The following is a 267,730-nucleotide window of genomic DNA, read 5'->3' as shown; positions in this document are numbered from 1 at the left end:
ATAGTATATGAGAAATAAGTGCTACGGAAAAGTAAACTAGGGAAAGGAGATAGAGACTGACAAGATGGCAATTTTAAATATTTGGCCTGAGAAAGACTCACCAAGAAGATGATATCTGAGCAAAGACCTGAAGGAGGTGAGGGAGGGAGGCAGTGGCAAGAAGAGCATTCCAGGTCAAGCAGACAGCAAGTGCAAAGGCCCTGAGGGGGCAGTCAGCCTGCGTGTTTAAGGAACTGTGAGGAGGCCAGTGTGGCTGGAGCAGTGGGAGTAAGAAGAGGGGTAAGAGATGAGGGTATGAAGGGGCCAAACTGTGTAGGTCATTTGTAAGGACTTTGACTTTAGACTAAAAGACTCAGCCCAGAAACCAGGGGAGGGTTCTAGGCCAAGGAAGGCAAACAATCTGACTGAGGTGTTAACAGGGTCCCTCTGGCTGAGTGGACTGCTTGTGGAGGGCAGCAAGGAAGCTAGGAGGCCAGGGAGTGGGCTCCTCAGTCCAGGCTGGAGGTGCTGGTGGCTTGAACCAGATGTGGCAGAAGATTCTGGATATATATTTTAAGGCAGAACCAACAGGATTTCTTGATAGATCAGCTATGGGATGTGAGAGAAAGACAGGAGTCAAGGAAAACTCTGTGACCAGAAGAATAGAGTTGCCATTTTCCGAGATGGACCAATTTCAGCCAGGCCCTTAACAGGCTCAAGCTAACTCTTAACCCCTCCTCTCTGTGATGAAGGACTTTCATTTCTGAGCCCTCAGCCACTCAAATCTTTGCTTATTTGTGTCTTCTGAGGTTTAAGGAAAGATGGTAATGAGCAGGAAGTGGAGTCTGGCACTCCTCATAACGGGACAAATGATCCTGAGAGAAAGACTGGTTCATTTTCAGTTCCCTAAGAATTGACCCCGTAATAATCATAATGAGGGTAGCGATTTTTGTGTTTGGTTCAGAGATGCATCCCCAACCCGAACAGAAGTACCTGGCACAGAGTAAGCGTTCAATAAATAGGTTCTGCATGAACAGAACACTTCCGCTTGGCTCTTTTCCCCAGGCCCACTCTCCAGCCAGCCCCAGGACCCAGAACTCCTGTCTCCAGGTAAAGACAGGTAAGCGACGAGAATCTATAACCCGGCTGTGTCTCAAGTCAAGCCCTAGGTCGGAGCCCTTCAAAGTGCCACTCAAGCTCACGATTGGGCCAGGAGTGATGATGAACAGGCATCCTGCCCAATAGGAGGCCGTAGTTCGCACGGATGGGCGTGGCCTAAGTGGCATCGGGGCCCGCCTCCCTGTGGGCGCTCTAGCCGCACGTAAGACTCCCCTGCACTCCGGCTCGCCCCGCTTCCGGCCGGTCCGAATTCCGCTTCCGGTCCGACGCTGGCGTCTTTGCTGAGGGTCACATTGAGCAGCAAGCTGCTTCAGGGGCGTCTTTAGGTGAGTGTCGAGGGCTCGGGTACCCGGGGCCCCATCCTGGGGGACAGAGCAGCCGGACCCTAGCTTCCTCGAGAACGAGGTGGGGTTTCCGGCCCGCGGCGTCCGGCCTCCCCGGGCACTGGGGTCCTGTTCTGTGATTAGTCGTAGCCGATGATTATTTAGTTCTTCCCGAATGCCAGTTAGCATCCCAGGCGACCTATATTAATTCATCTAATCCTCCTTCCAGCCCTGTGAGGTAGGGCCTGCCTGTGATTAGCCCTTTCTGACAGTGAGGCATCTGCGACTCAGAGGTACTAAGCTACTTAGCTAGCGACCAGGGTTTGGGCTCGGTGCTCATCATCACCGGGCCGCAGGTGTGGCCCCCACGGCCTGCCTGGGCCCTGCCCAGCTCCATGGACTCAGGCCCTCCTCCTCCTGGGACGTTGGAGGGGCCGCAGCGTCATTCGCGATCCGCCCTCACTCCGGGATAGCGGGTCGAGATCTCGCCCGGAACCACTCCCGACCGCGCCTGTGTCCCAGCGGCTGGAGCTCTGTGTCCCGCCTCCCCACGGCCCCCGCCGTCGAGAGACTCTTCCCTGGGGCCCCATCACTACTTTGGATCTCTTAAACTTAACACTGGCCTGCTCACCTCTGTAACCCCACGACTCCTCAAATTCTCTGGAATAGAGGCAGATTCTCTCAGATTCCCTGGCAAAAACTGTGTCGCCTCATAAGAGAGATTATCGTAGAGATTTTTAACCCCGGGTCCACAGAATCGGTGAAATTCAAGGGGTGCTAGTACCTGAATGGGGGGAAAGTTACATCTGTGTTTTTACTAGTCTCTAATTGAAATGTAGCATTTCCTTCCGTTAGGAATGGAGGCAGTAACCTGAGTAGTATTAGCATCATCTGTGACTTTGTCAGCACCCAAAATCACAGGTCATCTTCTATCACGTTATGGTTGCAGATGCCGCAAAGTATCATTGTCATTGATGGTTACTGCATAATTGTGGTAGTTAATCCTCAGCTACATGTAACTGGTTTTCTTTGCGATCCTATGCACTTTTTTAATGCACTTAAACACGTTCTGAGAAGGGGTTCATTAGACCCCTGAGACGTTCATGGCACAAAGAGATTAAGAACCTCCGAAGTGTAGATATGTCTCTGATTGAGTGTGGCGCCCCCACTCGTATGCTATATGACCTTGGGAAGTCACTTAGAAACCCTGTCCCTTGTCTGTGAATCAGAGAGAGTTCCTACCTTTTAAAGTGACTATAGGAGTAAAGTGTGTACCTCAGTGCCTGGCCTGTCATAAGCACTCCATGAATGTTAGCTAATGTTATTTGGGGACAAATAAGGCCTGATTTTACTGCCAACCCTGCTGTGACTTCCACACTTAATATCCACTCCCTTTGCCTCTAGGAGTCAGCACCATGGCAGAAGACATTAAGAGCAAAATCAAGAACTACCAGACTGCCCCTTTTGACAGCCGCTTCCCCAACCAGAACCAGACCAGGAACTGCTGGCAGAACTATCTGGGTAAGCAGGACATGGGCAGCGGGTCGGGGGCGGGGGGCCCTCAGACCTTCCCCTGGTCCCACACCTCAAGTCACTCACCTCTTGCCTCCTCCCAGAGGGCCTATGCATCCGAGGCCTCTTCTCTTTTATTCTGGACATCCTACCGTGCAGGGCCCATGCCCCTCATCACCAGCTGTGTTCAAGATCTTGGCTAGGGTCACAAACTGACTTCTACAGTGATTTTTTTTTTTAAAGATTTATTTGTGTATGTATGTGTGTGTGTGATGTAACATACATACAAGAAGGAAATAAAATGTAATGTGCAGCTAAATGAATAATTCTAAAGTGATTGCCCTGTGTAACTAACCTGGATAGAAAACTAGATGCTGCCGGCACTCTGAGCTCCCCTGCCCACTGCCCGCACTTTCTTGAACACAACTCCCAACTTTCCCCACTAGAGATGTGACCCCACCAACTTAGGGTGGTCACATTTTGCTTTTATCACTGCTTTTAGGTTTGTCCCTTTGTGAGCTTTATAACCACTGTGCATATTCTCTTGTGTTTGGGTTTCTTTGTTCGACGGTTTTGAGCATTTGTCCATGCCGGGGAACGGAGTGTGCTCATTTTCCTTGCTGTGCAGTTTCCCACAGTTTATCTGTGGACACTTGCGTGATTTCCACTTTGGGGCTCTTACGAATGCTGCTACTGTAAACGTTCTTACAAATGTAATTTGATGTCCATGTGAGTACTTTTCTCTCTAGGGAATGTGCCCAGGAGTGGAATACCTGGAGTAATTTTCTCTTTTAGTTAATTGCCTACTTTTAAAAACCAGATGATCCCCCTCCTGTGTTCCTCTCTAGGAGGTCAGTATCTTGACATGAAGACCTCCTTCTTCCGTTGCCCTGGTTCTGGACCCCATAATCCCCACACATGCCCGTCATGTTTGTCCCATCATTCCCAACGCCAGAATTTCCCAGTTGAACAGTAGTTCTCTAGGGGTTGCAAAATCAGCTTGGTGAGGTGTGTCTAGCCCTTTTTAGTACTCTTGTATGCAGTCCTTGTGAAACTTACTTTGTGCGTGTGCGTGTGCGTGTGTGTATATAACTGGTTTTGAAGTAAGAAGCATTTCTCTGAGTTTTGATCAAAAATGTGTTTCCAGTCCTTAGTCTGGGCTGACCCTGACCCCTTTCTTCACAGACTTCCACCGCTGTGAGAAGGCAATGACTGCTAAAGGGGGTGATGTCTCCGTGTGCGAATGGTACCGGCGTGTGTACAAGTCCCTGTGCCCCCTATCCTGGGTACGTGCCTCCTCCTGGGGCCCTTGGGGCGCTGGGGTGGGGTCTTAGCAGAGGGGGGTGACTGGGTGGGAGCTCATCTGCGAGGGCAGAGGAGGACAGGGCATCACACTGTCCGTGGGATGTGGCCTTTTCCTTTTCCTGGAATTGCCCCCCTTTCCTTCCCTTTCCTCCTTTCACCCATATTCTTGACCAGTCACCATTCTCAGCCCAGGTGACCAGGGCCATCTCCTCGCCAGGTCCATCTCCCTCGTGCACTCTACAGATATACTCAATGCCAGCTTCCTGTCCCTGTGGAGCTCACCATCTTGTGTGATCCTGTCCTTTTTTTATTATGAACATTTTCAAATATACATAAAAGTAGAGTAATTCAGTGACTCCAAGTTTACCTGTTACCCAAACTGAATAATTTCAAGATTTTTCCACATTTCCTTCATCCATCCCTTTTCTTTCTCTTTTCTTTGCTAAAGTATTCTGAAGCAAATCCCAAAAAGGGTCACCTCATCCCTACCTCCTTCAGTATGCATCTCTAAAACATACGGACACAGTAAGGCAGCCCTTTTTCCCTTGACCTGAATTGATGTTTAACGATATTCTATTCCATCACATCAAAGACCCCATTGACTCCAGGAAACATTGAGAGATGTTTGAATCTTTTTCTTTTCTTCTTTTTTTTTTTTTTTTTGAGGAAGATTAGCTTTGAGCTAACATCTGTCACCAATCCTCCTCTTTTTGCTGAGGAAGACTGGCCCTGAGCTAACATCTGTGCCCATCTTCCTCTACTTTATGTGTGGGATGCCTGCCACAGCATGGCTTGACAAGCAGTGTGTAGGTTCACACCCGGGATCCAAACCAGTGAACCCTGGGCCACCAAAGCGGAATGTGTGAACTTAACCACTAGCCACCAGGCCAGCCCCTAGAGAGATGTTTGAATCTTTTTTTAAAAAATGCTGGAAATGAGTGTAACAAGCCTGCTAATTTCAGAGATGCTAAAATGAAAAACCATGTGTCCTAGAATTAAAATATGATACTGTTGTAAAAGTAATAGTGTTCACTTAAAAAAACAAAGTGAATGTGAGCCGTGCAGTAAGATAAAAAGTAGAAGGCCTCCTGCGCTGCACAGTGCCCTCCCCTGCAGTGACTGCTGTCAGCTGGTCCCTTCTCTGTGAACTTAGCATACGTCAGCCTGTGGCCCTTTCTGTGTAGGGATGGTTCATGCTCTCTCCTGTCCTGTGACTTGCTTTGACTTTCTGGTGTGTCTTGGAGCCTTTTTTATGACAGTGCATATAGATCTGCCAAATTTGTTTCAATGACTTACGGATGTTTTATTTAACTGGTCCCCTTTTGATGGAGATTATGTTCTAATCTTTCAGTATTTTAAGCATCTTTGGGGCTTGTTTCTCGAGAACAGATTGCCTTTATGGCCCTCTTCCTCAGCTCACTTGGTTTTCCTCCCACCTCTCTGGCCACACTGTCTCAAGTGTCTTTGACGACCCTGTGCCCTCCCAAATTTCTCCTTGTCCCTGGGTGATCTTGGGTAGCATGATGTTCTGATCCCATAACATCCCCCCTCCAGACTTAGGGCCTGCATTGGGCGCGTGCTGGAGAGGGTCCCAGTGTCACTGCCCACCCCAGTCCCCAGGACGTGGACCTGCCCTTAACTGGGATCATTGGGTTGTGTGGTTCCTTTCCTCAGGTCCCGGCTGTGTCTGGCCCGTGAGGGCTGGATATAAATGTGCAGACCCCTTTATACACAGCGGCCCTGGCTCCTTTATTCCAGAAACTTGGTGAAGTAAAAATAAGTGTTTTGTTATTGCTGTTGTTTCTTTTTGGGGTTTTTCTGCTTTTTTTTATGTGTGTGTGGAAGATTAGCCCTGAGCTAACATCTGCTGCCAATCCTCCTCTTTTTGCTGAGGAAGACAGGCCCGAGCTACATCCGTGCCCATCTTTTTGTTTTTTATAAGCCGTATAGTCACTTCACAGAAACTTAAAAAAAATAGAGGAAGGGGCAAAAAAATGTTCCTCATCCTCCTGACCTTGCAGGTAATATTGTAGCATCTTCCAGATGTTTCCTGTGTATCTTTTTTTGATTAGTCTCTAATCCTAACGTGTATTTTGGGAGGAGTGGGGGTGATAGTCGAGCACTTTTTGTATATGAACATTTAAAACATATTTTCCAATCATCCTTTATTTTCTGGTTTAAAAAAATCTTTAGTTTCTCCATTGGAAAATAGCATTGGCTTTTTGTAGACTCTTCAGAAGGAGAGATTTATATAGTGTAGAAAGTGAAAACTCCCTAGGCGTCCCCTTCTGAGCCCTGAAGTTAACTTTCCGTAGTCATTTGTTGTAAGTCTTCCCCTTCCTTCTCTGTGTGCTACTGTATGTGTAGGAGTGTGTTTATATACTTTTAAAATACAGATATGGGGCCTGCGCCATGGCCAAGTGGTTAAGTTCGATCGCTCTGCTTCGGTGGCCCAGGGTTTCGCCAGTTCGGATCCTGGTCGCGGACGTGGCACCGCTCCTCAGGTCATGCTGAGGCGGCATCCCACATAGCACAACCAGAGGCACTCACACCTAGAACATACAACTGTGTACTGGGGGGTTTTGGGGAGAAGAAGGGAAGAAAAAGGTTGGCAACAGGTTAGCACAGGTGCCAGTCTTTGAAACAAATAAAATAAAATACAGATATGGATCATACACTAGATACTGTTTTGACTTCGCTTTTTTTACTTAACATGCATTGTATACCTACTTTCATGTCGGTACAGGCTGCTCAATTATTGTGTAGCCGTCATCTTTAACAGTTAAAAATACTCCCCCTTTAGCTGGACTGTCTTTTTTCCATATTTTAAGTGATACTTCCATGTCCAATTCCTTGCAGAAAATGTTTTCCCCTCTATTGGAGTGGTTTCCTTAGTTTCCTTTCCATGAAGTGGGATTACTGGGCAAAGAGTAATTTGCCAAAGGACCAGGCCAGCTGGTTCCCTAATTTAAAAAGAGAGAGCGGGAGAGGGAGGTAAACCCAGTGACTGAGAAAGTCACACATAGAGAACCGTGGGCTGTAGACAGCACAAGTCTGGTATAAGGGAATCCAGATGAACCCTGGACATGAAAAGATGTTCATCGCCACTCAAGTCATCAGGGAAACGCAGCTTAAAACAACAGAGAGATGCTTGTTTTCGCTTGCAGTCTGGCGCAAGAGTTATAAAGGTCGATAGTGCTAAGTGTTGGTGGTTCCGTAAATTGGTCCAGTCACTTTTGAGATCAATTTGGCAGGGTCTTTCAAAGTGAAAAAAATCATACTCCAAATCTGGCAATTCCACATCTAGACATCCTACAAAAATGTTCATGTATGAGGATGTCCTTTGCAGAGCTGTTGATAATTTGGAACATTCAGAGACAGCCCAAGTTAGGTAAATATTGGTATATTTGTCTTGATCTATGTGACAGAATACAGAAAGAGCTCTTGAGACTTGTGGAAACAGCGAGTTGCAGAACAATCTATAGGATGGCCCAGTTTGTATATATATTTTTTAAAGTAAAGAGTATTTGTGATGTGGCATATGTGTATGTAAATAAAATAGACACGTACATGACACTTACTGTGGGCCGCCTACTTTGTAAGCACCTTATATCATATAAGGGCAAACAAGCTGAAAGACGGGATGAGGTAGGTACTATGATCGGTATCCTCATTTTACAGAATTGGAAACTGAGGCCTTGAAAGGTTGAGTAATTTGCCCGAGGTCACACAGCTGGGAAGTGGTAGGGCAGGAATTCAGATTCAGTCTTCCTTATCCATGCTTTTACCCACTGCCTCTAATATAGAGCATGTAAGTGTGAGTGTGTGTGTGTAAAAACACAAACACTGGCTGCCCGTAGGAAGGTCCACAAGTTGCAGAGTGTTACTTCTGGGGAGTGTTAACAGTTTGCTGTGGGCCTTTCCATCCTTTTTGTGTGTACGCATACCTCCGTGATCAGCAGTAGGATCCCACTCTGTATTCTGTTTGGCCCCTGTTTGCACTTGACTATATGTCTTGGAGATCCAACCGTGCTGGAGCATGGATCAGCCTCGTTTTTTCCACAGCTTCCTGTGTTCCTTCTTTCCTCTCTTCTGACAAATATCACTGGGGGTTGACTGGGGGGTTCCTGAAGTGGGGCACAGCCACACTCTCAAAGCTCGATACAGTCACACATCTCCCCGCGGACAGCCCTGCAGTCAGGCGGGGGTTTTTCTGCCTGTTACTCCTCCCCCTTTGCCGCACCCCCTCAATGGGTCAACCCATGTCAGCTCATTCAGGACCGTGAGTCTTGTCTTTCTGGGTCGTTGCTGGTTCCCGGCTCCTGAAAAAGTTATGGTCCTGGCACATTGCAGGTACGGGGTTACTGTTGACTGGCAGAACAGGTGGACAAGGTGAGGAAGACAAAGATATCCACTCACCTGGTTTCCCCGCGGAAAGGAGTGACACTGCTGTCTTTCCACAGGTGTCAGCCTGGGACGACCGCCGGGCGGAAGGCACATTTCCTGGGAAGATCTGAACGGGCTCCGCTCCACTCCACTTCTCCTCTGTCCTCTTTGCTTCTCCCAGGGTGGTGAAGGGGGACCCAGGGACATGGTGATCCCCACCCTAGGATCCTGAATCATGGCTTAATAATAAATACTCGTTGGAAAAGTGTAAGACTGTTTATGTGTAAAATATGTATATGATCGGGCAAGAGGCTGGGGTGGAATTAGTACCTTGACCAGTAAAAGGGGCTTTGGGGTGATTATTTTTTCTATTTTCTTTTTTTTTTTTAATTTTATTAAACTTTGACCACCTCCTGTGTACCAGACAATAGAATGAGTGATTATGCAAAATAGCCTCAAGCCCCTATATATGCTAAAATTTATCTGTATATTTCCTGTTATTATTTGTACAAAAAAATTAAATTTTTTGTAATTTTTGAACCACATGAAAATAGTATAATAAAAAACTCCTATGTACCCATCACCTATTTTCAACAGTTATCAACAAATGGCCAGGCAGTTTCATCTCTAACTACTCCTCTCCCCATCTAGGTAATTTTAGAGCCAATCCTGGAGATCATATTTTATCCAGAAATAAGTAAGTGTATGTTTCTCTTGTAGAGATACAGATTTATTTTAAACATAATCACACTACCATTATTACATCTAAGAAATTAACAGTAAATTCTTAATATCATCTAATAAGCTGTGTTCTGCACAATGTGAAATTTCTCTCTTTGTTCTTGGCCTCCTCATTGATGTTGATCATGGTGATTGGAAGTCATTTAAATTAAAGGCCAAATTAAGAAATGTTCTTCCTCGATGACCCCAAGGAATTACCACACAATAACAGTCCCAAATAGTCACCAAATTTGTCAGCGGGAACTCCTGACCAGCTAAAGCACCGTGTTGTGGCTGAATTGGTGTTTGTTTCCTCAGCTGCTCAAATGGTTGTCAACAGACTTATCTGAAGCATATGCACAGGAGCAGAGCTGATTCTTGTGTTGAGGGAAGGTGGCCCTAGGGAGGGATCTCCGGAAATGGGAAATGGCTGCCTGTGAGGAGGAGGGGCTGTAAACAGGAGACCCTAGTGTGCACAGAGGGGCTGTGAGGCACTGTAGACGCTGAAGTTTCAGATGGAATTTCAGATGAAACGGAAAGTCCAGTGAAAAGTCACAATGGAGGACTTCCCCTGACCCCAGTCACCCAGTTCTGCCCAGAGGCTGCCACCATTAGCAATTTCCCGTGTGTTCCTCCAGAGATAGCCCATACATCTGGAAGCGCTGATAAATACGTATTATATATGTATTTGATTTGATACAGATTTGAAAGGGCTCTCCTGGCTCCTCTGATCTGCCACTTCCCCGCTCATGCAGCTCCTGCCACACTGGCCTCTCAGGGTGATGGGAACTGTGAGCTGATGAGCGGTTTCCGCGCAGGCTGGCCCCAACCCCAAGGCCTTTGCACTTGTGTTTGCTCTGCCGGAGCACCTCTCCACCAGCTGTCGCCACAGCTCTCACTCCTGTGTCCAGGTCTGCCTCAAACAGAACCCCTGGCCTTCCTGAACACTCGACCTACCCTTTCAACTCCCATACTCACACTTTGCAGCCCTTCAGTCAGTCCTTTTGTTTCTCAAACACTTAGCACTAATATCCCTTATATTTTACTACTCATCCTTGATAATTGGCCCCCCCCACCACTAGAATATAATTTCCATGAGCACAGGGATTTTTTTTAAGAGTATATTATTCCCATTTTCAACACTTTATTATGAAAATTTTCAAGCATATGGAAAAAGTGAACAGTTAGTACAATGATTACCCTTACACCCACCACCTAGGTTTAACAATTGTTAACTTCGTGTCATATTCACTTTGTATGTGTATACACGTTATTTTTTACTGAACCATTTAAAAGTAGTTTCCCAACATCTTGACACTTCACTGCTAAATATTTAAGCATGCATCTCTGAAAAGTGACATGTTCCTTCATACCATTGTCATGCCTAAGAAAAACTAATGCTAGTTCTCTAATGTCTCGTATTCAAATTTCCCAAATTGAACCCAAAAAGTCAGCTGTATGCTGTTGTTTAGTTTGTTTTTTGTAGCGGAATCTAATCAAAGTTCATATTGTACATTTGGTTTTTAGGTCTCTAGTCTTTTTAAAAATTCTAGGATAGGCCCCAACCCCACCCCACCCACCCTTATAAGAGGGAATTTTTTTTTTTTAGCTGAGGAAGCTTTTGGCCTGAGCTAACATCTCTGCCAATCTTCCTCTATTTTTTAGTATGTGGGCCACCAGCACAGTATGGCTGCTAACAGAGCAATGTAGGTCCATGCCCAGGAACCAAACCCAGGGCTCTGAAGCAGAGCACACTGAACTTAACCACTAGGCCACTGGGGCTGGTCTAAGAGGGAGTTTTAAGAGACCAAGCCAGCTGTCTTGTTGAATGTCCCCCACTCTGGATTTGCCTTATTGTTTCCTCGTGGTGTCATTCAGCTTCTTCTAGCATCTTCTTTGGTTCTTCTAAACTAGAAGTTAGCTTTAAAGGCTTGATTAGATGCAGATCAAGTATTTTTTGCAAGAATCCTTCCTGTGTGTATCTCCTTACCGCTTCCCATCAGGAGCTACCTGATGCCAGGTTGCCCAGTTAGTGGTGGCAGAGTCTAAACCCTGGGAAAGGTGACGGCCACTAGCTATGTCCTCTGGAAAGATCTGCTCTCCCTTTTTGCCATTGGCAAATGACCTGTAGGGTGATACTATGGGAAATTATTCGGCCGTGGCTCCCCAATAACCTTGCACATCTCCACATGAGCCACACAGGCAATGCTTACGTGTGGTCACACCCGAACCTTGGCAGGACACCCGTGATTCCTCCAGAAAGGAAGGGAGATAAGCAGTCTTGTCAAGAGCTGCCGTGAGGCAGTTTCTCATCGCCTGCCTCTCCTGTGGGAGACTGCTGAGGACCATTTCTCATCCATTGCCCTTGTATAGCTGCAGGCTGTAGAACCGCTCTGAAGCTACGCGCTGAGCAGCTCACCTGCCTTACCTCAGGCCTTCCAACAACTCGAGCTGCTATTTTTACAAGAGAGGAAACTGACACTTCCATCCGCCTACCGGTCCATGAGGCTGTGGGTTTCCTTTTAGTGTATCTGTATGGAGAGGGTTCAGAGCACAAGACTGAAACCTCCCGAGGCCTATGGAGTAAACAGGAATTTAATATGAGCAACTTGATACAGGAAAACCATGGGATGATGTGAATTTGGATATAATATCACACCCTCATTTCCTTGTATTCATCTTGACATGACCCCACATTTTACAGGATTGAATATAGCTCTTTATCAGGCAAATCACAGATCTCCATTTATTTGGGCTCAGTTACTAGAAAATTACTGTGTTCTTCTGGTGATGCCATGTTTCCTAGATTTCTCATGTTTCTTGCAACCCTCATTGCTGCCTCACATCTGAAGATTCACTCACCTCCTCCAGTCTTACCAACTGGCTCTGGGCAAGAAATGCCTCCATCAGCCCTGGTAGCTTCCGAGGCTTTCTCAGACCTTCCCTATGGATGCGCCTGCTCCACACTGCTTGTTCCCTCCTGGGGGGGAGTTCTGAAGATTGTATGCCTTCTCTCAATCCTGCCAAGCCAGACCGAATGCTGACAGCCTCCCATCCTCCTCCCTAGGGCTGTGCTGAATGCTTAAGTTTGTGTGCTTTCTCCCAATCCTGCAGAGTTGCCTGACTTTCTGCATGGGTTCACTAGCATCTGCAAAGGCGCACCCCCGCGGCCCTCAGGGTTGCGCACAGGGAGCTGCCCTGGGGTAGAGGGGTGGGGGTGAGGCGTGCAAAGCACTGGAGGTGCCCGTGGGCCAGGTGGGGGATCCACAGATCAGGCATCGCCGGTGGCCCACGTGCAGTCTTCTTGATGTCTGTGACACGGTTAGTAGGATCCAGGTCCCTCTGATGCTTTCTGCGAACCTGGCTGTGCGTCTCCCAGCCGCTCCCTGCCCCCTAACTGGGCAGAACTCCTCAGGATTCCTCTTCAGTGCCTCCAGTTTCGGATCTTTTTTTTGCCCCAGCGGTGTGCTGGAACTTCTGCTGTGGACCGCACTCTCATCTGTGGGGAATTTTCAAAATCAGTGTTCTTTACGGGGAAGATAGTAGAACAACTCCTCTTTCATCATTTTGATAATATCACTCTCTCGACCCTCTCAAAGGAACGAAAACTATGCAATAAAAATCAGTCTCTTCCCCACCTTCTCCTTTAGCCATAAGGAGGTGACTGTCATCGCTGGTTTCTTGTGTGTCCTTCCAAAGATAGTTTATACATTTGCAACCAGACCCTCCCTCCACCTGCCATCTCTTCGTTGTAGCCTGCTGGTCCCAGTGTTGAACCTTGCTTTTCTCCATTAGCAATAGTCCTTGGAGATCCTTGCTTGCCCATCTGATACTCTTAAATTTCTTCAAGTTGTATAGGTAATACGTGAATATATTCTCCTGGCTTAAAAAAAAAAAAAAAAAAAAGGAAGCTACTCCAGCAAAGTCAGTATACACTCAGAGAAGCAGGAGAAGATAGTGGTTAAGCGGGGAGGACTGGAGCTGACGGTCTGGGTTCAAATTCAGGCTCCACCACTTGCCAGCTATGAGACCATGGGCAAATTACTTGACCTCTCCGTGTCTCGCTTTCCTCTTCTGTAAAATGAAGTTAATGACACCTTCCTCGCAGGGTCATTGTGCAAATTAAATGAGCTGCTCCCTGTACAGCACTTAGAACGGTGCCTGATGCCGTGCGGAAAGGGCTTGGAGCAGTGCCCTGTGTGTTGGAAATGCTCTCTAAATATGAGTTGCTCCCGGCACATTGGTGGACACACCAAGAAGCTTTTCCTTCTCGCAGTCTTTGTGTGTGTGTGTGTGTGTGTGTGTGTGTGGTAAGAACACGTAACATGAGATGTACTCTCTTAACAGACTTTTAAGTGTACAATACAGTATTGTTGACTCTAGGTGCAATGTTGTACGGCAGATCTTAAGAACTTACTCATCTTGCATAACTGAAACTTTATACCCATTGATTAGCAATTCCCCATTTCCCCCAGCCCCCAGCCCCCGGCAAGCACTGTTCTACTTTCTGCTCAGTTTGACTATTCTAGATGCCTCACAGAAGTGGACTCGTGAATATTTGTCCTTCTGAGACTGCCTTATTTCACTTAGCACCATGTCTTCCAGGTTCGTCCATGTTGTTGCACGTGGCAGGATGTCCTTCTTTTCTAAGGCTGAATAATATTCCCTTGTATGTATATGCCACATTCCCTCTGTCAGGAATGTTCTTCCCTGCCTTTTACCTGCCGGCCTCAGTCTCCTCCTCCAACATCCCTTCCTTCAGGAAACCCTCCTCTGTGCCCCTGGCTGGGTCAGCACCTCCTCTGAGCTCACACATTCACCTCTCTTTTCCCCTTTGTGGCCTGTGTTTCCTCTCTTGGTGCCTTGGTCACTTTAGCATCCTCTCTGACCGTGCTGGGCTGTCGCTCTCTGGTGAAGGTCTGTCTCCCCCATTCTCCTGTGAGCCTGTGAGGGCAGGGACAGTACTGTCTTGATGACTGCTGTGTTCCCAGCATCGCCCCACACAGGGCTGGGCATGAGAAAACTTGTTATGTGCACCGTGACCTTAATGCTTAGTTCAAGCATGAGCGTATACTTGGTGCTCAATAAGTTTGAGAAGAAAATAAAAAGACCTCTGGCTACAGCTCCCTAGTGCATTTGTTATGAAACCAAAGTGGGTCCACTTCTTAGTGAGTTGAAATCAAAGCGAGGGCCAGCCCTGTGGCTGAGTGGTCAAGTTCGTGCACTCCGCTTCGGCAGCCCAGGGTTTCACCAGTTCGGATCCTGAGCACTGACATGGCACTGCTCATCAAGCCATGCTGAGGCGGCGTCCCACATAGCACAACCAGGAGGACCTACAACTAAAATATACAACTATGTACTGGGGGGCTTTGGGGAGAAGAAGAAGACAAAAAAAGAAGATTGGGAACAGATGTTAGCTCAGGTGCCAACTTAAAAAAAAAATGAAATCAAAGCCTTCACCAGAAGGAGTTGTCACACAAAGTAAAATTTATTTGCAGCAAATAGAGACCATGGGGAATTGTTTCCAAAGGCGTGGCTCCCCAAGCACAGGACCGCAGGGGCCTTTTATTTCAGATGGGAAATGAATATTCAAGAGGGAGAGGTGGGCATTCGCTTGCGCAGGCTCAGTTGGAAAACATGCTTCCGCATACTTTACAGGTTATGGTAATAAGGCCTAAGCTCCTCCTGTGGCAGAGATCGTAGCATTAAAATGAAGCAAAGGTCATCTCTTGGGCTCTTCTCCGCCCATCTGGACAGGCATCACTCTTGGGTGGGGTTTGGACACGTTCAGGGCAGTTGGTGATTGCATCTCTTAACATAACAAAAAAAACAATTTGGAGAAACAGTTAAGTGCTCCCTTCAGTTATTTGGGACAATTAATCGGTGACACCTTCCTCCTTGCTTTACCACCTCACGCCACGTCTAGTCTCCCCCTGACTTCTCTTTCCCCCTTCCCTGCTTTTCTCTCTCCTCCTCATCCTGCACTTCATGCTGGCCCCACCCAGCCCTGAAGTCTCCCTTTCTTGGGCATGATAGTCACCTCTCCCACCCCTACCTATGAATTTCAGGCCCTCTGTTGCTCAGCTGACCCAAAGGAGCACCTGAGATTTCAGCCTTTACTTAGTGCCCAAACTTCAGGTTTCAGAGTGTTGCTAAATGTGCATACCTCTGTGCTGCCACTGATGACATTTTTCTGTAACATCTCTGCTAAAATGAATTCATTTGGAAAGGAAACTTTGACCCATGAAGTATTCTTGGAAAAACTGCATGAGCTAGAGCTACATATTGATGAATAAATCTCAAAACGTAATACTGAGGGGAAAAAGGTCAATTGCATGAGGATATGTACCATAAGATACAATTTAATTAAAGTTTACCAAAAAACCTAAAACTATTCTATACATTGTTGAGGAATATATGCATATACATTAAAAATATGAAAGCGTGCGTGGGAGTGGAAATCCAAAAAGCTAATGAACATTTGAGAAGATCCGCAAAATCATTAGTAATAAGAGAAGTGAGAGTTGAAATAATGGCAGGTAGCACCTTACACTGAATCACTCTGTCAAAAACTAGAAAGCTGGATAATGCCAAGTGTGGGTGGCGATGGAAGGATACAGGAACACTCACAAACTTGGTTGGGGTGTGGAAGGGGCCACCTGTTGTGGAAAACGACCTGGCACATACGTATCTGTGGCCCAGCAATTCTGCTCCCTAAGAGAGACACGTGAGTCTCGACGGGGCCGTGCGTGAGGGTGCTCCTTGCAGCAGTGTTCACAGTGGCAGTGGTGGAGGGGGAGTTGGAAGTAGCCCGAGTGTCCTCACTGGAAGGAGACGGCACACTGGAGGATGCACACCAGGAGTGACCCAAGCAACCATCTGAAGCCGTGGATTCAGTGTGCCCGGAATAATGTGGATGGATCTTAAAATTGTAGTGCTGAGCGAGGAAAGTAAGAGTCGGATGAGCTGTTTAACACAATTGTGGGTAAGTTAGAAAATGCATGCACAGAAAACAACGGTACCCATTTCACAAGAACACACTCAACAAAAAAGATATATATGGACATATTAGAATGCTTGCTAGTAGGGGCGCTGGAAGAGACTGCGATATGGGGATGTAAGGGAATAAATTAAATTTAGAAGAAGAGCTGTCTTGTGGGGAATAATGAGCTGTAAACTGAGGGTGTAGGGTCAACTCAACCCATGACAACTGCGATCTGAAAAAGAAGCCAGGGGAAGGGGTGTCGAGGATGATGAGTCCCCAGTTTCATAGTGAAGTTGTCTCTGGGGCGAGATCAGGTGGCTTCAGATGCGAACTGCAGTGTAGGCTGCTTAAAAACAACCTGCTGGGGGCCAGCTCAGTGGCGTAGAGAAGTTCGTGTGCTCTGCTTCAGAGGCCTGGGGTTCATAGGCTCGGACCTAAACACCGCTAATCAAGCCACACTGTGGCAGCATCCCACATACAACGTAGAGGACAATTGGCACAGATGTTAGCTCAGGGAAATCTTCCTCACACACACGCACAAAAACCCCAAAAAACCTGCAGTGAATACCATAGAAAAATACTTAGATTTGACAAAGCTGGGTTGTGAGGACATAGGTGTTTGTTATGTTATTCTCTACGTTTTCTGGTATACTTGAAATATTTTATAATAAAAAGAATTTAAGGGGCCAGCCTCAGGGCCGAGTAGTTAAGTTCACGCGCTCTGCTTTGGGGGCCCAGGGCTTCACTGGTTCAAAGCCAGGGCATGGACCTAGCACTACTCATCAGGCCATGCTGAGGCGGCGTCCCACACAGCTCAACCAGAAGGACCGACAACTAGAATATACAACTATGTAGTGGGGGGCTTTGGGGAGAAGGAGAAACACACAAAAAAAGATTGACAACGGATGTTAGCTCAGGGCCAATTTTCGGGGAAAAAAAATTAAGAAAACTTTCCTCTCGCCACTGACCATGGAAAATAAAACATCTTATCTTAAAAATAAATACAATGAAAAGTTATTAAATTCTGGTCACACACTGAGGCCTCTCGAGACCTGCTCTAAGCAAGGTCAGAGGGGTGTTTGGGACACAGTAGCATCGAGCTGAGCCTTTTTCCACGGCAGCATCAGAGGGGCTGGAGAACTGCGTCAGCTTCTCATCATGGGGGTTTTGTGTCATTTCATGCCGTTTCACTTCATGTTGTGGACAGCCTAAAATCATCTCATGTGCCCCCTTGGGAAAACACCTCTTTAACACATTGAATATGTTTCTTTGAAAGGATCTATCCTCTTTAGAAGGCATTGTAATAAAAAAAGAAGAGGCAGAAAAGTACATTATTGCGAGCGTACAGCTTGATGAATCTTCACAATCTGAACGCTCCTGTGCAACCAGTGTTCAAATTAAGAAAGAGACGCCCCCTTCCTGTTCCCTCCAGTCACGGTGCCCCCAAGGGTAGCCACCAGCCTGACTTTGATCACCCTAGATTGGTTTTGCCTCTTTAGAATTTCATTTGTAGACTCATACAATTGTAGTCTTTTGAGTATGGCTTTTTTCATTTAGCACAATGCTTTCAAGAGTCACCCCCGCAGTTGCGCGTATCAGTAGCTAGTTCCCTTTCGTTGCTGAATAGTGTCCATTGTGTGCACGCACCATAAGGTGCTTATCCATTCTACTGCTGAGGGGCATTTGGGTGGTTTCTGCGTGGGCCTATTAGGAATACATTCACAGCGTTTGGTAGGCAGAAGTGGGTGACTTCTCAGGGACACGTGGCTGGGTCATAGGGTAGGCGTATGTCATCTTTAGGAGATCTCAGCATTGTGGTTTTTTAAAGGAAGTAATGAGCACTTCAAAATGTATTGTTTTGAAGACTGTCATATAATAGTAAAAAAGAATAATGAAAATTCAAATTTGACATCAAAGTAAACTGGCTTCATGTTTCAGAACAAAACAGATCCCTCTTATGACTGGTGACATGTTAATGGCCCCATTGATGACAACGTTTTGCTTTTACTAGACATTTTATGTAACTTCCAACCACTGACAGTTACCAAGTATTTGAAAATAAAAATATTTCATATTATTAGCATGGCCCTATTATTTTGCAAGTTATTTTGTTTTATTTATTAATTTTTTTAAAAGATTGGCACCTGAGCTAACATCTGTTGCCAGTCTTCTTCTTTTTTTTTTTTCCTTCTTCTCCCCAAAGCCCCCCAATACATAGTTGTATATTCTAGTTGTAGGTCCTTCTGGCTGTGCTATGTGGGATGCTGCCTCAGCATGGCCTGATGAGCGGTGCCATGTCTACACCCAGGGTCCGAACCAGCAAAACCCGGGGCCGCCGAAGCAGAGCGCAGGAACTTAACCACTCAGCCACGTGCCCAGCCCCGCAAGTTGTTTTAGCTAAAACTTACAAAATGTACTTGACAGGTCATGTACGTTATTACTGAAATTTTCTCGTTAGTCTTTAATATAAATATAAATCAACAGAGAACTATTCCCCCCCCACACACAGGAAGATTAGCCCTGAGCTAACTACTGCCAGTCCTCTTTTTGCTCAGAAAGCCTGGCCCTGAGCTAACATTCATGCCTATCTTCCTCTACTTTATATGTGGGACGCCTGCCACAGCATGGCCCGCCAAGCGGTGCCCTGTCCCCACCCGGATCCGAACTGGCGAACCCCGGGCCGCTGAGAAGCAGAACGTGTGGACTTAACCGCTGCGCCACGGGGCGGCCCCAACAAGTATTTTAAATGTAAAGTGGATTGACTAAAAACCAACGTAAGCATTTCAGTCGGAAAACATCTCATGGGTGTTATTACCAAGCCAGTGTTCTGACAGTGGAATTTTAGTTCCCGTTTGTTTGCCCATTTCCCGCACACTGGGGGAGCCGGGGCTCAGAGAGAAAACGCAGTCAACGCCCTGGCCCACGGGGTTCAGTTCTGGGGGTTCCAAGCCCGCATTTTCGCCTGCGGAGTCATCCTCGCGCCACCAGGGAGCGCCATCGGAGAGAACGTGGGGCTCGCCGAGGGCGGCTGGGAGGCGCGGCCGCCGGCGCTCGCCAGGCCCGGAAGACGCGCTTTGCAGGCGTCCCTGCACTCGGTTCCCACCGACACCCGGGAAAGTGGTCTGACGATTCCCGTTCTGCAGGTGGCCAAGTGCGCTCGCCAAGTCGCGCAGCACAGAGGAGGCAAAACTGGGATTTGAACTTAGGTCTCTTTGATTCTGCCCCCTGAAGGCAATTCCACCCATGGCTCCTCACTGTGACCCTGATTTGTCCGTGTGTGTGTGTGGGGGGGGGGGGGGGGGAAGGGTACTTTTATCCCACCAAGCCCATTCGGTGTGCCCTTCCCTTTTTCTAGCACGCCTCTCTCCCTCCTCGTTGTACACTCATTGAACACCCATCTCCTGCCGTCCTCTCCCCTCAGCCCAGAGCTGGTACATCAGCCTTCTGAACATCTTTCCACCTGCCCCCTCTCATCCCCATCTCTCTGCCCTGGTCCAGCCCTGTCCTCATCTGCTGGGGTCCCTGCCCTGGCCTCCCCCTGGGCTCCCAGCCTCAGAGAGGGGGAGCCTCTAGCAGAGGAGGCAGTTCTGGGATTCAAGATTCACACTGGGGTCCGACTTGGCTCTCTCTCTCTCTGCTCCCAGGAAGGCCCATGCCTTAGAGAGGGACATCAGGTGGTGCACTCATCCTCCCAACTCCACCCCCTCCACCTCCGCGGCAGCCTGGGAACTGGAGGACATGGGTGTGTCACCCTGCCCGTATGGCCAGACATGAGCACGATCTGGAATTTCAGGTCTATAAATCACTTGGGTTGGGGGGGCTCATAAAGCTGTTCTCCCATGCTTGTCTGCCTGCTTGGTCTCTTGTCCCCTCCTCCAGACACCCTGCCCACTTCCTTGGAGACTGACCCAAGAATGGGCCTGGGCGTATATAGGGAGTCACTGTGGGAAGGGCCTGCCAGAGAAGCTTCTGGCAGAGAAGGTGAGGAGGGGGCTCTAAGGGTCTGGATGCAGCAGAGGGAGCTGGGGAGGTCTGAGCTCTGGCCAGGGAGGCCCCACCAGAGCCTTGGTTTCCTCTTCTGTAAAATAGCCCACCACAGCAGTGGTGGGAGGCTGGGCACATTCAGTACCAGCCTGGACCCAGCAGAGAGTGGGAGCAGCTCCTGGGAACTGGGGGTGGAGTGGGGGTGGTGGGTCCAGCTGGGCCTCCCTCCCCTCCTGGCCTCTGCCTGGCCTCTTCCCTGCTCACCTGTCTCCGGCAGGACTATGGCTTCTGCAGCAGAAGAGGCAGAGAAGGGGTCTCCAGTTGTGGTGGGACTGCTGGTTGTGGGCAACATCGTTATTCTGGTGAGACATCCCCCAGTGCTGGGAGCCGAGTGGGTGAGTGGGGAGGAGGGGGCAGTCCTGAGCCTGGGCATGGGGGCTGAGGGCCCAAGACTCCCCAGATGGCCAGTGCTATGGGCTCTCAAGGCAGAGAAGCCTGGATTCAAATCCCAGCTCTGCCTCTCCTCAGCTGTGTGACCTTGAGCAAGGGACCTTACTTCTCTGTGCCTGTTTCTCCATCTATAGCTTATGTTCTCATTGTGGGGTCTCTTGTGAGGATTAACTCATGTGTGCCCCTGAGCTCAGAAAAAGTGCTTGACAAATGCTGGCCATCATTATTAACATGATTAAGGATGTAAAGTGCCTCCTTGGCACTCAGAAGGCCCATGGTAATGAATAATAACAGTGTCCTTTAATAAATGTTTAATGTTTTTAAAAAATATATGATACCTATACATGGCTCTGGAGCCAGACAGCCTGGGTTCAGATCCTAGCTCTGCTGCTTTCTACCGTGGGAACTGGAGCCAGTGATGTAACCCCCTTAGTTTTCTCATCTGTAAAATGGAGATAAAATAGGACCGCTAGGAGGATGAGATGAGTTACGGATTAATGTGCTTAGACCGGAGTTTGGCATTGTGTTGGCTGTAACAACGCTAGACACCGCAGCTGCTCGCGGTGGTTATCACACAGAAGCAGTTGTGGGGACCAATGCCGGCGCACGGTAAGTACCCTCTGGGTGTTAGGTTGGCTGTTGTCAGAGGGATCCACAAGAAGTCTTCCTCTCTCCTGCTCCCCATTGTGGTGAGACTGCTGGTCGTAGTAGCCAGATTCTTGTTTCTCCGTTTCTTTATGCAAATAGGAACATATATACCTGTTTTTTCCCTTTCTTTCCCCAAAATGTAGCTCATGCCACATCCTGTTCCGTGCCTCTTGTTTTCTCCTGCTCGCAGTCTGTAGGCCACTCCACATGAGCCCTCAGAGGCTCATTTGTAATGTCCTGGCCATGGCCAGATTGCTGTGCTCCGGGAATAACAGCACTATTAAGGGAAGGTGGCATGACCCAGGATCTCCTCGGTGCCAGTCACGCGCTCCAGCTTTGCGGATGTGCTGTCTCCTTGTATTCTTGAAGCAACTGGCAGCTGGCCTGTAGTGGGGCAAGGGTCTGGCTGGGCCCTCCCTCCCCTCCTGACCTCTGCCCAGCTCATCCCTGCTCAAGGAAGGCAATGTCTTTGCCACTCTTGTTACATGCCCACTTTACCCAGAGGGCAGTGGAGGCTCTGAATGGGGAAGGCACTTGCTCACGGAGACTCGTGCAGCTGGGCTGCTGCCCCTGAACAGGCCTTTCTAACTGGCTGCCCTGTCCAGCTGTCAGGCCTGGCCCTGTTTGCCGAGACAGTATGGGTGACAGCTGACCAGTACCGTGTGTATCCACTGATGGGCGTCTCAGGCAAGGATGACGTCTTCGCTGGTGCCTGGATCGCCATCTTCTGCGGCTTCTCCTTCTTCGTGGTGGCCAGCTTTGGTGTGGGTGCTGCGCTCTGCCACCGCCGGTCTATGATGCTCACGGTGAGGCCCCACGAGGGAGGATGGGGATGGGTGGCCACGAAGATCATCATCACAGATGATGTCAAAATAACAGTTACCAGCACAGTCGCTAGGTGTGTTCAGCATGACACCACTCGGCCTCACGGCAGCCAGTTTATTTAATCTTCCCATAACTCGGTCACCTAGGCTCACTGTTTCCTCATTTTACAAAGAAAACCGGGCCACAGGGGAGGGAGGGAAGGAAACTCTGCACAGGAAGACAGCTCTTGAGTAGCAGGACTGGGGTTTGAACCTAGGGTAGTTGGTCTCCAGGGTCTGTGCTCGCAAGCTCTGTTGATAACAATGACAACAATAATGATAGCACAGCTACCATTTAATAAATGCTCACTACATTCTAAATGCTTCACATGGACTAGTTCGTTTATTCCTCCCCACCCACCATGAGATACCAACACCACCATCCTCACCACCATCCTCATCACCACCACCACCACCACCACCACCACCACCACCATCATCACCACCACCATCGTCATCACCACCACCACCGTCATCACCACTACCACCGTCATCACCACCACCACCGTCATCACCACTACCACCGTCATCACCACCACCACCGTCATCACCACCACCACCGTCATCACCACTACCACCACCACCACCACCACCACCATCACCACCACCACCATCGTCATCACCACCATCATCCTCGTGAGCCCATTTGACAGAGTTGAAACTGAGGCTTGGACAAGTGAAGTCACTTATCCAGGGTCACACAGCAAGTAAGTGACAGAGCCAGGATTTAAACCTGAGCAGGTCACCACTTGAGCCTGTTAAGTGTTAACTTAATCTCTGCCAACCATAATAATCACAACAACAATAACCCACACTTCCGGGTACCTCTCATGCACCTGACACTAGGCTAAGCAGGTTAGGAGTGAGCTCCCTCAACCCTCCCAGAAGCCCTCTGAAGTTAGCACTTGTCTACCCATTTACCAGGTGAGGACACTGAGGTTCAGAGGCCAACAACCCAGGTGACGGGGAGAGCAGGGATTCCAATCCTGGCCCCACTGACGCAGAGCCAACACTGCTCTTCCTCTGCAGTTGAGGGCCTTTTAGACTCAATCAACAAATGTTTACTGAGCAAGAACCATGTGCCAAACCCTAGCTAGGCACTGGGCTATCTAGTGAGCAAACGTGAAAGCCGTTGCCCTGCAGAGGATGCTCTAAGCCGGAGACAGCAGAGACAGTGAACAGGGAAAAGAGATCTGGAGCTGGGAGAGGGGGAAGGGGAGGCCTCTCAGCCAGAGAAAGGAAGGCATGGGGAGGTGATGGAGTGAGCCGGGGGTGTGTCTGCAGGAAGAGCATTCCAGATGGAGGGAATAGTGGAGCAAAGGCTCTGAAGCCAGAGGGGCCAGGAGTCCAGTGTGGCGGCAGCCCAGTGGGGATAGGAGTTGAGTAAGAGGAGATGCGGGTGGGTGAGGGGAGGAGAACAGTGGGGTGAGCGTGGAGGATGAGGGGAGAAAGGGAAGGCGGGCCTATGCGGTGGGCCTTACAGGTCTTGGTGAGGACCTTGGCATTACTGTGAGTGAGATGGATCCATGGAAAGGCACTTTTCTTTTCCTTTTCTTCTTTTTTCCTTTCTTTCCTACACTTAATTCTCTGGCATAACAATTTAGCCAAAGCCCTAAAAGTTCACCCAACCTGTAAAAAAGAGGAAAAGAAAAGTTTGTATTTGTGTTTGTGTCTGTCTCCCCAGTTTGTCATTAACTATGACAGAATTTTTTTTTTTAATTATTATGGGAAATTTTGAACATAGACTGAAGTAGAGTGAAGGGTTTGGTGACCCCTGCGAACCCATCACCTGGTTTCAGCAATAGCCACCCCAGCCTGGCCATCTTGTCCACTCTCCTCCACCCTCTGCCTGCCCACATTCTTCTTTCCTGGGGTATCTGGAAGCACATTCCAGACACCAGGTCATTTACCTGTAAATACTCGAGCGCACATTACTCTGAGCGATAAGGACATTGTTTTAAAGCAGCCAGGCGAGTTCCGCCACAGCCTCTGCATCGTGGCTGTGGAGCTGGCACAGCCACCCCCACCCCCATTGCTCTGGGGAGAATGAGGGGTGAGGACAGCGGAGGATTCAGGGGAGGAGTGAGGGCAGCAAGATAGCTTTCGTTAAACACCAGTGAAAGAGCTTTTTTCTTCTTTTTTTGCACAACCACTGTGCCACTGGCGCACTGCAAAATCCATCCTAGTTCCTTTGTATCTACCTTCTAAGGCCCAGCCTGTGTTCAGATGTTGCTGTTCTCTCCAGAATGTCTTTATTTTTTTACTTTTCTATAGTAGACATGTATTTTACTGCACCCAAGCCAGTAGTTAACTTCGGGAAATACTTCACATCTTCTTTCTTGATTTCATTTTCCCCTAACACTGTATTATAAAAAATTTCAAACAGAAAAGGTGTGAGACTTGAACAGCGAACACCTGTGTGTCCACCACGTAGACATGACCATTCACATTGTCCTACGCTTTTTTCAATGGCATTTCTATCCATCGATCCACCCCTTGAGGGACGTGACTTCACAGGCTTCGCCCTAATCGGCCGTGCCTCATCCCTCCCTCCCTCCCTCTCTCCCCAGTACCTGGTGCTCATGCTCATCGTCTACATCTTTGAGTGTGCCTCCTGCATCACGGCCTACACCCACCGAGACTACGTAAGCAGCAGAGGCCAGGGGAGGGGCCTGACTTCTGAGGGGAGGGGGATGGTCTTGAGCAGGGGGCGGAGCACGTCCCTCCCTACCCAGCCCCACTGGACCATCTTCCCGGCCCTCCGCAGATGGTGTCCAACCCATCTCTGATCACCAAGCAGATGCTGACCTTCTACAGTGCAGACACGGACCAGGGCCGGGAACTGACCCGCCTCTGGGACCGCATCATGACTGAGGTGGGCGAGGGCGGGCGAGGAGGGCCTGGGGCTCTGATCACAGAGCTGGATAGGGCTCCCATTACGCCCCCTGGTGGATGGTATCTACTCCTGTGGTTTTTATGAGGGAGGGGCTCTGGTTATTGACATTTTCCAGATGAGTAAACAGGCCCAGAAAAGGGCAAGGCACTTGCCCAGGGTCACACAGTTAGTAAGATCCAGGGCCCCTGCTCTTAACCCTTAACAGATACTGTCTCAATAATGATGATGATGATGATGATGATGATGATGATGATGATAACCAATGTTTAATGAGCACTAACTTTTGTTTGGCAGTGTTCAATGCACTTTTAAAGCCTATTTAATCCTCACAACCACCTCATAAGGGAGATCGGCCTTTTAGCTGATGAGAAAACCAAGCTGATGGGTGGCTGGTAGGTCACAGAACCAGAAGGACTCAAACCCAGGCCACCAGGTTCCAGAAGCCACATTCTTAATTAAACTCAACATGACCCAGCAGCGCAAGAGAAGAATATTGAGGCCCCAAGGAAAATGAGGTCCCAATTTGGCTCAAGTCATGCATCTAGCCAGGATTGGAACCCCTGTTTGAAGCAGCCTATGTTTTCATCATTCGAGGGCCACAAATTAAGCACCCACAGGGGCCAGAGGAAGCCAGGAATCTGCCTTTTGGTGGCTAGCATTCACTGTGTGACCTCAGGCAAGCAGCTGTCCTCTCTGAGCCAGAGCCTGCCTGACCCCTGCCTTTCTCTCCAGCAAGAGTGCTGTGGCACATCTGGTCCCATGGACTGGGTGAACTTCACATCAGCCTTCCGGGCGGCCACCCCGGAGGTGGCGTTCCCCTGGCCCCCACTGTGCTGTCGCCGGACTGGCAACTTCATCCCCCTCAGTGAAGAAGGCTGCCGTCTGGGCCACATAGACTACCTGTTCACCAAGGTGTGTCCCCTCCCCCCTGCTGCCCCTGTCTGACCCTCTGTCTGGCCCTCTCTGGTTCTTTTGTCTCTTCCTCCCTCCCACTGCCTGTCTGCCATCTCCTCCTGCCCTTTCTGGCTTTCTCCTTTTCCCTCCTCTCTCTGGCTCTCTCAACTCTCTCTCCATCTGTCCCTTCCTCCCTCTGCAAGTCAGCGGGCTGCACACAGGCTCCGTGTAATCCAGACCCGGCACCTGAGCTTTCCTCAGCTTTTCTGGGAATGACAGCAACAGTAAGAATGACAGCAGCACCGCTCTGATAACAGCCAACATTTATGGAGCCCTTTCTTTGTACCAGGCATCCTTCTAAGTGCCGTGGTCTTCTGAGGTCCAGATTATGATTGTCCCATCTGACAGCTGGTGGAACTGAGAGGGCGCTCAGTGAGGGGTGGAGCAGGGGTTTGATTGTGGGCAGTCAGGCCCAACCAGGTCTTTAACAGTTTTCACACTGCAATGCGAGTGCAGAGGTGGAGAGAGACCAGAGGAGGTTAGACTGAGAGGAGAACTGGTCCCAGGGGTCCCTCTGGCTGCTTTGGGCTGCCTGGGGGCCCTTCAGCGGCATTGCTTAGAGCAGGTGTCACGGAGAAGGGAGCCGTGCAAACCGTCACCTCCATCAGTCGGACAGTGGTTTCCTGAGCCCTGACTTCCGGGCATCATCTCGTGGAACCCCCACGAGTGCTTTCGGAGCGCAGCGCTGCCACTCCACAGATGGGAAAACCGAGGCTCAGAGGGTCAGAATCATGCCTAGGCCCCGCAGCCAGCAAATGGCAGAGCTGGCCCCCAATTCAGTCCACCTGACTCCAGGACACACACCCCGAACCTTTGCTTTTGGCTGCTTCTGAGTTGGGGCAGGGGTCACCAGGAAGGTGACTCTGGTGTGGGGCTCTGGCTCCACTCGGCCTCATCTCTGTATGAGGAGGGGCCAGAACCGGACTGATCCAGAAGGCATATTTCAAACCCTTGGAACTCGTGGGCAGCATGGAAAGCAGTCTCCAAACAATGTCACTCTCAGACTGTCACAGCCACCATCAGGGTGGCACCTACTTGCACAGGGTTGCATCCCTGGCTCCCCAAAACTACCCTGGGAGGTGGACACTGCCCTCATCCCCACTGACAGATGGGAAAACCAAGGCTCCAGGAAGGAAGGGACTTTCCCGAGGGCGCCCAGTGACTCTTGCTTTCGGCAGCCAGCCTCCCTGGGCATTTTTCAAATTCCCATTTTCCCCCTGCCCAGGGCTGCTTCGAGCACATCAGCCATGCCATTGACAGCTACACATGGGGCATCTCGTGGTTTGGGTTTGCCATCCTGATGTGGACGGTGAGAGGCGGGGGCCTATGGACTGGGTGGGGTGGGGATGTGGGGCTGGAGCATCCCTCATCTGACTGCCTCCTCCTCCAGCTCCCTGTGATGCTGATAGCCATGTATTTCTACACCACCTTATGAGGAACACGAAGCGAAGGCCACTTCCTACTCCTGCTTCCTCCAGCTGGGGCCTGGATGGCTGCCTCACTTCTGCCCCGCCCACTTCCCTCACCCTTCCCCTCCTTCCACTCCAAAGATCTTTTACCAGGTTTCTGAGCCCTGCTGGGACACGGAGCTGCCCTGAAACCCCTGGACATATGTGCAAGGACCCTTAGCCCTTAAGCTCATTTCACTTGGCTGATTCCTGGCCCATCTCTGAGTGTCAACTTAAAGTCCTGTCCTCAGGAGACCCTTCCCTGATCCCACCACCGCATCCACAGGTGCCTCTCTTGTCGCTCCCTGAACTCCTCCTTCATCGTGGGGGTCGCCATCATTGGTGAAGAGTTTGCGATTATCTGTTTAAGCTCTGGTAGACTGGGATTGCTGTGAGGGGACGGACAAGTTCTGTCATGGCCTCTTTATTGTTACCAGCATCACCCAGCACAGGGCTAAGCATGGGTGTTCAATAAATACTGGTTGAATGAATTATTTGTTTTCTTCTTGGGCAAAGGTGAATGAACAAGAACTCTTCCAATGGAAGTGGCAGAAACCCAAATGGCACTGACTGAAACATAAAATGGAATTTATTGGCTCATGTAACTGAGTCAATAGGGCTGGCTTCAGGCATATCTGGATCCAGGGGTTCAATCTAGGTTTCCAGAAAACCGGCTTCATTCTCAGGCAGGATTTCTCTGGTAACATCAGGCTTGCATCTTCAGAGCTAAGCAACACAGCAGCGAGAAAAAGCGTCTCTCCCAAGAGCTTTAGGCAAGGTCAGGGATTAAATCTCTCTGTCTTGGTTTAGGTTCCAGGCCCATCCTTTGGTTGGGGGAAGGGAGGGCACCAGGATTAATAATCCTGCTAAGGATGCAACCAGGGCTGGTATTATGAGGGGGGAGTGTTCATCAAAGGAAAATCAGAGTGCAAGGCTGTTGGGCCGGCACAGGCCACAGACATCCTCCCCCCAGGGGCTCTAGCTTGCAGGAAGTTCTCTAAGGGGTACAGGACAGCAAACAGTTTAAGAGTCTTGTCATCACTCTTTTGTCATCTCTGAAGCAGGCTCATCCTCGGGCCATTTTACAGCAATTAGGCCCTGCCAGGAGGGCCTGGCTTTCTTCCCCATGGGATGAGGTTTCTAGGGGTCCTCACTCACTCCACTGTCTGCAGCTGGTCTGCAAATGCTGAATACAGATGTTAGGTTTTTTTCCCATTTTTATTTTAATTAATTAGTTTATTTTTATTATTTATTATGTTTTTATTGAGGTCATATTTGTTAATAATATTATATAAATTTCAGTGTACATCCTTATATTTTGACTTCTGTATAGACTGCATCATGTTCACCACCAAAAGTCTAGTTGCCACAGATGTTAACTTTTTAAAATATACCTTAAAAAGTCTGTAATGGTCATAGGGGTCATGATCTGTTAGGGAGAAAAATTGGAAACAGCCTAACATCCACCAGCAAGGAATGGGTTGTACAATTTATGTTACATCCTCGGACTGGAATTCTCTGTGGCTGTTAAAAAGAAGATAGATCTATGTGAGCTGACATAAAAAGATGTCATAATGGTATAAATAATTGGAAAGCATACATAGGATTTTCATAATAGTAACCTAAGTGAGTATCAGTAGGGGCCTGGTTCAATTCACTAAGCTCTAGCTATACTCCAGAATACCACACAGTAGTAAAAAATAATGAACAAGGGCGCTATGTTTTAACACAGAAAAAGCTCCAAGAACTGCACAGTAGAAAAACTTGCAAACCACACACAATACTTTTATCCCTATAGATACATATGCAGGGTTGGACTATTCTTTTTAAAGGAATGGGTCAATGTTTTAAAAATAATGTATAAAAGAATGAGAAAAACACTTTTAAGAAAGCAAAAAATCACTTGTAGCCTTTTCATTTAAAAAAGATTATAAAAATTTAGAAATGGAAGCATCCTGGGGGCCAGCTGGGTGGTGCAGTGGTTAAGATCACACGTTCTACTTTGGCGGCCCAGGGTTCACCGGTTGGGATCCCGGGTGTGGATCTACCCAACGCTTGGCAAGCCATTCTGTGGCGGGCATCCCACATATAAAGTAGAGGAAGATGGGCACGGATGTTAGCTCAGGGCCAGTCTTCCTCAGCAAAAAGAGGAGAATTGGTGGCAGATGTTAGCTCAGGGCTAATCTTCCTTAAAAAGAAAAGGGGTGGGGGGAAGCATCCTATGTTCCACCCCCCAGGAAATCCTCTCTCCCCCAATCTAGTCCAATCCCCGGGTAGCTGCTATTAACATATGATAAAAGTCCCTTTTAGCTTCCCAAAAGTTTATATTGACACATCCATATATACTTATATAAGCACGCACATACATATTTAATAGAATCCTCCTTTAAATATTGCTTTGCAACTTGCTTTCTTTGCTTAACTATGTATTATGATCATCTTTCCATGTCAGTATATAAGAATTCGTCTCTTTTCTTTTCTACTGTTTGGCAACCTATTCCAGAGTATCAGTGTGCCTTAGGCCATCCTGATCTGTTAAGTAAACAAGGCAAGGAGCAGAGCAGTATGCAGAAGCGACTTCATTTTCATAGAAATGATATACACATGCTTCCCATGAAGGACTCCTCTGAGGAGGGAGTGGAATGGAGAGCTGAGAGGGGCAGGAATTTTCACACCATATATATCCTTATAATGTTTGAAAAAATTTTATAAAGATCATCTACTACTTTTCAAGAAGAAAAACCAGCAAAAGGGTTTCTAAAGTTCTAAGCAAGATACAGCTGTCTTTTCCAGCCAGAATTTTGAAAACGCCACGTAGATGTGTTATGCACCATATTTTAACACACACGAGCCGCTCCGGATAACTCGCCTGACTGGCTTTTCTGCAAGCCCTGGAATGAAACTTTCCCCCGACCCCGGGCACATATTTGACTGTCTCGTAAACGTGTCAAGGAAAGCGGGGATTTCATCCTAATCTACTTTTAGATTTAGGTCTGTCCTCATGAGAAAGTTCACAGTGACTGAGTCTGTGATGGCTTCTCTGAGAGGCAAAGAGGCAGCGCTGAGTTTGCACCAGGCCCGCCGCACTCTGGGCCTCAGTGCGCCCCTCTGCAAAACGGGGGTTCTAACAGTGCCAACCTCATGGCGTAGGACCCAACACATCCTAAGAGCTCAGGAACCAGTAGACCTTTTGTTATGAATCAGGAATTTTCTTGATCCCCTGTAATCAAAATGAAATGCAGAAATACACTGCCTGCTGAGGCTGCAACTGTCTCTGGTGAACCCCAGTTTCAAATGTTTGGGATTCCACCATCTTTGATATGCAGAAGCTGATTTACCAAACTGACTCACATATTTGCACTTACAAATGTCAAGTCACACTGGCAAATGCTTGGTGCTTTCACTGACAGACGCCCAGGCCATGGGCTCAGCATATGTTAGAGTTAATGTGATGCTTTCTGTCTGAGGGTCGTTAAAGAATGTTTGTGGCATTAATGCAGACTGATATGCATCAAATCAGTTTTCCCCTTAAAAATCACACTGAAAAAGAATATTTAATGTCATGGGAAAAGAAGTGGGAAATTATTAAGCAAAAAAGGAAGATTACAAAGTAGCTGGCCAAGTATGATTGCGTTTCTCATGAAAACATCAAAACGTGCGTGTTTGCCTTAAAACTGTAAAACAAAAAAGTCTCCCAAAGGTTAACATTGGTTATTAAGGAAGAAGAGACAGTTGCAGGGGATTTTTATTTCATTCCTTGGGCATTTTGGTATTTTCCAAATAGTCTGTGATGATTATTGCTTTTGTCCTCCAACAAAACTCAAGAAATAAATGTTAATAGAAATGTCATTGCGGGACAGGAGGTGTGCGTTGAGAAAAGACTTATTCTGCTAAACATTTTCAAATTTTACCTGAGCAGTTAAGACAGCTCAGGCCTGGCCAGACACTGGAGACTTGGGGTCAAGCTGGCCTCTGGGCGGCAGGCAGGAAGGCCTCCACCTCTGCCCCACATCTGCCACTACCCTCTCTGGCTCCATCTGGCCACATACCTGCAGAGGGCAGCTCAGCCGGACTGGTAGCTGTTTGGCCTGGCCAAGGCAGGCCTCAACCGGCAGGACAGGTTCATCTGCCCCAGCCCCTCCACTCAGAGGCCCGCTCCTGTGGGTGAGAGGGGAGCAAGGAGATGAGAGAGAAGTGAGGCTCCCAGGACAACCTAAAAGAGAGGCAGCCATTCGATGGCTGTTCCTCCTGCACCCCTACATGACCACATCTGTCCATGGCTCGATGCAGGCTCTAACCCTCCATGGCTCCCCAGTGCCCTCAGCACCAAGTCCAGCTCCTCGGCCTGGCACTGAGGGGCCTATGTGGCCCATCTCCTTGCCACTTCCCAGGCTTATCTCTCTCTCCTACCCTACTGAACCAAGCTCTTCTTCACCATCTGAGAGCAGAGAATGGAAAGAATCAACTATAATGTTATATAGCCATCAAGCAGGCACACACCTCTGAATATATCCACTGTTGCTTACACTCCTTCCATGAGGGCAAGTTGGCTTAGTCACTAAAATGTGAAACTCATATCCCTTTGACCTGACTGAGTCCACCTCTGAGAGTTCATCCTGCATATGCACTCACAAGTGTGCAAGACCCATGTACAAGGGTAACGGAAAAGCAACAAACGAGAAACAGCCCAAATCACAGCAGAAGGGAACTGGTTATACAATTCATTTATATTCACACCATGGAATGCTATGCATCCCAGTTAAAAGGGAGCCACAGTCATAGTTGCTGATACAAAACCATCTCCAAGATACATTTTCCACCGAGAAAGATGCAAAGCGCAGAACCAAATGTAGCTAAATGCAATGTGACATCCTGGAGGGGATCCTGGGAGAGAAAAAAAGACAGAAGTGGAAAAATTAGCGCAATCTCAATAGTCTGGAGTCTCATCAATGGTACCATCCATTAACATTGGTACCAATGTTAACTGCTTGGTTTTGATAAATGTTCTCGGCTATGTGATGTGTTAACATCAGGGGCAACTGGGTGAAGGGTATACAAGAATTCTCCGTACTGTCTTTGCAACTTTTCTGTAAATTTAAAATTCTTCCCGTATAAAAAGTTTGTTTAAAAAACTGAATGTATGATTCTATGTTTGTAGGACTCTAGACAGGAGACAAAAAGGAAAAGTTGCTGTATGCACGAGATACATCCTTTCTTACAAAATGTTTTATTTTTATGATTAATTTTCCTTAATTCAGGAATGATTACCCATTTTGACAATTGATGAATATTTAAAAAATAATTTATATCCACACTTGCATCATAATTTTTTCAGAGTGCCACATGTCATTATTGGAAATTTTTTACCTGTGGCATTATTTGAGAATGTCTTCACTTTGGATTGCAGGAAGAAATTACACTGGGCTGAGGAATGGAGTGAAAGGAAACACAGGGCAATTCACTAGAAGCCAACTCACAAAATGTTCATGTGGCCAAACGGCCGACTCACTGAATTTACCAAAAATGCTTTCACCAATGTTAACCCAAATGGTTTAACAGGTTGTAGGGAAATGGATTTTCAGCTGTGGTCCCCTCAGAACCACTGAGCTCAAAGTGTCCTGAGTCAGAGACAGAGCAGACAGCAGAGAGCAGGATTCCCAGAAGGGCAGGAACCTGGAGGCAGTATTGTCTTCAGGCAAGTCTGGCCACTGACTTTGCTGGCTCCCCAATGTGGCCTTGCTGATCATGAGTTAGTGGTGAGAACCAAGAGTCCAATGTGGGTTAACCTCCCCCAGAGGGGAAAGCTTACATTGTTATATAAGGTCTTCCAGAATGGTGATGTAAGTCCTGGGTACCCAAGGGCTGTGATATTATAAGAACTGAACTTTCCAGAACCAGTGAGAACCTATCTTACGCAGAAAACATTGCTGATACCTTATGCCCCAAGGACTGGGGGCCCAGGAAGCTATATCGAGACAGGTTGCATCTGCCCCTGTCGTAGGTGGTAAAATTGTGACTATCATCGGCTCACTCACGCCTTCAAATATGATTGCCTGCCCATCATGTACCTCAGGCACTGTTCTAGGCTCAGGGAACCCAGCAGGGAACAAATCAGACCTCAGTGTCTCCCTTTATAAAGCTTACCTTCTGGAGGGGGAGAAAGAGAAAACTAGTAAGGGAAACAGACATATCAGGGGATAGTAAGTGCTAAGAAAAAAAAATAAAATGGAAAAGAATGTTTAAAAACTAGCAGGAAGGGAGGCAGGGAGTTCCAGCACCATACCTGCATCCTGGCTGGTGGGTGAGCTTCCAGCGGTGGCCTGTGCCACCTCCAGTTTGCTTCCCTTTGTCCTAGTTGGATGCTGTGCTGTCCCATCGCCATGTGTGGTGTTGGGGGAAGCTCCAACTGACCGTTCCTGGGGCACATGCCTACCTTGGAGCAGGGATGGAGTCAGCTCCATTCAATGGGCCCAGCCTGGGAGCGGGGAGGAGTTGGTTACCCAGAGCGGGCTCAAGCCCTGAGCCTAGGGAAGGGTGAATAGACTCTGGGGACAGAAAAGACCCTATCCCCTCCCCCTGTCAACCTCCCTCCTGACAATTGGGAGATAAATGACACAGAAAGCACTGAGAAGTCAATGTTAGCCATCATCACCTCTGTTGTTTTTATTAATATCAGGGGCCCCCATCAATACAATAAAAATAAATTATCCATTTATTGCCTCTTAGCTCCAACATTTATCAGCAGACACAAGGTTAGGCCTTGTCAGTAGAGGGCGCTGGAGGGACACTGCAGGAGTTGGGGGCTTCTCTCCAGATTCCAGTGCTTTGTCCTTGTTCCTACCGGGTGTGACCAGCAGGTGGCTGTTATTCTTCACAGTGCAGCTGGCCACCTTCCAGCACCTTCTTAAGCCCAGCTAGGGACGTGCCACTTAACCTAAGACATTTATTAAAAACGTGAAGTAGAATCATGGTTTCTCACTGAACTGTCTTCAGATGCTCTGCAAATGGAAATAGAAAGATACAAAACAAAACAAAACAAAATGGTCTTTTGGAAGAGCCATTTCCAGTCCCGCTGGGAAAAAATCATCAAAACAAGATCCCTGGCATAAAAGTTCATCTCATAAAATTTAATTCAGAAAATTGAGGAAACAAATCTGGAAACTGAAGGAATTTTTCAACTTTCAAGAATTATACCAAGTCAAGGCAAGTGATATTTGTTGCCTAGAAACTCCTCTGGTCCAGGGTGTATCAGCTTTTGTTAACCATCCCAAAATTCAATGGCTTAAAATACTGTTTATTTTTTAGCTCCTGATTCTGTGGGACCACCTGGGCTGAGCTCAGCCAGGAAGTTCTTCTGTTGATCTCACCTGGGCTCACTCATGCAGCTGCAGTCAGCTAGTGGGGTGACTGGGGGCTGGTTGGTCTAGGGTGGTCTCCCTAACATGTATGGCTGGCTGGCAGTTGGCATAGGTGGCTGGGGTGATGGCTCTGACTGAGTCAGTGTCCACAGCAGGCCAGCCTAAGATTATTCACAAGGCGGTACTCGCAGGGTTCCCAAGAGCAGCAAGAGAGGACAAGTTCCAAATACACAAGCAATTTGTAAGTCTCTGCTTTTGTCACATTTGCTATTGTCCCATTGGTCAAAGCAAGTCAATGGCTAGGGCCAGAGTTAGTGTGGGAGGTGTACAGATGGGAGCAGAACTATGGAAGCCATTTATATATATATATTTTTTTTTTTAAAGATTTTTTTTTTCCTTTTTCTCCCCGAAGCCCCCCAGTACATAGTTGTATATTCTTCGTTGTGGGTCCTTCTAGTTGTGGCATGTGGGACGCCGCCTCAGCGTGGTTTGATGAGCGGTGTCATGTCCGCGCCCAGGATTCGAACCAATGAAACACTGGGCCGCCTGCAGCGGAGCGCATGAACTTAACACTAGGCCACGGGGCCGGCCCCTATGGAAGCCATTTTAACAAACAATCTACCACACAGGGGATCCAAGATGATAAAAAAGATGCCAGCAGTCCCTAGCAGAGCTCTATTTGAGAGTGTTCCACGCTGTGACCTCCTCAAATGGCCTGCAGTTCCCAGGAAGAGGCCAGACGGGAAACAGTACTGACAGCAGCCTGGACCTTGGGTCATCCCTCCAGTAACTAAAGAGCTGTCCTATGAATAGGTGCCTTTTTCTGAATTTCAGATATCACAATAGATGAAGGAGACAATGCGTTAACTAAATTCATGTTTCAAAACTCAAGTAGGAGATCTATCAAACATGTGAAGATTCCCTTAGATGCCTTCTCAGATGCCCTGGGCAGTGGAACGGAAAGAAATAGAAAAGGTAAAAGATTAAGAAAATGGTCTTCTTTCAGCTCTACTTCAGCACAATTCAACATATAATTAAAGGAAGGTCCCTAGTGTTCAAGTTCCTCTTGCTGTCCAAAAAGAATACCTAAGATTAAATTGCTAAGGACGTCCCATCTTCACCACTTCTTTTCAACATCATAATGGAAGTCCTAGCTAGTGCAATAAGACAAGAAAAGGAAATAAAAGGTATACAGATCAAGAAGGAAGAAATAAAACTGTCTCTGTTCATAGATGACATAATTGTCTTAGGTAGAAAATCTGAAAGAATCGACAAAAAAACACTCTTGGAACTAATAAGCAATCATAGCAAAATTGCATGCAACAAGGTTAATATACAAAATATCAAACTGCTAGTTCGGGCCTCACGTCTACTGATCACACCTGTACCTGATGCCAACAGAGTTACCACCAAGCGTGACAGAGGATGGGTCTAGAAATAACAGGTGCAATCACTGACAGCTTTTGGAGATTTACAATCATGAGATGCAAGTGCTGTTTCCTCGTAGACCCTCCTGACCTTCCTCAAGAAAGTGATGACCGATCAAGTCAAAAGCAGATGAGTTTATGGTAGATTTCCATGCCATGGCACCAAATCTTTCGGTAAAGTCAAATGTTCTGATCAGGAAGGAATGAGGTTAACAGCCACTATGACTCATGTCATATACGTTTTACTTAAATATCAAGATATTTTGTGGGCAAGCAGCCCTATTTTGATCTCAGATACATATAGAACGCTTACCATATTTGTCCTCAAGTAGAGTGAGTGATAAAACCCTAATAAAATTTAATCTTCTGAAAACATTCCTTTAAAATACTGGAAATCCCATTGGTTGTTGCTAAAAAAAACTTTCAAGGTATTTTCAAAATAGTTCACAAAGTGTATCATTTAAAAAGCATACATTATCACTAGATAAAACTAACTACATGTCTATGTTTTCCCCCTAAAAAAGTCGAGTATGTTTGTATGTTTCCTCATCTCAAGAGATTTTTGTCTGAATAGCTTCATAAAAAGTAGAATGTGTTCAAGGCGAAAAACTTTTTTTAAAAAAATTGAGGGAGTATTGATAAAATAAGAAAGGCAGAATGTCGATAACTGTTGCATCTGAGTGATAGGTACATGGGGATTCATTAAATTATTCTCTGTAAAAAGTAAACACCTCCTTCAAGGACTTTGCTTGGCTCTTAGGACAATGCCAGCACATCTGAGCATGGCCTGATAAGCCGGGCCCTGCTGACCACCCCTGCCTCACTGTCCCCTGCTTCCCCTTGCTTTGCTCTCTCACTCCAGACACGCTGAACTTCTGGGTCACACTTCCTCCTGCCCCAGAGCTCTGGAACCTGCTTTCCTACTGCCCAGAAGACTGTCCCCAGTCCCTAGCCTAGTTAGCGAGTACTCATCCTTCAGATCTTAGTGCAAGCTTCACTTCCTCCAGGATGTCTTTCTTGAAAACCCTGGCCAGGTCAGAGTCCTGTTTTACTTTATTAAAGTATCCATCTCATGATTTTTCTTCAGAGCACTTAGTACAGTTTTAATTTTACTTGGAATTAATAACAAACGCCAACATTTAAGGAGCACTTACTCTGTTCCAGGGGCTGTTCTAAGAACTTTATGGGTGTCTGCTCATTTGATTCTCTCAAGGCACAGAAAGTGGAAGAAACTCTCTCAAGCTCACATGATTGGTAAATGACAGGCAGCACCCAAACCCTGCCAGTCTTGTTCCGGAGTTGACATCTTACCAATTCTGCCCTGCTCTCTCCCCTTGATATAAATAATATGCATCTCCCCTACAAGACTGTGAGCCCCTCAATGGTAGATATTCAGTGTTAGGGACTGAATTGTGTCCCCCCAGAATGCATATGTTGAAGCCCTAACCCTCAATGTGACTTTAAGGAGGGAATTAAGGTTAAATGAAGTCATAAGTGTGGGGCCCTAATCCAATAGGACTGATGTCCTTATGTCTTAGTCCATCTGGCTGCTATTGCAGAATACCACAGACTGGATGGACAGAAATTTATTGCTCACAGTTCTGGAGGCTGGAAGGCCAAAATCAAGGCACTGGCAGATTTGGCATCTGGTTAGGACCTGCCTTCTGGTTCATAGATAGCTGTCTTCTTGCTGTAACATCACATGGTGGAAGGGATAAGGGAGTTCTCTGGGGCCTCTTTCATAAAGGCACTAATCCCATTCATGAGGGCTCCATCCTCATGACCTAAGCACTTCCCAAAGGCCCCATCTCCCAATATCATCACATTGGGGATTAGGTTCAGCATATGAATTTTTTTTGGGGGGGAGGAACAAACATTCAGTCTATGGCACCTTATAAGAAGAGGAAGAGACCCCAGAAATGTGCGTGCACAGAGGACAGGCCACATGAGGACACAGTAAGAAGGCAGCTGTCTGCAAGCCAAGGAGAGAGGCCTCAGGAGAACAACCCAGCTAGCACCTTGATCTTGGACTTGCAGCCTCCAGAACTGTGAGAAATAAATTCCTGACGTTTAAACCACCCAGTCTGTGGTATTTTGTCATAGCAGACTAATACAGTCCATCTCTTCTTGCTTTCCATTATATACTTTGTACCAAACAACGTGTCTAGCACATAGTTGGTACTCCAAAAATATATACTCAAGTGTTACCACCTTTTCTGGGAAGTCTTCCCTCACCCTTATTCCTCCCCTGCCCATGGCTTAAGTGCCCCTTGTGGGCTTCAGTTGCTACACTTTCCACTTGGTTCTGGAAGGATATGGTTTGAGATATAATTCCTTTCTAGAAGGTTAAATCTTTGAATTTAAAGATTTGAAAGGGGCTGAGTCTTCTACAGGGCTCAGCACAGATGGCATATGCTGATAGAGTTTAATAAACATTGAGAGAATGCAAGTCTCCTGTCCCCTACACACGAACCCTGGATGGGAAGCAAGAAAACCTGAGTTCTGAGTGTTATCTCTAAATTCCTGTGCAACCTTGGACACCAAGCCTTGAAAGTAATCATGGCCTTGAGTTTCTCCAGAGATCAAAACTTTGGGAAAGTCCTTTGTTCTCTGAAAAGTACAGGGTAATTTTTACATCTGTTATGAACGTTTGAGCAGTGGAGCTGGGCTCCTGGGACTTACTCATCCTCCCACCCAATCTGGACTTCTTGCTGTACCTCAAACATACTAAGGTCACACCTGTCTCAGGGCCTTTGCACTGCTACCTCTTCTGGGAACACACTTCCCTCAGACTTTCCTATGGCAAATATCCAGCCTTAATTTTCAGTGTCTACACCAGAGTCAAGGCAGGTGATGCTGATGGCAGGGAACCAACTCAGTTTCAGGGCACTGGGGAAGAAAAGAGATGCCACTGTTCTATTAGTTCATTTAATCCTCTCAACAGTCCTGAGAGGTATTTACCATCATTATTCTCACTTTAAAGATGAGGAAATTGAGGCCAAGAGAAAGTAAGCAACTTGCCAAAGGTCTCACAACTAGTAAGCAGCAAGGCCAGGATATGAATCCAGGCAGTTTGGATCCAGTGTCCAGCTTCCTAACCACAAGGCTCTCTGCTTCTCAGCATACTTTAAAGCATAGTTAGCATAGGGTCTGGCATGGGGTAGTTGCTCAATAATCCACAGTTATTTCTCTACTCCTCTCAGACACTTGATTCTCCTAATCTTACAATCCGACCCCCAGAATGAAGCTGACGACCCTGCCTCCTCCTTCTTGTCAGAGCCCAGGGTCCCTAGCTCCATCTTCTCATGCCTGCACACGCTGGACAGCTGGATGTGAGGGCTCTGGGGTAAGGCTCTCTGGGGTCCCATCCAGCCTCCACCTTTCGCTAGCTCTGTAAACACAGGAATGTTACATCCCTCTCTGGGTCTCAGTTTCCTCACCTGTAAAATGGGGACAGTAACAATCCCTTTTGTCCTAGAATTATTGCAAGCATTCAGTGAGAACATGCATGCAGAATGCCTTCTTCTTCACCTGGCCCAGAAAAAATGTTCGATAAATTGTAGCAGTTAGGATTAGGTCTTCTCAATGAGATGTCCCTTTTTAAAGGGTCTGAGGCTGTGAAATACACTCCCAACCACCGTTAGGGCCAAAGTTGGGACCACATGAACTCTTGTTTGCAGACAAGCCTGGCTGGGCGAGAGGGCTCAGCTGATCCAACCCAGGATGGACCGACAAGCAATTCTTGGAGACAATGAGGTTCGGGGGTGACCCCCTAGGATCTGACAGCCCCAGGTCTGAATTCCAACTCTGATTTCTCCTGAGGCCTCAGTTTCTCCGTCTCTCAAACGGGAAGGGAGCAGTGTGAGGAGCGACTGAGAACGTGGGTCTGGATTCAGAAGGTTTTGTCTCACTAGTTCTAGTCCATGCTCAGCCACGGACCAGCTTTGTGAGCCGAGCTGAGGGTCTCCTCTCTGTGAGCTCAATTGCCTGTTCCAATGGGTGTCGTCACCATCCCTCTTCCTAGGTGGGTATGAGGATTCCCCAGGACCACGTGTGTCCGTGCTCTGGACACCGTAGCTGTCAGGATGGGAGGCAGGTGTACCAACGCTTAGAAGCTTAGGCCCTGAGTCGGACTGCAACAGGCCTAGTTCCAATTCCAGCTCTGACGACGACTCCTGGTGACGTCTTAGGGAAAGTGACTTCTACCAGCCTCAATTTGCTTATCTGTGAAGTGGGAATAACAGGAACTACCTGCCAGAGCTCGTCACGAGGATTCTATCAGATGGTGCGTGTAAAGCGCTTAAAACTGGCCTGGTTCAGTGCAAGGGGCCGGCAGCGGCAAAGACCTCAGGAGGCGGATTTTTCAAATATCCTTTTCTAGAATGCAAATGTATTTGCCCAAAAGTTTGAGAAGTTGAAAATATGCGCTGAGCAAAGCCTTCAGGATCAGATTCAAGTCCAAAACAAAAGTCAAAAAACCCTCATTTATAGACGGGTAAGCCAGGGGCCTCGGGACCGCATCAGACCAGCCCACATCTACAAGATCAGCCGTGGTGTAGCTCGAAGGCTGGACGCCCAGCAGAGCGAGGGCAGAGTCCCAGCAACGTCCAGACTCGCTGTGGGGCCTGCGACAAGCGACTTCACCTCTGACCCTCAGAGTTTAAGGCGGCAGAGCAATCGGCTCACGGGGTTATTGAAGAGGATTCAACAGATGCTGCACAAAGCATGGTGGCCGGAAGGGGCTCGGGAAGCGGGAGCGGCCGTCAGCGCTTCCACGGCGCCTGCCGTCCCTGCTTTTTGAGGGGTTTGCTCCCGCCTTAGGCCATCTCCTCCCGGACTTTCAGCTCCGGCTGCGCGGCAGGCTCCTCTGCGTCATGCCCTCCTCAGGAGGGTCCTCCTGCGCCCCAGCCCCAAACTCCTCAGCTGGCCGCGGGGAAGAGGCCTCAGACAACGCCCCGAGGAGCCCCGGAGCGCAGCCCAAGCACAGGCACCTAGCCCTCGCTGCCGCCCGAAACCGCGGGGTGGGGCTCCCGCCTCCCGGCCCTCGGATCCATCAAAAGCGAAGCAGCCTCAGGACCAATCAGAAGTGGAAGCGGTGGAGCAATGCCCGCCTCCGTAAAGCGCCCTCGCACCTCATTGGATGTGTCCGAGCGCGAACGCCAGGCTAAGCCACTAAGAAGAGAGAGGAGCCGGCCAATCAGCGGTGCAACCGCAGCGCGGCAGGTGGGAGGAGGGAGGCCGGCGGTGCTCTCCGCCCCGCGCGGCGCGGCCTCGTCGTCTGTCAGCACCAAAGCCCTGCCTAGGCTGGAAGCCCGCAGGCCGGGATGTAAGCCCGGGCCAGCCAGTAGGGGGCAGCGCCCTGGACGGTTCTCTCTGCGGTGTGGCGGGGGGCTGGCCCATGAAGTACGGACGCGGTCAAGCCCGGCTCAGCTGACAGCGGAGGTGTCAATGAGCGTTTGAAGCGCGAGCGTCCAGACTAATCACGGGTCAAGGCCCCGCCCCCTGGTGTGTCTCCCCTGTCCCCGCATACTTCCGGGTGAGGCAGGGTGCGTTCCGCAGCCAATCAGCGGTGGGACAGGGCCCGAGGCGGGAAAGGGGAGCTGCCACAGGCACCCAAAGCCTGGCCGGCTCTTGAGGGCCTCCCAGCCAATCACACGCACACTTCTCCACAGCTTGTAAGGGGGTGAGAGAAGGGGAAAGGGTGTGCAACGAGAGCTACCCGGGGTGGCAAGACAGGAGTAGGAAAGCGGTGGCGTGCCTCAGCCCCTGCGGAGGGAGCCTCCAAGTCTCTCCCGGGGAAGGAAGCGCAGGGCCCAGTCTCTTCACAGAGAGCGTGGGAAGGGGCAGACTCCTCAGCCGCTCAGCGTGCGGGCGGGCTGGACGGTGAGGTCTCGGCCTCAGAGGGCTGCAGGCTGAGTCCGCGGCCTGTCCGGTGCAGCTCCGCGGCCAACTGGCGGGGCGCGAGGCGCGAGCAGGGAAGCGGAGGTGTGCTCGCTGCCTCCCAGGCGGTTGAGGCGGGAGCTGGGAAAGAGGGTGTGGCCAGCGCGGCAGCCAATCAGCGTCCGCCTCAGGTCCAGGCGCGCGGAGTGCGCTGTGCACGCGCCGGCCTCGCGGTCGGGGCCTCGCGCCGCTTGGCGCTTTGTAACGGCCGCTGGGGTGTCTGCCGCCCTGAGCGTAGGTGAGGCTGAGCGTGGGTGAGGCTGAACCGGGTCCGAGTTGGTGAGTGCTATGGTTTTTCTTACTCTTTTTCATCGGGCTTGGGCCTGGCTCAGGTGAAGCTGGGGGACTGAGGCTTGAGTGGTCGCCGTGAGAATGGGGAAGGGAGGGCTGAGGGCTTTAGGCCCTGGGGACTCCCTCTGTTCTGGAGAGGCTGGAAATGGGCCTCCTAGGCGCCTTTGGGCCCGGGCTGGGCAGAGGCCAGGCCAGCATGCCTTATGAGTTGGTCGGTGGTCCCTGAGGCCAGCCTGATTCGGAAGAGTGTCGTGGGGCACTCGGAGGCCCTTGGGCTCTGCGTGGGGTCACTGGCCATGAGGTAGGCCTCTGGATGGTGAGAGGTTGTGTGGGGTCTCTGGACTGAGTCTGCATCTGGTGACTGGAAAGAGAGGCCTGTGACTCTCCAGAGGTCATTGGGAGTCACTGGCCAAGAGATGAAACTAGTGTGCCCTTAAGAAGTTGTCTGGGGTCTTTGGATCCAGCCTGGGCTGAGAGTGGACGTTCATGAGGTTGAAAGTCCAACGGGAAGCTGTCAAGGGTCACTGCCTCCAGGCTGCACTGGGAACACGTGGCTGCAAGGCTTTTAGGGGTCTGAGTTGAGGTGCTGTTAGCAGATTTTTCCAATATTGGTTCCAAGTTGGACAACGTGGCCAAGAGGTTAAGCCTGTGGTCTTCTGGAGGTTCTGGGAAGGGGGGTCTCCAAATCCCAGCCAGGTGGGTTGCCCTCTATGAGGTATAATTGCCTTTGGTGGCTCTAGACAGAAGCAGGATGGGTTGTGTCTGGGGCCTTTCCGTCCCCGTCCGCACCTCTTCCACAAACTCTTTCTGGTCCTTCCCAGAAGACATCAGGCTGTAAGCATGGGGCAGGTGCATGGGAAAGATGGGTGTTGTAGTGGGCACAGGAAGAGATATGTGAGATATCCTGCTCTTTAGGAAATCACCCAGGTTGACTTTACCGAAGATCTTTTTGTATTTATGGGCCAAGTTCTTGATGTTTAATCTCACACAGCTTTTCAAGCTCTACCTGGAATTAAAGCTTTCAGAGTGCTTTCATGTACACTCATGGAACCAGGGGTGCAGGATGCAAGGGGATGGTCTATGAGTGGATTTCAAGGGTCTGTGAGCTCCTGGAAATCATAAGAAAAATTGTATGCATGAGTTGGATTTTTTTGGGAGGAGAGGGCAAAATTGGTCACAAGGTAAAGTGAGAAGGAGTATTTAACCTGTCCAAGGATGGGCTTCAGTGCAGTCTGTGGATGCCTTATTATTCATATGCAAAATGGTATGAGAGTATACAATTTTCTGATGTAAAGAGTTGATTCCACGGTTTACATTTTCAAAGGGACAGTGACCCCATAAGAGGTTAAGAACTATTGGAATAAAGCAGGGTCCCGTATTATTTGTGGGGCTAGGCAAGACTAGAAATGGAGACTGCTAATTTTCTTCTCACACCTGGTGTTCGCGCACACGTCAAGGTGGTTCACATAGCAACTTGCAGGTCTGAGCTCAGTCTACGTGCCTCTCACATACAGTCGTGTACATCAGTCACACGGTCCACTCTCATGAGGATAGACCTACACGGGCCCTGGAAGTGGGCCCTTTGGGACAGGAGGTCCAGGATTGCAAGTTCCCAGAGCATGATCTAGAATTGGGGAGCACAGGTTCCAGATGAGCACTTCCTAGATGCCCTTGGGCTTCTCAGCCAGAAGACCTCTGAGTGGAGCCCTCTGCCTGGGTTTAAGGCAATGCTAGTATTCAGTACTGGTCTTGAAAACAGCCCCTGTGAGGAAGTTGAGGGTCTTAGAAGACTTAGCTGAAGTCTTCAGCTGAGGGCTGAAGAAAAAGGCCATCCACTGTGAGGATGCAGTGGCACCTAAGTTTTTTGACTTCTAGTCTAGTTCTTTTGACACTTAAGCCACAAAAGGTGTGCTATCATAAGGTCTCTATGACCCAGATTCAGCTCCTCTGGCTATGACTATATCTGGTTCTTGGGTTATATAGAACAGATTTAAGGGAAGAAATTAATTCACTCTGTGGTATCTCTTCTCTGGTATGCACTGAATGTACTTAACTAGAAAGAGTTTATGTTAATTTGGATAATTGGTCTTAATCTATATAAAATGCTGTGTGAGGTTTAACCACCTTCATTTGTGGAAAAGATGTGTTCCTGGGAAGAGTGGAATATTCATAGAATTTTTCTAAATTGAATCATGTTTAACTTGGCTTTGGAGGTACTCAATATTTAAAATAAGTGAAATAAAGGGAACATTCTTCGTAAAACAACTAATCATCCCCCTAATTGGCCTGTTCTGATGGTTTAATTTTAATGATAATATTTAAAGAGAATCCATACTTGTATTGCTATGTTGATAGTTTTACATCAAGCTGGGCTGTGCTTGAAGGAGCTTATGGTCAAGCCTGTCAGTAAGAATAAAAAAATATCAGATTTCAAGCTTTGCTTAGTAATATGAGCATTATAAAGGACTGAGAGGCAAAAATCATACCTCCTTTTCCACATACTTCTCGTACAGTGGTGTCCTACCTATTCTCTCCTACCCACTCTACCCTCTCCCAGGATGCAGGCTGTCCTCATCACCTGCGGTTTCCTGGCTCCACCCCAGGGAGACAACTGCAGGTGATTCCCACCGAGTCAGCCTGGGAAGTAGAAGGGGCGCAAGGTTTCTGAGACTAAGGAGGGGAGAACTTTCAAGAACAGAAACAGTCAGCAGTGTCCCTATCTTTCTAAGTCAGAGTGCTATTTGTTTCTGCTTCTGCTGTCACTGCTCAGTGCGAGATGGCTCGGGTTGTGCAGTCAAGAATGCAGCGAGACAGAGGGGGCTAGAGTGTTACCAGCCAAGGGCTGAGGTATAGAGGCCCTAGACATATCCCTAAGGAGGCGGTCTCGAAAGGGATATCCTTAAGTGGGGTAAACACCAAGTGGGAGGCAAGATGGGATTTCCCATTCTTGGGGGCTTTTGTTCACTGAATGGGGAGTTCCCTTGCCCCTTCTCCTCCCTTTTAGGTTTTCTGAAAGCCCACTGACACTGTCAACTACATTTGGGTTTACAGAGGATGCTGCCCTTTGAGCAGTCTCCAGTTGTCTTGATCAATGGGCAAACCACACCAGTGGGGGAGCTGAGTCACAGGCACATGATATAGGGCTGGGAGGTGAGGGGGACCACACTCCACTGGGTGATGATGTAATCGTCCAGGCCCCTGCACCTTTCCTTCTACACTTTGGTTATCTCCCTCATGGCTTTCCCCACTGATTCCATTTCTTCAGGGATTGTGTATTTCTATGTTGGAGGAAGGATGTTTCCCTCTGTATAAATATGCATCAGGGATTGCTGCTTTTATGTGTCCAGGCCAAGTATCTTTTACGTGAGTGTCTAATGAGTCCCCGGGTGTGGTGGCATGAGGAATTAGAAAGCTCCGAAATGGAAAATATTTAACGTTCAGAGAAGCAAATGATTACAGCTTGCCCATTTGCATTTTCCCTTTCACTCTGACTCATCTTCCCCTCTCCCCACCCTATTATTGCCCCTCCACCAGCCCCACCCTTTGGCACACCCTGTCTGATCTAGGAAGGGTTAACTTCTGCCTGCACCCAAGCTAGAATGAGAGGTAGAGGGAAGGCATGTTAGGTCTAGAGGGAAAGAGAAGAAGGCTGGTCTGCACATTTTGGGATCCTGGAGCTAAAGGGAGAAACAGGAGTTTAGAGACCTAATATTTGAGTCCAGGAGGGGACCAGGATCTAAGGGAGAAGCCTAGGGGGAACCAGACCATGTCTTGTCACCAGAGCAGCCTACCAGTGCCTGACTTGTATATCCTCCAGTTATTTATTTGGCATATATGATATGCCAGGCACATATTATAAGTGATTTATCAACACTTGTTCAATGAATGAAAAATTTGCCACAAGATGAGGGATAATGGAATAATAAGAAACAGAAAAAGAAATTTGAGTCTCTCAGACCTCATCCTTTCCCCAGGTTAAAGAGTGCTAAAGTGTGAAAAGAGGGGAAATCTCCAAGGACATTGACCCCTTGGGCAGGAAGTGAAAGAAACCCCGGAGTCCTGATTTCAGAGAAATGCCATTTGTCATCAACCCAAGAAAAGGAGTTTTTCTCTTCGAAGACCACCGCAGGCCCTTCCTGGGGTTGCCCCCTTCAGAGCTTGATGGGAGGATCTGAGTCACTTACACACCCAGTCCTCAGTAGTGGCCCAGATGACAGGGGTCATTCCCACAGAGCTGTCAAGGCTTCCTAGTACCAAGTCAGGCATGCTTTTGGCCCTCCTTCACTCTCTCTTTGGAAGCCAGATGATTCAGTCCTTTTTACTTCTCAGGTAGTAGAAACAACTTCCAGCTGCTAGAGCTCTAATGACCCCTTGAAGAAATAGAACTAATAGTATTTGAATGATGCTGTGTACACACAAACCACTTTCACATTCATCATGTCATTTCATCCTCACTCCCACCTCCAAATGAGGTAAGCAGAGGTTATCCCTATTTCACGGATGAGGTAACTGAGGCTCAGAGAAGTGACTTGCCCAAGGTGACTCAATTAGTAAATGGCAGAGATGAGACTCAAATGAGGTCTGATTAGTCCAGAGTTCTTGTTGCCTCAGACACACTTCTTTGACTCTAGAAGTTCACATATGAAATTAAAAAAATGGGAGGTGAGGAGGCAGAATGCTTGGATTCAAGAGGTAGAGGGAGTGGTCTCTCCTGGAGGGGTGAAGCAGAGCCAAGAGTATAAAACCACACCCCCTTGGGGGACTGTGGCAGACTGATACTTGGGACACCCAATGGAAGACTGTGAGGTCAGGGGCGGGGCTAGCTCCAGGGGGGGCCCCAGGAGCCCCAACAGCAGTTCAGAGCATGCGGTGTCCAGGAGGAAGCTACAACTGGTGAGTGGTTGCTTCTCCCTAGCTGAGACTTTCCTTCCATTAGCCCCCTTTCTGTCCACTTCCTGCCAACCTGTGGCCCTCTCCCTGAGGTGTCCAAGTGGTAATCCTCCCTCCCTCAAGGGTCCTTCCTCACTGTGAGCCCACACCTAGGAATATGCCTGCTGGGCACAGAGACACTTAGGTCTGTCTCTTGGTATCTAGGTTCCAAGTCTCTTCTTAAAAGCCAATGTGGTGGTTTTGATGTGTGATAAACTTCTGCCTTGTTAGGTTGTGTCTTTCTGTTGTTCACTCTTGGCTCATGAAAAACCAAATTAAACCATCTCCTTATCCTAATCTTGAGAGGAAATAGCCTCCCCTTCTACAGTTCCCATTTCCCTTTCTCCCGCCTCCTCAGGCATCAAAGTCTTCTCCAAAGCCTCCCTCCATCCTTAGGTCGGGAGCCTTCTCTCTCCTGTGGATTCTGCACCTGCTCTCTTAACTCACTGGACGGGAGTCTTTGGTCTCTTCCAGCTCCATCTCTGAGAATGTGCTCTAGAAGCTTCAGCCTCAGGGAGATGATTGATTGATGCCTTAGAGCCTGTCAACTATGACCCGTCTTGCTGCCCTTTCTGCCTCTCAGGACCCTCAGTTCCACATGATGGGCTTGTGGGGAGAGGACAGTACTAGCTTTCTAAACTCTCCCATGAAGCTACGTCTTGCTCCATCCCTAGTTGCTAGGGCTGACAGGGTTTCATGGTGATCTCTTTGTCTGGAATGAGGAAAGCCTGGTCTGCTCAGAGTTTTCCCTGCAGAGGGGCTTGGAGAAGAAGTATCAGCGTCTGCCATCCTTTAAGTCAGAGATTGCCAATTGGCAGGACCCATCTATACTAGTCTTAAACCCACTACTTGATATAGTTGTTAACTGCCTGGTCCTTGCTCTTTAAGTCCTGAATCTGGTCTAATTTCCATTCTCCCCACCCCACCCCCAGGCTCTGTTATGATTCTGGATAAGCTCAGGCCCTCTCTTGGCTTAGTTTATTTGCTCTATTCAGGACAGAGAGCTCTGATCCAGAACCAGCAACTCACTCACTCTCCCCTTCCCTCCACAGGCTTGAGACTATGCTGTTCCTCCCTCCCCTTTCCACCACGGACCCTGCACTGTGGCCTTTCTCTCAGAACCTCTAAAATTGGTACCCAGGCAAGGCACAATGCCCCTGTCCCCAACGAGACTGTCTAGCCCCTATGGCTCTGATCGGCTGGTACGGCTAGCAGCCAGCCTCCGGCCAGCACTATGTGATACCCTGATCACTGTGGGGAGCCAAGAGTTCCCTGCCCACAGCCTGGTGCTGGCAGGTGCGAGCCAGCACCTGGGCCGCAGGGGCCGCTGGGCTCTGGTGAAAGGCATCAGCCCTTCCACCTTTGCCCAGCTTCTGTACTTTGTTTATGGAGAGAGCGTAGAGCTGCAACCTGGGGAACTGGGGCCCCTTGAGGAGGCGGCCAGGACCTTGGGGGTGCAGTCCCTGGAAGAGGCATGCAGGAGGGCTCGAAGGGACAGGGCTAGAGAAGAGCTGGGTCCAGGACTGAAGGAACAGCAGGAGGAGCCAGAGAAACTCACAAGGGGTTCTGAGAGAGGAGTGGGGGGCCTTGGAGAGAAGCAGAGACCAGAGAAGTTCATTAGAGCTGGTGGGACAGAACAGGAGACATTGCATGAGCACAGGCCAACAAGAGAGAACCCTGAGATGGCAGAGGCAACGAGTGAGAGCCAGGGGGAGCAGATGAGATTAAAGGAGAAACTCAACCAATTCCCTGTTGGCCGTGGGGGAGTAGATGGGAAGCAAGAAGTGATCATGTGGGTGAGGGAGACTCCAGGGGGCTCTGAGGAAAGTCTGCAGGAGTTCCCTGGCCCCCTTCTCCCACCAAGTTCCCTCCAAACCAGCGTCACCCCTAGGCCCTGGTGGGCTGAGGCCCCTTGGTTAGGGGAGGGCCAGCCTGCCCTGTGGAGCATCCTGCTGTTGCCGCCCAGATATGGCACTCCCTACTCCCATAGCACCCCCATCACTGGAACCTGGCAGGAGCTCTGGCCTCAGGACCAGAGGTGAGTGAACAGCATCATGGAAGACCTTCCAAGCTGGGAGGGAGTGGCTCAGGAGAGGCAGCAGTGATGGGTGAAATCTCTTATCTCTACTGTACATTTCCTGAGCTGGGGATAGGACAAGAAGCTCCCACCAAAGGGGAAGCAAGAGCCCAGCCCCTGAGGAGGACCCATGACACCTCCCTCCCCAGGAAGGGATTGGCCACAATCCCAGGTTTTGCCATGGCTATAATTCTTCCCTCCCCCACCCTTAGGATCCCACTGTCCCTGAACCTCCCCAAAGGGCTCTGGAGCCAGAACCAGTTGGCCTCCTCCAGCCCAACCCCAGGTAAGCTCCTCACTGCCCTGCATGAACCCTATAACATGGTCTCTTGGCTGGCACTGGGGCTCCAGGAGTACAGCCTGAACAGGGCCCCTACTTTGCTCTGCTCTCTCCAGGTTCCCTCCCTCAGGGCCCCACACAGCTCAGCCCTGGGGAGACGGAAGAGTCTGATCAGAGGCACACAGGTGAGCAGGGTGAGGGAGCTTTTGCCTTAGCCCCAGTGTAGCACCTGATGTCTTGCCTGAGTGTCCAATGATCCGGCTCTGGGATTTCCAGTCCTGCCCTCCTTTGCCTTTCTGTCCCCACAGGTACACTTGCAACTTGTGTGGGTCATGTGGGCACAGTAGGCCATCCATCTTGCCAGCACCCTACCCTGCCCCCTCCTGCTCGGTCCAGGCCCTATTCTTGTTCTGTCTGTGGAAAGAGGTTTTCACTGAAGCATCAGATGGAGACGCACTACCGAGTTCACACAGGTATGGGCGCCCTGCCCAGTGTGAATTGTCTGCTTCCTTCCAAACTCCAGTCTGCTGGTTCCTAGGTCCCTCTCTGTGTGCCTGGCTCCCATGCAACTCCCTTACCTAGTTGCCCTGATTTACCCCTAGGCCAGCTTTCACTCCCTTCTTTCTTTCACCGGCCTCCCCTCCACTTGCCCTAGGAGAGAAGCCCTTCTCCTGTAGCCTCTGTCCCCAGCGCTCCCGGGACTTCTCCGCCATGACCAAGCACCTACGGACGCATGGGGCTGCACCCTACCGCTGCCCTCTGTGCCAGGCCGGCTGCCCCAGCCTGGCTTCCATGCAGGCGCACATGCGCGGCCACTCGCCCAGTCAGCTCCCGCCTGGATGGACCATTCGCTCCACCTTCCTCTACTCCTCCTCTTCCTCGAGGCCATCCCGGGCCTCGACCTCTCCCTGTAGGCCTCCTTCCTCCACCACCTGACCGGGTGTCGGTAGCTCCTTTGGCTTCAGCCAAGAGTACAATTAAAGAATGAAGGACAGGCCGGCGGGCTGGCTTCTGATCCAGCACCGCGGCTACGGCAGCCTAGCCCATTCGGCCAAGAAGCGCTGCAGGAAGGGCGCCGAGAGCCCTCTCCAAGACGATGGCAGGCCGCAGAATCCTGGGCCAGCGAGCCCGTGTCGGGTGAGGGCAGTGACGTTTGCACTAGTGAAGGTTAACTGTGCGGGGACTGGCGATTTCATCACCAAAATAAAGAGTTTCCTGTGCCCTCCTCTCAGGACAAGAAAGTCAAGTACAGGCTGTAGTCTGGGGTGGGAGCCGGGGAGTGGCCAGCCTTGCCCCTGGTCCTGTAGCGGCCCCTGGTGGCCGTGCGTCCGCTGTTCGGCGCAGTGGCCGCCTCCTCCATCTCCTGGGGCTTCGTCCTACCCGGGAGGCAGCAGGCCGCGAGGGATCGGTGTCCAGGCTGCCTTAGCAGCAAGCCCTGTGAAGGGAGGCTGTGGGAAGCCAAGTTGCTCGCCCCTTCCACAGCAAGCAACAGCGCACGGAGTCTGAGTCAGCCCGAGCCCTGTGCCCCGGGGTCGAGAGGAATGCGTGCTCCGCCCTGCTTTCGGCCACCTGCCTTCTCTCCTTCAGCACAAGTGCTGCAAGGCTGCGGCCTCTCCGGCATCTTCCCTCCACACTGTGCTAAACGGCCACCGGGTCACGCCTCGAACTGAGACTAACCCTTTGCCGTTGCCCCTTCCCCAGCCCACGCCTCCTGCAGCGGCAAACTTCATTTCCCAGTGTCTCCGGGGCTCCCAGGGTCCGAAGCTCACTGCACCCTGGGAGTGGTAGTTCAAGCGGGCCGGTGGCCTCGACAAGAACAATGGGAGGGATCTGGGGCGAGAACCACACCTCCCAGCGGCCGGTGGGGGATGGCTTTCTGGGTTGGGTCGGGACCCCAGAGTCCCAGGTCTCGCGGCCCTAGCTCCCGGCGGAAGGAGCGAGGTGCCTGGACTACATTTCCCCTAGGGCCCTGCGCTTCACCCCTCTCCGCCCGCGTCGCGGGGGTCTATGCACTTCAGGCGCGGTCTCGGGGTGACGGCCGACCTGCCCGGGACTCCGGCTCCCGTGGTGCCCCGCGCGTGGCCGGCCCAGCCCCCGGCTCCCGCCGACCCCGCGGCGGCGCTGGTTGTTGTCGTGAGTGAGCCGCCCCGCCCCTCCTCTCCCTCCCCTCCCCCCGGCCCTGCGCACGGGCCGCCCCTCCCCCCGCCTCCCCGGCCCCTCTCACGGTGCCAAGATGGCGGCGGCGGCGGGCGGCGGCAGTTGCCCCGGGCCTGGCTCCGCGCGGGGCCGCTTCCCGGGCCGGCCGCGGGGCCCCGGCGGGGGCGGGGGCCGCGGCGGACGGGGCAGCGGGGCCGAGAGAGTGCGGGTAGCTCTGCGGCGCGGCGCCGGCGCGGCGGGGCCAGGCGGAGCCGAGCCCGGGGAGGACACGGCCCTGCTCCGTTTGCTGGGGCTCCGCCGGGGCCTGCGCCGGCTCCGCCGCCTGTGGGCCGGCCCGCGCGTCCAGCGGGGCAGGGGCCGGGGCCGGGGCCGGGGCTGGGGCCCGAGCCGGGGCTGCATGCCGGAGGAGGAGAGCAGTGACGGGGAATCCGACGATGAGGTGAGGCAGTCGGAGGCGTCCCCAGCGCCGGGCGGGGCAGAGGCCGGGGGCTTGCAGGGGTCTGGGTGGCCCCGAGGGGTGGCGTGGCGAAGCGGGGTCCTCAGGGCCCCTGCGGAGGGAAGAGACCCTGGCAATAGGCATGGGAGGAGGTAGGTTGCACGGAGCTGTCGGTGGAAGGGGCCTCGGAAAGTGGATAGAGAAGCCCGGGTTGCAGCTGGGCGCTGGGGCCCGAGACGGGTGCTGCGGAAGAGTCCTGGCTGATCCTTCTTGGTAGTTGGCAAGGCGAAGGCTGTAGAGGTGGACGAGGAGGCTCTGGGGACTGCATGCCCAACCAGTGGTGGTTGACAGGAGCAGCGTGGCTTTAGTGGACCCAGGCAGGGCTCTGGGCACTCACCCGTAGGCTGCCCCGCCCGGCCTCGTAGCCTCTGCCACATCCCTAGTTTTATCAGTGCCCCAATTCCTCTTCTGACCTAAAGTGAAGGGAGGAGAGAGTGGTGGACAGCCTCCTCTTGGGGGCACAGGTCGAAGAGAAATGGAACGAAGGCTGAGACTGGGCACTCCAGCTGGTCGGAGTTCAGCTCAGGATTTATCCCCAGCCTCTCAGAAAAGGCAGGAAGGTGTGGGTTGTATTACTTAGGACAGTTTGTAGCCACATGAGGGCTCAGGGTGGATCCTAACATGATAAACCATTTGATACACACACAAACAGAGCCTGCTTGGGTGCCTCTATTCCCATCTTTATTTAAGAAAAAAAACTACAGCCCGAGAGAGTGTAAACGGAGGCCCCACTTGTCTGAGTTGGAGCATGAGGCACTTTAAGGGTAGCCTACTGCTTGGCCTGAGAAGACCCTATGCTGTTCCCTTCTGAGCCAGCGAACCTGCTGGCAGTGTTGCTGTGGTCTGGCACAGGGGTAGGGGTTCACAGTGCCCTGTGCCTCCGTCCTTAGGGAGAAACCCTGTCTTCTACTCCCTTCACCATCCTGTCTTTGTAGTTCTTTTGTAAATAGGCAGGGGTACGTTAGGGGGGAAGCTGGGGAGATTCCTCAATACCTGAGTCTCAGATGGCAAGAGGGCTTTGGCACTGACTGCTGTTTCTCCCCTCCACCCCTGGTCCCCTAAATCAGGAGTTTCAGGGTTTTCATTCAGATGAAGATGTGGCCCCCAGTTCCCTGCGCTCTGCGCTCCGATCCCAGCGAGGTGAGTGATGGGGAAACTCTACCTGTATAGTTTTACAGGAATGTTATTCTCACTCCTCGTGTCAGCTCTTCCCTGTTCCACTAGAGTCTCCATCAGTTACCGAGTGTGTTCTGTGTTCAGAGCCCAAGTTAGGCTGGGCTGTGGGGGAAACAAGACAAGTAAGACTTAGTCCCTGCCCTCCTGGAGTGCCTTCCTCAGTCTGCAGGGCTAGCTTGACCCATCTCCCCACACCTATTCTCCTTTTAGGTCGAGCCCCCCGAGGTCGGGGCCGCAAGCATAAGACGACCCCCCTTCCGCCTCCTCGCCTAGCAGATGTGGCTCCTACCCCCCCAAAGACTCCTGCCCGGAAACGGGGTGAGGAGGGCACGGAACGGATGGTGCAGGCACTGACTGAACTTCTCCGGCGGGCCCAGGCACCCCCAGCTCCCCGGAGCCGGGCATGCGAGCCCTCCACTCCCCGTCGGTCTCGGGGACGGCCCCCAGGACGGCCAGCAGGCCCCTGCAGGAAAAAGCAGCAAGCAGTAGTGGTGGCAGAAGCAGCTGTGACAATCCCCAAACCTGAGCCACCACCTCCTGTGGTTCCAGTAAAACACCGAACTGGCAGCTGGAAGTGCAAGGAGGGGCCCGGCCCAGGACCTGGGACCCCCAAGCGTGGAGGACAGTCTGGGCGAGGAGGTCGTGGAGGCAGGGGCCGAGGCCGAGGAGGGCTCCCCTTCGTGATCAAGTTTGTTTCAAAGGCCAAAAAAGTGAAGATGGGACAGTTGTCCTTGGGACTTGAATCAGGTCAGGGTCAAGATCCACATGAAGAAAGCTGGCAGGATGCCCCCCAAGGAAGAATTGGGTCTGAACAGGGAGAGGGCCCCTGCTGGAAGAAGGAGCAGAAGCTGGAGGAAAAGGGAGAGGAGGAGAAAGAAGAGGAGAAAGACGAGGAGGAAGGGGAAGAGAAGGAAGAGAAAGCTGTAGCTGAGGAAGAGGAGAGCGTAGCTGAGGAAAAGGAAGAGGCAAAGCTGCCATCACCACCCCTGACTCCTCCAGCCCCTCCACCTCCTCCACCCCTCCCACCCACCTCAACATCTCCTCCATCCCCACTTTGCCCTCCCCCACCCCCAGTGTCCCCTCCACCCCCACCATCCCCTCCACCACCTCCTGCCCCAGAGGAGCAGGAGGAATCCCCTCCTCCTGTGGTCCCAGCTACATGCTCCAGGAAGAGGGGCCGGCCTCCCCTGACTCCCAGCCAGCGGGCAGAGCGGGAAGCTGCTCGAGCAGGGCCGGAGGGCACCTCTCCTCCCACTCCAGCTCCCAGCACCACCACCACAGGAGGCTCTCTGGAAGACAGCCCCACTGTGGCCCCCAAAAGTACCACCTTCCTGAAGAATATCCGGCAGTTTATTATGCCTGTGGTGAGTGCCCGCTCTTCCCGTGTCATCAAGACACCCCGGCGATTTATGGATGAAGATCCCCCCAAACCCCTAAAGGTGGAGGTCTCACCTACTCTGCGGCCTCCCGTTGCCGTCTCCCCACTTGCCCCCCAGGAACCATCACCAGCCCCCTCTCCACCTCATGCCCCAACTCCCCCATCTACCCCAGTACCACTCCCTGAGAAGAGACGGTCCATCCTGAGGGAACCCACATTTCGCTGGACTTCACTGACCCGGGAGCTGCCCCCTCCTCCCCCAGCCCCTCCACCAGCCCCACCCCCACCTCCTGCCCCTGTCACTCCATCCCGGAGGCCCCTGCTCCTTCGGGCCCCTCAGTTTACCCCAAGCGAAGCCCACCTGAAGATCTACGAATCGGTGCTTACTACTCCTCCTCTTGGGGCCCCTGAAGCCCCTGAGCCAGAGCCTCCTCCCGCTGATGATTCTCCAGCTGAGCCTGAGCCACGGGCAGCGGGCCGTACCAACCACCTCAGTCTGCCTCGATTCGCCCCGGTGGTTGCCACTCCTGTTAAGGCTGAGGTGCCCCCTCCTGCGGTTCCAACTCCGAGCAATGGGCAGCAGCCTCAGGCTCAGCTACAGCAGCCCCTGCAGGCCTTGCAAACCCAGCTGCTGCCCCAGGCATTACCACCCCAGCAGCCACAACTGCAGCCACAGTTACAGCTGCAGCCACCGCCACCACCACAGCAGCCATCACCCCTGGAGAAGCCCCGGATTGCAGGTCTGGGTTCCTTACCACTGTCTGGTGTGGAGGAGAAAATGTTCAGCCTCCTCAAGAGAGCCAAGGTGCAGCTATTCAAGATCGACCAGCAGCAGCAGCAGAAGGTGGCTTCTCTGATGCCGGTGAGCGTGGTGCATTGGCCAGGCCCCTGCACCGAGTCATCCAGCCTCGATTCTCTGCAGCCCCTTAACCTTCTCCTCCCTAGAGCCCCCAGCCCTGCAGGGAACCCTCAGAGCCAGTTCTTCTCCCGTCCCTCAGCTTCCTGTGTTCCTTTCCTGGCCCCTTCCCTCCCCCATGGTACTCCCCCAGCCCATTATTCCTCACTTTCTAGCCTCTGACCCTGTTTATTCCCCCCTAGCCAAGCCCTGGAGGGCAGATGGAGGAGGTCATGGGGACTGTCAAGCAGATCTCAGATAGAGCTGCTGTCAGGTCTGAAGATGAATCAGTGGAAATTAAGAGAGAGAGACCATCGGTATGGAATGGGAGGAGGGCTGTCTGAGGAAGGCTGGTTGCAGGAGCACAAGGGGCAGCTAGCCACACGTGGTTTCTCTCCCCCAGGGCCCTGAGTCCCCCGTGCAAGGTCCCCGCATCAAACACGTCTGCCGTCATGCTGCTGTGGCCCTGGGGCAGGCCCGGGCCATGGTGCCTGAAGACGTCCCCCGCCTGAGTGCTCTCCCTCTCCGGGATCGGCAGGACCTCGCAACAGAGGGTAGGGGTGGGTGTGTTGTGGGGAGATTTGACAGCTGTGTCAAGTTCGGGGAATGAGAGCAGAGTGGGTGCTTGGGGTTAGGTGACAAGGGGATTGAAGTGCGAGGTCTTAGAGCAGGTTTGGGGGCACCTGGAACCTGAGCAATATGGGAAAGTAGGGGCCAGCGGGCTGATTGAATGGAATCTAGGGGAGAAGAGGGAAGTGAGGTAGAAGGGCAGGTGTCTTCGAGGCTCCATCCCCTCCTCTCCGCTGCACTAGATACTTCATCAGCATCTGAGACCGAGAGTGTCCCGTCACGGTCCCGGCGGGGAAAGGTGGAGTCAGCAGGGGCTGGGGGAGACTCAGAGCCTGCAGGGTCCGCAGGGACCCTGGCCCATACACCCCGGCGCTCTCTGCCCTCCCATCATGGCAAGAAGATGCGGATGGCACGGTGTGGACAGTGTCGGGGCTGCCTGCGTGTGCAGGACTGTGGGTCTTGTGTCAACTGCCTGGACAAGCCCAAGTTTGGAGGCCCCAACACCAAGAAGCAGTGCTGTGTGTGAGTAGCTGGGGTGCAGCTTCCATTCCCACCCATGGTTGTCAGTCACCCAGGCCTCCTGTCTTGCCAGAGCAGTGGGATTGGCATCCTTGTGGAGAGCTTCCTCTCTTCCCCCAGACCACCAGTCCCCTACCCTGGTGACGTGCTGCTCCCCTCCCCAGATACCGGAAGTGCGACAAGATAGAGGCTCGGAAGATGGAACGGCTGGCTAAAAAAGGTAACGAGGTTTGCGGAGCGTTTCTTTATACAGCCTTGTTTAGATTCTTGGTATGGGGAAACCATGCTCTCTTTGCTCATCTCCCCTTGTCTTTGCAGTCCACCATCCTTGTCATCTTTTCCATCGTGTGCTTTGGTTTCTCCCATACTTGTTCTCTTCTGCCCCACTTTTTTCTGGCTTTTCTCCATCCCGATGTCCCATGTCCCTGGCTGAGCTCAGATCCTACCAAGTCCCCTGTTCCCACAGGCCGGACGATAGTGAAGACGCTGTTGCCCTGGGATTCCGATGAATCTCCTGAGGCCTCCCCTGGTCCTCCAGGCCCACGCCGGGGGGCGGGAGCTGGGGGGCCCCGGGAGGAGGTGGTGGCCCCCCCAGGGCCGGAGGAGCAGGACTCCCTCCTACTGCAGCGCAAGTCAGCCCGGCGCTGCGTCAAACAGCGACCCTCCTATGATATCTTCGAGGACTCGGACGACTCGGACCCCGGGGGTCCCCCTGCTCCCCGGCGTCGGACCCCTCGAGAGAATGGTGCGAATTGCTTGTTGCTACTTCTGTCAGTCAGTCCTGCGTCTTTTGCATGGAAGGGACCCCAGACCCAGGGCTCTATCAGTATGCTGGAGAAAGTAGCTGAGTGCAGAGAAGAACGTAGTTTTAGGTAGACAGGGAGAGCTGGTGTGTGAGGTTTTCAGTAGCTTTTTGAGCAAGGCCTAAGAGTCATCCTAACGGACCTTGGTTAGTTCAAGAAGGCCCTGGGGACCAGGTAATATTTGGGAGTTGTTGAAGAGGGGGAACCTCACTGCTCATGTGTCCTGCCTAGAGCTGCCAGTGCCAGAACCTGAGGAGCAGAGCCGGCCCCGCAAACCCACCCTGCAGCCTGTGTTGCAGCTCAAGGCCCGAAGGCGCCTGGACAAGGTCAGCATGGCCCCACACCAAGAACCCTGAGCCCTGTGGAAGGCATGGCTCCCGCCCTCCAGGAGCTTCCTGGCAAGTCAGGGTAACCTGCTCACCTGAGTGCCGTGGTGTGTGCACACCAGAAGACAGGCCCTGAGGGGTGAGGCAGGCCTGTCCTGGAAGGCAAAGGATCTGGGCAAAAGCTAGGGTTGGGCAGGCTGGGAGCGAGGGCAGTGAGGAGACAAGTCTGCCAAGGGTAGGGCTGGCAGCCTTCTGACCACCACGATCCTCCCTAGGATGCTTTGGCTCCTGGCCCCTTTGCTTCTTTCCCCAATGGCTGGACTGGAAAACAGAAGTCCCCTGATGGTGTGCACCGGGTCCGTGTGGACTTTAAGGTATGGCATTGAGGGGTCGGGGTGGGTAGCAACTGTGATTGGAAGAAACTTATTGATTGTTCCCAAGAAGACAGGGCTTTAAGGATGGATCTGGCTTCTGTTCTTGGCTGCTCTCTGATCCCGTGTCCTCTCTTCCCTCAGGAGGATTGTGACCTGGAGAACGTGTGGCTGATGGGCGGCCTAAGTGTGCTCACCTCTGTGCCAGGGGGCCCACCGATGGTGTGCTTGCTGTGTGCCAGCAAAGGCCTGCATGAGGTTGGATCCCTGCATTTTTTCACAGCCCCACAAGTCTTCACTGGCCCTTATTGCCTGATTTCTTGGGCCCTCTCAGCAGAGTCTTATTCCCTGGCTTCCTGGTCTCACGCTGTGCCCATCATTCACTCTTCCCACACCCAGTTGGTGTTCTGCCAAGTGTGCTGTGACCCTTTCCACCCATTCTGCCTGGAGGAGGCAGAGCGGCCCCTGCCCCAACATCATGACACCTGGTGCTGCCGCCGCTGCAAGTTCTGCCATGTCTGTGGGCGCAAAGGCCGAGGCTCCAAGGTTTGGGCACAGGCCATGGGGCTGGTGGCGGCGTGGAAGAGAAGAATATTCCTATTCCAGTAGGTTCTGCATTGCTATCTCTCTTTCTCATCCAACAGCACCTCCTGGAGTGTGAGCGCTGCCGCCACGCTTACCACCCAGCCTGCCTGGGGCCCAGCTACCCAACCCGGGCCACACGCAAACGGCGCCACTGGGTGAGAGACAAGGCCACGTGCCTGCTTGTGAGCTCTACCTCATGCCACCACACCCTAGACCTGCTCAGGCCAGCGTTCCCCTGAGGAGGGGGAGCTGGAGGTCCTTAGAGAGCTTGTTAAACATAAGGTGTTCTTTTCAAAATTTCGTGGACACAATTTACATGGAGAATTTTTACGTAACAGCTTCAGGGGCTCATGGATGCCATCGTCCTGGGCACAATCCCCTGCTCAAGCCTAACGTCCTCTCCTCCCTGTGTCCCTCCGCCAGTCTGCTCACTTCATTCCTCTCCTGCTCTGATTCTCTTCCTCTCCCTCCTCCACTTTCTCATCTCTCCCCACACCTTTTCTCCTCTTACTCACCCTTCCTCATCTGTCTCCTGCCTACCGTCTACTCCTCTTTGCCCATCCCCCCTCACACTGCTCCAGCCTAGTGCCTGGCACTCCCCCTAACGTGGCCCTGCCCCCCCAGATCTGCTCAGCCTGCGTGCGCTGTAAGAGCTGTGGGGCGACTCCAGGCAAGAACTGGGACGTCGAGTGGTCTGGAGATTACAGCCTCTGCCCCAGGTGCACCCAGCTCTTTGAGAAAGGTGGGGACCTGGCAGGGGACCTGGGCCCTGAGGGGCCACCGGGGAATGGGCCAGGCTCCTAGACAGACAGATGCTCTTTTCTTGTGGATTACCCCCTCTTCTAGCCATGGAACCTTTCTTTCTGTTCAGGGTCCTCTTCCACAGAAGCCCATCAGTCCCTTACATAGAGGGACACAGCCCCACCTGTGTCTACTGTGGGCAGTGGCATTGGAGGGCCTGGGACCCCACCTCATGGTGGCCCCTGAGATGCCTCCTGGAACCTCAGGTCTCCACTGAGCACTTTGAAAGCCTGGGCTTTCCATATTTATTTAGGCAGCATGTTTAGCAAAACCCTATTGTCTGTGAGGTGTTAGGGCTACAGGGTTGGTAAAGAAGCATTGTCCTCAGCCAGCTTTGTGGGAATAGTAGGGACCCAAAATGGGGCATAATGGAGGCAGCCCATGCAGCCATCAAGGGATGGCAGGCCCTAATAGGGACTCTGAGGGCAGGTAGTGGCCCCAGCCCCACTTGACTTGCTTTCTTTTTCCTTCTTCCTCCAGGAAACTACTGCCCAATCTGCACACGCTGCTATGAAGACAACGACTATGAGAGCAAGATGATGCAGTGCGCACAGTGTGACCACTGGGTGCATGCCAAGTGCGAGGGACTTTCAGGTGAGTGAGTGGATCCCTGGAGTTCGATCTCTGCCCTGTGGGGATCCTTGTCCTACCCCCCACCCCAGGCCCTCAGAGGACAGGTGATCTATGGGCTACTGAGAGTCCTCACATGCTCCCAGACCATTCTCTCCTTTCCTGCTCTGGCCTGTTCTAGATGAAGACTATGAGATCCTTTCGGGGCTACCAGACTCGGTGCTGTACACCTGTGGACCGTGTGCTGGGGCCACGCACCCACGCTGGCGAGAGGCCCTGAGTGGGGCCCTGCAGGGGGGCCTGCGCCAGGTGCTTCAGGGCCTGCTGAGCTCCAAGGTGGCGGGCCCACTGCTGCTGTGCACCCAGGTCTGGGGGCTCGGGCGGCAGGTTGGGGTGGGGCCAGGCCCAGCACCAGCCTTGCTAACTTCCCCTCTCTGCAGTGTGGGCAGGATGGAAAGCAGCTGCACCCAGGGCCCTGCGATCTGCAAGCCGTGAGTCAGCGCTTTGAGGAAGGCCACTACAAGTCCGTGGTGAGTGGGATACTGAGAGGAAAAGGTGGGTGCCAGGAACAGAGGGCCAGGGTTGAGGTAGGGGCCTGGATCCTGACAAACCCCCTTACAGCACAGCTTTATGGAGGACGTGGTGGGCATCCTGATGAGACACTCAGAAGAAGGGGAGACCCCAGAGCATCGGGCTGGAGGCCAGACAAAGGGGCTCCTACTGAAGGTGAGCTCTTTGGGGGATGCCTCTAGGGTGGCTTGAGTGGTCGTGGGGAGGAGAGAGTGGATTCTCCAGACCCTGCCCCTGCCAGCTTTCCTGGGGAAGCCAGTCCTTCTCATCCTGTTAACCCACTCCCCAGCTGCTAGAGTCTGCGTTCGGCTGGTTCGACGCCCACGACCCCAAGTACTGGCGACGGAGTACCCGGCTGCCAAAGTGAGCAAGGCTGGGTAGCAGGAGGGGACCAGGGAGTGAGGGCAAAGGCCAGGGCACCTGGGAATCCAGAGTCAGGCTGGGCTGAAACTAGATGAAGAGCAGAGTCAGGGTCTGGGATTGGCGGGGGTGGAACCAGGATGAGAGTCCCCAGCAGTTCCAGATTAGCAAAGACCAGGTTGTATAGTTAGCTCTCACTCTGTTTCTACTTTGAGCAAGCCAGTTTTGGGGAGCTGGGCAGGCACTGATGACCCAGACTGTCAGGGTAGTGATGGGGAAGCCCAGGGGGCTGTGGGAGTCCAGAGGAGGTGCTTGCTGGAGCCTGGGGCCTAAGACTTCCCAGAAGAGATGACATCCGAGCTGAGATGTGGAGGAAGAGGATTCCAGGCATGAGAAACAGTATCTCGTGTATCACAGGTGGCATAAGAGCACCTGGCTTGTTCTAGAGACTGAGAAAAATGCTACGTGGAGAGAAAACAAAGGGTGTCATGGCATGTTTAGGCTGAGATTGTGGGTGGGCCCCAGTCCAGCCACTCTTGTTAGATGTGTCAGATGCTCATCCTTCCTGTCCACAGTGGAGTCCTTCCCAATGCTGTGTTGCCCCCCTCCCTGGACCATGTCTACGCTCAATGGAGGCAGCAGGAACCAGAGACTCCAGAATCAGGGCAGCCTCCAGGGGACCCCTCAGCAGGTATTTGGAAGTAGGGGCTGGAAGCCAGAGCCCCTGAGTTTGTGGACCAGGCTCCGGGTCCTGATTCTTGAACATCCCTTCCCACACACCTTCTAGCTTTCCAGGGCAAGGATCCAGCTGCTTTCTCACACCTGGAGGACCCCCGTCAGTGTGCACTCTGCCTCAAATATGGGGATGCGGACTCAAAGGTGAGGGCTACTGCATGAAGCCCCAGGTGGTGGGGCCTGGTCCTTGGGTCCTCCCCTCACGCCACTCCTCTTCTGCCCCAGGAGGCGGGGCGGCTTCTGTACATCGGGCAGAATGAGTGGACACATGTCAACTGTGCCATTTGGTCAGCCGAAGTATTTGAGGAAAACGATGGTTCCCTTAAGAATGTACACGCTGCTGTGGCTCGAGGAAGGCAGATGGTGAGGGCATGGGCCTGGAGGGTGGGCAGCCCTCGGGGTCTTGGGTAGGGCCCCTCCTAGTGGAGAGAGCTCTTGTTTCAAAGTCTCTACCCCAGCATGTCCTTTCTTGCGGGTCCTAGGTACTTTTTTCAGTTGTCCCAGGAATCTGGTGCTGCAATGATAGAGGCTTTTTTCCTATTTGTGCCCTTGGGCCATAATCTGGGCCTAAAGCCAGGCAGACTAAAAGTTAGAAGACCTCCTATTGATTGAACCTGTGCAGAGGCTCTCCAGACAGGATGGCATTTAGCTCTTCCTGCGTCCCGTGAGGTGAGGTATTGCCTGGGTTAGAGCCCCCCCCACAGTGTGGCCGCTGGGTCAGGAACTGTAGAATGCCTCAAGCTCACCGTCAGGAGGTGGGAGGATGGAGTTACCGGCCGCAGGGGTGGATGTGAGGAGTAAACGAAATAGTGCAGGTTCCACATGAGAATGTTGCGAGACAGATGGTAAGTGCCGCTTAGTAAGTGTTAGCTGTTGTTATTTTTCTCCCTACTGCAACACTGCTTCAAAAACTCTTAAGTAGTTCTGATGTGAACCTGGTCCTGGATGCAGCTAGGGAAGAGGTTATGTTGGTGAGTGCCTTTCTGTGCAAGGTGCTGGGCTTGACAGGGACCCAAGGAGAGTCTCAGGACAGCGATGCTAAGCGTCAGGCCCTGGCCCCAGTCACTGGCTTCTCCCCTTAGCAGCCCCTTCCACCCGCAGCGCTGTGAGCTCTGCCTGAAGCCTGGAGCCACGGTGGGATGCTGCCTTTCCTCCTGCCTCAGCAACTTCCACTTCATGTGTGCCCGGGCCAGCTACTGCATCTTCCAGGACGACAAGAAAGTTTTCTGCCAGAAACACACAGACCTGCTGGATGGCAAGGTTGACTAGACTGTGAGGGAGACAGCTCCCCACTGCACTCTCTTCCCCTTCCAATCAGGGACCCCTGCAGCCCCTCAGGCCTGGCCTGGCCCTGCTGCCTCTCAGTGTCTCCTTGTTCTCCCCAAGTTCTTTAGCCAAGCCCCCACCTCTCCAGCCCCTGCCTAAAGAGCCTTCCCTTGCGTCCCCCCAACCCCCACCAATCCAGCACCCCATTTGCCACCCATCTCCCAGGAGATCGTGACCCCTGATGGTTTTGATGTTCTCCGCCGAGTCTACGTAGACTTCGAGGGCATCAACTTCAAACGAAAATTCTTGACGGGACTCGAACCTGATGCCATCAATGTGCTCATTGGTAAGCCACTTGCTGTCTACCCTGGTCTTCCTGACCTTCCCTGGTCCCACCCTCCTGACCTCTTCTCTGCACCACAGGCTCCATCCGAATTGACTCCTTGGGTACTCTGTCTGATCTCTCGGACTGTGAGGGACGGCTCTTTCCCGTTGGCTACCAGTGAGCAGCCCAGGGGTAATTGGTAGGGTTGGAGGACTTCAGGACTGGGTCCCCTTTCCCAAATTATCCTGACCCTCCTGTCTCACACGCCCACCTAACAGGTGCTCCCGTCTGTACTGGAGCACGGTGGATGCTCGGCGGCGCTGCTGGTATCGGTGCCGAATACTGGAGTATCGGCCATGGGGGCCGAGGGAAGAGCCGGTTCACCTGGAGGCAGCGGAGGAGAACCAGACCATTGTGCACAGCCCTGCCCCTTCGTCAGGTCTGCCCTTGGAACTGCCTTATTTTGTTCCATTTGTTGTAAAGGCACTATCAAAGAACTTAATGGCTGTGCATTATGTGCCAGGGGCTGTGCTCAGCGTTTCATAGGAATTGAGGCGAGAGCACTGTGCTGCCTGCTTATGGGGGGGTGAGTGGTAACTGCTGGACAAGTTAAGAAGTATTTTCGGCCACCTGACTTGGGGCACATGCTTATGTAACGCTCCCCACAGCCTCCTGAGGAAGGTACAAGTCACGCTGTACTGCACCTCGAAAGAGCAGTTGCTCTCCACGGTAATGTAGTGGTAGAGCCAGGACTCGAACCTGGATCTGCTCAGTTCCCAAACTGGCACCCTCACAGCCATGCTGCTACTGAGGGATGGAGCTAAGAGCTGGGTAGCACAGAGCAAAGAATGGGCTTGGAGACTGGTAAAGGGGGAGAGGCCATTTGGACTTAATGGGAGGAGGAAGAAGCTGGCATTGTGTTTGTGAGTAAAGGGTGTGTTCCAGGTTGGAGTGTGACATGGAGTAGAGAGGGGAGGAGGGTGGAGCCGTTCTGGCTGCAAACAAGGGAACATTGGGAGGAAGCAGCAGAGATTAGCTTGCACAGGTTGGGTGGAGCCAGGTAATGGGGAGCCGCCAGCTCCAGGATGGGGCAGATGCGTTTGGTGTGGTAGGGATGTGCAGAGCAGGTCAGAAAGTGGTAGGACTGGCCATGCTGGACAGAGGACAGGGCCCGTTGTGGCCTGTGGGGCCTGAATCAGAGAGGAAGCAGTAGGCAGCCAGGAAGAGGGGAGATGGCAAAGGATGGGGGAGGAAAGGTCAGAAGGGGACCCTGACCCAAGTGTGTGTGGGTTTTGCAGATGCCACCAAGGAGTTTGGGGGCTAGGTGATGACTGGAACAAGTGCGTGCTGTGTCGGGGTTCGGGGCAGGGCGGAGAAGGTGCAGTGTGTTCAAAAGAAGGGAGGGCATGTGAGGAGAGGCTTTGACAAAGAGCCCCTGCCAGCCCTGATGTCATTCTCTGGCCTCTTTAGAGCCCCCAGATCATGTGGACCCCTCACCAGATACAGATGCTCTTACCCCGGGAGCTCCTGAGCACCACTCGCCTGTTCAGAACCTGGACTCCACTCTTCGGCCAGATCCAAGCAGCGCTCCTCCTTCGGTCCCCCGCTCTTTCTCGGGGGCTCGAATCAAAGTGCCCAACTACTCACCATCCCGGAGGCCCTTGGGGGGTGTCTCCTTTGGACCCCTGCCCTCCCCCGGTGAGTATCTGGGAGTGTCCGGGGAGGGGTGGGGCAGGTGAGGCACGAGTACCTGACTGACAATGACCTTTCCCCCCACAGGAAGTCCGTCTTCTCTGACCCACCACATCCCTACAGTGGGAGACCCAGACTTCCCAGCTCCCCCTAGACGCTCCCGTCGTCCCAGTCCCCTGACCCCCAGGCTGCCACCATCACGGCGGGCCTCTCCCCCTCTCAGAACTTCCCCTCAGCTCAGGGTGCCCCCTCCTACCTCAGTCGTTAGAGCCCTCACACCTACCTCAGGGGAGCTGGCTCCCCCTGGCCGGGCCCCGTCTCCTCCACCACCCGCTGAAGACCTGGGCCCAGACTTTGAGGACATGGAGGTGGTGTCAGGACTGAGTGCTGCTGACCTGGACTTTGCGGCCAGCCTGCTGGGGACTGAGCCCTTCCAGGAAGAGATTGTGGCTGCAGGGGCAATGGGAAGCAGCCACGGGGGCCCAGAGGACAGCTCAGAGGAGGAGGCCAGCCCCACCCCCCGCTACGTCCACTTCCCTGTGACTGTGGTGTCTGGCCCTGCCCTGGCCCCCAGCGCCCTCCCTGGAGCCCCTCGCATCGAACAGCTGGACGGAGTGGATGATGGCACAGACAGCGAGGCTGAGGCAGTCCAGCAGCCTCGGGGCCAGGGGACTCCTCCTTCAGGGCCGGGAGCAGGCCGGGCTGGGGTCATCGGGGCTGCAGGGGACAGGGCTCGACCTCCTGAGGACCTGCCGTCAGAAATTGTGGATTTTGTTTTGAAGAACCTAGCGGGGCCTGGGGAGGGGGGTACTGGGCCCAGAGAGGAGCCACTCCCCCCAGCACCTCCCCTGGCCAATGGCAGCCAGCCCCCGCAAGGCCTGCCCCCTAGCCCAGCTGACCCCACTCGGACGTTTGCCTGGCTCCCTGGGGCCCCAGGGGTCCGGGTGTTGAGCCTGGGCCCTGCCCCAGAGCCCCCCAAACCTGCCACGTCTAAAATCATCCTTGTCAACAAGCTGGGGCAAGTGTTTGTGAAGATGGCTGGGGAGGGTGAGCCTGTCTCCCCCCCAGTGAAGCAGCCGCCTCTGCCCCCTCCCATTCCCCCCACGGCTCCTGCTTCCTGGACTCTGCCCCCAGGACCCCTGCTGAGTGTGTTGCCAGTGGTGGGAGTAGTCCGCCCCACCCCCCCTCCACCCCCCCCTCCACTGACGCTGGTGTTGAGCAGTGGGCCCCCCAGCCCACCCCGCCAGGCCATCCGCGTCAAGAGGGTATCCACCTTCTCTGGCCGTTCCCCACCAGCTCCTCCCCCAAGCAAGACACCCCGGCTGGAGGAAGATGGAGAGTCCTTGGAGGATTTCCCCCAGGGTTCAGGGCTTAGTGGCAGCGGGTGAGTGAGTGTGCTGAGGCCATGGAGGTGGGCAAGAGAGGTAGGCTGAAGGCAGCTGAGCCTTCTCACAGTTCCCCCACCACCACCAGGTTTAGCCGAGTGAGGATGAAAACGCCCACAGTGCGTGGAGTTCTCGATCTGGATGATCCTGGGGAGCCCACTGGGGAGGAAAGCCCAAGGTGAGTGGCCAGGCCTCTTTCCTTGGAGGCCCTGGGACCTCTCCCTCTCCCCTTCTGACAGGTCTCTCCTCACAGGCCCCTCCAGGACCGGTCTCTGCTGCCACTTCCAGAAGGTGGTCCTCCCCGAGCCCCCGATGGTCCCACTGACCTGCTGCTTGAGTCCCAGTGGCACCACTACTCAGGTAGGGCCCGGCCTTTCCCTCTCACTGCCTGCTTCCCTGTGCTTGCCTCAGCTTGGGGACCAACGGATACAGAACGGCCCACTTCAGGGATCCTCCACTGAATGTTGCACACTGTGTACCTACCTGGGTACGACAAGCCCGTGTCTGGGTGCTAGAATTTTGGAGATGCCCTTGGGGAGCTTATGGCCTATGGCAGAAACAGAGAGAGAGAGGAAGTTTCAGCTCGATGTGACAGGTGTTCTGCAAGGGCCTGTCCAGCACACCCAAGAGCCCAAGGGAGGGCTTCAGAGCCTAGTCTGCCAAGGTCAGAGGGTTAGGTACCTCGTGAAGCTAAGGATGAAGTCTTTGGAGGTCCAGAGAGGATGGAGCCCACCTAGGACCCGGAGGAGGGACAAGAACAGTAGGAAGGAGGTCAGAGGAGAGTGGTGTCTCAAGAGACCCTGAGAAGGGAGTAACCAGCAGCCCCAGTACCACAGAGGACACCAGGCATGTGGGTTCTAGGATCAGTGTGCCATATTGATCAGGTGGTACAGGGAGGGGGAGATGTGTGTCCGAGTCCAGAATTGACGACAGTGGTTGATAAGGAAGCCAAAACAACACCTAGGCATCACGCCAAAAAGCTCAGCTAAGAGTCTGAGAGGAGGAGGTGGGGCAGCAGCTTAGAGGGCTTGGTGTGAGGGCTGAGACAGCAAAGCCCAGGATGAAGGCTAAGGGGGCTCGTGGATGGAAAAAGGGGGCAGGAGGCATGGCGGTGGGGCTGGACTAGGAGACTCCTGAGGGTGGAGGAAAGGTGAGGGACGTCAGTACACAGGGTAGGGCACTTGGAGCAGTTTTGACTGGCGGACTCAGTGAGGCTGGAAGGAAGTACAGTATTCTGTTGGTCACGTGGACAGTGAGAGAGGGAGTGGGCTGCAGCCAAGTAAGCCGGTAATTAAGCAGCCTAAGGCTTGAAATTTCTTGTGGCCCCAATGTGTGGAATTTCTCATTATGTGGAGCTTAGCTGCTGAGCATGGAAGTGGAGTGAGGTAGGCTGAGACTGCTTAACTGAAAGGCTACTTATGGGGGTGGGAGATGGCATGAGGATATCGTAGACAGGTCCCTGCACTCAGGGACCAAGACCACATTTTGGTAGAGGAAACAGACACTCCCATTAGCAAGTACACTGCAGCTTGGAAGGAGCATTGTGAGGAAGAAGGCAATGAGAGTGCCTGGGCGAGGCCCCTGGAGTCAGCCTGTTATATTCAGGGAGCAGATGGAGGCAAGAAGGCTAAAAAGAGGTGGCGTAAGTTGTCAGAGCTGGACCCAGGGACACTGAGGCCTGGAGATGATGTGGGTCACACAGTAAGAATCAGGTTTGGAGGCTTGCTTGAGGGTGGGAAGGCACTTAGGCAGGTTGGCCCAGAGAAGCAGTGAAGGGAGAAAATGCAACCGTGTGAGCCCCACCTCTCCTAAAGCGAGCTCCACTCAAACATCCGTTCCCCCCACTCCACCCAGATACAGTAGTCAGTCCTCAGTCCGCATCCTGTGGGAGCCAGCAGCAGCATTTGGTGCACTGATCCCTCCCTCCTTGAAGCACTTTCTTCCCTGGCTTCTGGAACCCCAGCCTTCTCCTCACCTCTCTGGTTCTGCCTCCTCATTGCCCCAACCTGTCAACTTTGGCATGTCCCCGGGCCCTCACCTTGACTTCTCTCTGTACACTCAACTCCCAGGTGCTCTTGTCTAGCTTCATGGCTCCAAATCCCAGCTCTAATTCTGATAGCCCCCAGATTGCTAGCCACGGTTCTATAACCTGCTGCTTGCTCACCATCTCCATCAGCAAGTTGCAAGGGAAGGTTTTCTAAGAAGAATCTCACACTCAGTGTGTCCCAAACTGAGCTCTTGACCTTCACCCCAACCTTGTCACCCCAACATCATCACCATCTCAGTCAGTGGCAGTTTTATCCTTCCAGTTGTTTAGGCCCCAGACCTCAGAGTTGTCCTTGACCCCCCTTTCTCTCATATCGCCATCTCTTCCCATCAGCAAGTCCTGTCTGCTCTAAGATCTTTAGCCCCTGAGAAATCTCTCAAGTAGCTCATAATGTACATATACTTGATTCTTTGAGTATGGACCTATGTAATAATACATTTGTAGTATTCACAGAAACATGCTGCATATAAAAAGATACATGTGCTAAATCTAATTCTCTAGTATTTTTAATTTTGTGTGAGAAACAGCAGAATGAGGGGTATTTATGGTAGACTGGGTTTGAGTAAGCCCTAAGTGTGTCCTGCAGAGCCACAACACTCCAGGCCTCTGTGGAACTGCCCATCTAGGCAAGAAGTCCTACAGAAAAGGGACCACAGGCCCTTTAGAAAAAAGTAATGTCTGTTCTATAGGGTTTGCCAGGCAATTAGAGGAGGAGGCGGGCCTTCAGCCCGAGCACCTGTGCCTTGTGCTCAGGGAGGAAGGGGGAGTAGTGGGGAACCAGGGACTTTTGAGTCCAGGAGGGGTGATCCTCACCTACTCTGACCTCCTCCTTGGGACCAGGTGAGGCTTCGAGCTCTGAAGAAGAGCCTCCATCCCCAGAGGACAAAGAGAACCAGGCCCCGAAACGGGCTGGCCCGCATCTGCGCTTTGAGATCAGCAGTGAGGATGGGTTCAGCGTGGAAGCAGAGAGCTTGGAGGGTGAGTTGGAAGTAGCAATGACAGGGAGGGAAGGTATCCCATAGAACACCAGCCTGACGCTGCTCTCTACCTGCCCTCTTCTCAGGGGCATGGAGAACTCTGATTGAGAAGGTTCAAGAGGCCCGAGGGCATGCCCGGCTTAGACATCTCTCCTTTAGTGGTAAGTGGGGGTCCACGGGGATTCTGGGGCCTGGGGTGACTCCCTGAGGGCAAGATGGGCCTCTGACATGATTTGTGTGTCCTCACCTTTGACTCCGCAGGAATGAGTGGGGCAAGGCTCCTTGGCATCCACCACGATGCTGTCATCTTCCTGGCAGAGCAGCTACCCGGGGCCCAGCGCTGCCAGCACTATAAGTTCCGCTACCACCAGCAGGGAGAGGGCCAGGAAGAACCACCCCTGAACCCTCATGGGGCAGCCCGTGCCGAGGTCTATCTCCGGTGAGAGGGCTGGGGCACGATGCCTGGGTCGGAGGAGCTCTGTGCGAGTTCTTGAGGGTGTGACAAGTCCATACAGATTGGAGATGGAGGCCTGGGGAGAAGACCCTCCGCCACTCAAGGCACTAGAGTTCACATCAGAAGAACGAACCCCATCCATTCCCCTTTTACTGTGTCTTCAGTCGTAGCGGTATTCCTCCTGCCCTGCCAGCAGCAGGCCCAGGCCAAAGAATAGATGGGTACCATGTGGTTGGAGGAATGCCTGTGAACCTCCCTCCTTCCCTCCCTCCCTCCCACCTGCAGAAAGTGCACCTTCGACATGTTCAACTTCCTGGCCTCCCAGCACCGGGTGCTCCCTGAGGGAGCCACCTGTGACGAGGAAGAGGATGAGGTGCAGCTCAGGTCAACCAGGTACAGAGGACAGCCAGGATGCTGGGGGTGGTCTGGAAGGGTCCTAAAGAGGGTGACCAGGGGCAAGAGAGGTCATTCCTGGATACCAGCCTGTGTGACACTGCTGCCCTCACCAGACGTGCCACCAGCCTGGAGCTGCCCATGGCCATGCGCTTTCGCCACCTCAAGAAGACATCCAAGGAAGCTGTGGGTGTCTACAGGTTAGTGGGGTTGGGGGGAGGATGCCCCTTGGGTGGATGGACAGGCACCCTGGTGTGGGGCTGCCTTGGTTCCATCCCCCTGCCCCCTGAGCTCGCCCTTGCCCATCCTACCCTGCAGATCTGCCATCCATGGGCGGGGCCTGTTCTGTAAGCGCAACATCGATGCTGGCGAGATGGTCATTGAGTACTCTGGTATTGTCATTCGCTCTGTGCTGACTGACAAGCGGGAGAAGTTCTACGATGGGAAGGTGGGCTCCACCAGGTGATGGGAATGAGGTGGGTGAAGCAGGGCCTGCCCATGGGAACAGAGCACCTGACTGCCCCCACCCTATCCTTGTAGGGCATTGGGTGCTATATGTTCCGTATGGATGACTTTGACGTGGTGGATGCCACGATGCATGGCAACGCCGCCCGCTTCATCAACCACTCATGTGAGCCCAACTGCTTCTCTCGAGTCATTCACGTGGAGGGCCAGAAGCATATCGTCATCTTTGCCCTCCGCCGCATCCTGCGTGGTGAGGAGCTCACCTATGACTACAAGTTCCCCATCGAGGATGCCAGCAACAAGCTGCCCTGCAACTGTGGCGCCAAGCGCTGCCGTCGGTTCCTTAACTGAAGCCGTGGCTGCCCACCACGCCCCCGCTGCCATCTTGCCCCTAGCCTGGGGGCTCCCTAGTCCCTCCCAGAGCATCTCACCCCCACCCTCATGTTCAGGGTGGATGTGGGCATGCAGGTGGCAAGGGCCCTGCCACCACCCCTCCAGCCCACCCAGCAATCGCCCCCTTTCTGCCCTGGGGGCCCAGGATGTAGATATTGTACAAAGGTTTCTAAATCCCTTCTTTTCTATGCACTTTTTTATTTAAGAGGGTGGGATCCCTGGTGGGAACCCCCCACAATAAAGTCTGTCAATGTTTGGAGAGGTTGTCTTCCCATTTGTATGGTGCCGGGGGCAGGTAGGAGCTTCTGTTTCTCCGTGCCCCCCACCCATCCTGAGCCAAGGAAGCCCATCAGCCTCAAAAGGTAGGTGAGAGGCCACTGTTCAGAATTAGAAGTAAATTGTGGGGTCTCTGTAGGCTTCAGAGCAACAAACGTTCTACATATTCCAGTCAGAACCCAGCTGGCTCCCGGGGCTGAGCTCTCCCATGGGAAGCAGGAGTATATTTCTCAGAGGCACCAGAGACCAGCTCGCAGACATCTGGTCTTGTGTGTGTGGTGGGAATGGGCCCTTTTTCTAGGGGACTAAGAGGAATGAGAGGATGTCTCTTGGTTCTTGGCCCAATTAAGACTGTATTTCAAGAGGCCCCCTTAGTTGAAGCCCAAAGACATTAGGCACTTATTTCAACAGAAACTTTACGTTTGTTGAGTACTAGCCAGGCAAACCTCGTATCAGCCAAGCTTGGACAGCACCCTCAGAGCATCTGCCCGCCCTAGCTGGGCCAGGTGTGTGCCAAGCTGGCCCAGAGAGGCAGAGGGCTCCCTTGCCACCACCATCTCGATCAGGGCCCGCAGAGGTGAGCGACTGGGTCGCAGAGAGTAGGCAAAGGTGGACCAGGCAGCAGGCAGGCCATATCTCGCAGCCAGGTGTCGAGTGGTGCCACAGGCTATCGCCCCACCTGGCCCAGGCTCCGGATCCAGCAGCACAATCAGCTCTTCCAGCACCTCCAGCTCATCCAGGAGGCGAGACAGGGGCTGCGATGCCAGACTCAGGAACTCTGGGAGACAGAGGGAAGGATGAGCGGGAGGAAGGGCGGGCTTCCAGTCCACCTTCCCCCTCCTTAGTGTGTCCCCGACTAACCCCTGCCCAGGAGTGGAAGTAGGGAGACCTCCTTCCATGAGTGCCCCGCCTCAGATGCCTCCAGGGAGCCTGGAGACGACTCCAAGGAGGTGAGGCCCTGGGTATTGGGGTCTCCGCAAGCCGAGGCAGGATAGGTGTGGAGGCCGGCTTTCCCCTGTCCGCGGCGGCGGCAGTGCCTTCGCAGGGCGAGTAGGAGCATCACTGTGGAGGTCAGGAGCAGAACCAGCACCAGGGGCAGGGCAAAACTCGGCAAGGCCTGCTGAGGGACGTTGCGCTCAGATGTCCCCGGGAGACTGGAAGTCGCCGGTGAGCTGGGCTCCTGGGAGCTAAGGACGCTCGGACGGCAGAGCTCCTTGGTAGGGACGGGCTTCTGGGAATAGCGAGCTGGAGTAAAGCGGGAGGTGCACCCCACTCCTGCTCTCTCAGCCCAGTCCTCCCATCCCTATATCCCTCAGTGGGGCCAGGTCCCCGCCTGATCCAGACCCCCACCCCTTTAACCCAGGGAGGTCACTTCCTGACACTGCATGCTCCTACCCATATCCTCCTCAGTGGGGTACACCCCCTCCCTTGATCCACATCCCGCCCATCCGATCCCAAGACACGCCCTCCAACTCCGCCCCACTCTGGCAAGCTGCACCCTGACCCAAGCCCTCCCGAGGAGACCCAGGCCCTCCCGAGGCGATCCGCACCTCTCTGCAGCGCAGCCGGGTTCCACCGCGCCTCCCGGCGGGAGTAGGAGCCGTGGCTCCGCCGCCACAGGGGCTACACAGCTCCGCTCTGTCGGGGTTGCACTGCCCAGGAGGACACTCTTTGAAGGGGGGCGTTACGTGATCGCCAAAGTCATTGAGGCCGCAGTTTTCCGAAAACTCGAGGTCTAGTGGGAGACAGGGTCTCACGAGGGGCCAAGCCCCGCCTCCTCTGCGCTGGCGACGCCCTTTCCCCCCCGTCCTATCCCAGCAGGCCCCGCCCCTTGCACTCTACCCGCCCGTCCTATCGGCGTCCTCCCCGCGCTCGCGCTGCCGGCCTGGAAACCTGCTCCGCAGGCCCCGCCCCCTCACTCCCTCCGCCCGGGGCCCCGCGCTCTGCCCGCGTTCCTCTCCCCCGCCGCCGCCTCCTCACCGCCCCAGGACACCCCCTTTCGCCGGGGCCCCGTCATCACCCACGCCAGCCCCCTACCCCGAAGCGAGCCTAATGGGCTGTACCCCGCAGACCTCGCCCCTTCCCCGATCACTCCCGGCTCCTGGCTATATGCATACGCCGGGTCCCTGCTCCTCACCCGGGCTGGGGGGCGGCCCGAAGCGCTGCAGGCAGCTTCCGCAGCACTGGTTGTCAGGGTTCCAGTACTCCAGGAGGCCGCAGTGCCGGGAGGCCTCCCGCGGCGGCGCCAGGGCCAGGAGCAGCGCGGCCGTCCGTAGGAGGCGGAGGGGCCTCATCCTGCTGCGGGGCCTACAGCCTGGGGGGCTGTGACCGCAGGACTTCCGGCCACAGCGCTGCTGCCGCACTTTCCAGGAAACGGGGCAGAAGAAGGAAACAGTGGATGTGGGGGCATAGGATCCCCACACCCCTTCGGAAAAGGGGAATCTACCCACCAACCCCAGTCCAGCTCCTGGCCCATTATCAGAGAGGCCACAAGGCCTCAAGATGGCTAGAGCGAGGACGGAGCCAGACTGCGTGGATTCTTGTCCCACGTCTGCTATCTTCCCGCCCTCTTTCCCATCTGTAAAATGGGATAATAGCACCTGTCTCATAGGGTTCTTGTAGAGAATTAAAACCGTTGCTAGAAGTAAAACGCTTAGAACAGCACTTGGCATATGCTAAGCTTAAGTATTCAGCATTACCAGCTCTCATTTCAGGGCGGCCAGCCTGGAGGGTGGGGCCCTCACCCACTGGAGACTCTCATTCAAGTCCCAGGGACCTTACCTTAGCTCCTAACCCCAGTTTCTTCCGGGCTGGGAATCCTCCAACCTGCCACAACCAGGCGTCTTCCCCTGAGAAGCTTCAGGTGGACGTGCTGAAGTTTCCAGCACAAAGGTGTCCCCACCCCACCAGTCCCACTTGGGGGTTTCTGGGGCCCAGGGCTCTGAGCCAGCTGCTTTCCCACCTGTTGGAGATTACTTGCTGAGGTTGTGGCCAGAGCCCAGCCCCACTTCCCCTTGTCAGGGGATGTGGGGGTGGAAGGAAACTCCTACCCGCAGCAGGTTCAGCTAACAAGGAAGCTCTAAACCCTCAATACAGAACTTTATTAGGGGAGGGGCAGTAGGAGAAGGTCCCTGTGTAGAACAGATTATATCATGGAGCCCTGGAGCATGGGGAAGATGGCACCAGGAAGTTAAGGGGGCTTTGAGGAGGTATCCAGGCCAGGAAGTGATGGCAGGCAACAGGATGGCAGGCAACGGGGCCAGAGTCTCAGAAGCGGCCATGCTGATGGTCTGGGGATCGTCGTCGGTTTCTTTCACGGGGACGGTGGCCAGTATGAGACCTTGGGGGTGACCTGGGAAACAGAGTGGAGAGAGAAGGGTTAGAGCCATGGGGAGTGGTGTGCAGATCCCCAAGGGCTGCCTCTCTGCTCTGGGATGGGGCAAGGGCAGGTGATGAAGTAACTAGAGTTCCAGGGGCTGATCTCAGGATTGGAGATGTAGGTTGGCCTTGGGTTGGGGGGTTTGGGGTGCAGGCTGGTTTTGTGGTTGGGACGTAGGTGCTGGTCTTGGGATGGGGCTCAGGGCTATTCTTAGGGTACAGAAGGCTTGAGACAGTTATTGGGGCATAGGATGAGGTTCATCTCAGTACATGGGGCTTAGGGTATAAAGAGTCGTGGCAGGCTGGTCCTGAGGTACCTGCGCCTGGGTCCCCGCCCGTAGAGCTGCCGCCGGAGGTTCCGGGAGATGGGTCGCAGGTGCATGAAGTTGCAGAAGCCACCCCGGGTACATTCCCTAGGTAGAGGATGGACGGATGGATGGAGGAAACCATTGTCACTGACAGCCCCCAACACACACACAGTAGTCTGAGGCTCAAGGTGCCCATCCCAGCCCTGTACTACCATACCCCATCTCATACTGCCGACAGCATGACTCCCGGAAGTCGGTGACAGGAGACAGCTCGGCATGCACAGCCTGCCCATTGAACCAGCGGTTATTGAGTTCAGCCACTGCCCGCTCTGCATCCTCCTCGCGCCGAAACTGAGAGGAAAGTCGGTCAAGGTCAGCAATCAAACTCAGAAATCTTCAGGGGACTAGTTAGTAGCTCTGGGGCTGGATTGGATTTAGCGATGGACCTCAAGCTGTGAGGCTTCAGTGGTGGCCATTAGGCATTGAAATGCCTCCACCTCTGGGCTCTAATGGGGGGACAGCAGGCACCTTGACATAGACATTGCCTACGAGGTGATCCCCCAGGTTGTCGCACACATTCATCTCTTCAATCTCCCCGTACTTCTCCTGCAGTTCCGTAAACACCTCCTGCGGAAGACCAGGAGGAACTCAGCTGAGCTCCCCGCCCAAAGGAAACACAATCCACCCTGCCAACCCTCACCTCGAAGAAGTTATCATAGTGTTCTTGCACCTCCACGTCGCTCACGTGACCTGGAGGAGGGGGCAGGGTGGAATCAGGGGGTGGCCTGCTGGCAGTTATCCGCCCTGCCCCCAAGACCGGTCCCTCACTCACAATGCGATCCGTCTGCGGTTTGGGCGGTGTTCTGTGGATTCCGGTACAGGTTGAGCAGCACTATGGTCTGAACAGAATTTAAAAGGGACAGGGCCTGAGCTCAGAGAGCGGGGTACATGCAAATAGCTGAGATACGAAGGTTGGGGTGAGACCTTGCATCAGAGAAACCTAAGCATTTTGAGGGCATCAGCGATGCCTGCCCCAAGGAAACCAGAAGAGGGGACACCTAGCAGTGAGGCACAGCCCAGGGGTATAGTCTTGTACGTACGGGGGCGTGGCCAAAATCCTGGGAGAAGGGCTTGAAGGTTGGGGGAGGAACCTGCAAGGTCCGACAAGAAACAAGCGGGGCAGTAGGGTGGCCCTTAGAAATCCGGAAAAGGCGGGAGCTCATGATGATGGACAGCAGAAGGGGAAGGGCCGGGAAGCGTTAACCCCCGAGGCTCCGTGGTGGGGCTCACCTGGCTGAAAGTCGGTTTGTTGTGAAGCCGGGAGCACCGGTCCCCGTGCCGGCAGGCCCCGATCTTAAAGTAAAAAGAGCAGTTAACCCTGGAAGAGGTGCAAAGACAGAGGTGAACCAAGGGCCGGGGAGGCCGGACACCCCAGAAACACCGCCCCACGCCGCCCAACCACCAGGGAACCAAGAGCCCCGTCCCGGGCCCCCTAAAGAGCCACTCCCTGTGCCCGTTCTCACTTGTCCTTCTCAGTCCCGAATATCGAAGCTAAATATTCAGCCATTTTTACCCGAACCCTCCAATTCTGTCTGCTCTTTACATCACTTCCATCGCTTAGGAGCATGGGAAGTGTAGTTCATCGACGCCTCGGGTCGCTCATCACGCTCTCAAACTCCCTAGTGCGCTTGCGTGGCGGAGGCCTGCGCCCTCTGAGCAGAACGACGGGCCGGAGTTCCCTGAATGCGCATGCGTGAAGCGTTGCCTCACCAAAAAGACTACAAACTCCAGAGATGCTTGCGGCAGCTCGCGCAAGCGTCCGTAGTTGAAAGTGGCGAAACGTCCAGGCCACAGGAAGTAGATTGCCCTGGTAAGTTAGGGGTCGTTTCGCACCCCCCAGTAAACATAAAGAGCGTTTCAACCCAGTTAGCTTTCTGGTGGGGGCAGGTGTGCCCCTCTTTCAGTAAACCCACCTTTCAGTTTATCTCCATTTGTCGTAATAGGGGCGTGGTTGTTCGCGATCCTTGCATCTGTCTCTTGGGGTCCAGGCTGGGTCTCGCCCCGCGGACCCTCGGGACGACCGTGCCTCCGCGCAAATATGAACTTGGAGCGAGTGTCCAACGAGGAGAAGTTGAACCTGTGCCGGAAGTACTACTTGGGTAAGGGCCGGTGTCCTAGGGTCCCAGGAGAAGAGAGGGGACCGGACTAGAGCGCCTGAGGGAAGAGGGTCTGGGGGCCTGAATTATTGGGTCTAAGGGATGAAGCGGCTGGGGACGCGGACTCCTGGGTCTGAGGGAAGGACCTGGGTCCTGAGGAAGGAGGAGGCTGGGACCTCAACTTCTGGGTCCCAAGAGAGGAGAGGAGTTGAGGAGCTGGACTCCTGAGTCCTGAGAAAGAGATGGTTGAAGAATCAGACTCCTGGATCCCAGGGAGCAGCCAGGATTCCTGAGTCCCTGATAGCAGAGATTTCCATTTGAACTTGGGTATGGGAGAAGACTTCCAAATAGGTCCTCTAGGTGGGTATTGGCGAGGATCCTCATTGCCTTATGTCCCAGTTCGCTTTTTTTCTTTTTAGGTGGGTTTGCTTTCCTGCCTTTTCTCTGGTTGGTCAACATCTTCTGGTTCTTCCGAGAGGCCTTCCTTGTCCCGGCATACACAGAGCAGAGCCAAATCAAAGGCTGTGAGTCCAGGGCACAGATGAAGGGAGGCCGTCCAGTGTGGGGAGGGGAAAGCAGGAAGCTTTGGTGGGAGAGGATGATGGAAGTTCCAGAATTCTGGGTCTTTGTAGAAGAGAAAAAAGGGTTGGTCTGGGGCAGACCAGAGAGCAGGTGGAGGCCAGCCTTCCCCACTCCTGTTCCCTCCTACAGATGTCTGGCGCTCAGCTGTGGGCTTCCTCTTCTGGGTGATTATACTCACCACCTGGATCACCATCTTCCAGATCTACCGGCCCCGTTGGGGCGCCCTTGGGGACTACCTCTCCTTCACCATACCCTTGGGTACCCCCTGACAACTTCTTCTGCACAGGCCCGGGAACCTGCTCATTCTCCCAGGATGTGTTCCTCTACTCTAAGCCAACTTTCAAGCCCCTGAGACTTGTTCCCATCTCCTGTGTTCTCTGCTGACATCCCCCAATAAAGGACCCTAATTCTCTATGCTGACTCTCTAGGATCTTTTGGAGGTTGAATCATAAAATGATTATTAATATTCAGAAACATTTGTTGAATGCTTACTTTGTGTCCGGCTTAGTGCTGCACACATTATGTGCATTTTTTTCATTGACTACTAATCATGATCCTCTGAAATAGGAAATTTCCCGCTCAGGAACCCTATTCTACACATGCAGAACCAAGAAAGGAATAATGCTTCCAGTACTAGGGGCTGCTATCCTGTACTGATAGTGTGTGAATTTTGAAAACATTACTTTCCCACTTAGCCTCAGTATTCTCATTGGAAATGTGGATCACAATGCTACCTCGTACAATTTGTCTGGGCCAAGGGACATGTGGTCAATGGAAGTTTCCCATTTTCTGAAGGAGCTGTCTGCAGCAATAGACATATTCAAGAGCTTTATTAGAGAAGGCTTCCTTGACCATCCTATTTAAAATTTCAATCCCCACCTTGGTACTCCCTGTGTCCCTTTCAGGTTATATTCTTTGTCCTCTCACATTTCATTTAAAATGTTTTACTTGTTTATCTTCCATCCTTTAAAATATAAGCTCTGTTAGGGCAAGGATTTTTGTGTGTTTTGTGCACTGCGGTGTCCCCAGTGGCCAGAAGAGTGCCTGGCCCCCTAATAAATATTTGCCAAATGAATGAGGTTGTGCCTGAAAAGAGATTAACAGGTAGCTGGCACCTAGCAAATGCCTAGTAAGAGGGAACCCCATCAAACTCCAGCCTTGCCTTCCTCTTAGGGACAAGAGGGACTCCCACGGTTAAATAAATCCTGTCAATAGCTAAACTGGCGTTACTCAAAGCTCTGACACTACAAGTTTCAACAAGGTTGCTGTGCCCTGATCCTACGTCTTCCACCGTGCCTTGCGCGGCGCACGCGCCGTTACCCCGGCTAAGTCTCGGGAGCTAGAACTACATCTCCCAGGAAGCACCCCGGGATGTCGTTGGTTTGTTTCCGGAAACGGGGCCCCAGAAAGGTGGGACTTAGAGCTGGGAGCCGACAGCGGCGGCTCTCAAATGGTCGGGGTACGAGATTGACGGCCGAACTGACTAATGGGAACAGGCGACTGCCGCAGGGGCCCGCCCTCAGAAGGGGAACTAGAGGAGGTGGCGGCAGCGGCGGCGGTCGCGGCCGGACGCTGCTCAGGGCGGAGGACTGTCCGCAGCCGAAGCTTACCTTTGACCTCTCCCCGTCTGCCTCCGACCTTGACTTGTGATCCTAGGCTCTTTTGGCTTCTCTGACCCAGCTAGCCAGACCCCAGACCCAAACCATGTTCCCGGTGAAGGTGAAAGTGGAAAAATCAGGTGAGGACCCCGAGGTCGGGGGCCTGTCCGGGTGCATCGGACTGATCAGGGGATGGGAGTCCCGACAGACAGGATTATCGCGATAAGGCAGACTGCGCGGCTTCTCCCTGCAGCCCATCTGACTATCGCTGTCAGGCATCGAGCGATTCCTGCCACCCTCATACCCTCCAGGTCTGTGCTCGAGATAGCTTTAAGGTTGAATGGTGGTGGCTCAGGCATTGTGGGGCGGTAAGAGATGGGGATCCTGAGCTGTGTGACTCTGAGAAGGACTCTTTTCTTGGTTCTGCCTCAGTTTCCCCACATCCAGCAGTGGTCGTGAGTCAAGCATTGTGCTGAACGCCTGAAGTACAGGGAAGCACTTAGTCCTCGCAGTCACTGTTTCCCACTAATCCTAGGAAGTAGGAAATGTGGCAGATGGGGAAACAAGCTGAGAGAGAAGAAGTGATTTGGGGTTGGGGCCGAGCCGATGGGAACCCAGGACTGGCGTGGTAAGGGCAGTGGGAGAGACACGGAATCCAGACAAAAAGATAATAGTGAAATGATGTAGGATGTTAGATGGTATAAGTGGTAATGAGATGAAACAGGAGAAGGTAAGGAGATCAGGAGGGAGGCAAGGTGAAGGAGAGAGACATGAGGATACGTGTGGGAACCGCGAATCAGACGAGGGAAATAGCTTTGAAAAGGCCCTGAAGTGGCAGCCTTGTCTGGCGTGTTCAGGGGCCAGCAGGGAAGCCTGTGTGGCTGGAGAAGAGTGGGTCAGGTAGACTGCGAGGAGATGGGGACAAACGGGAGGGGAGGGGGACAGGTTTTGTGGGCCCAGGTTAGGACTTTGGCTTTTGCTCTGATGGAAATAGGGAAACAAGGAAGGGTTTTGAACTGAGAAGTGAGTTAATAAAGATGCCCCCCCAGATGCCAAAAAAATTGTGGGTAGAAAAGTGAAAGGGGCCTGACCACCAATGATGGTGGCAGGAAGGAGAAGGCAAGGTCCTGGAGGCCTGCGAACACCAGGCTGAAGAGTGCGGACTGTCCTGGGGGCACTGCAGAGTCGTGGAGTGTTCTGATCAGTGTCAGGAAGAATCCCCTGGCCACCTTGTGGTGGGTGGATCAGAAGGGGAGACTGAGGCTGGGAGCCCGGGGGGGCGGGGGGGAGGAAGGGAAAGGACCAGAGTGGGTGGGGTAGGGAGGGGGAGGTGGGAGAGACCCTCAGGAGGCCAAGTGGACAGGCCATGGGGTTGATGGCCTGGGGTGGGGGAGAGAGAGAGGTGTCCATGTTGAGGCCCAGGAAGGGACTGGGGGACAGTGGGGCTACCCCTGAAATGAGGGCTCTGGAAAAAAGGTAAATTAGAGAGACACTGAGGCCAGTGTGGCCCTAGTAGGTGGAAGGAGCCTGGTGGATGTCCAGGGGGACGCGTACATGAATCCGTGGGATCCCAAGGTCTGAGGTTCAGGAGAGACGCGGGGGCAGGGAAGGAGATATGCTCGATCCAGACCTTGGCTCCTGCCCAAGGTTCTTTGCTAGAATCTCAGCTGCCCCCAGCCCCTTCCTCAACCCCATCTCTCCTCTGAGGGATGTCAGGAATCCCTGCGTCTCCCGGTCTCCTCAGGAAGTCCCAGGGCTGGCAAAGCATGTCCTCGAGTGTCCTTCCAGGCTCTGAGCACTGGGCCACAGCTCCTACTAGAGGGAAGAGGAGAGCGAACACCCCACAGGAGTGAGAGGAGAATATATATAACATCATCACCTCCTAAGTTCCGTGATGAAGGGAGGCCAACACAGGCTGACAGAGCCAGCCATCGCCTCTGCAGGCAGGAAAGTGGGCCCAGATCTCATTTCCTGGGGAAAAAAATGCCAAAAATGGGTATTTTACATGAAATCTCCCAATTGTTAAATATTGTCAGCTCATTCAGATTTAATTCAGATTATAAATAACACCACTGCCTCTGCCAAAAAAAGCACATCTGGTGGCGAGATTCTGTCCCCAGTGTGAGCCCCTGCCTCATAACCTCAGCTGTGGAGCCAGACAGACTGGGTGCAGATCCTCAGTCCTGCCATTTCCTAGCTGTGTAACTTTGGGCAAGTGGCCTAACATCTCTGTGCGTCAGTTTCATTGTCTTTAAAATGGGGATAAACATCATATCTCCCTGCCAGGCTTACTGTGAGAATTCAGTGGGTTAATGTGTGTGATGTGCTTGGAACAACACCTGGCACATAGCAAGCACTGTGTACATGTCACTTATTATTATTGCATCCTGCTAAGAGATTCATCGACAACATGGTTTATTTAACCTCAGAGCAGTCCTAGCAGATAGGTGTCATTCGGAGACCCACTTTCAAGATGAGGAAACTGGCTCAGCGAGGTAAGGTGATTGGCTTTAGGTCACACGCTAGCATATGGGACAGTCCTGGAAGCCAGTGCTCCTGCTCATCGCTTCAGCAGTCTCTGCCCACTGCACCCTCAGCACGCCCGGGCCTGGCGTAGGATCGGATATGAATGCCCTTCCCTGGCCAGTTGGCTGTCCACCTGCCTACGGCCTGGGAGCTGACTCCTGCTCTGTACCCTCTTTCCCAGAGTTGGAGATGGCCAAGGCCCGGAACCAACTGGATGCTGTTCTGCAGTGTCTGCTGGAGAAGAGTCATATGGACAGGTCGGGACCTGGCCCAGCATAGGGGCAGAGCGGGTCAGGGGCCCTGGCAAGTTGGACCCTCTGGTCCTGGGTGGATCTAGGTGGGACAGAGGCTGGCTTAGTGGGGAAGGGGCCCAAAGGAGAGGCCACTTGGTGCCTTCCCACTCCAGGCCTTTGGAACCCTGAGCCCACAGTTTTCTTCTTCCAGGGAGCGTCTGGATGAGGAAGCCGGAAAGACCCCCTCGGACACCCACAACAAGTAAGTGTTGTTGCTGGGATCCGTGTCTGAGGGCTTGTCGTGGATAACTCTTCCCTCATGCACGCCCTGAGCAGTCTGCCCCATGCTTCCCCACAGTCCTAACCACTCTACGCAGACAAAGACCCTGGGGCAGCAAACACTTAGGTTCCCTCACGGTTGGCACCTGGAGCCCCAGGGGCGTGGGTGGGACACAAGGCCTGAGAGGTTGGTGGGCTCCACGTGGGCATCTCAGGGTTGAACTCAGGGCATCCCCAGGATGCCTTTGGGGGGTTTGAGCAAGCATTTGTTCAAGGGTCAGCCTGCTGATGCCTTGTCTCTCCCCACAGAGATTGCTCCATCGCGGCCACCGGCAAACGGTAAGGTGGCAGGGGCGCCAACCAGCTGAGGAGAGGTCCCCAGCCCCCACCCCGGTCCTGACATTCTCCCTCCCCACTCAGGCCGTCTGCCCGCTTCCCCCACCAGCGGAGGAAGAAGAGGAGGGAGATGGATGATGGGCTGGCTGAGGGAGGGCCACAGCGATCCAGTGAGTAGGTGGTAGCCCTGGAGGGCGGGCAAGAATAGGGGCTACGTGAGGACGTTCACATCCCTCCCACTCCCACCACCCTAGACACGTATGTGATCAAGCTGTTTGACCGGAGCGTGGACTTGGCTCAGTTCAGTGAGAACACACCGCTGTACCCGATCTGCCGGGCCTGGATGCGCAACAGCCCCTCAGTGCGCGAGCGTGAACGCTCGCCCAGCTCGCCACTGCCCCCGCTGCCTGAGGATGAGGAGGTGGGACGGGGGGCAGGGCAGTGGGTAGATGGTCACAAGGTACCCTCCCCCGAGGCAGCAGGTCTCCATCCCTGAAATGACTCCTGGCTCCAGGGAGGCACACAAATATGAACCCATAGGCTGGGGTATGGATGGAACTCCCTGGAGCAGACATGGCTACCTGGTCTGGGAGGGAGTGGGGATAGAGTTCCCCTGGGCAGATAGATGAGACCTCCAAAATCAGGGGTCCCCAAAAGCTGGGGGCTGGACAGAGGTCCTTAATGTAAACAGGTGTAGCCACCTGGCCTAGGGGAGCAGATGAGGACCCCTTGAGCTGCGCAGGGGTAGATGGGGGTCCCTGGGTTGGACAGGAGATGACAGGGATCCCTAGGGCAGGCAGACCGGACCCCAAGCTGTGTAAGGTCCCCACCCTTCAGACATGACTCCTAAGTACAAGTCCTTGGTGAGTCCCTCATTTCTATTGTCACTGGGAGAAGCAGGAAGGGTGAAATGTGTACCCCTGGCCGCCTTCTCTGACTCTCTTGGGCCTGGTATTGGGGCCCTTGTGTCCCCAGGGTTCAGAGGTCACTAACAGCAAGAGTCGGGATGTGTACAAGCTGCCTCCGCCTACAGCCCCTGGGCCACCTGGAGACGCCTGCAGATCCCGAATTCCATCCCCACTGCAGCCTGAGACCCAGGGTACCACCGATGATGAGGTGGGTACACAAGGCTGGCCCGGGTCCATGGGGTGTATTGTGGCACTTGGACACGGCCACCCAGCCTGACCTCTCTGTCCATGCAGCCCTCCGAGCCGGAGCCCTCACCCTCCACACTCATCTACCGCAACATGCAGCGCTGGAAACGCATCCGCCAGAGGTGAGCATCCGCCAGCCTGCTTGCCCCCATGTGGCCTCTGCCCCGACTGCTGAGTCCTCCCTCTACCTCCCCACCCCTACTGCAGGTGGAAGGAGGCATCTCATCGGAACCAGCTTCGTTACTCAGAAAGCATGAAGATCCTACGGGAGATGTACGAGCGACAGTGATGTTCCCCTGTCCCCCCAACCCCAATAAACATTCTCCTCCTCCCTCCTGGCCTCTGTGGCTGCAGCCCATCCTTCCTGGTCCAGACATAAAGCAGCTGGCACAGCTCTAGCACGTTTATTGGGGGAGTGGGCTTAGAGAGGAGTGAGGAGATGGGGCAGCAGGGAATTCAAGGAGGGAGAAAGAGTGTGGGGAATCAAAGGGCTACTTGGTTGGGTCTTGGAGAATAAGGGGAGGGGTGTGGAAGGTAGATTGCGTGGGATATGTGGTTGGAGACTTGGGGATCCAGACAAAGTGACTAGGGGGTTATGGTTAGAGGCGAGGATGAGGGCCTAGGATATCTGTACAGGTTGAGCTTGAGGGTCCTCGTTGGCCTAGAATAGGTGTCCTAGAGTGGAGGTCAGAAAAGGAGTTCAGGGGTCTGGGGGTGGCTGGCTGGGGTTTCAAGTCAGAAGATGGGTTGGAGGGCTCAGGTCGGGAGAGTGGAGTGTCTGGTTGGAATGAGGGGAAGGATCCAGAGCCTTGGGGGCCAGGCTTGGATGGTCTGGGGTCCAAGGTCTGTGCAGAGTCTGGGACATTGGGGCGGGGGCGGGGGCCAGTTATGCTTGACTGGCCTACGGTGGGGCAGGGCTGTCCACTGTAATCTGGTGTCACAGAGGGGAGGGGATTGAAATGGGGTGTGGAGGTGTTTTCCTGGAGGAATCAGAAGGAAATCAAGGAGGGAGTTTTGAGTGGGGTTATATGCCAAGAAAGTAGGATCAGTGAGGATGGGGGACTGCAGGCTGAGGGGTTGTGCTTGTAGGGTCTGCAAGCTAGGGAGGTTTTGGGGGTTTGAAAGCTGGAGGGGTTGTGAGTGCGGGAGTGTCAGTGGAAGGTCTAGCTTATCAGGACTAAGTTTAGGTTGGAAGGGTCAGGGTGGGATCCCAGATTGGGTGGGCGAGTGGTCTTGGCGCGCTCAGGACATCTGGCTGGGCGGAGTCAGGTCGGCTTTAAAAGGGGGCCTGAGGCAGCTCCCGGGGTTCAGGTGTGCCCACACCCCTACTTGGTAGCAGCCGGCGGCGACGGGAGCGGGGCCTGGGCCGGCGCGGGTGCAGCCTGGATAGACAGGACACCCTCAGGGGACAACGCGGACGTCACGGCGGCAGGATCCACGCCAGGCGGCAAGCGGTAGCGACGGTGGAACTCGCGCGCGATGTAGCCGTGCTCGTCCTGCGGGAGGAGAGGCTTGAGCGGCCCCGCCCCTTCCCTATAGAGGCCCCGCCCTCCGGCCTGTGGCCCCGCCCTCGCCCCCCGGACTCACTGGGCGCTCCTCGTGGCGCGCATGCACCTCCACGTGTTCGCCAACCACCTTGACGGAGATTTCCTCTGGTGAGAAGTGCTTCACGTCCAGCAGCACAGAGAAATGCCCGGGGTCGGTCGACACCTGCGCACAGACGGATTGTCATGGGGGCGGGGCGGGCTCCCGGGACCCAGCAAGGCCCCTCCCGCGTCGGGGCCGGGTCGGTCCCGTTGCTGCAGCTGACCCTGGCCTCCGGAACTGGGGAGTTCCCTTTCCTACTCTTAGCCGCTGAGGAGCTCTTCCCCCACTGAGATCACCCCTCCCCGTGTGATCACTGGGATTCCTCTCTCACCCAGAGTGATGAGGCCCCTTTCCCCTGCAAAGTCAGGGACCAACGCCCTCACAGGGTGAGGCCTGCCCCCCTCCCCCAGTGTCAACGACCCCACCGTCAGCGTGTCCGCTTGGATACTGACTCCCCAGCTCCCTTCCTCTCAGAGCCCCCAGGGCCCTTACTGCCTCCCCACCCCCAGCCAGAAATCGCCAAGATGCCTCTTCCCCCCCGGTCTCCAGAGTCTTCTTTCTACCCTCCCACTAGAGTCACGGGACCGCTTGCCTTTCAGCTGTTACTAATACTCCTCCTCCGCTTCTCAGAGTGGCCAGGCCCCTCTTTCTCAAGTCACAGGACCCTTCCTCCCCTCTGCCTCTCCAGGAGACAAAGTCACCACATACAGTCTCCAAACTCTCTTCCCCAAGGTTAACAAAAACATTCCCTCCCCTCGGGAGTCACTGGGAGCCCCACGCCCTTCAGAATGACTGGGCTCCCCCTTTTCCCGAGATTCCCTGGGTCCCCAGCCTCCTCCAGAGTTACCCTCTCAGAGTACCGCCCCGCCCCATCAGTGACCCAGCCCTTCCACTCCCCTGAGAGCTGAGACCCTCTCCCTCTCGACATGGACTTCCCACCCCCTTCAGTAATCCGGCCTCTGAGATTCCATACTCTGGGAACTCCGGAAGCCCCGCGGAGTGACCGGACTCTGCTCCCGCTCAAAGTCAAGGGACACGCCCTCACTCCCTCAGGGTGACCAGGACCCCGAGCCTTGGAAGTGGTCCGGTGCCCGCCCCTCCCTCAGGCCTGGCACCTGGGCGGTCGGCAGCGCCACGCTGGGGGCGCGCAGGTAGTAGGGGGCCAGCGCGGCAGGGCAGAGCGCAGCCAGCTCGGCCTCCAGCAGCCCCTCGCCGAAGCGCTGGTCGAAGATGCGCCCGGGCAGCGGGGCCGAGGCGCGGCGCAGCCACGACGGCTGCACAGGCACAGGGATCTCCATCCTGCTCCGCCGCCGCCGCCGCCCTGGGACCCGCAGTGCCTCTGCGTGCGCCGCCGCCTCGGATTTATAGCACGCCCTGTGTCCGCCCCTCGGCGGGCCGCCCGGGGACACTGGGAAGGTGGCCAGACTCGGCCATTAATAGAGCCTTATTTAGAAAGCCCAACAATGACTTAGCCATTTATTAAGCGCCTGCTGGATGCCAAAGAGGTTTCATTAAGATTCCCCAATTTCCCGAAAGGGAAACTAAGGCTGAGCCTTGCCGGAGTGGGGAGCACAGCGTGGCGTTTGGGATCCAAGTCCTGAGAAGCCCACCGCGGAGTTCCCAGTCCCTTTAATCCACCCCCGCCCCGCAGGCAGCTCTGGGGATGACGCAGATGGCCGTCTTAGGAGCTGATTCCCCGGTACAGGGAATGCTGTAAGTGGGCCAGGCTGTCAAGAGGACACAGAACAGACCCTACTCCCATCTCACCCGGGCCTTGGGCCCAGCCCCGCGGCAGGCCGGGCCTAAATCTGTGTCTCTGACTCAGCCTTGGGTACGCAGGGTAGCACGGTCTGCCAGGTGAGCAGCGGCCAGGGGGCACGGGCACGAACAGTCCAGGCTGGCCCCCCGGGGGCCGCGCGCCGGGGCCCGAAATAGCTCATTTTGATCCCACCACCTCGGCCAAGAGCCCAGGCCTGGCACTTGGCGCAACCAGCTGCTCCTGCAGCAAGACGGAAGTGCTTAGATGACCCAGCGGGACCCGTTGGCCGGTCCGACTGATGGAGGGACGGCGGTTAGAGAGCGGACAGACTCCCTGATTGCCCCCTGCAACGAGAAAAACCGTCGTTAGACTGGAGTCTGGCTGAGATTTCTGCAGCAAAAGGGGGAGTGGTTAGAAGACACGACAGCAAGAAGTGTATTTTAGAACCCCTCCCAACATCGAGCCCGGCCTCAGATCCTTTCCATTGGTCCACAGGCTTGTCAATTACTGCTGTACGCTACAGTTCTCCAATCAAACACTCTCTTTCAGTCAGGCCGACGTTACAGTGAGTTGTGAGGCATCTCCGTTTGGCCACTTTTCAATTCCTTTTATTTTCCTCTCTATCATTGGTAGCCTCGGAGGCCGCTCTCTTCCCGCGCCGGCACTCCCAGAGAGGGCGGGGCCGACAGGACATTGCTAAGCGACAAAGATGCGCGCGGGGTCAGTCGGCTGAAGGAGAGAAGCAGGCGGAAGCGCCGAGGTAGCGGCAGGATGGACCGCGGGTAAGGCCGATCCCTCTTCTGGGGAACACAGGAGGCCTGGGGAGCACCGAGGGTCAGAACAACACAGCCTAGGGTCAAGTTTGCTAGGGTCCAGAATCTCGTTCTCAACCGCACCGGAACTACAACTCCCAAGATGCTTCACAGCTTTTGGCTGCTCCAGCCTTAGACTTCACCATCCTGGGGGGCCCATAGCGTCCTACATTCCGCTAAGTGGCCGCAAGGGACTTTTTTCCTCCAAGAGTGTCCAGGGGCATCTTGGGAATTAAGTTTCTTAATTTTGAAATTGCCCCCAGACTCATGGGTGTTGTTTTTTACCTTTCTGGCTTAGGCGGAGCCCAGTGACTGATGGGGACTGCAGTCCTTCCTCCCCTTTTCTCCCTAGAGAGTGTCCCAAGGACTTATGGGAAATGTCCGGTAATAGGAGTTAGCCTTGGTTCTTAACCCGAGGTCCACTTCAAAACTCACGTGAAACGCTGCGAAAAAGACACAGATGCCTAGCTCCCCTTCTAGATATTCCGATTCTTTTAGTCTGGGGCAAGGACTGCGCCTCTGTATTTTGAAGACTCCTCCCAGACTGTATCGAGGGTGGAGCAGTTCCTGGGTTCCTCTTCGAGAGTGCTCCAAGGGCTGGTGGGAATCATGCCTCCAATATCATTAGCTTGAATGTGCAGCAGTGCTTCATGGGATTTATAGTCCATCTCTCCCAGGAATCCATGGGACCTGCAGTCTGGTTCTGCCTTCCTCTTCCTATCCTCCCACCCTGACTCCACCCTCGCCCCCCACGCCTGCAGTGACCATGCTCTGCCTGCCAAACCCACTCTCCCCTTGCAGCCTGCCAGTTTTCTCCATCCAAGACAGCCCATTTGGGGACGCTCCCCTGGGTTGAAGCCACTACTGGCCTTCCCAAAGCCAGACCTGGCACCTCAAGGTGAGGACACCCCACAGAAAGTGCTGTGTGCCAGTCCAGTAGCAAAGGAGTGACGACTAGAGGGAAGGAAGACGTGATGATGGGGGTGAGAGATTAAGACAGTCCCCCTCCCCTCCTCACAGCCCTGCCCTCATCCAGGCCTCTCCCACCTCGACCCACCATCACAGCTCCAGTCACTCCAAGCCTGTAACCCTTGTGAGATGTGTTTCCTCCCCTCCGACTGAGACTACACATGTGTCTTCAGTCCCCTACAGGGATGACCTCAGGCCTCACTTTTTCTTCTCCGCACTTCCCCTATCTTAGACCCGGAGCCCGTCCAGGACCCAGAGATCCAGGCTCCCAGAAGCTCCCAAAACTCTGGCCACAGGTCCCAACTCTCCTGAGCTGTTTGAGGAGTTCTGGCCATCCAGCTCAGGGACCCCTTCCCCACCCAGCAGCACTGAGGGACAAATTGGAGCCTCCCCACCACGCACCCTGACTGAGAGTGGGGACTCCGTGGTGGCCAAGTAAGTACCCACAGCCCTGGGAGGAAAGAAGGGTTTGGGGCAGGGGGCAGGGATCCCATAATCACCATCACAACCACAGGTGTTTATGCAGCACTTTTAGGACCATACCTCATGTGTGTTATGAAGAGCTCTGGAGCTAGGCTGCCTGGGTTCAAATCCCAGCTCTGTCACTTACTTCCTGTATGATCTCGGCCTCAGTTTCTTCATCTGTAAATTGGGGATATTAATAACACATATCCCCTAGGGCTGTTTCAGCTTTCAATGAGTTATTGTCTGTAAAGCCTCTGTAACAATGCCTGTCACATAGCGAGCACTTGGATTTGCAGGATACAAGCTCAGCTGCTGTAACAGAGTCTCTAACTGAGGCTTAAACAGGTAGCATTTATTTCTCCCTCATCTAACAGTCCGGGCAGAAGCAGCCAGGGCTGACAGGGCAGCCACTAGTTGAGGCGTCAGAGACACCTTCCTTCCGTCTTGTTGCTCTCCCATCCCATGGCTCTGTGGCCCTTTCCTTCATGGACCAAAATGGCTCCCAACCACATCTACTTTCTAGAATCACGTATCCTCATATGTGTTGGTCAAGAACCTAGTTACATGGCCATAAAGCTACAGGGACACCTGGTAAATGTATCTATAGAAAAGTGGCTATGTGCCCAGTATTATTATTATATAGTCTCATATAATATTGTATTACTATATAAGAAAGGAGAATAGATATTGAGCGACAACTACCAGGCACTGCCTGGGGCTCCATAAACATTGGCTATTGTAACTATTATTGTTGTTGTTATTTGGCTCCCCTCACCCGACCCACCTCCCATTCTCTGATGCTCACAGGTACATACACCGGTTCCGTCAGGCTCAGCCCACGAGCCGGGAGGAACGAGAGACTGCAGGCCCAGCCCCAGCTGACTTTTGGTGGCTGCGGCCTGAATCTCCAGACCCCAGCAGTCAGCTTGCAACAGGTACCTGCTTCAGCCCCATCCACTCCAGACTTAAAACCTTTCCTGATCAATGCCCCCAGCAGCCACTCCTCTTGGTCCCCATGATCAGTTGGGACTTCTCAGCAGGAGCCAGTGAACCAGAAGGAAGACTCAACACAGCAGTCCCAACTCTTGCCAAGATGGCCAGCGCATCACAGGCTAAGGCTATGGCCCCCCTTGAGGAAATAAAGCAGGTGACATCCCCATCCACTCCTTCCCCTAGGTGCCTGAACTGACAGCACCAGCCCTGGGATGGAATTAGAGTCAATCCCCAATTCAAGGAAGATTAAACAAAGAAAGGAGGATTTGTTGGCTAATACAATCAAGAAATCCAAAAGTAGATGCTTTCAGGCATGGCTGGATCCAGATGTTTGAACAGTATGGGGAGGAACTCAACTCTCTTGGTTCTCTGTTCTTTGTTGGGCTCAATCTCAGGCAGGCTTTCCCCTCAGAGTAGCCAAGATGGCCCCAGTAACTCTAGGCTTCCAACTTACTGACTTACTCCAGTGGAAAGAGAAGCCCTTCCCAATAGCTCCCTCTAGAGCCCCAGGGCTTCCTCTCATTCGCTCATCTTTGGATCAATCACCGTGAACCAGAGGACAGAATGTTGTGATTAGCCAGGCCTGGTCAGGAAGGTGGGGTCTGCCCTCCTCCCACAGCAGTGACTGCACTGAGGGGTGCGGATCCACAGAAGAAAACTGGGTCTCTCTTCCCGAGGAGGAGGCGGAGCAGATTCTAAGCCAGCATGTGGGGGTACCAGGTGGAGTTCAGGCCTGCACTCCAGGCCCTCTGTCCAGATGCCTTTCCCAGCAGCCTTCGGGAGAGGGCTGGCCTCTGACCCTCTCACTCCACAGAGCCTTAACACATGGAACTCATCCCTGCTGGACCTGGAGACGCTGAGCCTGCAAAGCAGAGCTGCCAGGCTGCTCCAGCGCAGGTGCCTCCCCTGCCCCCCAGCCTCCCCACTCCTGCAGCTCCAGGCCCCGCCCACCGCCTGAGACCCCTGTGGTCTCACATCTGCCTTCTCCCTACAGCAAGGCTTCTGTCTCCTCCTCCTCCTCCTCCTCCTCCTCCGTCAGCCCCAGTGATGCCAGCAGCTCCTCACTCCCCGTCAGCTCTGATGGCCTCTCACCCTTCTCCATGGCCTTCATCCCTGACTCCAGCAAGGGCTCTGACCCCAGGGCACATGGTAAGTTCTGGGAGGCAAGGATCGAGGACAGTTGGTGCAAATCCCAGCTCCGCCACTTACCAGCTGTGTGACCTTGGGCCTCTCTGGACCTGGCTTCCCCAACTTTAAAACAGGGGTAATAATTGTCCTCCTCTGCTCTGGTGTGGTGAGGATGCAGTGAGTTGGTGCATGCACGGAGCACTTAGCACAGCTCTGTTACCGTAGCTAATCATTAGTGTGACACGTTCTCTCTCTGCATCCTGTCTGCAGTTCTGAACACAAAACTCCACAATCAGAAGGTTTTTTGCAGATTTGGCACCATACCTGATTGATGGCAAAATCTGACCTAAACAGTATGAAGGATATTTATAATCTCTCTCTCTATATATATCTCATTTAGGGTGAATATTCATACGTTTTGCTATGGATATTTTACGTTGAACCATATGAAATTTTTGTCCTGTAAGTAAAAAATGGCAGACTATTGGCAATTTCATATTGTTCAACCAAATACCAATGCTTTTGAGTCTGGTGTGGTGCCCCAGACCCCTGTCTGTGTTCTACATACCATGCCACTTTGCTAAAATACGCAAACTGTTGAACTCTCAAATTTCTGCCCCCAAGATTTCATAGATGGGGTTAAGGACCTAGGTTACTGTACCTGCCATCGTTGGTGTTACTGCTACTCTGTGCTCAGGTCCTGGGACACAGCAGTGGACAGGCTGATGCTCTCCCTGACTCCCGGGGCTCCCGTGCATGGGGACAGGGGAGTACAAGGAACAGAGACGCGTTTGTGTGATCCGGCCCAAGCACTCGCCTGTCTGGTTCTTCCCTCCTTCTAAGCTTCACCTTTTATTCATCTCTCCTTCCTGATGCTCAGTTTTCTCATCTGTAAAGTGAGGATAAAACTAGTACCTACTTCATGAATTGTTTTGAATGAATGAATACATTTATTTATTCATTCATCTAACAAGCATTGAATCCCTACTGTGTTTGAGGCACTGGGAGCAGGATTAGGGACTCCACAGGGAACCAAGCATACATGGTCCCACTGTCAGGGTTCTCACAGCAGAGTGAGTGTGGGGCAGACACTAGCTATATAATCTCACAAAGGTGAAATGTAAGCAGCAATGCGGGCCAAGCAGGAGAGGATTGTGATGCTGGGAAGTCAGAGAAGGCCTTCCCAGAAGAGGTGCTATCTAAGTGGAGACCTGAAGGATGGAGACGGGGACAAGAGCCCTCTAGCATGTACAGGAGCACTGAGATGGGAGGCAGCATGGTGCAGACAAGGGACTAGAAAAGGTGAGAGCGGGGGGTGAGAGTGGTATGGGATAAGGTGGGGGAGACTGGCAGGAGTCACATTACACTGGCTACGTAGGCATGGTGAGGCATGTGGTCCTTATCTTAGTACTGGGGAGCCACGGGACGTTCTGAGCAGGGAGGGGACATGATCTTTCTTGGGTGTTAATAGACTCCCTCTGGCTGCTGTCACACCCAGTGAGAGATGCTGGTAGTTTGACTTGGGCCAGAGCCTGAGGAGCGGAGCAGAAGGAAGTGGCCAGGTTTGGAAGTAGAATCACAGATGTAGAGGGATGGGGAGGAGACAGAGGTCTGAGATGATGCCCCCCTTCGCTGTACGGCATCAGATGGGGGGCTTCTGAAAGAGAATGGTAGCCCTCCTGATCAGGACTGATGAAAGGTGCTCTGGGTGATGGGAATGGTGTCTTTTTGCCCAACTGGACTGACAACAGCCAGTGGCCTTGCCCTTAGTCCCTGCTGGATCCCCAGCACAGGGCGGGGCACTGGCATGGAGCACAGTAAACAGTTCATTTTGCATTTATGCCACAAATACTGCCGTCAGGCCCCGTTCTTGACACTGGGGTATGCTAATGGCCAAACAGATAAAAAACGCTGCCCTTGTGTGGCTGGCATTGTGGAGGGAGAGATGAGCAATGAATAAAGTACAATATTTAGTATGTTAGAAGTTGATAGCGCTAAGGAGGAAAATGGCAGAGGAAAGAGGAGAGGGAGGGGCAGGGCTGGGGGCTGTTGCGGTTTTGAATGGGGTAGCCAGGGAAGGCCTCACCAGAGGTGATATGTGGGCAAAGATCTGAAGGATCTGAGGGAGTGAACCCTGGGGATACATGAGGGAAGAGCATTCCAAGCAGAGGGAACCACAAGTGCAAGGCTTTTGCTTTTTCTCAGGAAAGAGGTGCAGCCTGCGGAGGACTCTAACCCAGGAGGGCCCTATCTGACTCTGTCTTCCCATGCTCCCTCAGCTGCAGGCGGGGCACAGACTGGGAGGACAGGCAGTAGGGAGCCAGGGAGGAGGCTGCTGTGGGGTTGGAACTGTCAAGGGCAGCGAAGGGGGGAGAAGTGGGCAGATTCTGGAGGATCCGTCTTATGCACTGCTGTAACCACAGTGTCCAGAGCGCGATAAATATCTGTGGATGCTGAAGAACTGAATGATGGCAGGTTGAGAAGCCCTGAGTGCTCTCTCCTCTCCCTCTGTCCTTTCCCTGGCTTCCCACTCCAGAGAGGAGTTGGACTTTATCTGGAGAGCCTGTCCGAATAACCTTCTGGCACCCTCGAAGGGCGTGTGTGTAGGCTGCTGGGTTGCTCATCACCCCGGCCCCTGCCCTTACCGCCCTTCCCTCTGCTTACCCAACAGCAACTCCGGCACCTATCCCTGCTCCAGCCCCAGTCTCCTCCCGGGCACCCCTGCGGCCAGAGGATGACATTCTGTACCAGTGGCGGCAGCAGCGGAAGCTTGAACAGGCTCGAAGAGGTCAGGGTGACGGAACCTGGGTGCTGCCCCGGACCCCTGCCCTCACCACTCCGGTGAGATGGGGAAGGGAGGAGCCTGAGGGCCTGGAGGGGGAAGCCTAAGGGAAACTGGGGGAAGAGGAGCCTGAGAGGGACTGAGGACCGTCTAACCTTTCTCTCCCTCTCAGGTCCCTGTCCCCATCAGCCTACAGACCTCTCCTCCCCCTGCGGAGACCCCTGGTTCCCTGGGAACCCAGCCTCACTGCGTCCCACTTTGGGGCAATGTTGCCCGGCCTGGTCCCCCGGAGGCCTTCTATTTAGAAAGACCTCCTATTCCCCCAGGGTTCTCTCCACACATCTTTTGGGGCCCCAGCCCCCCTGGGTTCTTCTGGGCCCCGCAGTCCGGTCCCTGGGTATCTCTTGGGGCCATTCCCCCCACGCCCCCCCCCCCCCCCCCCCCCCCCCCCCCCGCCCCCCGCCCCCCCCCCCGCCCCCCCCGCCTCCACCCCCGGACCCCCAGCCTCCAACCCCGCGCCCCGGGTCTCCACCCTCGCGCCTCCCGCCTCCACCCCCGCGCCCCAAGCCGCCCCCCAGGGCCCGCCCACCCCTGTGCTAAGCAACCCCGCCCAGCCCGAGAGGCAGGGCCCCAAGCCTCGGAGAAGCAGAGCCCCGCGCCGGGACACTGCTGGCCGAGACACAGCCGGGGACGAGGGGCCCGGCCCGCAGCTCAGAGGCGCCCTGGACCAGGTGGTAACTGCTCGGCTGTTTCCGGACGGCCTGGAGGACACGCCCCCTCGCCTCGAGAGCCCGCCTCCACGCGAGACGCCGTCTGCGAAAGTCAAGGCCACACACCCCCAGACCAAGGTTTTGCCCCCTCGCTCGGAGGTCCCGCCCCCTCCGTCTGAACCACAGTTTCTGCAGGCAGAGACCCCGCCGGGTCAGTCTAAGGCCAAGTCTCGGAATACCAAGGCCACGCCGCCCCCAGTGGGGTCGGTGTTTTGCAAGGACAAACACAGTCCCTCGGCTTCAGCCGGGCGTCCGCAGCCCAGGGGACAGCCCCCTCCGGCTGAGGAGGTGTCCACATGCGCCAGGGCCCCGCCCCCTTCGTTCAAGGCGGGGTCTCTCGAGGCTGTGGCCACGCCCTCCTCCTCTGCTGACCACGCCCCCTCAGAGGACCTGCTCTCGCAGGCCGCCAGACTTCTGGAGGCTGCCGAAGGTGAGCGGATGTGCCTGGCTGCCTGGATCTGGATGGCAGCCCAGCACCCTACGAGTCCGGCTCCCTGGAATTCGTTGTTTTGCCCCCAGACTCCGACGGCAGCGAGTTCCAGGACGACCCTGTACTGCAGGTGCTAAGGGTTCAGAGGGCAGAGTTGCGGCAGCAGAAAAGGTGACCGTGACCAGGATCTATGACTCTGGGCCTCTGAATCCTCAGAGAACCCCTATTGAGTGCCTCCCTCTCCTGAGCCCCTTTCCTGGAAATGCCCACGGCCCCAGACCCCAGCCCTGAGCACATACCTCAGCCTCTACTACCCCGGCTTTTTTCCAGGAAAGTGGAAGCCCAATTATCGCGCCTGCTGAACCACACTGAAGACCCAGAGTCTTGATCTCCTCCAGCCAGATGGCCCCCAGGTCCCCAAGGACTCAGCTGCCCAGGGAAGGAGCCTCTTTTGAGGCCGGACAACTTTGAATTGTGCAAAGTCTCTTTTTCCCAATAAAAAAATTTACTTTTCATGGGGCCAGCCCGGTGGTGTAATCGTTAAGTTCGTGCACTCCAATCGGGCAGCCCAGGGTTCGGGGGTTTGGATCCTGGGCGCAGACCTACGCACCACTGTCAAGCCATGCTGTGGCAGTGTCCCACATACAAAAGGAAGAAGATTGGCACAGATGTTAGCTCAGGGCCAATCTTCCTCACCAAAAAAAAGTTTTCAGATTACTAGTTGTCTCTGAGAAAGGGGTTGTTCTGGAAAGGCCAAGGGTCATGCTAATTTAGGAAATGACTCCACCCTCCCTTACACCCGCACCCCCCCCCCCCCCCAGTCCCTCACCATTGACACAAAATCTTTTGGTTTCATCCTCTTTGAGGGCAGGGGAGGGCTTCCAGGTAAGACTGGGACTCACCTTATCTGACTCAACTCAGGAGTGGATTGTCCTATCTCAGATGAGACCAAAGGGACTGTCCTCTGGGCATGAAGCTAATGGGGATGTCAGTGTTGGACAATGTCCAGTCCTCAGTCCGCATCCTGCGGAGCCAGCAGCAGCATTTGGTGTGCCAATCCCTCCCTCCTTGAAGCACCTCCTTCCTCTGCTTCCAGCACCCTACCCCTCTCCCATCTCTGGTCGTGCCTCCTCATTGCCCCAACCTGTGACTTTGGCATGTCCAGGGCCCTGGCCTTGATTTCTCTATACTCATTCCCAGATGCTCTCGTCTGGCTTCGTGACTCTAAGTCCCATCTCTATTCTGATAGTCCCCAAATTTCTCTCTTCAGCCTAGACCTGGCCACTGAACCTCAGGGTCCTATATCCTGCTACATGCTCACTCTCCCCACTCAAAGGTCTCAGAGATGCCTCAAACTCCACAGGTCTTAAACTGGCCTCCCAGTCTTCCCCCATAAACCTGTTCCTCCCTAGCTTTCCTCAGCTCCATCTGAGCTGCTCGAGCCCAAGCCTCATCATCGTCCTTCACGCCTCTCTTTCCATCACACCCACAGTCAGTTAACCAGCAAGCCCTGTCATCTCTTCCTTGAAGATCTATCCAGAATTTAACCCCTTTTCCCTCTTCCACTGCCCTTACCCCAGTCTAGGCTATCGTCATGGTCTGGACTATTGGAAAACCTATTGTTTTGTCTGCAAATTCTTTGACACACTTCTTATCAAAAAGTAGAGTCTATGTCCCTTCTCATTGAAACTGGGTAGAACTTTGTGACTGCCCCAACAAATAGAATGCAGAGGAAATGGTACTGCTTTAATGTTCTAAACTGGATTAAAAATGATGACACAATTTCCACCTGTTTTTTTCCTCTCTCTCTCTTTCTCTCTCTAACGCTTGCTTTGGAGCCCTGAGCTGCCATATAAAAAGTCCTGTTGCCAGCCTGGGTAGGGGTTTGGGTTACACAGGTGCATGCACTTATCAAAACTCAGTGAAATTTGTGAATTTTATTTAATGTACAGTTTACCTCAAAAGAAAAATAAACTTTGAGCGCTAGTTAAAGATATGCATGCTGAAGTATTTAAGGGTGGTATATCAATGTCTCTAATTTATTTTGAAATACATCCCAAAATTAATTAGATTAATGGATGAATAGAGTAATAGGTAGATGGGAGATAAAGCAAATAATGGTAGAATCTAAGTGGTGGGTATATGGGAGTCCACTGTAAAATTTTTCAAATTAGGTGTATGTTAGAAACTTTTCATAACAAAATGTTGGAGAATATATGATTAGGATTGTTTTGATATCTGTATTTATTTAAAAAGGGAGGATAGGATAGATTTCTGTTAGAAGTACTTCTGTATGTCACAGACACGGTAAATATTTGTTTAGACCCATTTTGAAAAAACCATACATTTAAATGAAATCAACAAGAAGGAAATAGCTGTTTAGATATAAGGAGAAATAAAAGATGTTTAGTAGTGGAACTGATCTAATTGGGGGTGGCAGGTGGGAGTGAGTGGGACCTAGAAGGATTCCTGAGGAAGTTACATTTCAGCTGAGACAGATAGGAATTAACTAGTTGAAAAGGGCCATCCTAATTACCATTGCTGAGTTACAAGTCACCCCCAAAACTTAGCGGCATAAAACAATCATTTTATTATGCTCATGGATTCTCTGAGTCAGAAATTTGGACAGGGCACTATTGGGGACATTTTGTGTCTGTCCATGAAGTCTAGGGGTTCCACTGGGAAGACAAAGGAACCTCCACGGCTGGGGGTGGAATCTCTGGAGCTTCATCACTCACCAGTCTGGTACCAGGGCTCCGATGATCCCAAGGCTGGGCTCAGCTGGAACCATGGACTGTGGTGCCTACACATGGCCTCTCCGTGTGGCTTGGGCTTCCTCAAAGGGTAGCTCCTTCAGCACAGTCACAATGCTCACATGATGCCTCAAGGCTCTAGAGCTAGTCATCCCAGTGGACAAGGAAGAAGCTGCATTGCCTCTAACCACTAGCCCTGGAAATCACATAGCGCAATCCCACTATTCTCTGTTGGTTGAAGTTGTCACAATCCTGCCCAGATTCAAGGGGGAGGAGACATAGACTCCACATTTTCAGAGAAGAGTGTCAAAGAATTTGCAGTCATGTTTTAAAACCACCACAGAGGTTGACGGGTGGGGGGGAGGAATATTCCAGGTGGGGGGAACATCCTGTGGGAAATCCTGTGATGGGAATGAAGTCGGCAAGTTCAATGAATTGAAATAAGTAACTGTAAATTGACGCCTCCCCCAGCACTCCCTTTCTCTGATCACTGCTTAATTTTTATCCGGAGAACTTATCACCTTCTAATATTCTATATTTTTAAATATTTATTTTGTTCATTGTCTGTCGTTTCCCACTAGCTTTTGAGCTCCGTGTGGGCAGGGTATATTTTTCCGTGTTTTGGTTACTGACGTATTCACAAATTAAGTGATCAGAGTTTTTGTATGAATGAATGGACGGATCAAGGATGTACCTTCTGAGCTGAGGGTCTTGTTGAGGGCCTGACTAATGGGAGAGGCCTCTTTGAAAGGGCGTTGCTACAGAGTGTTTTCTGAGCCTGGCTCGGCCAATGGCTGGAACAATTGGGATTGGCTTTATGGGAGGCATGGTCATGTTCTGGTATTGCCGGCTAAACATATTCCTAGGTAAGAGGAATCAAGGCTAGAGGCCGGCCTGTAATCAGCAGTAGAGGAGAAGGCAAGAATAACGTGCAGTGGGTAGGGCAAGGCCAAGTCGCAGAGTGCATAGGGTCATGTCCAGGCAGGGCACCTGAGCCAGGGAAACCGTCGAGCGGTGAATGCCCTCAGTATTCTGTGGGCGGGGTCAGGGTCAGGACTGCCAAGGTGGGGCTAGAGGATTGAGACTTTGAAAAGCTGCTTGGGGATGGAGAAAAGCCCTGAGGCCGTGGGAGAATCCAATTAAGTGTCAGAGGAGCGGTCACTGAGAGTGGACCAAGGGGAGGGCCCCTCGCCTCGTGTTAGAAGTGTTGGAGGCAAAGCATAAAGAACCTGGGGGCGTGTCTCAGGAGGGGAATGACAGCCAATGAAAAGCAGCCGTGGGCGTGGCGCTGTCAAACTTCGCAGGGCGGGACCGAAGACAGACCGAGGCAGCGAGGGGACCCAAGCCGAAGCCAATGAGAAGCCGCCAGGTGGGCGGGGCGTCGTCCTGAGGCCGAGGGTGGAGCCAATGAGAAGCGGCGCCGCGTCCTCGCTGCCCCCGCCCCGGTGGGGCGCGCGCCGGAGCCACGGGCGGCCGTTAGGGGCGGGGCCTGCGGCCGCCCGCGCGCGGCTCGCGCCCTCCCCTTTGTGTCGCCATGGCGGCGGCATCGGCGACGAGGACGACGAACGAGGGGTCCCGCGCAGCCGGCGCCTGAGGAGGCTACGCGACCATGGTGGTGAGCAGCCCACGCGGCCGTCAGTCCGTCCGCGTGTCAGTTTGTCCGCACGCGGCCCCGCCCCGCGCGCCCCGCCCCCGGCCCCGCCCGAGCCCGCGGCCCGCGCCGCCCCTCACCCTCGTCGCGGTCCCTCTCGTCCCCCGGCCTGGTCTTGGGCCCGAGCCCTTACCCGGGCCCCGCCCCCTCAGCGCGCATCCCCTTCCACGCCCTAGATGGGGGTGACAGCGGCCGAAGACCGGGAGGAGGAGGGGCTGGTCCAGGGAGGGACCTCGTATCCCCCGAGTGGCCCCCGCAGGCGCCTGTTGAAGCTCCGTGGTTCTTCACCAGCCCCCATCCCAGAGCCATCCTCAGAGTCTTCATCCCAACCTCCACCCCTCCCTCGCCTAGCTCCCCTCCTCCTCCACCAGCCGCTTTCTGGTTCTTGAGCCCCACCCCCACTCCATCCTCAACCTGACCCTTTTCTTCTCCTTCTCGTCGTTCTCACCCCATCCCGGTCCCTCTCAACCATCCCTCCCCTACCGCCATCAGCCTGAACCTTTACCTCAGCTTCTCCAGTACTCCACCCCAATCCCAAGCTGGCATTGTACCTCCCGCGTGATCCTTGAGTCCTCTCCATCTTCTTGTCCTCCTCCTCCCTCCCCCACTGTCTCCCTCGCCCACCATGCTGCTCCTGCTCATTCATCCATTCATTCCCTCCTCGTGGCTCACTTAACAGACATTCACTGAGACCTCTGTGCAGACCCCATGCTCCAGGCACAGAGAGCGTCAGATCCCATCCTGCCTTGGGGAGCTCATGGGCTGGAGGGGGACAGACCCGAGGACAAGACCCAAGGAGAAAGTCGGGGTTACAGGGGTATGAAGGAGGGAGAAGCTAGAGCCTGGTCTAGGGAATCCCCATCTGGCAGCTGGTTAATTTATTCATTACATTCTACCAGGCCCCTGCTCTGCGACGGGGCTGGCACTGGGTATTGGGACCCAGAGAGGAATCAGGCAGAACCCTACTTGTAAGGAGCACCAATTCTGTGCCCAGCTCTGTGCTGGGCAATGCTGGGGGACTGGGGACTCAGCCCCAGTGCCCGATCCTGGAGAGGTCACAGTCTAATGGGAGAGATGGACTTGTCACCAGACAGTGACATCTCAGAGTGCTCAGAGCTGTGATGGGGGAAGCTCAGGCAGGGCCGTCAGGCCTGGGATGGGGGAACCTCAAGGGGTGGAAGAGTCCAGAAGAGGTACCTGATACAGCCTGAAGGGTCAGAGAGAACTTCCGAGAAGAGGGAACAAGAGAGCTGAAACCTGGGGAATGAGAGGATGGGGAAGAGTGTTTTGTGCAGAGGGTACAGCCTTTGCAGAGGCGTACAAGAAAAGGATAAGATAATGCTTTTGCTGGACTCTTAGAAGTTCGAGAGCTCTGAATGGAGGCTAAGGGGAGAGATGGGGCTGGAAAGGTAAACAGAGACCAGAGAATTCAGACTGCCTTGAAGACATCAGGGAGCCATTGCAGGTCCACCATCTATGGAGAGACAGGCAGATTTGTGTTGTGTGAAAATTATACTGGCTCTTGCTGTGAAGAAGCTGGCAGGAGGGAAGAGGTTGGAAGCAGGAAAACTGATAAGATGGTAGCTGTGATTGTCCAGATATCGATGGAAGGTGTGGAGAGGCACAGATGGGACATGACTGTACTCTGCAGGGGCTATGGGAGGGTTTAAAACGGGGAGAGATGGCACCAGCCTGCTCTCTCCCTGCCTCACCCTCAGCCCCTGCTCTTCCAGCATCCCCACCCCCACCCCCCCACCCCCCCCCACCCGCCTCAGACCACACACGAAGAAACAGGCCTATCCTCGGCTGGCTGTCACCTCCCCCTGACCTACTCTTCTACTCCATGCTCAGGGCAGTGTGTAGAGCAATTCGGCCTCCAGGCCCCGGCTGGCAGATAACAATGCTCCCGTTGTCTCTCTGCTCCCATCTCTGGGGACTCTGATTCTTTTTTCTGCTCTACAGGCCCGCAGCACTGACAGCCTGGATGGCCCAGGAGAGGGCTCCGTGCAGCCCCTGCCCCCGACTGGCGGGCCCAGTGTGAAGGGGAAGCCTGGGAAGAGGTGAGAGGTGAGGGACAGGCTCAGCTTAGGAAGGGGCAAGTGCAGGAGCCGCCAGTGACGTGTCACCTGTTTCCCAGGCTCTCGGCTCCTCGAGGTCCCTTCCCCCGGCTGGCTGACTGTGCCCATTTCCACTATGAGAATGTTGACTTTGGCCACATTCAGGTATGGGGGCTTTGCACCCAGGTGGGAAAGTGAGATCCCACCCAACCCTGACGCAGTCTCAGCCACTTTACCCCGGAAACTTCCCTGGGACTGGCTGCTCCGCCCATCTGAGCAGTCAGTGGCCAGAGTTGCAGGGTGGAAGGAGAGAGCTGTCCATTCATTCATTTGTTCTTTAATTCATTCAGCAACAACTTCTTGTTAGGTGTCAGCTCTGTACCAGGACCCAGTACTCTGACTGAGACATCCCCAGGCCCCATCTTTGGGGAGCTCCAGGAGGGGGACACAGACCCATCCCGAGATAGTGCCAGTCTGGAGAAGTCAGGACTGAACCAAAGCGAAACCCTCTCCTGGGCCTTTGTTTCCTTCTGCAGCTCCTGCTGTCTCCAGAACGCGAAGGCCCCAACTTCTCTGGGGAGAATGAGCTGGTGTTTGGGGTACAGGTGACCTGTCAGGTGAGGCCACTCCTGCCCCTTATCTAGCCTGGCGGACTGGGCACCATGGTCCTCAGCTCTGTGTAACTGTGCCCTTCTGTCCCCCCCGCCATGCCCATAGGGCCGTTCCTGGCCAGTTCTCCGCAGCTATGATGACTTCCGCTCCCTGGACGCCCACCTCCACCGCTGCATATTTGACCGGAGGTTTTCCTGCCTGCCAGAGCTTCCCCCACCCCCGGAGGGTGCCAGGGCTGCCCAGGTAAACTGCTTCTTGTCCCAGCCCCTGCCTCAGCTGTGGCGTGTCCTCATCAGCAATGCGGGAGACCATCGAGGCAGGGGGATAGATAAATATTTAAACACTGGTGTGGCCCAAGCCCCACCCAGTCAGAGGCCTGAGAAAGGCAGCAGGGTTCTTGAGGCTCCCTTGAGTTTTAGAATCCTGGAGAGTTCCAGAGGGTTCCATGGGAGGGTCAGCATGGCCTGGCCAATGGGGGCACACAGGAGCTTGGCCTAGCCTGTTTATCAACTGATATGATATTTCAGTATCTCCCCTGGAGGCATGGGTTGGGGCAGGCCCTGTGGCCCAGTGGTTAAGTTTGCACGCTCTGCTTCGGCAGCCCAGGGTTTCACCGGTTCAAATCCTGGGCGCAGACATGGCACCACTCCTCAAGCCATGCTGAGGTGGCACCCCGTGTGCCACAACTAGAAGGACCCACAACTAAAAATACACGACTATGTACCAGGGGGCTTTGGGGGAAAAAGGAAAAATTTTTTTTAAAATCTAAAGAAAAAAAAAATTTCAGTACTTAACTCATGCATTCAGGCTGAATTTCAGCCTTGCCCAGAGGCGAGCCAGGGCGGTGTAAGAGGACACTGGGCTCTCTCAGGGTCCCCTCACAAAAGCCCACCCTGACCACCCGCCCCTAGATGCTGGTGCCACTGCTGCTGCAGTACCTGGAGACCCTGTCGGGACTGGTGGACAGTAACCTCAACTGTGGGCCCGTGCTCACCTGGATGGAGGTGGGCCCGAGTGGGGGCTTGGAGTTGAGAGTGAGCCGGGGATGTCTGAGGAGTGAGAACCATTGCAAGAGTGTGTGTGGGCACAGGAAAGGAAGGAGCGGAGTGGAGGAGGCACTGCACTTCAGTGTCTGTGTGGGTGCAGGCCTGCGAGAGAGCGAGTGCGTGTGTGTTTCAGTGGGTGTTGGGCTGTGGGGTGCAAGGATCTCAAGGTATATTGATTAGAAATGGGTTTGGCTGTGAGTCGCAGAACGCCTGGCTAAGAGAGGCGCAACCCAGCAGGTTTTCTGATGGCAAGCGTGCAGTGTCTGCTGTGCAGGATGGGGGTGCAGGGGTGTCCTGGGACAGGACAGGAAGGAAGGGGCTTTGTTTTGGATGGGGCAAGAATTTAGGTGTTTGACCAATAGCTCTTAGGTGGGGGACAGATGGTGGCCTCCATTGGACATGGAGGAACTGTCTCTGTCTTTATCATTGCCTTCTTCTTCTTCCCTGCCACATCCTGCCTTCATCTCAGCTGGACAACCACGGCCGGCGACTGCTCCTCAGTGAGGAGGCCTCGCTCAACATCCCTGCCGTGGCCGCTGCCCACGTGGTCAAACGGTACACGGCCCAGGCACCAGACGAGCTGTCCTTCGAGGTGAGGCCGTGGGGGAGTGGATTCCAGCCTGGCTCCCCACTTCCCCTGCTCCTCTGACCCTCCCTCCTCTCACCTGCCCACTCCCAGGTGGGAGACATTGTCTCTGTGATCGACATGCCACCCACGGAAGATCGGAGCTGGTGGCGGGGCAAACGAGGCTTCCAGGTGAGCCTGGCTTGGGGTGGACAGGTGAGACTGGGAAACCAAGCCAGGTAGGGTGGCACAGGCACTGACCCCAACTCCTCCTCAGGTCGGTTTCTTCCCCAGCGAGTGTGTGGAGCTGTTCACAGAGCGGCCGGGTCCGGGCCTGAAGGGGGGTAAGTGCCTGGGCCAAGTGGGAAGGCCCCCCTGCATCCTGTGCCTGCTGTCTATCCTTTGCACCCACTGTTTGCCCCACAGATGCCGACGGTCCCCCATGTGGTGTCCCGGCTCCCCAGGGTATCTCCTCTCTGACCTCAGGTAATGGAAACAAGGGCCAGGGCCCTGCCCCCCATCCCCCAGACCAGTGGCTGCACTGACCCTGTGCGGCCTGCCTTTACCCCCACAGCTGTGCCTCGGCCGCGTGGGAAGCTGGCTGGCCTCCTCCGCACCTTCATGCGCTCCCGGCCCTCCCGGCAGCGGCTGCGGCAGCGCGGCATCCTGCGGCAGAGGGTGTTCGGCTGCGACCTTGGAGAGCACCTCAGCAACTCAGGCCAGGATGGTGAGGCCCGGGCCGCCTGCCCATCCCACCCGGCCACCAGGATGCAACCTGCCCAGCCCTGACCCTGCTGCTCTCTCCCAGTGCCCCAGGTGCTTCGCTGCTGCTCAGAGTTTATTGAGGCCCACGGGGTGGTGGATGGAATCTACCGGCTCTCGGGCGTGTCATCCAACATCCAGAGGCTGCGGTGAGGCCCTCCACCAACCGTCCTCTCCACACACATCTACTGAGCGTCGTCTCTATTCCAGGCCCTGGGCCGTGTGCTGGAGACAGTTTTCAGGAGTTCAGAGGGCATAGAGCGGGCTTGGACAAGGCTGGGGGCCGGGAGGGCTTCCTCGAGGAAGTGACACCCTAGCTGAGGCCTGAGAGGTGAGGGCAGAATGAGCACTGGAAGCAGAGGGATCAAACTTCATTGAGCATCTGGCACTTGCCCAGCACGAGGTCCTGGGGACCTAGTGGCTCTGGCGACACCCAGACACTCCGGCCCTCATGGGGCTTACATGCAGGAGGGACAGACAAGGAAGCAGGAGAGTTACTAAGAGGTGACAAGGCCTCTGGAGATAGACTGGGGTAAGGAGGATGGTAATACTAAGTCAGAAAGCGCTGCAATTTTAAATAGGGCGCGCGGAGAAGGTTTTCTGGGGGAGAGCTCACTCTGGAGGATGTGAGGGAGCAAGCCATGGGGATATCCTGGGAAAAGCATCCACAGTGAAGGGAACAGCCAGCGCAAAGGGGAAAGCAGCAGGAGATGATGTCTACGCAGTGATTAGGGGTAGAGCATGCAGGGCCTTTTTGACGACTGCCAGGATTCTGGCTTTTACTCCGAGGAAAGGGGGAACCACAGGAGGGTTCTGAGCCGGGGAGAGACAGTGTGCACAAGGGTCTTAAGAGTGGGGAAGCAGTGAGGCCCGAGCATCATGGCTGACAGGGCCGTGCAGTGAGAATGGAGCCGAGGGGAGGGGGAGGGGAGCGAGAGGAGACACGAGGTTTCCCCAGGAGCAGTGGGACACCACCAACACCTGGGAGCAGGAGCTGCAGGGATTTCAGCCGCATTTTCTGGTGACCTCTTGTGCCAGGAAAATGGCACAACTTGGAAGGAGCATGGTCACCTTCTGGAGTCAGATAGCCTTGGGTAGCTACACGCAGTAGCGTCTCCCACCTGAGCCTCTGTGAAATAGGCCACCCTGATCTTTGGTACACAGGGTTCTTGGGGGCTTCGGTAAGGTTCTGCCTCTGAAGAGCCCAGCACGGGAAGAGGGTTGCATCCATCTGCGGACGCTTTGGGGGGTGGGGGAAGGACACGGCCAGGTGGGCCAGCTCTGACTGGAATCTTCCTCCTCCTTGGCCTGGTGGCCTCAGGCATGAGTTTGACAGTGAGAGGATCCCTGAACTGTCTGGCCCCGCCTTCCTGCAGGACATCCACAGCGTGTCCTCCCTCTGCAAGCTCTACTTCCGCGAGCTGCCGAACCCCTTGCTCACGTACCAGCTCTACGGGAAGTTCAGCGTGAGTAAGGGAGCTGGTGCGGCCAGAGGGTGCTGGGACGCCTCTGGCCCGGCCCCCATCATGCCTGTGCACGTTCTCAGGAAGCCATGTCGGTGCCTGGGGAGGAGGAGCGCCTGGTGCGCGTCCACGACGTCATCCAGCAGCTGCCCCCGCCACACTACAGGCAAGCCAGGAGCACAGGAAAGGACTAGGGTGGGCTCCTAAGGAGCTGAGCCTCAGTGTGCCCCTCTGCTCCCACCCAGGACCCTGGAGTACCTGCTGAGGCACTTGGCCCGCATGGCGAGACACAGTGCCAACACCAGCATGCACGCCCGCAACCTGGCCATCGTCTGGGCACCCAACCTGCTACGGTAAACTGGCAACTCACCAGCCCACCCCTCAGCTCCCTCACATGCGCTGGGCCTCAAGTCTGCCCCAGTCCTACCCCCACCCCAGGAACCCATTTCATTCAACACATAAAATAAGTACCTCTCGTGTGCCAGCCTCTGTTCTCAGCACGAGGGACAGAGTAGTAAGCAGGATCCTGTGCTCCTGGGCTCACATTCTCAGGGAGGAGATGCACAGTAAATGATTAACAGGAAAAATACAGAGCGCTGGCTGATGGTGATGAGTGGCAAGGGAAAGATTACGAAGCAGGGAAGGGAGATGTACGGGATCATGGCATTGTGAAGTCATTAGATAGTGTGGCAGGGAAGGTGTCAGTAAGAAGTCTCCTATGGCCAGCAGCTGGGTAAGCCCCAGATGATTTGATGGTGAGCAAGACAGGCAGGCTCTCTGTCCTGGAGGGGTCCGGTTCTTCTGGGGAGACACATAAATAAATAAACAAAATAGATAGTATATCAGATGGTGAGTATAAGAACTGTGGGGAAAATAAAGGCAGACCTGAAGTACAGAAGTTTACAATTTTAAATCAGGTGGGTGGGGAAGACACTATCGAGAGGGTAACATTTGAGTCAATACTTGCAGAAGGTGGGGGAGGGACTCGTACAGATAGATGAGGAGGAGCAGTGAAGCAGAGGGAACAGCAAGTGCAAAGGCCCAGGGGCCGAGTCAGCGCCTGGTGTACTGGAGGACCAGCAGGGAGGCCAGCGTGTCTGGAGCTGAGTGAGAGAGTGAGTGAGTGACAGCTTGGGGGGAGGAGATGATGAAGTCAGAGAGGTGACAGAGAGGAGTGACTTATGGGTTGTGGGTCGTGGTGAGGACTTCTCTTTTACCTGGTGTGAGTGCAGCCAGGGGAGGCTCTGACCCCGGAGGGCCCTGACCTGACTGAAGTTCACAGGCGGCTCCTGGCTGCTGTGGGGAGCAGACTGCAGGGGACAGGGATGGAGCAGGGAGACAGGGCTGGGGCTGCTGTGATGGTCCAGGAGGCAGAGGATGGAGGCCGGGCCAGGGTGGGGCAGTGGGGAGAAGAGTTTAGATTCTGGATAGATGTTGTGTGTGGAGCCCACAGGGTTTGCTGAGAGACTGGATGTGCGTGTGAGGGAAAGAGAGGGGTCAAGGACAATCCGAGGTGTTTGACTGGAGCCACTAGAAGGACGGGCCTGACACTGACCAGGATAGGCAAGGCGGGGAGGGAGTGGGCTTGGGGAAAGGCTGAGAGGCCAGCTCTAGGTGTGGTCAGTTTGATAAGGTCAGAGGCGTTGAATGACAGTCATTGCTTCCACTAGCTCCCCACCTTGCCTAGCCAGAACCTGCCGGCTGGGGCTCAAGGCACCTGGCCTCCCTCCCCCTACCCCCATCCAGGTCCATGGAGCTGGAGTCAGTGGGGCTGGGTGGGGCAGCGGCCTTCCGGGAGGTGCGGGTGCAGTCAGTGGTGGTGGAATTCCTGCTCACCCATGTGGACGTCCTGTTTAGTGACACCTTCACCTCCGCTGGCCTTGATCCTGCAGGTACACCCAGCCCACCCCTGGCTACTGCCCCCTCGTTGTCAGGGCTGCAGTGGGAGGGCAGGTGGGCTCCCAGCCCTATCCTTTCCCCACTGAAGCTGGACCTCCCTCCTGGCTCCTTGAGGACCCCGCCCCGGCCTCTCCCTCCCCTGCCCCCCCTTCTCATTTCAGCTCCTCCGCTCAGGATCCCCACTTCTTGGCCCGGACATCGGTCTTCCTTCACCCCTTGTAGCTCCTGGGGGCGCTTGGGGCCCTGGGTCATCCTGGGAGGAGGTGGGAGGTCCCCAGACTTGACCGTGCCCCAGCCCCACCCAGACTCCCCACCCCGCCCCGGACCCCAGCCCAATCAGGATTCAGCACGTCGGAGGGCCCTCTGGCCCGAGGTAACTGAAGCCAGAGCCGCTGCCTTCGCTGGCTGCTGGGAGCTGCCTCCTCATCAGCTCGTTCTGCCTCACTCCTCCTCTTCACCTGCCTGCTGCCCCCCCATTCCCGCCTGATCCGCCCTGGCCCCCTGCCTTGCCAGCCCGGGTGGGCACGCTGCGGGGCCGGGGCTTGGGCTGTGGCGCTTGGCTTTGCCTGTGGCCTTGAATGGCCCCCCAAGCTGACAGCTGCCCCCTTTCCCAACTCCCCAGGCCACTGCCTCCTCCCCAGGCCCAAGTCCCTTGCGGGCAGCGGCCCCTCCACTCGCCTGCTGACGCTGGAGGAAGCCCAAGCTCGCACCCAGGGCCGGCTGGGGACACCCACTGAGGTCACAGCTCCCAAGACCCCAGCTTCACCTGTGGAAAGGTAAGTGGGATGCCAGGGAGAGGGGAGGGCCAGCCTGAAGGCCCTGGCCCCTCAGCCTGCCGCCTGTGTCCTCCCACACCCCAGGAGGAAACGCGAGAGAGGCGAGAAACAGCGGAAGCCCGGGGGTAGCAGCTGGAAGACCTTCTTTGCACTGGGCCGGGGCCCCAGCATCCCCCGAAAGAAGCCTCTGCCTTGGCTTGGGGGCACCCGCGCCCCACCGCAGCCTTCAGGTCAGAAACTGGACAGCCAGCGTTAGGGGGAGGCACTCTGCGTGCCCCCGTGACCCTCTACTTCTCCCTGCAGGCAGCCGACCTGACACAGTCACGCTGAGATCCGCCAAGAGCGAGGAGTCGCTGTCATCGCAGGCCAGCGGGGCTGGTGAGCACAGGGTGGCCTGGGCCTGGGCCCTGATGGGGCTGGGAGGGGCTGCGGCCCTGAGTTGGCCTCCAGATGTTGTACTTCACCTTTGGGGGTCTTGGGTTTTTTGTAGTTTTTAATCTGGACCTTAGGTACAATGAGTTGGATAAATCATCCCCTTAAGTTCATGATGCCCTGTGATCCCTGGTCCATGCAGGGTCCTTTCCAACAGCCTTTTATTCATTCCTTTTGAAAAAAAAGTCAGTAATATAACGAACACCCCTGAACCCCCAGCCAGAACTGAAAGAGCCCCACTCCCTTACCTGCGAGCTCCTCCTCCTCCCATGCCGCCCCCCGACCGGGTGCGTCCTCTGCATTTGAGGGTCGTCATCCCCTGCCTTTAAAGCTTTGGCACATACAGGGTGTGGGTAAGTCGCGTATCTGCAGTGCTGGTCGTTGTGAGGCTTTGATTAAAGGGCGTCATAAGAAAGGGGCGCACTGCGTGTGAAGCTGGGCCTTTTCGCTCCCCGCCGCATTGCAGACCCCATCCGAGTTGGAGTTGCCAAGGGGAGCACAGGTTCCTTCCTGTCCCTGCGCTCTCCTACTCTGTGTGTGGGTGGCCCATCAGGAGCTGTTTGTCCTTCCTACTGCTGATGGATCTGGGTGGGGGCTCCGAAAAGCAGTCCCTGCCACTGCTGAGAGCCCTCCCCGTACCCAGGAGAGCAGGGGCCCTCTGGAGGGCACACGCATGTTCCGCTGCACAAGACGAGGCCCGGCTGTTTTGCAAACGTGGCCCTCCAGCAGCCGTGACTGGGATCCTGCTGGTCTCACGCTCACAGCCCATGCAGTTGTCAGACGTCATTCTTGCTTCTGGGTCGGGACTGGTTCTTTTCACGGACTGGCCACTTATTTCCTTTATCACCCTTATGTCCCCAACCTGCTGGGTTGTGTGCCCTATTCTCACTGAGGTATGGGTCTGTAAAGTTCTGACGCCTGATGCCTAACTGCCACCCCCCCCCCCCCCCCCCCCGCCTTTCTAGGCCTTCAGAGACTGCACAGGCTACGGCGACCGCACTCCAGCACTGATGCTTTCCCCGTGGGCCCGGCACCTGCTGGCTCCTGCGAGAGCCTGTCTTCGTCCTCCTCTTCGTCCTCCTCCTCGTCCTCCTCGTCCTCCTCCTCGGGGTCCTCCGCAGCTGGGCTGGAGGCACTTTCCGGTTCCCCGTCACACCGAACCTCAGCCTGGCTGGACGACGGTGATGAGCTGGACTTCAGCCCACCCCACTGCCTGGAGGGGCTCCGGGGGCTCGACTTTGATCCTCTTACTTTTCGCTGCAGCAGCCCCACCCCAGGGGACCCTGCACCCCCCGCCAGTCCGGCCCCCCCCGGCCCCTGCCTCTGCCTTCCCACCCAGGGCACCCCCGCAGGCCCTCTCGCCCCGTGGGCCTGCCAGCCCTGCCTCGCCCACCGCCCTGGACATCTCAGAGCCCCTGGCTGTATCAGTGCCACCCGCCGTCCTGGAGCTGTTGGGGGCTGGGGGAACACCTGCCTCGGTCACCCCAACGCCAGCCCTCAGCCCCAGCCCAGGCCTACGCCCCCATCTCATCCCCCTGCTGCTACGTGGAGCTGAGGCCCAGCTGAGTGACACCTGCCAACAAGAGATCTGCAGCAAGCTGGCACTGCCTGGTCCCCGGGGAGCCCAAGGCCAGCACGGTGAGTCCTGCTCAGCCCACCTCAGCCCACCTCACAGACCCCGAGGCTGTGCCCAAGACCTGGCTGATGCCCCTTCCCATTCCTCTCTGCGTAGGTCCTGGTGTGGATTCGCCACTGCTGCCCCCACCCCTGTCCCTCCTGCGCCCTGGGGGAGCCCCGCCCCCACCCCCCAAGAACGCAGCACGCCTCATGGCCCTGGCCCTGGCTGAGCGGGCTCAGCAGGTGGCCCAGAGACAGAGCCAACAGGAGCATGGGAGCACCCCAGCTGCTCCTTGCTCCCCTTTCCGCCGCTCACTGTCCCTGGAGGTGGGTGGTGAGCCCCCGGGGACCTCAGGGACAGGACCACCCCCCCACTCCCTAGCCCACCCGCGTGCCTGGGCTCCGGGACCCCCACCCTCCCTACCAAGGCAACCGACTGATGGGAGCTTGGTGAGGAGCCAGCGGCCCACAGGGACCTCAAGGAGGGGGCTCAGAGGCCCTGCCCAGGTCAGTGTGCAGCTCAGGGCGGGTGGGGGGTACAGGGATGCGCTAGAGACCACAGCCCAGTTCCCGTCTTCTGTCCCCTCACAGGTTCCTACCCCCAGCTGCTTCTCCTCAGCCCCCCGGGAGTGCCTGCCACCCTTTCTCGGGGTCCCCAAACCAGGCTTGTACCCCCTGGGCTCTCCACCCTTCCAGCCCTGCTCCCCAGCCCCAGCCTGGAGGAGCCCCCTGGGTGGCCCTGCCCCACTGGACAGGGGAGAGAATCTGTACTATGAGATCGAGGCAGGTGAGGGCTCCTACCCTGGCCCCACCCGCTCCTGGAGTCCCTTTCGCTCCATGCCCCCAGACCGGCTCAATGCCTCGTATGGCATGCTTGGCCAATCGCCACCACCCCACAGGTCCCCTGACTTCCTGCTCGGCTACCCACCACCCCCCTCCTGCTTTCCCCATGACCATCTTGGCTACTCAGCCCCCCAGCACCCTGCCCGGCGCCCCACCCGACCTGAGCCCCTCTATGTCAACCTAGCCCTAGGGCCCAGGGGTCCCTCACCCGCCTCTTCCAGCTCCTCCTCCCCTCCTGCCCACCCCCGAAGTCGTTCAGACCCTGGCCCCCCAGCACCCCGCCTTCCCCAGAAACAGCGGGCCCCCTGGGGCCCCCACACTGCTCACAGGGTACCTGGGCCCTGGGGCCCTCCTGAGCCTCTCCTGCTCTACAGGGCAGCCCCACCAGCCTATGGGAGGGGCGGCGAGCACCACAGAGGGTCCCTATACAGGAATGGGGGGCAAGGAAGAGAGGGGGCTGGTCCCCCACCCCCCTACCCCACTCCCAGCTGGTCCCTCCATTCTGAGGGCCAGACCCGAAGCTACTGCTGAGCCAGAGCTGGGAGACGCCTCCCTTCCCCCTCACTGATCTTGACCCAACCCAAACCCTTGTTTTGTATTTTCTTGAGCTCCTGATCCCTACCCCAGGTTTCTAACTTTGTAACTTGCTTCTGATGTGGGTCCCTAACCTATTATAGCTTCCCTACCCTGGGCTGAAGGGGCTGTACCCATCCTCCCACCGTCCTCCATCCTGGGGGCTCTTGCACAAATCTGAGGGCTGGGCTGACACCCTGTCCTCCCTCTCCAGGAGACCCCAGCATGCCCTGACCTGTGCACAGCGGGTGGGGGGACAGCTCCTTCCCTCCTCCCCATACCCCGCTAAACCATCTGACAAAATTAATGAATAAAAATGGTGAAAATGTGGCTGCTAGTGTCCTGCTGAGCCCAGGCTCAGTGAATAAAGAGGCAGAGACAGATGGGTTGCTTTATCATTTTCTTTCCTTTTATCATTTCGGCAGGTGCTGAGTGGGGAGTCACTCCTGGGAGGCTCTGAGGGGCGATATGTGCAGAGAGGGAGGGGGCCAGGGGTGCCCTAAGAATGTGTGCCAGGAGGGGGGTCGCGGCTGGGCCTGCCTCCAAGCTGGCCTCCACTGTCCAGCTCTGCTATGATCTCCTCCAGCAGATCCATCCTGGGGAGTGGTCAAGGAGGGGAGGACTGAGGGTCACCTCAGGGATGATGGGGCCCAGGGGCCCTCCCACCAGAGCCCATTTCTCACTTCTGCAGGCTGGAGAAGAGACCTTCTCTGATCAGCCCAGGGCTGGGTGCCTGCAGGAAAAAAGGCTGGAGCTGCCACCTGGCAGCCACGGATGGGCCTGGGAGGCTGGGGTGGGGCAGGGGGTGGGCTCGGGGTCCTCTGCTTCCCCTGCCCTGGTGGCATTCCCTGCCAGCAGCCTCCAGGGTGTGGGAAGCCTCCCTGTGGGTCAGCAGGCAGGGGGTGGGCTCACAGAACTGGGCGTCCGGCGGGGCAGCCCTGTGTGCGTGCCGCCACAGCCCCTGCAGGGCTCGGATCTTGACAGAACTTCTCTGAAACTGTTCCACAGAGCCCTGGTCCCCAGCAGGGAGGGTGGGTCCTGGAGGCTGGAGTGCAGGGCAGGGCCCTAGGGGGAGCAGGGTTGGTCAGGGGTCACAGATCAGAGAGGGGACAGTTGGGGGTCCCAGGGGGTCCTTGGTCAGAGGACAGGCAGCCAGGGAAATTGGGGCTGGTGACAAGTGGGGGGAGGGGTCATCAGTTTGTGATCAGATGGGTGCTCGGGGCCCTGGGGGTATCCATACTGTTGAGCTGGGCTCCAGGCCATGGCGCAGGCTGACCCTGGCTGTGGGGCTGTGGCCTGGGCAGAGGCCATGGCTAGGACTGGGGCTGCTGCCTAGAGTCAAGCTGCTGCCCGAGTCCCATGCTGGGCCCCTCTGGACTCTGCTGTGGCCCGTGACCTCAGGAGTCTCCAGCGCCTGCAGAGAGCGATGGCAGAAAGCTGGCATGGGTTGCCCAGGTGCCCCACAGTTCCCTCAGTCCTCCACATCCCTGCCCTGGCTCCTACCTGAGATGGAGACGGGCCTAGGGACATCACAGGGGGCACAGGCCTGGGTGTAGTCTTGGCTCTGGAAGCCACCTCAGAGTAGAGTGTCTCTGGGGGGCAGACCAGTTGACTGGAATAGGGGGGCACAGCTGAGCTGTGCCCAGCACCTGCCACCACCATCTCCTTGCCCTCTAACCTGGTGGGGAACACTGGGGTACAGGGCACAGTGTGGTCCGGCCCATTGGGGAGCTCACCTCAGGAGCCGAGTCCTGTGGGAAGGAGGCTAGGTGTGGGGACATGGGCCCTGCCTGAGGTTCCACAGCTACCACCTACCCCTGCCAACCTGTCCTGTACCTGGGCCAGGGCCTCCCGCAGCAGGTACCGCGTACTCTGCAGGCTGCCCCAGCGGTCAGCAGGCCCTAGGCCCAGCCCAGCCCGAACCAGTGCCTGGTAGGGGGCTGGCACCAGGGGGTCCAGGGCCGGGCTCTCACCTGCCTCCAGTTTAGCCTTCACCTCAGGTCCCTGTCTCCCAGCCCAGGGCAGCTCTCCTGTGAGGAAGCACGATTGGGGGACCCAAACGGGCAGGGTGCCACAGTGGGGCAGGGTGTAGGGTCACTCACTGACCAGTGAAGACCTCCTGGGCCAGGATGCAGAAGCTATAGAGGTCTGAGGTCGCAGCAGGTGTGTCACCGCAGATGAGCTCAAGTGGCAGCCATGGGTACAGCTCGGGAGGTGGGGGCAGCCCTGGGCCTGGGCCTCCCCAGAGGCAGCCCTGCTGTGGCCTGTAGATGCCGAGGGGACCCATGAGCCAGTAGCCACTGGACAGGGACACAGGAGCAGGCGGGTGAGACAGGCACTCACCTGGGCTGTAGCCAGCATTGGTGCAGTGGGCGCCCGTGCTCCAGGCTGCCCACCTTGGCCAGGCCTGGCCGCACCAGCTGCACAGCATGGGAGCTGAGGCCGCCATGAGCACGCCAGCGGGCCTGCAGGAACAGCAGGGCTTCCAGCACCTGCAGCAGCAGGTGCCCAGGCAGCAGACCTGGCGCAGGGCGGGGACCCCCCTCACTCGGTTCCTGTGGGTGCAGCACCACATAGAGGGAACCCAGCCACACGGGCTCGAAGAGAAGGCGCAGCCCCGACAGGTCCGCTGAAGGGCTCAGCGCCATCAACAGCAACAGGTTGGGGTGGTGCAGAGTGCTGGGGGGAGGAGAGCAGGCCGCTCATGAGGAGGCCCCAGCCTGCCTCGGGGGGCTGCTCCTGGGCACAGATCTGCACCAGCCACGGGACAGGAGAGAAACTGAGACCCCAGGTCCCACAGCCTGGCAGTCATAGAGCCAGCATCCAGTTGGTACCCTGTTCACGCTCCCCCTCCCTGCACCCAGCTCCCCTCCGCAGCCTACAAGATGCAGCACACAGAACTGGGTACCCACTTGCCAGTGGGGGGATGGCCACTCCAGTAGGAGGGCTCTATGCTGGGTGCTGGCCCGCAGGTGAAGACTGTAACCGTGGCCACTGCCACTGTCCCTGGTCTTGTTTATGAAACACTTGAGTCAGGAGAGCAGGCAGGAGACTGGCCTGTGGGACTGGGCTGGCCCGGGGAGAAGGCTGGGGCTGGGGCACCTGCAGTGCTGAAGGTCAGCCAACAGCACGTCAGGCTGGCTCCCAGGTGCCATCAGCTGCCGCACGGTCACAGGGTGGCCCCTCCACAAGAGGCTGGAGAATGGGGAGGGGGAGAGAGAGGACATCTGAGACACGGGGCGTTTTCTCGCGAGGGGAGCAGGAGAGTTAGACTCTCCCTAGAGTGCTGCTGGACCGCCAGGCGTGGGGCGTGGGAGGGGGCTAGCTCTCACTTGATCATGAGGGTGTGGGAGCTGCTCTTGTAGGTGCGCTCAGGCTCGCCCTGGGCTGGCAGCAGCTCCTTGGGGTCCGCGAGGGGTATGCTTGTTACCAGCCCCACTGGCCACAGGCTGCTCAGCTGGGGATGAGGAGCACGACTATGAGGCACAAAGAGGACAGGGGTGGTCCCCAGTACCCCACCCTCTTTCACTTACTTGTCCAAATCCCAAGCCTGGGATTTGGCGGGGTCCCCTGATCTGCTCCGGCCTTGGTGCCCTGGGGTAAAGGGCAGTCCAAGGGTAAGTTCGGGGAAGCTGGGAATGGTGGGTGGGCAGGCTTCACAGTGTGGACAGTTACCTGTCCGCTTGCACCAGCCACAGCCGAGACAGGGAGCAACACAGGCTGCGTCCAGAGCTGGCCTGCAACTGGCCCAGGGATGCCGTGGGTGCCAAGTCAGCACCATGCACTAGTGCTGATATGTTGGCACAGCAGAGCTGTAACAGCTCCAGCACCTGGATGGGGGGCATGTGGGGTGAGGCAGGGTGGGGGTGCTGGCCCTGATGCTCCCACCCCACCCCGGCCACTGCTCACCTCCTGGCTCTGCTCAGCACCACCCTGCTCCGCCCAGTCCCGAGGCGTGCGACCCTGCTGGTCATGCAGACGCAGGTCCCCCCCTGCTCGCAGCAGCTGCAGCACCACCAGGCTGCGGCCCGAGAAGGCACCTGCATGCACAGGTGTGCTGCCATCAAGGCAGCGGCTGCAGAGAACAATGAAGGCAGGAATGGATTAGGAAAGGGATGGATCAGGGACAAGAGGAGACAGGAGGGGGCAGTGAGGGATGAAAGGAGTCACTATGAACACGGCAGGTGGATATCAGGACAGGAAGGGTCACCTGGGGACACAGTGGAGCCTTTGAGAGGATGAGAGGATCACTGTGAGCATGGGAGGCACCAGGAGAACGGGAATAGTCTTGGAGGACAAGAAGGCGTTAACTCAGAGGACAAGGAGGGTGGTTACTGGAGACAGGAGGGTCATCGGGATGGAAGAAGGTCGTGAGGGAGAGAGGCCTCTAGGGAAGAAGGCCCTGGCTCTCTGGGGCTCAGACTCTGGGCCCTGGGGGTGTGGGGACATCACCACCTGTCCACTTACTGGTTGGGGTTTGCGCCAAAAGCCAGCAGGAGCTGCACGGCAGAGCTGTGGCCCAGCAGCGCCGAGAGGAAGAGCCCCGTCTGCCCAGCAGAGTTCTCACCATCCACCTGGACAACTGAGGGGCAGCGAGGCTCAGGGCTGTCCCCGCCCCTACTCCAGGGGCAGAGGTCCTGGGGGCTGCCAGGAAGCACGTTTGCCAATTCCCAGCTCCCACAGTTCCACCTGGACTGTTAACCTTTGATGCCAGGCTCCATCTCTATATCCGGGAACCCCCACCCTCCAGCCTCTGAGGACTCTGCCTCAGAATCTGTCTCAACACAGCGCTTACCATTAAGTCCACAGAGTTGGAACACGGGGTAACATTTACCTGCCGTGCCGACATCCCTCCCCCATCCCACAGGGGTCAAAATCACAGGAAGGTACTCAGGGGCCAGGGGAAAGTGGACTTCGTGGAGACCTTGGCTTACAGTGTCTCACGCACTGTCCAGGGCAGGCAGCCTCCACCCAGCTCTAATTCAGTGCATATATGCAGGTCCCATGCAGCCAGCATCCAATTCTTCAAAACAATCAAACTCTCTGGATTTCATCAGGAAATCTCTCAAGTTTATTTTTGAACACTGCATCTAAGAGCAGAATCCCGGTAGCAACCTCCTCTGCACCTCTACCTCCACGTCTTTGCCAATCTCCTCCCCCCATCATCCTGCTCAGATCCCCTCTCCCAAACCCCCATCTCCACACTCATCATGCCCCAAGCCCTGTTTCTGCGCACCCATCAATCTGGAGTTCCTCTTCCTCCAGGCTATGTCCCACATCCTCAAGGAGGGCAACTGCATGGCATCCTCGTCCCTGCACTCCTATGTCCTTGGCAGACATGGCTAATCAATCACACACTTGGTCCAACCCAGTTTGGTCTCTGCTGCAAAATCCCTCCAAATGTGATCCTTCAGGAACCTCTTAATATCACACTCACTGCATCTTATTTTACTCAGTAATCCACCATCTTTGCAATGGCATCCTAACTGATTTTCTGCATTCGTCTTGAATGATCCCTGCAGGGGATCTTTTAAAACACAAATCATTTCGTGATATAAATAATTATTATAATGATAATCATTTCATTTTATGTATAGACAATCTTATACAAGTTGTTCCAAAACAGAAAAATAGAAAAAGAGGGCAAGGCTCATTGTATGGGGCTAGTATCCCCTTAATTCCCAAACTAGATGAGAGTTTCTAGAACCAGAAAGTGAAATGATATATCAATTCCATTTGTGACTATATACACAAAACTCCTAAATAAAGTAAAAGCAGTAACCCAATTTATTCCCAGAGAGCAAGGATGAGTCAACAAAAGGAAATCTATCAACGTAATAGAGTCATTCATCTATCAATAGACATCAAAAGAGTCTATCAACATTCATAGAGTAAAGGACAAAAATCACATTTAGCTCAGTAGATACAGAAAAAGCACTTGATAAAATTCCATACCTACCTATGATTAGGAAAAAAAAAAAACCCTCAGAAAACTAAGAATAGATGAGAACGTCCTTACTTGATAAAAATTATAAACCAAAACCCAAGAACAAGCATGATACTGAATGCAGAAACACAGACTCATTCCCTTCAATATCAAGAACAAAGAAAGAGCTGTCCATTGATAACAAGGTTTGGGAGTTGTGGCCAACACCTTATGACAAGAAAAAGAAATTAGAGTTTAAAGATGGAAGGGCTGAGACCACTGCCACCATCTGCAGATAACAAAACAGTGAAAGAATCAACAAACAATTACAACTATTAAACAAGTTTAGAAAGTGGCCTGATATACAATCAAATTACAAAAATCACTGAAAAATAGAAATTGTAAATTGGGTAATGTTAATTTCTTGCCTACAATGCCAATGGTTTCCCATCGCACACAGAACAAAATCCAACAAAATTCACACTCCTTTTGAGGCCCTTTCATCTCTGTGCCTGCTGCCTCTTCAGCTTCAGTCCTCTCTGAGTCCCCTTGCTCCCTGCTGCTACTTACGCATACCCAGTTTGTTTTGACTTCAGGGCCTTTGCACTGGCTATTCCATCTTCCTCCAGCTTTTTGCATGACTAGCTCTTACCCTGTGGGACTAAAGTATCACCCCATCCGAAAGGCCATCCTTTCCAGCGTGTCCACCCATCCTCATCATTCTCTTAAACTCTCATAATAGATTTCATCCACAACGACCCAGAAGGTCATGTTCACCTTACACCCCAACACCGACAACAGAGCCTGGCACACAGCAGGTGCCTGGTACACAATTGTCGACTTGCCGACTGAAGTTGCACCCCCATGCTGCCCCTTGATCTTGCCCCACAGGCCGTTCCAGCAGCCAAACCCTCACCTCTCCTCAGGAGCCGGCTGAGGCCCCAGCCTGGGCCCCCAGCCACAGCCAGGCGATGCAGATGGCCCACCTGGCCTTCTGGATCCTGAACGGAGCCCAGTTTCACGGGGAAGCGAGAGCGCAACAAGGGCATCCTTGGCTCTGAACTGGGTCAGCTCCTGGGCAGGGATCTGCTAGGGGCGCTCATGAAGTCAGAAGGCAACGAAGGATGGGACCTCCCGGCATGATAAAGACAGAGCTGGATGGGATGGGGGTGGGGGGCAGTCTGAGAAAGGAAGGGAATTCAGGAGGGGTCTGATTTGGAGGGAAGCATCTGAATGAGAAAGGGGGTGCACTCGGGAAGAGCTACATACCAGAGGGTCAGGGCCCTAAGGGCATCTGGGAGCCAAAGGGGATTTGGAAATCTGGGGGCTGGGGACTCCATCCAGGGGAGGGGGTATAAGGGCTGCCGGCCCAGGGAAGGAGTCTAGGGCTTAGGAAGAAGGTCTGAAGACCACCTCCAGGCTGGAGGAAGGGGGCCTGAGGGTCAGGATCTGAGAGGGGCTGGAGTCTAAGCGCTGTGAGCCGGGGGGGGGGGGGGGGGGGGGGGGGCGCCGGGGGGGGACAGTCCGAGGGCAGGGGGTGCGGGCGAGGGAAGGGGCCCTGGGGAGGGGTCTGAGGGACGAAGGAGCACTCAGGGTCTCCGGGTTGGGAGGATCTGAGAGTTGGGGGCCTGCACTGAGGTTCAGGGAAGCGTCCGTGTGCCAGGGTGGGGTCCACAGAAGCAGGAAGGGACTGAGGGCACGAAGGGGTCTGAGGCGGGTCTCTGTGCGCTGGGGGAAGGGTGCCCGGAATGGAGCCAGGCTCTGATAAAGGGGCGGGGCCAGAGGGCTGTGGGGTGGGCGGGAAGGAAGGGACACCGGGGAGGGAGGAAGGGGGGCTGGGGGCGGAGTCAATGGAGAGCTGAGGGCCAGATAAACTCTGGGAAGGTTCTCAGGTCCACACCCCAGCCCAGGAAGCTCTGCACCTACCGTTGGGCTCCGATAGTGGTCACCCGTGACTGCCACGTGACTGCCGCGTGACCCCGATGCCCTAGATCTGGCGGTCTGGGCGGGAGTCCGAGGCGCATGCGCATCACTGGCCTCCAGCCACGTTTGCACTTGCGCAGTAGCTTCCCTCCCCGAGAGGCGCTCCTGTATCCCTAGGGTGAGCCGACGGAAGAGAGTGAGGTCTGCCCGGGACAGTTAGGGCTGCGCCCTATATGTTACCCCTTCTTACCTCCGCCCCAGGACTTGTTGAGGTGGTGGGCTTTCTTCATCCTTGTCCTTGGCTGTCTTTTCCCGTGCTTCTCACCCACGCCCGCGGGCTGTTTCCTCTCCCTGTCCCTGCCCCAGGCTCTCCTCTTTGCCCCTGACCCGGGGCTGAACAGTGTCCTGGACACCTCCGCCTCGACGTCCCCTGGGACCCTCACACTCACCGGGGCCCACACGGGCCTAAGTATCTACCCAAAAGTGAGTTTCCTCCCGGATCCCAGTCTCAGGTTTGGCCCCACAGTCCCCTCTTCAAGCCGGAGCCCTGGGCCTCTCCCTGAGTGTCTCGCTCTCCTCCAGCCTGTCACCGGGTGGCCCATCCGCTCAGCCTCCTGACTGTCCTTTCCACCAGCCCCTCCTCCCTTCCCTACAGCCCCGCCCTGCCCCAGCTTCCCCTGGGCTCCTGCCTGCCTCCCCACTCTGGTCCACCCAGCACATGGCAGCAGGTGGAATCTTCCTGAAGCCACAGCTGACTCATCCCCATCTGCTTGAAATCCTCCCGACCCCCAGACCCTATAACCCAGCAGCTGAGACTGCATGACTTGGCCCTGCCTGCTCCATCCTGTCCCCGGCTCCCCTTCTGCCTCACACTTCGCTCTGTCGGCGGGGCCCTTCTCTTTCAATACTCTTCTCGATGTTCACTCGGTTATTCTTATGAATCCTCTGGGAAGCCCTCTTGATCACCAAGGGTCTCCTCGGGCCTCCCACAGCCTCCATGCTTTCCCCAACATCGCCTGCTGCTCTGCCTGGGCTCCCCCATCACAGCCCTGACCGCTCTGGGCTGTCGCTGTCTGAAGATGAATCTGTCTGCCCTGCTGGACTGAGAGCCCTGTGAGGCCGGGCCTGGGTTGTCTGTCACTGTTGTGTCCCCAGCATTGTTTGCCTCAGAGCCTGGCTCAGAAGGAGCCTTGGTAAATGCTTATTAAATCAGAGATGGTTTGGCTCTTCCCTCTGTCCCTCCCTGGATGTGTGGCCCTAGCCCAGCCTCTTGACTTTGGGGCCTCAGTGTCCACTCTTCCTCTGTGCTGTTTGCTTGGGCATCCACAGGAGTGAGGAAAGTTCCCACATCGGCCACTGACGGGCTGCGTGGAGCAACCACAGGTCCATCGCAGGCTAGGCTGCCTCAGGGTTGTGGGGCGGCCTCGTTACTCTCTGATCCATGCCCTTGCTGTGCTCTCGGGTCATCTAAGGGTCTCTCCTGAGCCGCAGAGCCCCCTAGCTGGGGCTGGCTGAGGTTGGGATTCCCCCTGCCCTAAGGAGGGACTTCAGTGCAGGGCAGCAGCTCACAACCTTTATTGACCACATGACCCCTGCGGGTGCTAACGGGGTCCGCCTAGGCCCCGCCCCAGCAGCCTCCGCCGAAGTTCTTGGCTGAGCAGCTCCTGTTCCCTGCGGGCGCCCCGCAGCACACTCCGGTTCTCCTGGGCCCTCCGGATCAGGTAGGGGATCACCTCCTCCAGGGAGCCGTAGGGGATGGACTTATACACAGCGTAGCCGGCTTGCCCTGGGGGGGAGTGTTGGCAGGATGTGGGCTCATGTTTGGGGAGAGGCTTCCCCAGACCCCATATGGAACAGAGACTTCCATTTCTGAGAACGTGGCAGACTGGGCGAGTTGGACAAAATTCCCCACCGAAAAAAACTTGAGGTAAACATTTTAAAAAACTTCTCAATGTTGTTAAAATGCTGCCAAGAGAATAATTTACTAATCCAAGAATTAAGAGAAAGTGAGATCTCCGAGAAGGAAAGGATGCACCGGAAGCACTCCTGCCCTGAGGGCAAAATTGAGCCGTTATTTGATGACTTCAGAGTTGAGGGGGTAAAGAAATGGAGCCCCAAAGCCTGAGTGGGGTGAGAGTCCTAAAGGAGAACTTCTGGAGTTAAGGAGTTAAGCTGAAACCCCAAAATCTGCACCGTCAGAGTTAACAAGAAGTAACGGTCCCCCGTCTCCCCACCCCCCACCCCGGGCTGGCCTTGACTGTAGGCAGAGCTGGGGAGAGAACAGAGACCATCTCTGAGAGCTCGTGGCCATGTATTAGTCCCCTCACATATTCCCAGCCCAAATTTGCATCCCTGGGATGTCTCAAGAAGCCTCAACTGTGAATTTAGGGTACAGGGGTTTTGTACCCCTTAGCGCCTGGCGGAAGAAAACACAGAGGCTCTGGGGAGCAACAGGGTGAGGACAACAAAGGCCCAGAAACCAAGACGCCGTGACCAAGGACTAGCAGAAGTCGCAGACAGCAGATGCAGACACAGGCTTCAGGCCTTCAGCTACGGGAACAACAGACCTATCTGGAAGGGTCTGGCAGCTGGGCAGCCGCAGGGTCTGGATGGGAGCCTGGCCCGGAATTGCTGGGGATGGGAGAAGGGGTCTGGCTGGGAAGAATGAGGCCTGGGGGCTGGTAGGGCGCAGGGTGGGGTTGGGGAATGGGCCATTCACATACCCAGTGCCAGGGAGACGTGGTCACACATCCCCAGAAGTTGTCCAAAACAGACAGGCCCATCCAGAGGAATGCCCAGCTCCCACATGCTACAGAAAACGCCACGTGATCAATCCACACAGTGGGTGGAGCCAGAGCTGAACTTCAGCCGCTGCGCACCCATGTGACTGTTCCAGTTACTCGAATATTGAAGTACTTCCAGACTCAGTGATAAGTGACCACTGAGCCCCCTGACAGCTCCCAGTGAGTCCCAGCTCCTTCCCAGAAACCCTTGACCTCCTCGGGCCCCAGCAAATGAGAGGCGGTGCCTAGTGCAGCTGGGGCCACTCGGACCTACAGCATAGCAAGGGTTAAACGTTTTGAATATCCTCCCCAGAAGCCCTCTGAACTGCTGGCCATCCCACCACCCACCCCCCGCCCCGCACCACCCCTCTCCTTGTTCTGAGTCCACTGCCCTCTGCCCGTGGACTGTGAGCAAGGGAGAGGAAGGGAGGGGCGTTCTTGTGGGCACCTCTTTCCCATCCCCCCACCTCATACCGCTTGGTTGCCTGTTGAACAGATTCTTCGTTGTGGGAAGCCACCATGAGGTGACACATGGGGCCACGATGGGACACATGGGCCAGCATCAGCTCCAGACAGCGGCTGTAACTGCAGGGAGATGCTCCGTTCAGCTTATGGCACCTGGTAAGTGTGGGTCAGGCCCCAGGGACTGGGGGTTCCTGTCCTCAGGAGGTGCGGTGCCTAAGGGCAAGGACTCCGGAGTCAGAAGTTACCTCCGTTCCACCTGCACCTTCTCTGAGCCTCCTTACTCTCCTCTGCTAACTCGAGTGCACCTAACAGCCCTGTTGTGAGGATGCAGTGAGATGAGGGTGTACACAAAGCCTTTGGGACAACGGCAGTCTCACAGCAAAGGGCCACATCGCACACACAAGATGACATTTACCCAAGGGCGCTCACTGCCGCGTTGTCTACAGGACGTGATTAGCAATAACCAAGTGTCTGTAAGAGGGGAGGTGAACAATGGCACACAGAGGATGGTGGAGTACCACACGGCGGTAAACAGAACGACGACGCTGTGGCACCCACGTGGAAAGGGAAAGAGCCTGGCAAACGCTTCCCGAGTTGCCGTGGCCAGGGGCCCCCCGTGGACTTCACGTGCGACCCTGGTGCTGCTGCACTGCCCTCCAGGTCTGTTCTCTGCCCTTCTCTGCCCTCAGCATGCTGCTTTTACCTCCCGCATCACCCACGGAGTCATGAGCAGGAGAAGAGAGGTCCAGAGGAGAGAAAGCTTGGGTATGTCGCCCTTAGGCCCCTCCCTGGCCAACTCTGACTGTCCCGAGTCTGGCCACACCTCCTCAGCTATAGCCCAGGGGTCCTCACAGCTTCCCATTCCTGTGGCTTCTGGGTGCCTCAGCATTCCTTGTGGGTTCCCCTGACCTTGCCCACACACCACAGATAGTCCTGTCATGAAGTTTCCTTCAGTTAACCCCCTGGTGTCTTTTCCTTTGGGGTCCTGCCAGACACATACGTTCACTCAGCTGATTCTCCAACCAACTCTGTGAGGTAGGTGTTCTGGTCATCCCGTTTTGCAGAGGGGGAGACTGAAGCTCAGAGAGCTTCTCTTATCCCTGGGTCACACAGCTACAGGTGGCTGAGCTGGGATTTGCACCTAGGCTGTCTGATGCTTCAGGGCCTGGACCTGTTATCGCTGGACTATTCTGCTTGAAAGATCAGCAGCTGAGTGGAAGAGCAAGGAGCAGTGTGTGGGCCTGATGCCTTCTGCACAAACACACTCAAAAATCATTGTGTTTGCCTGAATACACATTCAGGGACTCAGGAAATGCATCTAAGAAAGAAACAAAATTGGTTACCTTGCGGGGCACAGAGACTCCATGATTAAATGGGGATGGGGGTGGAAGAGAGAGATGTCATGTGTTCATTTTCATGTTATTTAGATTTTTTAATTGTGGATTTATTATTTATTCAAAATTTATATTAAGATATTGATAGTACTGTGCTGAAGAGGATGTGGAGAAACTGGAACCCTCACGTCGTGCTGGTGGCAATGGAAAGTGGCACAGCCACTTTGGAAAACTAGCTGGCATTTCCTCCAAAAGTTAAATGTGGAATCACCATATGACCCAGCAATTCCACTCCTAGAGAACCGAACTTTCAAGAAAATTGAAAATATATGTTTACAGAAAAAATGTGTCCATGAATGTTCACAGCAGCATTATTCACAATAGCCAAAAAGTAGAAACAATCCAAATGTCCATCCACTGATGAACAGATAAACAAAGTATGGTATTTCCCATGCGATGGAATATTATTTAGCCATGAAAAGGATGGAGGTGCTGATAGATAGATGAGCCTTGAAAACATCATGCTGAGTGAAAGAAGCCAGACGCAAAGGCCACATGTTGTCTCATTCCATTGATAGGAAATGTCTAGAACAGGCGAATCCACAGAGACAGAGGTAGATGAGTGGTTGCCAGGGCTGAGGGGACAAAGGAATGGGGAGTGACTGCTGATGGACGTGGGTTTCTTTTTGAGGTGGTGAAAGTGTTCTGGAGTTAGACATGGTGATGGCTGCACAGCCTTGTGGATATACTAAAAGTCACTGAACGGTACACTTTTAAATGGTGAATTTTTATGGTATGTGAATTATATCTCAGTAAAAAACGTAATAAGGGTGCCAGTTGTTAAGCCTCTGGGACGCAAATGTGCCCAGGAGCCCTCCTGGGCCTTGGGTGCAGACCTGGGCTCCGACCATGGCTGGGCCCCTTGCCCTGTAAGTTTGGGCGAGTCCCACAACCCCACAGACCTCTGCTCCACCCACTGTGAAGTGGACAGGGCTTGGGGGCCACCTTGGTTGCTACTGCGACCAGGGTCTGGCACATTTCCTGATCTAAATCAGGCGGTCGGCGAGTGTGTGGTGAATGAATAAATTCCTTCTTTCCGGGACCGTAGGCTGGGGGTCTGGGGCGCTCACCCACATCTTGCCACCTGCACAGGGTGATCTGAGATGGGTAAGAATGCAGACTCTACAGCCTGTCTGCCTGGGCTCAAATCTTGGCCCTGCCACTTACTAGCTGTGTGACCTTGGGTAAGTGTTCCATCTCTCTGTGCCTCAGTTTCTTCCTCTCTGAAGTAGGGTTGATAATAATAGTACCTACTGCTTAGGATAGTTTATTTATTCATTCAACAGGTCTGTACTGAGCCCCTGCCATGCAGCAGCACAATTTAAGCCCTGGGGGTTCAGCAGTGAACAAACTGGAACCCCCTGCCCCCGCCCCCGCCCCCACCCCGGGCCCACGCTGGGGAGACAGACAATGAGCAATTGAACATGAGACTACACAGAACCTCAGCTGCTGATGTGTGCTAAAGAGAAAAGTCTATCCAGGAAGAGGGTGAGTGTGGGTGTTCTAGTTTTTGACACAGAGGGCAGGGCAGGTCCCCTGAGGGGGGACCAATAAATAAAGACCCAAGGAGGTGAGGGACTGAGCATGCAGCTGTCTGGAGGGAGAAAGTTCCAGGCAGTGGGAACAAGAAGTGCAAAGGCCCTGGGGACCATCAAGGAGGCCAGAGGGGCTGGAGTCAGTGAGCGAGGGGGAGGGTGGGAAGAGGAGGAGTTAGAGAGGTGACCGGGAGCAGATCCGTGGGCCTCGTGGGCCACTGTAAGGATTTGGGGTTTATTGAGGGTGCGCTGGGAGCCGCGGAAGGATTTTGAACTGAAGAGGGACATGAGTTGACTCAGCTATGAACGAACAGGAGGGGTGCATGTGGGGAACAGACTGGGCAGGGGAGGACTAAGGAGGGAGCAGGGAGCCCAAGGAGCAAGCTGCTGTTCAGGTGGGAACTGACTGTGTCCTGGACCAAGGAGAGGGAGTAACATGTGGACCCACGGGGACGCTCAGCATCATGGGTGGTGAGTTCTAACTAAAAGTGAGATGTTATTTGTCTCAGAAGCCGGCCTGGCCCAGTCCTACCTCTGATTGGTAGCCTCGTAGTCAGGCTGAGTGGGATCTTGGGTCCCCTGGAGCCGGGCCACCTCTCTCTCCTTGTCCAGATATGCCCCTCGGACCAACTTCACTCCAAAGGCCAGGCCAGCCCTGTCTGCAGCCTCAGCATCCCGCCTCAGCCGCTCGTGTGTGTCCTGGTGGGGCACACAGGCAGCTTTGGGCGGGCGCTGGGACCCCAGCCCACAGCCCCCCGAAGCACCACGCACCTTCAGATAAGCCTGGTAGGTGTTCCACACCCAGGGCCCGCCTTCCCCGGGGCGGTTCCAGCGCTCGGCCAGGGCGGCCACCAGCAGAGACAGGGCAGGATTCAGCGAGGTGTACTCAGCATCCACCAGGAGCCGCACCCGCTGGGCCCGGGCATGCTGGGGGAGAGAGAGGCTGTGGTCCGGGCCCCAGGCGCCCAGCAGGGGCAGCACAGCCAGACCACTGCAGAAGGTGTTACCTGTGCCACCCGGTGCAGGCGGCTCAGAGAAGCCTGGAGATGCTGGTTTTGCTCGGCATTCAAGCAAGAGATCTGGAGGCCCTGGGGGACAGGAGGGGAGGCAGAGCAGTCAGGGCCACTGGACCCTTCCAGGGCCGGAGTCTCCTCTCCCCCACCCCCAGGAAGGGAAAAAAGTTTAGAAATTGTTAGAAATCTGAAAAGCAGCCAGCTATGTATCACATAGCTGCTATTTATTGAGCTATAATACCCTGGTTAAGAGACCCAGAACCTGAGTTTGAATCCTGGCTCCACCACTTACTGTGTGGCCTTGAGCAAGTCACACCTCTCTGGGCCCCAGTTTTTCTCCTCTGTGAAATGGAGATGACAGTAGCATCTACCTCATGCAGTTGGACTTTTTGGTTTGTGTTTTTTTAGCGGTTAACATTGTAAATTTTATTATGCATTTATCATATTTCTTGCAAAAGCAAGTCTACTGGTAACAATTTTGTTTGTCTGAGAAGGTCTTTATTTCTCCTTCACTTTTAAAGGATAATTTTTTTTTTCCTGAGGAAGATTTGCCCTGAGCTATCATCTGTGCCAATCTTCCTCTGTATTCTATGTGGATTGCCACCACAGCATGGCCACCAATGAGTGGTGTAGGTCTGAGCCCGGGAACTGAACCTGGGCCACTGAAGTGGAGCGCACCAAACTTACCCACTACGCCATGGGGCCACCCACTTGAAGGATAATTTTGCAGAGTAAAGAATTATAGGTTGGTGGTTTTTCTCTCAATACTAAATATTTCCCTCCACGCTCTCCTTGCTCGCGTAGTTTCTGGGCAGTCGATGTAATTCTTACCTTTGCTTCTCTCATAGGGAAGGTGTTTTTTTTATCACTCTGGCTTCTTTCAAAATTTTTTCTTTGATTTTCTGTAGTTTGAATTATACGCCTACGTATAGTTTTTTTGACATTTGTCCTGCGTAGGGTTCTCTGAGCTTCCTGGATCTGTGGTTTGGTGTCTGACATTAATTTGGGGGAAATTCTCAGTCATTATTTTTTTCAAATATTTCTTCTGTTCCTTTCTCTCTTTCTTCTCCTTCTGGTATTCCCATTACACATATGTTACACATTTTGTAGTTGGCCCACAGATCTTAGATATTCTGTTTGGGTTTTTTTCAGTTTTTTTTCTATATGCTTTTCAATTCTGGAGGTTTCTATTGAGACATCCTCAGCCACGTCCTGTCTACTAATAACCCCATCAAAGACACTCTCCATTCTTGCTTACTATTATCTAAACAGACCTCTAGCCTTTCTTTTCAGTTCTTTCTTAGAATTCTTAACCATCACCCTCAACACCCACTCACGGGCAGTGGGTGAATGTTTCCCCAAACACATACGAAGCACTTAAGACCCAGTCGCACATTGTAAGCAATCAGTAAGTTCTCCGCTATTAATTTATTGTTTAAAAATCGCTTGCTTGCTTGCTTCCTTCCTTCCTTCATTAACATATATTTATCGTATCCCGTCTGGGCACCAGGGGCTGGGGAGATGGCAGGGCACAGGAAGTCATGAATTGTGCTGTGGAACCAGTGGATGTGGAGACCAAGGATGGGCGGGGACTCGGATCCGAGATCGGGGGAGGTAGGGCTGCCTCTGAGATGGGGACAGGAAGGAGGGGCAGGTGTGGGGAGACACAGAGACCAGTATAGGGCCTGGTAGGTGTGAGGGTCTGGGGCATGTCCAGGAGGTTCATGGGAAAGGCTGGAGCTGGAGACAGAAACAGGGGCATCATTAGTGCTGGGTGGGAAACTGAGGCTGTGGGGGTAGGTGGGGAGGCCCCTTCGAGGGAAGAAAGAGTGAGGCAGGAGGGAGCCGGGACCCAGCCCTGGGAAACCTCTTATTTAAGAGATGAGCAGAGAAAAACCTAAGACAGACTGAGAATGAGCCAGCAGGATGGAAAAGGAAAACCAGGTGGGATGTCCTGAGGAAGCCAAGGAAGCAAATGACAGAGGAGGAGGAAGGCTCCCCCTGCTCAGGTGCCAGCCTGGCGGGGGCTTTCATCCTTAAAACCTCCCTGGGGAGAAGTTACTATCACTGTCCCCACGTGAGTGCACTACATCTCATAAAGAGATAAAACACGTTATCCTCCAAAGCTGATCCTCTGAAACCACAAATCCTGCCTCTATGTGTTCTGGGACACATTTTCAAAATTACAAATTAAGGGCCAGCCCTGGTGGCATAGTGGTTAAGTTCAGCGTGCTCCACTTTGGCAGCCTGGGTTCAGTTCCCAGGCACAGGCGTACACCACTCATCGGTGGCCATGCTGTGGTGGCGGGCCACATGCAAAATAGAAGAAGATTGGCACAGATGTTAGCTCAGGGCAAATCTTCCTCAGCAAAAAAAAAAAAAATAAAAAGTAAAAATTTAAAAAAGAAACATCAGCATGTCCCCTGCAGCATTGTTTGGGGTGGGGGAACTCCGAGGCCACCCGGGTGTCCATCCCAGGAGTCCGTCCCAGGAGAGGTGAACCTCACGGCTAGAAGCAGCAATGAGAAGCAATAAATTCTATGTATGCAAAGAGGCTTGGATGGATCTTAAAGTCAGAGCGCTCGGTGGGAAAAGTGTGAAACAGAACGGGAGAGAGAACACAGCAGCATTTGTGTGCGTCTTTACACACACCCCAGGCTGATGGAGGAGGGCCCGAGGGAGCTTCTGCAGGGATGGGAACGTGCTTTCACTTGACAGGAATTTGAATTGCTCGGGTGTGTGTATTGTCAAAGCTCATTGAAAGGTGCATTTACAATGTGTGCATTTCCTTGTATATAAATTTTACCGGAGAAGAAATCAAGTCCTGTAAGTGACTGTCCAGCTCTAGTTAGTGATGCACGTCTTGAAGCATCTGTGAGGAAGTGTGGATTGATGGGCGGAGAGAGGGATGGGGAGAGACAGGTACGATTTAAAGCACATGTAGTTAAATGTGCACGATGGCAGGTATATGGGCGTTCCCTGTAAAAGTCCTTAAACTTTTCTATATGTTTGAACATTTTCATAAACTGTTGGAAAAAATATGCTCCCAAACAGTATACACTTGGCAAAACAAGATCACAATAATGAAGAGATCCATGGTATACAGGGTGGAGGGGTTCCAGTGGCAGGGAGGGTAGAAATAGAATACGGAAATAAAAAAAAAAAAAAGAAATGAATGAATGAATGAACCAAAACCCTACTGGTCTAATGATGACTTCCAGCCAATACACGCTAGCATATCTGAGTGATTGCTAAAAGATCGATAGGCTTTCTTCTGTTTGCTAAAAGCTCCCAGCCCCAGGGGCCTCCCCTGGAACCCACAATGGCCCGTATCCCATCCATTCTGACTGTGCCCCCGGGCTCAAGCCACGCTTCTTCTGATTGTCTCCAGCCTGCGAAGCAGTGGTCATTAGAACATCCTGCTTGCAGGTGCCTGCTGCTTCCAGGTCCAGGGGACTCTGCCCCCAACGTTCCCCACCAACCATCCAGTGTCCCCTAGCCTGAGGTCCTTACCCGCCCAGAGTCCATGGCTTCTGCCAGCCTCTCGGGGCTCAGCTCCCAGGAAGCCCCCAGCCTTCTGACCCATGAGGTTAGCTCCTTCTGGAATGGGGTGATGGGTGGGGTAGTGAGGGGGACTCGATGGGCACCTCACCCTCCTCCCCCACCGTCCTGACCGTCCCTTACACAGAGCCGAGTGCTGGTCAGCGCCGTCATCTTCAGCTGCATGAGGATGTTCCCAGTCGGGCCTGGGGCCTCCAGGAGCCCTTGTGACAGGTCCACGCACCGTAGCATGGCGCTGAGGTTGCCTTCGTACCAGGCCTCACTGCCCAGCCAGCAGGCGTCAGGTCCCTGAGTCCACTAACCCCCTCCTGCCGTCCTACCCCCTCCCCAGGCCCTGGTCCCCTACTCACCCAGTCTTGACAGCCGAGTCCGGCTCCTCCTCAGTGGGCACTGCCAGCAGGGGCCGGAGGCAGAGGGTCTGGAGCTGTTGGACACAGCCCCTCACCTCCTCTGTCGTCTCACCAGCCACAAACTGCCCGTAGATGGATGCTCGGAGAAGTGCGCCCGAGAGCCGGGAGCCCAGGAGGCGCTGAGACCAGGCCTGGAGCTGGGGTGACAGGGAGCGAGGGCTCAGAGCTGGGCCCTGGGGAGCCCCTAGGACAGTCCCCAGGGTCACTGCTCACCGCCAGCCCATGGGTGACCAGAGGGGGCCAGGCACACATCCGTAGCACCAGCAAAGCCCGTGTGAGCTCTCCTGTGCGCTTGAGGTGGAAGGCCCCCCCGTCAAAACTGAGGGGCTGCCAGCCCCCAGCGGAGGGGCCGGCTTGGGGACAGAGCACTCGGCACGTCCAGAGCATCAGGATGCCTGGCCACTTCCACACTGGGTAAAGGGGCTTGGGGGCAGCAGGTCTACCAAGTGCCCCTTGCCCGGCCAGACCAGTGACAGATTAACCAGGCAGTAGCCAAGGAAAGGCAAAGCTTCGGGATCACAGGCTCCTTGGGGGGTAGTTAATTATTAACTGATGGGGACAGAGTTCAGAATAGCGGGTCAGGAAAGGAGACCCCCAATAACGGCCCCAACAACTCTCAGCATCATGGCTCACAATTATGAGCGGCCCACCATGTGCCAGTGGTGCTAAGTGAGAGGGTGGGCTCTGCAGCAAGGAAGTTTGGCCTTGTAATCTTGGGAAAGTTACCTAGCCTCTCTTGTTACCATTGCTTCATCTTAAAATGCAAGTGTGGCATTATCGAATAAATTTGAAAATGCACATAACCCATAACCCAGCTGTTTCTTATTAAATACATTTCCTAGAGCACTTGAACATAAGTCAGGAAACATGTACAGGAAGGGATTTCATAGCAGCACTGTTTATAATAGCCCCAAATGGGAACCACCCAAATCTCCATCAACCAGAGAATGGATAAATACATTGTGGTATATATATATATATTTTTTTTTCTTACAGTGGAATACTATACTGCGATGAAAAGGGAATGAACTACTGACACATGCAATCACATGGGTAAATCTCACACACATAATGTTGAGTGAAAGAAGCCAGACGTCAAACAGGACATGCTGTATTATTCTAGTCAATAAACTTGAAAGCAGGGAAAATGAAATGACCGTGAAGTTTTGGGGATACATACGTGAGTGGTCAAACTATAAAGAAAAGATAAGCAAGGAAATGATTGTCACAAAAGTCAGAGAGATAGTTACCTTGGGGGAAGGGAGGAGTTGCCACTGGGGAGGGGCACATGGGGGCTTCTACGTCCTTTTTTCTTAACCTGATGATGATTCACAGTTGTTCACATTATTTTTTAAAGCCATCCATCTAAATTTTGTACTCCTGAAGGTATAATACATTTCACAATAAAAGTAAAAAAATCAATCATAATGTCAGTCTCATGGGGTTGTTATGAGGATCCAATGAGTTCTTGAACACACAACCTGGTATACAGTAGGTGCTCAATAAGTACTGGCTGTGATCCTTAAGTGCTGCATATACACGATTGCATTGGTGCCTGTGCTCCAGATGAAGTACAAGCCATTAATCACCCCTGTGTTGGGGTTTCCCCGAACCACCTCCAGTTCCATGAGTCACTAGAAGGACTCACAGAACTCAGAAAAGCTTTTTTACTCACAGTTATGGTTTATCCCAGTGAAGGGACACTGATTAAAAATAGCAAAGGGAAGAGATGCGTAGGGTCCAGGAGATGCCAGGCACAAGCTTCTAGTTGTCCTCTCCCAGGGGAGCCAAGCGAATGGTCTTCAATTCTCCCAGCAACGATGCGTGAAGGCACACATACAGCATTGCAGCCTTGGTGTCCAGGCTTTTTATTGGGGGTCAGTGACATAGGCACAGCTGACCTCCCACATGACTGGCCATCCAGAGGGCAGGCTGATACTGCACGGCCCAAGGTCCCCGGATAAATAAAGACACTCTTATCAAGCAGGTATTCCAAGGGCTTAGGAGCCAGGCAAAATTAATTCTTCACTGCACAGCAACATTTCACAGATGTGAAAAGTGGAGGCTCAGAGAGGTAGAGTTACCTGCCTGAAGTCACACAGCCAGTTGGTAGCCAAGTGTGTGTTTAATGACCTTGTCCCCTGGTCTCCTTGGCCTCAGGATTTTGACCACCTCCTTCTGCAGCCTTTTCTTCAGTACCCAATTCACAGAACTGAGTGACGAGAGTCAGACTATAAACCCAGCAAAGCTGGAGCTAAAAAAGTCTTTAAACTTTTTTTTAAATTACATTCCCAGTTCATATTTAACAATTAAAATGATATGAAAGGGAGCAGGGTGAAAAAGTCATTTTTCTCCCACTCCTGAATTTCAGTCCCTCAATTTCCTCCCTCTAAGGCAACGGGGTGTTTTTGAAAAGACAGTTTGTGCGTGGAAAGTGCACCCATGTATCTCCTTTATTCACGACATAATGAGAAAATCGCACTCATCTCTTTGCACGTTGATTTTTTTAAACTTAACAATGCATTTTGGAGGATCACTCCCATCTCAGCACATGTAGCTCTGTCTCAAATTTGAAAGATCCTGTTATTTCTTCCCTTCATGTTTGATGGAATTCACCAGGAAGCCCATTTGGGCCTGGAGTTTTCTTTGTGGGAAGGTTTTTAATAATGAATTCAATTTCTTTAATAAATGTAGGGCTTTTCATATTTTCTGTTTCACTTTGTGTCAGCTTTCATACCTTGCGTTTTTCAAGGAATTGTCATTTCCTCTAAATTGTCAAATGTGACTACGGAGTTTGTAACGTGAACCTCGCTTTCATTCTTGGTATTGGTAAGTTCTGTTCTCTCTCCTTCTGATGGGGCTAGCTGGGGATTTCATCAACGTGCTTGATCTTTTCAAACCACCACCTCCGGCTCTGTTTCTCTGTAATTTGCTGATCTGCCTCATTTTTAACATTTGCAGACTATTCTGTTGTATGGACTCCCATCATTGATGATTTGTTCATTTTCCCTGACATCTTAGTATAAAAATTTTCAAACAAACAAAGTTTATAGAATGGCTAACAAGACCACTTATACCTCTTCCACTTCGATCCAGTAACTTGTCCATTTTTGCTTTTTCTCTCCTCTTTCCCTGGCTCTTAATGTGTTTCCCACAGAACCCTTTGAAAGTAGGTTATAGACCTTACGGCATATCAGCTTGCATGTCCTGAGAATAAGAATGTTTCCTGTGTGCCCGCACCACCATTCTCACATCTAAGAAAACGCCGTTGATCCCTTAGTACGTGATATCTCATTCACGTTCAAATTTCCCTAATTGCCTCCAAAACGTCTTTTATAGCTGTTTTTTATTTTTAACCAGAGTCAATCCAGGTTCATGCTTTGCATTTGGTTGTTACGTCTCTTTAATATTGGGGGAATTTTTTGGGTACAGTCCTCAGGATATTTTTTAACAATATTGATTTCCCGAAAAGCCCAGGCCAGGTGTCTTGTAGAATGCCCCACTATTGTATTTGTCTGATTATACCCTTGTGGTGTCATCTAACATGGTCCTGTATTCTCCGTATTTCCCGTAAACCGGAGTTCTGGTCTAGAGCTATAATTTATCAGATCAGACTCCTACCAGTGACCATTAGGTTGTCTGCAGAGCCTCCAGGCCTGGGCTCCCAGCCGCCGTGTTACTAGGCCTTCCTGCCCCTCCACAGCCCTGCCAGGAGGGGAGGAGAGAGGGTGAAGGGCTAGGTTCTGAGCCTTCGCACACTTGCCAGTGGGGGATTGAGGCCGGCATTTAGGGAGATGTAGGGAGAGGAGAGAAGCCAGGAGCAAAATAGTCTTTGGGGGCTAGATCGTGAGGGACGTTGAGTATTTATTATCAAGGGCTGATTTTACCTTGGGTGCCCTAGGGAGCCACGCAAGAGTCTAGGTAGGGAAGAGCGAGGCTCAGACTTAGGTTGTCAGAAGATCCCCTTGGCTGCTGAGCAGAGAATAGATCAGAGAGGGAGACTGAAGCCAGAGAAGAGGCTGAGGCAGGGACAGGGGCTCAAGGATGAGGCTGGACCACACTGGGGCTGGAGGAGCAGAAAGACACACAAGGGGCCTTGTGGATGGGTGGTAGCAGAGCCCCTAAAATTCCTCATGGAAACCCCAAGTCCCGGGGTGACAGGCATGGAGCATCTGATCAGGAGCAGCATCTGAGGGACGCTGTTCCCTCATCCTGGCCCCTGAAAACTTTCCCAGGGGAGCCCCAGGGCCCAGGGAATCAAGTACAGGGACCATGGCCAAGGGTGGGGATCAGAGACATCTGCTGTGACCCTCTCCCAGGTTTCCGTGCAGTCGCTACACGCCCCCGCCTTGCCTGGCGGTTTTGTTATGCTTGGTTTCCTAATAGGCTACGGGCCGCAGGCACAGGCAGCCCGCATCAGGCGCTGAAAAACTGTCTGTGGGATGAACGGAGGGAATGAACTGAGAGTGTGTCTCACCCTCTGGACCACTCCCTGGTCCACCCCCAGTGTCCGACTCCTCCCGCAGGCTCCCATCTCGGGGAGGCCCCCCTCCTGCTCCCCATTGCTCTGAGGAGGAAGAACAAACCCCTTCAAATGTCTACACGGCCCATCATCAGTGACTCAACCTTGACATCACTTGGGGAGAGTATTTTTATTTTTTAAGTTATCATATTATAAAAATAGCTTTTTTCCTTCGGTGTACAGCTCAATGAATTTTGACACGCGTATAGATCCATTTAACCCCCACGGCATCAGGAAGGAACAGTCCCGTCATCTCCAAGCACTCCCGTTCCAGCCACACCATCTCCCCACCGTAACCCTGATGACCACTGACCTCTTTTCCATCATGCACTTTTGTCTTTTCGAGCAGGTCAAATACATGGAGTCACGCAGAACGTCATCTTTGAGACTGGCTTCCTTCACTTACTACAACGTCCTTGAAGTTCTTCTGAGTTTTTGTGTGTCTCAAGAGCTCACTCTTTTTGCTGCTTGTGTAGTATTCCATTGTGAGGATCCCCTCAGCTTGTTTATCCGTTCACCTGTTGAAGGATAATTGTGTTGTGTCCAGCACTTGGTGAGCTTTTAAAAATCCTGATGTTTGGGCCCCACCACCCCCAGAGAATCTGAAATAACTGGTCATGGGCATCGGGAGTGTCACCAGCTCCCCTGGTGATTAAATGTGCAACCCGGCAAAGACACGCAGCTCCCACAATCTGGCCCCTTCACTTCTCTAACTTAGCTCCTAATCTCCCCTACCCTTCACCCTCTTTTACTCTTCATCGTCCCTCAAACACACCAAGCTTCCTCCTGTCTCAGGGCCTTTGCACTTGCTGCCCCTTAAAACTCTTCCTTTCCTCGTTTGTCTAATTAACTCTAACAAGTCATCAGGTCTCAGGATCTAAGCTAATCCCTCAACGAGCCCCTCCTGTGAGGGGAAGTTTTCTAATTTCACACTCGAATGCCAGCCTTGTAGTTCCTGAGACATTCATTTATCTTGGAGGGAACACTTAGTTCAGGTCTCTCCCCTCAAAAGAACGTGAGCGTCATGAAGACAGGGGCCACATGTGTTTATGTCATTAATTTATCCCCAATGATTAGCGCAGAACTTGATTTTTGTTGAATGAATGATTTAATGGATTTCTTTGGCATTTGCTGGACAGGGGACTTGAAAATTCCTTCTTGCAGCAATACAAGTGGATTGTGGATAAGACCCACTTTTTGGGGCTGGCCCCGTGGCACAGCGGTTAAGTTCGCACGTTCCACTTCAGTGGCCCGGGGTTCACCGGTTTGGATCCTGGGTGCGGACATGGCACCGCTTGGCACGCCATGCTGTGGTAGGCGTCCCACATATAAAGCGGAAGAAGATGGGCATGGATGTTAGCTCAGGGCCAGTCTTCCTCAGCAAAAAGAGGAGGATTGGCAGCAGATGTTAGCTCAGGGCTAATCTTCCTCAAAAAATAAATCAAGATCCACTTCTTGAGTCATTGTGATCTTGCAGGAAGTAGAGGAAACCCCAAGAATCACCCCCTCAAGAAATCATGACCTGGCCCAGCCCTGGTGGCCTAGCGGTTAAGTTTGGTGTGTTCCGCTTCAGCAACCTGGGTTCAATTCCAGGGTGTCAACCGACAACATCGCCTGTCAGTGGCCATGCAGTGGCAGCAGTGCACACACGAAAAAAAGGGGAAGATTGTCAGTGGATGTTAGCTCAGGGAAAATCTTCATCAGTAAAAAAAAAAAAAATGAAAATAAAGAAAGAAATCATGACCTGGCAGGGGGTAGGGCAGGGGACAGCAGGGAGAGGTGGAGTTGCCATGAGAGCAGCTGCTGACAGCAGCACTGCTATCCAGGTGCGGAGTCATGGGGCATCCGAGAGGTGGAGAATCTGGACCTGGTGCTCTCAAGTAAAGCCAAGACCCCGAGAGGGGCGGAGACGGACCCAGGTCAATGGCGCCCATAAGCACCACCAGAACCAGAAGCAAATCCTCTCTGGAGGAAGGCGTCCCCTGTTTAAGTTTGCAGGACTCCCAGTGACCAAGATCAAGCAGTAAATTCACACTCAAAAATCACCACGCACACAGGAAAGTAAGCCAGCACGAGTGAGAGCCAGCAGAGCAAACGGCTCGAGGTCTCTGCGGCTGCCAGATCAACCTCCCCTAAGCTTGGCAGCTTAACTTACTGTCCTTACAGATCAGAGACTTGAGCAGGGCCCAGCATTGATGGCGTGTCTCTTCTCCACGCAGTACGAGCTGAGGCGGCTCAATGTGGGGTGGGAGGGCATGCTTTGAAGATGCTGTACTCACGTGTCTGACCACCTGGTGCTGGCTGTGGGCAGGAAGCTCAGTCGAGGCTGTGGGCTGGGGCCTCAGCTCCTCTCCACAGGACGCTTGGGCTTCTTGACAGCATGTGGTCAAGGTCGTAGAGTGAACATCCTAAGGGAACCAGGGAGAAGATGCACTGCCTCTTACGACACAGCCTTGGAAGCCACACAGTGTCATTCCATCGTAGTCATAAATCTGCCCAGACCAAAGCGGGGAGAGCAGATCCTGTCTTTCAGTGGATAGTCTCAAGTCACTCTGTAAGAAGGGCAAATCTCGGGGCCATCTTTGGAAAATACAATCTGCCACGACAACAAACAAAAGATTCGGACTTGCAAGAATTCAGCTATTGGAACTGTCAAAATCACACTATAACCTAGCCCTTTGTAAATGTTTAAAGAAATAAAATGCACAATCACAAATATAAGCAAGCAACAAGAGAAAATCAGGAATAACAAAGTGGATTTGAAAAATAAAATGAAACATGGAACTTCAAGAGATGAAAAATATAGTAAATGTAATTTCCAAAATGAAAATTAAAAACTCAGTGGATTAGACATAGCTCAAGACAGAACTATTGAACTAAAAGATCTATCAGAGGAAATTACACAGCACAGAAAGACGAAGAGATGGATATATGAAAGAGAGACAAAGATACATCAATATCTACTGAAAGTTCCAAAAGCAGAAAGTTGGGAGAATTGAGGAAAGGCAATCTTTGAAGAAATAATGGCTGAGAATTTTCCAGAGCCAATGAAAAATATGAACCCACACTTCCAAGAAGCAAGCGTATCCTACACTCAATAAATAAGAAGAAATCCATTCCTACACACGTTAAAATGAGATTGCACAACATTGAAGATAAGCAGATCTGTTGTTTATCTCTGCATCCTCCAGAGTATAGCGTGGACTAAATGACCCACAAATTCTTATTGAATAAAGAAGAGTATCCCCAGCTGAGATCACAGACAAATTAAAGATAAGGAGGTCAAAACAACTATGGCTCGTAGAGGAGAAAAGCTTTTCTTCTGACATACCTACCGTAAACACAAAACTAGGGTTGGGGGAAAATAAAGTTGAAAATGACAGTGTGGGAGGGGGAGAGACCAGGTGGGTCATCTTGAGGGCCTGGCAGAAGAGACAAAACACAATGGGCTGCTCAACAGCAGTCAAGGAAGGTTCTTGAAAGAAGTTCCCAGATGGTCCTTCTGTGAGGTCACCACCTGTTTTGTGGTGAGAGGGAAGGGGGCCTTTAATCTTAGCACAGCGGCAGAGTCCTAGTGGGAGAACAGCTCTGGGGTCAGAGTCCTCTCACTGGTTCTGGCCGGGTCACCTGATGACCCCTAGACCAATTACTGGGCCTGGAGCATAAGATCCTCTGACGGGCCAGATGGGAGTGATACGCCTTTGCATGGAGCCCCAAGTAGAGTGGACCAGACACAATGCTCAAAGGTTCCCTGCGCTCATGAACGGTTCTGACGTTCCAGGAGAGAATACACAAAAAGAACTTCGAATGGGGATTGGCATGTGGGAACGGCTCATAAATGCTGTCTGTTTTTGTTGGTTCAACGAGTCAACAGCTTCCTATTACCCTTAGAATAAAGTACAAACATGATAAGATGACCGTCGTGACTTATCCCTGTCCATCTCACTAGCCTCAATTCCTACCACTCCCTGCCTTGACCGTTATTCTCCAGCAACAATTTTAGGAAAATCTCTCCACGCGTTGTGCTCCCGCGGTCGTCTATGCCTCCATGCCCTGCACAGCTACTCAGCCTTAAATGTTGGGGCTCAGTGACCAATGACCATACAGAGGACACTCCCACCACTACCACCACCACCGAGTTTTATCTCCAGCACAGAGCCCTGCTGAGCTCCAGACCCCAACACACAAGCGCTTACATAGAATCTCCGACTAGATTGGTTCTTCTCAAACGGGGCGGTACCGCCCCCTGGTGGGAATTTTGGAAATCTTTGGTCGCTATGCAAATTGGAGAGCGTTACACTTTTAGAGGTCAGGGACCAGGAAGGCTAGACACTGGGTCGGCGTCCCGAACAACTTAAAGATGTTCTTTTTTTTTTTTTTTTAAGATTTTACTTTTTTCCTTTTTCTCCCCAAAGCCCCCCGGTACATAGTTGTATATTCTTAGTTGTGGATCCTTCTAGTTGTGGCATGTGGGACGCTGCCTCAGCATGGCTCGATGAGCGGTGCCGTGTCCGCGCCCAGGATTCGAACCAGTGAAACCCTGGGCCACCTGCAGCCGAGTGCACAAACTTAACCACTGGGCCACGGGACCGGCCCCTAAAGATGTTCTTAAAGGCGTTCTCTGAGAAAAAAAAAAAAGTTTCTAATTATCTGAAATTATTAATATAACACATAAACTTATGCATGACAAATTTTGGTGTGGTTTAAAATATACTTTTTCTGAAATGAAACTATGGTGTAAGTGGAGTTGAAGATTGTGATTTTTTTTTGTTCAGAACAGGACCAAGGGTTGTTCACCATATTGGAAAATCACAATTCCAACCACAATGCCATCTAAGAGATATAGGGAAAAAGTTTTAAGACATACAACACACATGAAGAAATGTGCGCATATGGCAAGTGTTCAGTGTGATAAGGTTTCAGAAAGTGACGTCTGTATGACTAGCCCCCAGGTCAGGGTGCTGGTTACACAGTCCCCTAAAAGTCCTGATTGTGCCCCATTCCCATCACTCTCTCTCTCACTCAAAGATGACCACCGGTGACTTCCAATGTCATAATTTAGTTTTGCCTGTTTTTAACTTTAAGCAGATGAAATCATATATTATGTTCTCTTTTGGGTCTGACTCCTTTGGTTCAATATTAAGTTTGTGAGATTTGTCACGTTGTTTATCAGTAGTTCACTTATCCTCGTTGCCATGGAATCCATTGGATGAATATCCAGTTTAGTTATCCATTCTCCTTTGGTGGACACTTGGCTTGTCTCCAGTTTCTTGTAGCAATGAGCTTTCTAGTTCACATCTTTTTGTTCACCTATATAAGCATCTCTATTGGGTGTGTACCTAGGAGTGTAATGATGGGGTTGTAGGGTATGCAGATGTTCAGAATTAGTACATACAGCCAAAAAGTTTTGCAAAGTGGGTGTATTAATTTACACTCCCATGAGCACATGGCTGTGCCTGAGCATTTTTGTTTACTTTTGTTTTTCTTTGTTCTTCTTGACCTTAGGGACACCGGACAGATTAACCATTATCCTTGGTTCATGATGCATTCTGGCCCACGGAAAGCCCCCTCTCTGATAGTGAGAAATCTGGCCATTGTTAATATATTTATTGCTTTGATCAATGCCCCTGTATTTACCTGACCTCCCGGCGTGTCTGCTGCCCCGTCCCGGCACCAGCCCTCTACGCTGGGGCTCTGATAGCCTGCACGGCCGCCCTGCTGTGCACACCCCCCAACTCCGCTTGGGCTCTGACACCTCCCCCAGGGCTGTCATGGCTCCCCACTCAACACACACACACACACACACACTCGTGCAGTCTCCAAGGTTGCTTGAGCCTCACAAAATACCATTAGGACTGAAAACCATTACCTTATTTTTAACCCTTGCTTTTCACTTACGGTGCCCTATGCATTCATCACCTTGATGACTTTCTTTCCTATGTCATCAGATTTGTATACTTTGTTAATGTCAAAGAACATAGTTGTGGCTTTTTAAAAAAAGAATCTCTATTTTACATTTTTTCATTCATTTATTCTCCTTTCATTTTCTCACAGCTTCTGTTTTCTTTGGGTTTATTTTATAGTTCATTTTCCAGTTTCTTAAGACAGTCACTTTGTGACTTTGGAGCTTTCTCCTTTTCTAGGATAAGTATTCAAGGGTATAAATTTCCCTCAAAACACTGCTTTTGGTGCCTCCCACAGGTTATGATAGGTAGCATTTTCATTTTCATCCAATTCTAGATAATCTTCATTTCTTCTCTTATTTCTTTTTATTTTTTTCGTTTTTTGCAGAGGAAGATTTGGCCTACGCTAACATCTTTTGCAGATCTTCCTCCTTTTTTCTTCTCCCCCAACCCCCAAATCCCCAGTACGTACTTATGTATAGTTGTAAGATTCTTCTGGTTCTTCTTTATGATCCGCTGCCTCCACAGCATGGCTAGACACATGAGTGGTGCGGTTCTGCACCTGGGAACCGAACCTAGGCCACTGAAGCAGAGCACACCAAACTTGAACTGCTAGGCCATCAGGGCTGACTCTCTTATTTCTTTTTCTTAACCCAACTTGGGCCAGCCTGATTCGGCCTGTCTGAAATTTGGAATAAAGGCACTACGTTTCAGAGCCGGGCAGCTGTGTGGTGCTGGGCTTCAAGGTGCTCTGGAAGCGGGGCAGTCAATCCTGGATGAGCAATGATGATGGACAAGGAGAGCATGGAGGAAACCTGCTGAGGGAAGCAGTCGGAAGGCAATGTGACCAATGAAAAACGAAAAGAACTGGGCAGATTTACACAACCCGTGAAACCCCGCGGCACTTCCTATTCTTTGCTTCTATGACGGTGTTGTGCACATTTATAATACATATTTTTTATTTTAACTTTTATTTTGACATACTGTCAAACCTATGGAAAAGTTCTAAGAATGCTACAAAGAATTCCAATACACTTCACCCACATTCCCCAAATGTCAACATTTTCCACTGTTTTATCCATTTCTATCTCTGTGTATAAACACATATTATTTTTTCTCAGCTGTCTGAGAGCAAATTGAAGGCACAATGTCCTTTAATGCTACGTGTATGAGCGCTCATTTCCTAAGAATGAGGCACTGTCTGACACCACCGTCGTATAATACAATTAACACTGATACAGTATTATTGTCTACTCTACAAGCCATATTCAGTTTTGCCAATTGTCCCCACAATACCCTTACAGAAATTATGTTTTGCCCTAACCCTAACACTAACCCCTAGCCCCTAACCCTAGCCCTAGCCCTAATCCTAGCCCCTAGCCCCTAGCGCTAGCCCCTAACCCTAAACTCTAAACCCTAACCCTAGTTAGTTATCCTGTCTCTTTAGTCTCTTTGAATCTGAAACAAGTCTTCAGTCTTGTGTTGCGTGACCTTGACATCTGTGGAGATCACAGGCCAGTTATTTTGTAGAATATTCCTCAATTTCGATGTGTCTTTCTCATGATTAGATTCAGGTTATGCACTTTAGTGTGGTGGTCTCGTGGTTAAGATTCGGGACTCTCACATCCATGGCCCACGTTCGTTTCTGGTCAGGGGACCACACGGCCCGTCTGTCAGTTCTCATACTGTGGCGGCAGTGTGTTGTCATGATGCTGGAAGCTTTGCCACCGGGATCTCAAATACCAGCAGAGTCACCCACTATGGACAAATTTCAGCGGAGCTTCCACACTGAGACAGACGAGGAAGAAGGAGCTGGCCACCCACTTCTGACAAAACCGGCAGTGAAACCCTAGGAATAGCGGTGGGGCATCGTCTGATAGAGCGCCGAAGGTGAGAGGATGACGCAAAAGACCAGGCAGGGCTCCACTCTGCTGGACACAGCGTCACTAAGAGTCGGAATGGACTGACGGCATGAACAACAATGCCTATAGGTCAGGAATATCATTGACATATCGTTGTATCCTCAGTATTTCAGATCAGAAGGACCTTGATGTCATTTTGTCCATGACTGGTAATGTTAACTTTGATCATTCGGTTAAGGTGACATCTGTTGGGTTTCTTCCACTGTGAAATTACTTTTTTTTTTTTTTTGGGTAACTAATAAAACAAATGCTCTTTTAGCTCTACTACCTTTAGTGAGTTTCTGCCCCTTGTAACTTATTCATTTCTGTATCAGTTAACTGAAGACCCATTCAAAATGGCTTAAGAAGGAGGGTAATTTATGGTTGCAACTAACTGAAGACACTATTCATTTTGTCCTAAGGGAGAAGGAGCATTCATAGTCTAGGAGCAGTTCTGACTTCAGGTGCATTTGGATCCAGGGGCTTGGTGTGATCATTGATACCTATATAAATTAAGAGGGGCTAAATTTTCAGCAGACAGAAGCAATAGATATTTGCTACATTGATTCTGACGATAGCAAAGAGGAAGAAGTAAGAAGTGCATGAACATACCCAAGATACAACATGGTGTTCCTTTGGCGAGCCTTACCCAAGTGGTTCATGTGGCGCTGAGCAAGCCACGGCCTGGATTATCAGCATATTCTGTTCCATGGCCACAATTATTGGTTCAGGGATGGGCATAAGACCCAAGCTAGGCTGATGAAAGCCCCAGGACTTTCCAGAATTGTTGGCAAAAGAGACATTCTGGCTACTGAGCTTGTGGAATGCCAGTCTAGAACTGTAAGTGGTCATTTTTGCCTTCCAAATGAAGGGTCTACCTGGAAAAGAAGTTAACACAGAAAAAAGCAGAACAAAGAGACATAGAGAGATATACCCCTCATGACTTTTGTTTCAATGCTGGATCCAGCAGAGCTTGAAGCCAACAATACACCTGGGATCCTCAGCTATAAGAGCCAATAAATTTACCTTTCCTGCTTTGCCAATGTGGAAACAGAATGTCGTAGGTTTCTTCTTTGAGAAGGAGAAATACACAGAAAAATTCTGCTTTTAAGAATGGAATCATCTTTTAATTAAAGGGAAATCATTTAGCCCCTAATGTATTTGTGTATTCAAGTGCTGTGATGTAAAAACTTATTTTAGTCTGCACTGATAAAAAATAATATATGGACAAACGTTTGAATTTAACAGTCTTGACAATATGATTCATCAGGTGAAAGTGGAGGCCTAAAGAAAGGTTATATTTTGTTCCGCAAGGAAATAGACAGATTTCTCAGTTATCTTTCCTGCTATTCAATACAAAGAATAAGAATTCTCTTGCTGGGCTGCTTTATTATTTATTTTTTAAAATCTCCTTTGCTGAGGTGTAATTTATGTACCATACAATGAACCCATCTTAAGTGTACAGTTCAATGAGTTTTGAGAAATTTATATACCCATGTAACCACCACCACCATCATAATAGAGAACATTTCCATCACCCCAAAAGCTTCCCTCATGCCCTCTGCAGTCAATTCCCTCCTCACGGCCCTAGGAAACTGCTGATCTGCTCTGTCACCATAGATTAGCTTTGCTTGTTCTAGAATTTCTATAAGTGAAATCATACAGTATGCATCCTTTTGGGTCTGGCTGTTTTGATAGTCTATTTACTTTCTCTTTATAGAGTCTATGTTTACATGTTTGTCATAGCTCATACATCATGTTTTAGATAACTGTGGAAAACAATAAAAAAGTAGGACATAGTGGTTCATAAATTCCATTTATTCTTATTTAGATACAGTTGAACTCAAAATGAACTAAGTTTTTAATGTCTTTTCCACTTATGAAATTTTTACTTTAAAAAAGCATAAGAGACCCTCAGAATAGATTTTCATTTTTAAGATGTCTTTTACAATTCGCGGTGTCCCTTTGGAGAAGTTTAGTTTCTAAAACCAACCCCAAAAGGAGCCTCGCTTATACTTTGACCCCAGCTTGAATCATCTTCTGTCTCTTACAACCCTCCATGTCCTCTCCTGAATAAGTCCAGTCCTTTGTGTCTTGTGGAGCTCACTTAACATGCTCAGCCCCAGCTGGACTGGAAAGGACCATTGGAAGATTATGTCCTGCAGGTGTAGGAAAAGGGTGTTGAGAAGGCTTTCACACCAGATGTCCCCTCAGCTCAAATGGGAGAGAATCAGGTTCCATAGGGTCAAAGTCTCCTGCCACCTGATCATAGATTCCTCTTGGATCCTCAAACTTGTCTTCAGGCCAGCGGGGGTCATAGGGGCCCTGAGAGGCAAAGGTGGAGTTAGAACCATAGAGAGATGCCCTGTGGGTCATCACTGAAGCTTTGGGGGGATACACACTCCTGCTCGACTTCTCAGGAAAAAAAAATGTGTTTTAGCTTCTAATTATGGGGAAAAAATTCTAACGTATACAAAGAGTAGAGTGATTATAATGAACTCCCATGTACCCCTCACCTAGCTTCAACAACATCAACCCTGCGTCAATCTTGATTTATCTATATCTCTATCATCTCATCCCCACCTCCACTAACTGGATTATTTTTAAGCAAGTCCAAGATATCCCATGATTTCTTGTCAAAAAAAATTTAAATGTCAGAAATATGAAATGTTTAAAAGCCAAAGATAGCAGCTATGGGAACTGTGGAATGTGAGTCATGATTCCGTTAGTCCTATGATTTCCAAAACATTTTCTCATCAAAATAAAAGAGAAAAAAGACCTCGTAGAATGGTCTTTACTGGGAGAAAATGGTTGCTTTAGGTCAGCAAACTTTAGAGCAGATTTGCCCATGGGCCAAAATATGGCCTGCCACATATTCTCGCATGGCCTGAGAGCTAAGAACAGTTTTACATTTTTTAATTTGGGGGAAATATCAAAAGAAGAGTATTTGTGACATATGAAAATTACTGTATATGAAATTCAAATTTCAGTGTCCAAAAATAAAGTTTTATTGGAACTTAGCCACACTCGTTCGCTTGTGTATTGTCCATGGCTACTTTTACACTACAATGGCCGATCTGAGGAGTTTTGAGAAAGACAGTATGTCCTGCAAAGCCTAAAATACTTGCTATCCAGCCCTTTACAGAAAAAGCGTGCAGACTGCGTGTGTGCTTTAGAGGGACATCCGGTTCAGCACCGCGGACAGCACTTCGTGCCTGTATTTCCACGCTGGTGGGAACAGCGCCTCACCTGGCGCAATGTTACGGCGCGAAATCCTTAGCCCAGAGGGGCCAGAGCATTGGCCAAGGCCACACGGAAAGTCAGCCGTTCTGTCCCACCTCCCTCGCTGTGGGTTAGCGGGTGGGGGCTAGCTGAAGGTCAAAGTGCCTGTCTGTTGCTTTTGCCTGCCCACCACCATCTTCACTTCCCTCTGGGCTCTCTGTCCCTCCCCACTCTCAGCCCAGTGGATTGAATGGGGCTGGCCCTCACTCCCTGATGCCAGGGACACATAGTGATCCAGACCTGTCCAATTAGCATAGTCCTTCCCAAGCCTCCGTGATTGGTTCAGTGATGAGTATGTGACCCATGCTAGACCTATAACTGTCAGCACTGGGGCTCTGGGGATAATGGAAAAGATACATTCTCTTTCTTTGGAGGTTTCTAATCTAATATGACGCAAACCTGGATTTGCTAGGGATATATTTAGGGAGGAAATTCTGGGTCCAGTTGGGTGGGCCTGAAGACAATTCTATCCCTTGACTTTTCAACTGAGTGGGCCAAAAAATTCTTTCTCTATATCTCTTTTCTTAACCAGTGTAGTATAGATGGCTAATTATCCAATGAAATGCATGCCTTCCTTCTTCCACAGTGATAGAATTGTAGCAAGGCATATAGCTGCCAAGCTAGACTACATTTCTCAGCCTCCTTTGCCATTACGTGTGGCCATGTGACCACGTTCTCACCAGCGGAATGAGAGCAGAGTGTATCATTTCCAGGCCTGGACCATAGGAGGGTTGTGCCTCCACCACGTTCTCTTTTTCCTTTTCCCACAAGCTGAAACCCCCAGTGAACTGGCCCATCCAAGCAAACTTGCACAACACACTAAGGGATACCAGAGGAACACAGTGGGAAGAACTCGGGTTCCAGAATAACCACATGCGACAGGGCCACTCACCTCTGACTGCTACCTGAGAGAGAAATAGATGGTCTGGCCCCTGGATCATGGCCAGGCCTCTTTGTTACAGCAGCTGGCTTACCCTAACTAACACAAGCAGTAGGAGGTGGGTTTCTCCTCACCATCTGTACTTCATCATAGAGGTGTCCCCAGGCCCCAGACGGGGCGTACAGTCTTTCCACCTCATCATACAGGTGCCCAGGAAAGGTCACATCCTCCGCTTCAAGACCTGTGAAAGCTGGAGTTGGAGTGGAAGGAAGGGATGATCATGGCACCCAGTCCGGATGTCAGGGGTGGCTATGAGTGGGGGAAGTTCAGATGTGCTCTTGACTCACCTCGGGGATAAGACACCTCCTCCAGCGTTGGGGGCAGCTGGGGACTGAAGTCCCTCGTGGAGTGGTAATATGGCTCTACGTCTGTTGTGCTCACCTGTAAACCACGCCCCCCCCAGAAAATAAACCAGATAAATTTCTTCCATCCTCTGACTCCATAGTCCCTGGAAAGGGCAGGGATTCAGCTGAAGCTAATGGCAGAATTTTAGTCACTGTCAGCTCCCTGCCAGGGGGCTGTCGGGACCACCCTCACTCACCGTGGAGCTTCGAGTGTCCCGGTCCCCAGTCCACTGGCTCTCCTCATATTCATTTCTGACTCGGTCCTCCTCCGACCTTCCAGGATGGAGGGAGGCAGGGCAGTTGAGTGTTGACCCTCGGACACCTGTCGCTCCAAACCTCCTGCCTCCAAGCCTTCCTTCCAGAAACATATCCCCACTTACCCCGCCTCTGTCTTCTCTGAGATGCCTGAGGGAAGCAGAAAAAGGAGTCAGAGACTCCCCCCAGAGCCCTCCCAGCCTTGGGAGACCTTCAATACGCAGCCGCCCCAGGGCTCCCTGTCACCCTCCACCCCTGCAGAGGAAGGGTCTCTCCTCACCCTCAGCAAGACGCCTCAGCCTCCGCCGCCAGAAGAATCCCCCGACACAGCAGGCGTTAGAAAGCAGCAGAAGACCCCCAACAGCAAACAGCACAGGCAGCAAGGGCAGCTCTGAGGGTCCTGGGGGCAGAAGGTACCACTCAGTGAGCCCAAAACAGCTGGCTCTAGGCCGAGAGCAGGGTTCTTTGGGAAAGCCTGTCCCTGACAAAGCAAAGCCCTACTTCCTAGACAGGGAAGAAGGTGGGCAGGGGTTTCCATGTCCACTCCTTCTTGCCACCCCAGGGCAGGTGGCTCTTTTCTCAAGTCAAGCCACTAGCAGCGGGTCCTACCTTTGCCTGAGCCCCACGTATGGACTCAGGAGGGGCTCCAGCTCCTTAGCTGGACACAAGACCTTCTGTGATATGGCCCCTTCCCACATCTTCAGCCTTTCCCATCAACCATAGACTCTGGTATTCACCCTCCACCCACACAAACTAAACACTGGCTCTTTCCAGAATTACTGAGGCAAACCCACACCACCGTTAAGGCTTGGAACAGCCAACTGTCTGTCCTTAAATGTCCTTTCTTCTCAAATTCTATTCACTCTTCCAAATCCAACTCAGATGACTTCTTCTTTGCATAAACTTCCATCCCAGATGATACCAGACTCCTCTGCTGTATCCCTGAGGACAAGACTAAGTCCCTGTAAGTAGACAACTGCTCAGCATCCGTTTCCCCGTCTTCTGCTAACAGCACTCATTTCCTTCAAGGAATCAGCTGCACCCCCGCTCTCATCTGCGTGGCTCTGCAGGACTCCGTGGAGGACATATGGCCCAGCCTCACCAATAAGAGCACCCGTTCCTCTTTCCACAGTGATCGCCTCAGGGACCGGCATTTGACCCAAGATGGGTTTTTGCCAGAATGTTTAGGCCACTCTTCTGCTGGCTGCTAAGAAGTGGAACAAAAGCTGGAGGTGTGGGGGGACTTCTTTGCCCTCTTGATGGAAGGACCTGAGAAGGAAACCTTCAGAGACGAAGGCAGAGTGAGAGGGGAAGAAATAGATCCTTGGTACAAATTTTGAGCGCTTGAATCCAGCCACATTTGGAGTTTTCAATTTCACGAGCCAAGCAATTCTTTCTGTTGCTGACAACAGCTGAATTTCTGTCACTTGCAACCTTCTTTTCAGGCTCTGAAGGGGATTGTTTGCAAAATGGTCATAATTCTTTGTACTCTTGAGTAGTCCCCTTCCACACCGACTCCGAGTTGAGCCACGTCTCTCACTTCAGCCAATGAGACAGTAGCAAATGTGACAGAATCAGAAGTTGAAAAGTGATTGCAAATTGGAGCTTGCCCTCTCTTGCTGCCCTTGGGACTCCTGGGACCAGCTCCATGTGAAAAAGCCAAGGAGAGACACGTGGCCAAGGTATCTTCATTGACCCAACCAAGATCCAGACTGTCAGACAGGTGAGGAGGAGGCCATCCTAGACCGCCAGCCCCAGCGGAGCTGCCAGCTGACTGCAGCCCAGGCCAGAACTGGTGAGCCACTCATACAACCATGAGAAATAACGTTTGTTGCTGTAAGTGCCCGTGGTTGGGGTGATTTGTTATGCAGCAAAAGCCAACTGACACCAGCTCTGCACAGGGCATGGAATCAGCTTATTCTTTTAGAATTAAACTGAACTAGGAAGAGAGAGAGTTGATCACCCTCCAAGCAAGAGGAAGAGCTAAGGATATGAGTGTGGGCCTACAGGGACAGAGTTAAGTCTTGAGGGACTGTGGCCACAAGGAAGAGGAGGCAGGTTAGAGACCAGGGAGTTCTATTCTCAGGGGAGAGAGGGGTGTTCTGGGGCCTTGAGGACTTGCCTGCAGGCTGCTCTGTGGGCAGCTGGTAGTCAGGTTCTCCAGAAGGCTGATCTAGACCTGGGAGGTGGATATAGAGATTGTGAATTAAAACCAAGAATATGGGATAAGCCTTAAATATTTCTCAGTCTCCTATTAAGCTTTTCAACCCATTTTGAGACTCATGGGAACTGATTTATGGCTTCTTAGGAACATTTCAAAGAGACCTGGAAATTGCTGATAATAATGGCAATACTATTAATTGCCATTCTAATGCCAGTAATAATAATAATTAATTATTGATGAGTGCTTTATGGTGTGGAAGGTCCTTTTAACCTGAATTGTCAATTTTGGAGGTTAACCAAAAAAGTTGCTGGGCTGTCAGGATGCACTGAAGAGGTATATGTTCCAGAGCCAGGGAGGTGAGTGTAGTATTTTATGTTTTGGGGCTTAAAGGAAAGACTGGAATGGGGGGCAGGGGAAGAGGAGGAAAGATTGTAGGGATGGGAAAGGGTCCTTACTTCTATGGGGAAAAGGCTGCTCTTTCAGGAAGGGAAAGACAGAAAGAGAGAGACTTCATGGGGCAAAGTAAACCAAAGGTGAGCAGGAGTATTTCTTTAAATTAGCATTTACATAGCACTTACTTTGTACAGGGCCCTGTTCTAAACACTTCAGATTTATTAATTTATTCCTCGCAACTGTCCAAGATAGACCTTATATTCAGAAATTGAGGCATACAATATACAACTATATACCAGGGGGCTTTGGGGAGACAAAGAAGAAGAAAAACAGAAGGTTGGCAACAGATGTTAGCTCAGGTGCCAATCTTCAAAAGAAAAAAAAAGAAAATGAGGCATAGAGATCTGAGATATGCCTTATTTTTAGAAACTGAGGCTCAAAGATGTTAAGTGCTTGCCTGAAGTCTCCCAGCTAGGAAGTGGCAGAGCTGGGACTCAAACCCAGGCTGGTCTGAAGAGGCTCTGTGTGGCAACCACTATACCAGAGTGTCTGTCAGAGGCACAATGTTCTTACTAGTCATTTTCAAAGAATCTGTCCATTTCATCAAAGCTGCTGAAGTTATTGGCATAAAGTTGTTCATGTTCCCCAATTACCCGCCCAGCGTCTGTAGGGTCAGTAGTAATGTCCCCTCTTTCATTTCTAATATTGGTTAAGTTGTCATCTCTCTTTTTTGCCCTGATTACCTTTACGAATGTTATGGATCTTTTCAAAGAAGGAACTTTTGGTTTCATTGATTTTTCTCTATTGTTCTTCCGTTTTCTACTTCATCAATTTCTGCTCCTGCCTTTATCATTTCCTTCCTTCTGTCTACTTTGGGTTTAATTTGCTCTTCTTTTTCTGGTTTCTTAAGATGGAAACTTAGAGCATCAGTTTGAGGCCTTTTTTAAAATCCAATATGAGCATTTAATGCTATGAATTTCCTGCTAAGCACTGCTTTAGCTGCATCTCACAATTTTCTCACGTTTTCATCTTCATTCAGTGCAAACTCTCTTCTAATTTCCCTTGTGGCACTGACCACATTCAGATAGTATGGTTTCGTGGTTAAAAACTGTCTCTGGAGTTCATTTGCCTCAGTGTCAACCGCATCTCTACCTCCCTCTAGCTGTGTGAGCTTTGACAATACGCTTAACCTCTGCTTAAGCCTCAGTTTCTTTATCTGTAAAAGAGGAAAAGTAGTATCAACTTCACTATACCACCTGATAAGTCCTCTGAGGAACTCTGCAACCTGCCCAAGACTGTCCCTTCCCACCTGGCGTGGTGATGGGGATCTGGGACCCCTTGTCGGCTAGTCCGCTGTCCCCCAGGGCGTTGCTGGCCAGCAGCCAGACCCTGTATCTCGTAGAAGGCTGCAGCCCAGTCAGTGTGAAGGTGGTGGCCTGGGGAGGTAGGACATCCACGTAGAGGAACCCTGGAGTCCCCAGAGCCTCATACCTGTAGGAGAGGGAGGGCAGTCCTTCAGGGTGGTGCCCCAGCCCTGTGGCTTCACCCCTTCCTGCCTTCACAGGAACCCACCTGATCTGGAACCTCTGTGGCAGGCCCCCATCAAAGCCCGGCTTCCACTCCAGCCCCACCGAGTATGGGGTCATGCTCACGACCTTTAGTCCCGACGGAGGATCAGGGCGGCCTTTGAGGAAAAGGATGGGAAGAAGATACAGAAGGATTCTGGAAGATTACTTCCAGATTTTTCCTAAGAATGATTTTGAACATGCAGTCGATTCTCATTCTTCGTGGTGGTTTTCTTCTATAAAGTCTCTGTGGACACCGAATTAGCAAAAACCCAACTATTGCTTCCGGGGTAAATGAGGGGTTAGGTTCCTGCCAGCCGATAGTCACAAGGTTTTCACCAACCAATCAAAACATGATCTTGTTTCACGTGTGTTTCTGTTTAAAGACACCTTCTTTAATACGTGTCATTGGTTCATTAACAGTGTGCTCATGGTCAACAGCGCCATAACTCACGCCTGAGCAAAGCTCATCCCACACAAGTGTTTCCTCCATATGGCACATCATGGCCTCCTTGCTCTCAGGAACACTAGACAGCACTGTGCTTGGGACCAGTTCAAATAGCAGCATCACTAATAAAAAGCACAAAAATGCAAAAAAAATGTGGCACTAAGGACACATTTTTGTCTGAGAGCTGAAACAGGAAGGCAGAGGGTCGCCTGGTTCTACCACAGCTGACAATGTGCTCATAACATCACTCAAATTTTCACCCACTCTGTACACGTCCCTGAGTGGCTGTGAAAGCACCATGAGAGTTGATCTGGGGGTGACATGTGAATTTTAGGGACTAGGCAAATTGCAAATACAGACTGGACAAATAACGAGAATGGACTGTGTCACATACATGGTCCTTGCAGCAGACTTCTTGTGCCTAGCTCGCATTCATTCCCCTCGTTTCTTCTGGATACAGAACCCTGAATATCCTTTGAAGAACCACCTGCCTGCATTTTCAGACCACGTACTTCCGACAGAAGTGATGCCACCCCTTGTAGGATGGACATGCGACCCGGCCTGGCCAACCAGAGTGTCACCTTCCCCTAACAACATTATTGGTTCAGGGATGACCCGGGAGCCAAGTAGAGCCAATGAATCTTAATTCTGGTACTTTCACACCACGGTTAGGAAGAGAAAAAATTCTGTTTCCCCTGGGAAGTCTAACAGCCAACTATGAGGAGCCTTAGAATAAAGCTGACACAGAGAAAAGCAGACCTGAGAGATGGAGAGCTCTTGATGATGGCTGAATCTAGAGCCAGCTGCTCCTGAAAATCTACTTCTCAATTATTTGAGCCAAAAAGTCCCCTTTCATCTTTTATTCTTTTGTTGTGCATTTTCCTGAAGATCCAGTCTCCTTTAGGATTTTCAGGGCAGGCAAAAACTCCATCCTCACTCAGTGTGGGGCCAACCAGAGACTCAGGGATTGACTGAGGGAGCACCCTCCCAACCCCGCGACAGGCGCCTCCCACCGTACTGATGCTGACGAGTTGAATGTTGATGTGGTCTGAGCCGAGGGGGTTGGTGGCTGTGCAGGTGAAGAGGGCATAATCCTGGGCTGCAGACACATTGGCAATGGTCAGGAGACTGCTGTGGACCCCACCCTGGTGGTATGTGTGCTCCGTGTACCTGGAGAGGAGGTGTGGCAGGGACTCAAGGACGGTAACTGGGACTGGAGGTCCAGAGTCGGGGCTGGAGGGCTACCTGGCTGGACCTGGGCTCACCTGGGATCCTGGAGATCCAGAGGGACTCCATTTTTTGTCCAAGTAAAGACAACGTTGGGGACTCCTCGGGCACGACAGTGGAGGGTAGCGGAACTGGTGCTGTCTCCAGCTGCAGCCACCTTACTTAGGGGAGTAGGGTGCTCCACCTGGGGGGCAACTAGGAAGAGTTGGGGGTCAACAAGAGGCATATGGAAGAACATGAGAGAGGTGGGTTTAGTGGCAGGCCTTGAAGTCAGGGGTTTGGGGTGTTACTCACATCTGACAACAAGACGGACTAGCCCTCGGCCTGGAGGTGCCACTCCATTGTCTGCAATGCACTGGTAAGCACCAGCCTGGGTCAGCTTGGCCTGGCGAATCTGAAGACGCCCTGTGGATCCCTTTGACGTCATCTCCATGTCATCCAGGCTCCGGTCCTCCTCCTCTTCTCCCTAGAGGCCCAAGACTCGAGAGTTGACCCCCCAGTTTCATCACCCTCCAAACTGGGTCCCTTCTGTAGCCTCATTCTCCCAGTCACAATCACCTTCCACAGAGCTAGCAAAGAAAAATCCCCCCTGTCATCCATCCAACCATCCATTTATCCCATCATTTGTGCATGGATCCATTCATTCATCCACCAATCCAGCCAACCATTCACCCATCCATTTATCCAATCATTCATGCTTGGAACCATCTATCCACCCATCCATCCATCTATTTAACCATCCACCTAACCATTGATTCATCCATTTATCCATCCATTCACCTCTCCTTCCATCCATTCATTCATTCACCCAACCATTTGTCTTCCTTCTCTCCATCCATCTATCCGCCCTTCCATGTCTCCACCCACCCACCCCATCTATTCACTTATACGTGCACACACTCATAAGTTACATGCCTCTGTTCATCAATTCACCCAGCTACCTATTTACCCATCTCTCCATCTCTTCATTGATCTATCCACCCATCTTCTACATCCTATCCTTCTACAGATATCTTTCCACTGATGACATATCTATCCATTCATCTACTCTCTAATCTAATCCATTTTACTACTCATGTCTCTTATTCAATCACCTAGCCACCCTTCTATTCATCCACTCACTCACTTGTCCATTTGTCCATTTGTTCTTTCATCCACACATTCATCCATCCACTTGTTCATCCACCCACCTACCTATCGATCCATATATCCATCTACCTGCCCACCCACTCACCTGGTTATCTATGCACTCATCCACCCATTCATCTGCCATTCAACAATTAGTTCAATTAGCCCTGACAAATATATGGTTACACAAGGTCATATAGATGTGACGCCTCCTCCCAAGGAACTCACAGTCAAGAAACCATATCCCCCAGCCTCCACTTCCATTTAGCAAAGGTTGTTTCCTCACCAATCTCTCCCACTGGAACATCCCCGGAAGGATGGGGTTGGCATCCACAGTGCAGACTATGTCCACAGAACCCCCAACATTCACCTCAGTGGGGTCCTGGAGAGCTCGGATGGTGGGGGCATCTGGAAGAGACAGAGGCTTGGGGGAGGCACTTGGGCCCAGATAAGCCATGGTAGGAGAGGGCCCCAGTGGGAGAGGTGTCTTAGAGGTGCCCAGGAAAGCCACGAGTGTGAATTCAGTCTGCCCTTTACGTGGAGCACTTGGAGTAGAGTTCTCAGGATTAGTGAGGTTGTCCACACCCTCTACTGTGCCTCTGTGGTGACATGAGTAGGTCTGGTGGACTTGCAGAATTGTGTAGGGGTGGGGCTTCCACAGTGGGCTTGGCTTCCTGATGGAAGCAACTCCCGTGTAGGTGGGCTCCCTGTCTGGGCAGAGACTCCATTCTTGGTCTCTCTAGTGGGCAGGGCTCCCAAAGTGGGCGTGGCTCCAACCCAGCAGGGCTTCCAGAGTGGGAGCTTATGGGATGGGTGAAGGTCCCTAGGTGGGCGGAGCTTCCACAAAGAGGAGATTCCGCAGTGGGCAAGGTTCCCCAGGTGAGGGTGATCTACACGGTGGGCGGGGCTCCCACAGCTCCCTAGTTTCCTGGGGTTGTGAGGGGGCTCACAGTGGACATCCAGCCGCACTAGTGCTTCAGCGGTGCCCTCCGAGTTCTGGCAGTGCAGCTGGTAGAGACCATCATCAGCGCGGGTCACATTCCACAGCTGCAGAGCTCCACCAGACAGGATGCGATGCCGGGGGCCGCCAGCTGGGAGAGGTCAGGATGAGCAGCCCGCCAGGCCCTCCCGTCCCGGAGACCTGCGCCCCTCTCCATGCCCATTGTGCGCACCTGGGCTGAGGCGGTAGCCGCGGAAGGTCCAATTGAAGGCCTCCGGGGCGGGGTTGGCAGACACGGACACCGGCAGCAGTGCCTCGCCCTGCTCCACCGCCGTCACCACAAGCACCTGCTCCCCCAGGAACTCTGGAGGGTCTGCGGAGGGGCACCACCAGGAGTCAAGACTGTTGTTAAGGTTAGGGTCTGGGAAGGCTTTGAGACCAAACACAGGTACAAAGGGTTAAAGTCAGGGTCACGACTAGATCAAAGCGGTGGTCAAGGTAACAATTAAGTTCAGAGCTGAGCTCGAGGGTTAGGTTCAAGATAGCGGTTAGGGTCCGGTTTAGGAAAAGGGTAGAGACCAGAGTCAGGTTTAAGGATGGAGAGAGGGGTCAAATGGGGGTCATGATCAGGAGCAAGGATAAAGGACAAAGGCAAGATGCAGGTTGGGCAGGATAGGAGTTGGTGCCGGGCCAGGGGTCAGGAAAGTTTCAAGATTTAGGATGGAGGTCAGAAACAGTGTCAAGGTGACGACCCAAGTAGTATAGTGTCAGGAGGGAATCGAGAGGGGTTCCAGGCCGGCGCACGTACACAGCACGTTGAGGCGGTAGAAGGCGCTCACGGTTTCTCTCAGCTCCGCGCTGTGGGCGCGGCAGGTCACGCGGTGGCCGTGGTCGCGAGATGACATCCTCAGAAGGACGCTCCTGGCGGCGGCGGAGCCTCTGAACGGGGCGCTCCGGGCCCGGGCGGCCACGCCTTCCAGCCTGCGGACCCGGCAGAGGGTGGCGGGGTCGGGGCGGGGCGGAACTCGGACCCAAGGGGAGCGCGACCAGAGCCAGGGCTCGGCGAGGCCACGTGCGCGCACCTCTCCCCCTCCTTGTCCCACGACAGGTTGACCGGAGGGTTGCTGCTCACGCTGACGCACGTCAAGTTTAAGGCCTCCCCGGGGCGCAGCGCCGACGCGTTGGCCAGGATCGTCACGTTAGTCGGGGGGACTTCGAGAGCGGGTCGGCGGAGGGAGGGTCCGAGGTGAGGAGGAGGCCCGGCCTGCTCCCTCTCCGCCTCCACCCCAGGCCCGGCCGGCCGGCCGGCGTCCCCTGCCGGCCTGCGCGTCCCGGCGCTGCGGCATCGGCTGTCCCCCGCCCGGCGCCGGCTCGGTCCCCGCCGCGGCCAGCCCGCCCTCCCCTCGCCCGGCCGCGCGCCCTCACACTGCACCACGAACTGCGTGGACGCGCTGAGCTGGCCCGCCTTGCACGTGAACTTGGCCTGGTTGTCCGACGGGCCCGTGACCAGCACCAGCTCGCGGGAAAAGGTGCTCCCCGACTTCTCCAGGCTCCCCAGCTGCACCCGCCGCGGCTCCTGGGGCGGCCGCGGCTCGGTCACCGTGCGCGAGTCCTGAGGGCGGAGACTGACTGCAGGACCGCGGGTGGCCCTGCCAGTCCCCCCTGAGATGCCCCCACTGGGTTGGCCCCACCAGCCCAGAGAAATCCTTCGTGTGATGCGGAAAAGGCGCCCCCTTCCGCTGGCACTCTGCTGGGGTGGGGGAATGGGGACTGGAATCCAGGGTCCCCGCCCCGCGGTGTGGCTGCCTGACCCCGCCCCCAGCCCCTGCCCCACCCCCGCCCCGCCCGCTCGGCTCCCGGGAGCCCGCGATGCTGGTGCCCCCTGCCGACCCTCAGCCCACTCCTCACTCTCCATTCCCCCCTCATTTACCGAAAACCGTGTGCCGGGAAACTCCCTGAATTCCCAAGCCTTCCCAGAATTCCTTCATTTTCCCTATACTTAGTTCTTTATCGTAACATTCCCTCTTTCCCAAAAGATTTTCTTTGAGCTTTCCCTTAATTCCATTCTCTTTCCACAGATTTCTGACTCCTTTTCCAATATTTTCTTATTATCCCAGTCTTTCTTTTACTAGAATCCTTGGTATTGCCCAAGTTCTTGGGATTTCCCTAGAATTCCATCTAATTAAGTGGGATTCCATTTCATTCCTATAATTCCTAGTCTTTCCCCCCAGAATTTCCACTAGCTCCCTAACTTGCTTGGATTTTCCTAGAATTCTGTCAGAATGTCTTTTAATTTTAATAGAATTTCTCTTTCTTACTCACAAATCCCAAGAATTCAATTTAATGTAATGGGTTTTCAAATGCTATGTGGAATTACTAGTCCTTCCCCCAAATTTTGGGCCTTTGCTCAGACTATCATTGTCTTTGTTCCTGGAATTCTTAGTTTTTCCCTAAAATTCCTGTCATTTCACCTGAATTCTGATATTTCACCAGGATTTCCTTGAATTTTAATGAAATTAATTGGCTTTTCTCTAGAATTCCCGATCCTGATCCAGAATTCCTTCTTTTATTCTAGAATTCACACTGTTTTCCCAGAATTCCCAGAATTTTCCTAGGACTCCATTTAATTCTCGTGGCGTTTGTGTCTTTTTCAATTTCCTGACCAAACTCAAAATCTGTAGTATTTTTCACCAAATTCAGGTTTTTGCAAGATTTCCCAAGACTCTGGAGGAGACAGGGGTTTCATCCTTTGCCACATTCCTGGCCACCCCACAGCCCTTGCTTGACACCAACCTTGTACCAGGTGAGGGTGGGGTCTGGGTTGCCTCCAATGGCCAAACACACCAGCCTCACCCGAGTCCCAGCCCGGAGGCGCTGCCCCACTGGGGGACCCTCGATCCACAGCTTCTGGGCAGGATCTGGGGGAGAGCCGGGAAGAGGGGCTTTTCTCTCTGGGCTGAAGCCTTGGGCGGGGTCTCTAAGGCGTGGGGCACCCCCAGGCATGGGTGGGGCTCACATTTCACGTTCAGTGTGAGCGTCTTCTTGAAGGTCTCCTTGGTAAAGGCATCACTGAAGGCCTCGCACGTGAGGGTCAGACCATTGTCCTCCCGGCGCACGAGGAACGTCAGGTTGGACATGGAGATGTGGCCACCATGCAGGCCCTGGCAGGGAGTGAGCTTCAGACTTGGGGACTAGGGTACCCCCATCCATGGCACCGGAAACCTGGGTCCACCCCAGACCCCAGCAGGGACATATGAAACGTCTCCATCCCCTCCTTGTCAGACCCAGGAGGCCCAGGCCCCAGTCCATGCTCCCCAAGGACCAAGGCATCCAGGCTGCCAGACCCTTCCTCTCCCAGATCCAGGAGCCATGCCCTCAGCTCCCTCCTCCCTCAGACCCAGAAGCCTGGCTCCCGCCTCACATCCATGACCGTCTCCTCCGTGGGCTGCAGCTGCCGCCAGCCCAGCCACCATCGCAGGAGAACGCGAGGGCGACTAGACTTGGTGATGCAGGAGAGCGTCACGTTCTTGTTCTCAGACTGGGATGCAGAACCCAGGATGGTAATGGCGCTGGGGGGAACTGCAGGGACAACGGGCGGAGGAGAGATGCCAAGCTGGGCTGGATTCCTCACAGGCCAGCCCAGAGAGACAAGAGACCGGGGACAGATGCCAAGGTCTTTGGCATCAGACAGGCATGATTTGGGGGCACAAACAGATGGTTCTCTGGGGCGTGGACTGACAGATGGGCAGCTGGCACCAGGACTTACAAGTGACCTGTAGCATGACCCCACGTTCCTGTATCTTTGTAGATACACTGTTGTGGGCCTCACAGCTGAGCCTTGCCCCGTGGTCTTCCGGCCGCACCATCATCACTAGCATGCTGCGGGCCACCGAGTGAGCATGCTCCGTGCCCCATGCTGTGGACAGAGGCTGACCATTCTGGAGACAGAACAGCCCTGAACCAGCTCAGGGCCAGCTCCTGGCCCCTGCCCTTTGCCCCACCCCTGTGGCTGTTTCTGCCCTCACCTTCAGCCACTGCAGTGTGGCTGGCGGATTCCCGCCTCGGGCCATGCACAGCAGCTCCAAGGTCTGCCCTGCCCGCACGTGCCCCTCGTCCAGGCCCGGCCACTCAATGACAGGGGGTCCTGGGGGGACTTGGGAGCAGGAGTCATTCAGTGGGCCTGGGGAGCCCATCCGTTCTTTCCAGGCTTCTCAACCTGCTTCTGAACTGCGCCCGCCCCCCCAGTTTCTCCTTGACAGTCTGAATCTTCCATAATCCCTGTGCCCCCCGCCCAGGCTCCCCGATTCCTGCTCCCCATTCCCAGTGCCCACAGCTGACTCAGTTTCCCACTTACACAAAACATTCATGGTGACTGAGACCTTGATAGGGGTGTCCAAAGCTGGGCTGGACCCCTCACAGACCAGTAACTGCCCATTATCCGAGCTCTGGGGTGTCACCCTGGATGAGAAATTGGGATTCTGGAGTCAGAGTCATCATCTGAAATTTAGGGAGTCAGGGTGAAGAAGTGGGGGTCCCACGTCCCACACCTGATCTAAGTCTCTATGCTGGTTTCTTCTAGGATCTGGAATTTCGTGGAAGAGATTTAGGGGGTCAGCAGTGAGAACTGGGGTTCCAGAGGCCCACACCTGGCCAAAATCTTTGTGTTTGATACTCAGGAATGGGGGTTCCCATAACAAAGTTTTGGAGTGTCAGGTGAAGACTTGGGTCCCAGGTGTTCATACCTGGCCCAGGCTTTCCTGCTCGAATCCCTGGGATATGGGGTTTTCAGGGAGAAGTTTGGGGGTCATCATGGCGGGGAGGGCATCCCAACATCCGTACCTGACTTTGGCCTCTGTGATGAAGAGTTTCTCCTGGGACCCCGCATTCACGTTAGCAGAGATATCCGGGATTACCTGTCCACCTTTGGGTAACAAGAAGGCTGGAGGAAAGCCAGGCTCCGCCCAACATAGACCTTGGGGAGCATGGCCTGGAAGTTCTCAGGGTAGACACTCTGCTCCCTCCCTCCTGGCTCTGGGGGAAAAACACTAACTCTGTCCCCTCCACATCTCCAAGCCTCGCTGAATACTGGGGTCCTCAGGGCTGGGGCCTGAGTCTCCCCACTCCCCTCCCCTCCTTGCTGGGTTGTATCACCTCCACCCCATTACCTCAGCTCCTTGTTTCTGCACCAACAATGACACTCATATCTCCATGTGGAGCTTCGGCCTCTCCCCGAGTCTCAGACCAGCAGTCCTGCCATCTCCTGGGTGTTTCTCCCTGATGTCCCCTCCCATCCACAGGGTCCAACACTGTCCCCGGCATCTCCCCAGGCCTGCTCCTGCATCCTCATCTCAGGAATGTCGTATTTTCTGGGCCCCTGGGAGGTCACTGGCAGGGAGACATCCCCTCCCACTCCAGGGGCTTCACGTTGCCCCCACCAATTCACCCACACTCACTCTGGACGAAAGTGATGTCAGGTGCTGGCTTTGCGTCCCCAGACACACAGCTGACCTCGTACTCCTGTCCAGCCACCCACGTGACCATGCTCCCTGCCTCGGGGGTCAGCTGAAGCACCTTGGGGGGCACTGGTGAGAAAGGGTCTGGGGTGAGAGGCCACTCCAAGAGGGAGATGAGAGTTTGGGCTTTGGGGCTCATTGCTCATGAAATGAGTTCTGCGCCCCTGGCCTTGGGTGAGGGCTTGGACTCTTGGATCCCAGGGTAGGAGAGGGCTTCGGGTCCAGCCTCCTGGGCCCTGGGGGGGTCTCTCATCCATACCCAGCACGGAGAGAATCACTCTGGGAGACACGAGCTCCGGGCCCGTCTCTGAGCGGCTGACCTGGCACTCGTACTCTGCATCATCGCTCAGGTCGCAGGCTTCAATGTGTAGGTGGAATTCACCTGCAGGTGGGACCAAGATCAGGGCCACGGTCAGCCTCTGCTGGTGGCTCAGGGTCTCAGGCTCTGACCCCTTACCTCTAGCAGGGTCCCCTTCCAGGCGGTACCGCGGGAAGCCCGGGACCCTGCGGTCAGGGCCGAGAAGGAGCCCATCTTTGGCCCATTGCACAGCACTGCCAGGGGCGCTGACCCCACACCGCAGCTCCGCAGCGGCCCCCTCCACCACCGTCATGTTCTCAGGCAAAGCCCAGAAGCCTCGGGGGGCGGAGGCAGGGATCGGCAACTGGGCCAGGCCTGGGGACACAGGGGGGTCAGGAGGAGAGAGCAGAGGGTCTGTCTGGAGAACGTGGGTGGGAAATGAAGGCGACTTGGCGCTGGGTCATAAGGCCAGGATCCCACTCACCTGTGGTCAGCAGCCCCATGAGGAGCAGGGGAGCATTGACGGGGATCCTCAGGGCCATCCCAGGTCCTCTGCCTGTAGCCCCAAGCGCCCATTGCCTGCCCCCTGCGTCTGCCTCTGTCTGTCTCGTGGTCCCTCGTTCTATGTCTGTCTCTAGCTTTTCTCTTTGTCTCTTTCTTTCCATCTCCTCTCTCTCTGTTTGTCTCTCTTCCCCTAAGTCTCTCTCTCTCTCTGCCTTCCTATCTCTCTCTCCCTCCATAAGTACCCTCCACTCTACTTCCTCCCGCCCCTGTCTTTCTCTATCTCTGTCTCCCTGTCTAAGACACTCTCCCTCTCTCTCTCTCTCTCTCTCTCTCTCTCTGAGTCTCTATCTCCCTCCCTGTTGGTCTCTGTTTCTCTTTCTTCTATCCTGCCACCCCCAGCCCTGCTCTCCTCCCACCGCTCACAGCCCCTCAGGGAGGACCCGCTGTTCAGAGTCCAGCAGACCCCATGAGCCCAGGAGAGCGATGAGGCTGATGAGGTCAGTGGCTGAGTTGGGGCCGTCCTCGGACCCAGCTTGGTCTCCTCCTCACACTGCTCCCTCCCCCAGGCTCCTTCCTGGGTCCCCAGCTCCAGGCCTCTGCCCAGCAGGCTCCTCCCGGCTGAGCTGGAACATGAAATCCCCTGTCAGCACATGCCAGGCACATTCCTTGGTGCCTCCCTAGCCCCCATGACCCCAAGGGCCTGGCTGGGGCCAGGGACAAGGGGGAGTAGTCAGACCCAGGCAGTCCCAGCTCAGCGTGGGGAGCAGGGAGCCGGCCGGCTCTTCCCTGCCCTGGTACATGACCTTGGTAAGCCCCTTCCTTCCTGGAGTAGATATCAGCCCATGGTGACACCAGAGATCTCTGCTGGGGAGTGTGCAAGAGTGTGTGTGAGACACTGGGAGAGTGCAGATACCTGTGTGCAGTGTGTGTGTGAAGTGCATGTGAGCGTGTGAGCATGTGTGTGAGCGTGGGGAAGGTGGGAGTGAATTGTGAGCTGTGAAAGCATGTGCAGAGGTGTGAGTGTGTAAGAGTGTCTAAGGTGTAAGTGTGCAGAGTGCAGGGCAGTCAGAGTGAGTGAGAGTCAAAGGCAGGGTGCGAGACCCCCAGCACTAAGTGTGTGTACAGCACTGAGCCAGCGGAGGAGCTCAAGTTCATGTAGCTTCCCTCCGTCTCTCCAGTCTCTTCTTTCCTCCTCTGTGTCTCTCTCCCCCTCCCTCTATCTGCCTCAATACATCTTTCTATCTTTCTCATCTCTTTGAGACTCTCCTCTCCGTTTCAGTGTCTTTCTCTCCCTCTCTCTCCGTTAGGTGTTGTCATCTCCATCAACCTGTAACTATTTCACTGTCTCTCTCTCTATCTGCCTCTACGTGTCTGTTTTTCTGTTTTTCTGTCTTTCTGTCTTTGTTCTCATCTCCCTCCACTCCATACTCTCTCTCTCTGATACACACCAGGAGCTCAATAAATGTTTGCTCTCAGTCAACTTTTGACTATGTCTCTTTCTTGTTTGTTTCTCCATCTCTGAGTCCTTCAGATGGTCAGATCTTCGAATTTGACAACCATATGCTGGCTGGCCTGCCCTCCCCACCCCAGTTTGCGCATACACGCTCACAGGGGATAAGCTTCTTCTGCCTGCTTATCTCCCGCAGGAATTGGAACTGCTCGCTTTCTCTCTCTCTCCCCCCTCAACTCCCCTCCCTGGTCCTCCTCCAGGAACCAGATGAAGCATCTGGCCTGAGCCCCCACAGCTCCATCCTTGATGCTCCCTCTAGTCTTTCTCCTTCCCTCCCGTTATTGACTCCTTGCCCTCCTCCCACGTTCCCTCTCCCACTACCCTCGACACCTCCTGGGGAATGGGCTGGATGCAGAGCTGGAGGTTCTGTTATAGGGGCCCTCACCAGATGGTGTCCCTTGGGGCCAGGGCGAGAGCTGTCAGTTGCTGGGATCTTTAATTAGCACAAACCTTCCACCCTCCACCTTGGCTGTTTTCCTTCTCTGGTTGCTCCTGGGACCTCAGGCTCTATGCCTGTGGCCCCAGAGAGCTTGGAAGGGGAAGTGAAGTCAGGTGTCTGGAAAAACAGCCTTACTACCTGACTTCCTCCCCAAGATTCAGGAGTCCTGGCCCCAAGCTCATCATCCTATTTCAACATCCAGGAGCCAGGAGTTCGAGCCCTCAAGCCTAGCAGTCTGGGCCCCCAGGATCCATCCCTCTCAGACTCAGTTGTCCAGGTCTGCAGCCCCTTCTCCCCAAAGACCCAGGAGTTCAGGCCTCCAACCCTTCCCCCCATACACACAGGACTTAGGGCAGATGTTCACTGTTGATTTTCAAATCCTCCTGGGTCTGTGTGGGGGTGGGAGAGAGATTGGTGGTTAAATCCACTGAACTCTCAGACTTAAGACCAGATTTTCTGACCCCCTGTCGTCCTCTCCCAACTGCACCCTGCCACAGGCAGGGGACCTAGTCGAGTCCCCAACTCCTCAGAAACTAGCAATTCAGGCCATTGGTGTCTCAGTCAACAGAGGTCTGAACCACAGACTTAGAATCCTGGGAGTCCAAGCCCCTGCCATGTAGGGATGCAAGAATCTGAGCTCAGGAGCAACGGAGAACCTGAGTGTGGACCCCCAGTCCCTACAGGTTCAGGAATGTCAGACCCAGGGTCCCAGGCCCCCAGGTCCCCCTCAGTGGGCTCGGGGTCCCGCCCACCTGCCCGGCCAGCTGCGCAGCGCACTGGCCTGCCTGCAGCGTGGGAACGCCCCAGCTGGGCGGCAGCAGCCGTCAGGACAAGCTGTGCGGTTCCCAGCCTCCCTGCCGCCCCCAGCCCGGCCCCGCGCCGCCCAGCCGTCGCCCGGCAACCACGGCCTGAGCCCGGACTGCGGGGTCTTGGCAAAGGAGGGGCTGGGGGCCTGGATCTTCGGGCCTGCTTTGGGTTGCAGCGGTAACAAGGCAGGCAGACGGATAGTTTGAGGAGGGGTTTTGGGGTGGGGAGATCTGAACCCCCCTCTTCTCGGGGGTCCCAGCTACCCCTCAGGTCCCCCGGTGCCCTCTTCCTGACCCGCAGGCCGAGGGGAGCCTCTGGCCCCGCCTCCCCAGGGCGCGGAAACTAGCGAGGCCCCAGGGGCTCCCATTTATAGCTCTGTTTCCACTCAGCGCTGTCCCTCCAGGACCTGGGCTGAGCAAGTTTCTTCCACTCCCTCGCCTCCCTCCTCCTCACTCCCGGGCCCCCCCCCCCCCCCAACCATGGCAGGATGCAGGTGTCCAACCCAGCCGGGACCCCCTCCTTCAACCCAGGTGTTCCGGCTCCCAGACCCCAGTTGGGCTGGGGCGCTGGCCCGCCGGGGGGACCCCGCCCTGCATGCCCCCATTCATCCGCGTCGTGGCCGCGGGAGTTTCTCAATGGGAAGAGGGCGGGTCTCCCAGGGGCGGGGCGAGCGGGATCCGGCCCTCCCGGGGTCTCTCCCAGAGCCAGCGCGCGGAACCGGTCGGGTTTCAGAGCGTCGGAGGCTGTTGCTGAGCGGACTCGGGAACCTCCAGGCCGGAGACTAGGGGGCGTCCAGCCTGGGGCGAAGAGTCGGGGGCGAAGGGGGCTCTGGGCCAGAGTGGTGGGAGGTGTGCTGCCGAGGAAGGAGTTGGCAGGGAAGCCAGTGTGAAAACAAGTCTGCGGGATCTTGGGGGCCACACTCAGGATGCTGGTCCCCGCCCTCCTCCTCCTCTTTCTCTGCCTCAGAGGGCGTGCAGGTACCGCCAGGGGCGGGGGATGGGGGGCGGGTGAGTAAATATGGGGGAAGATTGTTTGCCAGCCCCCGCTTTACTGGGGTGATGGGGCTGAGGGCTCCGACTCCTGGGTCTGAGGGAGGAGAATTCTGGGGGCCTGGGCTTCTGGGTCTGAGGGAACAAGGGATTGGGGACTGGACTCCTGGGTCCTGAGTCAGGGAGCTGGTGAATGTGCTAAGCTCAGCTGTGCTGCCCCCTATTCTCCTAGGCGGATTGCCCCACTTCCTGCAGCAGCCCGACGACCTGGTGGTACTGCTGGGGGACGAGGCCCGGCTGTCCTGTGCCCTGGGCGCATACCGGGGGCTGGTTCAGTGGACTAAGGATGGGCTGGCTCTAGGGGGCGAAAGGGACCTGCCAGGTGAGGCTGTTCTCTCGACTCAGGGAGGGGCTGGCTGCATAGTGAGGGTGCTGGGCTTGGGATGTTAGTGAAGTTTCGATTTTGACATTTTCAGGTTTGGAAAATTAATGGACTCAAGTAAACATTTGGGAGTCCTGAATTTTTAGCTTCTTTGAGGATGACCCATAGGGTTTGGGGATTTTTATTTTTACTGGAAAATAAATAAATGCAGAAAAGCACATAAAACATAAATGGGGGGGCCGGCCCGGTGGCGCAGCGGTTAAGTTTGCACGCTCTGCTTCTCGGTGGCCTGGGGTTCGCCGGTTTGGATCCCGGGTGCGGACATGGCATCGCTTAGCAAAAGCCAAGCTGTCGTTGGCATCCCAGGTAAAAAGTAGAGGAAGATGGGCATGGATGTTAGCTCAGGGCCAGTCTTCCTCCGCAAAAAGAGGAGGATTGGCAGTCTTTAGCTCAGAGCTAATCTTCCTCAAAAAAAAAAGATATTAAAAAAACATAAATGGAAGATTTGCCAAATAATTATAAAGTAGACATCCATGTAACTACTACCCAGGTCCACTGCCAGGCCCCCGGAAGCCCTCCTTATTCCTTTCCCCTGCTCCCTCCTTACCCCAGAGGTAGCATCTAATCTGACTTTTGTTCCTTAGTTTATTTTTTTATTGTAGTCATTTGTAACATCATGCTGACTTTTATGGCAGTTGTTTTCTTGCTTTTTTTTTTCTACTTTACCCCCCCCAAGTTTGCAGTGACTCTGGATTTGGAGAGGGTCAGTGTCTCTCTGGCCCAGCATCTGCTTTTGGTAGTGTCTTTCTGGTGTGGGACGTCTGGGGATGGAGGCCTGGGGCCAGGAACTCAGAACCATGGCACGATTGCCTCTCCCCCAACTCCAGGATGGTCCCGGTACTGGATATCAGGGAACGCAGCCAGTGGTCAGCACGACCTTCACATTAAGCCCGTGGAGCTAGAGGATCAAGCATCGTACGAATGTCAGGCTACACAAGCAGGCCTCCGCTCTCGACCAGCCCAACTGCATGTCCTGGGTGAGGACCCAGCCCCCCTTTCCCCCGGGAGCCCAGGGGGACAGCCAGTGCTAGCCGGGAGTATCAGAGTCCAGGGAACCCAGAGGAGTGGTCTGTTAGAGCTGGGAAGATCAGGGTCTCCGGGCCCATGATCCAGCTCTGACCCTAGACCACCCCACAGTGCCCCCAGAAGCCCCCCAGGTGCTGGGTGGCCCGTCCGTGTCTCTGGTTGCTGGGGTTCCTGCAAATCTGACTTGTCGGAGCCATGGGGATGCCCACCCCACCCCTGAGCTGCTGTGGTTCCGAGATGGGGTCCGGCTGGATGGGACCACCTTCCACCAGGTCAGGTCCAAGGCCCTGTGCTACCCTTGCCCACACAGGGAACTTGGGGGGGTCCACTCCCACCACAGGCTCATCCGGAGGAGAAAAGGTCATGGGAGGGCAGGGGTTCAAGGGCTGGGACCCTTGGTATGTGGTTAAAGGTAAGGACTCTAGGACTAGACTACTTGGGTTCAAATCCTGCCTCAACCACTTGCTAGTTGATTGATCTTAAGTAAGTAACTTAACCTCACTATCCCTCAGTTTCCTTATCTGTACAATGAGGATAATAGCAGTATGCACCTCATAGGGAAATGAGGGGATTAAATAAAGTAATCCCTATAAACGCCTAGAAGAGTGCTTGCCACATAGTAAGCACTATGTCAGGGGTAGATGAAATCATTATTATTATTGATAACCTCCAGACCCTGCTGAAGGAAGGAACCACTGGATCGGTAGAGAGCATCTTATTCCTGACCCCTTCCAGCCGTGATGATGGAGCCACCTTGGTCTGCCGGGCCCGGAGCCAGGCCCTGCCTGCAGGGAAGGACACAGCTATCACACTGAGCCTGCAGTGTGAGTGCGGTGGGCCCTGGGCCCTGAGCTGAGGTCCTGGGGGGAAGAGGAGGCTGGGGCCTGGACTCTAGGGTCTGAGGAAGGAGGGAGCTGCAGATCTGGGGTCCCTGGGGGAGTTGGGGACTGGAGGTCTGGACTCCTAGTTCAAAGGGAAGAGAGGACTGGGGACCCAGACGTCTGGGTTGGAGGAGCTGGGAACTGGACTCCTAGGCCATCAGTGAAGGTGTTCCAGGTCCTTTCCCACTGCTGACTGTTCACCCACCTCCACAGACCCCCCACTGGTGACTCTGTCTGCAGAACCACAGACTGTGCAAGAGGGAGAGAAGGTCACTTTCCTATGCCAGGCCACGGCCCAACCTCCTGTCACTGGCTATAGGTGAGGACAAAGATCACCTCTTCCCAGCCGGGAGCACAGGCTTGGGGAGAGCTTGGGCTGGGACAACTCTAACAGCCCACCTCCTTCGCAGGTGGGCAAAGGGGGGCTCCCCGGTGCTCGGGGCCCGCGGGCCAATGTTGGAGGTCGTGGCGGACGCCTCTTTTCTGACCGCACCGGTGTCCTGCGAGGTCAGCAACGCCGTGGGTAGCGCCAACCGCAGCACCGCGCTGGATGTGCAGTGTAAGCTGGAGCGGGGCCGTGGGTGTGGCCATAGTGGAGAGCTTGTGTGGGCCCGGGACTAGAGTGGGGCGTGGCTGCCACCCGCTGTGGGAGGGGGTGGGGCCTGAATAGGTTGTAGGTCGGGTTTGGCTGTGCCGGGTCAGCTTCCAAGTGGAGCAGGGGCGGGGCGAGGGCGGGGCGAGGGCGGGGCTGGGCGAGTGAGCAGAGTTGTCGTGGACAGAGGGTCTATACTGGGACCCTTGAGGGCGTCGTTTCTGAGTGGCTGATCCCGAGTCAGAAGTTGCATCCGTCCCCGGTCATGTGACTCCTACTCTCCTCCAGTCGGGCCAATTCTGCAGGCCAAGCCGGAGCCCCTGTCGGTAGACGCGGGGGAAGACGCCTTCTTCAGCTGTGCCTGGCGCGGGAACCCGCTCCCACGGGTAACCTGGACCCGCCGCGGGGGCACGCAGGTGAGGCCCGATCTGCGGCTTGTGGCGGTGGCTGGCGGTGGACGGGCCTTCCTCCCAAGGTCCTGCCCCTGATGCCCCTTCCCTATCCCAGGTGCTGGGCTTCGGGCCCACGCTGCGTCTTCCGTCAGTGGGGCCCGAGGATGCAGGAGACTACGTGTGCAGGGCTGAGCCGGGGCTCTCGGGCCGGGGGGGTGGCGCTGCGGAGGCTAGGCTGACTGTGAACGGTGAGAAAGCGGCGCCTTCCAGAGGCCGGGGCAGTTCCTGCGACGCCGAGCGGGCAGAGTGGGTGGGGCTAACGGGATGGGCGTGGCCTCTGGAGGAGGAGCTTTGCGGGGGCGGGGCCTGGCTAGGGGCGGGCCCTGGTGAATGAGTCTCCGAGGGGTTCAGAGTTAGTTGAGGGGCGTGGCCTGGTTGGCTGTGGCTCCTGGAGGATGCCCCAGGTCTGACCCGCCCCATTGAGGACGCGCCTTGGGGAGGCGGGGTCTCTCATCTGATTGGTCCACAATCTCCAAACCAGCTCCCCCGATAGTGACCGCCCTGCAGTCTGCTCCCGCCTCCCTGAGGGGCCCCGCCCGCCTCCAGTGTCTAGTCTTCGCCTCCCCCGCCCCAGAGGCCGTGGTAAGGAAATGTCCCTGCAATCATGACCCACCCAGCCGTGATCCCTGACCTCCCAGCCGGACCCCTAAAACTGTCATGACTATCTCTGACTTCCCGACACCCTGCCCGCCCTCTACCCGCCTCCCCAGGCTCCTCAGTGACCTCCCTCTTTTGTGCCCCCAGGTCTGGTCTTGGGATGAGGGCTTCCTGGCAGCGGGGTCGCGAGGTCGGTTCCTGGTGGAGACGTTCCCAGCTCCGGAAGGCCGCGGGGGACAAGGTCCGGGTCTGATCTCTGTGCTACACATTTCTGGAACCCAGGAGTCCGACTTTAGCCGGGGTTTCAACTGCAGTGCCCGGAACCGGTTGGGCGAGGGAGGCACCCGGGTCAGCCTGGGCCGTCGAGGTGAGACCCTGGGCCTGAGGACCCTAAATCTGAGGGTCCCAAACCGCAAAAGCTCTGCAATCCCCAGACCGATGACCCCCAAATGCAGAGACGCCCCAAACCTTGCGAACCTCAAAACTATGAGTCTCTTGAATCCTGAGACCCCCCCCAAAAAAACAATAAATTAGCTCAAATACGGAATCCTAAACTGAGAGACCCCTCACACTTAGGCCTCCCAAAAACTGGAACCTCCAAATAACCCCTATAAACTCAAAGACTCCTTAATGCCATGGAGTTTAAACTTGTGGGACCCCAAATTCATGAGCCCTTAAATCCAAGGACCCCAAGCTAGAGGACTCCAAACCTTGGAAATTCCCAAACTTGGAGACCTTCTGAACCCAGAGAGCCCCAAGCGACGCCCTGAGCCCCTGTCCCCCAGTTCCTCCTCAGTCTTCTGCTCACCCTCCTTGGGACACCCCCTCTTCTCCCTGCAGACTTGCTGCCCACTGTGCAGATCGTCGCTGGAGTGGCTGCTGCAGCCTTGACTCTCCTTATGGTCATCACTGGGGTGGCCCTCTGCTGCTGGCGCCACGGCAAGGGTCGGCTCCCAAGCCCCGCCCCAGCGCCTCCCCTGGCACACACTCACCTGCCCACTGACTGGCTGGGCCTTGGGACCTGGCCCCAGTCCCACCTCTCTGGCCCCTCACGGGCCTTGGGTCACCTTCAGGCCTGGTTCCTCCCTTAAGTCTTAACTCCATCTCCTCAGGGTCATGCTCCTTGCCTTCCCAGACCAGAGTTCTCATCTTCCCAGCTTCCCAATCTTATCGGCCCCAGTCCTCTCTCTTCCTGCTCGTTGATCTCCCCAAACTATAACCCTGCCCCTTTGCTTACCTCTGCCACCCCACTGTCTCTGGCCTCAGCCTCTTTCTCCAAGCAAAAGAACCTGGTGCGAATCCCAGGCAGCAGCGATGGCTCCAGTTCGAGGGGCGCCGAGGAGGAGACAGGCAGCGGCGGGGACCGGGTAGGATGCCAGGAACAGACTGAACTATGCCTCTAAACCCAAATAGTAACCCAGACCCAAATGGACCCCCAAACTCAAATAGGGCCCTAGTCCCAGCAGTGACCCCAGACACAAATGTCCCCCAAGTCCAAATATGCCCCTGACCAATTACTCCCTAGACACAATATGTCCCCAGGGCCCTTTGTTGTCCTCAATCCAGACCCCAGCTCCCTGGTGCTCTTGGTCCCTCCTGCCTGGCCTCCCCTGTCCAGCTGAGGGTCCTTGGGTCTGTCACTGGGGCAGGAGGATCCTCTGACCACTCCCTCTCACTAAGCACTCTCCCCCAGGGCCCCATCGTGCACACGGACCACAGTGACCTGGTTCTGGACGAGGAGGGAACTCTGGAGAGCAAGGTGAGCATTGGGAGGGGAAGGACTCCCTTCACTGGATCTCCAACTCTCTCCCTGCTTCTGTCCCCTCCTTTCTTGTTCTGTTGTCCCCAGAACCGGGGCCTTGCCCCCCTCCCCTGCCCCCCCATCTCACCTACCTCCACAGCCTCAGTTTGCATGTCTGCTGACTGTGCCCGCATAGCTGTCCCAGCCTTGGCCTCTATCTTGGGCCCCAGATCAGGGTTCACTCTGCCTGTGCTTTCCCCATCACAGCCATGTTTCAGGCCTCCTGTGTGCCTCCCCCAGGCCCCTTGCACCTACCAGGTCCCACACTGGCCTTACATCTCCCCACACCTGCCCCTCCTTTGGGGTCCCATCTCAGGACAGCCCCACTGACCCCAGGCTCCAGTCCAGAGCACTTCTCTCTCTCCTCTGTCCCTAGCACATGCTATCCTCTTGGCCTGAAACATTCCCACCTTCCTTCCCATCCCTACCTGATTCTCCCCTTCATTCTTCCGGTCTCAGCTCAGACATTTCTTGTTCTAGAAAGCCTGTGCTTCCCTCCTCACAGCCTGGATCCTTCACAGCCAGGACCACTCTGACCTGGGCTTCCCCATCAAGCCCTATCACTCTTCCTGTGTTTCCACCATCGCAGCCCCGGACACTCTGCCTCTACTTCCCCCCTCACAGCCCTGACCCCTCGGGGCTCTGTCTGGTGATTTGTCATTTCCCATTTGGCCTGGGATCTCCCTGAGGACAGGGCCAGGTCTCTCCTAGTGGTAGATGTCCCAGCACAGCGCAGGGCCTGACTGTAGGGCAGATGCATGAATGAATGTCTTGGTCCCTCTCTTGTTCCCTCTCATCCCCTTCCACACCGCCAGCCCTCAGCAGGCCTATGTCCCTCTCTCTCCACCTTCCTCTGCCCATCTTCTTCTGTCCCTTTGTCTCTTGTCACTATTTTTCTGTCTTACTTTGTCTTTCTATCAATCTATTTGTTTGTCTCTCTGTCTCTGGGTCTCTGTCTGCTTCTGCTTCTGTCTTTTTGTCCGTCTGTCAGTCTGGCTCTATCTCAGTGTGTTCCTCCATCAGTGACCCTCACCCACATACCCTCACATAGCTTACCTAGTCCCGTTTGTCCCCTCAGGACCCAACCAACGGTTACTACAAGGTCCGAGGAGTCAGTGTGAGCCTGAGCCTTGGTGAAGCCCCTGGAGGAGGCCTCTTCCTGCCACCCCCCTCTCCCCTTGGACCTCCAGGGACCCCTACCTTCTATGACTTCAACCCGCACCTGGGCGTGGTCCCTCCCTGCAGACTGTATAGAGCCAGGGCAGGTTATCTCACCACACCCCATCCACGAGCTTTCACCAGCTACATCAAGCCCACATCCTTTGGACCCCCAGATCTAGCCCCTGGGACTCCCCCCTTCCCATATGCTGCCTTCCCCACACCCAGCCACCCACGTCTCCAGACTCATGTGTGACATCTCTCCAGCTGAGGAGTCCTAGGATCTTCAACTTGCCATAATGGTTTGTCCTGATTTCTAAGAACCAGAACAAGTTGGCGAACTTACTCCTCCAAAATTGAACATTGAGAGGAGGGAAAGATTGCTACAGTTGTCTGGGTCGTTGATGTACAGTCAGCTCAGCCAAAGGGAACGTCCCAAATGGGAGCAAGATGGCCACTATACCCACCTCTCCCCACGTGGAAAAGAGATTCAAGATGGCAAATGGGCCCTTTGAGAGGGATGGAGACAGGGGGTGATGGGAGTTAGGGGCAGGGATGGAAGTTGTTTCCAGACACTGAAAGAAGGTATTTCAAGATGACTACCTGCATTGAGAAGAAAGGTAACATAGAGATGGTAGCCAGGCCAGGCCATGTGCTGAAGGGCACTTTGCTTGGCCAGTGGAAGTGCTGCCAAGATGGCCCTTTCACTCCCTGGGAACCCAAGATGGCCACCATCTTGATTCCTTCCATCTTCCTTAAATAAGAAGAAGTGGACCTGGAAGAAAAGGAGTGAGGATAGGGCGAGAACTGTCCCTGGAGGTGGGGGAGGGGAATCTGGGGATGAGAATATTTATGTTTAATAAAAAAAAATCGAGAAGTGAATGTGTCTTAGGGTTCTCCTGGTGTTATCACCCTCCATCAAGGAAGCGGTCCATCCGACCTGCCCCAAGGCCCTTCCTCCACCCTAGGCTCTGAAGTGGCTATCGGAGCAAAACTGTGAACTCCTCCCAGCTCCTTGCTACCCATTTAGCACTCCAGGCTCTTTTATTCCACAGCTACACAAAGATTCACACACCTGACGGGGCTGCCCCGGTTGGCTTGGGTAAGACCGGATTGGCTTGGGGAAGACAGAATTCAGTACCATCATTTGAGGAGACAAGGCAGTGAGCCCTGAAGGGGAGGCGGGGAGGAAGAGGCCAGGGATGGGAAGATACAAACGTCCTGGTCCTTAGAGCAAGGATAGGGGTCCTGGCCCTTGCCCTGAGGTGCTGGGTACCTGACTCTGGTCATCCTTAAAGAAAGGGCCTGGGGGCTTTGGTGAGTGGATCCTTGAGCTAGGAATTAAAGGTCCAGACACCTGGGACCTCTGGGAAGCAGAGCAGAAGGCCTGGACTCCCGGGTCTTAGGGAGGTCTCTGGTCCCGAGAGAGAAGATGCCTGGGGCCCAGACTTCTGGATCTGAGGGAGAAAGGGACTGGGTCTCAACTGATGTGTTCCTGATTAGAGAAATTTGGGAGGCCTGAATTCCTGAGGAGGAATGGGGGCGGGGGGGGCGGGGAGGAGTGCCGTCTCCAATGCTGGCGTGCCTGGAAGAGGAGGAAGGTGATTTGTGAGTGTCTGGGTCCAAGGGAGAAGAAAGCTGGGGGTGAGGGTCCGGAGGGAGGACTCAAAATCCACCACGGTGGGGCCCACGGTCTGGACTCCTGGCTGGCTGGGCCCTGGACTTGGGCCGGGCCGCCTGGCATCTCGGGGCGGGGACCTGGCGCGGGCTCCCCCCAGGTCCCACAGCGCTCCACTCTGCGCAGAGCTGCCACTCTATTGTCCTGGCCGGGAAGGCGGGGCCGGCGCGGGGCGGGGCTGGCGGCGCCGGCGCAGCCCGGGGGCGGCGGGAGGAGGAGGCGGCGGCGGTGGAGCCGGGAGCTCCTGTCACCGCTGGGGCCGGGCTGGGCCGGGCGGGAGTGCAGGGACGTGAGGGCGCGAGGGCCGGGACATGGGGCCCGCGAGCCCCGCCACGCGCGGTCTGGGCCGCCGCCGGGGTCCGCCGCCGCTGCCGCTGTTGCTGCCACTATCGCTGCTGCTTCTGCGCGCGCAGCTCGCCGTCGGGAGCCTGGCCGGTGGGAGCCCCGGCGCGGCCGAGGTGAGCCCCGGCCGGGTCCTGGGGGATGGGGGAAGGGGCGGGACCGGGCCTCTGGACCCCGACGCGGACATATCCAGGGCAGAAACCGCAGTCTTTGCAGCCAGGTGGCTGGCCCCAAGGCGCCCCTAACGGCACTAGGCGTTCACGAACCCAGGCCCCAGCTCCCCCATCATCTGTCATCTCAGCCCCCTTCCGTCCTCAGCAAAGGGACTGGCTTTTCCAGAGCCCCTGGTCCCAGAAGTCCAGCCCCCTCAGACCACCGTCTCGACCTACGTGACTCAGCCCAACCCCTTCCCGCCTGAACATAGGACCCATCAGGCAGGAAGGCACCTGGATCCAAGAATCCGGACACCTTGCATTCTCTGCACCCACTGAGGGCCCCCACAGCCTCCCAGAACCCAGGAGTCAAGGCCTCCAGCCACCGCCCCCTGACCCAGGACGTAGCTCTCCAGCCCTCAAGGACTGGTGTCCAGGCCTGCAGGGCCCTGAAGCCCGGCCTTGTCGTCTTTGCACCCGAGAATGGGAGCCTGAGCTGGGGATGGAGGGAGGAGGGGCCAGAACGCCTGGGTTCTGGCCGCCTCCCCCGCGATTCGGGTTTAACCCCTTCGGGCTCCAACGCGGCTGCGTCGGGGTGGGGGCGGAGCCTGTCTCCATGGCAACCAGGCCGCGAGAATCCAGGGGGACCCGGGTCGCCATAGCAACAGGAGAGCCGGGGCGCCCCCGCCCTGTGGGAGCTGTTTCCCGGGGAACGGTCCCTCTACGGAGCCGAGTGTGCAGTGCTTGGTGGAGGAGGCTGCTGCTGGGGGTCTGAACATCTGAGTCCTAGGGAGCAAAGGACCGGGTAACCCACGTGCCAGCGTCCCCTGAGCCCTCACTGACCCCCTCCGCCTTCACCCCCAGGCCCCGGGGTCGGCCCAGGTGGCTGGACTATGCGGGCGCCTAACCCTTCACCGGGACCTGCGCACCGGCCGCTGGGAACCAGACCCACAGCGCTCGCGACGCTGTCTCCGGGACCCACAACGCGTGCTGGAGTACTGCAGACAGGTGGGCTGAACCTACTGGGAGGGGCGTGGTCGGCGGCAAAGCTGGTCCAAGATGGGGTGGGGTCGCCCATAAAAAGCTAGATATGCAAAAGACGTGGTTCAACGGGCTGAGGGATCTAAGAAGACAGGGGAAGCTAGGAGGCGTGGCCAACAAAGAGGCGAGGTGAGGATAGGGCAGGACCTGTTTTTGAGAAACCAGATCAGGAAAGGTGGAGAACTGTGCAAAGACCAGCTGAAGAATATATCCATCCGGTGAAGAGACGGAGTCTAGTGGTAGGGTCCTTAAAGAGTAGGGTTAAGTGGGCGTGGCTAAAGGAAAGGCAGGGCTAAGACAAAAAAACCTATGGACCAGCAAGATAGGGAAAGGGGTGGAGTCCAATGAGAGTGGATAGCGAGGAGGCGTGGCTATAGAAAGGCAAGTCTAGTACACAGAGGCGGGACGGTTACTGAGAAGCCAGACTGAGAAAGAGACGAGGCTTAAGGGAGGGCGGAACCTATGGGGAGATGAACCTGATTGGGGAAGGGAGCAGAGGTGACAAAAAGAGAGGTGTGCTTAGAGGAGGGACCTTTGTAACAAAACTGGACAGGCAAAGGGGCGGGGCCTAAGGATAGCGGGGCTTTTAAGAGAGAGCTACTAGGAGGCGTGGCCAATAGGCAGGCAGGCGCTTAGATATCTAAGACAGATTCTGTGGAGAAGCAGGACCTGGGGCGGAGAGGTCCTTCTGAGCTTTGAAAAGGGACATGGCCAGTGGAGAGGCGCGGCTGGCAATGGGTTGATCGCCCCCAACCGGTCCCTGCAGATGTACCCGGAGCTGCAGATTGCACGTGTGGAACAGGCGACACAGGCCATTCCCATGGAGCGCTGGTGTGGGGGTGCCCGGGGTGGCCGCTGTGCCCACCCCCACCACCAGGTTGTGCCTTTCCACTGCCTGCGTGAGTCACAGGCTAGGGGAAGGGAATGGAGGTCGGGGGTCTCCAAGGGTCAGGTTTCTGGGCCCCAGTCTTGGGTCCACATTAGGGAGCCGGATGCCTGGGTCTGGACTGGGGCAGAGAAGCCTCCGAGGATAAAACTATCTAGATTCCGAGGAGGGTGGGGTCAGTGGCTGTGGGAGGGTCTCTCACTCTGGTGTCCCGCATTCCCCAGCCGGTGAATTTGTGAGCGAGGCCCTGCTGGTGCCCGAAGGCTGCCGGTTCTTGCACCAGGAGCGCATGGATCAGTGTGAGAGTTCAACCCGGAGGCACCAGGAGGCACAGGAGGTGAGGACCCTGGCCCATCCATCCGCACTCCCCAGAACCCGAAAGTCAGGTCCCCTAACACCCTGCTCCTCCAGAACCCAAGAGTCTGGGCCTCCAGCCCCCTCTTCCCACAGAGACAGAACCAGGAATCTAGGCTCCCAACCCCATCAGCCCCCAAGACCCAGGCATCCAGGCCCCCCTCCACCCTCTCCTACATCACAATCCTGGCAACTGGGCCCACTCTTCCCACAGGCCTGCAGTTCCCAGGGCCTCATCCTGCATGGCTCGGGCATGCTTTTGCCCTGTGGCACGGATCGGTTCCGAGGTGTGGAGTATGTGTGCTGCCCCCCTCCGGTGACCCCCAACCCGTCCGGGACAGCAGTTGGGTGAGTGGGAGGGAATCCTCCATGCCCACCCATCCCAAGGCTCCCGAGGCAGGAGATGGAAGCCTGGGGGCCTGGGCCCAGGTTCTTACTGCATCGGGTCTTTCCCTGCTCCCTAGTGACCCCTCCACCCGGTCCTGGCCCCCGGGGAGCAGAGTAGAGGGGGTTGAGGATGAGGAAGAGGAGGAATCCTTTCTACAGCCGGTAGATGACTACTTCGTGGAGCCCCCACGGGCTGAAGAGGAAGAGGAAGAAAAAGCCCCACCCTCAAGCTCCCATACCCCTGCAGGGGTCAGCAAAGGTGGGGCAGTCTCTGAATCCCGAGGCCCCTCCACCCTGGAGGGAGAATGATTTGAGGGAGCCTTGGTGGAGGGGCATCTTTGGGAGGGGTCTGTGGGGCTGAGGCCCAAATGGGGGGAATGGAAGGGATGGGAATAGCTTTGGATAATGTAGAGGTGGAAGGGCTGGCCTGTGAAGAATGCAAAGAGTGAGAGTGGCTTGGGGGTACCTGAAAGTGGAGGAACCGTTTGGTAGGTCTTGAGGATTATTTTGGGAAAGCTTAGAGGATGGTGTAATGGATTCCTAAGATTTGTAAGAACAGGCCCAGTCCAGAACTACATCTCCCATGATGTCAGATAGCAGCTATGGCTAAAATGGACCCATGATGGTCTCCAGTGTGCTCTAGGAAATGTAGTTCTCAAGGTAGGAAAAGTGACCTGGAGATGAGCTTCAGTCTGACTCCGATTCCCGGGCTCGCAGTGACTCCCACCCCAAGGCCCACAGACGGTGTGGACGTGTACTTTGGCATGCCTGGAGAGATCAGCGAGCATGAGGGCTTCCTGCGGGCTAAAATGGACCTGGAGGAGCGTAGGATGCGCCAGATTAATGAGGTGATGATACCGGGGGCCCTAGGATCCCCCACCACATGGAGCTCCCTAAATGCCAGGAAACTCCTCAGAGATACATTGAGACAACCTCCAAGGGCTTGCCAGGCCCCCATCAACCCCTAGCCCTCACCACCACCCCTAAGACGACCTTGACCCACGTAGAATCCCACTGAGATGCTACCAAATGCTATGGGAACTCTGGTCCACAGTATTCTTCCACTTTAAATTCCTCCTGAGTCTTCCCTCTTGGGAACCCAAGAGCCTGTGGGACTAAAGGGATCTGGAGCCTCCAAAGTCTTGAAGAGGGATTCAGAGACTCAGTGAGTGGATCAAGGTGGGTTCTAGGACCCTGAAGCCCCCCTTACCCCCAGGTGATGCGTGAATGGGCCATGGCGGACAACCAGTCCAAGAACCTGCCTAAAGCCGACAGACAGGCCCTGAACGAGGTAGGACAACCTCCAGCGGGTCCCACTCATGCCTGTCGAGGAGCTGGGGCACACCTGGGCTCAGCCTGGCTCAGACCTTGTCCCGCCTCATCCATTTCCGCTCCTTCCTACTTATATAGGCCTCTCCTGGCCCCACCCCCCTACATCTGGCTCCACCCCTCTTGGCTTCCGTCTGACCGGACATTGCTCTTTCCCTCCTCCGATTGGCCATGTTTTGCCCTGTCTTAACTTGATCCTTACTCTGAGGGCTGGCTCTGAAGTTGTCTCAAGCTGGGCCCCCTGTAGACCCAGCCAGGTCCCTCTCAGCCTCTCTTTGATGTGGTCACATCCCTGTTAGGCCCCGCTCCCTGACTCTGGTCCTGCCCCTCTACTCTCACTTTCACTCAGTCCCTCCCGAGCAGGCCCAGCCTCCTGACTCGGTCCCCCCCTCTCAACCTCACCTCGGTGCAGCCGTACCCACTGTGGCCCCGCTCAGGTTGACCCCAATCCCTGACCCTTGCTCCCACCCTTCTCAGACTCGCTGGGGAACAGCCTGGCTCCAGTTGGCCCTGGCCAGGCCTACAGCACTACCTTTCCTACAATACTTGGTCTCTTTCACCTTAACACAGGCCAGCTCTGTTCCTAGATTGTTCCCACCCAATACACTTTACGCCATCAGCTTGGCTCCCAGTAAGTCTGGTGCTGTCCCCACACTACCTGGCCTGTAGCCCCACCCCTTCCGGTCAGTGTCCTGTGATAGTCCCACCTCCAGGTTGACTCTGCCCAGACCTAGGCCCCCTGCTCCCCCACCACCACTTGGCCCTGTAGCCTGCCTTTCCAGACTGCCTTTGACCCCGGCTTTCACCCATCTTCGTCTCTCCTGACCTTGTGCCCACCCCGTTGCCAGCACTTCCAGTCCATTCTGCAGACCCTGGAGGAGCAGGTGTCTGGTGAGCGACAGCGCCTGGTGGAGACCCACGCCACCCGGGTCATCGCCCTTATCAACGACCAGCGCCGGGCTGCCTTGGAAGGTTTCCTGGCGGCACTGCAGGGGGATCTGCCTCAGGTGTGGGGGCTGTGGGGGCAGAGGGCAGAGGGTGAAAAGGGCTGGGATGGGCGAAAGCAGCCTTCATCCCTCCCACAGCCAGAGCGCGTCCTGCTGGCCCTGCGGCGCTACCTGCGGGCGGAGCAGAAGGAGCAAAGGCACACGCTGAGGCACTACCAGCACGTGGCCGCAGTGGATCCCGAGAAGGCCCAGCAGATGCGCTTCCAGGTGCTCAGATTCTTCCAGCTCCCAAATGCCCTGCTATCCCTCAGACTCCTCTCTTGGCCCTCAGACCCTCTTTCTGTCCCTCGGACCTCCTTCCTATTCCTGGAGTCCCCCGTTCTGTCCCTTGGGACCCTTTCCAGTCCCTTGGACCCCCACTTCCCAACCTAGAACACTGCCCTCCCCACACCGTAGACCCCTTTTTGTCCCTTGGATTCCTACTTCCTGTCCCTTGACGCCACTTCCTGTCCCATGGATTCCTACTTCCTCCCCCAGAGTCCCCCTCCTGTGCCTTGAACACTGTTCCTGTCCCTCAACTCTCCTTTCTCCCTAACCCTGCTTATTTTCCCTGGAACCCCTGTTCTGTGCCTTCAGATCCTAATTCCTGTCCCTTGGACGTCCTCTTCCTGTCCGTGAATAATCCATTCTATCTTCTTGAACTCCAAGTCTTACCCTTGAACCACATTATTTCTATATGACCCTCCAATCCCACTTCCTTTTCTGGACGCCCCTCAAACTTCACTTTCTATTCTTCAGACCCTACTTTCTGCCCCTCCTACCCACTTACCTCCACTTCCTTTCTTCTACGCCATGTTCCTTGTGTCCTGTACTTATTTTGTCTCCTGTGCCCCGCTTTTCCTAGCGACTGCTCCTTTTCCTTCTACTTTACCTCCTTTCTCAAGCCTCTTACTTCCTGTCTTCTATACGTCTTTTTCTTCTTTTTGTATTCTGCTTCTCCTGCTCCAGTTTCCTTCCTCTGGTGGCCCAGTTCCTGGCCCTTGTGCGCTGCCACCTGTCCATTATATGTGCTACTTGTCCTCGGACCCTATTGACCTGTCTCCTTCACCCTGCCTCAGTTTCCCCACCTCTAGCCTATACTGCCCCTTCATACTTCATACTCCCTCCCCCACAGGTGCAGACCCACCTTCAAGTAATCGAGGAAAGGATGAATCAGAGCCTGGGGCTTCTTGACCAGAACCCCCAGCTGGCTCAGGAGCTGCGGCCCCAGATCCGTGAGCGCCTGTGACCCCTGGTTCCCATTCTAGATCTCTAAGAGCAGATCCTGACCCCCAACCATTCACTCCCACCCGCCAGTTCAGTTATGTATTCCTATGTGACAAACCCCAGAACTTAGTGACTTGAATCAACCAACTTCTTTGCTCGTGATTCTGCCATCTGGTCTGGGTTCTGCTGGGTGCTTCTCCTGCTGGTCTTGCCGGTGGTCAGGCTCGTAGCTACATTTGGCTAGCCGATCAGTTCGGGCCTGGGACTCTGGCACAAAAGAGCCTTTCTCCCTCTCCGTGTAGGCTTGGGGTCTCTCTTCTCTGGAACCCCTTCACATGGTCTCTCCAGCAGGGTAGCTGGACTTCCTACATGGTGGTTCAGGATCCCCACAAAAGTGGAAGCTGCCACGTCTTCTTGAGGCTTGGGTCCACATTCTATTGGTTAAAGCAAGTCACAAACCCAGTCCAGATTCAAGGAGAGGGCCTACACAAGAGCATGAGTACCAGAAAGCGTGACCTCCCACAGCCCCCAGATCTATTGTGACTTCCTACTGGATGTCCCACACCTAACCCGAATTCCCCTACTCTTTAAGGAGGCCATTCTCTTCAAACTTCAGCCTCCATCCTCCCTGCCAGGGCTGCCTCCATCTAGCTCCCACTTCCCCAGATCATACTCGGGCTGCCCCCAGTCACTCAACTGTTAGGTGCCATCTGCTCACCCAGTTTTGTTTTGTGGGGTCCCTGTGCTCACGACCTCAGCCACCTTTCTGCATGTTCCCCTCAGAGGAACTCCTCCACTCTGAACACCTGGGGCCCAGTGAATTGGAAGCCCCTGCCCCGGCGGGGAGCAGTGAGGACAAGGGTGAGCTGCAGCCTCTGGATTCCAAGGATGGTGAGTTAACCCAAATATAGGTAACACCAGACTTAGGGGACAGGCCCTCAACCTCAATCTAATCCCCTAAAGTCAGGGGTGTCTCAGTCGCCACAGTGAGTGGGAGAGGATGGGAAAGAGTGTCTAAGATTGGGGAGGCCTCTGAGGATCCTTGGTCCTTCTTCTGTGGCCCCTGGGAGGGTGTTTCTCCACCTTTCTTCGATGATGCCCTCCTCTCTTCATTGTTCCACCTGCCTTGCCTCCCCCGGCTGCCAGCAGACACCCCCATGGCCCTTCCAAAAGGTGAGTATCTCACAGAGTAGACCCCAGCCACCAAATCCCATTGAGTCCCTGAACCCGGAATGGAAAAAGGGCCCACAGGTTGGGAACCTCAGACCTCCTGGGGTGGAGTCTGGTGCCCCCTCTAACCCCCTCCTCAGGCGAGGGTAGCACCACTCTGGACTCTCTGGAATGAGATAGCACTTGGGGGGTAGGGTCCACAGAACAAGATGCTGCATCCCCTGGGAAAGAGAATATGTCTCCCCTGGAGCAGTATGAGCGAAAGGTAAGTTAGTCAGACCTGCGGGCACCTGAGGGAGGACGGGAGAGGGGCTGGACTCCTGGGCCTGAAGGAGGAGGGTGCTAAGGGTTTGGATTCCTTGGCCTGAGGGAAGAAGGGACTGAGGACATGGACTTCAGGGTCCTGGGAAGAAGAGGGCTGGGGGATGCCCTCTTGGGACCCAGGGGAGGAGGAGGCTGGGGCCCAGACTGACACCTCCTGCTCCCCCAGGTGAATGTGTCTGTTCCAAGGGGTTTTCCTTTCCACTCATCGGAGATTCAGAGAGATGAGCTGGTAAGAGGAGGAATATTCTGGGTACCTAGGGGGAGAGGTCAGAGGTCAGTGGCTAGGCTGTGACTCCCAAAGCCGCCTAGGGCCCTGGTGAGCCTCTAAGGTGACCCCTGCCCCATCTCCTCTCCCCACAGGCACCAGCCGGGACAGGCGTGTCCCGAGAGGCTGTGTCCGGTCTGCTGATCATGGGAGCGGGTGGGGGCTCCCTGATCGTGCTCTCCCTGCTGCTGTTGCGCAGAAAGAAGCCCTATGGGGCTATTAGCCACGGAGTGGTGGAGGTGAGAGACACAAAGACGTGGAGTGGGGTGGAGTTCCAAATCCTGGGCTTGGAGTGGCTGTGAGATCTGTGGTCAGGTCCCCATGCCCCACTATCCCTCCGCTGTCCCTTTGCAGGTGGACCCCATGCTGACCCTGGAGGAGCAGCAGCTGCGTGAACTGCAGCGTCACGGCTACGAGAACCCCACCTACCGCTTCCTGGAGGAACGACCCTGAACCAGCCCCCTTCACCCCTTCGGCTGAGCCCAGACCTTCCCTCTTCCTGGAGCCCCAGAACCCCGACTCCCAGCCTGGGGGAGGGGTCTTGAAAAAGTTCATTTCACACCCCTTGTGAGGGGGCTGGAAATTATTTTTCCTTTCCAATTCCAAATTCCATCCCTAAGAAGTCCCCAGGTATTCCCAGCTGCCTCCCTGCTTGGGACCTCTTCACCTTAATTTATTTTGTACGTTAATTTATTGTTCCTTAAGGTGACCACTAGCTTGGTCCCAGTGTCTGTTGTTCCCTGAAATTCACCCTCCCACGTGTCCCCCACTAACATCCCAATAAAGTCCTCTTCCCCACCAGGCCATCCTGCGTCTCTGTCGGGGAAATCAGTGTGTAATCATAGCTCTCAGCGCTAGTGTGCATCCTTCCCGGGCCCTCCTCCACCTCCTTAAACCGTAGGCGGGATCTTTAAGTCTGGGCGGGGCCTGTGGGAGGGGGCGGGGCCCGGAGACCTTGGACAGCCTCTCACGCCCAGCCAGGAGCTTTCCGTGGTGCTGAATGGGCCTCGACTTTTAGACCTCTATCTGCTGGGTCCCAGGGTGGACTGCGATGAGGCTGGGCTCTGGCGAGTTTCCCCGGCCTTCTTCTTGCCCTCACGCACAATCACACACAGCATCCCCCGCTAAGCTGCGAGCCCGATGAGACACTGGTAATCTTGAACCGCTCTTCTCATTCGCAAGTCTTCATCCCTTCTTGGGGAGGCAGTAGGAATTCCTCTGGGGCGAGGAAATTTCAGTCACATGTTCCAGAGAGGGTTATGTGGTGTTTGCAAGTGCCTATTGGAATTTATACCCTCACGTGTCCCATTTTGTAACATGTTGGAGTTATTACTCTGCGTGAGCTGTTACCTGTCCCGTGAGGGTTGTTGTGAGGATGAAAACAGTTAATATTTATAGATATTATTTTATAATATCTATATTATATGTTATTTTATAATATCTATATTATATATCTATCTATATATTATATATCTATCTATATATTATATATCTATATTTTATCTATATGATAAATATAGATAATATTTGTAGGTTAATAGAGACGTTAGAACTGTGCCTGCTACTTCACAGGTAATTGTGGGATAAATGTTAAAATGGTATGGGAGCAAACGCCCATGTGGCGCTCACCCTGTGCCCGGCACTGCTCCGAGGGCTTTACATACATTGGCACACTTAATCGTTACTTCTCCTCCATGAAGTGGGCACTACGGCTATCCTAATTTATAGATTGGGAAATGGAGGCAAGGAGAAGTTACATCATGTTCTCAAGGTCACCATCTAGGAAGGGTCGGAGCTAGGAATTCAACCCAGGAAACCTGGCTCCAGCACCCATACAGTTGGCCATTTTGCTAACCTGCTGCCTAATAATTCGTGGCTGTTCCATATGGCGTTCAGGTTGTGCACTGCAAAATTCCAAGTGATATGGTTCACTTCCTAGACATTATAGATTTGCATTTTTACCACAATTTCCCAGCAGATGGCAGTAGTGTGCCATGTTCCTTTGTCAGCACAGCAGGCAATTTTGGCACGAATGACTTAGGAGGGAGCACCTATTTCTAATCCTCCCGAAGGACCTATGAGCTCACAGTGGCTCTTCAAAATGTATACATGTAAATACAGGTCATGTATATTAAATATAGGCCTGGAGGTATTAGGAGGAAGATGCCTACACGATGCAAATCGGAGGCAATGCCACAGCTTCATTAGAGAATGCAGTGTGTAGCAGCATCTGATCCTGGTTATACCTTCAGGTGTACGCCAATGACCCTAGCAGAAATCTATGACCAGCATCACCAGCAGGGGAAAAGCTACCTTTGGGTTTGCACAGCCAAGGTTGATGAACATGCTAACAGTGGGTGAAGAGCTCCAAGCAGGTGGGATGGGAAATGAAAGGCCATTTTGCTCCATGTGCTCAGTGCGTGATTCTTTAATGTTTACCTTTTAATGGCAATACTTAGAGTAATTAATTTAAAAACATTGTTATTATTGAAATTCCAGCAGGAAAAATAACTTTACTATTGCTCATTTGATGTCCTTGTACCCCTAAGCCATTCTTGTTTTCCCACTGAAAATAATGTTAATTCTTTTAATAACACGAAGTTTCTTGGAGACATTTTATCAACGTCAGTGGCATGTGTGTGTACGGATACGTATTGGGATATACATCTTAGATGTCAGCAGAATCTAAGATGCCATTAATGATAAGAAATAATATTATTTTATGTACCAAAAGGAAAAAAAGGCAGAAATTAAACTATGCCACGTAATTGACTGTAAGATGAATTTCAATTAAGCTCTTAGAAGAGGTGACATTTACAGTGTATTTCCATGAATTCTTCACGGGCCAGCTGCCTCTATGTGAGTACACAGAAGAGCTCACGCATGCCGGCACAGGGCAGCTGATGCAGGAGACTTCCACTAGTGGCCCCTAACAACTCCACCTCCCAAAATTCATGCCCTTGGGTAGTGCTCCCTTCCCCACCAAGTCTGGGCTTGGCCACGTGACTGATTTTGACCAACAGGAGGTCAGCAAGCATGATGCAAGCGGGGGCCTTGTTCTCTTGGAACACTCCCTCCGGGAGCCAGCTGTGAAGGGATGCACCCACCCTCCTGCAGAGCCCACATGGAGAGAGATGCTCAGCCCACTTCCAGCAGTTCCGGCCGTCTCGGCTGAGCTATCAGACACGTGAGTGCAGCCGTCCTGCCTGATCGGGCCTCCAGCTGACTGCAGACACATGAGCGACCGAAGAAGATAGCAGAACTGCCCAGCTGAGCCCAGTCCAGATCGCAGAATCATGAACAAATAAGTGGTGACTGTTTTAAGCCTTACATTTTGAGGCAGAGGCACCAGCACATACCCTGAAGTGTGCTTGGTTTGTTGTCCATGAGGCTCTGAGCAGTGGGGGGCTACAGTGGGTCAAGGGCTGTCTGAGGTGGCAAGATTGGGATGGAGGCCAGAGCAGAGGCTGTGGGGCAGGTATGAGAAGGGGGCATTGTGGAGGTCTTCTGTCTGCCTTTCAGTTTCTCCAGAAGCAGATGCTGAGGCAAGGATGTGAGGACAAGACTATTGGAAGGGGTGGAGAACTTTGGTCAGGTGGGTAGGAAGTGACACAGAAAAGGGAAAGCAGACAAGAAAGGGTATGTTATCAAGCGAGAACCACTGTGGGGAAGTGGAGCTTAATTCTGCAGGGGAACTTGGAGAGCCAGTGCAGACCACGCACTTGCGAGTTCTCCCACGGAGAGGTGAGGGACCCAGGGTGTTTATACACCATCTTGTCAGTCCCCGGTAGGGGGCTGCGGGAGGGGGAAGGGGCAGGAACTCCCTGGCATTCAAGGCTTGCACACTCATACCCAGGGCAGAGCCACAAACAAAGATTCCCTCGCTGGCCTCAGCCGTCAGACCACCAGGTGTCGACAGGGTGGCACCCACAGTGTCTGCTACGCGCCCCACCCAGGCACATTCATCTGAACCTGACTCCTCAGCCAGGCACTAGCCACTCCCCTGCACCAATGCCCCCAGAGACCAGATGACAGTTCTAGTCCAAACTGAGTTTAATAGGGCGTTTCAGACAGGGGAGGGGTTCACTGGAATGCTGAGGTCTGGGACAGGGCGGGCCCTGAATTAGAAAGCAGGAGAACCTGGGACTCTCAGCTAGGACAGTCCTTCCTACGTCTCAGAGTTAAGGACCTGCAGGGGGTGGGTCCTGGGGAGACTGGGGGGTCTACTTGGATGCTGCTGGGAGCTATTTTGAGATGTCCCAAGTACCACGGAGGGGAATTACCTCTGGGGCTCCAGGTATGACGAGCTAAGTTAGAGGAGGGGACCCTAAAAGATCCCGGTGGGGAAAGGGTTAGGGGTCCAGGGTGTTTCACAGAAACAATCAAGGGGCCTCGATTTCACAGAAATCATCAAGAGGGCTCCTTGCAGGTGGGGGAGGGGTATTACAACACCCCAAATATTGGGGCCTGTTTACCCCCCAGCAGCCATTTTGGGGTTTTAATGTAAGACCCCAATGGCAGGACATTCCACATACATTATCACGGATTTGCAACATTCGCATACGCTGGCTGTCCCACAGGACGGTGGGGACTGGAAAATCAGTCCAGGTTCTGGGTTTGAGTCCTAAGAGGACAGGCCTGGGGGTGCCACACGGCTCCTCTTCAGTAGCTGCCGGAGCTGTGGACGAGACAGGGCAGGCGGAGAAGTTTGGGAGGTTGCCAGGAGAGGTGGGGGAGGCACACCCAGAGAAGTTGGGGCTTAGAGAGGGAGAGTGGGGTCGGCTGGGTTTGAAGGTCACGTTCAAAGTCAAGATTTGGAGTTGGGGGTGAAGGTCAGGGTTCACTCATTGAGGATGAAGGGAAAGGTGTTTGTTGGGGGTTCCCACCTGGGGTTAGTATTGGGGACTGGGAGTCAAAGAGTAGAAGGAAAGGGTCAGAGGTCACATTTGGGGGTCAGAAGTCCCATTGTGAGGTCAGGACTCAGGGTCAGGGGCAGAAGGTTGGAGGTCATACTTGGGGATCAAAGGTCACACCTTGAGGTCAGGATTCAGGGTTAGAAGCAGCGGATACGCTTTGAGGTCAGAGTGGAAGTAGAGGTAAGGACACGCCATTACAAGGTAAGGGAGCAAACACTGGGGTCAGAGGTCACATTTTGAAGTCAGGGTTGAATAAGGGTCAGGAATGGGTGGGGTCGGGGGCTCACCCCGTAGGTCAGAGGCCACTCTGCAGTCAGGGTGGGCTCGGTGCTTACCCCCTCGGGGCCCGGCCCGGGCCGCAGCAGGTGGACAGGCTGCTCGTTCTCCAGGTTGCGCAGGGTTGGATCTGCCCCAGCTGCCAGCAGGCGCCGCACGATGGCTTCCTGGGGCGGCCCAGGGGGCAGGGCGGCCGCCATGTGGAGCGCTGTGTTCCCATGGGCCTGGGGACAGTGAGGGGAGGGCTGATACGGATTCAGACTCAGCTGGTCTGGGACCTCAGCAGCACACTTCACATTCTGCCACATCCCTGTCCCACATGTCCCCTTTCACCTCCCAGACCGCCCTCCACAACCACGTTCCACCCACCCCTCTGTCCATGTCTTACACATCCCCCAATCCACGTCCACATGCTACACATGTCCCACACATTATCCCCTCCACGGCCACAGCCCACAGGACTCCCCACATCCCACTGCCCTTCTCTGCCATATCTCACATAAGCTGCACATTCCAGACTAGGCCCCCACCTTCATGTTGACAAAAGCCCGCAGGTCTCCCCGTGGCAGCTCCAGCAACAGCTGAACCAGGGTAGGGTTGGCGGCCTGCACGGCCAAGTGCAGAACTGTCTTGTTGCTCTTGATCTCCTGGAGGGAGAGGAACAGCAGAGGTCAGGCCAGTTCTCACACCCAGGCCCCCTCCCACAGAACCCAAGAGCCTTTAGAAGCCCTGTCTCTCCTTTGCAAGCATCCAGGGGTGCCTTATACAGTTGTATGTGTTGTGCACTATACAAGAGTACATTAATGTCATGTGCATCATAGAACTATACATTTATCATGACAAGTTTCCAGCCCAGGTGTCTTTGAGAAAAAAGTTCCTTTTCTAATCCACCAAAGGACGTCTCTGGGCTAGCAGCTGCCCTGGCCACCCCACATTCTATTAAGCACAGTAAAATGCACCAACATCCCACATAGACTGTACTCTATCTACAAGGATGCGAGCTGAGCAGTGGACTGACTAAGTGTATATCCACTTCCATATTGAGCTGTTCTCTTCATATTTTGGAGCAAATAAAGATATTTTCCACAATGAAACTTTATTATGTGTCTTTAAAGAGTTTGTAACGATAATGAACAGTAAAACTTTTATGTGTTTTTACCTAGTTGGCTCACCAAATAAATTATGAAGAGAAAACCAGGAGACGGCAGGGGAAGCTCTAAATTAAGAGCAACTTAAAAAGACATATTGCGTATTTGGGCTTTATTTGGATGCTAGTTATTTTAAATGAAAAAAATAAATGTACGTCACTTCAGAGCCCAGTGGAAATTTGAACACAGCCAGGACATCTGATATCATGAGATTGTTCATTTTTTTTTAACATGGAATAATGGTATTGAGGTTAAAAAGAGTTCTTATCTTTTAAAGACACAAATATTTATGGATAAAATTATATGCTTGGGTGTGCTTAAAAGTAATATAGGAAAGTGGATGAGTGGACGGGGCAGGACTGGCTACTGATGTCGGGTACAGGGAGTTCATTTTATTATTTTCTGTACTTTATCTGTGTTCCAAATTCTTCGGGAAAAAAACCCAAAACAATAAGTGGATGTTTACTTTTCTCAGCCAGCCTGTGAAGGAGGTACTGTCAGGGGAGAGAGAATAACAGGATTGTTAAGAGCTGGATTCTGGGGTCAGACCACCTGGGTTCCAGTGCTCTCTCTGACATTCACGAGCCATAAGATTTTTGACTCCTAGTGCCTCAGTTTCCTTAGTAAAACAGAGACAGTAATAAGAGCACACGTGTCAAAGGCTGGCTTTGAGGATTCAATTAGCTAATCCATGAAACTCAGGGCTTGATAAATAAGCAGCGCTTGATAATTATAAGCTAGGACCCGTAACGTTATTCCCACTTGACAACTGGGGCACAGAGAAGTGAAGTAACGTGCTCAAGGTCACACAGCTGGGAAGAGGCAATGGTCATGGTCTGTTCGGAGCCCCTGGACAGCCAGGTGCCCCCATGCCACACGCCCTCCGAGGGGCCGGCTGCCCGCAGCCCAGCTCACCTGGCTGGTGTGATCAGCACCCATGTGCAGCAACATCTGGACACAGGCCAGCCTGTCTCGGGCCTGGGTACTCAGCACCCGGGGACACAGGTCGGGTGGGTGCATAGCAACGTTGAGGGCCAGGATGGCTGTGTGGAGCGGTGTGAGGCCTGCAGAATGGAGACAGTGAGGGCTCTGCATCTGGAGTGCCCACCCCGCCTGCGACACCAGCCCTGCTCAGCACCCAACTCACCCTCGAAGTCTCTGGCTTCTAGGTCAACGCGAACCCCTGAGTTAATCACAGCCTGGGAGGAGGAGAAGGCAGAGGGCTGGATTAGGGTCTCCCCAGGCCTCCCAGACTGGAAGCCAGGATCCGGGCAACCAGTCCACCCCATTCACCCCAGCTGCCAGCTGGCCATACCGAGAGGACTCCTGGGAGCCCATATGTAGCAGCCACGTGCAAGACAGAACGCCCCTGGTGGTCAGCGGCATTGGGCTCTGCTCCCAGGTTCAGTAGATCCTCCACAATCAGGGGCTGGTTGGCGGCGGCAGCCACCAGGAGAGGGGTCTGCAGGGGACAGGAAAGGTCAGTCTGGACCCCCAGGCCCCTCCCTTCTGAAAACCAGGCATCCAGGCCCCCAGCCCCTCTGCCATCAGTCCAGGAGTCTAGGCCCCCAGCCCTCACCTTGCCCTTATGCTCGCGAATGTCCAGGTGTCTGTACACTTGAAGAATCTCGGCTGCAGCATATGCTGCCCAGCGCAGCCCCCGAGCCGCAAACAGGTGCAGGAGCCTGAGCACAGGTGGGGCGGCAGTGAGCACAGCTGCCCAGCAAGCTGGGAGCCTGCCGACGCCATTCCCCATACTCATATTCCCTATACTCACGTGTCCCCCTCCTCATCTTGGGCCAGCAGCTGTTGGGGCCCCAAAGCCAGCATGTGAGCACGGGCTGCATCCAGCGATGGTCCGGTGACCACAGGGGGCAACTGTGGGGGTCCTGAGGGGAGTCCGGAACCCCTCCAGGATCCCGCCTGTGGCAGGGACGGTTCTGCATAGAGCCGGGTATCCAGGGGTTCCTGAAGGGGGCGGGTGGTAGGGAGAGCCAGTCAGCTAATTCCCTCTTCCCAATCCACGACACACACGTACACATACAGAGCGCCGGCAGAGTGGCTGGGAGTCCCATCTGTACCAAGCGACCTTGGACCTTCGGGCCTCAGTTTTGCCAATCTGAGGAATGGGATCTTAACCCAGCCCCAGACATCTCAGAACACTGCATGAGGGCAACTGGGAATTCTAGGGGCCCTTCAGCATCCCGTTCCCACTCTGCATCTCACCTCCATCCCCAGGGGGAATGGACACGGCCGCCCAGGGTCCGAGGGTGGGTAGAAGTCGGAAGTCAGGAAATTTTCAGCAGCAGCAGCAGGGTAAGAGTAGGGGCTGTCCGTGTAGGCAGCATGCGTGTTGGGGTCCCAGTCTGGAAAGCCCGTGGGAGGTGCCAGGCTGCCAAGTCCAGAACCCACAGTCTCCTGGTGTGCTGGGAAGTGAGTATGGCCTGTGTGTGAGAGGAGTGGCGGGGCCCTCATTACCAGAGTGAGGGAAGTCATGGTCAAGGCTGCAGGATGGGCATGAGGGCCTGGAGTCTCCCAAGGTACTGAAAGCTAGTACTTCTGGGACCCCAAAGGGCTGGGACCTGGACTTCCGGGACCCCGAGGGGTTGAGGGCTTAGACTCCTAGAGCTCCAAAAGGCTGGGAGCCTGGGCCCCGGGACGCCGAAGGACAGGTGTATAGACTGGGGGGCTGAAGAGAATCTGGAGCATCAAACCTACTGGGTCCCAGCAAGAAAGAGGGTCTGACTCCGAAGTTTCTAAAAGTTTTGAGTTGGGATGTTTGAGCCCTGAGGGAAGCAGGTGAGTTTCCAGACTTACCAGCCTCAGCCTCATTCACAGATGGCGTCAGGGGCTGCGCCAGGGGAGGCGGGAACTGTCCCTGTAGAGGCAGAAGCAAAAAGAACAAGGGGGAATTTATTTGGCAGGCTCCTCAGCATCCACTCCCCACCTACAGGGCATCTAAGTCAGGACGACATCTCTCATCAGCTCCGAGGGCGGCAAGCCAGCGAGTCCCTGCACGGCAGGGCAGGGTTTCATGGGCCTCACCGGTACCCCACCAGCGTCAGGCTGCTGCTGGCGGCGCCTCTGTTCCTCCAGGAGCTTCTTCACGGTCTGCGACGGACAGTGGCTGCGCTCACTCCGGCTCACTGCGCGGGGAAGGGAAGTAATCAGGAGTCCTTAAGTCACCCAGGGGCGCGGGGGAGTGGATTCTGGCTCCCTCCCGCGCGGAAAAACTGGCACACTGATGCCGCCTGAGAACTCCAAAGCCAAGCTAAACTTTCGGGTGTGGCGCCCGCCTCCGCCGTTTCCTTCCTTTTGCTCCGCACTTTCCCCTCTGACCCAAGTTTCCACCAGCGTCGTGGAAACTAAGGAAGGGGGAGGAGAGCGCCCTTCTGCAGCACCCCCAACTTCCGTGAAAAATCCCACCTTCCAGATCTCCCAGGCCTGAGGTCGGTGGGCAGGGAGGGGAGAGGGGGGTCACCGGGCATCACTCCCTGGAGACGCAACCCAGGTTCCCAACATCCCTCGGCCCTAGAAGCGGACCTGATACTCCTTCCTCGGGAAACCGGGTGTCCGAGTCCCCGGCCCCTGTCCCCGGGGAAGCACGAGTCAATAGCCCCCTAGCTCAACAGGGATCCAGGGGTTCAGACCCCGCGCCCCTTCAGACCCCGCAGTGCAGGCCCCTCCCGCAGGAATCTGGGAGCCCAGCAGCCCTTCCCCAGGACCCAGGAGTCCGGGCTTCCTCCTCCCTAGGACCTGGGAGTCCCAGTTTCCAGACGCCTGGACCTAGGAAGCCCAGGCTCTCAGCCCACACCCTCCGAGCCGGTTCCGGCGGAGGAAGGGTTAAGCGGGGGAGGGCAGACACGGAAACAGACGCGACGCACTGACGTCACGGCGCTCACGCAAGGGAATCTTCCATCTCCCCTAACTCTGGGTGCCGGCCCAGGTGTCCGGTCCCGGGGCGGGGCGCGCGGCCGAGCGTGGCGCTCGCGGAATCCCCGCACGTGGGGAATTCCTGCTCAGCCCGGGGACCCCGGACGCCGGGCGACTCGGGAAATCCCGGGGCGAGGGCAGGTCACGGCCGGCGTGGACCCCCCGCGGTCAGGCGCCCGACCCTCCCCACGGAGACCCGGGCTGGTTTGAAACAACCACGCCCCCGACGACTCAGGCCAGGCCCTCTCCCCAGGGGAAGGATCCGGGCCGCCAGCCCTCCTTCCACGGGACCCAGGGGTCCGGGCTCCCAGCCCTTTCACCCTCGGGACCCAGGAGCCCGGATCCCAGCCGCGCCTCCATCAAGACCCAGGGGTCCGGGCCCCCTGCCCCCTCCAAACACCGGGTACCCTCACTCCTAGGACCCAGGACGTGATGCTCCAGCTGCGTCCCTAGAGCCTCCGGAGTCCCCCTCCTAGCCCCACACACCGGCCGCTCACTCTCCCACCGCCGAGCGTGCCGAGCCTCCCTGCCCCCATTACCTCGGGGATTCCGGGGCGCGGACTGGGGGCCCCCAGGGCCCCGGCCTCGGCGCTGCGCCAGCCTCGCTGTGTCCCCGCGGAGCCGCCGCCGGGTCCCCGATCTTGGGTCCGGTCCCCCGCGAGTTTTTAAAAGAGCTTCTGGCACCGCCCCGTCCTGGGCAGGGCCCCGCCCACGGGCCGGGGAGTCCCCGCGTCGCGCTCCAGTAAACCCTGGCTCTCAAGGGGCGGGGCTGATTTTGAGGGCCTGAGTCTCTCGAGAAAGAGGGAGCTGGGGACCCCACCTTTGGTTTGAGGGGGAAGGGGTCTGGGGTAGCGGACTCCTGAAGGAGGAGGGCCCTGGGGCCTCGACTTACGGGTCTGTGTCCAGGGGGTGCAGGAGGCCTTGACTGCGGGGCCCTGGGCTGGGGCCTGGGGGGCTTATTACTGGGTCGCAAAGGAGGAGGGGGCTGGGGGTCTGGACTCCCTGGTCTGGAGGGAGGAAAGGTCTGTTGGTAAGAGTGATCTAGGTGGACTCAAATTGCTCCGTCTTCCTCCCATCACCTTTTATTCCAGAGTTCGGTTCTCATTCATTCATCATTTACAATTATGTATTACCGCGGGGCCGGGGGGCGGGGTGGGGGGTGGGGGCACTTTGCTGAGCGCTGTGGTGGAGCTATGAACGAAGCGGGCAGGACTTCCCAGCCCTCAAGCCCAGCGACATTCCGGTGGGAGGCTCCTTCTCAGTTCCCATGTTGGGACCATCCACAGCGCTGACCGTGTCAATCGTATTTCTCCCCGGGTTCCAAGACTCCATGTTTCCGGGTTCTCCTCCCTCGCTTGCTGCTCCTTGCTTTCCCTGGCTGTTTCCTCCTCTCCACCCATTGTGGGGGCGGGGGGGGGGGGGGGGGGACGTTGCTCCTCTATACGCACTTCCTTGGTGATCTCATCCAGTCTCATAGCTTTAAATACCATCCATAGCCATCAACCCCCAAATTTACATCTCCAGGCCGGACTTATCCCCTGAACTCAGAGGCAGCTGTGGTTGTTCAACTTCTCCACAAGGAGATGCCGGGGATCAGAATTGGCCACCCCAAAATGTGTCTCTTTGCTTTGATTATTTTTAAGAACAAAAGACTAAAAGAAACTTTGACCTTCCCCCTAAGTGCCTAAAAGAATTTAAGATAATTCTTAAATTATCTTAAACAATTTAAGATGGCCTCTCAGACAGGCCATCACCATAGATAACTCTGGGTCTCATAGACTATGAGGGTCCTTGCTAAGCCTGTTCTCATCTACCAAACATTTGCCTTTGCATCTCCGTGTGAACTGCCTTCGTCCCCTTTGAAACCCCAAACCACTACCCCCAACATCCTCCTGTGTCTTTAGCTGAAGATGATATTTAAGGTGATAGCTTTGGCCATTCTGCGGAGTTACCCAGTTTTCCTGAGTTTCTCCCATGTATACATGTTATAAAGCTTTGATTTTCTCCTGTTACTTGATCTCATGTCAATTTAATTCTTAGGCCAGCCAGAAGGACCCAGAGAGGGTGGAGGATTTATCTTCCTCCCCTACAGAGCTCTATCAGACATTTCCAATTCAGTATGCCCAGACCTCAGGCATTTTCCCCCTGCACTCGCTTCCCTCCTTCTGCATCCTGTCAAAGGATGCTCCATCTTTTCAGTTGCTCAGGCCAGAAGCTTTGGTCATCCTGGGTCCTTCTCTCTCATACATACCCACATCCACTCCATCAGCAAGCTCTACTTCCAAAACCTTCCAGAATCTCCCTAGTGCCCACACCCTGGTCCACCTGTCACCTCCCACCTGGACAATGGTAGCAGCCTCCCTGGTTTCTCTGACCCTCCCCCCAGTTGGTCCCTGAAGGCAGTCACAGGGACCCGCCACCTCTCACTCTCCCACACACACAACACAGGAAGCAGGTGGCTTTGTCACCAGCAGGGTGACATCCGCTATTGCTGCCAGTCTACTCCCCCACTGTTCCTCAGGACTTCTCTGGACCAAAGCCCTTTGCCAGACCCCTTCCAGCCCTCAGCCCACCATGGCTTCTCCAGACAACGTCCTGTTCCTGCTTTTGCTCCCAGGTGAAGCCAGAGGTTATGGGGGGTGGCAAGCCAAGTATTTGTGAAAGGGGTGGCTTGGGTGGCATCTGAAGGGAGGAGTACTCAGGGCGTGTCCTTCTCCCAGTACCCTTTCCCTTCCCCTCCCTTCCCAGAGATCTATGCAGCTTTGGACCTGGTTCTCTGGGGAGGGAAACTGAGTCTGGAGTGGCTGCCTGTTCATCTCCCTTCTCACTGCTGGGTCTCTGCCTCTCCCTCTGATTTTCTGTCTCTCTCTGTGTCTCTGGGAGCTCCCCTTCCCATCTGACCCCTCTTGCTCATTTGATCTCTCTGGAGTAGGGGTTACTTTTCAGGACGTCCCCTCTCCCTGCACCCTATTTTGGGAACCACCTCTCCCCGCTGATCCACCTTCCTTCTCTTCCCACAGTGGCTGCAGCTCAGATAACCGCAGGTGAGAAATTGACGCTCCTTCCCTCTGCCATGCCACTTCAGGGACTGCTGGCATCCCTAAAGTGTGTCTCGAGGGCCCTGGAACTCTCCCAGTGACTCTCCAGGTCACCATCTCAGCTCGCATTCCAAATCAGAGCTCCCAGAGGATCTGAAGCCCACCCTAGGTCCCCATCTCACTGCCCTCATCACCAAAGTGAAGCCCCAGGGACTTGGCCAGCCCCCAGCCTCTCTTTGGCAGTTCCTACTATGCCCAAAGCACAGCCCTCGAGTCCTGGAACCCCTCAGTTTCTCCCCCTTTCACCCCCAAGTGCAACCCCAGGGAGTCTGTGACACCCCTTCAGCATCTTCCTTTGCCCCATATGCCCAAAGCACAGCTCTGAGGGTCTGGAGCCCCTCAGCTGCCTTCTTGTCTTGGCTCCCACCCTCAGGTCCCTGTTCTGGGTGTGGACCCCTCTCCCTGCCGCTCCTGGCAGGCCTCGTGGCCGCCGATGCGGTGGTGTCGCTGCTAATCGTGGCGGTCGTATTTGTGTGTATGCGTCCCCGGAGCAGGCCCACCCAAGGTGAGGGCAGGGGCAGGGCGAGGACGGGAGGGGGGTGTCCCTAGGGAGGAGGTCCCCAGGGAGGGGTCCCCGGGGAAGTCCTGGAGGCGGTACTGGGGAAACCCTGGGGGCGGTGCTTAGGGGAACCCCTGAGGAAACCCCTGAAGAGGTGGGCCCCCAGGGAGGAGGAGATGTGGGTGGGCAGGAGTGGTCAGGCCTCATGCTTTCTCTCCCCCACCCCTAGAAGATGGCAAAATCTACATTAACATGCCTGCCAGAGGCTGAGCCCCCTGTAACTGCGACCTTTGACTTCTGACCCTCTCATCCCGGATTGTGTGTGATGGCACAGGAAACCCACTCCCAGCATTGGGTTGCTTTGGAATAAAGCAATTGGAATACATCTACTTCGAATTCTTATTCAAAGAACCCCAGGGTCCCCGAAGCCTCCATCCCATTTAGCTATTTCTGGGTCCATGACTCTCCCCCAGAACCCCACATATCCCCCTCCCCTCAGCCCAAGGATCTGGAATAACTCAACAGGGTTTAGGGGTGCCTTGTTTATTTGGGGGCAGTGGTGGGGAAAGGTCTGGCATCTCAAGGAGGGCACTCCGTGAATCTGTATCTTGGTGGGAGTAGGAATAGGGTGCTAAGTAGGCATCAGGAGTGACTGGATCCAGGCATCAGGTTGTTGACTGCCGTGGTCTGGGCTCATTTGTAATATGGCCTCTGTGTGTTGAGGTCACTGTAGACATCTGACCTCTGACCTTGGAGCTCCTAAAGGGAAAAACAGGGTAGGGAGCATCAGTGGAAGGGATCCACCAAATAAACTCAAAAAGAATCCAGCCCTCTCCCAGAACTCCCCTCGCAGCTTCTTCAAGCTTGCAGCCATGGAAGAGATCTGGGTTTTACTCAAGTCCATTCAGTGTTCCCCTTCTCCTCTACCTTATCGTTATGCCCCAGCCTCAGGGCCTTTGCACATGCTGTTCTCTCTGCCTGGAACACTGGCCCCCTAGATCTTCCTACAGATGGTTCCTTCCCCCTCTTCATGTCTCAACTTGTGTCATTTCCTCAGAGACGCATTTCCTGATTTCCCCATCTGTGGTGTCTTCCCTCACACCCCACTCCCGGTCACATCAACCCGTTTTATGTCTTTCATGACACCTCCCCAAAATGATCTTATTTGTTAATATGCTTCCAGTCCGTCTCCCTAGATAGGTTGTAAATTCTGCTGCTGTGTCCCCAGCATCAGCCCGTACAGATGCTCGACAAATCCTGCCAAAGGCATGAATACCTTGGAGTAAGGCTTGGCCCTAAAATTTCAGTGCCCCCAGTAAGTGAAAGCCCCTTCTGTCTCCTGGACGTCACAGAGCCAAACTCAAGACTGTCACACTTTATGAAGAGACCGTTTACCCACAAGTGAGGCAAAGCAAAACTGGGCGCAGAGAATTCAAACAGACTTCACAGGGCAGGACTCACAACGGGGGGTGGGGATGGGGGACAGTCTGTGGCCCCAAGAGGCAGCCCTCAGACAGAATCCCTGAAATCAACGGCAAATGCCCCGTCTGGATGTGCGTCTTCACGGGGAGGGGCTGTTTGGCTTCCATTAGATTATCAGAGGAGCCCATGACCCCCGGAAGGGTCAGAATGGTGCTGACAGAGAGGCAGGAGGTGGAGAGAAGCGTCTGGCTGGATCGTGGTTCTTAAGAAGGGTGTCAAGGATGCTTGCACCGCCCCTAGATTATATGCACGATTTTGCATTTTTGGTGTGGATTTTCCTGAGGAGTCTCTAGCTTTCGTCAGCTTCTCAAAGGGATGCATGATCCCTCCCAAGACAATTCGGGAACTCTTTAGTTACCAAACTAGGGCTGAATTATATCCTTATATCCCTTCTGAGAGCTTCTCCTGGAAACCAGCCTGTCCCAGCCCGGGCTTTTCCAGAACAATCTGGAGCCTGCCTTCTGGCTGAGGCCTGCATTTGCCTTCACAAAGGCAAAGCCATCCCTCCTATTTCTTCTCCTCCCACTAAGCTGAGCATAAGGTCCTGATTGCTCATTGAAAGCAGGTTTGGGCAGACGCCCTGTTTGTCTTCAAGGGTTTACAGTGCTGCTGAGAAAGTGGCTTCAGGGTCTCGGTTCGGGGAAGACTGAGGAGTGTTTAGGACAGACACTCACAGGGCAGGAGCGAAAGAGTGGTTTCCTCACCTGGTAAGGCGACTCTGTCTCCGTGATGCGCTGTTTCCGTGTCACTGCTGGGGGTGGCGAGTGGTGCAGGGTGCAGACACAGACAAGGTGGTGAATGGGGACCATTTTGTTGATGCGAAATAAGCCCCTCCATCACCATCCCTTTGGATGATGGTGAATTGGGAGCCTCCCCTCCCCACCAGGCAAGTCCCGGGCCATCCCCCGCCAGCCCCACTCACCCTCCACAGCCCCTTTCCCTTTCCCCTGAGGGACCAGGCGGCCCAGGGAGTACACGGCCAGGGCGATGAGGAGGGTCAGCACCAGGTCCCCCAGCACGATGGCTGCCAGCACACCGGGGCTCACCACAGAGCAGTTGCATTCTGGGAAGGTATGTGGTACGGGGTCAGGGGCGTTCCAGTGGGAGTTGGGAACTGGGAGGAGGTGTCAGCAGGGGGAGGTCTGGAGAGAGTGGGGAAGGGGCAGAGATGGGGAGGTCTTTGGGAGGTAGGGAGCGGGATTGAGGGTCTAGGCCTACCACTCTGGGCCTGGACAGGGCTGAGACCTGAGGAGAGAAAAAGAAGGTAAACTGAGGCACAGGGCAGTGACTAGCGGGTAGGCATAGAGGCTGGAGAGGGTAGGTTCCGACAGCCAAGAGGCGGGGTGGAGAGCAACATCTGGTGGGGCCTGTGGGCTGTCATCATCAACTTCTACTTCTACACCGACCATCCTGTCCCAACACCCTTAGAGTCCCCTCTCCCGGCTTCTACCAGAGGCCAGATCTTGGGGGCTCAGACTCTGAGAGAGACCCGTAGGGTTTGAGGGGCTGGGGATCTCCTCCCATCCCAACCCTGCCGTTTGGTTCTCTCTTTCCACCCTGCTCTCTGCCCTGCCCGGCGCTGGGCCCAGGGGCTCAGGAGGCAGATACAGAAGCCCCCAACTCACCACCCACAATGAGAAGGAGAGGCAGGAGCAGGACCCTCTGGGAGGGCCCCAGGTCCCCCATGATGCCGGCGACGCTGCTGGACACCATAGTCCAAGGGCTGGTGGGATGTGGCGTAGCGTCGAACCAAGTGAAGGAGGAAGTCTGAGGTGGGTGGTGGCAGGAGGAAGGAGGGGACGGGACGGGAGGAGGGACAGAGAAAAATAACGCCTGAAAGAATGAAGCCCAGACATCCCAGCGCTCCTGCTGCAGCCCAAGGCTGGACCCGAAGGGCAAGGTGTCCATGTGTCAACTAGACCTCCACCCCAATTAGGGGTCAGACATCACTGTACCAGGAGGGTCAGTGGCTGACCATGATTGAAGCCAGTTCTGCCTCTTCCTGGCTGGACAACCTTGAGCAAGTCACTTAACCTTTCTGGGCCTCAGTTTCCTCATCTGTAAAACGAGGAGTAAAATAGTACCTACTTCATACTTCATAGGGTGTTGTGGGGATCAAATGAATTAGTGTTTCTAGAACAGGGTCTGACACTTGTCAGCTTTTTATAAGTGCCGGCTATAATTACTTGATAATCAGAACCTTGATTAATCAGAGCGCCACAACACCCTTCTCAGGTAGACAATCTTATCATCCCCATATTACAGAAAGGTAAAGACGCTCGCCCAAGGTCACACGGCAAATAAAGGTGAAATGGACCCCAGGAGCCAAAGACAGATATTTGACCCTTTGAGAGAAAGAAAAAAGAACCGAGATGAAAAATAGGGAAGGAGAAAAGGACGGCGAGGCAGAGAAAGAGGGAGAGGAGCAGACAGTGACACAGACATAGGATTGGGGCTTTGGAGTGAAGCAGGAGGGCGGCAGTGTGGTGACTCCTGGGCTGGGCTGGGCTGCCCCAGCAAATGAGGAAGTGGCTGGAAGCACGAACTGAGGGAGGCCACCCAGGAGGAGACAGGAGCCGGGGCTGGGGAAGGAGGAACCTGAGGTTAGGGCCAGAAGCAGGAAGCCCCCCTCCCCCGTCCAGGCGTCACACCCCACCGTTCCCTGGGCCGGGGCTCAGGAGAGAAAAGGGGAAACTGGATGCTGATCATGGGACAGACGCTGCATGGCCCCTTGTGGGGGGAGGGGTTTTGGAGTCCAGAGGAGGGTCAGGGCCCAGTCCAGGCAGCACTGGCTGCTACCAGCTGCCACTACCCAGGCCTGGCGGAGTCCTGAGTCCAGTCGCTAAAGAACCAACACCCCTCCCCCCCCGCCCCGCCCCTGACCAGGCGTGGAGTGAGCGTGGAGCGAGCAGACCCCGCAGGCCCTCGAGGCCACCAGGCCTGTCCAGGCGGCTGGAGCCAGGTGAGCCAGGGGCCGGCAGAGACCAGAGGAGGCTCTGAGCCAGGAGGGCCTTGGTCCGACTCAGGTGTTCCCCAGCACCCTGTGGCTGGGCGTGGGGACAGACTGTGGGAGTGGGGACAGGAGCAGGGGCCAAGCTGCTGCAATGGTCCAAGTTATTGCAAGGATTTTGTGAGGTCGATCAGAATAATGCCTGCCTGGCACAGTGTGTACGCTCAAGGACTGTTAATTCAGTGTCCTCATTAGCGTCACTGTTAGAACTTCAGGTCTCCAGTTCTGGGGTCACCTTGATAAAAATCCTCCCTTGGCCTCTCAGTCTCCTCCCAGCTGCAGCCAGGCCTGGGCCGTCCCCACCATTCAGTCATAGCCAGCACACCCAGGCACCAGCCCATCAGAACTGATGTGGCCCTGGGACTGGGCCCGAGTCCTGGGGCCCCCTTTCAGTTGCAGAGATGTGGGGAAGTCCAAAGTGACCCAAGGGAACGGACTGGGGTGATGGCAGAGATCTGTGGGATGTGGGGTAGAACTTCTTTACCACCCAGAAGTGAAATAGTTCAATATTTTCGCACCTGGTACGACTGTAGGGTGCAGACCACAGAATGCCCGTCTGGGCTGGTCCCTTCTCCAGGGTCTCCGTTCCACGGGCAGATGGGGTCCCCCCACAGTGGGTGAAAGAAGGCTGAGACGGAGGGCTGGGCCCCGCCCCCCCACTCCCACCCCACTGCCAGACTCCAGGAAGCAGGGTGGCCCACCTCCCCCACAATTCTCTCTCTGTAAAGTGTCTCAGTCGCTCCTGGAGGCAGTCCCAGAGTCAGGGAAGGCCAAAGCTGACTTTCCCAAAAAGCAGGCACTCTGTTGAAATTACGTGCAACAAGCTCACCTCTAGGGAAGCAGCAGCCCCTCCTCACTCCCCCTGCTTCCACTTTCGCCCCCTACAGTCCATCCTCCCCGTGGCAGCCAGTGGAAACTTTTTGAAACAGAGAACCTATTTTTTTTTAACGGCCTAAAGGTTTGAACAGACGCATCATAAAAGAAGATATATGAATGGCCAATCAGCACGTGAAGAAGCGTTCAACATCATTAGTCATTAGGGAAATACAAATGAAAACCCCAATGAAATATCGCTACGCACCCACCAGGATGACTCAGTTCAACAGACTGACCCCATCAGGTGGGCCAGCTGGAAATCTCATACACTGCTAGTGGAAACGTAAAAGAGAACAACCACTTCAGAAAAGAGTTTTGGTAGCTTCTTATAAAGTTAAACACTTACCTACCCAGCGATTCAGCAATTCCACAGAAGTAAGCAATTACCCGAGAGAACCAAAACATTTCTTCCCATTAAGACCTGCCCACCCCTCTGTTCTTTCCCCTCCCCCTTGCTGTTGCTGGAATAAGTCAGGCTCCTTCTCACCTCTGGGCCTTCGTACCTGCTGTTCCCTCTGCCCGGGATGTTTTTCCCAAAGTCTTTGTATAACTGGTCCCTTCTCATTCTCCAGGTCTCAGCTCAAATGTCACACCCTCACAGAGGCCTCCACTGACCACCACTGCTTAAGTCATCTCCCACCACCTGCAGCATTTTCTTCCTGTATTTGTCACACCTGAAACTCTCTGATTTGTGTCCCCATTTCTACTGTCTGCCCCTTCATCTAGAATGGAAACTCCATGAGAACAGGGACCTTTCCGTCTTGCTCACTGCTGTAATCCCAGCACACATAGGAGATGCTCAATCGGTGTTCCTTGGCTATCGGACTAAAGGCCACTAGTGGTAACAGGGTGGATTTAGCATGGCTCCTCATCTCTGCAGACATGCTCTCTTTCTTCTTGAATTAGTCACTTGACAGGTAAGAACGCTAGTGTCCTCCAATATCCTCCTGCTCCTTCGACAGGATTTTTAGCAGGGCTTCTGGCCACTAAAGTGAAAACTGTGTTTCCTGGCCTCGTTTGCATTTAGAGTGGCCATATGGCCGCGTCCTGGCTGATGGGCGGTTTGGGAAGTGGACGGGCAGTTTATCTGTCAGAGCCTTGTGGAAGGCTGCACGTGACTCCTCTTTGATTTTCTTGTTTGCTGGAACGGGAACGCAGGAGGGGTCCTCTTGGAACTAGTGGCTGAGGGCCACATCATAAGGACAAAGGAGGAACAAGAAAGAAGGAGCCTCAGAGCCGATCGTCCTGGAGGAGCCGCCCCAGCCCTGGACTGTTACAGGAGACAGAAACTTCTACCTGATTTAAGCCACTCATGGTAGGAATTCTCCAAAGACAGTCACAAGAATTTCTTCCTCCCAGTATGCACATGCCATCTCGCTCATCAAGAGAGAGAGTGCATTTTCCCTCCCCTGGATTCTGAGCTGACCTTGTGCCTGGCTTTGACTAAGGACGCAGAGGAAGTGATGCTGTGCCAGCTCTGAGCCCGGGCCTTAAGAAGCCTTGTAGCTTCCACTTTTACTCTCTTGGAACCCAGCTGCCATGCTGTAAGGAAGACCAGGCTCCCTTCCTGGAGAGTGAGGCTGCACACAGAGGCCCTAAAGGACGAGATATCGTGTGGACAGAGAGGCCACATGGAGGAGAACCACAGCACCCCAGCCGGGAGCAAGTGCCAAGGCTCCAGGCAGGTGGAAGAAGTCACCGTGGATCTGCCGTACCTGCCAGCTGCCAGCCAAGTGCAGCCACATGAGTGACCCCAGGCAACACCACGTGGAGCAGAAGAACCACCCAGTCAGCTCACTGAATCATGAGAAATAAGAAAGCGTTGTTGTTTTAAGCCACTGCATTTTGGGATGGTCCGTTACAAAGCAAAAGACAATGGAGTCAGAACCGCTATTTGGGGGACTTTGTTACTACATCCAAATCTGTGTCCTACCTGCCATCGTTGCAGATGCCCAGCTCGAGCTAGCTGAGTTCAGAGGGTGAAGTCTGTGAAGATCCGGAGGTTGATGCTCTAAGGGAAAGCTGAGCACCCAGACCTCAGAGGATAGGGCGTGGTGGACCTTCGGACACATCTGGGTTGACCCCAGGACCCTCTGTCCATAGCTTGCCTCTGCTTCTCTCTGGGCCAGCTTTGTTCAGCCCTCTCTGTTCCTTATGGAACAGCAGAGTTTCTGCCATCAATTGCTCACTCTTGCTGGTCCCATGATAAAAAAAAAAAAAAAAAAATCCTAGGAAAGGGCTAAGACTGGCTCAGCACGAATTACCTGCCCACCCCAAGCTGGCTGGGGTAGGGAGTGAAGTCTGTAAGAAAATGGCAGGATCCTTCAGAACACTGAGATGGAGCAGGAGGGAAGGACAGTCTCTAGAAGCAGCCTGTAGGGGACGCCACGGCTGCCTAACCCCTGTTCCCCTAGCATTTACCATTTCCAAACACACTACCCTCTTCCAACTGCCTGCACTGTGGCTGTCTTCTCGAGGCTTCTTTCTGACTGCTGGAACCCACTCTGCCCAAGCTAGGAAGGGCCAGGGAGTCAATGCTTCTGGCAGCTGCCTCTGCCAATATCTGATGGGAGCCAGTGGGTAAATACCCCAGCTCCCTCACCCCTTGGATGGAACAATTCTAGGGTTCTACACTGTCTGCCAGAACTCCCCAGCAAGATTAAGCTCCTGGATAACCTGCCTTCACCGACTCCCCCTTCCCCACCTCTCCTCCCCTCTCCCCACCGGCGTTCTCTGAACCTCCCAAGTAAATGACTTGCACTTGAATCCTCTTCCCAGGGTCTGGTTCTGGGAGAACCCACACTAAGACAAAGGGAGTGTGATTCCCAGAAGAAAGGAGGGGCACTGGGTCATCAGTACAATAGATGCCATGACATCTCCCATCCCCACACCCTTCTCAGAGAACCTGCTGATTCCAGATGGAAAGTAGGAACTACATATGCCCAACCCCCCAGCTCTGGTCATCAAACCAAGGTTAACCTGACCCGACTGTAGCAGTCAGGGCTCTTCGTTCCATACAAGAGAAGCCATGTAACTAGTTTAAACAGAGAAGGGGATGTGTTCAGGGATGTTAGGGAGACCACTGAACCTCCAGGAGGGCCAGAGAATCAGTCCTGGGGCTACACCAATCCTGATGCCATCCAGGACTTTCTGGTAAGACTTCCGTCATTCACATCAGAATCGATTTTACAGGTTGCCTCCTTCTCCTCACTCTTTCAAATCAAATTCTGATGTGAGTACCAAAATATTTACAGATAAAATATGTCTTGGATTTGCTAGATAACAATACAGGAGAGGGAGATGGTGGGAAAGGATGGGCCATTGTTGGTTGGTTGTAGGGGTAGATAGATTACTGAGAATTCCTCATACTCTCCTGTCTTGTCTTCTGTCTTTTCAAAATTCTCCAATTTAAAAATTTTTTAAAGCATGAGTGCATCTGATTGGCAGACTGCAGCCTCAAGGAAAGCTGGTTAAAGTGGGTTTCTGACTTCTCGATTGGGGAGGCCGAATTCATAAGGTAGGAAACTCCCAAAATGTAGAGATGATGTTCAAAAGGCTCTGAACGCCTGGATAGAAAGCATGAGAATTGTCCACAATACCAGAGGAACCAATCCCGAGGGCCTGCCTTACCCTTCCTGGATAAGGTAACAGTTTGAGTCTTTGGTCAAAATAAAGTGGAAAACCACGATAAGATACCACCTCACATCTATCAGAATGGCAAACAACGACTTTGACCATAGCGAGAGCTGCCAAGGATGTGGAACAACCACTGCTGGTGGGAATGCAAAACAGTACAGACACTTTAGGAAACAGTTGGGCAGTTTCTTATAAACAGGTACTTATCATATGACCCAACAATCCCACTCTCAGATATTTACCCAAGAAAAGTGAAAATTTAACTTCATGCAAAAACCAGTATGCCATATGAATAGTGGCTTTATACATATTTGCCCCAAACTAGAAACAACCCAAATGTTTTTCAACAGATGAATGGGTAAACAAACTGTGGTATGTCCACATGATGGAATACTACTCAGCAACAAACAGGAATATACCACCGATACACACAACAGCATAGACGAATCTGAAATGCATCACGCTAAGTGAAAGACACCTGACTCAAAAGTCTACATACACGATTCCATTTGTATGACATTCTGGAAAAGGCAAACTATAGGGAGAGAACTCCAAGGAGTGCCTGCCAGGGGCTGGCAGTGGAGGGAGCAGTTGACTACAAAGGGAAATGAGGGAAATTCGGGAGGTGATAAAACTCTCTATTTTCATTGTGGTGATGATTACATGGCTGTATGCATTTGTCAAAAGTCACAGAACAATACACTAAAAAGGATGAACTTTACTTTATGTAAATCACAGCTGAATAAAAAAAAATTGTTTTAATGAGATGAAAATTGTAAGCACCAAAGAAACAGGTAAAGAGGTGCCAGGGTCTTTTTATTTCCTGTCAGTTGCAGTGTTGATGACTATCCAGATGTTGCCCACTCTGGCTTGGGGGAAGGTGCTAGCAAGTGCTGACTTGCTGGAAGGTGAGTGAGGCAGATGCCAGTGATCAGCAAATACTGTTTTCTCCCATTCTTCTGCAGAAATAGAATTTGTAATCGGGCATCTGATCCCCTAGCCAAGACCATGTTGCCCAGCCTCTTTGGAACCGGGTGAGGCCTTGTAGCTGTCTTCTGGCCAATGGAATGTGGGAAGAAACAACGTGGGCAACTTCCGGGTTGTCCCTAGGGGCAAAGCTGTGCCCTCGCTGTGTCCGTCCCTCCTCTTGGCTGGAACGTGTCCCTGACACCAGCAGCGGGCAGCCATCTTAGACCACAATGGCTGACTTTTATTTGTAACGTTAAGGTTTTTAAAATATAATTAAAGTCATGCTTGATAGACTTATCAATGGTGGTTCATCCGTATCATAAACGCAGTCACTGCAAATGAATTAGGACTCGACAGCAGATTTGAAGGAATATTATCTGAGAAAAGTAAGATGCAGAGAAGTGAATACAGTACAATCCCCAACCATGACCAAGAAGAATCCCTTAGGAATATGTGTATAAATGTTTGCATATTGAGCAATGGTGGGGAAAGCTGTGAAAGGACACACCTCAGGCTGTAACATGAGTAATGTTGGTGACTGGGGTCAGGAGACAGGAGAGGGTAAGAGCAAAGCAGAGTTGAAGGTAAAGGAAATATGTGATAACAATAGTGTGTATAACATGACGCCAATTATATAAAATTACCTAAATAAAATTGTATATGTCTGCATAGAAAAAAGTGTGAATGTGTAGTCAGAGAATGTCAACAGTGGTATCTCTGGGTGATGGGATTTAAATGACATATATATTTTTTAAACTTGATTGGTTTCTTTATGGAGAGTATTTTTAACCCATATCATCAGATATGAGAACACATACACAAACACTTAAGATCCTGGAATTATCAGATACAGACTATGATATGGCTACATGTATTTTCAAGAAAACGAAACACACGTCTGAAATTTTTATCATGGAACTGGAAACTATAAAAAGTGAAAGAGCGTATTAGAATATAAAACAAGGGGCCGGCCTTGAGGCCGAGTGCTTGGGTTCGAGCGCTCCCCTTCAGCAGCCCAGGGTTTCGCTGGTTCGGATCCTGGGCACACACGTGGCACCACTCATCAAGCCACACTGAGGCGGCGTCCCACATGCCACAACCAGAGGTACTCACAGCTAGAATATACGGCTATGTCCTGGGGGGGGGGGGGGGGGGGTTGGGGAGAAGAAGAGGAAGGGGGAAAGAAGATACTAAAAAAAAGGACTACAAAACAAAAAGCAATCTAGAACTGAAAAAATACAATCCTGGAAATTAAAAACTCAATGGATGTATTTAACAGCGATTAGACATAGCTGAAAAAGAAGGTAGGTCAAAAGAAACATCCAGAATTCAGTAGAGACCAAAAATGAGATGTCCAAAAGATAAGCAAAAGAGAATTTCTACCTCATTTTATTGTAGTTCCAGAAGAATGGGGTAGAGGCAAATTTGGAATAGATCATGGCCAAGTGAGAGTTACAGCAAAAATACAAAGTTGGTTGAATATTAGGAAATCAATTCATGTAAACAGAACACTGACAGGTAAAGGAGGAAGGCAGATGATTACCTCAAGAGGTGCCAACAAAGTGCGGACGAAACGCAGCATCAGTTCATGATTCAAATTCTCAGCAAACCAGGAATAGAAGTGAATTTTTTAATTGGATGAATAGCGCTACCCAGACCTACAGCTCACGTCATTCACGGCTCAGTATTAAAGCACTTAATGGTTACACAGGAAAATCTTTCCATCTAAGATCTGGAATAAGACAAAGGTGCCTGTTGACCCCACTTCTGTTCATTATGGTCCTGGAGACCTACCTCTGCCGTAAAGCAGGAAAATAAATAATATTAATTAATTATTTAATAATTATTTATTTATTTATTAATAAATATTAATTTATTAATTTATATTAATAGATTATATGATTGTGGGTATAGAAAAATAAGAAGACTCTATAGACTAATTTATTGAAGTTCATAACAGAATTTAGCTGGGTTTCTGGATATAAAAATCAATCTACAAAAATCAATTTTATTGCTATATACTAGGCATAAACCAAACAAGTGTAGAGAAAAGTAACCGTTTACATTGGCGTAAATGGTTGAGCATCTAATAATAAATCTAACAAAGTGTGGGAAAAACCTATACAGCGAAACTTTGTAAAAGACTTTTTTAAAAAATCTAAATAAATGGTGCAATGTATCATGTTACTGGATTGGATATCAGTTTTCCTCTGAATTTACTTATATACTTGATGCATTCAAATGGAGATTCTAACAGTTTTTTCCTGTGGAACTTGCAGGTGGATCCTAAATTTTATACAGAAATATAGAAAGCCAAGTATAACAAAGACGCTCTTGAGAAGAACAAAGTGAGAGGTCTCGTTCCACCTGATATCAGGACTTATTGTGAAGCTACATGGACTGGTGAGCTAGATCAGAGCAGAGGAACAGAAATACACCCCTGCGAGTACGGCCACCTGACTTGTGACAGAGGTTTTACTGCAAAGCAGTGGAGGAAAAGATGGTCTTTTCAATAAATAGGCTGAACTAGTTTGCTATCAAAATGGATAAAAATGACATTAGACTGCTGCCTCATGCCATACACAAAAACCAGTTCTAGGTAGATTACGGACAAGGATTGAAAGGCAAAGCAAAAGTTTTTAAAAGATAATATTGGCGAATAAATTTATAACCTCAAGGAAGGGAAAGATTTCTTAATCAAGACCCCAAAGCACTAACTATAAAAGAGAAGGCTGTTACATTTGATTAATCAACATCAAGAAGTTGCGTTGGTCAAAAGATATCTTAGAGTGACAAGGTTATATATTTATTGTTTTAAGGGTCATTATTGCTTAGAGATAGCCACTTACTAAAATTTTTTTGGATAAAATGATAAGACATTTGGGATTTGTTTAACATAATCCAAGGAGGAAGAAATGGGTGCAGGAAGAGAAGAAATAAGATTGGCTATAAATTGACAATTGTGGAAGCCAACGATAAGTCTGTGGAAACGCATTATACTGTCCTCTCTACTCTCGTGTATGTCTGAGATTTTCCATTAAAAAAAGATACCATTAGGGGCTGGCCCCGTGGCTGAGTGGTCAAGTTCCCACACTCTGCTGCAGGCAGCCCAGTATTTCGTTGGTTTGAATCCTGGGCGCGGACATGGCACTGCTCATCAAACCACGCTGAGGCAGCGTCCCACATGCCACAACTGGAAGGACCCACAACAAAGAACATACAACTATGTACCAGGGGGCTTTGGGGAGAAAAAGGAAAAAAAATAAAATCTTAAAAAAAAAAAAGATACGATTAGGGGGCAGCCCCATGGCACAGCAGTTAAGTTCACACGTTCTGCTTCAGTGGCCTGGGGTTCGAAGGTTTGGATCCCAGGTGCAGACCTACACACCACTCATCAAGCCATGCTATGGCAGGCATCGCATATATAAAGTAGAGGAAGATAGGCACGGACGTTAGCTCAGGGCCAGTCTTCGGCAGCAAAAAGAGGAAGATTGGCGGCAGGTATTAGCTCAGGGCTAATCTTCCTCAAAAAAAAAAAAGATACCATTAGAAGATGGTCAGAGAGTAGGAGAAGATATTTGCAACATACAGTATAGACAAAGGATTTGAGTCCAGCATTTATAAGGAACTCCTTGAAAACAAATGGCCAACCCCTAAAGAAAAGTGAGTGAACTCTCAAACAGATGCTGACAAAAGAGGAAATCCACATGGCAACAAAGGTACCAAAGGTGCTCAGCTTCAGTGGGATATGAATGTGAAAACAGCAGTGCCAAACCACACCACACCGTCTCCTCTGCCCTCCAGAAGTGACAGAAATGTCTAAATCTGACGAGCCCAGTGAAGGTGTGGAGCAACAGAGATTCTCACACGCTGCTGAAGGAGCTGAGCTGCTTCAACCACCTCGGAAACAATTTCGTGTCATCTTTCCCAGCAACTCAGAACTTCTGCCCCCGTATCTGTAGCCTAGAGAGACTGGTGGAGGGACGCCAGGAAGCCCGTGTAAGGCTCTCCACAGCTGCTCTCTTGGTAAAGCCCTCCAGAAGAATAACACAAACGTCCATCACAGTAGGATGGATACGTGCGTGGCAGCAGATTCACACAATGGAATACCCCAGAATCATGGGAATAATTACACTAGATGCACAGAATAAATACTGTAGGTATTAACACTTGCCACAACAGGGATTTATCTCACAGGACATTGAGTGAAAGAAACCAGTCATATACATAATCTGGCTCCCATTTACATAAAGTTTAAAAATAATCCAGATTAGACTACGGTGCTTAGGAAGTTTACAGGGGTGGCAAAACTATTAGGAAAAGCAGGGAAGGGATTCCATCAAATCAAAGTGGTGGTGACCTGTCAGAGCAGAGCGAGCTTTATGAACAAAAAAGGACACAGCATTTTCTAGAACGCACGGACGACCTCCTTTTTCCTGTGGAGGTGGGTGCCTGAGTATCCACTCAGTGATTCATTGTGCTGTGTAAAATTTGCTTTTTGTTTTCGAGGGGGTTTTTCTTGTACATGCTCTACATGTCACAATAAATAAAATTTTTAAACGCTGGGGCTAGCCTGGTGGCTTAGTGGTTAAGTTTGTGCCATCTGCTTCTGCCGCCCAGGGTTTTGCCTGTTGGGATCCTGGGTGCCAACCCATGGATCAAGCCATGCTGTGGCAGCATGCCATATACAAAGTAGAGGAAATGTGGCCGGCCTGGTGGCCAAGTGGTTAAGTTCACGTGCTCCGCTTCGGTGGCCCAGGGTTTTGCTGGTTCGGATCCTGGGTGCGGACATAGCACTGCTCATCAAGCCATGCTGAGGCAGCATCCCACATAGCACAACCAGAAGGACCCACAACTAGAATACACAACTATGTCCTGGGGCTTTGGGGAGAGAAAAAAAAAGAGAGAGGAAGATTGGCAACAGATGTTAGCTCAGGGCCTATCTTCCTCACCAAAAAAAATCTAATAATGCTCGCTCACTATAAAAAATTTGAAAAATACACAAAGAACAAGAAAATTGCCCTACCTCTCAGAGACAACTTCATTATACTGTTTTGTAATATTTCCTTCCTGTCATTTTTTCCTGGGCATGGTTTTATATATTTCTAACCATATCATATATGCAAATTTGCATCCTGCCTATTTCAGCAAACAACTTGTATTAACCTGGAACGTGCAGCTACATTCCCTTCGACTGCGCACCTGTGACATGAGCTCACTGTTATACATCTGCCCTTTGACCTGAAAAGTAACCAAACAGACGACCCTCACAGTACAGAGGGCAGAATAAATCAGACAGCAAAGCTAAGATTTCATTCCTTGGTTCACCTGTGCTCAGAAAGAGCTGTGAGTGAGTCTCCACTTCCCTCTTCCCCCTCCTACTGCCTGGACCATGGATATTGTGGGAGTCATGCTGAGCCACGCAAGCCGGGGCACTCCCCTATGGACGGCAGGGCCATAGGTCGAAGCAGCCTGGATCTCTGATGCCATGAAACCTATACTGATGCCATGAAGCCCTGGACTGTTTATTCTTGATCTGTTGATGAGAGAGAAATGAAGTTCTACTTTGTTAAGGCCACTGTTACATTGAGTTCTTTTACAGGGTTCATATCCTACCTAGCCTGTATCCTAGCTAAGTGTTCATTATACGTGAGCAATTTCTCATGTTCCCCAAATCTCCTTAGAAACATCAGTCTTAATGATGTAACATTATATCTTCTGAAGTTACTGGGTTGTTTTCTTTTTTTTCGCTTGAGGAAGATTAGCCCTGAGCTCACATCTGTGCCAATCTTCCCCCACTTTGTATGTGGGATGCCGCCACTGCACGGCCGATGAGTGGAGTAGGTCCACACCCAAGATTGGAACCCTTGAACACGGACTGCCGAAGCTGAGGGCATGGAACTTTAACCACTCGGCCATCTGCCAGCCCTGAAGTTACTGAATTTTTTTATTCACTCACATTCCTTCATTTATTCAACATATATTTGTTGAGTGCTTACTACGTCTGGGCCCTCGGATGGGTGATGGGGATGAAGTGGTGAACAAAATTGCCCTCGTGGGGCTTACATCCTAGTGGAGGGAGACAGGTGACAAAAAAGAAAACACATAAATAAACCACATAACCCTTTTCTATTTTCAGATACAGCATGTTCCAAAATGTGTGGCAGAGACGGGCTAATTGCTCGCCTAAACTGCTTCCCTTTGCTCCTTTGCACACAGCTGGACTACATTTCCCATCCTCCCTGGCAGTCAGGTATGTAAGGCAATGGGCAAGCGGGCAGATATGTATCTGACCTCCAGGTGCGACCCTAAAAACCTCCCACTTGTGGCCCTCACCTCTTGCAACGCCCACTGATGGAGAGGACCGGGGCCAGGGGCAGGGGAATTAGAGGAGCCCAGAGTTGCCAGATGGAAGGAACCCGAGTCCCCAAATGACTGAAGAGCAGAGCCGCCCCACTGACTGGGTTGCACTATGGTGCAAAGAAAAAACAGACTTATCATGCCGCCGAGATTCGGGGGTTCTTTGGTTAACGACCGCTAGTTAATTACCTTACCCAACACACTGCGTGAAAAAGGGCTCTGGTGGACTGCAAAAGTGGCTCCAATTTTTCAGCCCTCTGTCTCCTTGCCCCTTGCCATCTGACTTCACAGTAACTTTCACCGAAGGGTAGAGTCTGGGTAGGTCTTGAGACCTGATGTGGCCAATAGAATGAGGTGGAAGAATGGCATGACGGCAACAGCTAACTGAAACAGGCTCCCAGACCAAATAAACTCAGGAAAAAGATGCCTGGGAAGCCCCCTCTTGAGCAGTTATCATGGACTCCCACATGCTGATGGCCATTCCTCATCTAGCTTCATTCAAGCCGGCATTCCCGTATTCCTTATATCTTCAAATACCAATTAACGTCCATGGATCTTTGTCAAATGCTCATAAGACATATGATTATTTCCAATTAGTTTTTGGCCTTTTTTTTTTTTGCTATATATATTTTTTTAAATGGTGCCATGAAAATACTGGTAGTGAAATCTTTTCCCACTTGCTGGATTATTTCCAGGGGCTAAATTCTTAGAAGTGTAAATGGTGGACCAACAGATGTGCGTTTTCAGGCTCTGGACTCAGGTTGCCCCGTCCTTCACCGGAAAGGTCATTCCTACCCACATCCCAACCACAGCGAGTGGGGCCTTGCCTTCCTCCAAAGTCTCCTCAGCCACAGGGAACCATGTTTCAAACATCGTTGCTGATTTGACAGGCAAAGAGATGCATCACAGTATTTCAAGTGGTAAGACACTCAAATATTACTGGGGATAAACTTGGTTTTTTTTTTGGCCGTTTGTATTTCTTCTGTGAATTGCCTTTTCATATTATTTGCCCGTCCTTCGTTTGGGGACTGGCTCTTCATGTTAATTCCACATTAACTTATTAATATCTTCACTACATGATATTAATCATTTTTCTGTCACACCTGTTGCGAATACTTTTGTCTGTTTGTTTAACTTCAATTTTACTCATGCCTTTTTGGACATACGGAATAGTGAACTCTTCATGCAGTCAGATCCGTCAGTCTTTCCCTCGGTAATTTGTTCTTCCACTTCAAAGTTCAGAAAGTCTTTCTCTACCAGAGGTTATTAAATTAAATATTTATTTCATCCTCAAAACTTTTATTGTGTCATTTTCTTCCCACACTTTACTCTAGTCCATCTGGAATTTATTTTCATTTGTCTTGTAAGATGAGGCTCCAGATTGATATTTTCCCCGCAAAGGCTGAAATATAAATCCACCCGGCGTGACATCGGCTCCTGTTCCATAATACGTTCTTGCTTTCTTTTTTTTTTTTAAAGATTAGCACCTGAACTAACAACTGTTGCCAATCTTTTTTTTTTTTCCTGCTTTTTCTTCCCAAATCCCCCCGTACATAGTTGTATGTTTTTTTAGTTGTGGGTCCTTCTGGTTGTGGCATTTGGGATGCCGCCTCAACGTGGCCTGACGAGCAGCACCATGTCTGTGCCCAGGATCCAAACCAGTGAAACCCTGGGCTGCTGAAGCAGAGTGTGCAAACTTAACCATTAGGCCATGGGGCCAGCCCTGATTCTTGCTTTCTTATTGTCTTTGGTCAACCATTCTGATACATTCCCCAGGATGATTGCTCTTACACTGAAATCGCACTCTACATTAGGTGAACTCCATGACTTTGTATCTTGCCACAGGTGCCGTGTATCATGCAGGATCTCAATAAGCATCTGGTGAAAGAATGAATGGGTGAATGAAAGAGTAAGCAAATAATTGAACGCATACCATATGCCACTCCTGATCCGGGCAGGGGGTGTACATCTGTTGGGAATAACATTCTGCCCCTTCCTCTCTGAGGCCCACCGACAGACAGGAAAGCCTGCACTCCACCTGTATCGGGCAGACATTGCTGCATAACAAAATTCCCCTAAACTAGTGGCTTACCACAGCACCCATGTTATTATTTGCTCACTGTCCTGTGTTCCAAGAAGGTGGATAGGACACAGCAGAGGTGGTTTGTCTCTGCTCCGCACAGTGTCAGCTAAGGCTAGAACACCCAAGAGTGCTTCTTCACTTACATGTCTGGCGCTTCAGGACAGCTCAAACTGCTGAAGGGCAGCTAGAACAGTGGAACTGGGGTCACATATGAAGGGCTTCGATTCTCACCATCATCTGGCATCCTCAGTTCTCCAGGCAGTTTCTCCACGTGGCCTTTTCATGTGTCTCCCCAGCAGAGCTCTCAGAGCTCCTGAGTGCACAAAAGCAAAAGCTGCCAGGCCTGAGGCTTAGGCCAGAACTGGCGGGAGGTGACTTCTGTCACATCCTATTGCTTAAAGCCAGTCACATGTCCCAGGCAGATTCAAGGGGAGAGGACCATGTAAGAGTGTGAACAGGGAGGTGTAGCTCTTTGGGAGTCGCAGTGTAACAGTCCATTAAACGGCTCCTGTTGACCATTCCAAGGGCCGGGCAGGAAGCAAACGCAGGGGCAGGCCACACAGACATTGTCTCCTGAAACGCAGTGAACATATGGGTCCAGCCCACTGCTGGGCCCTGCAGCAGCTCTCTCTCCCAACCTGGGGGAGTGAGCGCCTGGCAAGGCTTCCATGGGGGAGGTAACCCTGGACCCATGTCTTTAAAATGACACAGAACATAGTCAGTCAAGTGGAAGAGCATGTACAAAGGTATACAAGGGAGAAAGCACTTAGAGATTCAGTCTTGGTGGATCCTTAAATTTCAAGTCAGAGATGAGGGTGGAGCCAAATCAGGTTCCACGAGAGTCTGTGCTACAAATCGGGCTGGGAATTGTAGCGATGTAGATTGCCATCAAAGCCCCCAGAATATAATGGAGAAGCTAATCGAAGGACAATGTCTAGAGTCAGGAGAGAAAAGGACTCATATCAGCGCCTCAAAGAACATTCTTTGTAGCAAGATGTGGCCATCAGCTCCTCACATCAAGAGGTAGCTTCATCTTGAATCTGGACAGGCTTGTGATGGCTTTAACCAATAGACAGCAACAGAAGAGATGCTGTGTGACTTCTGAGGCCAAGTCAGAAAAGGCTGTGCAGCTTCCGCCTCGATCTTTTGGGACATGTGCTCCGGGAGGAGGCAGCCGCCAGGTAAGATCACCATGCTGGAGTGGCCAGGTGTAGCTGCTCTGGTCCAGAGCCCACCGAGCTCTCAACTGACAGCCAGCAACACTGCCAGCCATGTGAGGAAGCCACCATGGACACCAGGCCAGTCGAGTTTGCAAATGACTCCAGCTCTAGTCAACATCCGACTTCAACCATATGACAGACACCAAGCAAGAACAGCCCTGCCAAGGCCTTCTTGAATTTCTGATCCATAAAGTTTAATTTTGGGATAATTTGTCATGTGGCAATACATAACTGAAACACCAAGGTTGCAAACTCAACCCTAAGCCTAATCCTATAGCAGCCAGATAGCTAACGTAAATCAGGGAGTGGGGCCCGATATGGGACAACCAGGTGGGAACCCTGCATACCGGGGACCAGGCTGTGCTGCTCTGGGCTGTATTTGCCTCCCTCTCCTTTCTGCCTGCACCCCAGGCCACGGTTCCCAGTCTCCCCCTTCATCTGGATTCACTGGGGTTCAGCCAATGGGAAACGTGAGCAGGAGACTGGAGAGCAAGAGGAAGGGGCCAGGGCAATTCTCCCCTCTCTCCCTGTGGTCGTGCTTCCTCCACAGCTCCAACCAGCTAGACAATCCTACTGGGTTTTCAGCTTCAGTTAGGCGATTCCATCTCTGGGTTCTGGTGACACCCTTTGTTCCTCCAGCCTGGAGCGGCAGTGGCTTCTCGCTGCTCTAATTTCCGATTGCATCACTGGCTCCTGTCTGGCCCCTCAGCTCCTCCATCTGCTGCATAACCACCCCGATGTGTGGATGTCCCTCTGTTCTAATACGGGAGTGGTTTCTGTGTCCTCACCAGGCCCCCACAGGTATAGCAGCTCCAGCCTACTGTGCCCAAGGAGGAAAGTCGGCACTGTGTTTTGAGATATCCCAATGCAGCAGAAGCCAGAAATCAGGATTATCATGGGGAATGTTCTGATATTTCAAACACTGTGGATGCCAACAGTCCTCTGACTTCAGAGTAGGTGGAGACAGCAGGAGCCACTGAGGAGGAGCAGCTGGAGCAGTTCGCTCACTGTGTCAGTGAACAGGACTTTACTGAGCACCTGCTGTGTACAGGCACTGTGTGAGGAGCTGGGGACAGAGTGGTGAGCAAAAGAGATGGTCTTTGCCCTTGTATGCTTATATCATAATGGGGAAGACAGATGAACAAACGAAGGAGAGGGAGAAAAGTGTGTGGCTGCTGGTAGGGATGCAAACCAGTGCAGCTACTATGGAAAATAATATGGAGATTTCTCACAAACTTAAAAATAGAAATACCAGGGGCCAGTCTGGTAGAGAAGAAGTTAAGTTCACACGCTCCACTTCAGCAGTCTGGGGTTCACAGGTTTGCATCCTGGACACATACCTACGCACTGCTTATCAAGCCATGCTGTGGCAGGTGCCCCACATGTAAAAACTACAGGAAGATAGGCACAGATGTTAGCTCAGGGCTAATCTTCCTCAACCAAGAAAAGAGAAACATCATATGATCCAGCTATTCCGCTACCGGATATTTATTCAAAAAACATGAAATCAACAATTTGAAGAGATTTATGCACCCCTATGTTCATCGCAGCATTATTCACAATAGCCGGTTGAGGAAGTAACTCAAGTGCCCATCAACGGATGAATGGATAAAGAAGATGTATATATATCTTACAATGGAACACTACTCAGACATAAAAAAGACAAAATCCTGCCATTTGCAACAACATGGATGGGCCCTGAGGGTATGATGTTAAATGAAATAAGTCAGACAGAGAAAGACAAAGACCACATGATTTCACTCATATGTGGAAGAGAAACAAACACGTGGACAAGACGAACAGATTAGTGGTTACCAGAGGGGAAGGGGGAGGAGGAAGGGGAGAAGAAGTAAAGGCACACATGTGTGTAGTGACAGATAAAAGCTAAACTACTGGTGGTGAGCAGGATGCCGTCTACACAGAAACTGATAAATAAGGTACAGCTGAAATTTACACAATGTTATAAGCCAATATGACCTCAATAAGACAATTTTAAAAATAAAGAACGAACATTGTGTGGTATGTGCCACGCAGAGAATGAAATGTGGGTGATATTGTGTGAACATGGGTGGGGAGAGTCAGGCTTTAGTGAGGGTGACATGATGGCATCATAGAGATGGAGGCATCTGGCTGAGACTTGAAGGAAAAAAGGGAGCCAGCACTACGAAGATCTGGGAGGACGCTGTTCCTAAAAGAGGGAATGGCCATCAGAGAGTCCCCAAGGCAGGAAACAGCTGGGAGTGTGAGACGAACGGCAAGGAGGCTGGCATGGCTGGGGCAGAAAGAGCGAAGGAGTAGGGGGACAATGTGAAGATGGGGAAGCTGCAGGGACCACAGGAAGGAGTCTGGATTTTACTCTAAGTACAAGAAGAAGCCACTGGAAGGTTTTAAGCAGGGACGTAATGTGATCTGACTTATGTTTTTGAAAGATCCCCCAAGCTATGGTGCGAGGACTACAAGTAGGGCACAAGATTAGAGCCACGGAAACCAGTTTGTAAGCAATTGTGGTGGTCCAGGCGGGAGCAGATGGTGCTTGAGCCAGGGTGTGGACAGTGAAGAGGGGAGAAGAGAGCAGGTTTGGGAGAGCACTGTGTCACAGAAATCAGGAGGCAGGAGGAGAGGTGGGTTTTTTTTTTTGGTTAGGAAGATTTACCCTGAGCTAACATCTGTTGGTAATCTTCCTCTTTTTTTTTTTTTTTTTGCTTGAGGAAGATTAGCCCTGAGCTAACCGTCTGTGCCTATCTCCCTCTATTTTGTATGTGGGTCGCCATGACATCATAACTAACAAGTAGACGAGGTCTGTGCCCAGGAACCGAAGCGGTGAACCTGAGCCGCTGAAGCGGAGCGCACAGAACTTTAACCACCCAGGGAGGGGAGTTTTCAGACAGAAATGGTCTGGAGGACTTGTTAAAATGCAGGCTGTTGGTTCAGTGGGTCTCCCGGCCTCAGAGAATTTGCATTTCTAACAAGCTATCATGTGATGCTGATGATGCTGGTCCAGAGATCACATTTTGAAAACCACTCATCTAGAACAACACCTTCTAACAGAAATATAATGCGAGCCACATGTGATTTTAAAATTCCTAGTAGCCACATTTAAAAAGTAAAAAGAAACAGTGAAAGTAATTTTAATAAAATATCTCACTCATATATTTTATTAATAGATCCCAAATACTATCATTTCAACATATTATCAATATTTTTTAAATTCCTGAGATATTTTACATTCTTTTTCTTGTACTAAGTCTTTGAAATCCCCATGTGTATTTTATATTTACAGCATATCTCAATTAGGATGAGCTAAGTGCTCAATAGCCACTTGTGTGGCCAGTGGCTACCATAGTGGACAGCACAGGACAGACCTGTTATTTAGGACCAGTGAGTTGAGGATGGACAATTGCCTCTCGAGTTTAGCAACAAGGAAGAGCTTTAGCAATATAAATTATCGTTTTTGTAAAATAAAGGGAGAGATGGGGAGGGGAGCATGCAGACCCTTCCTGAAGTTTGGCTGAGGTTTTATAATGGATGGATCAGGCTGACAACGCTCAAACCCAACACTGGAAATTAACATCACAAAAAAAGAAACATCCAGACATTACTACGCGCCTCCTGAGGGAAGGACTCGACATTACCCATGAAGTCTACTTACCCCCAAACTGAACCTGAATCTGACCCAGCCTCTACATCTACCACTTTGCAGGACATACAGGGGACATAAAATACTAAAGGACACCAAAAAGTGCAACCTGCCAAATCAGACTGTAGGATGAATGAGAGGGAGGGGGAACTGTCACAGAATGAAAGACTTGAAGACATACCAACCAAATGCAGCGCATGGATCCTGTTCGGCTTCTGATAGGAACAAGCCAACAGTTACAAGACCTTTATAGGACAAATAGGGAAATTCGGAGACGGGCTGAATACTAGATAAAATTAAGGAATTATTCATCTTTTAGGCGTGATACAGGGTTTTTTTTTTTTTAAGAACCTTACATTTTAGAGGTACATAGAGAAGTATTTATGGGTGAAATCATATGATGTCTGGGATTTGCTTTAAGCCAATTCGGCGGGCAGGGGAGGCGGAGAAATAAAACAAGATCGGCCATTCGTTGATCATTAAAGAAGGGCACCTGGAGGATCGTTATAGTGCTCTATTTTTGTGCATGGTTGAACATTACCATAATAAGGTTTTAAAAAGTTGGGGGGGGGGGGAATGGCTGTGAAGGAAAACACAGAAAAGAAGGCAAAGGGGTTTTTTGATTTTTAAGACCGGAGCGCAGGAACAGGCTGAGCTGACAAGGGGCGGGGAGACGCAGGCGAGCCGGAAGGGGCCGAGCAGGCCCCAGGGCCCACACAGCGGCAGGGGCGTCGGTCTCGCTCTCCCCCGAGTTGGGAGCTCCACCGCTGCCCGAACTTCAGCTCGGGAGCCCGCGGCTCCTAGCCCAGATCGTCTGTCCACGCTCCCCGCCTACAGCCCAGCGGGCGCCCCAAGTCGCGCCTGCGCAGCAGTGCCGCCTCTGGCGCGCAGTCCAGGCCCTACACCCCATAATCCCCGGCGTCGCTCTGGAGGCGCGCTCTCAGACTTGAGCAAGGTGAGGCGGCTGCTGTCGCACGGCCTCCTGGGAAATGCAGTTCGCCTGCCAGGCCGGAGCCACCGCTTAACACGCCCGCGAGACTACACGCCCCACAACGCGCCGCGCGCGCAGCGGCGGACCGGTATGTTGCTGCCCCCACGTGGCGGTTGAGCGGTTATGCCCAGCCTGGAAACGGTGCTGGGAGGGGTGGAGGGGGGCGCAGGAGAGGGGGCGGAGCTGGGGAAGCTGAGGCTTGACCTGGGAATCCCTGGGAGGCCTTTCAGAGGGTGAGGTTCCCCAGACCTGGACGAAGAAAGGTAGGTAGTCGTGAAGAAATTGGAGTTGGGGTCCGCTCTGAAGATTAAATGAAACCAAGACAATGACTGTTACCTGCATATTATCATTATTTTACAGCTAGTACTTACTTCTCTCAGTGCTTTACGTGCATCTCATTTAATGCTCCCAACAGCCAGACCCCTTTACGGGAATGAAGCTGAGGTCCAGAGAAGGGAATGACCTGCCCAAAGTCACTCAGCTGGTCAGTGGCCGAGCTGGGATTTGAATCCAGGCTGTCAGGCTTCAGAGTCTGTGCTTTTCTTTACTATGAATATAACACCCTCTGATCACTCTATAAATTATCCCAAGATTATAATTAGCACATGAATCAACTCTGGATGACCATTAGTATATGGGTCTCCTTGACTTGGTGATTAGTTCCTACCCACTTGTGACTTAGCCTTGCTCCAGGACAGAGTTTCAATCAGTATAAATTTATAATTATCACATGAATCAGCACAGGTTTGTGTTCACAGGGATCAGATTTCTGATTGGCACTTGAATCAGCAGTGGTTTGTGTTAGGAGTTGGAATCATTGGGTTTCTGATTCACACATGGATCTGCATGCAGGGATTATGTTCATGTCTAGAAAGCCCTATCCCCTTTTGGTCCAGGTGACCTCCTCCTCAAATGTTGCCCCTATTCCTTCCCTGAACCCCCACCCCTGCCAGGAGGCAGGCCCACTTGGTGATTTCCTTGCTTCTCCCCTCTCCCCCATCTGTTCATAAGGGAATACCACAGTGACAACCTCAGGTTGAGAAATTATCTGTTCTCTTTCTGCCTTATGAGGTGACACAGTCCCAAAGCCTGGTCTGTGTCTGATTCGCGGGCATGTTCCCAGCATCTGGCCAGGCCCCCAGTGAGGGCTCAATAAATGCTTAGGGAAAGAGCATGGGCACTCACCACACCTTTCTGTACTGACCTAAAGATTTAACAGATCACACCAGATTCACTTTGCCCTCAAAGGGGTCAAATTTGTAGTCACCTACCCCAAAGGCAGGGGACCAGAGTGGGTGGGTGGGTGGTCTGGATGAGGCTGGGCACATCTCCCTGGAGCAGGATTTGGTGTAAGGGATGGAAGGAGATTCCACAGTCTCTTCCTGCGCCTCCCCTGAGGCTGTGGATCCGGTGGTGATCCAGATAGTGATGTTGAGTCCATTATAATCCAAATTCTTTTTGCATACTTGTGACTGGGTGGGAGCTGCTCAGCCTGGCAATATGTTCTCAGCCCCCTTGCATCCCTGATGGCCAGGTTACTAGTTCTTCCCAATAAAATATGGGCAGAAGGAAACTATGTAGGTCACTTCTGGGCCAAGTTTTTTAAGAAGCTGGCAGGGGCCGACCCCGTGGCTGAGTGGTTAAGTTCGCACACTCCGCTTCGGCGGCCTGGGGTTTCTCTGGTTCAGATCTTGGGCACGGACATGGCACGACTCGTCAGGCCACGTTGAGGTGGCGTCTCACATGCCACAACTAGAAGGACCTACAACTAAAATATACAACTATGTACTGGGGGGATTCGGGGAGAAAAAGCAGAAAAAAAAGAAGATTGGCAACAGTTGTTAGCTCAGGTGCCAATCTTTAAAAAAAAAAAAGGCTGGCAAACCTTCCCCACCCTGTCTGCTTCCATTTGCCTGGTGGAAGCAGATAATTCTGAGCCCCAGGAAGTAACGGAGGCACGTGATTAACAAGTCTCTTGCGTGAATCACCAGATGGAGGACAGCTGCTAATCAAGCAGGACGCCTGTGGCAAGAAATAAACTATTGTATGAAGTCACTGAAATCCAGGGGGTTATTTGTTACAGCAGCTGGCATCACACTCACCAGTACAATGACCCTCCTCTCTGGGCCCCTGCTGTCAGTACAGCTTGAACACCCCGTCATTCTGTGGAAAGAGCTTCTGACCCCTAGTTGTGGTATTCAGGCTTTCACACAGTAGGTCTGTCCAGTGGCCCAAGTCTCTATATTTGCGAGTTAAAAGTCATCAGTACCTTTCCCTCCGTTCTTTGCACAAATGTAAACTTTTCCCCACGTTCTTATGGAAGTCTTCTTCCCTGTTGATGGGTAGGAGTCATTAAAACAGACCCTGAACGTTGCGTTAGTTCTCCGACCATAGTTAAGCAGAACCTCATGCACAGGGTCTTGTGGTTGCCCCGCAGAAGTCGGTGCTTGCCTGGGACGCCTGAGTCTGATGTAGGGTGGTTAGTGTGTGTGTATGGGGGGAGGACATGTTCATCTTCCTGCCCCTCCCTTTGACCCCTCCAAAGGTGGGTGCACCTTTAGACCCTTCTTTAAAGTGAGTCCCTGGTCCTGGGTACCAATTCATGGGCTAATTACCAAGCTGAGCTGATTCCAGTGAACCCCACTGGCTCGACTTGGGTCAGTGACTACTAGTTGAGGACAAGGGGACGCCACCTCACCTCCATCCCTCCTTGCCCTAACAACCCCCGGACTTGGAAGGGGCCCACATTTATTTATAAAGTGACCCTTTTTTGGCAGACAGACTGACTTCATTGATTTGAGTGTGCATGCGGACCTGTGTGCTTGTGCGTGTGTGTGTGTGTGTGTGTACCCATCCCTTGTAGGTGTTTGATGTGACCATGTTTCTTGTGTGTATGTGGGGGAGTGTGGCTCACATGTGTGCAAGAGAGAATCTATGTGCAGAGTATGTGTCTACACATGTGACCTCTCACACGTCTGAGTGTGAGTGTGTGTGTGTGTTTTGGAGGTGTGTGTCTAAATGTGCACTTGTGTGTGTCCCCTGTATTTGAACATGAGGCCAGCTGTATGTGTGTTCCATGTGCCTGCTGTGTCTGTGTGTGTTCTGGCGAACCTCTGAGGACGTGATGTGCCTGTGTGAGTGTGGGTGTGTCCCCTGTGTGTATCTGTGTTTATTCTAGCAGATTCTGTGTGTAGATAAGAGCAGTCCCCTTGCCCCCGAGGCCCCCTCAGCTCCCAGGCAGATTAACCTCACTCTTCCCGCTGTGGCTGTTTCTACTGCTTCTGTTCCCTTCTCCAGATGTTCCAGTTAAGTAAATGCAGCAATTAAGCGGAGCCTCCCCAAAAAACATCCCACCAGGACCCCCTTCCAGGAGCTAATGAGGGGTCACAGCACATGCAGACACACACACAGTACTATTCAGGCGCTGCAGGGACACCAGACTGCACATGCTATGGTGTGAGGGCACACGAACGGCACAGGGGACACTTGTGCCCACCTGCTTCATCTGTCCTTATCCTTCAGGTCGCAGCATAAAGGTCTCCTCCTCCAGGAAGCCTCTCTGACTCCCTCGGGTCAGGGGTAGAAGGAGTGGACTCTGCCTCTGGGGCCTCACACCCCTCTGCTTCCCCCATCAGAGCCCTGACCACTCTGGCCTGGGCTGTGTCATCAAAGCCCTTATTATTCTGCCCTGTGCTTCCTCATCACACCTTGGCCACTCTGGCTCTAGGGCTGACAAGCTCTCCAGGGGATCCCGATGCAGCTAAAGCATGAGGACCGCTGGTCTGGCTCGGGCAAGGCTTCCTTCTCTGCTTTCCTGCCTCAGAGCTCAGATGGCTCTCAGTCCCACCCCCTTCCACCAAAGGGACGAACATCAGCGAAGCACTGAACGGGATAAGAATTGGTGGATAAACGCCCCACAGCCTCTTTGAACTTTGCAGGGGAAGGAAAGGGAGGGACAACAGTCCTGATGTGTTCTGCTAGGCTCCTTAATGCTCCCGGCCCCAGCTGCCCAGAGAGGCACCCTCTCCTCATCTGCACTTCCCATTAACTTTCTGCTCCTCCGTCTTACTCTTCCCCCTCCCTTGCCCGTTTCCTGGGGTCACTCCCTAAATCAGCCAGTTCCACTGAATTCTCATCCCTGTCTACTCTTGGGAGTGTCTCCATACATGGCCCTCTCTCTCCCCCCACCTCCCCCCCTTCTGTAGTGCTCAGAAACTCTGCATCATCTTTCCGAGTGTCTGAGTAACCAGTATCCACTGTGCTGGGCCAGGAGCACTGATGAACTTTGCTAATGATCTGGAAAGGCGGGCCCTGGAGTGGAGTTAATTTTAGCTGCAGTTTTTCAATACACATAAGTGGAAGGAGCCAAAAGTCTGTTCTGAAGCCTTCAGCAGAGGCAGGGATGCCAGGGTGGATGTGCATCCATGCCCCACCCCCAACAAGGTTGCCTGATTCCTCCACTCAGTGGAGGTGGCTCGTGACCATTCAGGTTCCCCCAGGGTAAGGCCATGACCACTGGCCAAGGATGTGTCCCCTTCAGACCAGGGCTCCCAAAAGATCAGGTCCCCCGTATTGCTATAACCAAGTTCCCAGGCCCGCATCCCTCTTCCTGCGACACCATCTGCCAGGAGATACGTGGGACCCCCCCCACCCCCCTCCTTCATCCTCTCACAGGCAGGCGTCAGGACAGGCAGACACCACTCCCGGTGAGTCATATGTTAGTACAATTCTAGTAGAATCCTCTGTGGGCCAGTGGACCTGAATTGGAGAGAGGGGAAGGCAGTGAACACACTTTTCTGGGTCGACCTGGCCAGCCCCCTGCCTCTGTCCCATTTTCCTATCTTCTCCTTCCTCCATGGGCTATCGGGCCAGTGTGTCTTGAGGTCTAGCTCTAATTCCAGAGGGCACAGCGTCTTGGAGCCAAGTGTTCCCCTTGTACCAGGGCAAGGAGCCTTGGGAAAGAGCAGTCTCCCCTCTGGCCGCAAAGATCAGGCCTGTTGCAGCCAGGGTCCCAGTAAGGGGACTCCAGCTGTGGAAGGGACATCCCAGGGAGGTGGTGCTGAGACAGGTTGGGAGCAGTGCTCTGGGATGGAGGGCCACATCCAAGGCTGTGAATGAGAACTGGACACGCATACACATACCCATCCTCACAGTTGAGTTGCCCCAGTCTGTCTGTCTCTCTGTCTCTCCCTGTTTCTTTGACTTTCTCTGTGTCTCTGTCTTTGTCTGTCTCTGACTTGTGTTTGTCTCTTGTCTATTTCTCTCTGGGTCTCTCACTGTCTCTCTTCTTGGATATGTGTGTCTTTCCCTCTCTCTCTCATTCTACTCCTCTCTGTCTCTCAATCTGTCTGTCTATCTTTTTATCTCTGTCTCTCTCTATCTCTGTGCCGCTCTCTGTCTCTGGATATCTCTCTGTATCCAAGGATCCTCTCTCCCAAGCGACTGCCGGGGCGACTCCTTGGGAGGTGGGGCTGGGGACGCGCCTTGCAGAGAAGGGGGCTGCTTACACCTTTAAGCGCGGGCGCGCGCGGGGCCTGCTCCTTTAAGCGCGGGCGCGCGCGCGGCCCCGGGTTCCCGGCGAGGAGGCCGCGGGAGCTCCCGGACCCGGCCCGCCTGCCCTGCCCCCGCCCGGCCCCCGCCCCGGCCCCGGCGGGGGAGGGGTCTCTGAGCGTGGCCCCTCCCCCCTGCGCCCCCACCTGCCTTGAGGTGCCCCCAGCCCGCGAGTCCCTGTGTGTCCGTCTGTCCGCGCCCAGGCCTCGCCCCACCCCGGCTGCGGGGGCTGCCTGGCCGCCCCCCCCCCCCCCGCCGCCGCTCCCCCCCCCCCCGGCCAGCCCCCGCCGCAGCCCGGGAAGCCAGCCGGCACGCCGCCGCCCTAGACCCAGGGCCCGCACCCCGACATCGGGGCCCTGCACCCCGAGATTGGATCCGGGGATCTGGAAACCTGAGCCTGGGACCCTGATCTGGGGCTGGGAGCCCAAGACCTGGAGCCTGAACACCAATATTTGGGGCTGGAATCTCAACATCCGTCCCTGGGACCCCAAGATTTGGCATATGGACGGCAAGATTTGGAGCCTGAACCTCAAGACTGAGCACCTAAAACCCCAAATCTGGAGCTCAACTCTGAATTCTGCGCCTGGGACCTTGAAATCTGGGACCAGATTCCCATATCTATACCGTGGAACCCACTATTTAGGACCTGAACCCTAAGAATTAGGCCTCAAATTCCAAGATCTGAACCCTGGCATTCTAAGGGGCCTAAACCTGAGTTTGGGCCTGAAGTCTTTGCTGCAAACCTGAATACTGAAATTTGGAGCTAGAGACCTCCAAATCTTTACTAAGCACCCCGATATCTGAACCCAGCACCCCAGTATTGGATCCCAGGACTGGGCTTGGGGCTCAGACCCTAAACTCTTCATTTGGCTATTTAACATCTCAAGACTGGAACTGGGAGACCCTGACCCTCAGCAACCCAAACGGGGTCTGGGTTCTAAAATTGGACCCTAGAGGCCCAATATTTGGAGATCCAGGACCCCGAGTATCAAGGTCTAGAGTCTCCGTGGCCACAGATCTGAGCTGAGACACAACAGAGGCCTTGGGGACAGGAAAGGCATGACCAGGTGCTCCCTCCAGAACCCTGCCCCCTGCCCCCTTGGAGCCTGAGGACATTGCTCCCTGGGGTGGCTTCCAGCTCAGGTAAGGCTACTGGGAGACCCCCATGGTGGGGAGGGACTTGGGAGGAACTTTGTGGCTGGGGGTGGAGGTAAGTGAGGACCAGGTCCCCCTGGGCACCCTTGGGATTTCCCCAGGAAACAGACATTCCCCTGTCCCCTAAGGGTCTACCTCCAGCTCCTGCTCTGCCTCAAACCCTCTGGCCATTTGGCCAGCCCTGCCCCTCTGACCTCCTCTTCCCCCGTTGATGGCATCTCCAGGTCTCTGACCCTCCACCCTGTTCTCCACCTTCTTCCCACATCTGTCTTGTCTGACCCTCTCCACCACTCTTCTCTCTAGTCTCCTTCCTCCACCTCTTCTCTCTGATCCTCTGTGACACTTCTGTCCACCGCTCCTCTCAATGGCCATCTCTGTCTGCCTCTTCTCTCTTTGATCCTCTTTAACACCCCTGTCCACAGCTCTCTCCGGCCACCTCTGTCTACTGCTTCACTCAGTGACCACCTTTGACATCTCTGTTCGCCGGCTCCCTTGCCCTTGTCCACCCCTGGCTCTAAGGCTTGACCTGTGACTGTGACCATCTCCGTCTACCCCTCTTCTCTCCAGCCGCTTCTGTCCATCTCTCCTCTCTCTGATCATTCTTCACTGTCTCTCTTGCCCTCCTACCGTCCCTGACCCTAACTGCCTGTCTACTGCCATCCGACCATCTCTGGCCTTTACTGACCAACTCTCTTCTCTTGTCTCTCTTGATCATTGGTGCTGTCTGATCATTTCATACATCTTTGACTGCCTTTCCTCTCTCTGATGACCTCTCTCCACATCCATCATCCTAACCAGCTGTCCTCGTCTCCAACTATCTCAGATGTGTCTGTCCTCTCCTACTCTCTCTGACCACCTCTCTGGCTTTTGACCATTTCTGACCACCTTTGACCATCTCTCCTGAATCTGACCATCCCTGACCACTTCTCTCTTTGTCCACCTCTCATCTTCTTGACCATCTGTAATCACCTCTCTTCTCTGGTCATGCCTGACTACTTCTAATCCTTGCCCTCACCACCAGCACCACCTCTCCTCTCCTTGACCATCTTTGGCCATGTCTCTTTGACCTCATCTAAAGCCTTTTGACTTACCTTCTACCTTCCAAGACCAACCCTCCCATCCTCTGACCATCTCTAACCATTTCTAACCACCTCCCTACCCTCTGACCCTTTGTTCACTTCTGCTCCCTCTGTCCCCCTGTGACACGTCTGTCTCTCTGAGTCTTTGACCATCTCCTCTGGCTTTTGATCTGTCTGACTACTCCTTTCTCTGACCATCTTTGACCATTCTGCTCTCAGCCCACTGTGACCTCTCCTGCTCTCAGACTACCCCAGCCCCTCTGGCACCCTTCTGCTGGCCTCAGCCTGCCCTAACGCCTCTCTTCTTCCTGCAGACCGCCCCCGCCCGCGATGGCCGTCCTCCCGCTGCTCCTCTGCCTGCTGCCGCTGGCCCCCGCTTCATCTCCACCACAGCCGGCCACATCCAGCCTGTGTCCCCGCCGCTGCCGCTGCCAGACACAGTCCCTACCCCTGAGCGTGCTGTGCCCCGGGGCGGGCCTTCTGTTCGTGCCCCCGTCACTGGACCGCCGGGCAGCCGAGCTGCGCCTGGCGGACAACTTCATTGCTGCTGTGCGCCGCCGCGACCTGGCCAACATGACGGGCCTGCTGCATCTGAGCCTGTCGCGGAACACCATCCGCCACGTGGCGGCCGGCGCCTTCGCCGACCTGCGCGCCCTGCGCGCCCTGCACCTCGACGGCAACCGGCTGACCTCGCTGGGCGAGGGTCAGCTGCGCGGCCTGGTCAACTTGCGCCACCTCATCCTGAGCAACAACCAGCTGGCAGCCCTGGCGGCTGGTGCCCTGGACGACTGCGCGGAGACCCTGGAGGACCTCGACCTCTCCTACAACAACTTGGAGCAGCTGCCCTGGGAGGCTCTGGGCCGCCTGGGCAATGTCAATACATTGGGCCTCGACCACAACCTGCTGGCTTCTGTGCCTGCCGGCGCCTTTTCCCGCCTGCACAAGTTGGCGCGGCTGGACATGACCTCCAACCGCCTGACCACCATCCCGCCCGACCCACTCTTCTCCCGCCTGCCCCTGCTGGCCAGGCCCCGCGGCTCCCCTGCCTCTGCCCTGGTGCTGGCCTTCGGCGGGAACCCTCTGCACTGCAACTGCGAGCTGGTGTGGCTGCGGCGGCTGGCACGGGAGGACGACCTCGAGGCCTGCGCCTCCCCCCCTGCTCTCGGTGGCCGCTACTTCTGGGCCGTAGGGGAGGAGGAGTTTGTGTGCGAGCCCCCAGTGGTGACTCACCGCTCGCCGCCCCTGGCGGTGCCTGCAGGTCGGCCCGCCGCCCTGCGCTGCCGGGCAGTGGGGGACCCTGAGCCCCGAGTGCGCTGGGTGTCACCCCAGGGCCGGCTACTGGGCAACTCGAGTCGCGCTCGCGCCTTCCCTAATGGGACGCTGGAGCTGCTGGTCACCGAGCCGAGCGATGGTGGCATCTTCACTTGCATTGCGGCCAATGCAGCTGGCGAGGCCACGGCTGCTGTTGAGCTGACCGTGGGTCCCCCGCCACCCCCCCAGCTAGCCAACAGCACCAGCTGTGACCCCCCGCGGGACGGGGATCCTGATGCCCTCACCCCGCCCTCTGCCGCCTCTGCCTCCGCCTCCGCCAAGGCGGCTGACACCGGGCCCCCTGCTGACCGTGGTGTCCAGGTGACTGAGCATGGGGCCACAGCTGCTCTCATCCAGTGGCCAGATCAGCGGCCTATCCCAGGCATCCGCATGTACCAGATCCAGTACAACAGCTCAGCCGATGACATCCTCGTCTACAGGTGCAGGGTCTAGGCGCGGGCAGCTCGGGGGTAGGGGGCAGGGTGGAGGGAGGGTTGGAAGTCCACCTACTGATACCCCAGGCTGCAGCACAGCCGAGAAATGAGCTGCAAGGCTACACAGGAAGTCAGACAGCGAAGGTCAAAGAAATCAGGCCGAGAGAGTAAAAGAAATCTGGCAGCAGTGGTGAAAAGAAATCAGACAGTAGAGACAAAATAAATTAGGTAGCAAATGTAAAATAAATCAGGCTACAGGGCTAAAATTTATCAAGCAATGAGGATAAAAGAAATCAGGCTGCATGAGTAAAAAGAAATAAGGCAGCAAAAGTAAATGTTAAACATAAAAAGGCAATCAGGCAGTAAGAGTAAAAGGTTAATGGGGGGCGCAATTTAAGAAGTCAAGGTAAAGAGGAACCAGGTGTTTCCAGATAACGGGGCCAGATACAAGCCAGGCTGCGGAAGAAAAGGAGATCAGGGGGAAGGGTACGGGGGTCACAGGAAAAGTAAACTGAGGCAGCTGTGCTGCAAAGAAACTCAGGCCGGAAGGGGAGGAAGTTAGTAGAGATGGCCTTGGGCTTTGTGCAGTGGGAACTGCTCCACGTGTTGAGAGTTCTGTCATGGAGACTTCTCAGTTTTTGATGTTCTAAATCGAATTAAGCCTAGTTCAGGCTCCACCTGGCAGGGGAACTGGGGAGTCTGCGCCTGTTGAGGATTCCCTTCTCTCTTCTGTTGTTGCAGACACAAACTTGGGGCTTACATACTCCGAGATGGGGGTCAGTACATCTTCTGCGCCCGAGCCGGGCACAGGGAACATCTGTGGTGGCCACAGGTGGTCAGTAGTGGTGGCTGTGACACCTTGCACCCAAGTCCAGCCTTGTCTGGCTGGCCCTGGATGGCTCCCTGCCGGGCTGGGCCCCGAGGCCTGGCTGCAGAGGACTGGCCCTCCCAGGGCCTAGGATCTGCACCTTGTAAAGCCAGTCCCTGGGTGCCCTTTCCCTCCCCAGGGGCCCACACCTCAAGAGATTGTCACTTGATTTCCTTTCTAGTCCTGGAAATCCAGCAAGCTCCCTCCTTCCGTCTCTTAGACAGCAGCACTCAATCGATCCCTCGGAGGGCCCACACCTGACAATCACACACGTCCTGTCCGCCTTGCCTGGCGGGGAGGGGACAAATGCTGTCCTAGATAGTCACCTTCCCCGAGTCAATCATGCAGTTCCCTGTACCTCCCTCGTTAAAGCAGTTTAGGAATAAAACGGATTATAAAACAAGTTAAATCTCCAACCGGGCGCTCTGCTACAAAAGGAAATAGAGTGGGATTGGGTACTAAGGACAGAAGGATGTGAGAAAGGTAAGGATCTCTAGAAACCAGTCAACAGAGATAAAAGGGCATCAGGAGACAGAGCTGGAAAGAAAGAAGGCAACAGGGAGGAAAAGAAATCAGCAGCAATGGCTGAGACACATCAGTTTAATGAAAACGGAGTCAGACGAGAGGAGCGTTGGCAGGCAGTGCTGGAGAAACAATAACAATAATAAGGCAGTGGGGCTAGGGGGACGTGCATTGGCAGGTTAGAGGGGAAGCAGGCATCAGCGGTTGGATTAGAATTCTAGCTGTACCCCGGAGGAAAATCAGGCAGCTGGAAAAGGGAATCAGCACAGCTGGTGAAGAGTCAGACGGGGAACAGGGGGAAGGTGGGTGAGGGTCTGGAGGCAGACTGGGAGGTGGGATTAGGGGGAGATTGATGGAGACCCAGAAGGAGGTGGGCATGGGGTAGAAGGAGGTCAGACGGTTGGGACACAGTTGGATGGCTAGCTGGAGAGACGTCTGGTGGCAGGGCCACAGGGTACTCGGGGGGCGGGCTGGCGGGAAGCTGGGTGATAGACTGAAGAACTCCGGCAGTGAGCTGGGGAGAAGCGGGGAGGAGAGTGAAATCAGGTGGTGGGTGGGACAAAGTTGAGCAGGAATCTGGGGGAATTAGGGCTGCACGCCTGGTGGGATATTGGGTTGGGTGGCCGTGCAGGACGGGGATCAGGCAGCTGGCGACAAAGTAAAACAGGACTGGGAGAAGTCAAGGGGTGGGCTACAGAGAAAACCACAGGTAACTTCCGGTTGTGGTTTGAAGGACTCAGGGTCTAGAGAGAAATGAGGTAGTGGGCGGGGCCGCGGGCCGGGGCAGTGGAATCCTCCAGACTGCAGGGCTGGGGCAGAGGGCAGGGTGGCCGCTGGGCATCCAGAGACCTCACCCCACCTGCCTGTCCCTCCAGGATGATCCCGGCCGACAGCCGCTCCTTCCTGCTGACAGACCTGGCCTCGGGCCGCACCTACGACCTGTGCGTGCTCGCGGTGTACGAGGACAGCGCCACCGGGCTGACGGCCACACGGCCCGTGGGCTGCGCCCGCTTCTCCACTGAGCCGGCGCTGCGGCCATGCACGGCCCCACACGCACCCTTCCTGGGCGGCACCATGATCATCGCGCTGGGTGGTGTCATCGTGGCTTCAGTACTGGTCTTCATCTTTGTGCTGCTTATGCGCTACAAGGTGCACGGGGGCCAGCCCCCGGGCAAGGCCAAGGCCCCCGCGCCAGTCAGCAGCGTTTGCTCCCAGACCAACGGCGCCCTGGGCCCCGCGCCAGCCCCGCCCGCCCCTGAGCCCGCTGCACCCAGGGCCCACACCGTGGTCCAGCTGGACTGTGAGCCCTGGGGGCCCAGCCACGAACCCACGGGACCCTAGCCTGGCAACCACCTCTGTGGCCCTTCTGGCCCCAGGCGGGGCAGGACCCAGGCACCTGGTGGGACCTGGCCTCAGACTCACCAAATGGCTCACGGTTTTTAAAACTCTGATGGGGAGGGTGTCGGGGGCACCAGGGCACAACAAGAAAGTCCTATTTTTCTAAGCTTGGGCCTGGGCTCTTGCCCTTGTCTCTGTCTGTTGGGGTGGGGGGATCATGCAGGGGTCTGGAGCTGGGGGGTGGGTGCTATCTCTGGGGAGAGACCCCCACAGCGCTGTCTGAGGTCCCTGGATGAGGCTGACGATGGTCATCCATTCAGTCAACAGACATTCTGTGAGTGACCTCTCTGGGTGTGCCCTGTGCTGGGTCACACCATGGTGACACACAGAGCCCCAAGCTCTGTCCTCAGACAGTGACAGCTTGGAGTGATCGGAGATGTGGCAATGAGGGGAGCTGAGGAGATTGTGGGAGCCCAGGGAAGATGCCTGACTCGGCCTAGGGTGTGGTCAGGGAGGGCTTCCTGGGGGAGACGTGACCTGAGAATGACATCTGAAGGAGATAATTGGGCAAAGAGCAGAGGGAAAGGTTCCAGGCAGAGGACACAGCACAAGCTAGGACTTAGTAAGTGCTAGGCACTGGGGGTGCAGTGGTAGAGATGAGGCAGGAAGGGTGAGCGGGGCCAGGACCCCCAGGCTGAGGAGCTCAGACTCTGGCCTCATAGGACTAGGGAGCCATGGAGGATTCTGTCCAGAGGAGGGACAGGATCAGGTCTGGGCTTTCAGAAGATCCTTCTAGCCGTCATGAAGGGGGTGGGCCAGAGGGGAAGACTGAAGCTAGAAACCCGGGGAAGGCCAGGGCCAGGGCCTGCGTGGGTGAGGACAAGACTAGACCAGGGCAGGGCTGGGGAAAGCAGGGTTGGGGGGACCTTCCGGAAGCTGAGGGGGTGGGTTATGGAGCTGAAGGGCAGTGGGGGAGGGAAGTGTATAGGGTGAGGCCCACGGCTCTGGCCAGGGGAGGGGACAATGGATCTGCCCTGATACAGGACCAGGGTGGGGGGGCAGGTTTGAGGAAGATGCTGAGGCCAATGAGGGGCCCAGAGGACATGCAGGGGGTGGCAACCAGGAGGCCTCAGGACCCCTAGTCTGTGGCTGGAGCTGGGGACAGAAATGAGGGCTCTGCTCAGCAGTGAGGGGGAACTGAGGCCACCAGGGTGGCGAGGCAGCAGCCTCTGGGACTTTCCATATTTAAGGAACAGGCAAACCTAGGCTGAAAAACAAAGAGTAGACAGAAGCAGCGGGTGGAGGGACAGAGCAAAGCAAACCAGGCAAGTGAGACCCAAGTGACTGTTGTGTTTAATGATATCAGGCTTCAGGGCCCCCCGTGAGAGCAGCGTGAGGGGCTCGGCGGGGCAGGTGCCAGATTCAGCTGACCTGAGAGCAGGAGGTAAGAAAGTGTAGACAGCTAGCAGAGACCCTACGATTCTGGTTCAGGTCGATCTGGGCCTTTCCACCCCACATCCCTCCAGGGCTGGTCCTCACTCTGTCTCAGATTCCCCTGGGCCGCCCTCAGACACCACGCCTGGAGGTTTGGAGGACAAACCCTGGGCCTTAGAAATGTCAGAGCTCATTGGAGATCCAGCAAGGGGATGGGCAGTAAGAGGAATAGCACTCCCTGACTTCAGGCCACTCTGGGGGGTGGTCCAGAGGCAGAGATGTGGAGGGAACTTGGGTCCCATGAGTCCTCTCTGGAGTGATGCTGCTGTGAGGAGCATGGCCAAGAGGTCCCAAGACTGGACTGGCCATTCTCATAACCAGGGGCGCATGACTTGTCCTGGTGGGATAACGTCCCAGATTCTGCTGCAGCTTTCTTGGTGGGTGCGGGCCTTGGAAATGATCTTCCATCTGCCATGGGAACAACCTGAGTCTCAGGGACCTGGTCTGACTCCCGGGTCCTCCAGCAGCATCATGAGGCCCTTCCTCTTGTCACCCTCCGGTGGCTGAGATGAGGTGAAGCCAAGGGGCCTAGGGAGTGGGAGGGTTGGATACCTAGTGCCAGCTACAGGATACCAGTTGCTGCCGTGAGGGGGCACCAGAGTGCGCTGTTCCTCAGCCCTGCTTTTCAAATTTGAACAATTTATTGGGTGCCTACTTGTGTGACCTGCTGGGAATTCAATAAGGGACAGATACAGGCCTGTCCTCCCTCACGTATCTCACCATTTGGTGGGGGGAAAAATGTTAAATAATGACACAGGCAAATGTAAAGCATCTATGGTGACAAGGAGGGCCATGCAGGAGAGAGACGTGGCACTGGGGGAGGCCCTGCAACCAGGGGACCTGAGCCAGGAAGAGGGGTTGAGAGAGGCTTCCTGGAGGAAGTGACACCTCCCTGAGACCTGAGGATGCTCAAGTTGGACTTTATGCAGGGTGTGGAAAGGGCATTCCATGCGACTGGAACAGCATGTGCAGAAGTCCAGGGGCAGAGGGATGCATGGTGAGTAAAAGGGACTGAAGGAGGCCGGGGGGTGAGGGAAGGGAAGTGATGCTACATTGAGGCTGGTGGGCGGGGAAGGGGCAAATGACGCAGGACGCTGTGGCCTGGGAGGAGTCTGGATTTTAGTTTAGGTGGCATGAGAAGCCACTGCAGGGTTTTGAGCAGTGAGGAGCGGGGTGCTCCCGGATCTCCAGGAAGCTCCAGGGAGGGTCTCGTTGCACATGGGCAGAGACACCAGGGAGGAGGCTGCTGCAAAAGTCCGAGCAGAAGGGTGATCCGGACCAGTTTGGGGCCTGAAGTGGATGGACTGGAGAGAGATTTGAGCCTGCCTCGCCTGAGGCCTCCCTCCCCTGTGCAGAATAGGATAGCGTGGACCACTGTCCAGCTACTCCGTTCTTAGGCAAGACTGCAGAGACACTGGGGAAGAAGAGCTGTGGGGCTCTGCTCTCTGATAGCCAAGGATCCATCCCTCAGGTGGGGGAGCTGACCTCTCTGTAGCATAGGAATTAAGGCCCTTTTCCAGGTTCAAGTACCAGGCAGACAGTGACCAGGGCTCTACAAGGCAGAGCTGTGGGTGGTCGGGGGGAATGTGGACACTGGAAATGCAGGCCCGGAAGGAGGACACACACCCAGTGGTAGTTCTTGCACATCCAGAAGCAGGGAGGTGGGAGGAGGTGCATGGGCACAGGCTGGTCTCTCTGGCATGGCCCCCTCTGCCTGCCCCACAGGACGCCTGGGCCGTCCCCGCCCCCACGCAGGAACAACACAACTGTGGACAAATGAGCACATGTATCTGGAATTTAAAACGTAGCTTGTCCAACACTGTCCAGCCGAGTCCACTAATTTCCTGAGCTCGGGGAGGGCTGTTCCTCCCACTGTCACCCTCCATCTGGCTTTGAGGATGCCCTGCACATTTTTGAGACCAGCTTTCCTGGGGCCAAAGCTCCAGGCTACTGGAGCATTTTCTTTTCTTTTTTTTTTTTTGTAGGGAAAGCTTCGCCCTGAGCTAACATCTGTTGCCAATCTTCCTCTTTTTTTTCCCCCTCCGCAAAGCCCCAGTACATGGATGTATATCATAGTTGTAAGTGGTTCCAGTTCTTCTGTGTGAGCCGTCGCCACAGGATGACAACTGACAGACGGGGGCTGTGGTTCTGCAACCAGGAAGTGAACCAAAGTGGTGGGTGCCAAGGTTTAACCACTAGGCCATCAGGGCTGGCTCTGGAGCATTTTCCTGAAGTGACTATAGTCCTGATAGCGGGACTGTTCCCTATCTGCATGCTGCCGGATCCAACCAAGTGTGGCTGAATCTGACACAGTACCTGAGCAGGCATACCTGTGACCCCTTACAAGGCCTCCGCTCATGCCAGCCCTTGCAGCTCTGTACCTGGGCACATAGATGAGAGAATCAGACAAAGGGGTCCCCCAAAGGGGAGCTTTCTCTTCTGGGTTGAACCTGGGCCTGGCTCCTGCTTTTGGTTCCTCCCTGGTGCCTGTGCCCTTGCATGCCTCACAAATCCAGGCTAGGCATCCACACTCGCTGTTGCCCTGACCTGTGTAGAGTGATGCTGGGATCACGGTGGTGACCAGCACGGCCCTCAGAGTGCCAGTCTAGTGGAGGAAAAGATACCCACCAACAATGGCAGCCCATAAGCAGGGCTGGGATGGGGGAAGCACAGGCAAGGACCATTAGGGCCTGTTTAAGCCCGAGGGACTTTGGGAGCTGGCAGGGGCTCTTAACCGAGCCTGGGATGGGAAGGGGGAGAGTCCAAGATTTCCTGAAGGTGGCCCAGCTTCATGGCAGCATGACCTGTGCAATCACACAGTGTCCCACATTTAAAAGGACCCTGTGCTTGGTTGAATGCCCTGCTGTCGCCATCTTGAAATTCTTAATGATTTTTGAACAAGGGGCTCCCCATTTTCGTTTTGCACTGGGCCGTGCAAGTTACGTAGCCAGGCCTGCCCGAGGAGAGAACACTTGAAGGATATACAAGGAGAGAGTGTTCCAAGGAGACAGAAAATCATGTGCGAAAGACAAGAAGGGAAGAGAGAGGACTGGGCACTTGAAGAGCTGGCGGAAGTGCCGTGTAGCTGGAGCACAGCGTGGGAGGAGGGGGATGGTGATGGGTGAGCCCAGGAAGTGGCCAGAGGCCAGCTGCCATGGCGAGGAGCTTCGACTCGATGCCAGGGACAATGCAGAGCCATGGGGGAGGGACAGGGTCAGGCTTGGACTTTAGAAAGATCCATCTGGCGCTGGTGGAGAGAGTGGCTGGGGGCACATGGCAAAGAACAAAGTCAAGGGTGGGGGGGCTCGGTTACGTGTGGAGGGGTCGGGAGTGTCTGGCCACCGTGGGCAGGCTTATAAGAGCCTGAATGTTTGGGTGACAGACCCCCCCCAATGCACCGGGAGACTGGCCAGGAGACCCCAAAACCACAGCTGAACCCAGAGCTGCATTTTCACTTGAAGATTTTCACTGTTGAGGGCGGGAGGGGGCATGCAGAGGGGAGGTTAAAGGGTGTCACTGGTAAGTACTTGAAAATCTTCTTTTTATATGTGAATTCACATGGAGAGACTGATGGAGGTGAATGCAAAATTGACAAGAATTTAGAGTATAAAATGTGAGACTTCAGAGGACTTTATTCTGGGTATATTCCGGCTTCAACTCTGTGGAACCCCTGGGACGCGCTTCACTGGCCCCGGTCCTCTGGATAGAACATCGGTTGTTTGGGAACTTCCTCTCCCTCCACAGCCCCAAATGCAGCCTCAGGGTTGGCAACTGACCCCCTTCCTGCTTCTCCACTCACCTCCTCCTGACATCCTGACCCCTCCGTTTTCCTCCTCTGCTGATGACCTCCACATCTCTGTGCCCAGCCCCAGCCCATTCCTAAACGCCAAGCCTGGCTTACGTCGGATTCCTGGACAGCCCCCAGGCCGCTCCCACCCTCTGGGTCCCACACTGGCCTCAGCTGCTTCCCAAACCGGCCCCTCTTCCCACTTCCTGTCTCAGGGCAACCTCCGCTCAGCCTCCTGAGCAGCCCTCCCTTTTGCCCTTCCACCCATCTCTGGTCCCATCTGTGCTAGCTCTGGCCTCACCCACCTGGGACCCTACATCTCCTCCGCCTGGGCTCCTGGACTCAGGCTCTCCCTCTGGTCCAGGGAATCTTCCTAAAGCCAAACCTGACCCTCCTCTGCGTAGAACCCTCCATGGCTCCCCAGGGTTCCTGGACAGAGTCTCAGCTCCTCAGCCTGGCGTTGCAGGCCTTGTCCCGCACCCTGCCCCACCTCTAGCGCATGTGTTCCTCACCTCAGGCTGGAAGGAAACAGCCGCTCCCTGAAGGGCCCACATGTTTGTGCTCCCACGCCTTCCCTCTCATTGTTCTTTGTGCTGGGTGAGCTTTCCCTTGCCTCCTCTGCTTGTGACAAAGAGCCCAGGAAGGATCTTAAGCAGGTGAGAAATGAAGCTATTGAAAGAAAGCTGATTCCTTCTTGAATTCTCCCCCTACTCCCCCTCCCAAAGGCAAGGGCTCTGAGGGAGAAGGAGGCCTGGGGTGCAGGATCCAGGACACGGGGCAGAAGGGGCTGGAAACCGTATCCAAGGTCCCTGCCTCGCCCTGTCTGCAGCCCCAGCCTTGCCCTTCCTCCCTAATCCTCCATGGAGGGTGCGGCTCCATTGCCTCCAGCTCAGGAGGTCCTGGGAGGATGGGAGTGACTGGAAGCCGCTGTCTTCCCTGGAGAGCTCTGCCGCCAAACCCTCCAGACTTCCACACCCAGCACACAGTGTCCTCTCCTCTCCTGCCTCTGTCACTTCCACGACTAGGAGTCCAGACCCCAGCCCCCTCCGCCCCAGACTCAAGAGTTCAGGTCCCCAATGCCCTCCTCCCTCAGACACAGAAGTCCAGTCTCCATTCCTCTCTCTCCACAGAGTCCAGGAGTCCAGGCTCCTGGCCCCCCCTTCCCAGGGCCCCAAATGCCCAAGCTTGAAGCCTCTCCCTCCTCAGCAGGCTCAGGAGTCCTGTCCTCTGGTCTTAGGAACATGGTCTTCCTGCCTTGCCCACTCCGATCCCCCGTCTCAGAAAGGTGGACCCTTCACCCCGTCCACACACAGCCACTCCTACCACACTCAAGGGCTCTCCTCTGAAGAAATTTCTTTCTTGTCTCGCTTTTGGTCTTTGATCTCTTCCCCACTCTCTCTCTCTATTTCTTACCCTGTCCCCCTCCCCACATGCATCTCTCCATCTCACTGTGATTTTCTTGTATTTTTCCCTCTTCCTCTTTTAGTGTCTGTTCATCTGTCTCTCCCCTCTTCTTTCTCTGTCCCTCCCCCTCCCCTCTCTGTCTCTCCCTCTGACCCCTGCTCACAGAATTAGACCTCATTATGATCAATGGCACCGGGTCAGGCTAGAGCCAATGCTAATGGGGGCACCTGTGTACTGACCCAGGGAGGGTGCTGAGGGCCTGGCCCAGGCATCTGAGATGAAAAGTGTCCCCACAATGTGCCTGGCCTCAGCTCAGCTCCTGGCATGTGAGTCCCAGGGCCTTGCCTTTTTCCGTGGGCTCTGAGGCCAGAGCCCTTCTTTGGGATTCCCCTTGTGCTCCCTTTCGCTCCTGCAGTGGGGGGGCTGGAGGGCAGACTGGCAGGAGAGACTGCACTGACTAGTCCATATGTGTCCACCCCTCCTAGCCATGGCTGTCCTCACACCTGCCCTGCTGTGCCTCCGTGCCCCGGGTTTGCTGCGGGCTGAGTGACCCATCAGGATGCAGAAGGCTGGTGAGCAGGGGACTGGTTGTGCTGGCTGGGGTTGGAGGCTGCTTGGCATGGTTCTGTGACAGGGGATTGGCCACAGGGGAGCTTCTTGGGACAGGACCCTGGCCAGGTGGGACAAGGGACTATGTGGGCAGACTCTGTGGCAGGAGATTGGCCAAACTGGTTGTGTGAAAGTGGCTGGGCAGGCCCTTCTGGGACAGATGGTACAAAGGAAGCAATTTTATTTTAAGCTAATATTTATATACCAGACATTGTTCCGGATTACATACATTATCTCATCTAATCTTCCCATAGCTCTTGAAGTGTGTGCTAACACCCCCTTTTACAGACGAGCAAACTGAGGCTCACAGAAGTTAGGTACCTTACCCACGTTCACATGCCTAGAGAGTGGCAGCGTCAGGATTGGAACCTGCTGTATTTGGCCCCCAACTCCACTGGATTTTGTTGACTCCCTCCTTTCCCCTCACGGTTCCCTCAGGCCCCACGGCTGAGTTTGTGGGTTTCCAGGGCCGTCACTTCATCAGGGCTTTCTTGGAGAACAGGGCTGGGTTGGCGGGGGCGGGGTAGGGGTTGCTGAGAAGCCTGACTTCCGGCTGTACGGGGTCGCCCTCGCCTAAGGGGCTCCGGACGGCGTTGCTAGTGTGCTAGTGAGCCTGCGGCTGGGCGCCACTGGGTTGGTGGGTGGGACCGAGCGTGGTGAACGCGCGTGGGCGCGCCTCCCCAGACCCGGCGCTGGCTCTTCCGCGCCACCTGCTGGACACTCGGTACGTGGCCGTGCCGCCGTCGCTGCAGCCCCATGACCGACGCAAGGAGTTTGTCGCGGTAGCTGGCGCTCAGCCCACGCACCTGAGCCCCACACCTAGCCCGTCCTGCTGCACCGCGTCGAGCACGCTGCCCGCCGGCCCCTCCTGGCGCACCTGGAGCCCTTCTAAGAGCCGCAGATGCAGGGCGCAGGCGACCTATCCGGCACCCGCGTTGTGGCCACTCATCCTGTCGCGCTGCCAGCTGGTCACCGTTCCCTGCAAGCGAGAGACAAGACCTGTGGCCACGTGTCCGAACAACTGCTGCCCCAAGGTCGCTGGGGCCGCGTCTATGCCGTGCGGCTGTTTGCGCCCGGGAGTCGCTGGCCTTGAGACCGCGTGTACATGGCGGCTGGCGGCCCGGGCAGCCTACGCTTCTTGGGGGCGCCGCGCCGAAGAGGCGCGGACTCTGTGCCCTGGCGCAGTGCTGCGCTTCGCTGTGGACCCGGTGCGCCCGGGGGTGCTGCGCTCCTCGGCCCTCCCGCAGGTGCTTTTCCTGGCTGCGGCCGCGGCCCGCGGGGCGTCGCCTACGATCCCTCCTTCGCGCTCATTCCCGCAGTGGGCGCGTTCGGCCGCAGCTTCGCGCTCATAGCCCTGCCGGGCTTTTCCAACGTGGCGGCGCTGGTGGCACGCGAGCCCACCCCGGTGCTCCTGGACCAGCGGCTGCTGCCCGACCTGCACTGGCGCCTCATCCCCGTCGGACGCCAGCCAGGTCACAGGCAGCATTCTGTCCAAAGCCAAGCCCCGGCTCAGGGCTTCCCCTGGACGGAGGTGGCCTAGGGGCCGGGGCGCGGGCGCGGCGCCATGCGCTGCCTGGAGACGCGTGGGGCGGCCATAGAGATTCCCGGCTTTGGTACAGCCCTCGGCACCGGCTTCAGGACCCCAGGACAAGGGGCAGCAGACGGCGACTGAGCAGCCCTGGGGCCCAAGAGAGTCGAGAAGTCGGCGGGTGATGAGATTCCTGGGGATCAGGGTCGGGGAAAGTCATAACACCATGCTCTATTGCTCACATAGCAGCCAGCAAGACAGTTTTTAAATGCAAGGCACGTCCCTCCTCCACTCAAAATCCTCCCGTGCAATCATTCCACCTCACTCAGCAAAAGCGAAGTCCTTACAGAGCCTTATGAGGTCCCATACGGTCTGTGCCCGTTACCTCTCTGATCGCATCTTCTCTCGCTCTTCTTGTCCTTCCCTCAATCTATTCCAGCCACACTGGCCACCTTACTTTCTTCTCTCTGCTCCAGGGCCTTTGCACTGGCTGTTCCCAAGATAGCCTTGTGGATCACTCCCTCGCCTCCTTCAAGTCTTTGCTCAAATGTAACCTTCTTCCTGAAGCCAGCCTGACCACCCAATTTAAAATCGCAGCGCCCCAATCCCTACAATCTCTAGCCTTTCCCTGCTTTTTTTCACATCGCATCTCGCTTTCTACATACTTATTCTCTTTCTCTGCCACACAGTTCTTTGAGGGCAATGTCTGTTTTAATTTTTAAGTAAGTTTTAGGATACACAGTTAGTTACACAATTTTTAAGGATCCAGCCTGATGAATTTTCGCACCCATGTAAACATCACCTAGATAAAGCTACAGAACTTTTCTATCACCCCAAATAGCTCCGTAAGGTCAGATTTTTACAAAAATGTTTCATTCACTGTTGAATCACCAGCACCTATGACAGTGCCCAGCACTCAGTAAATATTTGTGGAATAAATAATGATAATAGTTATCATTTGTTAGATGTGCACCGCATTGTATGCCAGGTGCTGGGTTCAGGTAGTTATTGCTGAAGTTCTCAGCTCTTTTTCTTTATCACAGTGTAAAACGTGAACAATGGGGTCAGGGGAACGAATAAAATAATAATAGCTAATACTGAGTGCTTAATAACTTCCCCCTAGTCTTTGAGGCAGACTCTATGATAATACCGTAATAATTCATTTTTCCTGAAGAGGGGAGGGAGAAGGGCTGGAGCTCAAATCTTTCACCAAGTTTATCTGGTTAGAAAGTGGCAGAGTCAGGATTTGAACTCAGGTCCACTTGCTTCCAGAGCACAAGTTTGTAACCGCCTTTTTGTTTTTGTACTGCCTCGCAAAGACATAAATAGTCCAGACTTATGAGCTAAGTGATAAGGGCTTTCATGTATAATGTATTCCTCACAACCACCCCGGAGGCAGGTCTTTTTATTATCCCCATTTTATAGAGGAAGCAGTTGAAGGTTGAAGGCGAGAAATCACCGCCCAAAGCTACGCACGGAGCGGGCGGCAGCTGCCAACCCCAAACTCGCTCAGGCTGCTGGGAAAGATGCGCGTCGCCGCCCAGAGCGCTGAGTTCTGCGCAGACTCAGTGTAGCTGGACGCTGGCCGTGGTTCTGAATACACGATATGCTGTGGGGTTCAAGATTTTCCCGTAACCTCCGAATTCGGGACTCCCACCCAATCTCTTCCAGTCCTGAAAAACAGGAGGAGACTAAGAAATGAGAGAAAAGTGAGAGGATACTCAGAGAGAGGCTATGGTTTCTTAGAAACGAAGGCATGGGCTTCAATTCACTTATTCATAATGGCTCAGAGCTGGACTCTAGAGCCAAGAGGCCTGGATTAAAATCCTACTACAAGCTGTGTGATCTTGGGCAAGTCACTCCACCTCTCTAACCCTCTATTTTCTCCTCTGAGAAGTATGGATAATAATACCAACAACATCATAAGGTTGTTGTGGCATTTTTAAAAATGAGTTAATACAACAGAGTCTGGCATGCAGTAAATATTAGCTATTTCCTTCTTCAATAATTTTTTTAAAAATTTACCTCAGGCCAGGCCTGTTCTAGGTACTGGAGATGTAACAATGAGCAACACAGACAACATCCCTACACTGAGGAGCTGAACTTCAGCTCACACCCTAATCCACACCAAAACTCTGTATTCCACCTTAACGGAAAATATGCAAAAGCTTACAGAACAAACAAGGTTATTTCTTTAAAGTCCACTTTGTAGATGGCTAACCTCATGTGCCAACAGCCCTGAAAATATAACTCCCCTCCCAGGGAATTAGGGGGGAATACATGTCTCCAGTTTCCCACAGAGTGCATGTGCGCATGCGCACACACACACACACACTACTCTTAAGACTGCTTAATGTGGCAAGGTGGAAGTCCTCACTGGCCAAAATCAACCCACAGATGTGTCTGGACTTACTGGCACAGCGATTTTTAAATAATTGATAGGCTGTCTTCAGATGGCGCCTGTGCTCTCCAGCTCATCAATGTCCTATTCACAACCAGGCTGTGCTGATTATTTCTGCATTGTCTCTCAGCCCCACCCTTCTCTTTCGGCCAATATGGGCCCACTTCATTTTATACTGGGAGCCCTGCTAGCTTCTGAAGGTTGAGTCTCCAAATCCAGGGACCCTGGAGGCCTAGGGTTTGGAAACAGGTCAGGGATGCGACTAAATGCTAGGATTCAATTCTGCTGCATCCTCTCCTCATCTCATCTCCAGATATTCTGACTGAGGAGGATCTGAACCCTCCCATGGAGCCCCATTCCCTCCTACAGTCTTCCCAGATGATACCACTCCAGTTCCCAGTCTCCTGCAAGGACCATGCATGCTCTGATGGGACCACATGTCACCTTGTGAAGCACAAGCCTAAGTGGCCCAGCACCCAGACCACATCTGCATCCAAGACCATGTCCAGTTCCAAGACGGTATCTCTGAATAACTCCAAAACAGTGTCCATATCCAGCTCTAAAACCATAGCAAACCAGGACCAGAGAACATACCTCAGGCTGAACCCGAGCTTGCACCTGTGGTCATGACTGATCTGGGCCTTGCAGGAGGGGCTGTGAATTAACCCCAGTCTGAATCTGTAGCTGTGGTTGAACCAGCACCTGCCCCAGTACCCCTGCCCATGCCCAAAGCTGAAGCAGAGTCCAAATCCAAGACAGTGTCTGGGTCTGGGTCAGAAGCTGTCTCAGTGGCCAAGCCAGGGCTCAAAGTTGTGGCAGTGACTGAACCAGGCTTGGGGGCTGTGGCTGTAATGAAACCAGAACTTGAGATTGTGTCTGAATCCAAAATGGCATCTGTGGCCAAATCAGAGACAGTGGCTGTCCCTAGTAAGAAGCAGTGGACCATTACAGGGGGTACCTGCTGGGCCTCCAGGCTACCATACATCTACACTTTCTATGGCTACTCTTTCCCCTTGTTTGGGGGCTGTACCTACATGCTGAGCTAATGCCTGAAGGCCCTATCCAGCAGCCTCCCTGCCTTCCAACTGGGCATCACCTGCTCTGGAGGGAGACAGCCTATGCACTTTGTCACAACACGCATCTTTGGCATCATTGTCACTGCTGTCAAGCATGAGTTCAGCTTTGTCAGGGTAAGAATCACACTGTATGAAATCCCAGGAAATCCCATCCTTCTCTGTTCCTCATCTTTTCTCATCACTAAAATGGAGGCATCTCTAAAATTCAGGTCCACAGTCCCTTACCTAAAATGACTGGGGCCAGGTGAATTTCAGATTTGGGAATTTCAAATGGTCATACCATGCAAATGCCACATATTATATAACACTTCCAGTGGGTGTTACATAATCACAAGCATTAATATCTCTGCAATGACATGTCTGAATATTCACACTAATGGGATAAATTAAGACTTTAAGCAGCCACACATGTGTTCTGGTCAGCTCTTGCTGCCAATCATCTTTTAACATCAAACACACAAAACACCTTTCAGTCTTCAGACCACTTTTGCATTTGGGGATTGTAGCCAAGGGACTGTAGATCTCTAGCCCTTATCTTATCAGGTGCCCGTGAGGTGGGAATGAGTTGACATATGAAAAGCACTTTCAACAGAGTCCTGCTCATGGTCACTGTCGTATGAAGAGTGTTTGCTACGTTTATGGTCACCTAACACTGGCATCTGGAACCTCCAAATTCTCTGAGCTTTGGACATAGCCTAGGACCACAGGCAGCCACTGGCATATCCCAGATTTCTCCTCAGGGAAGGTTTAGGGGCATTGCTCTGGTTGGAAGCTTGCAGGGGCTAGACTATATTTAATCGGGGTTGCTAGAGCAGGCAAACCAATGGAGGCTAGGGATGTACTAAACCACCTCTCAGCACCACTATAGAAAGACAATGGACTCAAGAGCCAGGTGGCATGGATTCACATCCCAGGTTGACCACTTGTTATCTGTATGATGCTGGGCAAATTATTTAACCTCTCTGGCATCAGTTTCTTCAACTACAAAATCCAGATGATGAAAAACCTAACTCATAGGCCCATAGTGAGGACTAAATGAGCTACTAGATGGAAAGCTCAGAATGTGCATGATGCTAGGAGCGGATGACTGAACCCATGATGCTCCATACTCCCCTTCATGCTTCCTGGGAGCTCACCCTGCAGCTCCGGAGTCAGGAGTTTCCCAAGTGCTGTTATGGCTCCCCTGCCTGCAGCACCCTCCATTCCAGGTGTCCTCCAGGTATCCAGCACCTTCAAATTCTCAGGGCTCCAGATTTTTACTCTCACCAACATGGGCCCCCATCTCCCAGGGACCGGACATTCCTGAGCTCCTTCAACGATTAAGGAATGTTTTATTATTGTGTACCAGACCTTGTTCAAGGCACTGAGGAACACATCAGTGACAAAGACAGACAAAATCCTTGTTCTCACGGTGCTTCTATTCTAATGGAGAGAGATAAGCAATAAATACAAGTTAATTATATAGTGTGTTAGAAGATGATACATGCTAAAGAGAAAAAATAGAGAAGGGAAAGTGGGATCAGGATTTCTGAGAGTGAAGTTTTAAATAGGAGGGCCTTGCTGAGAAGATGAAACTTCAGCCAAGTCTTAAGGGAGGTGTGGGAGAGAGCCATGCGGATATCTGAGAAAAGAGCATTCCAGGCAGAGGGAACAGCAAGTGCCTAGAGTGAGACTCTGCCAGGCACATTAGAGGGGCAGCAAGAAGCCCAGGCTGAAGTGGAGGGATTGTGGTGCAGAGTAGAGGGAGAAAGAACGGGGGTCAGATCACATATCGCCACGTGACCTCTTGTAACAACTTTGGCTTTTATTCTGTGGGAGGTGAGAGCCAAGGAAAGAGTTCATGCAGAGGAGAGATGAGATAGCACTGGGGTATTAACAAGATCCCTGCGGCTGCCGTGTGGGGAACAAACCAGGGGGCTTGAGAAGGAAGAATTGGGAGGCCAGTTGAGGAGGCTGCTGCAATAGTCCAGGCAGGAGATGATGGGGGCTGGACCAGGGTGGAGGCAGTGAAGGAGAGTAAAAGGTAGGTTGGGAACCTTCTAGCTGGGTGGGGGCAAAAAGAAGAAATGATGGATTGGGAGGAGGGAGATACTCCCTGATCTGGAAGCTCTTGGTGGAGGCTCTTGGTAATTGGAGGAAAGACTTTTGGGTCCATGCTGAAAGCTCTCCTATTAACTGAAGGAGATGGGCAGTCCTAGCCCCTTAGTGGAATTACTTATCTGGATTCCCGAGAGGAGGGCTTCCAAGTTTGGCATGAGAGTGAGACCTCCTAGATCCCCAAAGCCCCCACTCTCTCTCTCTATCCCAACGTCCAACCCCCTCAGCTTCCACCCCTAACCCCTCCTCAAATGCTCAGGAATGCAACCTTTCTGGTGACCCGAGCTCCTGGGTCGCCCCTGAGGTGAACCAGCAGCGGCTTCTGCTCCCGCGACCCTGAGCGGTGGGCGGGTGCAGTTGTACTCCTGCAGCTCGGAACTATGGGCAGAGGCCGGTCTTGAGCAAGAGCCGCCCGCACCGCGCCTAGTCTTCCACTGGCAGCGCGCGCTGTCTCTGCAAGTGACCGACGGCCACCGCGCGCACGTGGTGGGCCTGTGCGGCAAGTTCAATGCAGACCAGACCAACCATGTCGGTGGTCCCGACCAGCGCGCCGTCTTGCGCACTTGGGCCCTGATGCCCAGTGCCACGCCCCTGGGCTGCTCCCTGTGCCAAGCCCGCATCCCCACCCCAGACCCAGGGGCCCTGCCCCCTCCTGGCAGCTCCGAACCAGCCCTTTCACCACTGCCACGACGTGCCGCCGCCTACGCCTTTCGAGACCAGCTGCCGTGCTGGGGTCTGCCCCTTCCCCAGCTACCCACCTGAGCTCTGCGTGGCCCTCCGGGTCTACGCGCACGCCTGTCAGCGCCTGGGTGTCAGCGTCGACCCCTGGAGGTTCTGGTCTGGCTGCCATGAGCGAGCCTTAGAAGGAGGTGGCTGAGGGCTGCTGGGGAAGGGCATTCTGGGACTTCGGGACGACACTCTTTGATACTGGCGTCGATTCCTGGGTCAAGGCTCCACGGTCCCTGGGGTGAGACAGCCTCTGGGTCTCGGGGGTGGGGCTACTGGCGCCTGGGAGGCGGGCTCTTTGGGTGTGAGGATGGAGACTCCTCTGCCCTAGGGGCGGGACTTCTGGGTTCTGGGGACTAGAACACCTACGTCTTGGGGTCGGAGTCTTTGGGTCCTGGGAGTGAAGACTAACAGGCCCTCGGGCCCAGAACTACTCAGTTCTAAAATGCAGGATTCCGGGATTTGGTGGATGGAAAATCCTCTAGGCGGCAGGACTCCGGGGTCTAGGGTGAGAGATCTGTGTCCCACAGCCAGACTTCTATGTTCGGGAGGGGGACTTCTGGTTTCTGACGCTAGAGACTTCTTTATTCTGTGAGGTGGAGATTGCTGGGGCTAGGGGCTGAAAAGCCTCCATTCTAGGGGATGAGGACCCCAGGATCCTGGGGGAGACTCTCGGAAGCTGAGGGTGGGGTGTCTCCACTCTAGGGGTTGTTGTATGCTTAGGTCTCCCAAAATCATACTCGGAGGTCATGACTGGACTCTCTCTCCCCCCCACTTCCTCCACCCCTCCCCTACAGCCATCCAGTGCCCCCAAAACAGCCGCTGTGAGCCTCTGGCTCGTCCTGCCCAGAGACGTGCGTGGGCCTGTCGGGAGCGTAGTGCCCGGTGCCCTGCGGGGAGACAGGCGCCTGCGACGCCAGCAGTGGCTGGCGGCTGTGGCTGCACACAGCGGGGACACCTGCTGGCACCCGCTGAGGCTTTGTGCCGCGGCGGTCTGCAGAGGCCACTATATCATCTTCGACAGGCGCCGATTCCGCTTCCCCAGTTCCTGCGGGTACCTGCGGAGCAGCTTTCGTTCTCTGGTGCCACGTGGGCTCGCTGACTTCCGTGTGCTCCTGGGCACCGCTCCTGATGGGACCCGAGCGGCCTCCAAGTGCACATGCCTGGATGCCACCTGAGGCTGGATCTCAAGGAACCCCGTGGGGTCGTGCTCAGAAAACCCCCATCCTGCCCACACATACACCCAGCGATCCCCCCTTATGCCCTCTGACCCAGAATCCTCACCTCAGGACTCCCAATCCTGGTCCTAAGATTTCCCTAACCTCACCTAAGGCTCAAATCTTGAGTTTTAGTCCTATAGTACTGGACCCTAAATCCAGAACTCCCACCTCCTTCCTTTTGACCCCCAATCTCTGGTCCAGCAGCCTAACTTCAAAGACCCCCCCAAAAAAACCTCACCCCAAAATCATAACTCAAGCCTTAACCCTTTAGGACAAACTCTAAGTCCAGAACTCCCTATCCAGGTCCCCCACAACTTCCTGGAGAGAAGGAAGAGAAGTTGTGAGGCTGTTGGAAAGGCCACATGTAAGGCACTCACGAGGAGCCAGTATAATAGCACATGCACAAGTCCTTTTAAGGTAGGTACAATTGGCATTACCATTTTCATGATGAGGAAACTGTGGCCCAGAGAGGTGCAGCCACTTGCCTGGGGTCACACAGCTGATAAAGAGCAGAGCTGGGATTTGAACCTTGGCAGTTTGGCTCCAGGGTCTGTTATGCTGTCTTTGCAAATAGAAAACACATGACCTCAGCTACCTCATTGGGAAACATAAGTTAGAGTCCCAATGATTTGGACACGACTTCGACGTGGCAAGTTCTCCCGTTAAGGTAGAAGATAGGAGCACTAGGAGAGTAGCCTCTGGGGCTGTGGGGATAAGTGAAGCCACTGACCACAGAGGACAGCATCCAAACGGTGCCAGCTATTTTATGTCAGCAGCGTGCCTTGGCAGTATTTTAAATTTATTACTAAGTTAGTTAGCATTCTAAAATGAGGATGTCTGGATTTACGGCATCTCTTGAGAAACCAGAACCTCTGGTGACTGGTCCCCTAGTCTCATGGCCACTGGTGGGTGGGGCTTCCCCCTCTAGCCAGGGACACATACTTTCTCTCGTTTGTCCTAGTCCCTGTCATGTCCTCCTGTATTACAGCCTTTCCACTTCACTCATTTAGTTGCTCACCTGGCCCCCGGAGGCATGTGAGTTAGGACCAGGTTTTATTGTTTCCTGGGACCAGGGGTCTGGCCCTGACTTCAGCTTTATGGGGGCCCTGGACCCTTCTGGACCCTAATCCCAGGATCTAAGATCCCTCTCTTGCCCCAAGATGTGTCAGGCACAGTTATAAATCCTCACAACAATTTTTTCCAGTTGGGCACTATTATTTCCCTCCTTTTACAGAGAAGTTAAACAAATTGCCAAAATGAAACAATTAAAAAAAAAAATAGGGGCCAAGATTTGAAACCAGACAACTTTGCTCTAAAATCAAAGGTCACTTAACCACCATGCTTCCCTGTGCTGGCACATGTAGTTATTAAAGTCAAAACATACGAAGTTGCCAATATGTAATGTTTTTGTCCTACAATGTGGCAATTTCAAATAGTTTAACTTCTGTTTATATCCTGGGATAAAAACACCTAGCCTTGCCTCAAGAATCCTAGAACCTTCATGGTGAGCCCCAGCACACCAGAGCTTTCAGCCCTGATTCTGGGATCCTGGAACCCCAGTCCTGACCCTGACCCTGATTCATTCAACAATCATTTATTGGGTACCTACTGTGTTCCAGGCACTAAGTGCTTTTTACATGTGTTAACTGAATTTCAGACCCCACTCTCAGTCCAAGTCCTGAGCACCCCAAGACCTGACCCAGGGTCTTCAAATCCCCTATTCCCAAGGCTAACAAATCCTCACCCTCAATTCCTAGACCCACAGCCCCAACTGCTGTGGGCAAATATGGTCAGAACCATGGACAGCAGCTTCAGCTCGTCTGGACGCTGTGGACAGACCTCCCTGCCCTATGCGGCACACTGAAGCCCCTCCCACTGCCTAGAAATCCCAGCACCACTGAGACTTTACAGCCTGACTTGACCTATGAACTTCATTCATTCACTTATTCATTAGTTCCACAAGTATTTATTGAGCACAGACTATGTACCAGGCACTATTGTAAGTGTTTTGTACATATGTCACTTGCAGAGGCCCTGGCTTTCAACTCCCCAGATCTGATCCAGGAATACTACAGCCCCAACCCCCAGAATCCACAATTTTCACCTTCCAAATACTTGTTGGAAAAATTATCAGTACTGTGAACAGTATCCCAAGCATTTATAGGCCTATTTGAACAGTCCCCTGGATCCTCAATGGGGCCCCCTGGAGGCCCTGTCCTTACCTAGGGATCCCAGCGTCCTTGGTACTGACTCTGGGCCCCAGAATCCCAGCTTGACATCCTTTCTTCACACAGATGAGTGGTGCATAATCTGCCATTCCAGGCTCTTGGCAGCAATACACTCATCTTTCACTGTGGCTGGGACACTGTGGTCACCTGCCCCTTTGGCTTGCAGGTGACCTGTGCCCCTCAGATTTGCGTGGCACTGGCTCTCCAGCAGCATACAGGGGCCATGTGATGCGGCTGTGTGCTGACTACAATGGGGACCCCACGGATGACCTCCAGGTGTCTGGAGTTGTGGCAAGCACCCAGCTGCCTGAGGATGGACTGGCCTGGGCCTTTGGCCATAACTGTTTGGTGAATTCCCCAGCTGGGTGCCTGATGCTGCTTGGAAGATGCTGCCATCGCCACCATCCTGGGTCACCCTGCCAACCACCAGCACCACAGCCCACTTTGCCCACCTCTGTGACATCCTCTTGGACCCCCTGAGGCCCTTCTGGCAGTGCCATGAGTTGCTGGCAGCAAGCCCCTATTTCAAAGATTGCATGATGGACATGTGCCTGGGCACCAGACCCCGCCCCTCTACTGTGAAACCTGCCAACTGCTGGGTGGTCAAGTCTTCCCATGGCATAAGTCAAGCCTATGCAGTGAGTGCCCAGGGCCTCAGTCCAGCCATCATTGCTCATCTGGGAAACCTGGCTCCAGTCCTAACCATGGTTTAGTTCCTTGGCTGTTGCCCATCCTAGGGTGCAGCCCCTCCCTGCACAATTTAGTCCCTGAGACCTTGTACTTCCCAGCCAGCCTCTAACTGCCACCCTCCATTCCCCATCATGGTATAGACCCTCAACTTTTGCCCACCCTAAAGTGTCAGCCCAACTCTGACTAAACTCCAGCCCCAGCTCGTATGTTTCCCACTTCTCAGCTCTGATTATGGCCCGGCCCTTGAACACTCACCTCTCCAGAGACTTGGATCTGTTCATGGTTCGGCCCCCAAGCTCTTACCCATCCCCAGCCCTTACAGATCAGCTATGCCTGACTCATGGTTAGCCACTTGATCTTTACCTGAAGGTAAAGACCTGAAGCTTCCAGCTTCAGCTCTGCCAAGTCAAGCTTTCCAGTCCTTACCCCTGCAGGGCCCAAGATGCCTGATCCTAGCCCCAGAGGTGGGAGGTGAAACTCCAGCAGCCACGTGACCCCAGTAACTCTCCATTCCTACTCCTTCCCGCAGGCCTGCTGTGCCCAGCACACTTGCACTACATGCTGTGCGCTCCAGGCTGCTCAGCCACTTGTGCGGGGCTGGGGCTGGAGCCACCGCCAGGCTATGAGGGTGGCGCGCGCTGTCACCAGGGCTGCATGTGTGACGCAGGCTTTGTGCTGAGCAGCGCCATCTGCATGCCCATGGTTCAGTGCAGCTGCCCAAGTGCCGGCCACTACCTCGAACATGGTGGGCTGCTGCCACCCCTTCACCCTGAAACTGGCTGCTGCTGCTACCACCCTGGTGGCCTGGTGGCCTACAAACCCTGCCACACAGCCCAGGGTGGCCCAGGCCTCTGCTTCGCCTCAGGTGGGCTCCATTACCAAACTTTCGATGGCACTGCCTTCCACCTGCTGGATGCCTGCACCCGTTCATTGCTGGGCACAGACATGAGCCGCCTGTGGGGTGTGTGGACCTTAGAGGTGGCACTGGAAAAAGGCCCAGGGAGCCCATGCTGCTCCGCGCACGTGGCCACCACTTTGGCCTGGACTGTGAGGACTGGGGATATGTCAAGATGAGCCCCACCCTGTCACTCTCCTCATTTCTCTGCCTCCCAGGCTCTGTTCTGGCAGGCAGGATCTCTGTGCATCGCCCTCTGATGCTCTCCTCCCTCCAACACCCTCCTTTCCACTCTTTTCTCCCTCCTACCTTCTCTCTTCTCCACCTCCTCCTTTCTCTCCTTCTTCCCATTCAGTCCCTCACCCAACAGTTGGGTCTGCATGTCCCTGCTCCAGACTGCCCAGGCTCTGTCCCTTGCACTTCTCCTCTCTTCACCACCTCAGCGTGTCCACCCCACCTGTCTCTCCCACCCCTCAATCTTCAGCTCCAGGTCTTTTTCTCTTCCACCTGGGTCTCCCTGTGCCCTCCCATGCTCCACAACTACCATTACGTCTTCCTCAACCTCCAGCCAGCCTCCATGACCCCTGGTCCCTGTGTGCCCCTCCCCCACCACGGCCCTTCCTCTTGAGGTCTTGCGTCTCTTTCTCCCCACAGTGGCCCCTCCTCTTCTCTCCTCCTCCGGCCCCCAATATACGCTCCCTCCTCTTTCCTGGATCTATATAGCCCTCCACAGCCTCCCCATGCCCCAGGCCCATGGATGCCCTCTAGGTGTCTCTCCTGTCCCCTCTCTCACTGTACCCCATGCCCACCTCACCACCCTCCCTTCCCCTCACTTTCCTTCCCTTCTCCTGGTCTCCACGCACCTCCCCGCAATACCCCTCCCCAGAACTGCCTCAACCGCCTTTTCTCTCCCCGACCCTTCACCCCCACACCCTCCTCTCAGCCTCCAGTCCCTCTCCACTCTCCCCTGGGTCTGGCACACCACTTCTCTTACTCCTTGCACACACTCCTCGCAATACCCCTCCTCCCTAGGCTTTTCCCAGATTCTCCCCAGACCTGAACCTCCCCCTCACTCTAGGCTCCCCCAGCCCCCCCCGCCCCCCGGCCGCAGGTGGACTGCGTGCAGCGCTGCTGCCCTCGCGCTGACCAGGTGAGGGGTGCGCGCCTCCACGCGGGGTGCGTCTGTGGCGCTCGCGGTGCGTGGAGGCCCGCGGCTGCCTCCTAAGCGTGGTGCTGCCGGTGGCTCGTCACCGCCTCACGCGCAGCCTCAGCAACAACTTTAACGGCAATGCAGCGGATGACCGGCAGCTGCCGAGGCCCGGACCCTGCGGTACCACGACCCTCCCTGGGTTCTGGCGGTCGAGGGGCCACCGAGCACACGGGTGTAGACACAGCATGGCACAGCGCATGTGGCCTCCTGCGTGAGCCAAGCGGCCCTTGGCGTCCTGCCACACAAGCCCGCCGCCGGAGCCCTTCTTCCAGTCCTGCGTGGCCGACGTGGGCCGTGTCCGCGGGAACCGCGAAGGGCTCCGCGTCTTCCTGCAAGCCTATGTGGCCCCCTGCCAGACTGCTGGTGTCAACGTGCGGGCCTGGAGGGAGCCCAACTTTTGGCGTAAGTCCCCCACCCGAGGGTGTCCAGGGCCGGCCCGGGTCGGGTGAGCGGCGGGAGACCGAGGTCTGGTCTTCAGTCATCCCAGGAGTGTTGAGGACCTACTATGTGCCATGCCCATGCTGGAGATAAGGCACCAAACAGGATAGAGTCCTGCACATGCTCTCCTTGGGAAAACAGATTGGATTTTTATCTCTCAGCACATTTACAGAGGGCTCATTCTCTATCGGGCGCTGTGTTAAGACAGTGGTTCTCAAACGTTGCCCCTGGACCAGCAGCATCAGCAATATCCAGGGTTTGTTTACAACGCAAACTCTTGCCCTACCCCAGACTTACTGAAGGAGAAACTCTGGAGTGGGGCCCAGCAACCTGTGTGTTAACAAGCCCTGTAGGAGACCGGGAGGCAAGGCCAGGTCTGAGAACCTGTGCTACCTGCTTTAAGTCAGCTCGCTCCATCTTCCAGCTGCTCTAGGAGATAGGGACAATCATTGTCTGCCTTCTGCAGTTGAGGAAACTGAGGCACAGAGAAGCTAAGGAATTCCCAGACCTCACAGCCAGTGAGTGGTAGAACTGCCTTCCACCTGACTCCAGAATCCTCGCTCTGACCCCCATGCTATATTCTCTCTCCAGCGATAATGTAAAAATAATTCCAGTAATAACATGAAAAGACCAGCTGACCTGAGTACTTGCTGAGTACTTGAACTGAGTAAACTGCTCCGTGCTAAGCCCTATATTACCTCAATTAATTCTCCCAACGGTCCCATCAGGCAGGTACATTTTCTGGATGAGGGAAACCAAGGCATCAATGGTTAAGGAATTTGCCCAATGTCGCACACCTAGAAAATGACTTAGCTGGCATCTGAACATTTGTTCATTTATTTAACAAATTCTCATCAACTTTGAGTCTCTATATGTCCACGTCTCCTCCATGCTCCTCATGGATTCTTGGCCCAACCCTGATTTATTTCTGTGTCAGTGTCCACCTCTTTCTGACCCCCTTCTGCCCCTAGGTTCAAATGCTCCTGGCGGGAATCTGTTTGACTTACTATTTACTGATAGACTGATGACCACCCCCACCTCTGTCTGCCATGGTCATTTGTCCAGCCCTGGCCCAGCCGCTGGTCATCGAGACACAATGTGGCCGCTATATCAGGCAGGACTCTTAATGGCAATGTCAGAATCCCAACTCAAACTGAGAGGAGAAAGAGAAAAGCATTCGGAGCACATATAACTGCAAAGACCGAGGGTACTTCTATCTTCAGGATCAGGTAGATTAAGGATTATCAGTTGCAGTTACAAGAAACCTGTTTCTCTCCTCCTCTGCCTTGGTCTTCCCTTCCTCCCTCTCTGTTAGCTTTATTCTCAAGCAGGCTCTCCCCTTGTGGCTGCAGCAAGGCTTTGGCAACTTTAGGCTGACAATTCTACCAGCTTCAAAGCCCTCGCAAAAATGCAACACCCTTTTCCCATTGGTCCCAACAAAAGTCCCAGAGTCACCACCCATAAGCTTTGCCTGTCCAATTATTGTGACCCAGAGGAGAGAAGAATAATCTGTTTAGCCAGCCCTGGGTTCTGTAGGCACCCCTGGAGCCTGGATATGGAATCACCTCACATAGTGAAAGTAGGGATAGGTGGTTGTCCAAACGGAGGTGGAGGTATTATTATCAGAAGGGTGCAGAGAGCGAAAAAGACGTCCACCACTAGAGTTCACCAACAGGCTGCCCACAGGACCAAACGGGCATAATAGGAAGTATGAGCACTTGGTGGTTCCAGGGATGGTCAACCCCTTCGGCAGGGGCAAGAATCCTTGGGAAGGATGCAGTCTGGGGGTGCTGGTTGGACAGAGGGAAGGCCCTGGCTTGCCTGAGCCTGACAAGCCTCCTCTCCACAGCCATGCAGTGCCCCCGACATGGCCACTACAGGCTGTATGTGAACCCCTGCCCTGAGGCCTGCCTGGGTATTCAGGGAGGTGGTACAGCTCCCTGCTCCCTGCGCTGAGGGCTGCCAGTGTGTTGATGGATTCTTCCCGGTTGGGCGTGGCTGCATCCCTGTGGACCGCTGTTCTTGCTTCCGCAATGGCCATACTTCCCTGTGAGCATCCTCTTGGGTCCTTGTTAGTTTCACTCGGATCCTTCCACTTTGCCTCTGATCCCCAAATGCTCCCTTGTTTGGGTCTCATCTCAGAACCTCTAGGTGCACTTCCCCTTCAGTAGCCCCTCACCTTTCACCCTCCCTCCCTTCCTCTACAGCCCCTACAGATCATCCTCCATTAAGAATTGCTCCTCCTCCTGTACCTGCCAGCTGGGGGAGGAGGTGACCTGTGTCCCCTTCAGCTGCCCTGTGGAGGAAGTCTCTAACATCACAGATGGAGTCCTAGGCTGTCGATTGCAAGGTGACCAAGGCTGCGGTCTGATGGGTCAGAGATTGAGGTATGACTCCTGGCTCCAGGGAAGGAAGGGACTGGTGACCTGGACTCCTGGGACTCATGGGTCCCTGACCCTCTCTCTCCCCCACAGCCACCTTGGCCCTTGCCCTGAGCTCTGTGGCCCCACCGCTGGTTTGCCCACCATTGCTCCCTCGCCCCAGTCCCCAGTGCCTGACAAACTCTCACTTTATCCCCTGTGGCTCTGCATGCCCAGCCATCTGCGCCAACCCCTCAGCCCCAGAGCACTGTAGCCACCCCGTGCCCTTACCTGCCAGTGCCTGCCTGGCCACCGGCTGCTGGAGGGTCGATGTCTGCCCCACGCCCACCAATCCTGCTTCCTGTGCCAAGGCCATGCTTTCTGTACAGACAACTGTAATTGGCACTGCTGCTGCCTGGCCCTTGGTGCCCCAGTGAGCAAGGTGCCCCAGTGTTGGCCTGACAAGTGCCATGGTCACTGCAAGGCACCACTGCCTGTTAGCCCAGTCCCCACCCAGCCCCACTGTCCTGGAGGAGCCACTGGTCTGCACTGCCACTGGAGACTTCCACACATTCGCAGGAGCCCACTATGAATTCCCTGGCTCCTGTGTCTACTGCCTGGTAGGTCTCTGTGGCACAGCCCATGCCAACCTTGAGCCCTTTAGCCTGGATTTGGCCCTACTTCTGCGGCCACGTGGCTGCACCAAGGCCCTGACTCTCTTAGCCTGTGGCCTGAGGCCAGACATGAGTCCAAAAGATCTCAACCACATCCGGGTGAGGCTCCTAAAGCCCCACACTGACCTGCCATCCCTCACTGTCCCCACTACCCTCAGGTAACCCATAGTGACCCCTCTTTTCCTGCTGATGCCCCCTTCATTAACTCTCCTACTGGCCCTCAAAGATGTCCACTCCAGTTTCCTAGTGGCCTTATTCATCTCACACCATTGGTACTGACCTCCTCCTCACTGGCTTGCTTGCTGACCCCTTCTCACTGACCATCTACTTGTCATTACTTACCACTCTTCAGACTCCTATTACCCTCCTATTAACTCTCCATTGAGTTCTCAGTTGACCCCCTAATTGACTCCCCTTTAACCCACAGGCTCAGCCCTGACCTCTCCATTGCCCCTCCCTTTCACACCCCATTGAACATCCCATTAACCTATTGCCCCTCCCCAAGTGATCCTACTACTGTTATATTGACTTGCCCATTAACCCCATTTACTGTCCTGTTGGCTCCATCCCATATCCTTACTCCGTTGATCTGTACTGAGTTATCTATTGACCTTCTCAGTGATCTACTGAGTGGCCCATTAGTGCCCCATTTACGCTCCTGCGGATCTTCCCATTGAGCTTCCTATTGATATTGACGCCTCCATTGAATTCTCAGGTTTTCTATTATCCCAGTTGAGCCTCTCTCTGACTCATTTTCTCACCCACTGAGCCTTCCATACAGTGTTCCATTAATTCATTGACTGCCTCCTGACTCCACCCCCATTTACTCTCCAGCTGAGCCCCCCCATTGCCACCCAAAGCCACTTACTAAGGCTTCTCTGGATCCTCAGGATCCTCAGGATTTGTCCATCCACTTTCTCCCTTTGCCCTCTTCTTGATCCTCCCATTGATCCTCACTGACCCTACCCTCTGACTCCCTAATTTTCTTTTTACCCCTCATTGATCTCCCATTGACGCCTCATTACTTCTGACTGTCCCATCACTCTACTATTGATCCCATTGAATCTTTTATTGACCTTCCATTTAGCCTCCAACTGACCTCCCATTGAATCCTTCTATGATCCTTAATGACTACCGCTGCTAACCCACCGCTAATGTTCTCCTTGAGCCCTCTGATCCTTCGCTGACAAGTCCAAGAATTTCTGCTGACCGTCACCATCGCCTTCCCTGATGTCCCCAACCACATGCCCTCCCTGTAGGTGTACAGAATTCTGGAATCACTGCCCTTCTTTCACGGCCGCCGCCTCCGCGCCTATGGCTGGAGCCAACAGCTCTGCGGAGACTCAGACCTCGACCTCTCGCTGACATATGATCGGGGCAGCCTGGCACGTGTGACGCTGCCGAGGCCCCATGGACCCTACCTGTGCGGCCCCTGCGACCAGGTGGCCCGAGCGGCTAGCCCGCGCCCTTGCCTGGTGCCTGGAAGGTGACAGAGGTGCCGGGCTCTGGCCGGGCCTGCGGACCCGTCTGCCCGGGCCCCGCCTCCGTGGCCGCGCGTACCCATTCTGCCGCAAACACGTACTGCGGGCCGCTCGACGGCGGCCGAGGGTCCCGTGGGCCGTGCTGCGCAGCGCTGGACCCGCTCCGGTTCCTCGACGACCGCTTCGACGACATGTGCGGCCATCGCGGCGCCCGCCGCACCGTCCGCCGAGTCCTGGTCGCCTACACTGTCGCCTGTCAGGCTCTGCGCGCGCGCCTGCGGCCCTGAAGGACGCGCGACTCTTTCCGCGAGCGTGCGGGGCTGGGCAGAGAGAGGGCGAAGCTCGGCCGAGCTCGGATGGGCCACGCGGGGAAGGGAGCGGGAGGCCGGATGGAGCAGCTCCGGCCTGGGCGGGCGGGCCGAGCCAAGAAGGGCGGGGCTTGCAGAAGAGCTGGAGGACGAGGTTTGAAAGAGCGGCCAGACCCGGAGGGGCGGCAGTTTAATTAGCAAGATCTTTCTGTCTTTCGTGCCTGTCTCTCTCTCTCACTGTCTGTCTCCCCCGTGACTCTTGGTCGCTCTCCGAGTCTCCCTCTCTGCGCCTCACGGTATCCCTACCTCGCCTTCCCACTCTCTCTGTTCCTCGTCCTTTCTTCCTCGCGTCCCCCCCGTGTTGCTCTCCCTCCCCGCCATCCTCCATCTCTGCCTCCCCGTCTGTTTCCCCCACCCAGCCTGTTTCTCAGTCTGTGTCCCCGGCCGACCCCCTTCTCCGTCCCTCGCGGTCTCTCCCCCGCGTCTCCATCTCTGTGCCCTCGTCTCTGACCCTCCCACCCCCGCCGCTCTCGCGCTCCGAGCTGTGCGGCCCGAGCTCTGCGACCCTGTGCCCGGGCGGCAGCCGATGCGCTGAGGGCTGCGAGGGCGACAGGGGCTTGGTGCTGAGCGGCGCCCCCTGCAGGCGGCGGCCAAGGGCGGCTGCTTCCGCGCAGCCGCTACCGCACGCTGGGCGCCAGCCGGTACCCCGGGCGCGGGCACGTGTGCGGCCTCCGCGGGGACGTGCGCCGCGGCCCGGCCCCCCGCGCGCTCGCCGGGCCCGCGCACGTGCTCGCCTCCGACGGCCGCGCGCTCACGTTGCCCGCGCCCTTCAGCCCTGCGGTTGCCTGGACCTGCCTGCCCGCCCCGCACGCCCCAGTGCCTGGCCCTCCCGCCTAGACGTGGCTGGCGATGGGGCCGGGCCGCTCGGTCTGCGCCTCAACCTCCCCGGTCGCCCCTGCGGCTACACCGCGCTGATGTCGGCGTCCTCGGCGGTACCTGCCGGCGGACTGCGCCCAGGCCCTGCCTCCTCCTCCTCCTGGAAGTGCCTCAGTTTCCCCCATGGTAAAATGGACATGTTTGCCTTCCAGGTTTGAAAGATGGTGCCAGTATATAACAAGGTGGAAGGGTTGCCTGGAACACAGTGATGGCTCCCTCAAGGGTCCTTGTTCGTGTTTGTATGATCACCTCCTACACAGGATTGGATAAAATCAGTCATTTAGGATTCCTTCAATAAATAGCTATGGAGAATCTCTGGAGGATTCAACGGTGAGCAAGTTCTGGACGCGCACACATTCCTCCAGGGAAGCGGATAATAAGTAAATACATAAGTAAAATAGGTGATACATCAGATGATGAGTGTAAGAACTATAAAGAAAAGTAAAACAAGGAGAAGAGACAATAGGGAGACGGAGGTTTAGAATCTTAAATCAGGTAATGAGGAAGACCCCACCAAGAAAGTAACATTTGAGTCGAGGTCTGAAGGAGGTAAGGGAGGGACCCATGTCGACATCTGGGAAGGAGCAAACCAGGCAGAGGGAACAGCAAGCGCAAAGACCAGGGCCTTATAGGGCAGTGTGGTGCAGACTAGGCAGAGCAGTAGGAGGGAGGCAGGAGTGTGGTGAGACTCAGTGTGGTGAGACAGAGAGAGCTTCAAAAAGGGGTGTGGTCAGCAGCATGAGGAAGAGAAGGCCAGAGAAGGGGCTCTGGGATTTATTTAGTGCTTACTATGTGCTAGGCATGTATGTATGAGCATACATGTATCATCTCATTTAATCCTTCCAGCAACTGTATCAGTCAGCTAATGCTGCATAACAAGCAACCTCAAAAATTTCAGTGACTTACCCCAACCAGCTTTCTCATTCACATGTCTGTGAGTTGACTGGCATTTGGCTGATCTTGGCTCGGGTCATAAAGCACTTACCATATGCCCAGCATTGTTCTAAGCACTTTTTGTTAATTTATTTAATTCTCCCAACAACCCTATGAAGCAGGTACTCTTATCCTCCCATTTTACAAATGGAGAAACTGAAGCTCAGAGCGGCTAAGTCCCTCACTCAAGTCTCACAGCTGGTTTGTGGCACAACTTGGAGGGATGTCCAGGCTCCTGGGAGGCATGGGAGCAGGCTCAGCCTTCTCAGCCCAGTCCTGACCCCTTTCCTTCTCCACAGGTGGATGGTGAGTGCTGCCAGCTGCCCTGGGTCCTGCCGGGGCCAGGGCCTGGGCCACCCTGGAGGGCCGCCATGTGGTGGTGCACACAGCCTGTGGGCTGCATCTCATGTAAGACTGGGGCAACTGGGTGTGCCTAACTGTGTCTTCCATGTTCCACGGCTGGCTAGCATGGCTCGGTGGTGGCAATGTTGGCCCCCTCTACCTGCCCCTGGACACCAGATCCTGGCCCACAGGCCTGGTTGCTACCCTCGTCCACCATCCAGGCCCAGCCTCGGCTTTAGCATTAGCTGCCCCATGCGCTTGCCCAGATTTTCAATGCTCCCAAACTGCATGGACTCCTACAGGCACCAGATGGTCCCTTTGGCTGCTGCCCAGGCCATATCAGCCCCAAGGCCTTCCTCGGGATACGCCTGCAGGACATATGTCGCACCCATGGCCAGCATCTTGGCCTCTGTGATGCCCTCACAGCCTGTACTGCAGCCTGCCGGGAGGCGGGATGCCCATGACACCCTGGAGGGGCCACAAGCTCTGGGGCAAGTTGTGGGCTGGCAGGAAGCCACCCCTCTCCTGATGGGGATCAGAGAAGTCCTGACATCAATGGAATTAGCTGAAGAGAGTGTGTGGGAAGGGCATCCAAAGGAAAGGGAGCTGTAATTGCAAAGGGGTGGAGGTTGGAAAATATCGATGGGAAGCTAGCCTGCTGGGGCAGGGGTAATAGGATTGCAAAGGGAAACTTCAGTCATAAGTACTTGCCTTAGACATCCACCTGCAGCCCTGACTTGTCCACCCTAAAGCCACTATGGCATCTGTGCACGGCCCTGTGAGGGGGCTGTGTCCCGCCTGCCAGCCCTGCTCGCTGGTCCACTTGATGCTATGAGGGCTGTGAGTATGACCCTGGCCTCATCTTTGGTGGCACAGAGTGTGTGTCCCAGGACCACTGCGACTGCTTCCACCATGGACACTCCATCCCTGTAAGAGAGGTCTCCAGGCCCAGGCGTGTGGGCGCGGAGTCTCCCATACCTCATCCTAAGATGTTCCCTGAACCAGGCCGTATCAGTCAGCATTTTCAGTTGTATCTGCCAGAAAATAATGCCAACTATCTTAAATGCAACAGCGAATATATCGACTTTTATTTGTGTAAAATTGAGGCTCAGGCATGGCTGGATTCAGGGACTCAGAGGATGTCACCAGGACTCAAGCCTCTATCTTTCATCCCTGCCTTTTCCTTTTTCTGTGTTGGCTTCTATATTAAGTAGGCTCTAGGTCCACCTGCTATGAGATGCTCAAAATTACAGTGGCTTAGACTTGATAGGAGCTTATTTCTTTCTCATGAACAGTTCAAGTATAACCAGTCTGTTCTTCCAAGTCAGGGACACAGGCTTCTTCTGTCATGTGGCTCTGCCTCCCCTGTGGTATTGCCCTCATCTGCTCCCCACCACATCTATATTCGAGCAGGTTGGAAGGGAAAAAAGAGGGGACAAGGAAGTCAGGCCTCCTCTCTTTAAGGGCACCCTCCAGAAGTGGCACTTAGCACTTCTGTTCACTTCCCATTGGCCAGAACTTCACGGAAGGACCGCATCTGGCTGCAAAACGGGCTGGAAAGCATATCTTTAGCTGGGTGGCCATGTGTGCAGCTAAAAATTGTAATTCTAGGGGAGAAATGGAGGATGGATATTTGAAGACAAGCATAGCCTCATTCTCAAAGCACTTCTCTGTTTGGGGGGCAGTGGTGGTCGCAGCTGTTTCAGCTTTACAACGCACAGTTTAGCAACCTCAGTGGGAACACAGCACTTCTCTCTCAGCAGCTCCAGCGGAAGTCTAAGGGCCGACTCCTACTGTGCAGCGTAGGTTATCTGTCCATCCCTAAACCCAACACAGAGGCCAAAGTAGGGGGTACTCTGATTGGCCAGGCCTGGGGCATGTGCCCAGAGATGGAGCCAGAGAGTAGATAAATCACCTAGGCAACCCCATAGACTGAGAGTGGGGCTAGTTCCCCAAAGAACCTCGGACGGAGGCTGTTAGCATGGATGGACCCTGGGCGGGCAGTGTTTCCTTCAAGGTTTTGCAGCTCCTTGAGTCCATTAGGAGGTAAAGAAAACCCCGTTAGGATGGTTGACATAGTTGTCTTGGAGATTAGGGGCCACTGGAAAGGAAAAAGCATGGGTCTTTAAACCTCAGTGACTCTGGGAATGAAGAGATGCCCACACTGGGAGGAACAAGGCATAAGAGCAGATATACTGTCACTGCGTGTCCACTGCATGCCAGTGCTGACAACGCTAGCCGCAGGTCAGAATCTTCGGCGAGCTTGTAGGGCTTTTCACACACAAGTGAAAAGCAGAGGGATTGTCATTGATGAAGAGACTAAAATACCACAACCGTCCAATGCAGTGCACAAAGCTAGATCAGGTCCTGGTTTGCAAAGAACAGTTATAGAAGATGTTTGGGGAGCAACTGGAGAAATGTATCACATTTTTAAGGATTTGCCCTCCTCATATGGAAACGATGTTTCAATGGATTTTTAATTTGCATTTGTCTTATTAGGAGGTTGAGCATCTTTTCAAATGCCTAAGAAACATTTGTATTTCCTATACTATTAATTTTCTGAATACCTTTTGCTCTTTTTTTTATATTGCGTTGTTGGTTTTTTTCGTTCTGATTTCTAGGAGCTCTTGATATGTTAGGGAAATTAGTGCTTTGTGATATGTGTTAGACATATGCTTCCTTTTTTGTTGATGTTCAGGATGGTCTTTTGGGTCCGATTTTGAGTCTATCTGTCTCTGCAGGTTGGGGAGGTACTGGTCCTGCCTGGCTGCCAGGAATGCTGGATGTGCTTGTGTGGCCAAGGCCTCCAGTGCCAGCCCTTTTCCTGCCCACAGAGCACAGGCTGCATGCTGGATGGGGGTGTGCAGTGCTGTGAGGCTGGGGAGGGTGCCGCATGTCACCTGGTGCCCGGGGGTCTCTTCATCACCTTGGATAGCTTTAGTGGGCTTGCACCCAGGCCTGTTACGCCCTGTGCCTTTGAGCTAGCCACACTGGTGGGTTCCAGGCCCCAAGATCCTGACTGGTTCCATGTCCTTGCTGACTTCCCATCCTGTCCTGGCTGCACTGCGGGAGGCCATCGGCTTCAGGGATGGCTATGCGGCTGTGGGACCCAATCAGGAAATATGGGTAAGCGACTTCTTCAATGCCAGCCAAGACCCTTGTGTGACATAGCACTGATCCCTGGGGCCTACTGACCCCTCACTGACCTTCAGTAGCCTTTAACATAGAAGTGGTTTCCCATGACCCTCTAATCTCACATTGGCCTCCATTGGCTAAATGTCCTTGCCCTGATCTCCCAGGACCCTCTAGACCCTACATAAACTTCTCAGGACCCCCTGAGTCCACCTTGCTCCAAGACCTACTGGACTCCTGGGAACTACTGACTGAGTGGTCAGAGCTGTAACAGGGAAGCAGAGGCCAGAGCGATCAGGGCTGGGATAGGGAAGCACAGGCAGGCTGTGGGAGCCCAGAGGTGCCCCCAGTTTAGGGGGTTGGTGAAGATTTTCTGAAGGAGGTAACAAATGAGCTGAGACTTGCAGTTAGGCTGGGGAACAGAGCAGGGAGGAACGTTGCAGAACAAGGCCAGGACAAAGGAGGGACTGTATTGGGGACTGTGGTGAAAATCAGCTAGTGAGTCTAAGACAGCCCACCAAATGTGGTGGACTTAGGACCAAGGAGGCTATGAGTGACTTAGGAAATCACAGTAGGGGGCAGCTCCTGGACTACAGGGTTGAGGAATGAGGCTTACGGGGAGACAGCAGGCATAGACGCTTCTCTTGACAAGTTGTCCTTGAAGACAGAGGAGACTAGAGATGAGCCAGGAAGAGGCAGAGGGCCAGGCTATCTTAGAACTGATTTATTATGATGCTGCTTTGCAGATGGGAGAAACTCAGGGATGTTTAACTGCTGATAGGAAGAAACTAGACAAGGAGAAGTTGGGAATCCAGCAGAGGGAGGCCGGGGTGGAGGACACCTGGCTCCCCAAGGAACCCGGAAGCAGGAGGGCAGCAGGAGAACAGGAATCTGGGCAGGCACAATGGATAGTGTTTCTAAGCAAGGGGAAAGCATGCCTGAAATCCCATGCTGAGACTCAGAACACAGCTGTGAGGTGAAGCAATTGGAGGAGCCAGAGGATGGGCCAGCAAGAGCACCTGGGGCATCTGCCACAATCTGGCAG

At 53.8% G+C, this 267,730-nt stretch overlaps 20 protein-coding genes and 1 long non-coding RNA gene across 48 annotated transcripts; 12 read left to right on the top strand and 9 right to left on the bottom strand.

Moving 5' to 3' along the window:
* The first annotated feature begins 1,309 nt into the window (after positions 1-1,309).
* On the top strand, positions 1,310-8,895 carry LOC124249864 (cytochrome c oxidase subunit 6B1). Its single transcript, XM_046681341.1, has 4 exons — positions 1,310-1,424; positions 2,826-2,942; positions 4,119-4,219; positions 8,702-8,895. The coding sequence occupies exons 2-4, from the start codon at positions 2,837-2,839 to the stop codon at positions 8,753-8,755; spliced, it is 261 nt and encodes an 86-aa protein (XP_046537297.1). The 5' UTR covers positions 1,310-1,424; positions 2,826-2,836; the 3' UTR covers positions 8,756-8,895.
* A 10,176-nt stretch (positions 8,896-19,071) lies between these two features.
* UPK1A (uroplakin 1A) lies at positions 19,072-28,063 on the top strand. Of its 4 annotated transcripts, none has more exons than XM_046681299.1 (9): positions 19,072-19,103; positions 19,974-20,310; positions 20,591-20,675; positions 22,017-22,217; positions 24,845-24,919; positions 25,042-25,149; positions 25,903-26,082; positions 27,350-27,433; positions 27,515-28,063. In XM_046681299.1, exons 3-9 carry the CDS (start codon positions 20,595-20,597, stop codon positions 27,557-27,559), a joined length of 774 nt encoding a protein of 257 aa, XP_046537255.1. In that variant the 5' UTR covers positions 19,072-19,103; positions 19,974-20,310; positions 20,591-20,594; the 3' UTR covers positions 27,560-28,063. The 4 variants fall into 4 exon arrangements, with proteins under 4 accessions (XP_046537255.1, XP_046537258.1, XP_046537254.1 ...); XM_046681298.1 differs by lacking the exon at positions 19,072-19,103 and adding an exon at positions 19,240-19,535; XM_046681302.1 differs by lacking the exons at positions 19,072-19,103; positions 25,042-25,149 and adding an exon at positions 19,235-19,535.
* Positions 28,064-48,305: 20,242 nt separating this feature from the next.
* Positions 48,306-51,068, top strand: ZBTB32 (zinc finger and BTB domain containing 32). The gene is made up of 5 exons (XM_046681229.1): positions 48,306-49,555; positions 49,807-49,880; positions 49,991-50,059; positions 50,183-50,347; positions 50,530-51,068. The coding sequence occupies exons 1-5, from the start codon at positions 48,669-48,671 to the stop codon at positions 50,808-50,810; spliced, it is 1,476 nt and encodes a 491-aa protein (XP_046537185.1). The 5' UTR covers positions 48,306-48,668; the 3' UTR covers positions 50,811-51,068.
* A 922-nt stretch (positions 51,069-51,990) lies between these two features.
* Positions 51,991-71,842, top strand: KMT2B (lysine methyltransferase 2B). Of its 2 annotated transcripts, XM_046681100.1 has the most exons (37): positions 51,991-52,470; positions 53,595-53,667; positions 53,914-55,943; positions 56,180-56,293; positions 56,380-56,530; positions 56,789-57,068; positions 57,230-57,285; positions 57,532-57,810; positions 58,100-58,194; positions 58,470-58,568; positions 58,710-58,823; positions 58,965-59,111; positions 59,210-59,305; positions 59,775-59,892; positions 60,432-60,545; positions 60,703-60,887; positions 60,962-61,051; positions 61,143-61,247; positions 61,381-61,454; positions 62,027-62,142; positions 62,239-62,330; positions 62,412-62,549; positions 63,288-63,446; positions 63,678-63,798; positions 63,876-63,954; positions 64,056-64,216; positions 65,248-65,475; positions 65,557-66,853; positions 66,943-67,032; positions 67,108-67,214; positions 69,742-69,879; positions 69,965-70,039; positions 70,140-70,317; positions 70,618-70,725; positions 70,842-70,925; positions 71,044-71,173; positions 71,266-71,842. In XM_046681100.1, exons 1-37 carry the CDS (start codon positions 52,108-52,110, stop codon positions 71,539-71,541), a joined length of 8,160 nt encoding a protein of 2,719 aa, XP_046537056.1. In that variant the 5' UTR covers positions 51,991-52,107; the 3' UTR covers positions 71,542-71,842. The 2 variants fall into 2 exon arrangements, with proteins under 2 accessions (XP_046537056.1, XP_046537057.1); XM_046681101.1 differs by lacking the exon at positions 53,595-53,667 and having other exon boundaries at positions 52,340-52,470.
* A 350-nt stretch (positions 71,843-72,192) lies between these two features.
* Positions 72,193-74,766, bottom strand: IGFLR1 (IGF like family receptor 1). 3 transcript variants are annotated; one of them, XM_046681240.1, is made up of 5 exons: positions 74,641-74,766; positions 73,997-74,221; positions 73,410-73,594; positions 72,721-73,090; positions 72,193-72,637 (listed from the first exon to the last, which is right to left on the bottom strand). In XM_046681240.1, exons 2-5 carry the CDS (start codon positions 74,151-74,153, stop codon positions 72,312-72,314), a joined length of 1,038 nt encoding a protein of 345 aa, XP_046537196.1. In that variant the 5' UTR covers positions 74,154-74,221; positions 74,641-74,766; the 3' UTR covers positions 72,193-72,311. The 3 variants fall into 3 exon arrangements, with proteins under 3 accessions (XP_046537196.1, XP_046537194.1, XP_046537195.1); XM_046681238.1 differs by having other exon boundaries at positions 73,997-74,735; XM_046681239.1 differs by having other exon boundaries at positions 72,721-73,087; positions 73,997-74,735.
* Positions 74,767-74,937: 171 nt separating this feature from the next.
* U2AF1L4 (U2 small nuclear RNA auxiliary factor 1 like 4) lies at positions 74,938-77,215 on the bottom strand. 6 transcript variants are annotated; one of them, XM_046681293.1, is made up of 9 exons: positions 77,069-77,214; positions 76,836-76,923; positions 76,646-76,696; positions 76,378-76,444; positions 76,276-76,295; positions 76,074-76,172; positions 75,763-75,896; positions 75,555-75,650; positions 74,938-75,211 (listed from the first exon to the last, which is right to left on the bottom strand). In XM_046681293.1, exons 1-9 carry the CDS (start codon positions 77,170-77,172, stop codon positions 75,127-75,129), a joined length of 744 nt encoding a protein of 247 aa, XP_046537249.1. In that variant the 5' UTR covers positions 77,173-77,214; the 3' UTR covers positions 74,938-75,126. The 6 variants fall into 6 exon arrangements, with proteins under 6 accessions (XP_046537249.1, XP_046537248.1, XP_046537252.1 ...); XM_046681292.1 differs by having other exon boundaries at positions 76,246-76,295; positions 77,069-77,213; XM_046681296.1 differs by lacking the exon at positions 76,074-76,172 and having other exon boundaries at positions 76,246-76,295; positions 77,069-77,215.
* A 42-nt stretch (positions 77,216-77,257) lies between these two features.
* On the top strand, positions 77,258-78,695 carry PSENEN (presenilin enhancer, gamma-secretase subunit). The gene is made up of 4 exons (XM_046681326.1): positions 77,258-77,415; positions 77,549-77,704; positions 78,121-78,225; positions 78,413-78,695. Exons 1-4 carry the CDS (start codon positions 77,289-77,291, stop codon positions 78,550-78,552), a joined length of 528 nt encoding a protein of 175 aa, XP_046537282.1. The 5' UTR covers positions 77,258-77,288; the 3' UTR covers positions 78,553-78,695.
* Positions 78,696-79,827: 1,132 nt separating this feature from the next.
* LIN37 (lin-37 DREAM MuvB core complex component) lies at positions 79,828-84,740 on the top strand. The gene is made up of 9 exons (XM_046681303.1): positions 79,828-80,021; positions 82,589-82,664; positions 82,852-82,902; positions 83,229-83,258; positions 83,340-83,425; positions 83,510-83,676; positions 84,231-84,371; positions 84,458-84,531; positions 84,617-84,740. Exons 1-9 carry the CDS (start codon positions 79,988-79,990, stop codon positions 84,696-84,698), a joined length of 741 nt encoding a protein of 246 aa, XP_046537259.1. The 5' UTR covers positions 79,828-79,987; the 3' UTR covers positions 84,699-84,740.
* A 57-nt stretch (positions 84,741-84,797) lies between these two features.
* On the bottom strand, positions 84,798-87,339 carry HSPB6 (heat shock protein family B (small) member 6). The gene is made up of 3 exons (XM_046681327.1): positions 87,112-87,339; positions 85,997-86,119; positions 84,798-85,905 (listed from the first exon to the last, which is right to left on the bottom strand). Exons 1-3 carry the CDS (start codon positions 87,292-87,294, stop codon positions 85,735-85,737), a joined length of 477 nt encoding a protein of 158 aa, XP_046537283.1. The 5' UTR covers positions 87,295-87,339; the 3' UTR covers positions 84,798-85,734.
* A 122-nt stretch (positions 87,340-87,461) lies between these two features.
* On the top strand, positions 87,462-96,619 carry PROSER3 (proline and serine rich 3). Its single transcript, XM_046681134.1, is given in 13 exon segments — positions 87,462-88,537; positions 89,369-89,550; positions 89,769-89,971; positions 90,809-90,936; positions 91,042-91,148; positions 91,809-91,891; positions 91,989-92,143; positions 94,794-94,963; positions 95,077-95,327; positions 95,329-96,104; positions 96,194-96,275; positions 96,435-96,502; positions 96,505-96,619. Coding segments are annotated over 12 exon segments (2,103 nt in total). The 5' UTR covers positions 87,462-88,537; positions 89,369-89,541; the 3' UTR covers positions 96,576-96,619.
* LOC124249874 (uncharacterized) lies at positions 90,135-94,863 on the bottom strand. The gene is made up of 3 exons (XR_006891481.1): positions 94,787-94,863; positions 92,784-93,011; positions 90,135-90,178 (listed from the first exon to the last, which is right to left on the bottom strand). It is a non-coding gene; the product is annotated as an uncharacterized LOC124249874 (long non-coding RNA).
* A 3,766-nt stretch (positions 96,620-100,385) lies between the features above and the next one.
* Positions 100,386-113,535, top strand: ARHGAP33 (Rho GTPase activating protein 33). The gene is given in 23 exon segments (XM_046681110.1): positions 100,386-100,472; positions 102,471-102,568; positions 102,646-102,730; positions 103,102-103,182; positions 103,283-103,420; positions 104,089-104,181; positions 104,693-104,815; positions 104,903-104,980; positions 105,066-105,132; positions 105,215-105,274; positions 105,363-105,515; positions 105,597-105,699; positions 106,872-107,016; positions 107,097-107,179; positions 107,259-107,366; positions 108,760-108,905; positions 109,535-109,688; positions 109,773-109,918; positions 109,992-110,066; positions 111,086-111,426; positions 111,428-111,758; positions 111,853-112,244; positions 112,329-113,535. Coding segments are annotated over 23 exon segments (3,789 nt in total). The 5' UTR covers positions 100,386-100,466; the 3' UTR covers positions 113,112-113,535.
* An 11-nt stretch (positions 113,536-113,546) lies between these two features.
* LOC124249800 (inactive serine/threonine-protein kinase TEX14-like) lies at positions 113,547-121,140 on the bottom strand. Of its 7 annotated transcripts, none has more exons than XM_046681188.1 (17): positions 121,006-121,140; positions 119,996-120,165; positions 117,621-117,735; positions 117,063-117,228; positions 116,829-116,983; positions 116,687-116,747; positions 116,486-116,610; positions 116,256-116,348; positions 116,066-116,164; positions 115,497-115,618; positions 115,260-115,417; positions 114,832-114,904; positions 114,657-114,745; positions 114,394-114,567; positions 114,066-114,218; positions 113,837-113,886; positions 113,547-113,749 (listed from the first exon to the last, which is right to left on the bottom strand). In XM_046681188.1, the coding sequence occupies exons 2-17, from the start codon at positions 120,126-120,128 to the stop codon at positions 113,653-113,655; spliced, it is 1,863 nt and encodes a 620-aa protein (XP_046537144.1). In that variant the 5' UTR covers positions 120,129-120,165; positions 121,006-121,140; the 3' UTR covers positions 113,547-113,652. The 7 variants fall into 7 exon arrangements, with proteins under 7 accessions (XP_046537144.1, XP_046537143.1, XP_046537146.1 ...); XM_046681187.1 differs by having other exon boundaries at positions 119,996-120,233; positions 121,006-121,116; XM_046681190.1 differs by lacking the exon at positions 114,832-114,904 and having other exon boundaries at positions 115,256-115,417; positions 119,996-120,233; positions 121,006-121,116.
* Positions 121,141-122,590: 1,450 nt separating this feature from the next.
* Positions 122,591-132,614, bottom strand: PRODH2 (proline dehydrogenase 2). Of its 3 annotated transcripts, none has more exons than XM_046681242.1 (10): positions 132,377-132,614; positions 132,104-132,300; positions 131,877-132,015; positions 131,706-131,792; positions 128,187-128,267; positions 127,951-128,106; positions 127,712-127,878; positions 124,260-124,370; positions 123,726-123,811; positions 122,591-122,788 (listed from the first exon to the last, which is right to left on the bottom strand). In XM_046681242.1, the coding sequence occupies exons 1-10, from the start codon at positions 132,548-132,550 to the stop codon at positions 122,604-122,606; spliced, it is 1,383 nt and encodes a 460-aa protein (XP_046537198.1). In that variant the 5' UTR covers positions 132,551-132,614; the 3' UTR covers positions 122,591-122,603. The 3 variants fall into 3 exon arrangements, with proteins under 3 accessions (XP_046537198.1, XP_046537200.1, XP_046537199.1); XM_046681243.1 differs by lacking the exon at positions 122,591-122,788 and adding an exon at positions 122,815-123,633; XM_046681244.1 differs by lacking the exon at positions 123,726-123,811 and having other exon boundaries at positions 122,618-122,788.
* Positions 132,615-146,447: 13,833 nt separating this feature from the next.
* NPHS1 (NPHS1 adhesion molecule, nephrin) lies at positions 146,448-163,677 on the bottom strand. Its single transcript, XM_046681344.1, has 29 exons — positions 163,471-163,677; positions 163,146-163,361; positions 162,948-163,070; positions 162,629-162,757; positions 162,015-162,096; positions 161,530-161,633; positions 161,201-161,328; positions 160,942-161,113; positions 160,597-160,754; positions 160,192-160,336; positions 159,969-160,093; positions 158,601-158,787; positions 158,258-158,387; positions 157,984-158,156; positions 157,408-157,548; positions 157,186-157,326; positions 156,522-156,643; positions 155,402-155,573; positions 155,146-155,302; positions 154,899-155,050; positions 153,440-153,551; positions 153,177-153,358; positions 151,433-151,489; positions 149,591-149,710; positions 149,436-149,460; positions 149,253-149,328; positions 148,999-149,092; positions 148,786-148,901; positions 146,448-146,814 (listed from the first exon to the last, which is right to left on the bottom strand). Exons 1-29 carry the CDS (start codon positions 163,649-163,651, stop codon positions 146,683-146,685), a joined length of 3,852 nt encoding a protein of 1,283 aa, XP_046537300.1. The 5' UTR covers positions 163,652-163,677; the 3' UTR covers positions 146,448-146,682.
* Positions 163,678-167,005: 3,328 nt separating this feature from the next.
* Positions 167,006-175,053, top strand: KIRREL2 (kirre like nephrin family adhesion molecule 2). Of its 4 annotated transcripts, none has more exons than XM_046681136.1 (15): positions 167,006-167,223; positions 167,468-167,617; positions 168,505-168,654; positions 168,815-168,975; positions 169,377-169,527; positions 169,798-169,903; positions 169,995-170,143; positions 170,465-170,592; positions 170,684-170,816; positions 171,110-171,210; positions 171,373-171,592; positions 172,066-172,164; positions 172,492-172,592; positions 172,919-172,984; positions 174,105-175,053. In XM_046681136.1, the coding sequence occupies exons 1-15, from the start codon at positions 167,172-167,174 to the stop codon at positions 174,438-174,440; spliced, it is 2,103 nt and encodes a 700-aa protein (XP_046537092.1). In that variant the 5' UTR covers positions 167,006-167,171; the 3' UTR covers positions 174,441-175,053. The 4 variants fall into 4 exon arrangements, with proteins under 4 accessions (XP_046537092.1, XP_046537091.1, XP_046537093.1 ...); XM_046681135.1 differs by having other exon boundaries at positions 172,066-172,170; XM_046681137.1 differs by lacking the exon at positions 172,066-172,164.
* A 1,046-nt stretch (positions 175,054-176,099) lies between these two features.
* APLP1 (amyloid beta precursor like protein 1) lies at positions 176,100-185,116 on the top strand. Of its 4 annotated transcripts, none has more exons than XM_046681146.1 (17): positions 176,100-176,320; positions 177,221-177,364; positions 178,164-178,296; positions 178,508-178,620; positions 178,852-178,985; positions 179,102-179,283; positions 179,742-179,872; positions 180,241-180,315; positions 181,202-181,360; positions 181,439-181,567; positions 182,475-182,574; positions 183,350-183,457; positions 183,716-183,739; positions 183,931-184,001; positions 184,227-184,289; positions 184,421-184,564; positions 184,680-185,116. In XM_046681146.1, the coding sequence occupies exons 1-17, from the start codon at positions 176,174-176,176 to the stop codon at positions 184,776-184,778; spliced, it is 1,956 nt and encodes a 651-aa protein (XP_046537102.1). In that variant the 5' UTR covers positions 176,100-176,173; the 3' UTR covers positions 184,779-185,116. The 4 variants fall into 4 exon arrangements, with proteins under 4 accessions (XP_046537102.1, XP_046537101.1, XP_046537100.1 ...); XM_046681145.1 differs by having other exon boundaries at positions 183,713-183,739; XM_046681144.1 differs by having other exon boundaries at positions 179,658-179,872.
* Positions 185,117-187,802: 2,686 nt separating this feature from the next.
* NFKBID (NFKB inhibitor delta) lies at positions 187,803-195,930 on the bottom strand. Its single transcript, XM_046682193.1, has 13 exons — positions 195,876-195,930; positions 195,138-195,347; positions 193,711-193,811; positions 193,483-193,543; positions 192,892-193,109; positions 192,443-192,633; positions 192,245-192,350; positions 191,981-192,127; positions 191,813-191,864; positions 191,581-191,729; positions 190,048-190,164; positions 189,577-189,741; positions 187,803-189,003 (listed from the first exon to the last, which is right to left on the bottom strand). Exons 1-13 carry the CDS (start codon positions 195,928-195,930, stop codon positions 188,950-188,952), a joined length of 1,626 nt encoding a protein of 541 aa, XP_046538149.1. The 3' UTR covers positions 187,803-188,949.
* On the top strand, positions 193,740-198,580 carry HCST (hematopoietic cell signal transducer). 2 transcript variants are annotated; one of them, XM_046681342.1, is made up of 5 exons: positions 193,740-194,114; positions 197,120-197,215; positions 197,619-197,642; positions 198,070-198,201; positions 198,425-198,580. In XM_046681342.1, exons 2-5 carry the CDS (start codon positions 197,173-197,175, stop codon positions 198,463-198,465), a joined length of 240 nt encoding a protein of 79 aa, XP_046537298.1. In that variant the 5' UTR covers positions 193,740-194,114; positions 197,120-197,172; the 3' UTR covers positions 198,466-198,580. The 2 variants fall into 2 exon arrangements, with proteins under 2 accessions (XP_046537298.1, XP_046537299.1); XM_046681343.1 differs by lacking the exon at positions 193,740-194,114 and having other exon boundaries at positions 196,627-197,215; positions 198,428-198,580.
* Positions 198,581-198,722: 142 nt separating this feature from the next.
* Positions 198,723-201,451, bottom strand: TYROBP (transmembrane immune signaling adaptor TYROBP). 2 transcript variants are annotated; one of them, XM_046681315.1, is made up of 5 exons: positions 201,303-201,451; positions 200,896-200,922; positions 200,600-200,740; positions 200,382-200,425; positions 198,723-198,954 (listed from the first exon to the last, which is right to left on the bottom strand). In XM_046681315.1, the coding sequence occupies exons 1-5, from the start codon at positions 201,388-201,390 to the stop codon at positions 198,889-198,891; spliced, it is 366 nt and encodes a 121-aa protein (XP_046537271.1). In that variant the 5' UTR covers positions 201,391-201,451; the 3' UTR covers positions 198,723-198,888. The 2 variants fall into 2 exon arrangements, with proteins under 2 accessions (XP_046537271.1, XP_046537270.1); XM_046681314.1 differs by having other exon boundaries at positions 200,382-200,428; positions 201,303-201,447.
* Positions 201,452-228,027: 26,576 nt separating this feature from the next.
* Positions 228,028-234,872, top strand: LRFN3 (leucine rich repeat and fibronectin type III domain containing 3). Its single transcript, XM_046681171.1, has 3 exons — positions 228,028-229,152; positions 230,558-231,994; positions 234,254-234,872. The coding sequence occupies exons 2-3, from the start codon at positions 230,574-230,576 to the stop codon at positions 234,717-234,719; spliced, it is 1,887 nt and encodes a 628-aa protein (XP_046537127.1). The 5' UTR covers positions 228,028-229,152; positions 230,558-230,573; the 3' UTR covers positions 234,720-234,872.
* Positions 234,873-267,730: the final 32,858 nt, after the last annotated feature.

The sequence above is a fragment of the Equus quagga genome, chromosome 13, assembly GCF_021613505.1.
Source record: "Equus quagga isolate Etosha38 chromosome 13, UCLA_HA_Equagga_1.0, whole genome shotgun sequence".
Lineage (NCBI taxonomy): Eukaryota > Metazoa > Chordata > Mammalia > Perissodactyla > Equidae > Equus > Equus quagga.
Note: the sequence above shows the minus strand (reverse complement) of the source record. Positions and strands in the feature narration are given on the sequence as shown.

Excerpts from the sequence above, each read along its gene's own strand:
- LRFN3 (XM_046681171.1), top strand. The coding sequence starts at position 230,574 with ATGGCCGTCCTCCCGCTGCTCCTCTGCCTGCTGCCGCTGGCCCCCGCT. Across the intron at positions 231,995-234,253 it reads GATGACATCCTCGTCTACAG|GATGATCCCGGCCGACAGCC; the intron begins GTGCAGGGTCTA and ends CTGTCCCTCCAG.
- KMT2B (XM_046681100.1), top strand. The coding sequence starts at position 52,108 with ATGGCGGCGGCGGCGGGCGGCGGCAGTTGCCCCGGGCCTGGCTCCGCG. Across the intron at positions 58,569-58,709 it reads GGGTCCGTGTGGACTTTAAG|GAGGATTGTGACCTGGAGAA; the intron begins GTATGGCATTGA and ends CTCTTCCCTCAG. Across the intron at positions 63,799-63,875 it reads TGCCATCAATGTGCTCATTG|GCTCCATCCGAATTGACTCC; the intron begins GTAAGCCACTTG and ends TCTGCACCACAG.
- LOC124249800 (XM_046681188.1), bottom strand. The coding sequence starts at position 120,128 with ATGCCCTTGTTGCGCTCTCGCTTCCCCGTGAAACTGGGCTCCGTTCAG. Across the intron at positions 114,905-115,259 it reads GGCCCAGGAGGTCTTCACTG|GACTCGGCTCCTGAGGTGAG; the intron begins GTCAGTGAGTGA and ends TCCTTCCCACAG. Across the intron at positions 114,746-114,831 it reads ACCCCAGTGTTCCCCACCAG|AGACACTCTACTCTGAGGTG; the intron begins GTTAGAGGGCAA and ends TCTGCCCCCCAG.
- ZBTB32 (XM_046681229.1), top strand. The coding sequence starts at position 48,669 with ATGCCCCTGTCCCCAACGAGACTGTCTAGCCCCTATGGCTCTGATCGG. Across the intron at positions 50,060-50,182 it reads GTCTGATCAGAGGCACACAG|GTACACTTGCAACTTGTGTG; the intron begins GTGAGCAGGGTG and ends CTGTCCCCACAG. Across the intron at positions 50,348-50,529 it reads GCACTACCGAGTTCACACAG|GAGAGAAGCCCTTCTCCTGT; the intron begins GTATGGGCGCCC and ends CACTTGCCCTAG.
- PRODH2 (XM_046681242.1), bottom strand. The coding sequence starts at position 132,550 with ATGCTCTGGACGTGCCGAGTGCTCTGTCCCCAAGCCGGCCCCTCCGCT. Across the intron at positions 131,793-131,876 it reads TGACCAGCACTCGGCTCTGT|AAGGAGCTAACCTCATGGGT; the intron begins GTAAGGGACGGT and ends ACCCCATTCCAG. Across the intron at positions 127,879-127,950 it reads CCTACCAGGCTTATCTGAAG|GACACACACGAGCGGCTGAG; the intron begins GTGCGTGGTGCT and ends GTGCCCCACCAG.
- UPK1A (XM_046681299.1), top strand. The coding sequence starts at position 20,595 with ATGGCTTCTGCAGCAGAAGAGGCAGAGAAGGGGTCTCCAGTTGTGGTG. Across the intron at positions 25,150-25,902 it reads GGGACCGCATCATGACTGAG|CAAGAGTGCTGTGGCACATC; the intron begins GTGGGCGAGGGC and ends CTTTCTCTCCAG. Across the intron at positions 27,434-27,514 it reads TTGCCATCCTGATGTGGACG|CTCCCTGTGATGCTGATAGC; the intron begins GTGAGAGGCGGG and ends CTCCTCCTCCAG.
- LOC124249864 (XM_046681341.1), top strand. The coding sequence starts at position 2,837 with ATGGCAGAAGACATTAAGAGCAAAATCAAGAACTACCAGACTGCCCCT. Across the intron at positions 2,943-4,118 it reads CTGCTGGCAGAACTATCTGG|ACTTCCACCGCTGTGAGAAG; the intron begins GTAAGCAGGACA and ends CTTTCTTCACAG. Across the intron at positions 4,220-8,701 it reads CCCTGTGCCCCCTATCCTGG|GTGTCAGCCTGGGACGACCG; the intron begins GTACGTGCCTCC and ends GTCTTTCCACAG.
- PSENEN (XM_046681326.1), top strand. The coding sequence starts at position 77,289 with ATGCGCATGCGTGAAGCGTTGCCTCACCAAAAAGACTACAAACTCCAG. Across the intron at positions 77,416-77,548 it reads ACAGGAAGTAGATTGCCCTG|GGGCGTGGTTGTTCGCGATC; the intron begins GTAAGTTAGGGG and ends TTGTCGTAATAG. Across the intron at positions 77,705-78,120 it reads GTGCCGGAAGTACTACTTGG|GTGGGTTTGCTTTCCTGCCT; the intron begins GTAAGGGCCGGT and ends TTTTCTTTTTAG.
- LIN37 (XM_046681303.1), top strand. The coding sequence starts at position 79,988 with ATGTTCCCGGTGAAGGTGAAAGTGGAAAAATCAG. Across the intron at positions 82,665-82,851 it reads GAGAAGAGTCATATGGACAG|GGAGCGTCTGGATGAGGAAG; the intron begins GTCGGGACCTGG and ends TTCTTCTTCCAG. Across the intron at positions 84,372-84,457 it reads AGGGTACCACCGATGATGAG|CCCTCCGAGCCGGAGCCCTC; the intron begins GTGGGTACACAA and ends CTGTCCATGCAG.
- HSPB6 (XM_046681327.1), bottom strand. The coding sequence starts at position 87,294 with ATGGAGATCCCTGTGCCTGTGCAGCCGTCGTGGCTGCGCCGCGCCTCG. Across the intron at positions 86,120-87,111 it reads TGGCGCTGCCGACCGCCCAG|GTGTCGACCGACCCCGGGCA; the intron begins GTGCCAGGCCTG and ends GTCTGTGCGCAG. Across the intron at positions 85,906-85,996 it reads CGCGCCACGAGGAGCGCCCA|GACGAGCACGGCTACATCGC; the intron begins GTGAGTCCGGGG and ends CTCCTCCCGCAG.
- HCST (XM_046681342.1), top strand. The coding sequence starts at position 197,173 with ATGGCTTCTCCAGACAACGTCCTGTTCCTGCTTTTGCTCCCAG. Across the intron at positions 197,643-198,069 it reads TGCAGCTCAGATAACCGCAG|GTCCCTGTTCTGGGTGTGGA; the intron begins GTGAGAAATTGA and ends TCCCACCCTCAG. Across the intron at positions 198,202-198,424 it reads CCGGAGCAGGCCCACCCAAG|AAGATGGCAAAATCTACATT; the intron begins GTGAGGGCAGGG and ends CCCCACCCCTAG.
- APLP1 (XM_046681143.1), top strand. The coding sequence starts at position 176,174 with ATGGGGCCCGCGAGCCCCGCCACGCGCGGTCTGGGCCGCCGCCGGGGT. Across the intron at positions 178,621-178,851 it reads GGCACCAGGAGGCACAGGAG|GCCTGCAGTTCCCAGGGCCT; the intron begins GTGAGGACCCTG and ends CTCTTCCCACAG. Across the intron at positions 180,316-181,201 it reads ACAGACAGGCCCTGAACGAG|CACTTCCAGTCCATTCTGCA; the intron begins GTAGGACAACCT and ends CCCCGTTGCCAG.
- NPHS1 (XM_046681344.1), bottom strand. The coding sequence starts at position 163,651 with ATGGAAAGAAAGAGACAAAGAGAAAAGCTAGAGACAGACATAGAACGA. Across the intron at positions 155,051-155,145 it reads CTGGATCTCCAGGATCCCAG|GTACACGGAGCACACATACC; the intron begins GTGAGCCCAGGT and ends CCTCCTCTCCAG. Across the intron at positions 151,490-153,176 it reads GATCCCCATCACCACGCCAG|GTCTAGATCAGCCTTCTGGA; the intron begins GTGGGAAGGGAC and ends TCCACCTCCCAG.
- TYROBP (XM_046681314.1), bottom strand. The coding sequence starts at position 201,390 with ATGGTGTCCAGCAGCGTCGCCGGCATCATGGGGGACCTGGGGCCCTCC. Across the intron at positions 200,923-201,302 it reads TCTCCTTCTCATTGTGGGTG|GTCTCAGCCCTGTCCAGGCC; the intron begins GTGAGTTGGGGG and ends TTCTCTCCTCAG. Across the intron at positions 198,955-200,381 it reads AGACAGAGTCGCCTTACCAG|GAGCTCCAAGGTCAGAGGTC; the intron begins GTGAGGAAACCA and ends TTTTCCCTTTAG.
- KIRREL2 (XM_046681135.1), top strand. The coding sequence starts at position 167,172 with ATGCTGGTCCCCGCCCTCCTCCTCCTCTTTCTCTGCCTCAGAGGGCGT. Across the intron at positions 169,904-169,994 it reads CCTCCTGTCACTGGCTATAG|GTGGGCAAAGGGGGGCTCCC; the intron begins GTGAGGACAAAG and ends CCTCCTTCGCAG. Across the intron at positions 170,144-170,464 it reads CACCGCGCTGGATGTGCAGT|TCGGGCCAATTCTGCAGGCC; the intron begins GTAAGCTGGAGC and ends ACTCTCCTCCAG.
- IGFLR1 (XM_046681238.1), bottom strand. The coding sequence starts at position 74,531 with ATGCCAAGTGCTGTTCTAAGCGTTTTACTTCTAGCAACGGTTTTAATT. Across the intron at positions 73,595-73,996 it reads CGGGCCGCCCCCCAGCCCGG|ACCTCGAGTTTTCGGAAAAC; the intron begins GTGAGGAGCAGG and ends GTCTCCCACTAG. Across the intron at positions 72,638-72,720 it reads ACTTCCACTCCTGGGCAGGG|AGTTCCTGAGTCTGGCATCG; the intron begins GTTAGTCGGGGA and ends TCTGTCTCCCAG.
- U2AF1L4 (XM_046681292.1), bottom strand. The coding sequence starts at position 77,172 with ATGCTCCTAAGCGATGGAAGTGATGTAAAGAGCAGACAGAATTGGAGG. Across the intron at positions 76,173-76,245 it reads ACTATGATAACTTCTTCGAG|GAGGTGTTTACGGAACTGCA; the intron begins GTGAGGGTTGGC and ends GGTCTTCCGCAG. Across the intron at positions 75,212-75,554 it reads GGGCGGGGACCCAGGCGCAG|GTCACCCCCAAGGTCTCATA; the intron begins GTACCTCAGGAC and ends TCTGTTTCCCAG.
- NFKBID (XM_046682193.1), bottom strand. The coding sequence starts at position 195,930 with ATGGAGTCTTGGAACCCGGGGAGAAATACGATTGACACGGTCAGCGCT. Across the intron at positions 193,812-195,137 it reads CGCGCCCCGGAATCCCCGAG|TGAGCCGGAGTGAGCGCAGC; the intron begins GTAATGGGGGCA and ends TTCCCCGCGCAG. Across the intron at positions 191,865-191,980 it reads GGCTCCCAGGAGTCCTCTCG|GCTGTGATTAACTCAGGGGT; the intron begins GTATGGCCAGCT and ends TCCTCCTCCCAG.